The sequence below is a fragment of the Balaenoptera acutorostrata genome, chromosome 12 (assembly GCF_949987535.1).
Source record: "Balaenoptera acutorostrata chromosome 12, mBalAcu1.1, whole genome shotgun sequence".
NCBI lineage: Eukaryota > Metazoa > Chordata > Mammalia > Artiodactyla > Balaenopteridae > Balaenoptera > Balaenoptera acutorostrata.
The window spans coordinates 15,620,549-15,847,963 of record NC_080075.1 but is presented as its reverse complement, the minus strand read 5'-3'; the positions used below and the strand labels follow the sequence as shown (position 1 = coordinate 15,847,963).

The 227,415-nt window shown below is 45.5% G+C and overlaps 1 protein-coding gene across 1 annotated transcript; it reads left to right on the top strand.

The window, feature by feature from the left end:
* Positions 1–60,462: 60,462 nt before the first annotated feature.
* Positions 60,463–220,465, top strand: TCF7L1 (transcription factor 7 like 1). The gene is made up of 12 exons (XM_057558490.1): positions 60,463–61,005; positions 61,089–61,152; positions 61,391–61,518; positions 194,942–195,025; positions 213,269–213,401; positions 214,360–214,462; positions 214,767–214,850; positions 215,562–215,705; positions 216,441–216,600; positions 216,686–216,793; positions 217,686–217,761; positions 219,053–220,465. The coding sequence occupies exons 1-12, from the start codon at positions 60,751–60,753 to the stop codon at positions 219,484–219,486; spliced, it is 1,773 nt and encodes a 590-aa protein (XP_057414473.1). The 5' UTR covers positions 60,463–60,750; the 3' UTR covers positions 219,487–220,465.
* Positions 220,466–227,415: the final 6,950 nt, after the last annotated feature.

The window sequence follows — 227,415 nt, the reverse complement described above, 5'->3', positions numbered from 1 at the left end:
CACCTCATCCTGTATGTAATCAATAATAATGTATTAGGGTAGAAAGACACAGATTATCAATATAAAAAATGTATTTAAGCCCTTCAAATTCTTGTGTCCTTTTTCTTTAGTTTCTGAATTAACATCATATTATTGGGATTATTGAATAAAAATAATTGCAAAGACTGTGATGTAGAGGAGAGAAAATCACTATACCATTGTTTATTTTGGCTACAGCTTCACATTTCTAAGGACCAGACCCTGAGTTTTGAGAGGTTTTTGTTTTGTTGAGTTTTGAGTGTCTAGGGTGTAAGTTTGTAAGTGTTCTGCAGTGCTTGTCTTTACTTACTGTGTGGAAATCATTTAAATCTGCTCAAGGTGTTCTGGAAGAAGTTTAACGTCATGACTCACAGAGAAACCACCCCCCACCCCACCCAAAAAAAAAAAAAGCTAGTGAAGAGGAAGACCTACAGGGAATGTTTGAAACTGTATTTGTTTCTATTTCTGTATAATTTATGGACTAGAATATGCTGTGTTTTAAGAATCCCAAAGTATCAGTAATTCCTGCTAAACTGTAACTGTGTAGGGGTTTGTGGGCTTCCCACTCTTGGATAGTTAATCATGGAGAACAATGGAATTTTGGAATTTGAAATAGCAGAACCTACCGCATGACTTTCTCAGATTGTTTTTCATTCATTTAGTTTTCTAAAATACTTCTGCTCTTTTGAACAAATAGAAATGCCTGTGCTTTTATGGCCATTGTCATAAGATACAATTTCTATGATTGGCTACAGTGAAATATTTGGATTTGTGTTTAGATTGTATTGGTCTTTTGTTTGTTTTCTTTTTTAACCCACAGAGTTGGAGCCTAGGTTTGTTACGCAGTAGATTATTTCATTTATAATTAGACTCAGGCAATAGAAGAGAAGGTCCCTCTCCCTATGACCCACAAAGAAATGTAGTTTAGGATAGCGGATTATGTCATTAGAATAACAAAAGCAACACAAAAATCCATCCATCCCATTCAATTTGAATTTCGATAACTGTACAAAGAGATTTTATAATACTAAGCCAGTTGTATTTTTTCTGGTCTGTGGGCCACAGTTAAAAACAAAAAACAGGTAAGGAGTTTAAAGAGTTCTCTTGACGGCCCCTCACAGCAGGTATTCCATTTGCCTTGTGTATTTTACTCCATGGCTCTTGGGAGCATCACAGACTTCAATAACTCATAGCTCTGTTTAAGGCCACGTAAGGAAAGGTGGTCAAGAGGAAAGATAGTGGAAGGAGGTGGTCGGTGAAAAGGGCTCTTCTGAATGAGGTCCCTGGCACTGAAAGTGTCTGGTAAAAAATAGGAAAGTCTACTGTAACTGGAGTCTGATGGTTAGCACAGCCCTGTGAAACAGCAGCGTGTAAAAAACTATCCAAGTGGGTGCTAAAAGCTCTTTAACAAATGTATCAGTTTTGTAGCAAAAAGCCCCACATCAATGTTCATATATGCGAGGTCTGCTGTTTCTCCCTTATTTGCAGGCACAATTTTGGAGGCACATGCAAAATTCATTTCATGTGCAGTAATAAGTAAAATGCTATGTATGAAATTTTCCCAGAATTATATGCTAAAGTTGTGATGTCTGGCATAAAGGTCTTGCTTTTCCATGCTTATTTTATTTTATTTGTTTGGGAGGGCATGCTGCACAGCTTATGGGATCTTAGTTCCCCAAACAGGGACTGAACCTGAGCCCTGGCAGTGAAAGTGCCAAGTCCTAACCACTGGACCGCCAGGGAATTTGCAGACTTTCTGGTCATTTGTGACAATGTTGTGAAATTCTGTGGCTTTAAACATAGCCTTAATCCGAATAAATTCATCACAGTATTACAAAGCCAAATTTAGGTTACTTTGTTTTTCAGAATAGTGTAAAAATATAATTCCTGTGCTGTCGGCTTCAACCATGCTTAAGAAATGCTTTGTCTTTGTTTCTGATGAGTACTGTTGGTTCTTCTAGTTTTCAACCCATCTCTGTCAAATAATTGTTCTGTAAATAAATATATGAGCTTGGGAAGTTCCTTATTTAAGGAACCCTGCAGCAAGCCTTGCTAACTTGGTTAGCAGATTCAAGTATGAAAGATTATTCCTCTCTCAGAGAGGCTGGTCCAGAACCTACGATCCACATGACATTTTAGTCAGTTGCTATCGGGTGGGTAGTGCCTTGGCTAGCCTCCTCAAAGTACAAAGCATGATGCTCCCCTCAAGTTCTCAGGTTTTATAAAGTCAGTTGAACTTTACAGCAACTAGTAAAAGAGATGGTTCAATTAAAAAGAAGCCCTTCAGTATGACTTTGTGTCCCTGATAGCTGTCCTTGGTATGCAGATTGTGCACAGATGTTGATGTGCACATGTGACCTGAAACCCTGCGGGCCACACGTGCGCATACTCTCCTGAGGCTGCTCTCCTCAGACCTAGACCGATGAGTTTTAGAGTCTGAGGTCTTCACTAATACTTTAGGAACCACCAAGAACCTAGTCTGTACTTTTGTTTCCTTTGTAGACAGCGGGTGTGGCCTGTGGTTTGTTGGCTCCTCTGTCTCCATAAACCACCATCACCCCTGATCTCTCATTCATATATACTTTTTGAGCTCTCAGTAGGTACAGAGCTTTAGTCCAAGCCTAAGCATTGCTTACAGCTTGTGGTTTTCACAGACATTCCCCCCGTAAGAGAATTCATCAGAAGTGACTCCTAGAAGAGCCTTTCACCCTCACCCAATTGGGAGTGTTTTCAAAGGTCACCAAGCCTGTTGCATTTGGTAGATAGGGTGACCAGTCTGATCTGGTGAGTGAGCTACTTCTTTAAATCTTGCTGTCAGACTGGAGTGCACATGTTTAGAATCCCGCCTTACACATAAAACATCAATCCGAATTTGATCTTTTAGCAAAGCCGGCACAAAAACCGTTGGGACATCCTATTCTGTAAGCTGCATGAAGTCCCAGTTCTCTCCTTTTAGATCTTCTGACCACACCCTGTATAAAACGTTTAAACACTTGAGGTAGAAGCAACAATATTCTTAAGGTAAGATTTTGTAATACTCCTAAATGAGCAGGTGCGCCAGACCAACTAGGAAGCAGGCCTCAGCCACGGTCTCTACTGGCTGAAGATTTCATGGATTCTTACATCCTGCATAAGCTACTCTGCCCAGTCTGGAATGCCTTTAATTTTGTCTGTGAGAGCCTCTCGTGACAACGAGACACTAGTTTCACCAATAAAAAACCCATTTTTGGATACGCAGCATCCTAATTAAAATCTGCTGCATTGCAAAAGAGCTTGTCACTGGAGTGCAAGCAGATTGGATGACAGCCACCTTGTTCACTGACCAGTCTGATTTAAAGCTTGCCTTGAAAAATATCCCACTGACTATACAGCAGTATTTTTAAGTGAATTACATTGTAACAGGTGCCCAGACTAATTTACACTGACTCCTGACATGGATTATCTTTTATAACATCATCACTTAGCCACCCAGTTTATCTGTGTGGTCTGATTTGAATATATTTTTGGGTACATATATAAACAAACTTCGTGTTACACACATCACTTGCCATTTCATTCATGTGGAGCGTCAGTGGCTGTGTTGATTACATCTTTAATGCTCAACAGACACTGTGGTACCAGTGTCTTAGCTGTTCTACAGGGAATTTTCTGTAGTTTTAAATGCCCCATGAGTATCTTCTTCCTCTTGTCCCTCTCTGCTTCCTCCATTTCCTCTGTCTTCCATCTGTGTGTGTGTTTCGTTAGTGCTCCTAGTGACATGTAGAAGTTTTAGCTCCGTTTGCTTACAGAATTTTCAGGACCCACCCAGGTTACCCTAAGACCCATTGCTAATGGCACTTGGGATGAACACGAAGACTGCTGAGCCGGAGAGGTGAAGGTGTGGCCCCTGCTCAGTCCAGACAAGAACTTTGGAATACTTACCCTACTCACGGCTTCACAGGACAAGCAAGACTACAGAGAGGGAACTGGGAAGGAGCCCCCAGAACTTCGTCAGCACAACATGAGTCCTACCCACCCAGGACCTGAGAAGGGACAAAGCTTGATCCTCATCAATTTTTTTTGCCCTCTTCAGAGTCCCTGTTAGCTTTTTGCTTGTTGCTGGGTTTTCCCTTTTTGAACAGCCAAATGCCTCCAATGAACAAAAGTGGGTTAAAAGTGATTGGTGAAAATCATAAAATTTTTGGCATCTCCCTGAACAAGAGCCTTTCACGTTAGCCTAGGGCTCTAAGGGTTGAGACTAATGAGCCTGGGGTGGTCTCTGGGAGGGAAGATGGAGTGTATCTTTTAAAAGCAATTTTAGTATATTTCAACAAGTCTTTCAATTCTTTGTAGTGTTTTTTTCCCCCAAGTTCTCACCATTCTTTGGTTACAGAGCAGCAAACAGGTCCATCTGATTAAACCAAAACCCACCATGTAGACTTTCAGGTGCTTGTCCAGTGGCCCTGGTGCCAGAGATTTTTATCACACTGCCCTATTTCAAATTGCCTCCCAGGCAGCCAAGGATTGGCTAAGATTTCTTAAAGAATGCAACAGAGATTGCTTTTCACAATTTATTATGCTGCTATAAGTTAGATATTGTTATGGGGCATTTCACCTAGAATTTAGGGCAGTATTTGATGAAGAATTTGGAAAATGCTCAGCTTTTACATGTTTATAAATTCTGTAACTGCCATAACAGATGGTAGTCAGGAGAAAGAATGGAATAAGATTGGTGAGGAGAAGTGTTGGAAAGATTACAATGAATGGTAAGAATGGATATGAATGTTGAGCATTAGAAATTAGGGTTCAGCTTATCACCTGAAGATTCTCTCTCCCACCTTAAAAGTATCCAGATATGCCTAGACTAGTAGACAAGTCCTCAGGTCCCGGGCAATCGTTGGCCAAGAGTCTGAAATTTGCAGGATTCCCTGGATTACTGATTTGCTCACCCCAAGGGAGGGGGAGGGAAGACGATGGTGTTCCTTGATCAAAGGTTAGAATTTGAAATTCACAGCACAGATTAAAAGATGGCGTGCTTTCGAATCAAGAGCGGCGGATGGGGTTTGAAATCAAGTTGGGTTAAAGGTGAAATTTTGGGAAAACCTGGAGAATGGATCTCTGGGATTAAAGTTCAGGGTTGGAAAGGTTCGACCACTGTCTGAATGCAGGGGTTCCCCGGAAACACTCCTGACAGGTGAACATCCACCCAGAACAGGAAGAAGATGAAGTGCAGGGGGTACAAGCACAGACGTGGGTTTCAGTCCGGGATCTACCACTTACTAGATGTGTGATCTTGGTTGAGATAATTAACCTTAATTAAACAGTTTGCATATTTCCTCACTATTAAGTGAAACTAATAATAGTATTAAAGTGCTCGATCAGTGCCTGGTACAAGGTAACCATTCAATAAATGGTAGGTGGTAGATGAGACGGCAGAGAACAGCACGAGATTCGCCTGGGAGCAAACTCCAGACGGCGCAGGCTTCTACAAAGGCAGTACATTGATTCAGTTCGACTGCCCTCCTTCCAACACTTCTAAGAGATTCTGGCAACCATCTCCATGAGGCTCAGTGACCTAGTAAAAACCACAAAAACTCAAGATTCTTTATCTGAAAAGATCAGGCGGAGGGACGTATCACCCCAGGTCAGGTGACCGCAGGTCTAAAGAATAGAGATGGACCGAGGCCTTACTGAGGACCCTGCCACCTATCCATTTACTCAATTTGTTGAGCCCTCCTACGTGCCAGGCACTGTTCAGGCACTCGGGTTCCACAGGGAGCAAAGCAGCGCTGGGCCCAGCACAGTGAATAACAGTCTGCTTTCTTTTCAGTTGCTTAGGGCAAAATCTGTTGGGATCATTTCTACTCTTTTCCTCTCACTTCACATCCATTTAATCAGCAAACTCCGTTGGCTTTAATTTCACAACTTGTCCAGGAACGGACCCTTCCTCACCATCTCCAACGGCTGCCCGGGCCCAGATCACCACGATCTCCCGCCAGGACCATCGCCGCGGTCTCCTGACCAGCATCCCTGTCTCCTCGGGATCTGTCCTCAACGCAGCAGCTGGGCCATCTTGTTAGAACCCAAGGAAGATGCGGTCACCACATGCCTCAAGTCCTTCCAGTGACTCTCTTCTCTCTCAGGGTGAAGGCCAGAGTTCTCATCTTGGCCCCAGGGCCCTGAAGGATGCAATTCTTGTTACTTTTCTGTGCTCACCCCCTGCTACTCTCTTTATTCCCCCACCCCAGCCTCGCTGGCCGCCACACTGTCCTCAGGCTCACTGCAGCTTTGGGACTGTTGCCTTCGCAGTTCCCTTTTCTTGGAAGGTCCACATTCCCTCACCTCCTCCTCCTCCTTGTTAGTGAGGCCTTCCCTGACCTTTCAGTTAAAAACCGCGATCCCACCCACCCAGACTTCCCCAGTCCCCTTCCCTGTTTCAGTGTTTCCCCACACTCCTATCACCATCTGACTCCCCCTCACACACACATACATACACACACACATATTCATATAAACACATATACATAAACACATACACATGCAAACATACACACATACACACATTCATACACACAGACACATATTCATATAAACACATACATATGCATAAACACACACACATACACATATTCATATAAACACATACATATACATAAACACACACACATACACACACATATTCATATAAACACACACATACACACACATATTCATATAAACACATACACATAAACACACACATTCATACACACATACATACACATACATAAACACATACACACATATACATACACATGCATACACACATACATATACACACATACATATACACATACACACATACACATATGCACATACATAAGCATACACACACATGAATCCCAACTTTCTATTATTCACCACTATTTTCCTATGTTTTTGGCACATAGTAGGTGCTCCATAAATATTTATGGATGAAAGGATGACAATTGTGGGCCAGGTTCTGTTACGAGTGGTTTTTATGATTTTAAAAATACACACCAATATAAAATACTCAGCTGCTGTGGAAAAGAGCTTGGCAATTCCCAAAAGAATTAAGCATAGAGTTACCATATGACCCAACAATTCCACTCCTAGGTATATACCCAAGAGAATTAAAAACATTTGTTCATATATACACTACCAAATGTAAAATAGCTAGCTAGTGGGAAGCAGCCGCATAGCACAGGGAGATCAGCTCGGTGCTTTGTGACCACCTAGAGGGGTGGGATAGGGAGGGTGGGAAGGAGATGCAAGAGGGAGGAGATATGGGGATATATGTATACGTATAGCTGATTCACTTTGTTATACAGCAGAAACTAACAACATTGTAAAGCAATTATACTCCAATAAAGATGTTAAAAAATAAAAATAAAAAATAAAAGTAAGATTCAAAAATAAATAAATAAATACAGCTGTAATTAACATATTTTTTAAAAGATGTGTCACATATATACAATGGAATATTACTCAGCCATAAAAAGAAATGAAATTGAGTTATTTGCACACATTTTAAATCAACTATGCTCCAATAAAATTTTTTTTTTTTTAAAAACCTGAAAAAAATAAAGCAGTAACATGTAGACAATAAAAAAGTTGTGCCAATAAATTTCAAGTTTAAAAATCAATTTTAAAAATGAGTTGGGGGCTTCCCTGGTGGCGCAGTGGTTGAGAATCCGCCTGCCAATGCAGGGGACACGGGTTCGAGCCCTGGTCTGGGAAGATCCCACATGCCGCGGAGCAGCTGGGCCCGTGAGCCACAACTACTGAGCCTGCGTGTCTGGAGCCTGTGCTCCGCAACAAGAGAGGCCGTGACAGTGAGAGGCCCACGCAGAGCGATGAAGAGTGGCCCCCGCTTGCCACAACTAGAGAAAGCCCTCGCACAGAAACGAAGACCCAACACAGCCATAAATAAATAAATAAATAAATTTAAAAAAAAAAAAAAAAAGCAGTAAAAAAAAAAAAAAAAAAAAAAAATGAGTTGGGGGGCTTCCCTGGTGGCGCAGTGGTTGAGAGTCTGCCTGCCAATGCAGGGGACACAGGTTCGAGCCCTGGTCTGGGAGGATCCCACATGCCGCGGAGCGGCTGGGCCCGTGAGCCACAACTGCTGAGCCTGCGCGTCTGGAGCTCTGTGCTCCGCAGCGGGAGAGGCTGCGATGGTGAGAGGCCCGCGCACCGCGATGAAGAGTGGTCCCCGCTTGCCGCAACTAGAGAAAGCCCTCGCACAGAAACGAAGACCCAACACAGTCATAAATAAATAAATAAATAAATAAATAAAAGAACGTGAATTTCAAAAAAAAAAAAAAAATGAGTTGGCATTATAATTATTTCAATAAAAAATCTGATCTTGAGTGTAAAAAATGTAAATGTTAAAATGTTCTCTTAAAGCATATTTGCCATTTTCTAATATACTGTAACTTTACTTCTCTAAGCCTTATTATATTATCACATTAGTTCTTAGTTCTATAAAAAAATTTAAATGTTATAACCTTTCTTACTTAAAGCCAGAACCAAAAATAAAATTATTTTTAGAAAATCACAGAAAGTTTTATTGCCCAAAGATACTTTTGAGAAAGTTAAAGGCAGTTCAAAGCAAGAGTCTATAAATAAAATTACATCCTCTCTTGGCTAAAGTGTTCACAACTGTAGACATAATATAGTTCTAAGTTTTTGCATACAATAGACATTATCCATTAATCCCAATGAAATATATTTTCCCTCTGGGTTTTGGTAGTTCCAAGCAGAATCTTTAAGAAAACAGAATTTAATCTGCTATTTTGTGGTCTTATACTGTTTCAGCAGAGTTGGGCTTGAGGTCAATTGATATGGCAGATATCAGAGGAACTAATTTTCTACTATCAGAAAAAAATATTTATCTATTCTTATCCAGGTGGTATCATGATGTTCTCTTCAACCAGTATCTATACTCTGGCTCCCAGTGCATACTATAGAACCCTAGCTAAATCTGGGCTTCTGAACTCTTAACATTTTTAAGAACTAATTATGAGTAAGGGAAAAAATAAACTACATATCTGTGTATTTAAAAAAAAAAATTTGTTCACACAAAAATTCATACATGAGTGTTCATAGCAGCATTACTCATAATAGCAAAAATAGGGAAACAACCTGAATGTCCTTCAAGTGATGAATGGTTAAACAAAATATAATATATCCATGCAGTGTAATATCATTTGGCCATAAAGAGGAATGAAGTTCTGACACACACTACAACTTGGATGGGCCTTGAAAACATTAAGGTAAGTGAAAGAAGCCAGACACAAAAGGCCACATATTGTATGATTCCATTTAAGTGAAATGACCGGAATAGGCAAATCCATGGAGACAGAAAGTGGATTAGTGGTCACCAGGGGCTGGGGGGACGGGAGAGTGACAGCTAGTGGGTACAGGGTTTCTTTTTGAAGAAAATGTTCAGAATTAGATAGTGGTGATGGTTGTACAATTCTGTGAATAGACTAAAACACTGAATTGTATACTTGAAGATGGTAAATTTTATGTGAACTTTACCTAAAAAATATATACCTGTGTTAGATATTCTTAATATCTAATTCACCATCTTACAGGTGATGAAACTAAGTTCAGGGCAGCGGCTCTGCCCTGGTGCCGGCAACCGCAGTCTGATCTGGGTCTCGCTGGACCGCCCTGCAGTAACTCGGGGCAACAGGAGGTGAGCAGCCTAGGGAGTTGCTGCCCTGAGGCCCTTTCTTACCTGTCTCTCTGCCATTCAGAAGCCTGCTGCGAGGCCACTTCTGCTCCATGCCCTAGTTTCCACCTGTCTCCCTAGCTTCCACAAGGATACCCCTGTGTCAGTCCACACAACTGCTTGGCTAGAGCACCCCACTGCCCCTGCCATCTGTCCCCCAGACTTCCGGCTCAGGGTCCTCCTATAAGGATGCAAGTTGCTGACACCACGCTGATTTTGCTTTTGCTGCCTGTGTGTGTGAGACCCGGTCTGAATCCACGTGGGCTCAATATCTCCTTGCAGCCCAACCTGTGGACGAGTGGCCGGCCAGCCTGGCAGCTGAAGCGGTGACCCTCACTGCCCTGTCGGCCACCACACCGCTGCTTTGGGAATGCTTAACACTAAGAGGGAGGGATGAAATAAATTTCCCCAGGTCCCACCGCTGCTGGAGCCAAGATCCTGGCCAGGTGGTCTGACTTGAATCAGACAAAGCAAACTTCATCTGGCATGATATCTGAGGTGACAGTACATTTAAATTAGGACATTTCTAGAAAACACAAAGTGATTTGTTCTTTTGTTTTTAAATAATGTAGATTTTTATTTTGTATTTAAAAAAAAAATTTAGGGCTTCCCTGGTGGCGCAGTGGTTAAGAATCCTCCTGCCAAGGCAGGGGACCTGGGTTTGAGCCCTGGTCTGGGAAGGTCCCACATGCTGCAGAGCAATGAAGCCCACGCACCACAACTACTGAGCCCACGTGCCACAACTACTGAAGCCCGCACGCCTAGAGACCGTGCTCCGCAACAAGAGAAGCCACTGCAATGAGAAGCCCGCGCACCGCAACGAAGAGTAGCCCCCCGCTCGCCACAGCTAGAGAAAGCCCGCACGCAGCAACGAAGACCCAACACGGCCAAAAATAAATTAATTAATTAATTTAAAAAAAATTTTTTAACAGAAAGAAAATCAAACAAAACTTTAATAACATGTATACATGGAAGGGGCCCAGGAAAACTGAGTAACTCGCCAAAATGGCCCCGAAACCCCGCCTTAAATACCATCTTCTGCCAAAGACAAGAGAGGAGGTGGGGGTGTGATTCGTTCTTCTCTGACCTCCTCGAAATTTCTGCCTTAATCTTTATCACAACAAATTCAGAGTCAACTCAGAAAAGTCTCTCTGGGGACAGTTAGACAGTCATCCTTGGGAAAATTTGGGGTAGGACACTTAAAGCCACTTAATAACTTAGAAACACTGGTCTAGGAATACACATACATGTCTTTCTCCAAATTAGAAACTAAACTGGTAGCTTTCATGCTATATTTGAATATTGCCTCCAAAATTGCCCCTGTAGTTTCCAAAGGCTGGAGGTCATCACCCATTAGGAACATTGAGGTCATGGCCTGTCACCTAGGCCTTCAGTTGCCACCCTGACCTTCCAGCTGCCTCTTCTGTCCTCGAGATGGACAAGCTTGGCTAATTCCTGTGAAGTAGAGGCAGCAGATCCTGAATAGTTTCTGCTTGTTTGTGGTCGAAGGGATCACTTCAGCAGTGACGGGAGGGATGGAGGTGGTGGCAGGGTTCCCATTCTTGATCTTCGAGGCTGGTGATCAGCCATCATGAACGGGCTCCGTGTTGACAAAGAGGCAGGGAGGCCCGGGAAGTGCCAGATCGGGGAATGAAGCTCAGCGTCGGGTGAGGCTGGGATCTCACAGTTCCCTTCCTCCAAGTCTGACTCTCCTGCTCTGAGACCCAGACACTAAATAGCTTCCTCCCAGACCAGCTGTGTCAATGAGCAGATGTCACCTCTGTGAAATCACCTGGCAGTCTCACACCAAGAAGAATCCAACAACGGGTCCAGGGAGGAGAGGTTGGGGGCCAATCCATACTTCCATGACCCCGGCCATGGAGAAGTCTGTCCTTCCAGCTTTAAGAGCAGGAGGGCATTGCCTGGTGAGAGACTTCTGAACAGACCATCTCAGAATCAGGGATCTGGGCCAAGCTGCCCATCATCTCAGCAACTTTTAACCTTTTATTCAACTGTGGTCGGAGTCAAGCCAGCAAGAACCAAGCTGAGCGTTTTTCAAGGAGCCTTGAAAAGGGGGTGGCCTTGTATTGACTATGGATTCTGAACATTTGCAGGTGACTTGGACCTCACGCGTTGCAGCAAAGGTGCCTCCCTATTTAGAGAGAAAGGAACTGAGCTTGCCGGCACCGTAGCTAATGTTTATTGGGCCCTTAGTTTGATCCAGGAATTTAGTTGTAGTATTTCATCCTTTCATGTAATTCACTATCATTACCCCATTTTAGAAAGGACCTAACCGAGACTCGGAAGTGTTAAGTAACCTGCCCGGGGTCACGCTGGCGGGCGGGGGTGTGCCTCCCAGCAGGGTGAGGTTGGAGGGTCTCCATGGCAGGGACAGAATCTGGAAAGCCTGCCGGCGTTCAAGAACAAACAAGGATGAAATTCAAGATGTGGCCACCTGGGGGCAGTGCATCAACACCAAATGGAAAGGCAACCCCCTGCCCAACCCTCTTGGAGGCCTCCAAGGGGTCCCTTTTAACACTTACAGGTTTCCGGAGCAGTAGTAGGAATTGGGTAAAAGTGTAGTGTTTCCTCCTCTGCAAGGGCTCACTCAACAATGGGCCAGGTAAGACTACAAAGCAATAGAGAACAGGTGGCAGCGCTTACCTACTTGAAGCCAGGGGCTTGCAATTATCACAGCAAGCAGCAAGGTTGAAGTGGCAGTGGACGATGGGTCAGAGCAGAAGGGAGTTATGGAGATGGTGATAGAAACATCTTGGCATAACCACAGGCAAAATAGTTGCTTAGCCAGCAAGAGAGCTATTCAAATTGAACCATCAAAAGAAATCAATGATGGGACTTTTCTGGCGGTCCTGCGGTTGAGGCTCCGCGCTTCCACTGCTTCGATCCCTAGTCAGGGAACAAAGATCCCGCATGCGCTGTGGTGTGGCCAAAAAGTAAAAAAAAAAAAAGAAATCAAGGACGATGATGATGATGATGATGATGATGATGATGATGATGATGATGATGAAGCCACACACCCTTACCTATTTCTACACTGCGCCAGTTTTCCAGCCCAGAATCCCTTGACTAAAGAAGAGGCTGGCAGGAATTCCCTGGTGGTCCAGTGGTTAGGACTCGGCGCTTTCACTGCCGTGGCCCGGGTTCAATCTCTGGTGGGGGAACTAAGACCCTGAAAGCCGCTCAGCACGGCCAAAAAATAAAAGTAATAAATAAATAAATAAATAAATAAGAGGCTGGAACTCCAGGAGGAAGGACCCGGTGACACATGGCAATTGAACATGATAATGATTCCTTCTGGCCTTCTCCCAAATGGGACCTAAGGCTATTAACTTGGGTAATTGAGCCTCAGGAAATATGTAAACATTTGGAGGATATTTGCCCACAGACTCCCAGTTGACTTTGATAACCTGAGACCCAAAGAGTAATCATGGCCCCTCGTTAGGACAGGAGCATGTAAGGCAAGGGAGTAAATGGCATTAAACGGACTTCTACCCAATGTCCAGTTTGCAGTAGGTCCACTGAGGTTTGTACTACCCTGTGGTCATTTCCCTTGTCCCTGGTGTGTGTTAGAAATAGACATACTTGATACTTGGCTTAATCCCTAGAGTTCTTTTAATTATAGTGATTTGAATGGGTATATAATGGTATCTCAATGTGGTTTTCTTTTTTGTTTTGGGGGTTTTTTTTTGTTGTTGTTTTGGGGTTTTTGGGGGGTTTTTTGGCTGCATCAAGGCTTAGTTGCAACACGCAGGACCTTCATTGTGGCGCACAGGGCTCTTCGTTGCGGGACACGGGCTTCTCTCTAGTTGAGACACACAAGCTCAGTAGTTGTGGCGCACGGGGTTAGTTGCCCTGAGGCATGTGGGATCTTAGTTCCCTGACCAGGGATCGAACCCGCGTCCCCTGCATTGCAAGGCGGATTCTTTACCACTGGACCAGCAGGGAAGTCCCTCAATGTGGTTTTAATTTACTCTTCTAAATTGACTAATGATATTCAGCATCTTTCATTTGCGTATTAGACATTCATATATCTTCTTGGGTGAAATGTCTGTTTTGCCCATTTGGCTTGTTTTTCTTCTTACTGAGTTCAGTTCCTTATATATTCTAGAAACAAGTCCTTACCACATATATGCTGTGTAAATAATTTCTCCCTGTCTGTGGTTTATCTTTTCATTTTCTTAATAGTGTCTTTCACAGAGTGAAGGTTTTTATTTTGATGATGTATCATTTTTATTGATTTTTAAATTCACATAACATAAAATTAACCATTTTAATTGTTTTCCACAGCAGCTGCACCATTTTACATTTGCAGCAACAATGCACAGGGTTCTAATTTCTCCACATTCTCACCAACACTTGTTATTTTCCATTAAAAAAATAGCCATCCTAATTAATGTGAAGTGGTATCTCAGTGTGGGTTTGGTTTACATTTCCCTAATGACTAGTAATATTGAGCATCTTTTCATGTGCTTACTGGCCATCTGTGTATCTTTTTGGAGAGATGTCTAGTTAAGCCCTTTGCCCACTTTTAAACTGGGTTGATTTTTTTATTGTTGAGTTGTAGGAGTTCTTTATATCTTTTGGATATTAATCCCCTATCAAGTGTATGATTTACAAATATTTTCCCTCATTCTGTGGGTTGTCTTGATAGTATCCTTTGATACACAAAAGTTTTTAATGTTGTCTCTATAATCCATTTGACTTAATTTAAAAAAATAAGGCATGAAGTTAAATGAAGTTCATTTTTTTGACATATGGATGTAGAATTATTTCAATATCATCTGTTGGAAATATTATCCTTCCTCCGTTGAACAAATGTGAAAAATCAAGTCTCCATTTTTCTGTGGACCAATATCTGGATTCTCTATCCTATTTCATTGATCTCTGTATCTAAATGTTCACCAATAGCACATTGTCTGGGTTACTTTAACTTTAAAATGGGTACTATAATTCCTTCCATTTCATTCCTCTTTTTCAAGATTGTGCTAGCTATTTTTTGCCTTTATTTATTAACTTTAGAATATCTTGTCTAGGTCTATAAAAAAATTCTGCTGGGATTTTTTTGTTGGATTGAGTTTAATGAATTTAGGGAGAATTATTATCTTTATTATGTTAAGTCTGCCAATTCATGAACATGATATGCCTCTCTGTTTATTTAGGTCTTTGATGACTTTCATTAGAGTGTTATAGTTTTCAGCATACGAATCCTGTACATATATTAGTTTATACCTAAGTATTTTATGTTTTTAGTAATAAATGTACTAATTTATAATACTAGTATTTAGTATTATAAATGATTTTTTTTAACTTGGGTTTCCACTTGTACATTTGCTAGCATATAGAAATATGGCTTCTTTTTGTGTGTTGGCCTTGTATCCTGTGACCTTGCTAAATTCACTTATTAGCTCAAGGATTTTCTTTTCTTTAATTTTTATTTATTTATTTATTTTTGGCTGCGTTGGGTTTTCGTTGCTGCGCGCAGCCTTTCTCTAGTTGTGTCTAGCACGGGCTATTCTTCGTTGTGGTGTGTGGGCTTCTCATTGCAGTGGCTTCTCTTGTTTCAGAGCATGGGCTCTAGGCACGTGAACTTCAGTAGTTGTGGCACGTGGTTTCAGTAGTTGTGGCTCACGGTCTCAGTAGTTGTGGCTCGCGGGCTCTAGAGCACAGGCTCGGTAGTTGTGGCACACTGGCTTAGTTGCTCCGCAGCATGTGGGATCTTCCCGGACCAGGGCTCGAACCCATGTCCTCTGTGTTGGCAGGCGGATTCTTAACCACTGTGCCACCAGGAAAGTCCCAGTTCAAGGATTTTCTTTTCTGGACACCTTGGGATTTTCTATATAGACAATCATGTCATCTGACAGTAGAAACAGTTTTATTTCTTCTTTTCCAATCTCTGTGTCTTTTCTTTTTAAAGCTGTTTTTACTCATAAAACTTCTGACACCAAATGTGTGAGTTTTTCCCATATCAACAATCAGCTCTGACACCAACTGGGTGTCCTACAATTCAAATCAATTCTGACACTAACTACCCGAAGTTAGCACAGACCCCACAGGTTAAGGGCTCAGTCCCACAAGATTGTCCTTCTCCCCCATCCCAGCCACAGATGCCAGTCACAAGTCCCAGCATGCCACCTGTACTTCTGACAAACCAGCTATCAATCGGGGGTTTCCATGACCCCCTTATCAGGTTCAGATTTTGCTAGAATGGCTCACAGGACTCAGGAAGACACTTCACTTATTATTATCAATTTATTATAAAGGATACAACTCAGGAACAGCCAAATGGAAGAGACGCATAGGGCAAGGAATGGTGGAAGGGTCTTAGAGCTTCCCTGCCTTCTCCGGGTGTACCACCTTCCCACCTCGATGTTCTCATCGACCTGGAAGCTCTCTGAATGCCATCATTTTGGGGTTTTATGGTAATTTTGTGACGTAGGCACGATTGATTGAAACATTGGCTATGGTGATTAACTCAATCTCCAGCCCCTTTTTCTTCCCCAGATACACTGGGGAGATGGGGCTGAAAGTTCCAACCCCCAATCATGCCTTTGACTTTCTGTGACCAGTGATCCACGCCCCCCCAACAAAGCCATCTAGGGGCTGTTGAGAGTCGCCTTATGAGAACAAAAGATGTTGCTGTCTCTCCTACCAGGAAATTCCCTGGAAGCTGGGAACTCTGTGTCAGGAACCAGGGACAAAGACCAAATATATATTTCTTACTGTAACCTTTGTAGCCTGACTTCCACCTTGCGGGTGCCCTCTGGCTCTCTGACTCATAAGGAAAGGCAGCTGCCATATTGTGAGCTGCCCTGTGGAGAGGTCCCTGTGGCAAAGAACTGCGGTAGGCCTCTAGCCAACAGCCAGTGGAAACCTGAGACCTTCAGGACAATAGCCTGGAAACAGCTATTTGAGAGAGTTTGGAAGCAATTCGTTCAGCCAGAGCCAAATATTGAGTGAATCCTCAAGTTCATCTCCATCTCCATAGCAGCAGGGTGGGGCTGAGAGAGGATGATGACAGAGCTTGGCCCTCAGGAGGGAACCACAGGCTTCACTGGCAGGGAGGGGTGGTCTTCACACCCAGCAAGGTAGGGAGGCTGGCGGAGGCTGGGACTTGGTCCTAGACCATGCCCCCTGGTGAGGGGTCAGCACACTGGGTGGGCTAAAGGCCTGGCGTGGTGCTGTTGGAGGACCAAGCAGTTGCAGTCAAGGTTCGGGATGACAGTCCCAAGGTGGCCCCTGAGGGACAGGGAGGAGATTCAGTGACCCTGGGAAGTCAGATGGGAAGGCAGCTAGGGGAGGATGGCCTGTCCACAGACCCTGATGGTCTGTAGGGTGGCGCTCACCGGCCAAGGGTAGAGGTGGCCAAAGGCACACAGGACCTGTGGGACCCAAGGGTTGGGCTGTGGCCTGAGCCAATAGCTTGGAGTAGTAACCGGAACTAGCACCAATTCTGACACCTGGACCCTGGGGAGACGGGGCCCCAAGTGGGGTGGGAGAGACAGGAGCAGGGGCTGAGATGGGAGTCATTGGACCCTATGACTCGCCTGCCTTTCACTGGCAGCTGAGCTGAATTTTAAATTTGTATTTAACAAATATTTATTTTGGACATACTGTGCATCAGTAAGAACTTTTAAGTGTTTTTGTTTGTTTGTTTGTTTTTGCTGTGCTGCGCAGCTTGTGGGATCTTAGTTCCCTGACCAGGGATTGAACCCAGGTCCTCAGCAGTGAAAGCGTGGAGTCCTAACCACTGGACTGCCAGGGAATTCCCAGGACTTTATACACATTAACTCAATTAATGGCCCCTCTGCAACCCCCCTGATGGTTCAGGGCCCCTGAACAATCAGATCGTTTTCTTCACCACAACCCTCTGAGGAAGGAATGATTATTAATTTCCACTTCATACATGAGAATTCTAAAGCACAAAGAGATAAAGTATTTTGCCCAAATTCACCCAGGAAAAGGATTCAAATACTGCCAGTCAGCCTCCAGAGTCCTTGCTCTTGATCACCAGGAGAGAAAATAATGATCTTCCTAATTGGAGGTGTCTATTGTTCTTCCTGAGTCTGAAAGTAACAAAAGAGAAGAGACATAAAAATATTTGAACAACGTAAAGGGTATAAACAGAAAAGGAAAATTAGCCCATGTTTGGACATAGTCATGTCTACAGCTAGTTTTTAACACTATGCATCATAACCAGATCTTTGGAGATGAAATGAGCAAATCAAAACGATGACAGCCAGGCCCAGTATGGCGCAAGACTGAGAAATTGGGGAAGGAGAGGATTTGGATGGGGAGGAAGAAGAGTTAGGAGTGGTACAGAGTAGCTTCTGGGGTCTCTAGGATGGAAGGCAGTGAAGGGCATGTGCCAGGGGGTCTGAGGAGACCCACAGGCCCCGGGATGGGGAAGCTTTGGCACTTATGAATATTCCAGGCCAGCTGCTGGACACAGGTGGGTCTTGAGCTGGCAGGATGCAGAGGACATCCAGCCCAGGAGGACTGACCCCTCTCTCTCCATTCTCCCAGTCCATTGATGCGTCTGGGGTTGGCAGGGGAGAGCGAGGTCTCCTGGGTCCCCCATCCAGCTTCCCTTAACAAGCCCCATAGGAGCTCCAGCTGTCAATCACCCCAGCTCCCAGCCCAACCTTCATCTTAGGGAAGAGGCTGATGAGCAGAGATGCCAGGCATAGCAGCAGCAGGTCTGACCAGGAGGGTGGTGACTAAAGATTGGCAACGTTGCAGAGGGGCCAGTGACTCCCCCCAGTCCAGGGGATGAGGATCCTGGGCTCCAAGGACAGTCAGGGCCCCTGAACAATCAGATTGTTTTCTTTTCGTGACATTTCCAAGAAGGCCTAGACTGCTTTCCTCTTCAGGATTCCTGCTGAATGTAAAGCTTGCAGGCCTAGGACAGATCAGGTGGTGCTCTCACAAAATGAGCAAAGGGAACCTGGGAAGAGGCATGAAGCCGTCAGCTGAGTGGCTGGAGGAGAAGCAGAGCCAAGCAGGGTCTCCAGAGCCACCTGGAGAGATGCATGGTCTGCTCGGTCTTTGCCCTTCTTGGGGAACCTGCTGCTACAGGGCCATGAGTTGAACCACGACATCCTGGTCCATAGTGACTGGCTTCAGTGCTGTTGGTTTCAAGAAGAGTCAATGGGTCCAGCAGCCCACATTCAAGGAGAGAGGATTACATGAGACATGAATACTCAGAGGCAGGGAATATTGAGGTCCCTCTTAGAAGCGGCCAACCACAGCCCACCTTCTGGCCCTCAGGGATTCAGGTCCCTATCACACGCAAAATACCTTCTCTTATTAGCAAGGTTCCCCAAAGTCTCCTCCCATCACAGCATCAGCTCAAAGTCCAGAATTACATTATCTAAATCAGGTCCAGCTGTGGATGAAGCTGCTCAGGTGCAGTTCCAGCTCTTGAATATGGTTCCTCTCTGTGTGGATTTCTGAAACTGAAGAGGTGAGTTATTTGAAACCCTCCGCTGCTCCCCCACCACGCAGTGGTGGGACAGACATGGGATAACTGCTGTAGACATTCCTGTCCAAAAATGAGAAAAGGAAATTGTTGGTCCACAAAAATTCTGAAATCCAACTAGCTAGAGCTTGCAAGTTTTTTTGTTTTGTTTTTTTATAAATTTATTTATTTATTTATTTATTTTTGGGTATGTTGGGTCTTTGTTTCTGTGCGAGGGCTTTCTCTAGTTGCGGCGAGCCGGGGCCACTCTTCATCGCGGTGCGCGGACCTCTCACTGTCGCGGCCTCTCTTGTTGCGGAGCACAGGCTCCAGACACGCAGGCTCAGTAGTTGTGGCACACAGGCTTAGTTGCTCTGCGGCATGTGGGATCTTCCCCGACCAGGGCTCGAACCCGTGTCCCCTGCATTGGCAGGCTGACTCTCAACCACTGAGCCACCAGGGAAGCCCAAACTTGCAAGTTTGTTGATTAGTTTTCAAGGCCTGGGAATAATTCTCTATGACTTTTGGCTGTTCTCTGTAGGCTCCTGTTTCTGCCTCTGAGCCCACCCTTCCTTTATCGTGATGGGTAGTGAATGTTTGCACCTGAATGGTTTACTCAGTCTGTTTCCTTTTAGCAAAACTTTGGAGGTCCTGCAGCCTTTTATCATTTTGTACATCCCTGCCTCTTTCAGCCCCAAGTCAGTAGTCTTTCTGCTTACATAGTTTTCTTAAAAACTTTGTGGGTCTTCTTTGAATCTCATTGGGGTTCATTCCATTCAATAAAAATTATTCCCAGAGGTCTGTTTAAGATTAATCCTTCTTTACCTTGGGCTCCTGCTGGGGGACAGTGCTCTTAAATGTCCTAGAGATTCTACTGTTTGATTAGAGAGTATCTGAGAGGGACTCACTTAACCTCTTGAAAAGGCTTTTTATGTGACTGAATAATACTCTGATTCTTTAAATCTTTCTGAGGTCTTAACAATAGGTTAGTCATAACCTTGCCTTTATTGCCATGTTTTTCTGGGAGTGCTCAGAAGTCATTTCTCAACTTTAGCGTAGTTTGCCATCTAGAGGGACTGAGAACTTTCAAAACCATCAAGTCCTGGCTCTTTTTTTTTTTGGCTTTTCTTTTCTTTTGGCTGCTCCATGAGGCATGCGGGATCTTAGTTCCGTGACCAGAAATCAGGGATCAGAGATCAAACCCGTGCAGTGGAAGCGTAGAGTCTTAACCACTGGACCACCAGGGAAGGCCCTTCATTTTTTTAAATTGAAGTATAGTTGATTTACAATATTTTGTTAGTTTCAGGTATACAGCAAAGTGATTCAGTTTTACATATATGTATATATTTTTTTCAGATTCTTTTCCATTATAGGTTATTGCAGGATATTGACTGTAGTTCCCTGTGCTATACAGTAGGTCCTTGTTGTTTATCTATTTTACATACAGTAGTGTGTATCTGGCTCCTTTTTGTTTAAAGTCCTTCCTTTGATTTATCCTTCTTCTCTTGCATTCTACTAGAGCAGCAAGAAGAAACCAGGAGGCGCCTTCTACATCTTGCTTGGACGTCTCCTCAGCCAGATCACCAAGCTCATTAGGAACACGTTCTACCTTCCACATAATTGCAGATGACAGTGTCACAAAGCTTTCTGCCATTATGTAACAACTACTCCCCTCTCTTTTTCTCTAGTTTCTAATAATATTTTCCTCATTTCCTTTTGAACCTTCACTGGCAGCCTCCTCGAACTCCAGATTTCTATTAACAGTCTGTTCAAGGCAATTTAGGCTTTTTCTAATACGCTCCTCAAAATCTTTCCAGCCTTTGCTCACCACTAGTTTCCAAAGCCACCCACATACCTTTAGCTATTCGTTATGGCAGCCCTCCCTTTCCAGATACCAAAATCTGCATTAGTTATCTGTTGCTACATAACAAATCACCCCAAAGCTTGGTGGCTTAAAACAACATTTATTACTGCATAGTTTTGGTGGGTCAGGAATCTAAGCATTGCTTAGCTGAGTTCCCTGGATCAGGGTCCATCACAGGGTCCAATCAAAATGTTAGTAGGGTAAAAAAAAAAAAAAAAAAAAAAGTTAGTAGGGTTGTGGTCTCATCTGAAGGTTTGACTAAAGAAAGATCCCGTTCCAAGCTTACCCACACAGCTGTTGATAGGATTCAGTTCCTCAGAGCATCAGTTCATCTCTGGCTGTTGACTGACAGTCACCCTCAGTTCCATGTCAAGTGGGCCTCTCCACAGGACAATTCAAGCAAGACAGAAGTCACATTCTTTTATAGCCTAAGCTGGGAAGAGACATTCTGTCACATTTGCCATGTCCTTTGTTAGAATCAAGTGACTGTGTCTAGTCTATGTTCAATGGGAGGTTATTATACAAAGATATAAATACCAGGAGGTGAGGATCACTGGGGGCTATTTCAGAAGCTGCCTACTAAATAAGCATTCTTAAAATTCTCTTCTTCCATGGATTTGTAAACTCCGCTTTGCAGCCTTCAGAGATGTTGGTGGACCTCAGCTGTCTGCTTTTCTCACACCACACCTTCTCCCTCACTGAACTCAATCTCATTACTACTGGTGACTCTGGGGTTCGCTCCATTAGAAGGACTCAGAGGTACCAATATGGCTCGATGACAAGGCAAGACTTATAAAAAGATACAAAGAATAATAGGGTGAAAAGCCATGTATTCATCACGCAGTTTAAGAAATAAAACAATACTAATTCAGTTGAAGCTCTTGGTTCCCCTCCCCATTTATAGCCCTACCCTTCTTTTTAGAAGCAACTGCTGTTCTGAGTTTGGTGTTGATTGCTATTATGTATTTCTTCATATTCTTGTTATGTACGTATATATTACATAAGTCATATTTACTGTTGTTTTGCATGTTTTAGCCTTTATGCAAACATAATCATATTATGTGTATTTTTCTGCAACTTGCTTTTTTGCTCATATTATGAGCAAAAAGCATATATTATGTTTGTAAGATTTATTCATATTAATACATGTAGCTCTGGTTTGTTCCTTTCCATTGCTTCATAGTATTCCAGTGCCTAAATATACCATAATGTATGCTCTTAAATGAACATTGTTTCCACTGAGTTCTCTTATAAACAGTGCATGACAGATGTTCTTATACTTGTATATTAGGACATGTGTGGAAGAGCTTCTCTAGAGTATATACCAGGAGTAGAATGTAGGAAATGTGCAACTTATGTTTTTCTAGATAATAACAACTAGCTCTCCAAAATGGTTGTCCCAATTTATGCTCCAACAACTAATGCATAAGAGTTTAATTTGCTCAAGTCCTCAACACTTGACGTGTCAGGTATTAAAGTGTTTGCCGTTCTGATAGATGTGAAATGGAATCTGATTCTGCTGCCAGCACTGTGGTGGACTAGAAATTCTTAGATGACCTCCCACAAAAACAAAAACCATTGTTTGTGCTGCTTTTCTGGGTTTGCAAGAAATAGAGAGAAGCCTTCAAAGGGGAAAATTCCTGAAAGGCAGAGTTGCCTGGACAGTAAATGCTGACAGAAGCCCTGCAGTCAGGAGACTGAGCCTTGGACCAGCAACAAAAGAGGTGTGTGGGGAGCTGGGCCTGAAATTTTAATGGGAGTGTACAAAGGCAGCTGAAGGGACCCCAGGAGACTGGTTCTCTGACCCCCAGCAGAAAGAAATGTAATTCTACTTGGAGGAAATCATCCCCAATGTAAGCCGTTGGTATTCCCCCAGATCAAGATAAGTAAATATGGGCTCACAATCTATTATCACTACAGAAACACAGAAATGAGAAAGCAACAAGAAATTGTCCATAACAGGGCAGTTTTTGAAGCAAACTAAGTAGAATGTTTAGAAATTAAAACATTTAATTAAATATAATTAAAAATTATAATTGTTGGGGTGGGGGGAGGGATAAATTAGGAGTTTGGGATTAACATATATACACTGCTATATATACAACAGATAATCAACAAGGACCTACTGTATAGCACAGGGAACTCTTCTCAGTATTCTGTAATAACCTATATGGTAAAAGAATCTGAAAAAGAATAGATATACATATATGTATAACTAAATCACTATGCTGTACACCTGAAGCTAACACAACACTGTAAATCAACTATACTCCAATATAAAATTTAAATTTTTTTAAAGTATAATTGATGAAATAAAAACTCAATAGGCAGACCAATAACCCTCATAAATACAGATGTAAAAATCCTTAACAAATATCAGCAAATAGAATTCAGCAATATATAAAAAGAATGGTGTCCCGTGATCAACTGGAGTTCCAGGGGTGCAAGGCTGGTTCAATACTCAAAAATCAATCAATGTGATCCACCATATTAACAGACTAAAGAAGAAAAACCACATAATCATATCAATTGACGGAGAAAAAGCATTTAAAAAAATTCAACACCCATTCATGATTAAAAAAAGAAATGCTCAGAAAAATAAAATAAAGGCATGAATCTCCAGAGAATTATGCTGAGCAGAAAAAGTTGATTCAAAAAGAATACACACTGTATGATTCCATTTATACAACATTCTTGTAATGGCAAAATTATAGAAATGGCGAACAGATTAGTGGTTGCTAGCAATTAAGGAGGGGTAGAGGTGGGAGGGGAGTGGGCGTGGGTATAAGAGGGCAACCTAAGCAATCCTTGCATGATGGAGATGTTTCTACAGCTGACTGTATCAATGCCAGTACCCTGGTTATGATACTGTGTTATAGTTTTGCAGGATGTTACCATTGGGGGAAACTGAGTAAAGAGTACATGGGCTCTTTCTATGTTATTTCTTAAAACTGCATACGAATCTACAATTACCCCAAAATAATAAGTGGAAAAAAACTTAATGGAAGGGTTAAGCAGAGGTTATACAAAGATGAAGAAAGAAATTATCCAGAATGAAAAGAGAAAGAGGCAAGAGGATGGAAAATATGAAAGGGAAGTTACAAAACAAGAAGGGTAGGATGAGAAGGTCCAGCACATGCCTATCAGAACTCCAGAAGGGGAGAATACAGAGGATGGAAGAGAGGAATCTTAGATTTTATTATTATTTAATATAATTTTATTTTTAATTTAACTTAAAATTTATTTTTAATTTAATTATAATATAATATAATAATATAATTTTATTATTTTTTAATAAAAATAGATTTTATTTTTGGAGCAGTTTTAGGTTCACAGCAAAATTGAACAGAAAGTACAGAGCGTTCCTATATATTTTCCCCCCACACATACACCAGAGTGGTACATTTTATTTTAAGATTTTTTTTTTTTTTTTGATGTGGACCATTTTTAGTCTTTATTGAATTTGTTACAATATTGCTTCTGTTTTCTGTTTTGATTTTTTGGCCACGAGGCATGTGGGATCTTAGCTCCCCAGTCAGGGATTGAACCTGCACCCCCTGCATTGGAAGGCAAAGTCTTAACCACTGGACTGCCAGGGAAGTCCCCAGAGTGGTACATTTGTTACAATGTCTTTTCATGGCTTGATAGCTCATTTCTTTTTAACACTGAATAATATTCTACTGTTTGGATATACCACAGTTTGTTTATCCATCACCTACTGAGGGATATCTTGGTTGCTTCCAACTTTTGGCAATTATGAATAAAGCTGCTATAAACAGCCTTTGGCAGGTTTTTGTGTGGACATAAGTTTTCAGTTCGTTTGGGTAGATACCAAAGAATCCAATTACTGAATTGATATCTTTTTTTAAGTAGCTTTATTGAAATATAATTCACATGACATATGATTCACCCATTTAAATTATACAACTCAATGTTTTTAGTATATGCATAAGGTTGCACAATTATGAACACAGTTTTATTTATTTATTTATTTATTTATTTTTATTTTTATTTTTTAAATTTATTTATTTTTGGCTGCATTGGGTCTTTGTTGCTGTGTGCAGGCTTTCTCTAGTTGTGGTGAGCGGGGGCTACTCTTCATTGCAGTGGCTTCTCTTGTTGCAGAGCATGGGCTCTAGGCTCACGGGCTTCAGTAGTTGTGGCACGTGGGCTTAGTAGTTGTGGCTCGCAGGCTCTAGAGCGCAGGCTCAGTAGTTGTGGCGCACGGGCTTAGTTGCTCCGCAGCATGTGGGATCTTCCCGGACCAGGGTTTGAACCCGTGTCCCCTGCATTGGCAGGCAGATTCTTTTTTTTTTTTTTTTTTTTTTTTTAATTTATTTATTTATTTACGGCTGTGTTGGGTCTTCGTTTCCGTGCGAGGGCCCTCTCCAGTTGCGGCAAGCGGGGGCCACTCTTCATCGCGGTGCGCGGGCCCCCCACCATCGCGGCCTCTCCTGTTGCGGAGCACAGGCTCCAGACGCGCAGGCTCAGCAATTGTGGCTCACGGGCCCAGTTGCTCCGCGGCATGCGGGATCCTCCCAGACCAGGGCTCGAACCCATGTCCCCTGCATTGGCAGGCAGACTCTCAACCACTGCGCCACCAGGGAAGCCCGGCAGGCAGATTCTTAACCACTGCGCCACCAGGGAAGCCCCCAGTTTTATTTTTAAATTTATTTTATTGAAGTATACTTGATTTACAATGTTGTGTTAATTTCTACTGTACAGCAAAGAGATTCAGTTATAAGTATACATAACTTTTTTTGTTTTTAGTAACCACTGTTTTTTTTTAATTAATTAATTTATTTATTTATTTATTTTTGGCTGCGTTGGGTCTTCGTTGCTGCGCATGGGCTTTCTCTAGTTGCTGCGAGTGCGGGCTAGTCTTCATTGTGGTGTGTGGGCTTCTCATTGCAGTGGCTTCTCTTGTTGCAGAGCATGGGCTCTAGGCACGTGGTCTTCAGTAGTTGTGGCTTGTGGGCTCTAGAGCACAGGCTCAGTAGTTGTGGCACATGGGCTTATTTGCTCCGCAGCATGTGAGATCTTCCTGGACCAGGGCTCAAACCCATGTCCCCTGCATTGGCAGGTGGATTCCTAACCACTGCACCACCAGGGAAGTCCTATAATTTTTTTTTCATATTCTTTTCCATTATGGTTTATCACAGGATATTGAATATAGTTCCCCATGCTATACAGTAAGATCCTGTTGTTTATCCATTTTATGTATAATAGTTTCCATCTGCTAATCCCAAACTCCCAGTTCATCCCTCCCCACCCCCTCCCCCTTGGCAACCACAAGTCTGTTCTCTATGTCTGTGAGTCTGTTTCTGTTTTGTAGATAAATTCATTTGTGCCATATTTTAGATTCCACACAAAAGTGATATCACATGGAATTTGTATTTCTCTTTCTGACTTAATTCACTTAGTATTATCATCTCTAAGTCCATCATTGTTGCTGTGAATGGAGTTATTTCATTCTTTTTTATGGCTGAGTAATATTCCATTGTATATATGTACCACATCTTCTTTATCTGTTCATCTGTCGATGAACATTTAGGTTATTTCCATGTCATACTCAGTTTTAGAACATTTTCATCCCCCCTAAAAGGAACTCCATACCCATTTTCTCCCTCTTTTCACCCCAGCCCTAAGCAATTACCAATGTGCTTTCTGTTTCTATAGATTTGCCTATTCTGAACATTTCATATAAACAGAATCACATAATATGTGGTCTTTTGTATCTGGTTTCTTTCAGTTAGCATGTTCTCAAGGTTCACCCATGTTGAAGAATGTATCAGTACTTCATTTGTTTTTCTTTTCTTTTCTTTTTTTTTTCTGAATAATATGCCATTGTATGGATATAACACATTTTGTTCATCCATTCATGAGCTGATGGACATTTAAGTTGTCTCCACTTTTTCACTATTACGAATAATGCTACTATGCACATTCATATATTAGTTTTTATGTGGAAATGTTTTAATTTCTCTTGGAGATATGTCTAGGAGTAGAATTGCTGGGTATGATAACTCTATGTTGAATTTTTTATTGAAGTATAATTACAATCTTATATTAGTTTCAGGTATACAGCATAGTGATTCAGTATTTTTACAGATTATACTCCATTAAAAGTTATTATGAGGGGCTTCCCTGGTGGCGCAGTGGTTAAGAATCCGCCTGTCAACGTAGGGGACACTAGTTCGAGCCCTGGTCTGGGAAGATCCCACATGCCGCGGAGCCACTAAGCCCGTGCACCACAACTACTGAGCCTGCACTCTAGAGCTCACGAGCCACAACTACTGAAGCCTGCGCACCTAGAGCCCACGCTCCGCAACAAGAGAAACCACCGCAATGAGTAGCCCCCGCTCGCCGCAACCAGAGAAAGCCCATGCACAGCCACAAAGACCCAGTGCAGCCAAAAATAAAAATAAATAATAAATAAATTTATTTTAAAAAAAAAGTTATTACGAGATAATAGCTATAATTCCCTGTGCTGTACAATATATCCTTGTTTCTTATTCTATGTTGAAATTTTTGATGAACAGCCAGACTTCTTTCCAAAATAACTACACTATTTTACATTCCACCAGCAATATGTAAGGGTTTCAATTACTCCACATCCTTGCTGACACGCATTATTGTCCATCTATTTGATTATTACCATCCTAGTGGATGTGAAGTAATCTGTTGTGGTGGTTTTAATTTGCATTTCCTTCATGATTAATGATGCTGAACATCATTTCATGTGCTTATTTGAAATGATCTCTTTAAAGTGCTAAGAAGAAAATAGATGTCAATCTAAACTTGTGTACCCTGCAAAGCTACCTCTCACGACTAAGGAAGAAATGGACAGTTTCAGGAAAACAAAAATGGGGAGAGTTGTATATCATGGACCTATACAAAAGGAACTTCTGTAGGATGCTGTCTTAGGTCAGAAACTCTTAGAACAGAGCCTGTGATGGGGTCCTTGTACAAATGATTCATTGAGGTAGCGCTCTCAGGAGAAGTCTGTAAGGAAGTGAGAGAGCAAGTTAGGGCAGGAGAGGCAGAGAGAGTTTCAGCTGAATCTAGCATCCGACTAATCCCACGGGAAGCTCTGGAGTACAGATAGTCCTTCAGAGTTCTCCCACTTTGATATTTGGTTGATGTCCCCCCCACCCCCAGTAATTGGCAGTTCGTCATTGGCTGTGCCTCCTTAGGCGGGAATAATTTTCCAGGCCCCTCCAGGTAAGGTTGCTCCTCTTGGCTAAGGGTAATTCTCCAGGGCAAGATGCAGCTGTGGGCTTTGGGCAGCCAACACTCACAGCAGCCGGGGGAGGATGCACCAACCCAGGGAGATCTGAGTGGGGCACTGACAGTGTTTACCGCTATACTTCATGAAGAAGGAAAATGACCTGAGATGCAAAAAGAACTGGAGAGCAAAGAAACTTGTAAATATACAGGAAATCTGAACAAGTACTCTCTATAACAATTAATCACCATCATCATCATGCCTAATTTCTAGGGTTAAAAACCACAAAACTACAATAATGGACAAATAAACAAGATCCTTGGATTATTTCAGAAGGAAGGTTAAGATAGTAACTTTAGGCTTTCTTTTGTAACACTTTTTTTATTGAAGTATAGTTGATTTACAATGTTATGTTAGTTTCAGGTGTACAACAATGTGATTCAGATATACATATATAGATATAGATATAGATATAGATTCTTTTTCAGATTCTTTTCCATTATAGGTTATTATAAGATATTGAATATAGCTCCCTGTGCTACTTTAGGCTTTCTTAAGTGTGCCTGTTGAACTTTCAAGTGTAGCTACTAAAAGAATTTTTAAAGTGTATATAACTTCTCTACTAGCAGAAGGGAAAAATAGAATAAGAAAACAAAAAAATTTAAAAGTCATTTTTTTAAAGAGACAAAAAAGGGAAAAAAATGAAACAGTATCTTATTGTGCTTTTAATTTGGATCTCCCTGAATTTTAATGAGAAATGTTTCATATATTTGTGAGCCATTCATGGATTCCTGCTTCTATTTTTTTGCCCATTATTCTTTTGGATTCAAGTTTCCCCCCGCCATCTTATTTCTCTGTAGGAGTTCTTTATATAGTTACCCTACAAATCTTTTCGTGGGTATATGTGCTGTGAATATCTTCTTCCTTTCTGAAATTCAACCAAGCAATAACGTTATTGGGTCAAACATTTTTGGAATTACTTTTGGAGGTTATGGGAGTTTTTTTTTAAAAATCAAGGTAATATACATATGTAGTTTTAAAAGTCAAACAATGGCTAAAAGTCTGTACTAAAATCACTAGCCTGCTGGTTCCCCCCTTCTCTCCCTTTTGTCCCCTCTCCAACTCCCTAGAAGCAATCACTTTCAATTGTTTTCATTTTTTGTTAGCATGTACCTCTATATTTTTAAATAACATGCATGCTCTGTCATCTCTTAATAATCAGTCTTATTCATTATTCATTCACTATTCACTGACATCGCTTTGTGGCAGAAAGGGACTTTAGCTCTCTCAAACCCACCCTCCCCTGAATTCCTCTACCCTTTTAATATATCACCATTTTTTGGTGAAATCGATAATCAGGTTTTCCATTATTATGCCTCTGAAATACTGTTCACGACTAAGCCAGGTAGAGTATTAAGATTACATTTCCTCTCTAACATAACATTTTGTGTTTGCCTCGTTCTTTCTCGTTTGTTTAGCTTTCTCTGAATCTCTGGCCACGTCTTCCCCTGCATTCCCACGGCTCTATACAATGCCTCTTAGCACAATTTTCCACAGGGTCGAATGTATCCCATCCATTGTTTTTACAGAGATATCCATCCCAGAGATCTCTGTTCTCTGTCCTCCAGTCTGAACTGGTTGGTTTCTAGGTGTGATGCACAGTAGCTTTCTGAGAAAGGACACATTTTTGTGTGTGATTATTTGCTGGCTGGTCCATTTTTTACTGTGAGCATCTGAAAAATGTCTTTGTTTCGTGGACACTTCATTGATAGTTTGGCTAGGCATGGAATGAGTTCTTGGGTTAAAAACTTCGTTGCTCAGAATTTTGTAAGTGTAACTCCATCGCCTTGGAGTTACACTCGGGGTCCATCTTTCAATGCTGTCACTCCTTGATAAAATGAAAGACTGTCATATTCTAACTTAATGAATGTAATATCTTATCTTTCTGAGGCTATTAATTACCATTTCTTTGAGATGTTCTTCTGCTCTGCCATCTTGAACTCAGAAGTCTCCTGTCCCACAATTAAAATTAAATTGTAAATAGGCGTATATGTCGTTATTCAGCCTCAGGTCACCACCGTGGAGGCGCTTGAAACGATCCTCAAACTTTCGTGTCCATCACAATCCCCTGAGGAGTTTCTTAAAACTGCAGTCACTCCCTCCCACACCCAGATGTGCTGATACAGTGGGTCTGGGGCAGGGCTCAGGAATGCAGGCCCTCAAGGCATTTGCATCTGAGTGACTCCCCTTGGAAGGGGTCCTGCCTCCGGGTGTCATGGGAATGAAGTCAAATTATAGTTCTGGCTCCATCTCAGACCTGCAATTCACTTCACCTTTGTGGGCCTCAGTGACCTGGTCCTCAAAGCAGAGATGATGTCTGCCTGCCTTCCTCATCCTGTGTTATGTGGACCAATAGAGATGATGTCTCAGAAAATCGTTGTAAACCACCCGGCCCTCTCGAGATGTCAGGGAGGTGACGATTCGCACTGCATGACCAGCTGCGGAGTGTGTTCAAGTCTTACCACGGGGCCGTGTGATACCGCGAGGCTCAGCACCTCAGATGATAAGATGTAGAGTTTGGACTCAGCGGTTCCCAAGCTCGTCTGACCATCAGACTCACCTGCTGATGACAGGGGCCACCTCCGGAGATTCTGATCTAATCGGCCTGGAGTGGGGCCCGAGCATCCCTGTGTTTTAAGACGCTTCCTTCCTGATTCCTATGTGCAGCCTAGGCGGAACCACAGGCTAGGTGATCTGGAAGCCCTCTGTCAATTCTAAAAATAATCCAGAGCCTTCTGGGGCTTGCCAAGCCAGAGACACAGATGGTGGTACCGGATGGGCTGGGACTACCACAGCAGTTCCTGGCTCTCCCATCTCTGCTCAGCTCCAGCAGGACCCTCTCCCCGACCAGCCAGGCCCTCAATTTGCCATGGCGAGAGCAGCTCAAGCTGTAAGGGGTCCCAGCTGTGCACCTGGCAGGCGGCCCTGAGACACAGTTCCATGCAGCTTTTGAGCCGAGGGGCAGGCAGCTGCAGGGTCACGGGATGGGGGGTGTCAGCTGTCTGGGGGGCCAGCTTGGTGCTGAAGTGTTTGCAGACCTTGGGGAGTGAGGGGTTCCAGCTGGGGGGGTGCTGCGTTTTTACAAAAGGTTTTAGAAAGTCTTTTCAATTCATTAACGTGACACATGATCATTATTTTTAAAACGTCAAAAATGCACAACAAGGTAAGAAAAAAAGGAAAACCAAAAATCACACATAAAAGTCACACATAATACTACCACCCAGCAATAATCTCTGTTAACATTTTGGAATATTTCCAGGGTCACGTTCGTGTCATGACCCTGACAGAGATGTGTTTATTCCACAGCAGGCAAAAGCTGAGCCTCGCAGGGATTACCTCGTGAGATCGTCACAGGACACGGCAGGTAAGTACTCCTGTGACTCTTGTTCTTACAGGTAATGAAACGAGCAAGACACCTACCCAGGGTGCCCCAATCTGTCTGGCTCCAGCGCCCTACTACTCACTCCCGACCACCGATAAAGCAGATGCAGGGCACAATAAAGGTATCCTTCAAAAGAGAAAGTTCTGTGTCCTTTTTTCCCTTAATATCTCCTGACATTTTACCCCAAATCATTGAAATGCTTCTTTAGTTTACCGGTAATCAAAGAAAAGCAAATCAAAGGAAAATACCATTTTTCACATAGCACACTGACAACACTTTAACATACTACACACATGCGTATGTTCAAATGCCTTGATTCAGTAATCCCATTTCTAGGAACCTATCTTAGGGAAATAGAGAGACAGTGGAAGGTTTTGTTACAAAAGCATTCATTGCAACATGATTTAGAGCTGTGAAAAATGCTGTGGAAAATCATTTAAATGTATACCATGCAGGCTATTATTTCAGAAAATTATGCCAGCACTAAAAATCACATTAGAAAGTATATTTACTGGCACATGAAAATATTTCCAGCATATGTAAAGCAAAAAAAGTACGATCCCAATTTGTTAAGTTTGCAAAATGAATCCATATGAATTAAACAAAAGTTCAGTTCCCCCTAAAATTAAAAGGGGGCCACAGAGCCTCTCCAAACATGCAGGGTATGTTTAGGATGGGCTGAATTCAAGTACAGGTTTATGGCATACTCAAAATTCCCTTTGTGGGTGTGAGGGTCTGACAGACAGTGCAGCGATAGGCAGCTAGACAAGTTCAAGGAGAGACCTGTGTGAGGGCCAGAAGGGACCTGCCCAAGTAAAATCCTGAGTCAGGGCAAAAAAAAACTGGTGTCAGACATGTGCCCCAAAGCCACAGTGCCAAGGACAGAGCCTCGGGGTTGCAAATGCCAGTTTGCAAACAAGTTGCTTCTCCCACGGGTAACCGTGAGGTGCGGTTCCCTGGTGAGTGGCAAAAGGCTGTATTTGTGCAATTATGGTTAATGACACCCCTGAGCAATGCTGGATGGGCCAGGGTTTGCAAATATGTTCTCGGAACAGCCAAGAAGAATGGATCAATGTTACCAATTGTATTTCCGAGTGGGGGGATTGACCAATAATTTTATATTTTTGATATCTCTGTATTTTCTACATTTTTTTATCTTGAATACATATTACTATTATAAAATTCTGCTTAAGAAAAATTTCAAATATACCAAAAGTAAAGAGACTACTAAAATGAATCTTCTTGTGTCCATCGCTCAGCTTCAACTATTCTCAATATTCTGCCAATCTTATTTCATCTATGCATACCCCAACTTTGTTTTTTCTGGAGTACTTTGTTTTATTTTATTTCATTTTTTGGCCACGCCTCACAGATTGTGGGATCTTAGATCCCCAATTGAACCCGGGTCACAGTAGTGAAAGCACCGAGTCTTAACCACTGGACTGTCGTGGAATTCCCTTTCTGGAGTATTTTACAGCAAATTCCATCATTCCACCTCAGGCCAGTGGAAGCCCCTTCAGGTTGTCTCCTGTGCCCTTTTGAAATGGCTCCACTAGTCTTTGACAGCTTCTGTGCTTTCTGACACAATAAGATGTCCCTGCTTATGGCAGACTTTTAAAAACGGTCATAAATTCCTCCCATTCCTGTATGCATGCCCTTTTGTATATGACTTTGCAGCTTCTCCCATCAAGAGGTGGAATCCATTCTCCTCCCTTTGGAGATGGGCTTGCATCTGACTTGATTTGTCACTGGGACATTATTGGCAGTGCACAGTGTACTGAGTTCATTTGGCTGAGTCCATCCTCAGTTTTGACAGAAAATAAGGGAGACCTAATAAAGCGTGAACTCTGTATTATATGGAGAGGAGGATGGTAAGCTAATGATGTCAGCCCCAATCTGTATTTGTTATCTATTGCTGCATACAAATTGCTCCAAAATTTACAGCCAACATTTATCATGTCACAGTTCTGTGGGTCAAGAATTTGGGAGAAGCTTAGGTAAGTTGTTCTGGCTCAGGACCTCCCATGAGGTTGCGGTCAAGATGTCAGCTGGGGATTCAGTCATCTAAAGGCTTGACAGGGGCTGGAAGATCCACCCCCAAGATGGTTCCCTCGCGTGACTATTGCCAGAAGACCTTGATTCTTCATCATGTGGGACTCTTCACAGGGCTGCTTGAGTGTCCTAACAACTCGGCTGCTAGCTTCTCCCAGAGTGTGTGATCCAAAGGAGAGAGCAAGGAGGAAGCCACAATGCCTTGTGAGTCCAAATCTTGAACATCACACACTGTCACTTCTGCCACATGATATTCATTAAGTGAATCACTAAAAATAACTCATACTTAAGGAGAAGGCAAGTAGGCTTCACCTTTTGAAGGGAAAAGTATCAAAAAATGTGTGGATGTCTTATAAGACACCATATTCTCCCACTCAAATTTCCTTCCCCAACTACTCCTTACATACTGCTCTCTTACTCATAGGGCAAATAAGCCTTACCAGTTTAACAGAATATAAAAGGGAAGATTTCATTCTGAAAAAGGAATTGTTAGTGCTGCAACTTAGCTGTCCACCCCTGTCATTTTGCAGTTGTTGTAAATATTGCAAAATGTGTATTGCGTGTGATAAAAGTGATGTGTATTGTGATGCATTCAGTATTTTTTCAGTTTTTCTGTGTAGGTATTTAATATATCCCTCCAGTTATATTACATATTGTGTTAGCACTAGCATTTGTGGTTTACAAACATGTTTGACAGTCCCCAAATGGTAACTTTTGAAGATGCAGTGTGAAAAAGAAAAGGAGGATTCTGGCCTAGGTTTATAAACATTTCTGATTAAGTTAATGGTGAAGATTTTCAGTCTTCCAAGTCATTTCAATGCACTAAAGGACAATAGACATAAAAGGTTCATCTTTATAATGAAATATATTTATGAATGGGTTTTACATGGGCCAGTAATTTGAGGTGTTCTGTTCCTTTGTGCACTGTCTGAAGTGAACAACTTACACATTCAGCAAAGGCTCTGTCTTAGTCCATCTGGGCTGCTACAACAGACTATCATAAACCAAGTGGCTTATAAACAGCAGAAATTTATTTCTTACCATTCTGGAGGCTGGGAAGTTCAAGATCAAGGCATTAGCAGATTCAGTGAGACCCATTTCCTGGTTCATAGAGCTGTCTTTTCACTGTGTGGAAGTGAAGGGGCAAGGGAAGGGTCTCTTTTATAAGAGCACTAATCTCATGCATGAGGGCCCCACCTTCATGATCTAATCACCTCCCAAAGGCCCCACATCCAAATACCATCACATTGGGCATTAGGATTTAACATACAAATTGTGAGGGGACACAAAATATTAGTCTATAGCAGGCTCCAAAATTGAAAGGCACTTTACAAATAACAGCTATTTGACAAGTAAAGGGGCTAATTATTATAAATGGCTACTGGAATCTCTAAACAGAGTAAAGTTTTCATTAAAAATAATTATAAACAGTGAAAAAGCTCCAAAAGCAGGAGCTTGTTGCCCAGGAATAAAAAGGTCATACTGTTGGTGAGAATCTAATAATACCAGATGTAAGACGGGAGTTAACTGAGTTCTAAAACAAGGTACAGTGTGAGAAAATGGAAAAATTCTGTTCCCCCAAAATACAATGAGGCACTGTGCTGATGACAGTCACATGATGCTAAAGACGTTTTATGTAATACACTAAAATCAACAACATCTCTATCCAGGCTGGTGAGTCAACAGACTTCACCAGTAAATATCACCCCTTAACATTTGTGATATTTGTAAATAATGGTGGAATTCAAGACGACTTTTTCTGCTGCAAAGAGCTGCTACATAATTCATTAACAGGATGTAACAATTATAAACACATATATAGCTAACAAAGAGCTCCAAAATATGTGAAGCAAAAAATGACAGAATTGAAAAGAGATATAGATGATTCTAAAATAATAGTTGGATATTTCAATTCTCAATTTTCAATAATGGTTAGAACAAATAGACAGAAGATCAACAAAGAAATAGAGGATTTGAATAGCACTATAAACCAGTTGGACTTAGCAGACATCTACAGAACACTCCACCTAATAACAAATGAATAGAACTTCTCCAATGCACATGAAACATTCTCAAGATAGACCACATGCTAGCCCATAAAACAAACCTCAATAAATTTAAAAGTGTGGATATATAAAGTATGTTCTCCAACCACAATGAAATTAGAAATCAAAAACAGAAAGAAATCTGGGACCCTCACAAATATGTGAAAGTTAAACAACACAGTCCTAAATAACAATTGGGTCAAGGATGAAATGAAGAGGAAAATCAGAAAATATTTTGAGATGAATGAAAACAAAGACACCGCAAACTAAGACTTGTGAGATACAGTAAAACCTGTGCATAGAGAGAAATTTATAGCTGTAAATGCCTATATTAAAAAGTAGAAAGATCTCAAATGAATAACTTAATCTTCCACCTTACACACTAGTAAGAGAAGTGCATACTAAATCCAAAGCAAATGAAGGAAGAAATTAGCAAACATAAGAATGGAGATAAATGAAATACAGAATTAAAAAAAATAAAGAAAATCAACAAAATCAAAGTTATTTTTTTGGAAAAGATCAACAAAATTGACAAACATTTAGCTAGACGACCAAGAAAAAAAAAGAGAAGACTCAAATTACCAAGATCAGGAATGAAAGAGGGGACATTACTAACAATCTTACAGAAATAAAAATAATCAGAAAAGTACAAGTAATTATATTCTGACAAACTGTAAACCTAGATGAAATGAACAAATTCCTGGATAGACACAAACTGCCAAAATGGACTCAAAAGAAAGAGAAAATCTGAATAAACATATAACAAGTGAAGAGGTTGAATCAGTAACTTAAAAATTTCCAACACAGAAACGCCCAGAATCAAATGGTTTCACTATTGAATTCTACCAAGTGTTTGAAGAATTAACACTGACCTTTCTCAAACTCATCCCAAAAAATAGAAGAGAAGGAATACTTCCTAAATCATTCTACAAGGCCAAAATTACCCTGATACCAAAGCTATACAAAGACATCACAAGAAAAGAAAACTTCAGACCAATATCCCCCTACGAATATAGACACAAATATCCATAATAAAACACTAGCAAACCAAATACAGCAATATATAAAAAGGTTTATACACATCGACCAAGTGGGATTTATCCCAGGAGTGCAAGGTTGGTTCAACAAATGAAAATCAGCTAATATAATACACCATATCAACAAAATAAAGGACAAAAGCCATATGATCATCTGAATAGATTCAGGAAAAGCATCTGACAAAACCCAGCACACTTTCATGATAAAAACACTTTAAAAACTAGGAATAGACAGGAATCTTCTCAACCTGATAAAGGCCATCTACAAAAACCCCACAGTTAATATCATACTTAATGGTGAAAAACTAGATGCTTTCCCCCTAAAATCAGGAACAACACAAGAATGTTCACTCTCACCAACTGCATTCAACATTGTACTCGAGGCTCTAACCAGGGCAGTTAGGCAAGAAAATGCAATAAAATGCAACCAGTTGAAAAGAAAGACATAAACTATCTTGATTAGAAGATCTTGCGTATAAAAAATCCTAAGGAATTCACTTTAAAAACTATGAAAACTAATAAAAAGTTTAGCAAGGTTGCAGGATACAAGATTGACATGTAAAAATCAATGCATGTCTATATATTTGCGATGAACAATCTGAAAATAAAATTAAGAAACCATTCCATTTTCAATAGCATCAAAAAGAATGAAGTCCTAGGAATACAGTTAACAAAAGCGTAGAGTTCATACTCTGAAAACTACAAAACATTGTTGAAAGAAACTAAAGAGAGCTAAATAAAGGGAAAGACATCTTGTGATCATGGATCAGAAGACTTAATATTATTAAGATGACAATATTCCCCCAGTTGATCTACAGATGAAATGCAATCCCTATCAAAATCCCAGCTGACTTCTTTGTAGAAACTGACAAGCTGATTCTAAAGTTCATTTGAAATTGACAGAGACCCAAAATAGTAACAACAATCTTGAAAAAGGAGAACAAAGTTGGAAGACCTATACTTCCTGATTTCAAAACTTACTACAAAGCAAAAGTCATCAAGACAGAGTAGTACTGGCATAAGGATAGACATGTTGATCAATGGAATAGAATTGAGAGTTCAGAAATAAAACCATTTGTCTATAGTCAACTGATTTTTGACAAAGGCACCAAGATCATTCAATGGGGAAAGAATTGTTTTGTCAACAAATGATGCTGGGACAACTGGATAGCTACACGAAAAGAAAAATGAAGTTGATATCTTACCTCACACCATATATAAAAATTAACTCAAAAGGATCAAAGACCTAATATGAGAGCTAAAACTATTAAAGTCTTAGAAGGAAACATAGGGGTAGATATTTATTACCTTGGGTTTGGCAATGTGTTCCTAGATATGGCACTAAAAGCACAAACAACAAAAGAAAAAATAGATTAGTCTCCATCCAAATTTAAAATTTTCGTGCTTCAAAAAACACTATCAAGAGAATGAAAAGACAACCCACAGAATGGAGAAAATACCTGCAAATCATATGTCTAATAAGGGATTTGGGGGACTTCCCTGGTGGTCCAATGGTTAAGACTCTGCGTTCTCAATGCAGGGGGTGTGGGTTCGATTCGTGGTCGGGGAACTAAGATCCCACATGCCACACGGCATGGCCAAAAAAAAAAAAAATATATATATATATATATATACATATATTTATATAAAATAAGGGATTTTTTATCTAGAACAAATAAAGAATTCTTACAACTCAACTCAATAATAAAATACAAATAATCCAATTTAAAAATGGGCAAAGAACAACAATGTGAAAGTATTTAACACTACTGAACTGTACACTTAAAATGGTTAAGATGCTAAGTTTTACATGTATTATACAACAATTTAAAAAAATTTTTAAATAGGCAAAGTTTCTGAATAGATACTTCTCCAAGGAAGATATAGAAATGGCCAATAAGCACATGAAAAGATGCTACACATCATTAGTCATCAGGGAAATGCAAATAAAAACTACGGTGAGATACCCTTTCACACCCACTAATATGGCTGTAATCAAGAAGACAGATAATAAGTGCTGGTGAGGATGTGGAGAAATTGTAACCCTCATATACTGCTGGGGGTGATATAAAATGGTACAGCCACTATGGAAAATAGACTGGCACTTCCTCAAATGACTAAACATAAAGTTAACGTATGTAAACGTAAAGTGGAAACGTATGTAAACTTAACATAAAGTTAATTCCACTCCTAGGTGGAAGAGAATTAAAATCATATGTCCACATAAAAATGTGTACATGGGAATTCCCTGGCGGTCCAGTGGTTAGAACTCCGCGCTTTCACTGCCGAGGGCCCTGTTCAATCCCTGGTCAGGGAACTAAGATCCTGCAAGCCATGTGGCCAAAAAAACAAAACAATAATGACAACAACAAAAAACTTGTACGTGAATGTTTATAGCATCATTACTCATAATAGGAAAAAGTAGAAAAATCCAAATGTCTATCAACTCACGAATCTATAAACAAAATGTGGTATATCCATATTATGCAATATTATTAAGCCATCAGATGGAATGAAGTACTGATATATGCTACAATGTGAATGAACTAAGTGAAAGAAGCCAGTCACAAAAGGCCACACAGTAAATAACTCCATTTAAGAGATTAGTGGTTGCCTTGGGCTGGAGTGGATGGGAGAGAGTGGGGGTCACAGCTAAAGGGTATGGGATTTCTTTATGAGATAATGAAAATATTCTAAAATTGACTGTGGTGATAGTTACACATATCTGTGAACATACTAAAGACCACTGAATTGTACACTTGCAATGGGTGAATTGCATGGTATGTGAATCACATCTCAATAAAACTGTTTACAATTTTGTGAAAAGGAAAGAAATCAATTAATTTCCGAAAAGTTAAGCTAAGCTTACTTATTTTTTTTTTAAGAGAGTTTGGTTATAAAGTCACTTTTTTATTTTAGTGGGGAAAAAACCCACATATAACACATACCATACCTCATTATTATCTTGTATAGTTGAAATTTGAAGTAAGACTTTAGATCTTTATGAATAATGTAAAATAGTCATGTTGGACTTTTTAATTTAATTTTCTTTTTTGGCCGCGCTGTGCAGCTTGCGGGATCTTAGTTCCCCAACCAGGGATTGAACTGAGGCCTTCAGCAGTGAAAGCGAGGAGTCCTAACCACTGGACCACCAGGAAATGAAGTCTGAAAGTTCCTTTACCTACACTAGTGACTTGCATTGGAGTTGATATCCTTTGTGACTGGAGAAAACACAAAAAAAGAGTGTGCTAATAAGTTAAGCAAAATGCACACTCCACAGGGGAAAAAAAAATTCTCTACTCGAAAGAGCACTGTCAATTATTATTGGATGATTATATCTACATTTTACAAATCATGCTAATGTATCATGAGCTGTAGGTACAATTTTTATGCAAGGTTCCCTGGAACCTAAAAATAATTTCAAGAGTTCCTTTGGAGTAAAAAGATTGGGAAAGACTGCTCTGTAGGTAACCATTTATGCTTTCAATTTTTTCTTTATGAAAATATCAGCAGATACATTTATATATTCATATTTCCACAGCATTCTTACCCAAAGGACAGCATACTGTGCACTATTATGTACCTTGCTTTTTCTCATTTAGCAATATATCCTGGAATCACTGCACAGAGGTAGGTAGGTATCTTAAGCAGCTTGGGCTGCCATAACAAAATACTATAGACTGGGTGGCTTATACAACAGAAATTAATTTTCTCACAGTTCTGGAGGCTGGGAGTTTAAGATCAAGATGCTAGCATGGTGAGTTTCTGGTGAAAGTTCACTTCCTGGCTTGTAGATGGCTGCCTGATCACTGCCTCCTCACAAGGCAGGGAGAGTAAGCCCTTCTGTATCTCTTCTTAGAAGGGCACTAATCCCATCACGAGGGCCACACCCTCATGACCTCATGTAAACCTAATTAACAAAAGGCTCCATCTCCAAATATCATCATGTAGGGGGTTAGGGCTTCAACATAAGAAGTTTGAGGGAACACAATTCAGACAATAGCAACGGGGATTCTTCTCATTGCTTTTTACATCTGTATAGTATTCCATTGCACAGATATAACATTCAACCAGTCCTTATTGATAGTCCTTAAGATACACTGTTTATTATCACAAATAGTGCTGCAATGAACTCCTTGTTTGTATGTCATTCATAGTTTTAGCTGTGACTCTTTGTGATAAATTCCTAGAAGTAGGATTGCTAAATCAAAGGGTAAATGCATATTTAATTTTGCTAGATATTGCCAGGTTGCCTTCCATAAAGATTGTATCACTTTGCATTCTGTGAGTAATGTATGAGAGAGCCTAACTCCTTACATCTCACCATCAGAGTATGCTGTCAACTTTTGGATTTTGCCAATCTTAGGGGAGAAATATTATCTCAGGATAGGGGACAAATATTATTAAGGGAGAAATATTATCTCAGGGTAATTTTAATAAACACTTCCCTTATTAAGAAAAAGATTGCGCATCTTTGCCATTTGCATTTCTTTGTCTACTATGTTTGTATATTTTTCTCATTTTAAAAATCAGGGTGACTTCCCTGGTGGTGCAGTGGTTAAGAATCCACCTGCTAATGCAGGGGACATGGGTTCCAGCCCTGGTCCAGTAAGATCTCACGTGCCACAGAGCAACTAAGCCCATGCGCCAAAACTACTGAGCCTGCGCTCTAGAGCCCGTGCTCTGCAACAAAAGAAGCCACCGCAATGAGAAGCCCGCGCACCACAACGAAATGTAGCCCCCGCTCAGAGCAACTAGAGAAAAGCCCTCACACAGAAATGCAGACCCAACACAGCCAAAAATAAATTAATTAATTAATTTTTAAAAAATTAAATTAAATTAAAAAAATAAAAATCAGGAGCACTTCATACATTAGGAGTATTAGCCTTTTGTGATACAAGCTGTAATACCTTTTCTCCATTTGTCAATTTGTCTTTTGAAAATTTATGGTATCCTCTTTCTCTCTGTCTCTTAATTTATCTCCCACAAAGCATATTTATATCTTTATAGTTAAAGTTATCAATCTTTTCTTCTATTTCTTCTGATCTGTGAAATTATGAATGTTTTCCCCATTCCCAGGCTATAAAGAAATGCACTCAGGTTTTCTTCTAGTATTTATGTATTTTCATTTTTCACATTTAGATCTTTTACTCGTTCATCATTTATTTTGGTATATTAAAAGCATGAATCTCATGTTATCTTTTTCTATATGGTCTCAACATCATTTTTTAAAAGTTTGTCTTTTCCCCACTGATTTGAGATACAACCTTTTCTTGTATGCCAAATTTCCTTTTGCACCTAGGTCCATTTCTGGATTTCTATTCAATTCCACTGGTCTGTCTGTTCATGTGTCACTTCTATGCTGTTTTAGTTATAAAAACTCCATGACGTTTTAGTGTCTTTGAGGGCTAGACTCTCCACTTTTCTCTTAAGGAATTTTACTAGCAATTCTTGCTTGTTTATTCTTCCTTTTTGGAAGAATAGACTTTATATAAAAAATTTGTTCAACCCTACAAAACAAACAAGCAAAATCTGATGATAATTTCCATTGAGAGCATGACTAATATATCACTTAACTTAGGGAGAATTGACATCTTTACAACACTGAGTCTTCCAATCCAAGACCATGGTACATCTCTCTATTTGTTCCAGTTCATTTTTGTGTCTTTCATGTATGTTTCATAGTTTTTAGTCACAGAGGTTTTGCACATTTCTTTTAGATCTACAACAGATATTTTATTCTATTTTTGCTATTTTATTGTTTTGTTTTTTGTTTGTTTGTTTGTTTTGTCTGCACCACGCAGCATGCGGGAACTTAGTTCCCCGACCAGGGATGGAACCCATGCCCCCTGCATTGGGACCACAGAGTCTTAACCACTGGACCACCAGAGAAGTCCTATTTTTGCTATTTTAAATGTATATTATCATTATATCTTCTAATTGCTTAGTGTTTGTATATATGAAGGCTATTGATTTCTACATGCTAATTTTATATCATGATACTTTACTAAATTTTTTTATCATTTGTGATAGTTTTTCCTTCAACCCTTTTGGGTGTTCCAACTAAACAATTATCTGCAAAGAGAGATAGGGTTGTTGTTTGTTTGCTTGTTGCTGCAAAACATTATTGTTTCCATTTGGTCTAAGGCTTGAGAGAAAGTTCCAGGGTGGTTAAAAAGCTACCTAGTGGCTACAGAGACAGGCTCAGGCTGAAGCTCTGACATTGGGTGGGGAGCAGAGGGACCCCTCAGAGGCTGCTGGGCTCTGGCGGCTCCTGGTCCTGCTTCAGGGTGAGCCTTCCCAAGAGATACTCTCCCAGCTCAGACTAGGGGCTGGACAGCCTGCAGAAGTTAGTCAGGTGGTGGTCCAACTTCTTGATGAGTTTCACTTGTTTATCTAGGAAGTGGTTCTCCAGGAGGTCACAGAGATGGGGGTGGGGATTGTGCAGGCAGAGTCCAGGGCATGCAGATCCCAAAAAGCCTAGTTCAGGTTTTTCTCCAGGGCCACAGAGGCTTCCATGGTGTCCAGGGTTTTACACCTCTCATCTTGAGACAGCTTCTGCAGGTCCTGGAAGAAGGTACAGCCACTGTGCTGGTTTTCCATCTTCAAGAGACATGAGGAACGCTGGCACTTCTCCTGGTCAGCTCTCAGAAGAAGGGCCTCCTACCCTCAGAGCCACATCCTCATGGTCAGAATAGAAGCCCAGAAAGAAGTGGGTGTAGGAGGTCAGCAGATGCAAGTTGACCAGGCAGTAGACAATGGCCTCCATCTCAGAGGAATAATCCTGATGAATCTTGGAGCTCCTTGTTGGTGGGCAAGAAGGAGCTAACCTCTGCGCTGGCTGGTCCCAGAGTCAGGGAATGGCCAAGAAGATGGTCCTGGAGGTTGTGGCTGGAGAGGAGGTTGGAGGGTGGTCAGAGGTTGGAGTCCTAGGTCTCTTCCCTCCAAACACTGTTGAAACAAGGGACAGATCCACAGGCGCACTGGGCATGCTGCTAAACAGAGGTCATTTTTATCTCTTCCTTTTCAATTATATTTCTTTTTTTTTTTTTAGTTAATTAATTTATTTTTGGCTGTGTTGGGTCTTCATTTCTGTGAGAGGGCTTTCTCTAGTCGCGGCGAGTGGGGGCCACTCTTCATCGCGGTGCGTGGGCCTCTCACTATCGCGGCCTCTCTTGCTGCGGAGCACAGGCTCCAGACGCGCAGGCTCAGCAATTGTGGCTCACGGGCCCAGCTGCTCCGCGGCATGTGGGATCCTCCCAGACCAGGGCTCGAACCCATGTCCCCTGCATTGGCAGGCGGACCCTCAACCACTGTGCCACCAGGGAAGCCCCTCAATTATATTTCTTATCTAATATGCTTTCCCTTGTAAAATAAGTGTTGGCTAATACTGCCAAAATGATGTTAAACCATAATGGAGATAGTAATTCCTAATTTCACTATTTCTACATTAATTTCACTATTCCTAATTTCAATATTTCTACATTAAGTAAGATACAATGTTAACTATTGGGTAGTATATAAAATCAGGTTTGAATTGTGTCAGGTGCCTTTTTACATTATCTTGTGGGTTCCCCTGAAAGCAAACAAAAAGATTTTGTACAAATAGTTTTGGGGAAAGACAATCCCAGGGAATAAGAGGGAGTGAAACAGAGAAACAGGGAAAGCCAGTACACGGATGCATTAACAAATTGGCCACCATTATAGGTAACTAGTGCTTGATTCTGTGGGACCATCTGAGAAGCCATATGATATATTCTGAAGCGTTTACCAGGTAATGAAAGAGAGAAGCTTTTATCCGCTGGCTTTTATCCCCCATTAACCAAGATACCTCACACTTCAGGGTTGCACATGCATGAATGCGGAGGTTTCTGAAGGCATCCCACGGCACCATGAAACAAAAGCCCTGGAGCAGACAATAATATTTATTATCTCACAGTTTCTATGGGTCAGGGATGCAGGAGTAACTTAGCTGGGTGGTTCTGGCTCCGGATCTCTCACGTGGTTGCAGTCAGGATATCCACAGATCCTGCAATCATATGAAGTCTTAATTAGGGTTGGAAGATTCACTTTCAAGATGACTCATTCATGGCTGTTGGCAGGAAGCCTCAGTTCCTTATCACATGTGCTTTTCCGTTGGTTGCTTGCATGTCTGCTCACAACATGACCACTGACTTCCCTGAGAACAAGTGATCCACAAGGAAAGAGAAATTAAGCTCCACCTCTTGAAGCAAAAAGTATGAAAGAATTTGTGGACGGATTTTTATTTATTTACTTATTTATTTATTTGGCCGCACCGCACGGCATGTGGGATCTTGGTTCCCCAACCACGGATCAAACCCCTGCATTGGGAACACAAAAAGTCTTAAACACTGGACCACCAGGGAAGCCCCTCTAGACATATTTTAAAGTCAGCACACCATCATAATATAGTCCAAATAGATTGGGACTATCTGAACATCCTGAAGAACATCACACTGGTCCATTACGTCAATAGCATCATGTGTATTGGAGCACATTAGCAAGAAGTGGGAAGTATGTTGGTGCCTTGGTAAAATACATGCTCTCCAGAGAATGGGAGATAAATCCTAGGAAGATTTTGGGGCCCACCACATCAATTAAGTGTGTAAGGATCTGTTGAGAAAGAAGCACAATACTTGGTAGCTTCTTTGGGTTCTGGAGACAGTATGTTTCATCCTGGGGAAACCTGCTCTGACCTATTTATTGGATCACAGGGAGGGCTGACAACTTTGAGTGGGGCCCAGAGCAAGAATAGCCTCTGCAACTGGTTCACGTAACATTACAAGCAACCCTGCCACACGGGCCATGTGATAGAGGAGATTGTGACAGTAGAGGTTTCTCTAGTGAAAAAAAAAGACATGTAAGGAGTATATGGCAAACCCAAGACAACTATATGCCACTGAATAGACAGCTCCTGGTGTGCTCCGGGGCCACAATAGAGATGCAACATGCGGCTATGGGACATCAGGTGACCACATAGCCAGAACTGCCTAACATGAGCTGGTTTCTGTGAGACCTACCAAGTTACAAGATTGAGTGAGCCCAGCAACAATCCGTTATAAAATTGCAGGATTACACAGCAAGTAGGGCTAGAGGCCAAAGCAAGCCACACAAGCAAGTGGCCTAGACCACTATGCCATCCTCCACTGTTGTACTGATGCGTCTTCCTAGAACTACTCGCTCATGGAAGAGGCAAAATTCCAAGGTTGATTCCTGGATGAACTGCCTTGATATCTGGTGTAAAAGCCAAAAGTGGGCTGCTGATACAGAAGTCTCACTCAGCAGTGACCCAGGAAGAGTGCTGAGGGGAAACCCTCCCAATGGTCAGAGCTTTGGGTGGCACATCCGGTCATCTACTTTGTGCAGAAAGAGAAGTGGCCCAAGGTGAAAATACGTACAGACTTAACAGCAGTGGCAAATAGATCAAGGACCTGAAAGGGAAAAGACTGGAAGATTGTAGACAGGAGATACTGGAGGTAGGTAGATCAAGAGTCTGCAAACATTTTCTGTAAAGGGTCAGAGCAAATGTCTTAAACTTACTGACCGTATGGTTGCCATTGCCACTCTTCCACTCCGCTGTTGTGCAAAAGCAGCCATAGACGACATGGAAATAAATGAGCATGGTTTTGCTCCCATAAACCTTTACTTATTTATTTATTTATTTTTCTTTTTTTTTTTTTAACATCTTTATTGGAGTATAATTGCTTTACAATGTTGTCTTAGTTTCTGCTTTATAACACAGTGAATCAGCTATACGTATACATATATCCCCGTATCTCCTCCCTCTTGCATCTCCCTCCCACCCTCCCTATCCCACCCCTCTAGGTGGTCACAAAGCACAGAGCTGATCTCCCTGTGCTATGCGGCTGCTTCCCACTAGCTATCTATTTTACATTTGGTAGTGTATATAGGTCCATGACACTCTCTCACTTCGTCTCAGCTTACCCTTCCCCCTCCCTGTGTCCTCAAGTCCATTCTCTACATCTGCGTCTTTATTCCTGTCCTGCCCCTAGGTTCTTCATAACCTTTTTTTTTTTTTTAGATTCCATATACATGTGTTAGCATACGGTATTTGTTTTTCTCTTTCTGACTTACTTCACTCTGTATGACAGACTCTAGGTCCATCCACCTCACTACAAATAACTCAATTTCGTTTCTTTTTATGGCTGAGTAATATTCCATTGTATATATGTGCCACATCTTTAAACCTTTATTTATAAAACAGGCAGTGGGTGGATTGAGTTTGCCAACTCCTGGTACTGATGGACCTAAGGAAGTGGGCAAAAGTGTGAATGTCTTTGTATTACATTTCAATGACCACATGAGAACATCTACCCACAGAAGAGCCATCAGACAGAACAACTCAGTCAGGTGATGTCAGCCAGCCTCTGTTTTCACCCATCCAAGTGCTGGCACAATCATCTCAGGAATGGAATAGGCATTCTGGAAGGATTGGTGGCTATGAATTAGCCCAAAAGCATGAGCTCCCACCCACCATAGCATTACTGCTATGCAATGCCGAATCTGCCAGCAGAGGCCAATGTTGGGTCCCCAATATAGCGCCATTCTTCAAGTAGACCAACCAGCCACTTGGAGCCAAGCTGACTATTGCACCCCTCTGGAAGGAGCATTGCTTCATCTTGACTGGAATTAACATATGTTCTAGATATAGTCTTGCTTTTCTGCCTGCGGTGCCTTCGGAAGCGCCCTATCTGATGACTTAAGAGTGATCTACCAGTAAGGAATTCTGCATAACAATACCTCTGATCAAGAAACCTAACTTACAGCAAGGGAGGTGTGGCAATCACCATATGACAATGGGATCCACTGATCTCATGCCACACATACCACAGCACTCAGAAGCTTCTGGACTACTAAAGTGATTGAACAGCCTTTTGAAGGAATAGCTGAGGTACTAGCTTAGAGATGATACTCAACAAGAATGGGACATCATCTTCCAGGATGTAGTATATACCCTAAATCAATGTTCATTATATAGTCTTGTATCCACAATAGACAGACTATATGAGTTTGGAAACCAAGAAATGTAAGTAGGAGTGGCCTCACCTACTATCACTCTCATTGGCCCACCTGGGGGATTTGAGCTTCCCATCCCCTCAATTTTACGTTCCAGAGATCCAGGTTCCCAGAGGGGATTGCTTCCACTGGAGGACATAGTAAGTGTTCCCTACACTGCTGTCCATCATCTTGGGCTCCTTGTGCCAAGAAATCAGCAAAAAAGGAAAGGAATAACCATACTGTCAGGAGTAATTAAATGTTTGTGATCATCAGAAGGAGGTGGGGTTGTTGTTACTCAGTGGAGGCGGGGAGGAATGCATTTTGCACCCAAGTGATTGATTCACTGAGAAATCTCCTGGTACTCCCTGCTCAATCTTTATGGTAAATGGACAGGGAAGCAGCCAAAGTCCAAGAAAAGTATGGTGACAATGGGCTCAAACTACCCAGTAATGAGGGTCTGGGCCACCCATCAGAGAAGCCATCTAGATTGAAGATGAGAGAAATCTGGAATTTGAGACTAGAATGTGGCTAGACTAGAGATTGTGGCTTGAGACCAGCTGAAACAGTGAGGGCTATAGATTGTCCCACTAACCTTTCTCCCAAAAGTCTTCCCAGGAAAGAAGATTATTCAGAACCCTGGAGCTGTTCCCAGATGGAGTGAACTGACAATACAAAGCAAGCAGATCCAAGTGGTGCAAGGGATAGACTGTAGTGAATGCTGTGGTGTGCCACACAAAGTTCCCTCTTTAGGACTGAGATACTCATTTCCTCAGCTGCCAGGAGTATTGGCTGCCAATGGCTCACAGCTGCATCTTTCTCTAGAAATTGCTCTGGGCTAAAGAGAGCTGTCTTGCCCTACTCTGGTGGCAGCCCATATTCAATGACTAGTCAATGTTTAAGAGTACAAAGTCTGGGGCTTCCCTGGTGGCGCAGTGGTTGAGAATCTGCCTGCCAATGCAGGGGACATGGGTTCGAGCCCTGGTCTGGGAAGATCCCGCATGCCGCGGAGCAGCTGGGCCCGTGAGCCACAATTACTGAGCCTGCACGTCTGGAGCCTGTGCTCCGCAACAAGAGAGGCCGCGATAGTGAGAGGCCCGTGCACAGCGATGAAGAGTGGCTCCCACTTGCCACAACTAGAGAAAGCCCTCGCACAGAAACCAAGACCCAACATAGCCATAAATTAAAAATAAATAAATAAATAAATAAATAAAAATTTTAAAAAAAAAGCATAAAAAAAAAAAGAGTACAAAGTCTGCCCCTCGTCTCACTTGGGGGCAAGTCTAAAGGAATATTCCAGCTCTAGGGCTCCAGATCTAGGCATCAACTGAGTCCTCTGTTGCAACTACTTTGCAGTTCAACTTTTCCATCTAATTCAACCCTGCCTCCCTCCCTAACTTACCGATGTTGCTCCTAAGATCATTCCCTAACAAACCTGCTATACATAAACCTTCTCAGAATCTGTTTCCTGAGAGCCTAACCTAAGACTGCTCTTGTTGCTCTCACTCTCCCAGTCTCCCTCGCAGCTGTGATACAGGATATACAACCCAGGCTTTGACAAACAGACATGTTCACTTTGGAACTGAAATGAAGATGAAGGCAAAGTAAAGGCAACTGCAGAAAACCGAAAACTTTGAGAATATATTGTCAGTAGACCTCCTCTGGAAGAAACAAAGGGAATTTCTTTCTTTTTCTTTTTTTTAACTAATATTTATTGAACGCTTACTGTATAATTGGTATGGTGCTAAGCTTTATTAAATGTTTATGTCATTTAATCCTTACCATGACTTTATTCTTTGGGAACTTTTTTTTTGGCCGCACTGTCCAGCTTGTGGGATCTTAGTTCCCCGACCAGGGATTGAACCTGGCCCCAGGAGTAAAAGCACTGAGTCCTAACCGCTGGACCACTAGGGAATTCCCCAAAGGGAGATTCTTCAGGCAGAAGAAGAATGATCCCAAGTAAGAGCACAATAAAATAGGAAGTAATGAAAGGCACCAGCATAGGTAAGTATATGGGTAAATAAGTAGAAACGACTACTGACGTTTGAAACAATAATCTAATATTTGGTGTGGTTTAAAATATATGTAGAATTAAAATACATGACAGCAATAGCACAAAAGGCAGACAGAGGATAATGGAATTAAGCTGTACTAGGGTTAGCTGAGACATGGTAAAAGTACTAATTTAAGGTATACTCTAGTAATTCAAGGATGCATGTTGTCATCTCTAGGATGACATTCACAGAATCACTAAAGAATGTATTACTAACAAAGTAATGAACAATAAAGGGGAAAAATATTAAAGAACAAATGAGAAAATAAATGCTTTAAGATGATAGATCAAAATCAAATGTACTTGTACTTCTATTAAATGTATAGTATCTAAATATTCCAAATTTAGAGAATTCCCTGGTGGTCCAGTGGTTAGGACTCTGCACTTTCACTACTGAGGGTATGAGTTCAATCCCTGGTCGGGGAACTAAGATCCCACAAGCCACTCGGTGTGGCCAAAAAAAAAAAAAACCAAAAAACAAAAACAAATTTAAAGATAAAATTCTTAGATTGTATTTTTAAAAAGTAACTATAGGGACTTCCCTGGTGGCACAGTGGTTGGGAATCCGCCTACTAATAAAGGGGACATGGGTTCCAGCCCTGGTCCGGGCAGATCCCATGTGCCACGGAGCAACTAAGCCCGTGCGCCACAACTACTGAGCCCGCATGCCACAGCTACTGAAGCCCAAGCCCTAGAGCCCGTGCTCCGCAACAAGAGAAGCCACCGCAATGAGAAGCCCATGCACCGAAATGAAGAGTAGCCCCTGTTCATCACAACTAGAGAAAGCGTGAGCGCAGCAACGAAGACCCAAAGCAGCCAAAAATAAATAAATTAAATAATTTTTTAAAATAGTAACTATATGCTTCTTACAAAAGCTACGCCTGTAACATGAGGATACAGTGGGTTGAAAGTAAAAGGATAAAAGAAGATAAAGGTGAAAACACTAACCTAAAGAAAGCTGATTCATCTATACTAATATTAGATGAAGCAAACTTTAAAAAATAATATTACTAGAAACATGAGAGACATTTCATAATTAAAAAGAGAAAGATATAATAATTCAAATTTGTATTTACCTAATAACATAGCTTCAGAATCTATGCAGGAAAAAAAAACATAACTAAAAGGAGCAATTGACAAAAACTACAAACATAGCTGGCAATTTTAACATATCTCTTTCTCTAAGTGATAGAACAAGACACACAAAATCAACAAGGAAACAAAAGACTTGAACAATGCAATTCACAAACTTGACATACATAGAATATTGCACCAACAACTGCAGAATCGCCATGCTTTTAAGTGCACATGCAAATTTCAAAGAACTGCCATGCAGAGTATGTTCTTTGACCACAGCAGAGATAAGTTAAAAAACAACTTAAAAAAGGAAAAAGAAAATTTGAAAATCTCCCAATGTTTGGAAATTAGGTGATTTTTAAAAAATACTTATTTATTTATTTAGGCTGTGCCAGGTCTTAGTTGCTGCACGTGGGATCTTTAGTTGCAGCATGTGGACTTCTTAGTTGAGGCATGCGAACTTCTCAGTTGCAGCATTCGAACTCTTAATTGCAGCATCTAGTTCCCCAACTGGGGATCGAACCCGGGCCCCCTACATTGGGAGCAGAGTCTTACCCACTGGGCCACCAGGTAAGTCCCCTAGATCAGGGGTCCCCAACCCCCAGGCTGTGGACTGTTAGCAGTCCGCAGCCTGTTTGGCACTGGGCTGCACAGCAGGAGGCGAGCCGCGGGGCGAGTGAGCGAAGCTTCGTCTCCCGCTCCCCATCGCCTGAACAATTCCGCCCCCCGCCTCCACCCCCAGCCCATGGAAAAACTGTCTTCCATGAAACCAGCCCCTGGTGCCAAAAAGGTTGAGGACCACTGCCCTAGTTGATATATTTTTAAAGAGAGAAGGTATATCATAGTAGTGAAAGGGGAACATCAGACATTAAACATATTGACATTTAAAAAGTAAGAGGATATTATGAAGAACTCTGCCAATAAGTTTGAAATTTTAGATGAATGGACAGATTCCTTGAAAAACTCAACTTATGAAAACTGACATAATAAGAACTGAAAAATCTGAATAGTTTATTTATTTATTTATATTTATTTTTTGACCACGCTGCATGGCTTGTGGGATCTTAGTTCCCAGACTAGGGATCAAACCCAGACCCACGGCAGTGAAAGCGCCGAGCCCTAACCACTGGACTGCCAGGGAAGTCCCTGAATAGTTCTATTATTAAAGGAGTAGAACCCATAATTTCAAAATTTCCCACAATATAAACTCCAAGCCCATGTGGCTTCACTGATCAATTCTTTCAGACTTTTAAGGAAAAAATAATACAATTTGGGGGACTGTGTTCCCCCAAAAAGATATGTTGTTGTTCTAACCCCTCGTATCTCAAAGTGTGACTTCGTTTGGAAATAGGGTCATTGCAGATGTAATTAGTTATAGATGAGATCACATTGGAGTAGGATGAGCCCCTAATCCAATATGACTTGAGTCTTTATAAGAAGACAGCCATGTGAAGACACAGAAAATGCCATGTGAAGATGAGGGCAGAGATTAGATTGGTGTGTCTACAAGACAAGGAACAACAAGGATTGCTGGCCATCACCAGAAGCTAAGGGAGAAATGTATATTAGTTAGGGCTCTACAAAGAAAACAGAATCAATAGGAATATAAATAGATATAGACATAGATAAATTGTTAGATCAATCGATCTCTCTATCTCTAGATAAATAGACACAGAGAGAGAGAAAAAGAGAGATGTATTATGAGGAATTGGTTCTAGTGATTATCGAGGCTAAGACCCACCATCTACCATCTATAAGCTAGAGACCCAGGAAAGCTAGTGGTATAATTCCAATCCAAGTCTGAAGGCCTGAGGACCAGGGGAGCTGATGGTGTAAACCCCAGTCCAAGGGCTGCAGAAGGCCTATATTCTAGCTGAACAGGCAGGCTGCAAGGGACCGAATCCTCCTGTCCCCTGCTTTTTGATCTATTCAGACCCTCAATGGATTGGATGATGCCCACCCACATTAGGAAGGGAAATCTGCTTTACTGAGTCCACCAATTCAAATGCAAATCTCATCCAGAAATACCCTCATGGACACACCCAGAAATAATATTTAATCTGGGCACCCTGTGGTCCAGTCACGTTGACACAAAATTCACCATCAGACCCAGAGAACAGACTCTCTCTCAGAGCCCTTAGAAGGAGCGAACTCTGCTGACACCTTAATTTTGGACTTCCAGCCTCCAGACCTGTGAAAGAATACATTTCTGTTGTTTTAAGCCACCCAGTTTTTGGCACTTTGTTAGGGCAGCCCTAGGATGCTAATATACAATCTTATATAAACTATTCCAGAGAACAGAGAAAGCAGGAATAATTACCAACTCATTTTATAACACAAGATCAATATAACACAAGCTCAATATAACAAAAATCAATTGTATTTCTACATACCAGCAATAATGAGAAAATGAAATAAAAGATACAATTTAGATAGTATTAAAATATAGCAAATACCTAGCAATAAGTTGAACAAAAGATATACACATTTCTACATAGAAAACTAAAAATTATCACCCACAGAAATTAAAGAAAACCTCAATTAATATGAAAAATAAAAATTTTCTGGTTTCATCAATGGGAAGACTTAATATTATAGAATATTAATTCTTTCCAAATTGATCAATAGATTCAGTATACAAAGCCAATAAAAAAATTCCAGCAGATTTTTTTTGCGGAAATTAACATGCTGATTCTAAAATTTATATGTGTATTAATCATGTTTTTTATTTTCTATATTTCATGACACTTTCATATTTGGGGGCCTTGCTAATCCAGGAGAGACTGCCCTCCCAAGGCAAGCTAATTCCTAAAGATAGCAAATAACCCGCCTATGAATGAGCCTTTCATGTCCAAATCAAACAATCCAACACCCATACCCCCACAACTACCATCTTTACTAGGCTCTCACTGGGCTCTTATACTCTAGGCCAATATTTCCTTGCCCTAATCATCCCAGAGCCAGGTACCAGATAACTCAAGACAGAGTCTATACACCAAAGCTTGCTGAAATTATTCAAGGAAGCCAATCTCAAACCTGCTTAGCCTGCTTACCCTGCCTCTCCCCTTCTTTCCCATGAAAACCACAAAAAAGATTCTTGCCCATGCTTTCTCCCTGTTCCTTCTGCCTCCTAATCAACCCTGGTGCTTCTCCATGTGGCCCTGTGTAGGCTGGCATGTCCCGCCCTCTTGGGACTGTGAGTAACAAACTATCTTTTCAAAGGAAGTCATCTCCTGATCTGTTGGCCTCACTATACATCAATAATAATAATAAAACCTACATTTTAAAACAATATGGCATTTAAAAGGCCAAAAATAGCATAGATGATCTTGAAGAACAGTCAAAGGACTTTCACTAAGAGATTTCAAGACTTGTTACACATCCATAATGTGTCATGGGTGCTAGTTTAGGCAGATAGACTAAGGGAAAAATCTAGAGACAGACCCACACTTACACTTATGATAAAGGTGCCACTGCAATGAAAGGGGAAAGGATGGCATTGGCAACCATACATGTGGAGGGGAGGACCGTGACCTCTAATTCAAGCCATACACAAAGATATATTTCAGATTGATTATAGATCTGAACTTAATGTAAAACAATATAGTTTCTAGGACATAACAGAGAATATTTTCATGACTTTGGTGTGAGCAAAGATTTCTTCAACAGGACCCAAAAGCACTAAAATAAAGGGAAAGAATGATAAAGTGGACTACATTACACTGAAGATTTCTATTCCTCACATGACATCATTAGTAGAGTAAAAAGGCAAGCCACAGGCTAGAAGAAAATATTTGTATTAGACATGTCTGACAAGATCCTCATATCCAGAATATATAAAGAACTCATACAAATCCGTAAGAAAAAAACAGGCAACCCAAGAGAAAGATAGGCAAAAGTCTTGAACAGGTACTTCATAAAAGAAAATATCCAAATAACCAAGAAGCGTATGAAAAGGTAGTCAACAAAATTAGTCTTTGGGGAAATATAAATTAAAATCATAATGAGGGCTTCCCTGGTGGCGCAGTTGTTGAGAATCTGCCTGCTAATGCAGGGGACACGGGTTCGAGCCCTGGTCTGGGAAGATCCCACATGCCACGGAGCAACTGGGCCCGTGAGCCCCAATTACTGAGCCTGCACATCTGGAGCCTGTGCTCTGCAACAAGAGAGGCCGCGAGGGCTTCCCTGGTGGTGCAGTGGTTGGGAGTCCGCCTGTCAATGCAGGGGACATGGGTTCGAGCCCTGGTCTGGGAGGATCCCACGTGCCGCGGAGCGGCTGGGCCCGTGAGCCACAATTGCTGAGCCTGCGCGTCTGGAGCCTGTGCTCCGCAACGGGAGAGGCCGCGATAGTGAGAGGCCCGCGCACCGCGATGAAGAGTGGCCCCCACTTGCCACAACTACAGAAAGCCCTCGCACAGAAACGAAGACACAACACAGTCATAAATAAATAAATTAATTAAAAAAAAAAAAAAGAGAGGCCGCGATAGTGAGAGGCCCGCGCACTGCGATGAAGAGTGGCCCCCGCTTGCCACAACTAGAGAAAGCCCTCACACAGAAACGAAGACCCAACACAGCCATAAATTAAAAAAAAAAAAAAAAACCTTCCCTTCCCTGAGAGTATAGTCTCCTTTAAAAAAAAATAAAATAATGAGTTACTAATATACACCAACCAGAATGGCTAAAGCTATTAAAATATATACTGACAATACCAGGTACGGACAAGAATGTGGAGGAATGGAACTATTGTATACTATTAGTGGGAGTGTAAATTGGTGTATGGCCATTTTGGAAAATTCACTGGCAAAATCTAACAAAGCTGAACAAATGCCTATCCCAAGATAAAGCAATTACACTCCTAGGACTCAATGGAAGTGAGTATCCAATGATGTAGAGAAAAATGCTCATAGCAGCATCATTTGTATTGGCCAAAAAATGTGAAAATACTCAAACATCATCAACAAAACAATGGTTACGGAAATTGTGCTGTGTTCATATGACATAATTTATACAGCAACTCAAAAAAGAGAAGAAAAACTACTGCTACATGCGATGACATGGATGAATCTCACAGAAATAAGGTTATGCAAAAGAAGATAAAAATACTGTATGCTTCCTTTTATATGAAGTTCAAAAACAGGCAAAACTAATCTATGGTGATATGTATCAGAATCGGGACTACTTTTCGTGAAAGGTAAAGACTGAGAAGAGCATGAAGATTGTTCTTGACGCTCTAAATCTTCATCTTGGTGGTGGTTACACAGACGTGTTCCGTTTGTGAAAATTCATTCAACTGTGCACTTACACTTTTTTGCAGTTTTGTGCACATATGTTTAACTTCAATAAAAATTTACTTAATAAAAATCTTCCCTCCTTACCGATAACCCCAAAGCCCCTCCTGGTTTTCTTTAAATCGGTGACATATAGTTCTCTCAGTCATCCTTGGCTTAGAACCTGAGTCACACTAGATGATCCCCCTTTCCTCAGTATGCAAGTTCTTTTGACCTTTCCTTATAAATTTTCTTAGAGCCCCAGATCCCTCCCCTCAATCCAATCCCACTGGCCCACCCTAGTTCAGATCAAGCCAAAACAACTACATTAGCCCCTTAACTAGTCCCCTCCCTCTACTCACCCCTAGCCAATCTATCGTGCAATGTCCACTCAGTATAAGATTTGGCTCCAGAGGCAGCACATACATACATGAAAATATGATTCAGTTCAATATATATCAGTAAATGCCAAATTAGTGATACAGACACAGGGACAAGAGTTGAGAGAAACCATAGTAGATTCTGAATAAATTCTCCCCCGCTACAACATAAGTTCCATGAGGACAGGGGTGTTTGGTTTTGTTTGCTTGTTTGTTTTTTTAATTGAAGTATAGTTGATTTACAATGTCGTGTTAGTTTCAGGTGTACAGCACAGTGATTCAGATATAGATATAGATATAGATAGATTCTTTTTCAGATTCTTTTCCCATATAGGTTATTACAAAATATTGAGTATAGTTCCTTGTGCTATACAGTAGGTCCTTGTTGATTATCTATTTTATATATAGTAGGGTGTACATGTTAATCCCAACTTCCTAATTTATCCCTCCTCCCAGGGGGATTTGGTTGTGCTTTATTTTGTCCATTGCTGTTTCCAGTGCCTCCTAGCACAATACCTGACACGTAGTAGGTGAACAATAGTTTGTTGAATGAATAAATTAGTGACTTAATATGGCCATTATTTCCACCATTCTATAACACCTCAGGACTTCCTCTAAGATGTAAGTTCATTTATACATTTGCTCATTAATTCAACATCTATTGATGGAGTGTTACATATGCACAGGATATGATTTATGCCCCAGGGAATTTGTAACCTATCAGGGAGGTAAAACAAGGACAGCTGTGACTACTGTGGTAGTGCCCAGGCACAGCATCAGCTGACCCTCATTCTTTTTTTTAAATTATTGACGTACAGTTGATTTACAATATGTTAGTTTCAGGTGTACAGCAAAGTGAATCATACGCACATATGTGTATACATATATATTCTTTTTCAGATTCTTTTTCATTATGTTATTATAAGATTTTGAATATAGTTCCCTGTGCTATACAGTAGGTCCTTGTTGTTTATCTATTTTATATATAGTACTGTGTATACGTTAATCCCAAACTCCTAATTTATCCCTCCCCCCCTTCCCTCTTTGGTAATCATACGTTTGTTTTCTGTGAGCTGACCTTCATTCTTATCTTCCTCCGCCCCATCTAGTTCAACTGCAGATCCCGGGGAGACCTGCTGGCCTTCATGCCATGTTAAATAAAATATATAAAAATCATGTTAAATAAAATGATTTACTTAACATTTCCTTATTTGGGGACCTTGAGGTTATTTCTAGCTTTTCACAGTGATAACGACACTTCTACAGGCTTCCTAGTGTACCTTGTTATTTCCTTAGTATAAAATCCTAGAAGCACAGAGGTGAGTCAAAGGGTTTATACTTTTTAAAAATTTTCATAGGTATTGCCAAACTTCCCTTCAGAAATGTTACACAAGAGCATGCCCAGCAGCTGTATGTTTCTCAGCACAAGGGCCAAAGCTGGCTGTTGCTATTCTTTTCTACCTTTGCCAATCTGATAGATGAAAAATGGTATCTCTGTGCTGTTTCAATTTGTATTTCTTCGAGGTTGATGGGTGTGGTAGGTTGATAATGGCTCACTCCCAAAGATCCGTGTTCTAATCACTGGAAACTGTGAATATTACCTTAAAAGGAAATGGGGTCTTTGCAGGTGTGATTAAGTTAACAATCTTGATGGGGAGATTATCCAGGATGATCTGGGTGGGCCCTAAATGACATCACAGCGTCCTTCCTTGTAAGAAGGAGGCAGAGAGAGATTTGACAAAGACAAACGAGAAGGCCATGTGACCACAGAGGCAGAAACTGGAGTGATGAGATTGCAAGAATGCCGGCAGCTACCAGAAGCTGGAAGAGGCAAGGAGTATATTCTCCCTGGAGCCTCAGAGGGAACATGGCCCTGCCAACACCTTGATTTTGATTTAGTGAAACTCATTTCGGGCTTCCGGCCTCGAGAACAGTGAGAGAATACATTTCTGGTGTTTTCAGACACCAAGTTTGCAGTGATTTGTCACAGCAACCATGGGAAACTAATACAATAGGTTTTTCACATGTTTATGGGCCACATGAAAAAAACCTTCTGACTTTCAAAAACTTGTAAAAATGAAATATCATGCAATAATATGAACAGTATAATTCTATTTTCGTGAAAGTAAACCTGAATAATTGTATATGTGTTTACATGTGTACACAACTGCCTAAGAAGATGTCTGGGAGGATGTACACCAAACTAATAACAGTGATTAACTGGAGGGAGGTGTGGGAAGGAGGTGGGGGAAAGAGAAACTTTTAGTTTTTTTTCAAGATGCATCTCTATTGTTTGAAGTTTTATGAAACTATATTCATGTACTAATTGTGTGAAAATATAGATAAGTCACATCTGCTTGCTGTAAACAATAAAATATGTAGAAAGTAGAAAACAAAACTGTCCCTCTCCTCTCAATTATCCCCCTTCCCAGAAATATTTATTGATCATTTGGCGTGCGTCTTCTCAGACTTTCTTTCCATGAAGAAGCAAACACAGGTATGTCATTTTTAGAGAACAAAAAAGAAGAGTGAGTACCATATACACTTTCACTTACGGGTGTTTCTCCAAAATCATTTTAGGATCCTTACGTGCAGGGGCCTCATTCTCCTGAGCTGGTTGTTGCACAGACTCTCACCGTAAGAAAGTCCCAGAACTCTTTTTTTCACCAACCTCCCTGCTGCTTTGAACTTTCTTGTGTCTGTGAATTTGACCATATGTATACACATCGCTGGTAAAACTCCTCTGCCAGTCGCGTTTAAAATAGTTTTTTAAGTACTCCCATTCTGCCTTCCAGTCTGCTTTTAAAACGGACGCTCTCACCAGTAGTTCCCCACCGTGGAGGACACAAGATCCACTTTTTCAAACTTTCCTGAACTGGGTGGAGAGATGATATTTGAATGTTATCACAGGAGGCATTTCTTTAAGCATGAGGCTGGTCGGGCATTTTTCATACGCTCATTGGCTCTCGAGGCAGCTTCGTGAACGCTTCAAAGGTCACCGGGCGGACAATCTTCCCTCGCAACGAACCAAATCCGAACTCTTTCTGAAACCAAGACCGTGAGTTATTCGATTAAGGACCTAGTCCGGAACTATGGGGCGAAGGTGATCTTTGGGATTTCAGCGTGGGTGACTCTGGACACCTGAACAAAGTCGGAAACCTGAACCGGGGCGGGGGGCGCGTTGGAACCCCACAGGAAAGAGCAGCGGGAGGCCGCCCGGCATATTCCGGGGTGCCATACATTTCCCCAATCCTCTGCCCTACGCAGCCGGCGAGGGCGACCAGGCCGGGAGGGACCCAGCGCTGCGAGGACTCCAGGCACCGAGAGTGTCCCCGGCCGGTCTGTGGGTCCGAAGCTTTCCCGCAGGGGGCAGTGCCGCCCGCCAGCGCGCGGATCCGGTGGGAGGGGGTGTGGAGCCGGTGCGGAGTTCTGGGGGTTCTCGGCAAGAAAGTTAGGGGATGCCTAGGGGTGGCGGCGGGACCCGAGCGGTCGGCCGGAGGGTGGGGACAGGGCCGCGGGGGTGCAGGGTAGGGCGCGGGGAGGGGGTCTGGGCGAGTCTGGGCGCGAGGGTGGTGCGAGCTGCGGGAAGGCGCAGCCCCGGAAGGTGTGAGCGAGCGGCAGGCGAGTGTGAATGCGAGTGTGTGCGCGCCGGAGCTCTCCGGGTTCTGCGAGGCGCGCGGGTGTCAGCTTGCAGCGGGGCTCCTCCCTCCGGCCCCCCTGGCCCGCGCGCCGGTCCCTCCTCCCTTTCCCCGCTCGCCCCTCCCCGGCGGGCCAGGCGCTGGGACACCCCGGCGGAGCAGGCGGCGGCGGCAGCGAGTTGGGGAGCCCCGGGCTCCGCGCTGCCCGTGGGGCCCGAGCCGAGCTGCCCCCGCCCCGGCCCGGCCGCGCCGGCCCAGCTTCCCTCCGGGCCACGCCCTGTCAAACTTTGTTGCTGCGGCCGCCGCGGCGGCGAACGGAGCGGGCCGGCCAGCGGGAGGGAGGGAGGGGCGGGCGCCGGGCCGGGTGCGGGCGGCGAGGGGCTCCGAGAGCGGCGGCCCCGGCCCGCGGCCCCACCATGCCCCAGCTCGGCGGCGGCGGCGGCGGCGGCGGCGGCGGCGGCGGGGGCGGCGGCGGCGGCGGCTCGAGCGCCGGGGCGGCCGGCGGAGGGGACGACCTCGGGGCCAACGACGAGCTGATCCCCTTCCAGGACGAGGGGGGCGAGGAGCAGGAGCCGAGCAGCGACAGCGCCTCGGCGCAGCGGGACCTGGACGAAGTCAAGTCGTCCCTGGTCAACGAGTCGGAGAACCAGAGCAGCAGCTCGGACTCGGAGGTGAGGAGGCTTCCGCGGCCGCCCCCGGGGGACCCCAGCCCCTCGCTCCCTCACCCGCCTTCGCCTTTGTGTCTCCTCCGCAGGCGGAGAGGCGTCCGCAGCCCGCCCGGGACGCTTTCCAGAAGCCGCGGGACTATTTCGCCGAAGGTAAGTGCCGGCCCCGGCAGCCCCCACTCCCGGCCCCGCGGCGCTCGGCGCCTCATCTCCGGCCGCTCTCGGTACCCCTTACCCCCGTGGCCGTGCCCCTGCTCTCCGCCCCTGTCGGCCTCAGCAGTCCTGGGGCGCGCGTGGGGGGCGCTCGGGTCCCCGGTCCCCACTCCGGGTCCCCAGCCGCGGGGCTGTCCCGGGGACCCCGACCTCACCCCCTCCGTGGTCTTGCCCGCAGTGAGAAGGGCCCAGGACGGCGCGTTCTTTAAGGGTCCCCCCTACCCTGGGTACCCGTTCCTGATGATACCGGACCTGAGCAGCCCGTACCTCCCCAACGGACCCCTGTCTCCGGGAGGAGCGCGCACGGTGAGTGCCCGTCCCGCTGCGCCGGAGCGGATGGGCGGCCGGGGCCCGCGAGATGCGCCCCCGGGCTCGGCGACAGGGTGGGGGATGGGGGATGGTGCCGTCCCGTGAGGATCCTGGGCAGAACTTGCTTACGGGGTTGAACTACTCTGGCGGTCGAGGGTTAGGCTGCGCTAGGCAGTGCCTGCATGAAAGGAAAGTGCAGGCACTTTCTCCCCTTTTGCTGGGGAGCGGCTTTGGGGTCCACTTCTGGGGTCCTCCTTGGTCTCCAGAATTCTTTGCTCGCACTAAAGGGAAACTTGGATTTGTGCCGGTTGGGCGGGGGTGTGTGTGGGGGGGTCTCGCTTCCTTCCTGGAAATCGGTCAGCTTTCCCTGGCAGTTGGGCAGTGGGGCCGGGGGAGCTGGGTTGGCGACGTTGCCCCACGACTCCAGTTTCGCTGGGCGGCTGTGAGTTGGTTCCTAAGAAACCCAGTATTCGTGGCGGGTTATTCACACAGACCCCTCCCCACCCCCAGCCCTCGCGCGGGGGCCTCAACTTTTCTGTAAGGCTCGGGATTTTAAACTCGCCGAGATGATTTCGAGGGCGAATCGAGGCATTCTTCAAGTTGAGGAACTTGGCTTTTTCGCCCTTTGTTGCCGGCTTTTCTCATTTAAAGCGAGCGCTGCGACACTTTAAACCTGTTAATGGGCGCGCATTGTGTGCTGCGCGCTGGCATTTAGAGCCGTGATTAAGCAAATTGACCGGGCCCCAGACGACGTGCAAATGAGGGCGGATTCCTTCGCCCCCTCCCTGGCTCTAACTCCCGCCCCCCGCGTCGCGAGGGGCACAGCCCGGGGCTGGCCAGGCTTTTTTTGTCCCCTGAGTTGCCACCCCACCCGAGGGCCCCCTGCCCAGGTGCTAGGTCCGATGGCAGATCTTGGGTGAACGCCTGCCTACTATGCGCCAGGCTCTTGCGCGCTGCTGCTTGGGCGCCCGCACGCCGTAGTGGTTCTCTTTGCTCCCTGCCCGGTTTCCCAGTGCCCTCCAGTTCGTGCTGTTTTGATTCGGGGTGGAAGGTGTTTGGCGCCTTAAGAGCTGACCCGACAAACTCACTTTATGCTCAAGTTGTCCTTAAATAATAATCATAGTTAAAGGGCTGCCTGGGAAACGCTGGTGCTGAATGGACCATCCCTGCTGTCATGGTACAGCGGTCGGTGGAGAGTGGAGACATCTGCCGCCGGTTCAGTGGGGCCGCTCTGCCGGCCGGCCGGTTGGGGTGTGGGAGTGGAGGTTGGGGACTCTGGCCAACCGAGAGCAGAGTGGAGCCGCACAGCCCTCTCCTTTCAAGCAGGGAAGACCCTGCACCTTTGGCCCTGCCTTGGTGCATCCTGGGAACTCCCGAACGTAAGTCCTAAATATGAGCTGTTTACGGGCATCTGGCTGTTGCTTTTTCTCATTCATATTAAAAGAAAAATGTGTGAGTAAAAGTTGAGCAAAACAAACTGCAGTAACGTTGTTCAGGTTTTCACAGATTATCTTACGTGTTCGCAGATGTGGCTCAGTTCTGAAAGTTTTAGTAGGGTTTCTGTACCTGTGTGTGTGGAAAGGTAGGTCACTACACTATCAGAGTCCCTTTTCTCCATTTTACCTTTAGTTGTCTGGGAAAAGGAGTTTGGCATTTCTGTGAGTCAGCACCGATCCATGTCCTGGTGCAGATAAAGTAGCCAGAAATGTTCCAAATATGACCAATTATTTCACTCAAGCTAGCTATTCCTTTCCCCTTTCTCACCAGGGCATTTTGATTCTTCCTCTTTGAATGGTGACAACTGCCTGTCTTCATATGCTGCTCTTCCCCTCCCCCTCAGGAGCCCAAATGGGACAGATTTTGTTTGTGTCAGTCCCCTACTTTCTTCTACCATCTTCTACCACCCTTCATTCTTTCTACCATCTTACATGTTCTTTTGCCTAAGAGCTTCCAAAGGCTGCTTCTTTTTCGTACTGGCGATTCCTGATTACTGCATCCAGGCCTGCATGGGATTTTTGGAGCCCTCCTTGAGGAACCCAACCTTTCCCCTCTGCATGCTTTTGCCTGTCCCTGCTTATTCCTGCAGCTGTTCCCTGCCTGAGCCCATGTCACTATCCTCCTTTTTGAGCCTCCAAGAACACTCACCCTCTCCCTGTTGATCCTTCATACGGGACTTAGTATGTCCTGTCTCACTCTCCTGTTTCCATCTTGCCTCCCTGATGAATTGCCCTTGCAGAAAAGTAAGTTCAATGCCCCCATTGTTTCTGCGCCCCTTATGTGTCTGTCATTGTATTTTGACCTGCCTGGTTACAAAATTTATTGAAGTTTCCTGCAGTTAGATCAGCTCAGTAGAACCTGCTAATTTGACTCTATCCTTGGGCGTCAATGACTGTTAGGAAAGCAAGGGAGGAAACACTTAAGCACTTGATTGTCTGGACTGTAGGATTGAGATGATGCTTTTCCTCTGGATGATTATATTAATGTAACTAATGTGATTCTTACTGTAGGCAAACTATAGGTGCAGACAGTGGCCCTCTGTAGGGGTCCCTGCCTGGTAAAAGGAATGTATTGATAGATAGATATGGGGGGGGAGAAGGGGGAGGAAGGTGGCTGAAGGGTGAGGGGGGTGGTGGATTAAATGATCTGGTCTCTCTTTTAGCAGCCTAGGTCTTTTTTTGGTTTCACATCTAAATTTCACAACCTTAGTCCTTGCTGCTCTAAGGCCTATAAGTGGTATAAAATTGGGTGACCTTAGTTCTCTTATGCCCTAACACTTTCTGGAAATACCAAGCCAGAGGCAAACGTGAGGTTTGGCTGGAGTGTTCTCAGGGTATTAATTGACCCTAGGAATAGTATTAATTGATCCTAGGAATAACAGCAGGGCTGCAGCACCCTCACCCACTGGCAAAATTCCTTCTGGGACAACTGGGGGCCGGCCAGTCCTCCAGTCTGGCCATCTCCTCCCCGTGCGTTACCTTTGCCCTCCGCTCTGGTTTGGCTGGGAGGCTGGGAAGTGGCTTCTTCCTGAGGCTCTTTAGAGAAGAGGTCCCTTTAACCCGGGGTGTGTGCCAAGCCTCGGAGCCGTGATTCATTCTCATCTGGAGCTCTGGGGAGAGAGGAATAACGGCCACAGATCACCTTTCACTCCTTACAGTAGTCACACGAAATTATACATTCATTCATGAAAAGCCTTCACCAGTTCACTAAACCACCTTGGTGCTGTTGACTAGAATTTTGTTAGGAAAATGTAAGTCAGCACAGAAGAAAACGGATGTCAAAAATAGTTGGACTAATCAGAGCCAAAAAGAAAATGCAGCATGTGGTTCAGTGAGTGAGCAGCAAAGTGATAGGCGTTTGACCGTGACCACAATGTGAGTGCTAATGAAATTTTGGAAAAGAGCACTTCCAGGTAGAGTTGCTGAGGAAATCTATAGTTTTGGGTCCAGTGTATAAATTTTAGAGGTGCCGTGGTGCAGCTCAAGCACCAAGTTATTCATAGATTTCTCAGACCATCACAACTCAAATTTCTGTAGGAAATTACTCTGTCCTCCAAACATGAGCCTGTTTTTAAGTCCTTCGCATCCCACTGCTTCCCATGGACAGTCCTGCTGATATCCTGGGTGCTCCTGTTTCCTTCCTGACACAAAGGAGCCCAAGCAGAAATCTTTGTGTACGTATAGAGAAGTTTTCTGGTTTTTAGGAGTTGTATGTAAAAGCCAAGTATTGATAAAACCTCTTCTTTTGGAAGATCAGTATAAACATGCTGCTTTTGGGAAAGTTCTTTTAAGCCATTTCATCTAAATATAACTTCTGTTCTATTTTTCTCTAAATATAACTCAGGGTTTAATGAGGACTTTTCACATGGAATGAGCATTTACGAGGGCCCTGCCTGCGTTGCTGAAGTTTTGGCACTTAGATTTCTGGGGTGACAATTGATGACAAACTCTGTGGAGGGACTCAAACCCTGTCAGTCCTTTTTCTTTGGGTGGGTGGATCTGACAGAATACCTGCTTGCTCTGTTACAATTTTGGAAAGGTTTAGGTTGGTCTCATTCTTCAGTGATCTTACTTCTGGGGAATCTTGAAAAAGTAGGCCAGCACATGTACACACACACACACACACACACACACACACACACACACACACACACACACACACACACACACACACACATCTAACCTTCAATACAGAGTGTTCCAGCCTTTACAGTGATGTGCAAAGTTACCCAAAAAATTGTGGCATAAAAAGGAATTTAAATGATTAACTCGTTGGAAAATCCATAACGTAAAGATCCTATATTCCAACTTAGAGTCAATTTTTACTTGCTAAAACTGGGAAAATTCAGATTGGCATCCTTAAGATAAAAATCATAACTCCTTGACTTCATCTGATATTTATTGTAGGCCTATCATGGGCAATGACTAAGAGACTGTGAGAGTTAGGATGAATTAGACCCAGCTTTGCCCTGAAGGACTTAAAAATCGAGTTAGGAAGAAGTAATGTTAGTACAAACCACTATAACAGGAAGTCCACGTTAAGGGTCAATAAAATTCAGAGAAGAATTTTCAGAATAAAAAGGATAGAAAAATTGTCTTGGGCTGGCATGGTCAAGGAAGGCAGGTAAAGGAAATTGTTTTAGACTAGTCCCTGAAACTCATCACTCTTTAATTCAAAGTAATTTTTGTTAACTATAAAAAATTTAAACAGTACAGTGGTTTTTAGAGTGAAAAGTGGAAGTCCTGCACGTACATCTGAAGGTAGAAGCCAGCACAGGGAGAGCAAAGGCATGGAGTGGGGTAGAAGTTCAGGGCCATTTGGGGGTAATGCAAGTTTTTCCATTTGCCTGGAAGGATAAGGGGCCAGACCTTGAATGCCAGTGAAGGAATCTGGCCTTATTCAAGAAGCAGCAGGGTACCATCCAACGTTCTGCTGGGAAATAATGTGACTCGTACATGTGCTTAAAAGGATAATAGTGATTGTGGGGAGAGGACCTGGAAGGAGCTAGAATGCTTGGGAGACTCACAGGAGTCCAGGGGTGAGGTGAAAGGGGCTTAAGAGTATCTGAATGGAAAGGAAGGGTAAGATGAGGGAGACTGGCATGGTTGCTTGAATTTGTGTGGGAAGAGGTGGTAGATGGATGGAAGGGAGGGAGGGAGGGAGGAAGGGGCTGATGTCACAGTTAACTCCTGGTGTCTGAGCCTGGGAGACTTGCGGTGTGACTTCTGGCAAGTGGGGCCCTGGCCCTCCATCTTTGCCTCCCCAGTGCTGGACAGATGCTTATGAACTATTTTAGCAATAACAGCCCGCACGGTTTGTCAGAGGGTCTCACTTAGAGGAACTGCTAAGTCTCATTGTAGAGGCACTGGGTTTGAGGGGATATTGAGGGAATAGTTGAAACTTCAGCAACAGGATGATGCGAGGGAGCAGGAGAAGAAAGGAAGGGGATGCTCAGAGCAGAGAAGTCACTGAGGGAGGATGGAAAGGAGTCTCTGCCAAGGTGGGAGGAGAGCTTAGGTGCTGCGACTGCACGGAAGCTGGAGGGGAGGAAAGGGGGGTGGGGTGGTCCTTAGTGTCAGATGCCACAGAGAGAGGGGAGAAGAGGATTGAGGAGTCAAAAGGAGCTTTGGGAATTCACCAATCAGGAAGTAATTGGTGCCTGCAGAGAGCAATATTCCAGGCAAGTGATGATGAGAAAGGTAGGCAGGCAGAGATACTAGCTTCAGGCTTCTCCGTCGGGTGTCAAGGTGCTATAACCAGGACTGGTCCTGCCATGTGGCCCGTCCCTCACTCCTCAGCCAGAACCCACACCAGACTCCCACACATGCGAGCAGCCGCCTACCTTACACATTTCACTTTCTATCTACCGTAACCTGGAAGGTGTTGGAAAACCAGACTCTGGACAACCCATTTAAGAAGATGGGCTGTGGCAAAGAGAGGGATGGGAAGAGCTGCAGGCTCCGGAGAGGGTCCATGTAGGATGCTGGAGTGGGAGCTTGTTTGTACCAGCGGTAGGGTAGGGCGGAGGGTAAATGGGGAAGAAGAGGAGGAAGAGATGAGGTTGAGAGCTTCGGGATGAAGGCAGTCTTCTTCCCTCCTAGATGGAGGATACTCCATAGCTCCATCCACGAACAGCAGGTACTGTTCTCCTGACTTTGCAGGTGAGCCCAAGCGTTGAAGAAGGGGATGTAGAAAAATGCAGAGGTGGAGCTGCAGAAATTGAGGGGGAGTGCATTGGTTGGCTAGATGACTTTGGGATTATCAGTAAAAACCAAGAGCAAGTTGGCTGGGGTTTTGTTGGCAGTAGGGAGACCACAGGCCCTTCCTCTGTACCCAGTTATAAAGCCAAACTTTTTGGGAACCTTTTAGCTACATGTTAATAATGAGATGTTTGTGCATTGATTGAAAGATATGACACACTTGGGAAATTTTTCCTCTTTTTATTTTCTGGAGCTGGCTGACTTTGAAGGGGGATAGAGGTGAGGATCAAAACACAACTCATTTTCAGTCAGGGACAGATGTTGGCATGTGTTAAGTTACTGGGGATGGGAAAGGACTGAAAAAAAAAAGCATGTAGAGAATTGCCCCATATTGGCTAATCTAATAATGTATTTTTAGAGGAGGTTTTTATATGTCCCATGTGTTACTGTTTTCTCCCAAACTGGATTGGATTTAGGGAGCAGTGAAATAATTGCAGTTTCCAAAACCTTGGCATTTGGGAATGAGGGGACATGGGGGGAGTGAAGGGGGCTTGCCTTTTCCTCTATACTGTGTGTGCTGCCCAGGGAACAACTCTGGGGCACTGGGCAGCTTCTTTCTGAGATGCTGAGTTATCCCTCAATTGCCAGGTAGCTTTAAGGTTCTAAAGGTTTTAAGTTCAGAATCCTAAGTCTTTCCTTTTCATTATGTGTATAGCCTACAGATTTTCATGGGAAAATGACCTTTTAGCTTAGAAATACACTTCAAAGTTTGAAAATTAGATCATAAAAATGTTTTCTTGAACATGACCCTTTTCATGAGATTTTGTGGGAGTAGTAAGGGATGATAATTCCAGTTACCTGGAGTCCTCAGGACAGGAAATGAAGTCACACATACACTTTCAAACTGTTACAGCAGTTTAGAAATCTGTTTCATTCAAGAGGAGGAACAAGAAAGACTCCAAGTGTTCACCCCAATTGTGGAAAAAATAAGTGTAAACAAAAAATTCACAAAAGAAGAAACTACGAATGCCTACTCATTATGTGAAACTATGTTCAGCCTCCCAGGTAGTCAGAAATGTTAATAAAGATAAGCACTGTTTTTTGGCCACCAAATTAACAAAGGTTTTGTCTTACTAAGACTGTTCAGTGCTGGCAAATGTACGGTGAAGTGGGTGCTCTTAGTTGCTGTTCTTGAAGGGTGTTGACAGCCCACCCCATTGGGAAAGCACTTGGCAATGGTTGCTAAAACCTTAACATTTGTCACTGCTTCTGACCTAAGAAGTAGATACTTGCTATTCCCATTTTGCTGCTGGGCAGACAGACTTGTAGAGGTCAAGTATCTTGTTCAGGGTCACGCAGCTAGTCATCGACAGCACAAAGATTTTAACTTGGTTGTGAGTGCAAAGTCTGGGTCTTCCCATTTCACCCTTGTGACTTTCCACGCATGCCTGATGTCACTAGCTCCTCCCCCTCTTGGGAGAAGGGCAGCTGACCTTTGTCTCCCAGTTCAGAAATCCTGACTGTGAGTTACCAGTCAGGGTGAAGGGCAGGTAGATTTGTTCCAACTTTACACATCGGACCTGGGAAGGTACCTTCCCAAATAAACAGTTGTGTAAGTGAGTGAGCGGCTGTGGTTGAAGTTCTTCGTCCAGTACTATCCGTGCTCCACAGGCGTCAAATAACCTTTAGGTGGCAGCCCCAGGAATCTTACCGCCACATTACCTTCCTTCAGAGAAAAAGTGGTTATCCGCTAACGGAGACATGAACTTTTCTGAACTGGGGGACTGTTTTTTCCTGTTGAGATCGGTGAGGTTGGAAGAATACACAAGTGTGTCTTTGGGGTGGAAGGAGGCGGGAGGAGCAGGCTTGCTCGCTACCCCTGCAATTTGGATTACAGTGTAGTTTGGTTAACAAACCAAGCTCTGGTGAACCAAGTATGCAAATATTATTTCCTTACTGTGTGTTTTATAAAATATTTTATAAATTGGTTGCTTTTGTTAAAGTTCTTTATAAGTTAAAAATCAGTCCCAATCACCTGTAACTGAGTAAATTGACTGTTAAAGAAATAAATACTAAATTTTTACACAGAGAATTGCAGAGAATGTGTTAGTCCCCACCACCACCCCTTTTCTGTGTGTGTGTGTGTGTGTGTGTGTGTGTGTGTGTGTGTGTGTGTGTAAGATAGTTTGAAATTAGGAATCAGGTAATTTGATACCTTTTTATTCACTTACCAAATTTATCTTCCAGGTGGTCTCTTTCTGAAAACAGTAGCATGGTGGAAAGAGTAATAAGGGGCTTCCAAGTATGGTTAATAGAAGTTGGGGAGGCGCCGGGGGTCCTATCTAAGCCCTCTTGGAGATCTGCATATTACAGGGCATTAATCTTGGCGAGATAAATGTCTTATATACTTTATAACATGAATGGGGCTGTTATTTGTAGGAATATCTATAGAAAGTGTGTTGTGTGGAAAAACGAAGATGTAAATCTGAGATAGTAACTGTGATTAAGAAGTAGATGGATCTGATGATAAGGAAGAAAAGCAAAAGAAGTAGGAATGAGCAGTATGAAAAGTTGTTTGTGATTGACATGTACACACTACTGTATTTAAAATAAATAATCAACAAGGAAAAAAAAAGAGAAAAGAAAAGCTGATCAATTTACAAGTCCAGATTTGTTGGCAGCAGTGATTTCTGATATTTAGGACTATACTGTTTCCATAAATTCCAAAAATGATATACCAGAGTCACTAGAGTCAGCTGGATTTATAAGACATACCTTCTAGGAGTGCATTGGGGGTTCCTCCCTGAGATTCTTGTGCAGGGACTCCACATGGGTACCCTGCAGCCCTCTGAGCTAGAAGGGACCATCCAGCTCACCCCAGTGGTGAGGAACACAAGCTCAGGGAGATTGTAGACTTGCCCAAGATCAATTATGAGTGATGGAAACAGGACTAGAGTTCAGCTGCACCCCTTGGAGCTTTACCCTCTCCACTACTCAGGGAGATCCACAGCAACCCTGGCAGAAAGCCATGCTATGGAGAAAATGCACCTCAAAGTATTTCTTTATTAAACTAGAACACCTGACCCCTGATAAATGATTCATAGACATTTGTTGAATGTTGACAGCATGAATATTTAAACATCAATATTTAAAAAAAACAGCCTTGTAGGCACCTGCAGTGTTCCAGGGTGCTATATCACACCATTTACAACTGTTACCACATCTGCTAGTACAATCTCTGTTTTATCCACGAGGAAGCTGAGCCTGAGAGAGTAAGCGAGGGGTCCAGAGACACCTCTCCAGACGGTCGTAAAGCCATCGTTCCAATCACAATGCTGCAATCTCCCCTCTACTGAAAGTGGACAGCCAAATTAATGTGAAAATGCTATTTGGAGCAAGATACAAAGAGATGGTGTGCGAATAAAAAATGGCTAATGAGCAACATCTCTGCATTCATTCTCTTCAGTGCCCTTCCCAGCCCTTTAACAGGAGGAACTTTTAATCACTGCTTCTGCCTGGGGTAGAGTCAGAGCCTTAATGGTTGGTGTCTTTATAGTTCCAGAGATGGTATTTATTGCGATCTTAATCTTCCTTTGCTTTTCTGTGCTGTGCAGCTCCATGTAATCTATGTTTTTCCCCTTCGGTTTCCCTTGTGTTTTCTTCTGACATCTTGAGGTACTAAACTTGGATCCTTAGATACCACAATATGCAATATTGGTTTGTGCATCTGTTGACTTGGTCTACTGCCTGCTTCCACTCCTGACCAGCCCCACTTGCTTGTACATGTGTGAATATTAGTTTGTATGTAAATTAGATACAGTCATTGCTTATTAATCATATCATCTATTTAAACATTTCCAGGCGGGATACATAGAGGAGAGGTATAGCGGGAGTCTTAGAGATTCGTGAGATGAAAACGCTTCGTACTTCTACTTTACAACATAAGCGTTTCTGTTAATAAAATGATTGTCGGGGAGAGAGACATTGGTCTGAAGCTTTGGAGTGGGAAAGAGATCATCCTCACGGGCATGTTCCCAGGCCCTCCTAAGGAAAGTTAATGCAGGAAGAGGAGGGGATGATGAGAAAGTCCAGAGGTGGGGAGAACACCTTAGTAAGCTGCTCCTTTGAGCTTGCACCAAAAGAGAGGAGAGAGGAATGGTGGAGAGAAGCCCGAGGCTTGAGGGGTAGAAAAGCATATTCCACTGACCGCGATATATGTGGCTAAGGGGTCTGGGACTAGGATTTGGCCACAGTCAGTCAGACCTTGGACCCTAGCCCAGCCATGGTCTGGCTGTGTACCCCTGTGCCCCAGGGCCCTCTTAGGCAAAATGGGGATAGTGGTAGTGTTTGAGGGTCACTGAATTACATTTTGGCTGAGTGGGCTGTGTTTTAAAACCAGGATTTTTCCAAGGCTAAAACTAAATATCGTAGGCTGCGTCTCTGAGATACAGAAAGAAATCAGAAATGTCATCAAAATAATTTACAGTATTATTACAACTTGATTAAGATGTTTAGTGACCAAAAAAAAATTTTTAAACACATTTTTTAAAATAAATTTATTTATTTTATTTATTTATTTTGGGGTGCATCGGGTCTTCGTTGCTGCACGGCCTTTCTCTAGTTGTGGTGAGCGGGGGTCTCTCTTTGCTGCCGTGCACGGGCTTCTCATTGCGGTGGCTTCTCTTGTTGCAGAGCACGGGCTCTAGGCGCGTGGGCTTCAGTAGTTGTGTCATGTGGGCTCAGTAGTTGTGGTTCATCGGCTCTAGAGCGCAGGCTTAGTAGTTGGGGTACACGGGCTTAGTTGCTCTACGGCATGTGGGATCTCCCCGGAAAAGGGCTTGAACCTGTGTCGCCTGCATTGGCAGGTGGTTTCTTAACCACTGTGCCACCAGGGAAGCCCTCAAATGTCTTTTGTAGTAAAAAAAAAAAACATTAAAAAATTTTGCTGTGTCTGGGGGGTGTCTGGAATGGCCCCAAGACCTGTGCTATACTTAGTTGTCATGTATCTTTAGTCTTCCTCAGTCTTTTTTTTTTTTTTTTAAAGATTTATTTATTCATTTTATATTTTATTATTGCTGCGTTGGGTCTTTGTTGCTGCACACGGGCTTTCTCTAGTTGTGGCGAGCGGGGGCTACTCTTCATTGCAGTGTGTGGGCTTCACATCGCGGTGGCTTCTCTTGTTGCAGAGCACGGGCTCTAGGTGCGCAGGCTTCAGTAGTTGTAGCATGCGGGCTTCAGTAGTTGTGGTGCACGGGCTTCGTTGCTCCGCAGCACGTGGGATCTTCCCGGACCAGGGCTCGAACCTATGTCCCCTGCAGTGGCAGGCGGATTCTTTTTTTTTTTTTTTTCAGGCGGATTCTTAACCACTGCGCCACCAGGGAAGTTGTAGAACAACAGTTTTTTGATCTGTCTCTTGTGTTGACTTTTTAAGAATAATTCTTAACAAGAATTCTTAATAATTTTTAAGAATAATTCTTAACAAGAATTCTTAATAATTCTTAACAAGCCATTTATTTTGTAGGACCTTGAACATTTCTTTTTTTTTTTTTTATGATGTTTCTTCAAGTAGATTCAGGTTGTTTATTTTGGGCAACAAAACTGCATAATTGATGCAGCATTGATGTCTTTCTCAATGCTTCTCCTAAGAGATGCCATCTGTTTTTCCCCATTTTGACCACTTGGTTAAAATTTGGTCTATCAGATTTCTCCAAGAGAGTTACTATTTTTCCTCTTTGTAACTAATAAGTGTCTTATGGGGAGATGCTTTGAGACTATGTAGATATCCCATTTCTCATCAAACTTTCGCCTGCTGGTTTTAGCATCATCTACTGATGTATCTTGCCAGAAACAGTTATCACTGTGGTAGTGGCCAGATTGGTGGTCAGATTTTTTTTGTTTTATTTATTTATTTATTTATTTATTGCATTTTTTAGTTGAAGTATAGTTGCTGTACAATATTATGTAAGCTACAGGTGTACAATATACCAATTCACAATTTTTAAAGGTTATACTCCATTTATAGTTACTATAAAATATTGGCTATATTCCCTGTGTTGTATAACATATCCTTGTAGCTTATTTTATACAGAGTATTTTGTACCTCTTAATTCCCTACCCCTATATTGCCCCTCCCCCTTTCCCTTTCCCTTTCCCTGCTGGTAACCACTAGTTTGTTCTCTATATCTGTGAGTTTGCTCTTTTGTTATATTCATTAGTTTGTTGTATGTTTTAGATTCCATATATAAGTGATATCATACAGTATTTGTCTTTCTCTGACTTATTTCATTTAACATAATGCCCTCCAAGTCCATCCATGTTTCTGCAAATGGCAAAATTTTGTTTTTCTTTATGGCTGAATAGTAGTCTGTCTGTGTGTGTGTGTGTGTGTGTGTGTGTGTGTGTGTGTGTGTGTGTATGGTGGTTGGATTTTTAAAGTTTGACATTTTAACACAGGAACAATTTCTCAACTCTGTGAGGTGCTAGATTGTTTCTGTGCTTCTCTATAGCATATTTGTGAATAGTGAATAAGATGAAGGAACAAGATATTTTTGGTCTTTTTAAAAAAATAATAGTTTGTTCTTCATAGTTTTTATGGCTGCATCAATCATAAATCAATGATTCATTAAGAAATTACGGCACATGATTTTGAAATCTTGTGGAATATTGAGGTAGCAGAGTTGACATTCTGTTCTGTGTTCTTCATAGGATGTAAAGAACTTCCTAATTAGGATTTTTAGGTTTTTATCTGATGACTGGAGTTTCTCACAGTCTGTCTGGATTTTGTTAAATGCAACCCCAGGGTTTCTTTAAACATGTTTTTCTGTCCCCTGTAGTTCTTGAAAATCATTAGCTGGATTTAGATTCTTGATCAGGCTTCACGGTTCTCTCTCTCTTCTTTAATTTATTTTATTTTATTTTTAATCTTTTTGGTTCTGTAAATTGACGTTTATAGACTTTATTTTACTTTTTAACTTATTTTTGCAAGACTCATTCATAGATGTTGTCCTTACACTGTGAGACACCTAAGGTCTGGTTGTCTCTCTGTGATATTAACAGCCACTGATGATCATCACCCACATCCATTGCTTCCTGAGCAGTTTCAAAATGGCGATAGTCTATTTGTATCGTTACTTCATCTATCAGCTGCAATATTTTTTTTTTAAGATAGTAGTCATCTTTTCTTTTTTTAAAAAAAATTTATTTATTTATTTATTTATTTTTGTCTGTGTTGGGTCTTTGTTTCTGTGCGAGGGCTTTCTCTAGTTGCGGCAAGCGGGGGCCACTCTTCATCGCGGTGCGCGGGCCTCTCACTATCGTGGCCTCTCTTGTTGCGGAGCACAGGCTCCAGACGCGCAGGCTCAGTAGTTGTGGCTCACGGGCCTAGTTGCTCCGCAGCATGTGGGATCCTCCCAGACCAGGGCTCAAACCCGTGTCCCCTGCATTAGCAGGCGGATTCTCAACCACTGCGCCACCAGGGAAGCCCCTGTAATATTTTTTAAAAGAGAAACTACCCCTCGGGACTTCCCTGGTGGTCCAGTGGCTAAGACTCTGCATTTCCAATGCAGGGGGCCCAGGTTCGGTCCCTGGTCAGGGAACTAGATTCCACATGACACAACTAAGTGTTCAAATGACGCAACTAAAGATCCTATGTGCCACAACTAAGACCTGGCACAGCCAAATAAATAAATAAATATTAAAAAAAAAAAAGGAAGAAGCTACCCCTCATCAACTATTAGTTACCTTAGATCAGAGGTCAGCAAACTGAGGTCCACAGGCTAAATCCAACCCAATATTTATTTTTGTAATTAAAGTTTTATTGAAACAGCCATGCCCATTCATTTGCATATTGTCAGTGGCTGCTTTTGCACTGCAAGGGCTGAATTGAGTAGTTGCCAGTGAGGCCATAATTGGTCAACAGAGCTGAAAAGATCTGGCCCTTGACAGAAACAGTTTGCTGACCTCTGCTCTAGATCATGTGGAAAAAGCAATTTAAATATTTGATTCTTTCCCCAGTTTTCAGTTGGTTTCCAATTACCCTGCAAAGGTGACCACTGAAGTTATTTCTTAAAATATCGTTACAAATTCATGGACTTAAACCTATTTGGTATGTAGTTCAGTCGATTTACAATTATTATCTTTATTGAAACTCTAGATTGCCCCATCTTTAGCCAGCGGGATCCTCTTCAAGATGGCTCCTGAGTCTTTTTGTGTACACAGTCCTAGTGGTCTTGTGGTCTTTGATGCTTCCCTGATTACTGGTATGGTTCCAAGTTCATCTTGTGAATTTCCTGCTCCAGACCTGGAATCAGCCATTTCTAGGAGCTCTGCTTCCTTTCAGTGAAATACGTTGTTTAGAGACCATAGTCTGAATGCTAAGGGTGCATGTATATATAGCTCCTAAAGGTTATGTTTAATGTATGAGCATACCAAGCAATCAATAGAATTTAAAAGTAGAATATAATATGCATATTGTAATTTTAAAACAATCACTTTTTTTTTTTAAAGGAATTCCTTTATTTTTGTTATTTATTTATTTATTTATTTTTGGCTGTGTTGGGTCTTCGTTTCTGTGCAAGGGCTTTCTCTAGTTGCGGCAAGCGTGGGCCACCCTTCATCGCGGTGCGCGGGCCTCTCACTATCGCGGCCTCTCTTGTTGCGGAGCACAGGCTCCAGACGCGCAGGCTCAGTAATTGTGGCTCACGGGCCTAGTTGCTCCGCGGCATGTGGGATCTTCCCAGACCAGGGCTCGAACCCGTGTCCCCTGCATTGGCAGGCAGATTCTCAACCACTGCACCACCAGGGAAGCCCTAAAACAATCACTTTTTTGGTTCTAAAAGTATGTGATGTTCTCTACTTTTAATGTACTTTTCGTCTTAATAATGTTAATTAATCCTCCTATTTATTTAGTAATTGTAGTTGTATGTTAGAATTGTTTTCTATGAAATTAACATCTTTCATGCTCATATTTTATTCTTTCAATAAAATATATACATATCTGCTTCTGCCAACTGTTAGCATTTCAACGGATAAAGCTCATAAGGAGATTTCCACTCAAATTACCTGTGGAATGCTTCCCTGTTTTTGAAAGGGCATGTTCAGATAGTGACAGCAAGGCCAAACATGCTTCATTTACTTATTTCTCACATTGTGACACTAATTAGATATGTTGGTCACCTCTGTGACCACGTGATCATCCATCATACAGAAGTGCAGGCCTTCTGAAGACTGAAGCCACAGCTGAACAACAGATTTACATTGAATGCTGAGGCCGAGGCCATATTTTTATATTCCTGGAACCTACTTCATGGTTGCAAAGATTAAGTAAAGTTGTACAGGGGCACAAAGAACAACGCCTGGTACATAGTAAGGACTTCGTTAAGGTAAACTCATTATCAGCTTTGGTGGTCCTGGGTTTTCAGGCCTCCCTAGCCCCTGGGAAATGTAGTCTCTATATGGTACCATTCCCTGGGCAAGCACTTATGTTCATTTTTGTATTGCTGGTTTTCTAGAATCCATATTCTTAGCAATCCTGGCTGTCATATTTCCCTTTCGATTACCATTGCCCCAGCACAGTGCCTTGTACACAAAATCTGTACTGTGTGGATATTTGTTTAATTGCATTTCTCTCTTTTTAATATATCGTATATAATAAAATAAACAGCAAAAACCTGTCTTCCTCCTGGACATTTTTAGACTAACAAAGGAAATCATTTTTCACTTCTGAGACCTTTCAGGGCGTAATCTTTGATAAGTTGATCTTTGCTGGGTTGATCATTTTAATTTTAATTTTTATCAAGATTTTCTCAGTTAATCCCAGTATTCAGGCTGTACATTCTTTTAAAAATGAAGCAGATTTCTGTGCTGGAGACAGAGTGCCCACTGGTGTGTAGCTGTGGACAGTCAGTCTTTCATCTGTGATGCTGGGAGTATGTTAGCAGTTGTGGAAGCTATATGTTTTTAGGCCTTTGCCAAGGAAAATACTTTAGAATTACATTAGCAACTCCAAGGTATTTTGGCTGTTCTGAATGGACACATGATAGTTTTCCAATTACATAAACTAGAGCTTTTGTTTTATGCTGAACTTTCTTATAGGCTATGGGAACAATAGTGCCTCTATCAGCATTTCCCAGAGTAACATCCAGGGGATGTTAAGAGGTAGTCCTATTGCTTCATTTCTGCAAGACTTCTGGGGCCTTTAACATGCCAGTGCGCACTGCGAATCTCTTAGAGAAGAGTGTATTACGTGGGATTCCTTGGGCTTATTTGATCAAGGCTTTCCTTGTGTTTGGAATACTACCCTCCACCTGGCGTCCCCCACCCCATGCATAAGTCTCACTGCATACTCCCTGGCTCCCAGCCTTAGATGTGGTCCCTGCTGCAAATGCTCAGCTCCCTGTACTTGACCATGTTTCTTTGCTGGTAAATATGTGGCTTAACAATGACCTGATACACACTTGTCTTCTCTGGAGCCTACCCTCACTGAAGAAGTCAGGGAGTGGGTCCGTTCTGTTCTCTACGGGATTCTCAGCATCAGGCATTTAGAATGGCTCTCCACAAATATTTGTCGGATGAGTGAAGGGATGTAGACCCCTTTATTTCTGAGTAGCATCTCGTGGAACCAGAGCTCTGCCAAACCCACTTTGGGAACCGTAGCTCAGTCTTCATTTTCAGTGTGAATAACTAGAGTTCTGTAGACCTTCATAATGCTACTGAATGTACACAGTGCATCCAACTAGCAGGGAACTGTCAATACATTTAAAGATGAGGCTCACAGATGGCCAACAAACACATGAAAAGTGGCTCAACATCACTAATTATTAGAGAAATGCAAATCAAAACTGCAGTGAGGTATCACCTCACACCAGTCAGAATGGCCATCATCAAAAAATCTACAAACAGTAAATGCTGGAGAGGGTGTGGAGAAAAGGGAACCCTCTTGCACTGTTGGTGGGAATGTAAATTGATACAACCACTATGGAGAACAGTATGGAGATTCCTTAAAAAACTAAAAATAGAACTACCATATCACCCAGCAATCCTGCTCCCGGGCATATACCCAGAGAAAACCATAGTTCGAAAATACACACGCACCCCAATGCTCATCGCAGCACTGTTTACAATAGCCAGCTTGTGGAAGCAACCTAAATGTCCATCAACAGAGGAATGGGTAAAGAAGATGTGGTACGTATATACAATGGAATATTACTCAGCCATAAAAAGGAACGAAAATTGGGTCATTTGTAGAGACATGGTTGGACATAGAGACTGTCATACAGAGTGAAGTAAGTCAGAAAGAGAAAAACAAATATCGTATATTAATGCATATATGCGGAATCTGAAAAAATTGGTATAGACGATCTTATTTACAAAGCAGAAATAGAGACATAGACGTAGAGAACAAACGTATGGATACCAAGGGGGAAAGAGAGGGTGGTGGGATGAATTGGGAGATTGGGATTGACATATATACACTATTGATACTACGTATAAAATAGATAACTAATGTGAACCTACTGTATAGCACAGGGAACTCTACTCAGTGCTCTGTAGTGACCTAAATGAGAAGGAAATCCAAAAAAGAGGGGGATATATGTGTATGTGTAGCTGATTCACTTTGCTGTACAGTATAAACTAACACAATATTGTAAAGCAACTATATATACTCCAATAAAAATAAATAAATAAATATGAGGTTCAGTGCTTGAAATAACTTGACTCAGTGGCACATGGTGAATCAGGTGGGATTGGAACCTTCTTTTCCTGATACCTGTCCCTGGGCCCAGTACCCACAGGCTGCCTGCAGTCCCTTCTCATGTTGTTAGTTACATAAGTGGGAACTCGTGTTCAGACTGGTGGGGGAAGGAGAAATCAGATGCCCCTTTGTGTACTCATTAATGCAGGTAGAACAAAAGGCCCAGCTTGGTTTTCAAGTTCAGGTTTGGCTCACATGTGGTCCTCAGTGAAGATTATGATCTTGGATAAATTAAAAACAAATGTTACAGAAGTCGTGATGAGGTAGAAAGGGAGTTCAGGATTCTCGTTTTTAAACACTGGGGTAAGCAGAGACCCCTCTTTAAAGCAGACATTCACCTCCCCCTCTTCCACTTTACCTCTCTGCCTATCATGATTACTGTTCATTTTCACTTAAATTAGCAAGGCGGGTAGGTGTGTACATGTGGTCTCAACGTCCGTGTCCTCGAGTTTGTTCACCAAGCCCCTTGCTCTTCTGAACCGGGCAGACAGACGTTTAGTCAAATCCGCTAATGCATCCGGTGAAAAGGGAATTGCACATTTGGCAAAAACGCCTCCTTCCTTGGGCAAGACCCCCAGCAGCCTGCTGCCCCAGGCGGCTCCTTTTCCTCAAGCGCGCTCAAGGCCAGCGTGCGAGGAGGGAGCGCACAGGGTCCCCCTGTATTCTTCTCCCCCAGGCTGAGCTCCCGAGCACATTCTTTTTTTTTTTTTTTTTAATTTTATTTATTTATTTATTTATTTATTTATTTTTGGCTGTGCTGGGTCTTCGGTTCGTGCGAGGGCTTTCTCTAGTTGCGGCAAGTGGGGGCCACTCTTCATCGCGGTGCGGGGACCGCTCTTCATCGCGGTGCGCGGGCCTTTCACTATCGCGGCCCCTCCCGTTGCGGGGCACAGGCTCCAGACGCGCAGGCTCAGCAGCTGTGGCTCACGGGCCCAGCTGCTCCGTGGCATGTGGGATCTTCCCAGACCAGGGCTCGAACCCGTGTCTCCTGCATTAGCAGGCAGATTCTCAACCACTGCGCCACCAGGGAAGCCCCCGAGCACATTCTTGATTGGAGCTGGGAAGTCCTGGGGCCCGGCGAGTTTGCGCACTAAATGGGACTCTGTATGTCTAAGCCAAATTAAGTCTGCGGGCAGTCTTTACAAGCACAGTAACCGTTTTACAGATGTAAAGAAGCTCAAAAGTACTGTGTTTGTAGTCTCAACCCCTGTAAAGTTTCCATGAGCACATTGCAAGGGCTCTGTACACGGAAATTTAGTTCCTCTGTTCTCACCCTGCTTACCTCTTCCCTCTGTCAAAGCACGTGTCATATTAATGTGTGTGTGTGTGTGTGTGTGTGTGTACACATGACTAGTTCTCAACCGGGGGCAGTTTTGTCCCCCAGGGGGCATTTGACAATGTCTGGAGACATTTTTGGTTGTTACGACTTGGTGGGAGAGGGATACTACTAGCATCTCGTGGGTAGAGGCCAAGGATGCTGCTAAATATTTTAAAAGGCACAAGATAGTCCCTCACAACAAAAAATTATCTTTCCCCAAATGTTTGTAGTGCTGAGGTTGAAAAACCCTGGTGTACAAACACACATATCATACATGAATAAACCATGTGCATATGTGTTCACATGCATATATGAATATATGCACACATATGTGGCTATGTGTATACATATATGTGCACGTACATATATGTCTGTACACACACACATACTTTTTTTTTTAAGAAGGGACATTAGAGATACTGGTTGGATTTTAGTTACAGTTGAAGAAACTGGGTCCCGGACAAGCAAAGAGTTCCTCACCTCACAGAGCCAGTGAGAAACATAGCAGGGGAATTCCCTGGCGGTTCAGTGGTTAGGACTCCGTGATTTCACTGCCGTGGGCACAGGTTCCATCCCTGGTTGAGGAGCTAAGATCCCGCAAGCCACGAGGCTGGGCCAAAAAAAAAAAAAAAGAGAGAGAGAGAGAGAAACATAGCAGGACTGCTACCTGAATTTCTCTTCTTTCTGAACAGTACTTTTTGCAGAGGTAACAGTCTCCTTCTTTGAGTGTTCTGTGTCCCAGAGGAATATTGTGTACATTAACTCATTTAACCCTCAGAATGACCCTGCAGGTGGGGACTGTGGTTATTCCTGCTTTACTCTGGAGGAAATCAAGCCTCAGAGAGGTCAAGATCCTTGCCTGAGGCCACTCAGCCGTGCAGGGGCAGGGACCGGTATAGAGATCACATTTGCCCGGCTCTTCCCACCCGGCACCACCTCCCAGCGGGCCACGCGGAGGCTTGTGTGAGCTGGAGGGACGTGGCCTGAACAGAGGAGATGCTGAACGGGGTGGCCCGTGGGGCTCTATCCAGCGGTTGTATTCTGAGGCTCCAGTTTGGAAATGGTTCGTAATGCCTGAGTGTTGTCTCTGAGAAGCCCTGAGCTTTGGAACCCACAGAATTTTAGGTCCCACAGCCCTCTGCTGGGTCCGCAGCACTGGGTTGGAGGCCTTTGTGGGGAGAGCAGGAGTGATGGTGGCAAATCGGTCTGCATGGACCCAGGGAGCTGAGTGGGGCAGGACTGGAGAGACCCTGATGGGTTTCCTGCCTTCCCCTCCTTTCTCCCTCCTTCCCTGCTCAAGGGAGCCCTGGGGCTTAGTAGGAGGTGAGGGGCAGTTGGTGGTAATTACTCACCGTTTGCACAGACGGTGGGCAGGGCTTGGTGCCTTCTGGGATAGAGAGAGGCTGGGGATATCTGTCAGAATGTTGTGTGGAGGACCGAGAGGAAAGCAGGCATTCTGTGGGAAGGAAGAAGGTTCAGAGTCACCTCCTAGGGAGGTCACTTCAGATCCTCAAGTATCCAAAGTATAAACAAGGCACCAGGCGCACTGCCGTTTAAGCTCTGGCTGCGTGGGCAGCGGCTAGAGAGCTGGCGGCCACGACATCTGCCCAGAGGCTCTCTCAACCTGTCCTCAGGGTCTGAGGAGCTGACCATTGAGCACGCATTTTGCTGCTTTGTCCCCCCTGGCATGGGTGCTCTAGAACGTAGGCAGTCCATTGCCCTCTGTCTGGGACCTCTCTGTCCTTCTGGATTTGGTGTCTAAGAGACCATCTACAGACTCCATGTGAAGCTGAAACCCATCCAGAGCTCCAGGGTCCAAACTTTCCCGAGGGCTGTCTCAGCACTTTTTAGATGTGTTTTGTTGTGGGAAGATAAGAACCTGTGTAAAAATAACGTCTTTCCAAACCCTGTGCTGAGAGAGGTTTGAGGACAGAGAGAAAGCCCGCATTGCAAGTCCTGAGGAAAAATCATTGCATTTGAATTGCCAAAATCACTATAGGTTAGGCTGGAGTAGTTTGGAGAGATGATAAAGTTTCCTGTCTCCTTTCGGAAAAAAACACTCTGGGGTTTTCTGCTCTCGAAGTATCTTTCATGCGCGTGTCCTTCTTTAATGAAATGTTATTGTGCCTCTCTATAAGTGGATAATTGAGCAGAGCAGCAAGCTAATTTCTCTCTCAGTCAGGCTTGCGGTGAGACTGGTTCTTTGGAGATGGTCCATAAACCAAAGAGCCACAGCTCACCTGCCGAAGAGCCTCCTGGCATCGGAACCCCCGCCACGCCTTTCTGTCTCTCCTTGGAAGGTTGTTCTCCACCCTAACAAAGATCTCCGTTATGGAAGGACCTCGCCTTTAAATCTCCATCTCTGGTACAAATTGTCTTCCCTTGGGCGAGTTTCTGTCTCCGAGTTGGCTGTGAGGATGTGGGAGCACAGTCGGGCTTTGTGGTGGAGGAGGGCTTTGCAGCGCCCTGGAAGGTGGGATTCAGCCTTGTATAAATGAATAGCAGCAGGCTATCTCTTCAGGAAAAGGGGATTCCTGGAACAAGAGAGAGGCTGGTGCCCGAGACCAGAAACTCTTCCTGGTTGTTTCTGCAGCCTCTGCAGCTTCTTCTGGCCTCATGGTCCTTTCGAATGGCCTATAGGCAGCCCTGGAGCCTGTTCTCCTGGAGCAGCTCTGATTCCCTGAGCTCCTGGACCAAGCACTGACCCTCAGGACCCTGGTCTGCACCTCTTTTGTGGTCCAGAGAGACACAGCTTGCCCCTCGTAAGGCTTGGCCGCTGGGGGTTTCTCAGGAAGCAGTGGGCAGATGCCTGCCCCGCTTTGGCTTTTCCCCACTCTTTTTTTTTTTTTTTAATTAATTAATTTGGCTGCATTGGGTCTTCGTTGCTGTGCCTGAGCTTTCTCTAGTTGCAGTGAGTGGGGGCTACTCTTTGCTGCGGGGCACGGGCTTCTCATTGTGGTGGCTTCTCTTGTTGCGGAGCATGGGCTCTAGGTGCACAGCTTCAGTAGTTGTGGCATGCGGGCTCAGTAGCTGTGGCGTGTGGGCTTAGTTGCTCCGCGGCATGTGGGATCTTCCCAGACCAGGGCCTGAACCCGTGTCCCCTGCGTTGGCAGGCGGATTCTTAACCACTGTGCCACCAGAGAAGTCCTTTTCCTCACTCTTTACGTTGCCGTCATTGTCTGTGTGCAGAGATTCTGCAGTGATGGTCTCTGCACAAAGAACCCTGGAGGCCAAGAAGGGCACAGGTAGCTGCCTGCACTTTGGAGATCTTGTGGGGTATGAAGGGAGTCAGGTTTGGCTGTTCCTACTGCTTTCCACATCAGGGCCTGCCCTCTGACTAGTTTTGGGGCTGGGCCCTCTGCCATCAGAGAAGGGAGAGCCCTGAGGAAATTAAAGATCTTATTCAGGCTTTCTTGGCCCAAAGCCTATGGAAACCTTGATGAAAGGGATGCTTAGGGAGAAGTGGGACATCTGGCTACTCTCCAAGGCCCCTCACAGCAGGCCTGGGCCTGGACCAGGTATCCTGCTGGCCATGCTGCTCTGGCAGCCTCCTCCTGCCACGTCGGCCAGTTTCCTTCTGCCCCTCGAAGTCCTTCTTTGCTTACTTTCTCCATCGGCTGCTTAGGGGGGCCAGCTTCTTCCCAGAGCGTCTCTGCTGCTTCCCTGGCGTCTCGGCTCCCTCCTCCCTAGGTGCTCTGAGTGATGGTCACTTGGTTTCTGGGTTTTGGAGCCTGCCTGCCGTCCCAAGGAGAGCTTTGCTGAGTGTCCGCACGTGCCCAGATGGACCCGGGGACACCGCCACACGAGGGAGGAAAGGTGTTACTTGCCATGTCCTGTCTCTAGCCAACACTCTTCTCCCCTACCTAGAGTCTGTGTTGTTGATTTTTTTCTTTTTCATATTAAAAAATAATAACAGTTCTACACGTTTTAACACATATAGATTCATGGAAATAGACTTGTGTAATTCCACCGCCACAGTTCCAAACCCCTAAAAACTCTGTGCCACGACCCCTTTGTTAGTCACGCTCTCCCACCCACCTCTTTCCCCGGCCACCACTGCTCTGTCCTCCGACGTGCTCCCCAAAGATCTGTGGTCCACGTTAACTGCATCGTCCCGTAAATTTTACTGGTACCTACTGCCGTAAGATAAAAGCATGAAAATGAAGTCCACTCTTCTGAAAGCCTTCCACCTTCCTTTGCTTTTGCACTTTATCATGACTGTGCTGAGCCCTGACACCTACTGAGCGCTTCTGCAATACGGACAAGTCAGCATTAACCCAGCCCTCTTCCTCCCCACCCTCAGCCGTGCCTGCACATCAGCATTTTTTATCTATTGCATCCCGGTTTTCCTGCTCATCGTAAAAACGCCTCCCTTAGCCCAGTGCTTCAAAATTATGTGTAATAGGAAGAAACAGATGAAGTCTAAGTTTAAAAGAATGCTGTCTGTAACAATAACCCTCAGCTGGAGATTGCCAAGGGAGAAAGAGTTGGAAAAAAGTGCACAGGAAACTCTTGACAGTGGATTTGAGCCCATCTTTTATTTTTGAAGTCTTGGTACATCTTTTTTTTTTTTTTTAAGTTAAGAGGATTAATTTTATTCCAGAAGATCATTTGTAAGTCATTTGTAGCAAGAACCCACAAATCATTCCTGTTTAATTGGAGTAAGACAGGGTGTGGTTGTCAAGGTCGGGCTGGGCTCCCCAAGCCCGTGTGGAAGAATTAGGGCCACAGATGTGTTCCGTCAGCTCACAGACATATGAATGCCCTTACTGGGCTGGTTTTGGGGAACTTGCCAGTATCCTTCTAGCTAAGGATTTACCAACCACCTTGCCCTCAGAAAAAACTTCTACTTACCCTGCCCGTATCCTTCTGAGTACTGTGACAGCTTTGACTCACAGAGAGGTTTTTCTCATTTAATTAAGTGTTGACTCCAGAATCTCCAGGATAAGTTGCAGTTGCCCAATTTCCTGGTAAGTTTTCAGATTCTCTGGTGGTTTGGAAGCGTGAATGAGCCCGGGATATTTTTCAGGGTAAATAAAGTCTGTAAAATGTGATCTGGGTGCTTGGTTTTCGGTGCCAGGGCTTGAAGTGATTGGCCCTTGTGAGAGGGGAACAGAGGACAGTCTGAAGGCTGTAGTTTTCTTTAAGGTGGGTTCTGAGCTCTGAGCGAGGGGAGGTGTGCCCAGGTGCGTGGGGCTGGTTTCCTGAGCTCCAGGCTCTCCCTTTGGCCCAGGCCTTGCCCGCCTACCTCCTGGGATGCCTGCCTCCTGGGATTGGATGGTTGACTGCGCAGAGAGGGGACGACTTCCGTGTGCAGAGAATGAATACACCCCTGTTGTCGTGGTCTTTGTGGGGAGCCAGGTGAACGTGTGAAGCACATGGGGCATACAGCAGGTCCCGATTTGTACCCTTGTGCAGACTCAGCCTGTGTGAAAAGGTGAGAACAATGCCCCGCACTGTGGGCTGAGGGTTTGTGGTGATTCACTTGGGCAGGGGGGTTGTACTCCGGGTCAGCCCCTTGGCCAGGTTGGTGCCAGGACCCTGGCCTGAGAGCAGGAGCCAGAGCTGGAGGGGCACTGGGCCTGGCCAGGTCCTTACAGGGAGAACTCAGGCTCCTGGGTCAGCCTCCCGGGTGGGAGCCAGGAGAGCAGTCCCACGTGGGAGACCGAGGCCGAGGGTCTAACTAGGCAGACCCAGCAAGGCAAGCCAGTGGTGGACCACAGGCCTGGGGGACTGCCCTCACAAACAGGTTTGGAGATGAGAGCCGTGAGTGCCCATAAGATTGAGAATTACTGGCCCATCAGAATTCCAGGGAACCTGTGGTTTTTTGGAAAGTTCACGTGCTTAACCCCTGCGCCCAGAATCTCTAGGTTATGGGGTCCTGGAACATGTATTATTAAGAGCTCTCTTTTAAATGTTAGTGCACAGCTCGTGTTGAGACCCCCTGCCTCGGGCAGCAGTGGGGTCCAGAGGCTGCTCTGTGGGTACAGACGGAAGCCGGGCCCAGGTGGAGAGTGAGAGAACAGCAAAGTGGGGAGTGCCTTACCCAAGCCAGGCCACCCCTTCTTAAATCCCTGATTCACAGAGCAGTGGTCCTCACGTTTTCTTGGTCTCTGCAGATGTATCATCTCCTCTGTTCCTACCTGAACAGTATGCTTTCAGCCCATCACGGATCAAGCCTTCCCGTGCTCTTTTGTCCTCGTGCAAGACACTCTTGTTTCTCCTTTAAGATCATCTCCGGAGTCACCTTCTGTTGCTTTGGGGGTGGTGTCTTGACCCCCTGCTCCCTGTATGCACCTCAGCTGGGGTACTCCTCACTTTAACAGCTGTCTGCTTGTTTCTGGAATGAGACTGGGCTTCTGGAGGTCTGAGTATTGGTTTCTGGTTCATCTTTGAGTTCCTGGCTCGTTAAGAGCTTCGTAACCAAAGCTTATGGAATGAATGTTTTAATGAAATGGCAAAAGGCATTTTAAACTCCCTCCCCTCTTTGCCACCGTCCCCCTGTTCATCAGAATTATTCATCCTCTCACACCCAGCAAAGGCGGCTGTAGCTGAGCCTGAGAAACCAGCCCCAGGCGGCCCCCAGTACGCTCCTGAAAACCACTAAGATAAACACAGAATGCACTCTCGCCAAACTCCGAGAAGGAAAGGCCTTCAAAGGTCATAGGGTCCAGAGGCTCTCGACCCGGGCTGCACATTAGAATCATCTGGGGAGCTTTTAGAAAATGCTCGTGCCCAGCACCCACGCCCAGAGATTTTGGTTCAGCTGATCTGGGGTGGGACCCATGCTTGGGTGGAATTTTCTTAAAGCTCCACATGGGCTTCTAATGTACAGCCAAGTTTGTGAACCACTGCACTAGGCCAGAGCTCCTCGCTGAATGTTTGAATGAAAGGATTAAAAAGGTCTCTGAGCGAGTTGATGGCTCCCCAAAAGCCCATAGGCTGGTGGTAAATTCGCCAGCAGTGACCGCTGGATTCCCCAAGCCCCTCCATCATCCAGTCCTGTCATTCTTGATGACAGACTCGGCCTTGATCATTCCTCCTGCCCAGGGACCAGAAGCCAACTCTGAACAGAGTCTAATTTCAAACTGATGAGTGGCACGTAAGAAGACCGGGTATGATGGGCTCTGAATTATGGCCTCCCTTTTTCAAGCCATATATTTGATTCTGAATATTAATTTGCTAGGGCTGCTGTCACAAAGTGCCACAAACTGGTTGGCTTAAACAACAGAAATTTATTGTGTCACAGTTCTGGAGACTAGAAGTCTGAAACCAAGGTGTGAGCAAGGTTGGTTCCTTCTGAGGCTGTGAGGGAAGGATCTGTCCCAGGCTTCTCTCCTTGGCTTCTAGATGCTGTCTTCTCCCTGTGTCTCTTCACATCTTCTTCCCTCTGTGTGTGTCTGTGTCTAAATTTCCCTCGTTTAGAAGGATACCAGTCATACTGGATTAGGACCCACTCCAATGACCTCATGTTAACTTGATTCCCTCTGGAAAGATCCTGTCTCTAAATAAAGTCATATCCTGAGGTTCTGGGAGTTAAGACTTCAACATATCTTTTGGAGGGACATCCCACTCAACCTCTAACTACTGCTCTCCAAGCTTTCCACCTTAGCTGCAGCTTTTAGTGGGTAGAGCCAATAGTATAGTTTTTTCTTTACATCTGTTCCCACCCTCAGATTGCTCAGAGCACAAAGCCTAGGTCTGGTTGCTTCTCAGCATTCAGCACTAACTTGCCAAGGGACTGACATCTGGTCCCCTGGTTCTGGGTACACTTGGAGGATAAAGGTTTACATTCAGGCTCCCCCAGAGATGGACATATTTCCTGATAGTGGCAGGGGCAGCTGAGAGGCTGGAAGGAGAGGTGAGCTATGAGGGGTGGGCCTCCTTGTCCCAGGTAAAGGCTGGAGTCAGGTGCTGGTGTAAAACATCAGTCTGAGTGGATGCGTGAAAACTCTCTGGATGGAGGGCCTGTGTTGGTGGTGGTACTGCTTTGGAATGTACATACGTTAGCATTGGTGAGTGGTGAGGGAGTGATGAGGGTATAGACAGGAAGCGTGTTTCATGGCTTTGCAGGTCATACATCAGCTGCTCACTCCTGAGGTTCTTTTTTTGGATTTAAAATTTTTTTTAATTTTTAAAAAACTTTTATTGAAGTATAGTTGATTTACAATGTGATTCAGTTATATACATGTGTATACATATTCTTTTTCAAATTCTTTTCCATTATAGGTTATTACAAGATGTTGAATATAGTTTCCTGTGCTGTACAGTAGGTCCTTGTTGTTAATCTGTTTTATATATAGTAGTGTGTATCTGTTCATCCCAAACTCCGAATTTATCTCTCTCCCCACCCCATTCCCATCCAACTTCAATGTCAATGGATATTGACATTGGTACATTACTGTTAACTAGATTACAGACTTTATTCAGTTCTCACCATTTTTAACGTACCCTCATGGGGTGTGTGTGTGTGTGTGTGTGTGTGTGTGTGTGCGCGCGCGCATGCGTTTGTGCACTTCTATGAAGTTTTATCCCATGTAGAGATTTATGTAACTACCCCAACAATCACGATAGAGAACATGTTTTTGAAACCTGGTTGTGAGGCACATAGCATAGTGAATTACTTGTCAGTTGTTCCATTAACCAGAGCACTATCCATCAGCCTCAGGGCTGGAGGTAGTGATTTGACTTGTCCAGAGGCCTTGTAGCACTTGGACTCCAGTGCTAGGTGTGGTCGCCATTTACAAGGTCCATTCTGGCCCTGGAGCCCCACAGCAGGAGTCTTGGCTGGCGAAAGTGCTCGCACTCTGTAGGCACAGCACCCTGTGTCCAGGGCCTGAGATCAGAGTGTTTCTCTGGGCTGGGTAGGGGGAGTAAAGCAAGAGAGAGGCAGGGAATGAGGGCAGCAGCCAACTGCCTGGGGTGTTCAGGCCTCAGGGGGTGAGGGGCCAGGTAGAGACTAGAGAGATGCCTGGGCAGACACGGTGCGGGTTGTAGGGGAAGGTCATAGCTTGGTGAGCATGGGGGTACCCAGGGGGCATCCTTCCATGAGCCCCTGAACAGACTGTGCTGAGTACTTCCTCTGCTGGGCGTGGCTTCTAGATGGAGGATGGGAATGTTAGTTGCTTTGCTGCCATTGCTGTCGTGAGGTCATGGTAGAAGAGAAGATACTTGATACAAATCCCAGAGCACACTCAAAGGTGGTAACTTTTTCCCCAAGCCAGTCACGTGTTTATTGTATCTTTGGCACTTCCCCGTTACAGGACATCTGATTAGGTGGAACGCTCCATTCTCCACCCATGCAGCATAACAGTGCTCACTGTGTCTGGGTGTATGTTTGCAGCTAGCCATTGGGGGATATTGGCGCACGTGTGTCTATTTTATTTTTTGTTGGCTGGTGTTTCCAGTTTCTTTGGTTAAGGTTTTCAGCCAAGTACTTAACATTTATAGTCAAGAGATGGCACCCTGCTCCATCCCTGCAGACACAACCCCCGCTGGATGATTCCAGCATCATGGGGCTGCCTGGTGGTAAGAGCTAGTGCATGGTACCAGACCACCTCCTGAGAGCAAGTGCTGGGACGCCAGACGGAAGATGCCGAGAAGGAGGGAGAGGGAAGGCTGGTTCAGACAGGCAGGCCCCACGCAGGCCCTGAGGGGGCTCCAGGAACCCAGGTGGAGGTGGGACCAGCACAGTGCCAGGGAACTGGGGGGGCCTCGGTGCTGCCAGCCTAAGCACCAGCTGCTGACTGGCAAAGCTGGGGTTTAGACGGAACCCGGGAGCCGCAGCCCCATGCGGGTTGTCAGAGGAAGGCCTCAAATGCATGTGGAAATAGAATCTTTGAAACCAAACTCAGGGCAAGAGACCAAGGTTGCTACCATCCCAGGAAGGAAATCTGATTGAGATGATGTCCCGCCTCCATTGCCTTCATTCAACTCACCTGCCCAATATTATCAGTTCCATCTTCCAAAACACCATCATCTTGTACCTTCATTTCTAGGAAAGCAGCAATTGCTCCCTTTCCCTTCCACGTCTGACCTCACCCCATCGTGTCAACCTTAACTTCTAACCAGTCCCGTCATTCAACAGTCTCTGAACCCCGCCCCTTCCCCACACTTGGGGTGTCTCTGCTTCCCTTCCAGACTCCGTCCCGTAACATTCTGTCCCTTTTCTGACAACACTGGCTTTGATGAGCTGAACTCCAGGTTAGCCCGCTGTCATATTTTCTCCTATGTACCTCACAATCAAACACAATTGGTTTCTGATATAATGGTATTTTTATTGTCAACTTCTGTATGTTACTTATGTCTGTGTGATTAGTGAATAAGACAAAGCATACTGTGTTGTTCCCTAATTGTTGCCATATGTAGGCCTTGTCTCCTAACTAGGGGGAGGGCAGGGAGCCTGTGCTATATATTTTGTCCACCTTGGGCACCCCGTGTGGCCATGTACATGTTCCATCAGTGGTTTGCTGAGCGATGGATACAGCCAGTCCCCGTCATGAAGTGCCTGAGAGCTCTGGTCTGGGTCCTTATTCTTCAGGCTTTAACAAAGCAAACTGCGATTTATAACTACTGGCTCCCTGTTTTAGTAGTCATTAGCCTAGCATGCAAGGGGCTGGCAGTCAGGATATTTTAAGGAATGGTTAGGTTTTATTTGAGTGTGAGATAGTCAGCTAAACTCCTTTTGAGATAACCGTGAAAGATCAGAATTGGACAAAAGAACAATATTTTCTTGGAGTTAAAAGTTGTTGTAGCTGAAACCTGCTTTCTGCAAACTCAAGTCTAGAGCATGACAAGGTAGACTTGAAAGATAAGAATTTCAGAGGGAGGGAGATGAGATCCCAAGGGCCAACAGTTTGCTAACTCTCTGGAATGGCCCCCTCTGCCCAGTGAGTGGCGATGTCCACACCGCCTTCCCTTCGGTGTGGAGAGCTGACTTCGTTGTGCTGCGTCGTCTTAGGGTTGGGGCGGAGACCATGTGTTCCCTACGTGGGCTTCATTTTCAGAAGCATCAAGTCTAGCATGTTTAACAAAGTAAGCAATCTCTGACTATAGAATGAAGTCAGTTTGTTGCGGGGGAAGTCATGTATATTTATCAAAAGGATAGGGGAGTTCCCTGATGGTCCAGTGGTTAGGACTCGGTGCTTTCACTGCCGGGGTCCGGGTTCAATCCCTAGTCAGGGAACTAACATCCTGCAAGCTGTGCGGTGCAGCCGGAAAAAAAAAAAAAAAAAAAGGAAATCGAGCCATATAGAAAACTGAGATATTAAAAACTTTGAGGAGCAAATAACTCTGCTCCTGGTTTGGAGTGCCCGATCGTGGGTTGTTCCAGCTACCACCAAACTCTGTTCTAAAAAACACGCCAGAATTTCCAATTATAGCTAGTAGCTCCTTCTTGGTTACTTTGCCACCACCTTCCTGTTGCTGTTCAGACTTCCCTTGTCATGAATGGAGAGAGTTCTCTCTGATTCTTCTCACCTCTCTGTCTGCTAACTGGAGCAGACAGATCTTAGTACTGCCCATCTCAAGAAAGAAACATGGCGCCTGGGAAACTCACCCGGCGTGGAGTTTTGAAAATTAGTTTTGCCTGTCTGCCCAGGAAGCCAGCGCACAGTAGGTGTGACGGTCTCGTTCCCTCATGGGACCCTCAACAGGAGGACATGCAGGCGACCTGTGGACAGAGAATTCCCTGGGGTTTTCCTGTCCAAGAGCATTTCAGAAAATGCACACCTTGAAGTTAGTTTTGTTTCCATTTGCCGAAAGAATAGTGAGGCAGTTGGGTTTTCAGACTTTGGGGGGAAGGATTGTGTCAGAGTGATGTGGGGCAGCGGGTGGGGAGCTGGGATTCTGTTTTAAAATGCATCTGCCTGGACTTTGCCCCTGGATGTTCTGATTCAGATAGGCCGGGACTGGGCATCTGGAGGACTCCTAGGGTGATTGTGACGACAGGGACGCCCGGAAGCCTTGTGGTGTGCGCTCCCGACTCACAGGGCCTGACGGTAGACTTGAATGAGAAGCTGTGTCTCCTATAGGAACCTTCACTGCTTCCGTCGTGGGTCACTATCAGGAGTTCAGGCCTCACCGTATGAAACTGCCCTTCTTACAGTTCAGAAGTAGTTGATGATCAGCAATTCCCTATGATTGGACTGAGAGAAAGGCCACAAAATGAGGCCCACCTGGGCTTGGAGCCGAGCATCTCCCGTCTGCTAGCCTCCAAGCTTTGGCCAAGTCATTTGGCCTTTCCGGGTCTCTGTCTTATCACCTGTAGGATGGGGATTGTAACATCACCTTTGCCAGGTTATTGTAAAGGGTAGAGACCACGCATGCCGAGGGTCTCTGGTACACAGTAGCTCTGTTTTTACCCTCTTGGCATAACTTTCCCCACTTCTTGCTCTGAAACACATCCTTTACTACTGCTTGGGTCCTGGTGGTACCCTGGGGAGACCATTGGTCAGTCTCCACTACTCCCGTGTGTTCTCCTGGACTATCCAACGAGGTGGGTCATGCCATCCCGCAAGGCCTGTTGGAAATGTCTCCTGATGTTGCCTCCAGAAGGCAGATTCCAGTTACGTCTCCACCACAAATGCCCTCGTGGTGCTTCCTACCCCAAGTCATGCTCAGCTGACTGTCCAGCTTGGTGTACCCAACAGCAGTGTATGACAGGCACCAGGAAATGATGTGGAGGTGATGAGCCGATGTTGAGGTAACAGTGAGGTGATAGTCCTTCTCTCACTCCAGGTAGAAGCCGGCATTCTTCCTACCTGAGCTGACCTCCCGTGACCCCTCTGGCTCCGCCCCCTCACAGACCTTGTGCCATCCATACTTCTTGTTCCCCTCTGGGCTCTCTCTTGTCTCAGGCCCTTTCCACTTGCTCTGTGCCCCCTTCACCTAGAATATTCTTCCCTATAACTGCATGGCTCACTCCCCCCCCCTTCTTTCGTTTAATTGTCACCTCCTTGGTTTCCTGGCCACCCTGTTTCAAACCGCAGCCCTCTTGCTCCCCCTCCCCAGGTTTATTTCACTCCATGACACTCGCCACCACCATCTGTCACCGTCCCTCTCCTCTCACTAGCATGTCAGCCCCACAAGGGCTCATCCGCTGCTGTATCTTGGCACCAGAGCAGTGCTGAGCACACAGTAGGTGCCCAATAAACGGTTTTCAATAAATGAATAAGTGGTCACAGTATTTTAAAAGATCCAAATCTGCCTCCTTTCCCCACACAAACCTTGCTTCCAGAGAAAAATTAAACTCATCTAATAAGTCTTCCTTTCCAAAGGAAAACGAAGACAACAGGGTGATATCCCCAGCTCCTTCTACTCAGGGTCAGCAGAGGGGCCTCATCCAGGGCCTGATTGAGACGATTCGCTCTGAGCATCCGCACAAGCAGGGACCTGCTCTAAGACGCTGAGATGCGGGGAGATGAGACATCCTGACAGCGGCCAGGCTTTGGCTGACAGCCTGACAGCGAGCACTGGGGGCCCGAGACAGAAACCCAAAAAGGGTACCGTGCGGGGATATTGAGAAGCACTTTGGTGGGGGGCACGTTATTTTAGTTGTAGCACATGGTGCCCATGGATTGATCATTGAAACAGTGACCTTGAATTCTTAGTGAAGATTAAGTTGAATCAAATATACCCTGTGTATGAAGACAGAGGGATAGCAAATATAGGTAGAAAAACTCCCGTCAAGCTAGTTTTTAAAGTAACAGCTTTACTGAGACAGAATTCCCATATCATAAAATTCATCCTTTTAAAGGGTACATTTCAGTGGTTTTTATTTTTATTTTATTTTATTTATTTTTTAATAAATTTATTTGTTTATTTTTGGCTGTGTTGGGTCTTTGTTGCTGCGCGCGGGCTTTCTCTAGTTGAGGCGAGCGGGGGCTACTCTTCGCTGTGGTGCGTGGGCTTCTCATTGCAGTGGCTTCCCTTGTTGCGGAGCATAAGCTCCAGGTGCACGGGCTTCAGTAGTTGCAGCACGCGGGCTCAGTAGTTGTGGATTGCTTAGTTGCTCCGGGCATGTGGGATCTTCCTGTACCAGGGCCCAAACCCGTGTCCCGTGCATTGGCAGGCAGATTCTTAACCACTGCGCCACTAGGGAAGTCCCGTGGTTTTTAGTATATTCACAGAGTTGTGCAACCATCACTGCTACTTAAATTTGGGACCTCTTTCATCACCCCATAAGCAGTCACTCTCCATCCTCCCTTCCACCCAACCCTTGGCAAATATCTTCCTCTATGTTCTGGATGTTTCATATAAATGGAATCATGCAACATATGATCTCTTGCATCTTGCTGCTTTAATTTAGCCTAATGTTCTTAAGGTTCACCTGTGTTGTAGCATGCAACAGCACTTTATTCCTTTTTATGGCTGAATAATATTCCATTGTATGGATATATCATGTTTGGTTTATCCATTCATCCATTGACGGGCATGTGGAATCTTTCTACTTTTTGGCTACCACTGAACCATGCTGAAATGTCATGAAAGACTTGATGCCAATGGGGTTTCCTTGCTCCTGAATTGGAGGTGATGTGGCCCACCTCCCAGGTGGGTGTGAGGATGTGCAAAGCTGTAGACATCTCATCTAGCTGGTTTGTTGTCCACTCTGAAAGTGGACCTTTCTCGCTTCTGTGGCTTTTCTGTGCTGGTGTATGATGTGTGAGATTATCAAAGTGTTCCTCTTCTTTGACCTGTGAGTCAAATTTGAACTCAGTACCTCCCCCCCACCCTTCCCTCCAATCTCCACTCCTGCCCACCTGGTTTCTCCACAGTCAGCTCCGAGGGCATCCAACCCTCCCCAGCTGTGCCCTCCCCAGCCGTACCCTCCCCAGATGTGCCCTCCGCAGCTGTGCCCTCCCCTGCTGGGCATCCTGGACATCTTCCACAGAGACTGCAGGTGCCTGTGAAACCCGCCTCCTCCTCAGGACCATTATACTAAGCCAGTTCCGCAGGCCTTTTTGACATTACTACCTCAAACTGTTACCTGTGTTTAAGTGTATGTTTTCTTGCTACTATGTATGGTTTTTTTCCTTTGATGTTGTCTTGCCTCATGACCTCAACCAAACCAAACTGCAACACGGCCAGACAGTGTCTCGTAACGTCCTGTCCCCGGGCCCCCCAGGTGCAGCTCACAGCGAGTTCTCTGAATGCTGGCTGGTTGGGTGTCTGGGAGTTTCGAGCCCTTTGCCATGTAACTGGAGAGGATGGAAGGGTGAATGGAGGCAGCTGCTCAGCTGTACAATGGTCTTGGAGGCGGGATCAGGTTTAAATCATTGCGAATCCTGTTTTAACCTCCCATTGTTGATTCCTGAAAGTGCATGGCTGAACTAGCTGAAAAGTAACCCGAATTTTGGTCAAAACTTTGAACCACGGGTTTTCGTGGTGACCAAGCCCATCTGTGTAAATTCTACAGAACAGCAACTGCTGCCCAGCCCCCGTTCGGCAGGACCTTTGATAACTCCCGTTCCCTTCTCTGCTGGCCACAGACTTGAGCATTTAGTTAGGCTTGGGGGGCAGGGGGTGACTTGAGATAACCGCATCCATAACAACGAGGTCCGCCTGTTCTTTGTCCACTCCCGTTCTGTTCTCCAGATGGATCAGGTAATCCACATTAGCAGGTAACTTAGTTTCTTCACTACCTCTCTGTTGCCTGCGTTCATTGTCTGCTGAGATAATAGTGAACAGAGAAAGAAGAAAGTTAAAATAGGAAGCTGGGAAGGGCAGGAAGAGAATCTGTAGGCCTGGTAAACAAAGTTGGCTGTAACACGAGCCAGCATGTGGAAGTGTGACCAAGTACTTCTGACTATCCGGGCGCAAACCCTCTGCGCTTTCATTTTGGTTGGCTCATCTCCCGTCTCTCTGTTACCAGGCATGTTTAGGTCAGCTGTTTTTGGGAACGGGGAGGTGGGGAGCTGTTGTTTCTGAAGAAAAGGAAAGATGATCAGATGGATCTCTTAAAATCAGAGTTAGAGACTGGACAGCTAGATGGGGCAGTCCCAATGAAAACAGACTTCCTTCTGATGAAATATTTACCAACTTTTGTAGGAAGCCGTCTCCTCTTTGCCGTGGTGAGAGGCACTCTGAACCTTTCCCCCTCATGGCAAGGGTGTAAAATCATGATATTTGTCGGGTGTACCGGGTTCAATAAAAAGGCTGGAGCCAACCGATTTGCCTCAATTGCCTCGGACATACCCTAGCCCAGTGTGAGGCCAAGAACCACCAACTGATCAGAAGTTCTGGTGTATTGGTCCAGGCCCTGGGAGATCTGGGTGTGGGGCTCTGACCCTCCTCAGACTGTGTGTTTACCTTGAAGCAGACGGTGATGAGATCTGAGATGTGCAGGTCCCTGAGCCCACCAGTTCCTGCAGGTAGATGATTATTCAGTACCTTCCTCCCCACACATCTGCATGGTCAGGAGACAAGGGTTTGGCAGTTACTTCCGCTGTTGGACAGCTCCATTTCCAGGGGAATATCTTCCTTGTATTCAGCTATTATCTTCTCCATTCCTCGCTCTAGAGTCCCCCAGGGTAGGTCTCACCCTCCTCTGTATCCCCAGCTACTGGGCCATGGTGTCTCAGGATAACTGGTCCTCACGTGGGCTGTGCCCTTCTCATCCCTCACCATCCTGTCAGATATGGTTTTCTGCAAGTTATCTCTTCCAAAGGAAGATCAGTGGATCCTGGAAGCCTAATTTGATAGGTGTGTGTGTGTGTGTGTGGTGTGTGTGTGTGTGTGTGTCTGTGTGTGTGTGTCTGTGTGTGTGTGTGTGGTCAATATCCACCACATTATAGAAGAAAGAAAAAGGATGATAATCCCGTCACCTAACAAACCTGTTTTCATTTGAGTATTTCCTGTGTCTTTAGTCTGATGAATCCAATTATATAGTTATAATCAGAGTACAGTATACAATGTTTTGATGGTTTCTTCGTTCACTGTGCAATAATTTCCCCCACAGTTCTAGGCATCGTAAGACAAAGACTAAAGGACACATATATTTTGCGGCTCCGGTGAGCATTGGGATGGGTGCACCTCGTTCAGTGGAACAGATACAGAATTGTGACAGTGACTAGACAGCAGATCAGTGATGTCGTGGGTCCCTGCCCCTGAGAGGAAGCAGGGGACCTGGAGGGGAGGGGAAGGAATGCGGTGTGAGGTAGGGTCACGTTCTGGGCTCCCAGGAACATCTCCAGACGTAGGACAGTGAGCTCTTTAGAGAGGAAAGGAGTAAGTTTTGGAACCGTCTTAACCTTTTAGAAGAGGAAAGAAAACAGTGCCCTTTTTACGTACTTTTCAGAATTTCCTGTGTTTCATGGTAGCTGGTTACTGTTTTGGCTTCCTTTCATGGTAGTAAACACAGTCTGTTTTGTTGAGCAATTTCCTTCCTCCTCAAATACCGTCCCTGATCAATTCTACCTTTCCCTGAGTCATACATTCACAAGTCTCTTTGCTTCACCTCTCTCCCCTTAATTCATTTATTGAGCCCCTGCTGTGCACTCAGGGTTCCAGAAGGAGCCGTGGTGGGTGTTGAGGAAGAAGGGGCAGCCTTGTAGCAGAGTGGTAGGTGCTGGAATCCCAGCATCCAGATGCTTCCACCCACCTTCCCAGGGGGCTCACTCTCTTGAGGCTCAAAACTCTGACACTTAATGAGCTCTTCCTAGATAGTGATTTGTCCATTTTATAGATAGGGAAATCGAAGCTGAGTTAGTCGCTAAAGTCAGAGGTCGGCGTGGCCTCACTAAAGCCCTGGCTCGGCTGCAGTTGCCACCTGTCCTGTCTGAGCTTTGAGAGCCACAGACACAGACGGTCAGGGCTGCATTTTTAAACACTGTTGTCTTGAGCGTCTCAAGTAAGGGGTCACTGTGGAGGTTCAGCCAGCCCTGCTGGGGTCTGTTGTGAGTGAGTGGAGCTTGGGTGGAGGAGACAGACGAGAAGAGGGCTCAGACACCGTTGAGCTGCATTCCCTCCAAAGCCATCTGTGTCCTACAGGCATTGTCTTCTTTTGCTCTGTAACAGCAAAAAGAGAGTAAGTCGCCTTTACCGCCACGTTAAAAATCAATAGAGCCACTCACCTTGAACTCAGAATGATGTTGACCTTTCGAATGAAACTGGGAACACCTGGAGTTTGTTTCCTACCAACTGGGCACAGAGCAGTTTCTGCTTTTCCTCGGAATGAAACACAGCCTGAGTGCTAGAGTACCGGTTCTCCAGTGCGTCAGCATCGCCTGCTGGTTAACGCTCATTGCTGGGCACCACCCCAGAGATTCTCACGGGGGTGGGGCCCTGAGAATTTGCCTTTCTAACGAGGTCTCCCGAGATGCCTACGCTGCCGCTGCTGGGACCTAACTCCGAGAACCTCTGTACTAGGGCACATCTCAGATTTGGGCCTCTGCTCCCATCTTCACCCCCCAAGACCCAACACAGTAGGTGTGGTGGTAGAGAGCCACTGTCTAGAAGAGAATTTATTTTCTTGCAGCATAGAGTAGTCAAGAGACTTCGGCTGAGTCCCGGAGCTGCCCCCTTCGTCCCTCCCCTGAGGCTGAGCCCCTCCATTTACATGCCACCCCGTGCAGGGGTTAGAATAGGGCTGAGTGAGCTGGTGCAGAGAGGGCCCCCCGCTGCGATGTTGCTTTAGCTCCTCTTAGCACGTGAAATTTGACGAGCTAAGCGTTTTCCGTGGTAAGTGCATAAAAAAGATTTATCCTTTTGTGAAAGAAAGAAATACAGCATTTCCCTTGAGTCATAACTGTTGTTAGATGCTGAATGAGGGAAGACAGTTAATGCTCTGTTCTTCTAGACAATTTTCTCTGACTTTCTTTTGCTCTCAGAAGATCTCTGGAGTTAATTTTTAATGGCTTCGCCTGTGTGCAGGAGTCTCGCTGTCCTGTGAAGGATGTCTCTGGTCAGGACGCAGCTCAGCAAGGCCCCGGAACAGCTCCAAATGGGCCAGGAGGGGCACAGGGGCACCAACTGGGGAGAGGGTCAGGAGACCTCCTTTGGGTCGGGGGAGGTGGGGGGAGGGCGGCAAGAGAGAAGATGCAGGGCTGGGAACCTGGTGTTGAGCCCCGAGGCTTCCGGTCAGCAGAGTGCTCTTTTTGGTTGCCTTTGGGGCCACAGCGTGTAAGCCATGGGCCTCTCTGCCAGTAGGGTGTCCACTTGCCCGGCGCTCAGCCATCTCGGCCTCATGGCCAAACCCAGCTCGTTACCATCCCCTCTCAAGTGTACTTGGAATTCCCATCCCGGCGAGTCTTCTGTTGTCCGCATCGCCTTCCCCCTTGGTCCTCGCGACAACGACTCCCCGACCCCCCCGGATCCCTATTTGCGTTCGTGCCCTCTGCCGCCTCCTTAGATTGCTCTCGCACCTTGCCTAGACTATTACAGTAGTTTGCAGCCAGCCTCCCCTTTCTCCCCCTCCCTCCCTGCCCTTCCCACCACTACCGTGTTGCCATCCTAGAACCTGCTGAGCCCAGGCTGCTCCCCACTCCTCCAGGAGTGCAAAACCCTTGATGGCTTCCCATGGCCCGTGAGAAAAATCCCATTTCCTTGGCATCGGAGTTTTCCTGTTTGGCCCGTCCTGTCCGGCCAGAGTAAGAGCATGGATGCCGGTGAGGGTCTTGACAATCCCGATAGCTTCTGGCTGTTTCAGCTGTTGAAAGGAGTGTGTTTGACAAGTTGATGGCTTGCCAGAGCACAGCCTCCAGCAAGAGCTTTTGCTGCTCTGACCCAAGTATGAAGGAGGAGGAGAATACCAGTGAAGCGGGAGGGAGGGGCCCATGTCATGGAGCTGTGGAGAAAGCCAGGGAGAAGGGCCCAGTCATAAAGACCAGGTTTCTCCGAGCCTGGCTAAGAAAGGCCCCCTTCCGTGCAGACCACCCTCATTGGGAAGACAGCTGGAGAGGCCTGGCTTCTGATGGTGCTCATTCTGGAGCCCCTTGGAGCATTCTGAGAAGCTGACCCTTACAGGGCAGGCCCAGACCACTGATAGCCACCTCTGCTGGATGAGGTTCCCAAATGAGTTGAGGCCTGAAAAACTTTGCTGAAGACAATAAATGGGCTTTTTAGTTTTGTTCTAAGTAGAAATTCAGTGTTCCTGATGATTGAGATCCGTTATGTCATTTTGATAGAGAACACAGGAGCTTCCCCGAATCTGTCTCACCTTTGTAAAGGAGGGAAACGGAAACTAACACAGAGGGAACATGGTCTGGTCTGGGTCTGGGAGGACTGTTGGAGGGACCGCCAGAGCGTTCTCTTGCCCCATCAGATCACCTGGGGAAATACTGAGTCGAGGCCGTGACTCAGACTTTAAAAGGGTCTTAGACAACTGGAGGTTGCCTATGGAGGGATGGTCAGGGTGCCATGGGTCCTAAACCTTATCAGAGGAGAAGATGCTTTGCTGAGCTCTGGAGGGGAGGACGAGAGGGAGGTGACAAGAGCTGGGCCTCGGAGTTGAAGGGTGTCACAGTGTGCAAATTTGGCTCTTTGTAAGGAAGACCAACCCAAAAATCAGACTGTCCAAAGGTGGACGAATAGCCCAGCATCAATAATAATAACAGCTTATTTTTATGGGATATTTTACAGTTTGCAAAGCACTTGCATGAGAGGTGGTAAGCCCTCCTTCTCTGGAGGGATTCAAGTTCAGGAAGGGATGTTGTTGAGCAGATTCAGGCCCTTCTGAGAGTTAGATGGATCCAGATGGGTGTTTTCCAAATGTGTATTAGAATTATGTGGGGTGCTTACAGGTATAGAGAACAAACTAGTGGTTACCAGTGGGGAGAGGGAAAGAGGGGGGCAAGATAAGGCTGGGGATTGAGATACAAACTATTATGTATAAAATAAACAAGCTGCAATGATATATTGTACAGCACCGGGAATATAGCCAATATTTTGTAATAACTGTAAATGGAGTATAACCTTTAAAAATTGTGAATCACTATGTTGTACACCTGAAACTTATAAAATATTATACAGCAACTATACCTCAAAAAATTTCACTGTGGAAAAGGAAAAGAATTATGTGAGATGCTTTAAAAATATTCAGTACCTTGGGGCTTGCTCAGACCTGCTGGATCAGTATCTTTCAGGGAGGGACCCAGGAGTCTGTACTGGGCTAAGGCAACCAGTGTGCCCAACAGCCCTAGGAGAACGTCCACCACACACAGCAGGGACCCCTGCCTGTCACATTCATCACGGGATCCCCAGTGCCTGCCCCACGGCAGGAGCATGACAAATGTTTGCTGAGTCCATGTTCTGACATTTGTCTATGTAATTGCCCTGATCTCTCCTACAGCCTTTTCACCATGTCATCTACAGTGTGGCCGCCCCAGACTCCTTACCGCTCTTTGAACAAACACACCACATACATCAACTCTGCCCAGGCTTTGCTCACCCTGTGTCCTCAGCCTGGATAGCTCCTCTGCTTATTCTGCTACGCAAGTCCCACGTTTTTGTTGCACGCTCCATGCTAGATGCCACTAAGCCTTCTAGCCAGCCCGTCACATGCGCTCCCCTTTCAACGAGTCTTCCTTGAAACCCTCTCCACTGGGTCCCCTTAAAAGAGAGAGGTCCTTCAGGTTTCTCTCAGGCCATAACATTCTTGAGCATCTAGGTGACCTCCCTGATGTTGCTCAGTGAAGAATATTTGCAGACTCAAAAATATCTATATGAATATATATACGCATACATACTTTATTCAAAATAAAGAAATCTGCAAAATTGAACTGTGTTGGGGGCTTCCCTGGTGGCGCAGTGGTTGAGAGTCTGCCTGCCAATGCAGGGGACACGGGTTCGAGCCCTGGTCTGGGAAGACCCCACATGCCGCGGAGCAACTGGGCCCGTGAGCCACAATTACTGAGCCTGCGCGTCTGGAGCCTGTGCTCCGCAACAAGAGAGGCCGCGATAGTGAAAGGCCCGCGCACCGCGATGAAGAGTGGCCCCCGCTTGCCGCAACTGGAGAAAGCCCTCGCACAGAAACGAAGACCCAACACAGCCAAAAATAAAATAATTAATTAATTAATTAATTAAAATAGCTTAAAAAAAAGAGGTAATAATTATTTGAAAAAAAATTGAACTGTGTTGACTTAAATTTAATGTTTTATTAATTTATTTTATTTATTTACTAAATGTAAGGTCATCCTTGCCAGCTTAGTCAGTTGCTACTTGACTTAGCGCCTAGGTGCGGGATCAAAAGGATTGAGCTCCGCCCAGCATTATAATTGTGGAGTTTTCCAGATGCTCTTCCACGGAGGTCATAGGTTCTAGAGGGTTCTGTAGTCATGAGCTCCCCCTTGGCCTTTATCTTCTGGCTCACAGTGGTCTCTGCTCTTTGCCTTGCATATTTTCAGAGGTTAGTGACCTCCTGAAGTGAGGCTTGAGGAAATAATAACCATAATAAGAGTAAGAGCTGGTCCCTGAGGAGCACTTCCTATGCACCAGGCGCCGGTCCAAGTGTCTGTATTTATTCCCTCATGCAATCTCTGCAGCAGCCCTAGGAGGTCAGTGTTACAGGTGGGGAAACTGAGGAGCTCTGAGGCTTCGTGATTTGCTCAACGTCGTGCAGCCAGCAAACAACAAGCAGTTAGCCATCTGCCCGTTTGCTTGCAGGTCTGAAGCACGCGAATCCCAGACCCAGCCCCAGTCCCAGCTTGCTAAGGCTCCTCACGGCCCTTCCCCTTCCGCAGGCATGCGGAATAGCTGCTGCTTAACTGGGGCAGTCAACTGTTTCTCCTGATGGAAAAAGAGAAGAGGAGGCTGGTGGTTTCAGGTTTCATAAATTTCTGAGGCAGCCTGCCCTGTGGTCCTGCCTGGCTGGGGGCTTCTTTTGGGGGTGGGGGGTTGGGGACAAGACTTGCAGAAGAGAGAGGTACAGGGAGCAGGGGGGCACCTGAGAGAGGGCTGGATCACCCAGGAAGCAGACCTGCCTAACAGGAGTGGCCAGCATGCATTTGGGGTGGGGGAGGGTGGAGGGAACGCATTCCTTGTCCAGTTTGGTGTGTGGCCAAAAACCTAAGTGTAAGTAAGTAAGCCACATCCTTTAAAACTGCCCAGGGAAAGTCCCTGCTTTGGAAGGTAGAGGACGGATGGGAGGCTCGCAGAGGTATGTGTGCTTCTGTACTGGGCCTGGGAAATAAATAGCTCGTAGAAAAAAAGAATAGATGGCAGGGAGAGAGTTCAGTATAGCAAGGCCAACCTCAGGCAGCTGAGGCTCTTTTATATGACTGAATAATCGTAGGGGAGCAAGAGGCCAGCTGGAGGAGAAAGTCTGGGGTCACAGTGCGCCCCCAGCAGAGAAGCCTCGTCTGTGTCTCTGTATCTTACATCTAGGTTCATTGGGCCTGCGGGTATATGTACAGCATCGTCCGCGTGCTCACCTGGGGTTTCCGTTCTCCCCAAATCTCACTCATCATTCAGGAAGCAGGCATTTGGTGAGTGCCAGCGTGATACGAGTGCTCTGTGTCCAGTGCCACGTCTAGGGGTACGTGGGAGGCACGCAAAACACAACCCCCATCCTCAAGAACTGAGTTTTAATGGGAAGACACAGAGCTTTGTATAAAGCAGTTAAACAGCGTGGGTGGGCTCGGTGACGTCGAAGGCCACACTGAGAGTGTCAGACATAGAGGCTTCTGAGGACACAGGAGAAGGAGGAGCCAGCAGACTTACGGACAAGGCAGGATGTGGGGGAGACCTTGAGGAATAAGTGCGATTTCACCTGGAGACGACAGGGAAAGACGGCAAGGAGAGACCAGTCCTCACAACTCAAATCGCGTGTCACGGATGGAAAGACGGCCATCCAAGCCTCTCCGGGCAGCCTGGGACCCGGTTTGTTCTGCCGCCACAGCTGCTGGCCTTGCAGGGGCTGCAGGCACAGGGTCCCTGATAGTCTCTGTGAATTCGGGCCCAGATGAGGGCTCTGGACGCCCTTAACGGACAAGCAGGCAGGTGCCGGCCTAGGGTGCCAGGCAGCCTGTGGCGGGCAGGAGGGCTGCAGGGCGGCAGGAATGTGTTAACACCAGCAGCTGGCTGCTATCTGATCCTGGCCCCGCGGCGACTTCCGCTTCCCCCATTGTTAACATACCAACCAGACTGTGAATGAATGAATGAGTGGGTAGAAAGGATTCCTGTGTGGGCTCTCACAGCGAGGTAAAATAACCCCAGCCTCCTGGCCGCCAGCCTTTGGCATTGGGAAACCCCAGGTGGGACATGACCCTGACGAGTAGACGGACCTGAAGCCCAGGATTGTTATTGTCTTAATTGGGATGCGAAAACTCCCCAAATGGCTTAACACAACACAGGCTTATTCCTATTCCCGCAAGCCCAGATCTTTCCATCTAAGAGCTCCGCCATCTTCTGGAGCAGTGGTTTCCCACTTTTGAGTGTGTATCGAATCACCCGAGGGCTTATGAAAACACAGATTGCTGAGCCCCACTCCCACGGTGGTGGGCCTGAGAATTTGCGTTTCGAACAAGTCCCAGCTGCTGCCGCTGCTGGTTCAGGGACCACACTTGGCAAACCACCATCCTAGGGCTTCTTAATTCCCCACTGAAGTGTCTGCATCCAGCCAGGAGCTGAGGGATGACAGGGGGCAGAAGTCAGTCACAGTGGCTGCACTCCAGGAGAGCCTGAGAAAGAGAGTCACCTTGTGGGCCTAGGAGGAAGATAAGATGGCGTTGTCTGTGCTACAGTCACACAGGGCAGCCCAGGTCCTGCTGGCGCGGGTGCCTGCCTGGAACACTAGATTTCAAAATGCGTGTGTGGAGCAAGTCGACCAGGATGTGCCTTCACTCATAGCACCAGGGCCTTTCAAGAAGGCGGCAAGGACCTTCATGGAGCTCATTATTGAGTGTCTAACTGGTCCCACCATGCGAGTCATTTGAGACTCGGGTTCTGTGCTGGGTGGTCCTTGGCATCCCTAGTCCAACCCTTATAGCTCAGGCCTAAGGGAGAAAGCTGCAAACCGCAGCCAAATTGTACATGGTGGGCTTTGTTTTGGATGTCCCCAGTTCCTTCTCGGTATTTGTCTTCATTTTTGTTGCCTGATGACTCTCAGAGCCTGTAACCCTGCTTGCTTGTATAGGGCAGGAGGTGTTTTTTAGTCAGAATCTTAGCCATGGTGAATAGGCATGTCATTTAGTTCAGGCCTGATTTGGGGTAAAATCAAAGAATGAATCAGCAGGTGTTGCACGCCTGTCTGTGCCGGAGGATTCAAGAGAACACGGCTCCAGGCCATCCTCAATGACCTTATCTAGTTGTAGAGGCCAGAGCAACCCAAATACAGGCATTCCTCATTTTATTGCACTTTGCAGATACTGCGGTGTTTTGTTTTTTTTTAAATAACAGCTTTATTGGGATATAATTCACATATCATAAAATTCCCCCATTTTAAAGTATACAATTCAGTGATTTTTCCCCCCTAGGACTGTAATACATTTTTGTTCAGTTATACATATACATGTATCTATTTTTTTCAAATTCTTTTCCCATTTAGGTTGTGACATAATATTGAGTAAAGTTCCCTATGCTATACAGTAGGTCCTTGTTGGTTATCCATTTTAAATATAGTCGTGTGTACATGTCAATCCCAAACTCCCTAACTATCCCTTCCCGCCACCATTCCCTGCTGGTAACCATAGTTCGTTCTCTAAGTCTGTGAGTCTGTTTCTATGTTGTAAATAAGTTCATTTGTATCATGTTCATTTTGGTAATTCTCACAATATTTCAGGCTTTTTCATTATTATTATACCTGTTCTGGTGATCTGTGATCAGTGATCTTTGATGTTACTACTGTTAATTATTTTGGGGCACCAGGAACCGTGCTCATAAAGAGACGGCAAAGTTAATCAACAAATGTGTGTGTTCTGACCGCTCCACCAACGGGTTGTTCCCCCGTCTCTCTCCCTCTCCTCGGGCCTTCCTGTTCCCTGAGACACAACAGTTTTGAAGTTAGGCCAGTTAATAACCCTACAATGGCCTCTAAGTGTTCAAGTGAAAAAAGGAGTCGCACATCTCTCACTTTGAATCAAAAGCTAGAAATGATGAAGCTTAGTGAGGAAGGTGTGTCCAAAGCTGAGGTAGGCTGGAAAGTAGGCCTCTTGGACCAAACGGTTAGCTGAGTTGTGAATGCAAAGGAAAAGTTCTTGAAGGAAATTAAAACTGCTACTCCAGTGAGCACATGAATGATAAGAAAGTGAAACAGCCTTACTGCTGATATGAAGTAAGTTTCAGTGGTCTGCATAGAAGATCAAACCAGCCACAATATTCCTAATCCAGAACAAGGCCCTAACTCTCTTCAATTCTGTGAAGCCTGAGAGATGTGAGGAAGCTGCAGAAGAGAAGTTTGAAAGTGGCAGAGGCTGGTTCATGCGGTTTGAGGAAAGACCACATCACCATAATATAAAAGTGCAAGGGGAAGCAGCAAGTGCTGACATAGAAGCTTCAGCAAGTTATCCAGAAGATCTAGCTAAGATATTGATAATTAATGAAAGTGGCTACACTAAACAGCAGATTTTCAATAGACAAAACAGCCTTCTATTGGAAGAAGATGCCATCTAGGCATTTCATAGCTAAAGAGGAGAAGTCAATGCCTGGCTTCAAAGCTTCGAAGGACATTCTGACTCTCCTGTTAGGGGCTAATGCAGCTGGTGACTTTAAGTTGAAGCCAGTGCTTATTTACCATTCCAAAAATCCTTGGGCCCTTAAGAATTATGCTAAATCTCTTCTGCCTGTGCTCTGTAAGTGGAACAACAGAGCCTAGACGACAGCATATCTGTTGGCAACATGGTTTACTGAATATTTTAAGCCCACTTTGAAACCTAGTGCTTTGAAAAGAAAGATTCCTTTCAAAATATTACTGCTCATTGACAATGCACCTAGTCACCCAAGAGCTCTGATGGAGACGTACAAGGAGATTAATGTTGTTTTCATGCCTGCTGACACAACATCCATTCTGCAGCCCATGGATCAAGGAGTCATTACAACTTTCAAGTCTTCTTTTTTAAGAAATACATTTCGTAGGGCTATAGCTGCCATAGATAGTGATTCCTCTGATGGACCTGGGCAAAGTAAATTGAAAACCTTCTGGAAAGGATTCACCATTCTAAATGCCAGTAAGAACACTCATGATTCATGGGAAGAGGTCAAAATATCAGCATGAACAGAAGAAGTTGATTCTAACTCTCATGGTTGATTTTGAGGGGTTCAAGGCATCAGTGGAGGAGCTAACTGCAGATGTGGTGAAAATAGCAAGAGAACTAAAATTAGACGTGGAGCCTGAAGATGTGAATGAATTGTTGCAATCTCATGAAAGAACTTGAATGGATGAGCAAAGAAAGTGGCTTCTTCAGATGGAATCTACTCCTGGTGAAGACACTGTGAAGCTTGTTGAAATGACAGCAAAGGATTTAGAATATTACGTAAACTTGGTTGATAAAGCAGCGGCAGGGTTGGAGAGGATTGACTCTGATTTTGAAAGAAGTTCTACTGTGGGTAAAATGCTATCAAACAACATTGTGTGCTACAGAGAAATCATTTGTGAAAGGAAGTGGCAATCAATGTGGCAGACTTTATTGTTGTCTTTTTTTAAATTTTTTTATTTATTTATGGCTGTGTTGGGTCTTCGTTTCTGTGCGAGGACTTTCTCTAGTTGCGGCGAGCAGGGGCCACTCTTCATCGCGGTGTGCGGGCCTCTCACTATCGCGGCTTCTCTTGTTGGGGAACACAGGCTCCAGACGCGCAGGCTCAGTAGTTGTGGCTCACGGGCCCAGCTGCTCCGCGGCATGTGGGATCTTCCCAGACCGGGGCTCGAACCCGTGTCCCCTGCATTGGCAGGCAGATTCTCAACCACTGCGCCACCAGGGAAGCCCTATTGTTGTCTTATTTTAAGAAATTGCTGTGGCCATCCCAACCTTCAGCAGCCACCATGCTGATCAGTCAGCAGCCCCCAACACGGAGGCAGAGCCTCCACCAGCAAAAAGATGATGACTTGATAAAGGCTCAGATGACAGTTAGCATTTTTTAGCAATAAATAGAGCATTTCAAAATTGGGGGGGGGGGCTTCCCTCGTGGCGCAGTGGTTGAGAATCTGCCTGCTAATGCAGGGGACACGGATTCGAGCCCTGGTCTGGGAGGATCCCACATGCCGCGGAGCAACTGGGCCCGTGAGCCACAGCTACTGAGCCTGCGCGTCTGGAGCCTGTGCTCCGCAACAGGAGAGGCCGCGATAGTGAAGGGGCCCACGCACCGCGATGATGAGTGGCCCCCGCTTGCCGCAACTGGAGAAAGCCCTCGCACAGAAACGAAGACCCGACACAGCCAAAAATAAATATAAAAATAAATAAATAAATAAGACCCGGTGCAACCAAATTAATAAATAAAAATATTTTAAAATTGGGGGGGGGTACGTAATGCTGTTGCACACCTAATGGACTACAGTATAGTGTAAACATAACTTCTGTATGCACTGGGAAACCAAACAATTCGTGTGACTCGCTTTATTACAATATTCGATTTATTGTAGTGGTCTAGAACCAAACCCAGACTATCTCTGAGGTCTGCCGGTGAAACAAGTGAAGGCTCAGTGAGGGCTGTGTTGGTCCAATGGTCAAATCAGAGAGTCCAGCTCAAGGCAGAGAATGGCCCCAACAGCTCAGTCCTGCTCAACCCACTTCTGGAGCTTCTGGCTCAGTTCTGGGAGCTGCAGTGTCAGCAGGCCTTAGACAAATAGATGATCGGGGAGGGGTCTGCGGGAGGCCCTGGCCTGGGGAGGATGGAAGATGATGCGGCAGGTTGGCCGTCACGAGCTGGGAAAAGTTGGGCTGTAGTTGTAGGAGCAAAGCTGACGAAGGGTGCAGTTTGGGGGGAGAGCTGGAGCTAAGCGGGCGCTAGACAGGGTGACGGGGATCTTTGACTCGGGGTGTGGAAGGAGAACTTCCGCACCGTTGTGGCAGTTCGAAAGCACAGCGCACTACTGCCTTACACAGCACCAGAACTGTTCACGTGGAGTGGGTCAGTTTCCACATTCAGACGATGGCTTTGGGAGAGAAATTAGACTAGAAGAAAAACGAGATGTCTCTGGAGGCTAGAAGTCTGGAAGGACCGTTTTTGTGGAGCTGGTGTTCAGGCAAGCTATGAAGGCCAGGCAGGATCTGGGTGGATAGAAGAAAGGGAGGGTTTCACAATATATACGTGCATCAAATCATCACATTGTACACCTTAAACTTACACAGTATGTCAATTGTATCTCAATAATGCTGGAGGGAAGGCCTTCCAGTCAGCAGATGGGCATTGAGGGTGGGCCAATGCCCACCCAAAGGAGAGGGCCCGAGGAATGGGCCAAGCAGGCCTTGACAGCAGGGAAGGGGGGCTGGACCAGGCCTGGCAGAGCCAGTGTTCTGGAAAGTGGAATCCGGCTGAGGATTGTGGGATCTTCCAGGGTAAAGGTGACCTGGAGGTGGTTTTAGAAGTTTGGTGGCAAATGTCCAGATTGGGTTTTGATGGAGAATATAAGGGACAGTGGTTGAATTTAAGAGCCAGCTTATGGGGAAAAGGTCTGTGGACTCTCGCGTGAGTCCTCCCTTCTGATCCCCACAGCACCTCTGCAAGGCAAAGTCTCTCAGCATCTCGGAGAGGTCAAGGGCCTGCCCCAAGGTGTCACAGTCAAGTTGAGTGACGGGTCTGCCTGTGTCTCAGTTTCCTGACTTCACATCTGGAGTTTGTTCCAGCTTTCGGCATCCTTCACAGCCCTGAAGAATTTCACATTCCTTAAGAATGCCCCTGCCTGGGCAGACACTAAGAGATGCCTGGGAAATCAGCTTTAGGCAAGTGCGCACTAGGATAATAAGTGAAATCGTGATGACCAGCCTGTACTGAGGGCCAGGCCTGCGTATTGACTCGTGAATCCGTGTCACAGCATTTTACAGACGAGGCCGCTGAGGCACAGAAGGGCTAACTAGGTTGCCTGGCCCCGAGCAGGAGCCAGATGCCAGAGCCCTCACACTTAACCTCGGGGCAGCCGGGGCCCTCGCAGAAGCTAGCTTGGCTCAGAGTGGCCTCAGCTCTGGAAGGGGTTGTCGTGTCTGTGCTTGTGCGTTTTCTCCGGAGGCTGCCTTGAGGGAGGGAATGACTGTGTCTCAGCCTGAGGTGCCACCTGCACTAAGGTTGTGGCAGCTCGTGGCCTATGGTGGGCTTTTGTGACTAGCTGGGAAAGGAAGAGTAGTAGAACGGGGAGGCCCTCCTTGTACATCGTTTGTTGAGGCCCTGCTTCCTGGTCTGTTTTCGTGTTCTGCTGCCTCGTTTTAACTTGAGGGTCATATCCTCTGAGCAGCCTGGCCAGGAGATAAGCGTTCACCTGCCAGTCAGGAGAGAATACTGGGGAAATGGTTTCAGGGCCCAGAGTGGCAGGTTAAAGCTCAAGGCTTGCTCCAAGCGACCGTGGCTCCTCTTTGCCCTCAGGGGGCGCCATTGAGACCCGATGCCTCCTCTCTGAACGTTCTTCCCGCGTGGATGGGATAAGCAAGCAATGGCCCCTTATAGATCTCATGGACCACACTTCCTAACTGTTGTTTTTATATGCGTATTCCTCAGATTATATGACATAAATTTATCGTTTGGTAAATATGATTTCATGACCCTGTGGCTTTTATGGTGCCTTCTGAATTAGCATAGGTGAAAATTTTGTTTCAACAGAGTTTTAGAGTTAAAAGCATTTAATTAATGGAAGTTGGTGATATGCTCACTGGATCTGTAACTAGAATTCTTCAAGAACGAGTTCCTCAAAAGGCATTTGCCTAAGTAGTTCCATTAAATATCTATATAAAGAAATAATAAACTCAGGAAGGAAAATACTAGATGGGTAGTAAATGCATCTTCCATACCATTGTCTTGCTTGGAATATAAATTCCTTGTTTTGCACCAGAGTCATGCTATACTAATGAGGGAACATCAACAAGCCCGCATCCTCTTATACCTGTATATACACGCTATCCTTTTCTTTGCATATACATTGGTAGTTACCTCATATGGATATCTGCTCTTGTTGGGTGGGTGTAGTTTGGTGAAAACCCATCATCACCACCACCACCGCCGATGATGCCAAACCAGATAGAGATTTTGGAGGAACTGACCTTGGTGTTGTCAAGCAGGTGGAACTTGTAAGAACATTATTATTTTCCTTTTCGTGCTCCGCTATTCTCCAAGCACCTAGTGCCTTTTTCATTTCAATTCCTTTTAGAGCCTCCTCTCAGCTGTCAGCTGGAGAGTTCTTGATACTCTGATTCACCCCAAGATTTAAAGCTCATATCTTATCTCCCAAAGGAATTTTGTGGATGAGCCTGTAAGCCAAAGGTATGACTGTCTAATAGTGGAATTTCAGTCATTTGGAACGAACCAGAGGAGATGTAGTGAGAGGCACTTCCTGGTGTTCTATGAATAACTGAGCTCAGATATCTCCATATTTCCTGCTTTTTTCTAAAAGTTTAATAGTTTATGTTTTACATTTAAGTCTGTGATCCATTTTGAGTTACTTTTTGTATAGGTGTGGAATTGAAGTTGATATTTTTTTTCATGTGGATGTCCAGTTGCTCTAGCATCATTTGTTGAAAAGGCTACACCTTCACCATTGAATTCATTCATTGCACAGTATAAAAAAATCACCTGGGCATATTTGTGTGGCGCTAATTGTGAGTTCTCTGTTCTGTTCCATTGATCTATGTGTCTAGACTTCAACCAGTACCTCGCTGTCACAATTACTGGAGTTATATAGTAATCCTTACATTGAGAAGAGGGATAACTTTATTCTTTTTCAAAATTATTTGGGCTCTTTTAGGGCCTTTCATTTATGTTTACAAAAAAACTTATACATGAATAGTCATAGCACCATTGTTCAAAATAAGCACAAACTGGAAGCTACCCAGATGTTCTTCAGTGGTGAATGTTTGAACAAACCATGGTACAGCTACACATACATGGAACACTACTCAGCAATAAAAGGAACAAATGATCAACACGTGCAACAAGGTGGATGAACTTCAAGGAAATTACACTGTGTGAAAAAGCCAATCTCCAAAAGCTACATACTGTACTATTCTGTTTATATAACATTCTTGAAATAACAAAATTACAGAGATGGGGAGCAGCTTAGTGGTTGTCAGGGGTTAGGGTTGGGGTAGGTGATTGGTGTCCCTATTAAGGGGTAGCATGAGGGAGTCTTGTGGGATGGTACAGTTTAGTATCTTGCTTGGTTACACAAAGTTGCATGGACACACACACACACACACACACACGAGTGCTTGTAAAACTGGTAAAATCTGAATAAGCTCTCTGGATTGTGCGAATGTCAGTATCCTGGTTCTGATAGTGTACTACAGTTATTTACGCCAGACATTCACATTGTGGGAGGCTGGGAGAAGAGGGCTTGGAACCTCCCTGTTCATTTCATTTCAATTTCCTGTGAATCTGTAATTATTTCAAGATAAAAAGTTTAAAAAACACACAACAATATTAAAATCTGTTCATGTCGCATCAATAATGGCAAACATAAAAATATGGATGTGTGGTTGCCTCTGCAAAAGGAGGGCAAAAGGGCTTCTTCTGGTCCCATAACATTTTATTTCTTTAAAAAAAAACCCAGGGGGGGCTTCCCTGGTGGCGCAGGGGTTAAGAATCTGCCTGCCAATGCAGGGGACACGGGTTCAATCCCTGGCCCGGGAAGATCCCACATGCTGCAGAGCATCCCACATGCTGCAGAGCGGCTAAGCCCGTGCGCCACAACTACTGAGCCTGCGCTCTAGAGCCCACAAGCCACGACTACTGAGCCCACGTGCCACAACTACTGAAGCCTGCGCGCCTAGAGCCCGTGCTCCGCAACAAGAGAAACCACGACAATGAGAAGCCCGTGCACCGCAACAAAGAGTAGCCCCCGCTCACTGCAACTAGAGAAAGGCTGTGCACAGCACCAAAGACCCAACACAACCAAAAATAAATAACTAAATAACTAAATAAATTTATTTATTTAAAAAAACCAAAAACCAAAAAACTCCAGGGGACTTCCCTGGCAGTCCAGTGGTTAAGACTCTGTGCCTCCACTGCAGGGGGCACGGGTTTGATCCCTGATCAGGAAACTAAGATCCCACATGCTGCGTGGCGTGGCCAAAAATAAAAATTAAAGAACATATATAAAAATATAAAAAATAAATTAAATAAAATATGTTCACATGTATTTTTTAAAAAATAAATTTTATTTATTTATTTATTTTTGGCTGCGTTGGGTCTTCATTTCTGCACGTGGGCTTTCTCTAGTTGTGGCGAGCGGGGGCTACTCTTCGTTGTGGTGCACGGGCTTCTCATTGCGGTGGCTTCTCTTGCTGCAGAGCATGGGCTCTAGGTGCGCGGGCTTCAGTAGCTGTGGCGCGCGGGCTCAGTAGTTGTGGTTCGCGGGCTCTAGAGCGCAGGCTCAGTAGTTGTGGCGCACGGGCTTAGTTGCTCCGCGACCTGTGGGATCGTCCCAGACCGGGCTTGAACCCCTGTCCCCTGCATTGGCAGGCGGATTCTTAACCACTGCGCCACCAGGGAAGCCCCTGTTCACATGTATTTAAAAAAACAAAAACAAAAACAAAACAACACCTGAAGCAGATATGACAAAATGTTAACATTTGTGAATTTGGGATGATGGGTTTGTTAGTGTTGTCATGTTTTCTCTGTCCTTTTTTAAAAAAAATATGTCTGAATTATTCCATTATTTAAAAAATAAAATAAATGTAAACAAAACTAATAATTATGCCAGGGTGCACGTCTGTCTCCATGTTATCTTGATCTGTTCACTGAATTGGTCTGAACATTTAATGTTTCCTTACTAAAACTTCTTAGTCCCAGACTTCTCCCTTCTTCCTGTGAAATACTAACTCTGGGTCAGGAAGCCTAAGAACGCAATCCATCTTTGTTATTATGACAAGCTAATTTAATTTTAATTGCTCATTATAGAATTGCATTATGAGGAGGAACTGTCTTTAATTATCTTTTGGGGGGGTTGTTTCTGAAGTAATGTGATCTGGGGAGCTGAGAATCATCCTTTCCCAAGTAGCCACCTGACAATGAGCTTAAAATATTTGTGTACAACAGTGTAAATAGACTTCTCTGCCCCTCTGACTGGCAGAGCCTGCCCTCCCCTTGAAGCAATTAAAAGAATTCCAGGTGGGTGGTTCTCCCCTGCCTGGTCCTATTTAAAAATACAAGTGTCATTTCCGAGATTTTTTTTTTTTTTCCTGGAAAACACCAAGTGAGTGACACAAGAATGGGACCATGTCTCTCCAATCCTCATTTAAATATTGGCCATGTCCTTTCGAGATCATTTTTCTTGGGGACATGTTCAACAATCTCAGGTCAGCCAGAGTCCTCGAGGGTCACCGTGGGTGTCAGGAATGCAGCCTTAACCAATGTACACGGCAGGCGCGAGGAGGCGCCCTACAGCCCCTCTGGCCCAGAGCCCCATCTCCCTAGTAAAGAAAAGTCTACTCTGTTTACTTGTTGTTTGTTGGATTTTCATTTCTGCCTTCAGCGATCGCTGCCTTCTCTGCGTAGTGCCATCCTCTGCTGCCGTCGAGGTGGGGTGGTGGTGGCATGCGGTTGGCGCCCAGAGGATGCCATTGAAAACGCAGAGACGTCTTCACACTGCTCTTTGTGGTGTGACGGCTTCCCTTCCCGTGGGCAAACCACTGGGGAGCCCTCCCGGCTGCCCAGTGGCTTTTGTGTGTGTGCAGCTTTCAGCTCCTGTCCATCAGCCTGAATGGGCCCATTCAGGGGCATTCATGCGCCTCGGAGACCCCGGCCGCCTGGACACAATCAGCTGAGAAGGGCGCCGTGGGCCCCGCACATGAGAACGCGCCAGCTGAGCCTGCCACCAGGAGCCCCCGATTGTTCAGCGGAGCCCGGGGCCCAGGAGTGAGCCCAGAGGGGTGATGCTGGACAGCCATTTGGGGCTCATTCATTCTGTGCACTTGGGGGCTGTGGTAGCGAGGGGGAGGAATACCTTGCCACGAAGGAGGAATGTGCAAGCTCGGGCCTGCTTGAGCTTATCTCTGGCTCTGACCTTCAGCCTTTATCTTTGTGTACCACCCGTCTGATCCCCTGCTTAAGAATGGAGACCTTGCCATTTTTTATCGTCACAGCCGTACATACCGGAGGCCCTCAATAAATGCTTGAAGAGTGAACTGAGGCTGTGCTCCTTCCATTTAGGCCCAGGGCACACTGATGCTGGAGATGTGCACTGCTGTTCTCTGAAGAGGCTTCAGGGTGCTCTGCCCCTGGGGTGCGGGCAGCCTACTGGAAGAACTAGGCTCACCTCATGTTTGGAAGGACAGTAGATTTGAGACCCTGAAGGGACAAAGGACGTATTCAAGGTGGGACGTGGCCATAGAGAAGGGCCCTTTGGCTGCTAGGGACCTGCATCTGGAATTTGAAAGGCTGTGCAGGGAGTGGCCCGAGGCCTCTGCAGAGGTCAGCCTCAGGCCCTTTGCAGGAAGGGGCAGTTCCTTGGGCTGACTTGGAAGAGGTTAGTGGTAAACGTGGATTTGGGAGCTTGGACTTAATTGACTCCCTGTGGCTTGTGCCGTTTGGCAGCCGACACTGTCAAAACCTCTGGCCGTCAGCTCCAGCTTGTGCTCTCCCCGAGGCTCAGGCACCCTAGGACCAGGCTGAGAACATGGGGGGAATGAAAAGGACCGGCCAAAATGCCAGGGAGCCTTAGTGTTCCCCAGCTTTACAAAACTTTGGTGAAAACTGCAAACAGTTGCAGTAGTAGGCAAAGAAACAGTAACATCTTCTATTTACTGGGAATTTACTGGGTTAAGTGTTTTGTATATAATACTTCATTTGATTTAAGCTGTTACGCTGTTGTGTACGCACCCACACATTTGTAAAATATATACATGTATGCATTATAAGTGCTTTAAGTATTTTAAGATTATTATTCCCATTTACAGAAGGAATAACTGAGGCTCAGAAATAGTAAGTGGCTTCCCAAGGTGTGAGTGCCAGAGCTTCAGTGGAAACAAGAGCTCAGGCTCTTAGCGGTGAAGGTGTTGGCCGCTGCAAACATTACTCTGGTGCAGTGAACCAAGTTATTGTCATAATTTTTACCTCCATTGTAAGTGCTAATCAAAACGGAAGAAAAGGAAACACACACTTTTGTTGGGACCATGACATTCAAAAAGTAGACATCTTAAGAAGAATTAAGAGCCTCACGATTTAGTTGGGGAAACGCAGCACACAAACATAGAAACACTTTCCAAACTGCCAGCAGCCAGAGTGGTGGCAGCATCTGTGCTGAGGACGGGAAGCAAAGAGCTGTCCCGTGTGTCGCGTAACCTGGGGAGGTGGGCACGAGCCCACTGGCGCAAATGCATGGGCTTCTTTCCTGAGGAAGGAGTAGATTAGCTCCGTGGCTAATGGAAGGATGTGGATTCGCTTACCATGATGCCAGCTTTAAAACATCTGGCCCCGACAGCTTGTCCTGAAAGGCGCAGGCACTCCGTGAGTTCTCACAGACCTGGGTCCAGGGCCAGCTCAGCCTGGGGCGGGTCACGGAACCTGGCTGTGAAAAGGGATCCCTCCTACAGTTAGTCAGCATTGGAGGCGTAGTGTGTGCTCATTACTCTAATACTTAGTGCATTAGAAGGTGCTTTCTTCATTGGATGTGGCCAACTTCCCATGAAAGGACGAGGCTTCATATTCAGCTCCATAGGGAAAAAGCTCTTCATAGGAAGGGGACAAAATTCAACTCCAGGCCACCAAGAGAAATCGCCTTGCAGCATAGAACTTGGTGTAGTTTTGTTTCCACTGTGGTCCCAGAATTCGTTTCCTCTCTTCCTGTGCTGCATCTGACCGGAGTGTTCCAGCGCCATGACCTGGTGGCCTCTGCAGCCTTGGTGGTCTCTATTCAGAGATTCTGCTTCCCTCTAACCTAGGGGACTTATTTCAGGCTAGAGAAGATTGGTCAGATTGCGAATGGCAAGGTGTGTTTTCTTCCCTCCTCATTTCTGCGTTTAAGCATTGAAAGACCTTGAGCAAAAGACCTTGCCCTTAACCCCTAGAAACTCAGTTTCTTTATCTGCAAAATGGGGATAACAGTGGAAACGGTGGGACTTAGGTGAGCTCATGCACATAAAACAGGTACAGCGCTGACACCTAGTAATAGCTCAATAAAATTAGCTTTTCTTTTTTCAGTTGAATGAATATGTCCTTGCCTGGGGAAGCTGTGACCCGCCCCTGGCCGATCGCCTTTGATATACAGAGCAGTCACTAAAGGCTTCTCTGTCCTTTTATCCTGTCATGGGTGAGGGAAGGTGGAGCCCAGAGAGGAAAGTGACATGTCCAAGCTGGCCAGTCCAGTCTGAGCATTGTTCAGGTTGGACTGGATCCTGGACCATGGGTTTGTTCTATCTCTTTTTTTTTTTTTTTTTTCTTGCTCTAAAGGACATTATTGGGACAATTGGCAACATTTGAATAAAGTCTGTAGATTGGAGGATAGTATTGTATCAATGTTAATTTCCTGATTAAATAATTAATGTGGTAATGTAAGAAAATGACTTTTTGAGGAAATGTACACTGAAGTATTTAGAGGTAAAGGGATATCTTGTGTGCAACTTAGTCTCAAGTGGCTCAGAGAAAAAGGCCATATAAAGACAGAGGAAAGGATAAATGGAGTGTTAACATTTAGGGTATTTAGGTGGATGGAGTTTTTTTTGTTTTTGTTTTTTTTTACCATTCTTGCAACTTTTCTGTAGGTCTGAAATTATTTCAAAATAAAAAAGTTAAAAATGACCCTCTTATGGTTAGGGCTCATGTAAAGTAATAGCGCTTGGGTGTCAGAGTTATTGCAGAATAGACTCGTGATCAAGGCATTGTTTCTAGAAACATTTGCCCTGGTGGGGGTGTTTGTGGGAAAGGACGTGGGTGGGGCGTCCAGGACCGTGGCCCTTGGGAGCTGGGGGATGAAGACCATCTGAGGGACGAGAGAAGAGGGTGAATAAACTGAGAAAGAGAGAAACGGTCCCTGAACATGGGATCTTTCCACCAAAAAAAGGAGGGACTACCCTCAGAAATGATGCGGGCAGAGACTAGGAGACAACAAGGCTGCCAGGAGAAATAGCTCTGATTTTGGCCCTAGAGAGTGAAAATCATGAGAGAGCAAGGCAGGGTGGATGGATGGGGCGGTGGGATGGATAAGTCAGAAGATCCTGTGAGGATGGCTGGGACCACATGCTGCTCGAAGACCGTCAAGCTTCAGGAGTGTGTGCAGAACACGGGCTCCCCAGGTGCCCTGGAGCCCAGGGTAAACAGCTTGTGTGAGTCACACAACTAGTGGTGTGTGCCCCATCATAGTAGATACCCCAGGAGGGGGTTATCACAGGAGAACCAGCAGAAAAACACTGGCATGAGATTTGGGGCTGAATCCTCAAGTCCTTGGCTAGTGGCAGCAGGAAGCCATCACAGCAGCAGTGCACACACCCTGGTTCAAGTTTAATCACCCCAAATGCTGCTTTATCTGAAAGTAGCACATGGATGGCTCTTGTTGCGAAAGATTCAAACCAAACAGAGGCAACGCATCACAGGCCTCCTTCAGCGGCACCCATCCCCTCAGTCCGATCCCAGAGGTGAGGGGTGTGGACAGTTTGTCTCCCTGCAGTCCTTTTTCAGAGTACTTGCGGTATCCTGTTTGCATGGCGGTAGGATTGTGGGCTCTGGCGGCAGACCTCCTGTGTTCACAAACTCCCTCCACTACCTCCAAGCCTTGTAACTCTGGGCAGGTGACTTACCCCCTTTTCTGTGCCTCCATTTCCCTATTTTAAAAATCTGAAGAACAGACTGGGTTGTTGTAAAGACTAAATGAATTGGTACATGAGAAGAGCTTGAAACAGTGCCTGGCACATAGTTCAGTGCCCAAGAAATATTAGCTATTGTTATCTACTGATATATAAGGACCTATGTCTTTGAGTTAAAAACCAGAGTCCTACTCTGAATATTTTTATCAGTAGTGTTCATAGTTACAAGCAATAAGTGTCAACTGACTGATGTCAGCAGAAAAGGAATTTCTTTAAGGGACATCAGGGTGGTTCCCAGACTTGCTGGGAGGGCTGTGGACTCAAACTGTGGAAACTAGGTAGCAGCCGAGGCCATGGCCACAATGATGCCACAAAACCGGAATGGCGAGGACACTGCCACAGTTGATTGGCAGCCTTCAGAGTGAGAGGTGGATCCTGCCTCCTACCAGGACTCATAAGGGTGGCAGAGATTGCTAAATGGGGTAAGGGAGTTTAGATGCCAGGGGCCCAAATGTCTCCCTGAATAGTATGTTATTCATTCATTCACGTCAGCATCCGCAGAGACAGATCTTGTTCTTTTTCGTGGATGCGTAGTATTCCCAAGATGGTCCTTGACTCATTGGACCACTCCCCTGGTGACAAACTTCTAAGTTGTTTATGCCTTTTGCCCCTATTGCAACATGCCCCGCTGAACATCCTTGTACATGTATCTTTACACAAACGTGCCATTTCTGTCGGGTAGATTCTTCGAAATGGAAAAGTATAAATGTATTCATTATTTTTCAAGTTAACATTTCTTATATTCTGTGGACATTGAAAGACATTGTGAATATAAATAAACAGTATTTTAAGCAGGTTTTTAAAATTGTGTTAAAATACCCATCACATAAAGATTACCATCGTAACCATTCTTAAGTGCACAGTTCAGTTAAGTTTATTCGTATTGTTATTCGACCATCACCACCATCCATCTCCAGGACTTTATCTTCCCAACTGAAATTCCACACTCATTAAACAGTTAACTCCCCAACCCCCTTCCCCAAGGCAACTCCTTTCCTACCTTGTGTCTCTATGAATCTGGCTGCTAAACAGTTTTTATAGTTTTTTCACAGAAGTCATCTGCACAGGAATGATGGTTGAAGGGCTAAGAGATATTTCTGATAGGGAGCTTGAGCGTTTTTAAAGACGGTGGGAGGGAGGACTGAAGACACCACCAATGGTAACAGCTTATATTTTTCTAGCACATCCCTTGGGCCTGGCATTCTGCCAGTGCTCTGCAGGCAGTGGTTGTCACCCCAGCTGTAAGTTAAAATCACCTGGGAACTGTGACTTTCGGACGCCCAGGCCAGGCCAGGTGGTGAGACTCAGGCATCAGGACTTTACAAGGCTCCAGGTGATTCCAGTGTGTAGGCAAGGTCAAGAACCACTGCTTCTAGAGGACAGCTGCATTTCATCACCACCCCCACCTGGAATAGGCGTTGTGATTATTCCTAATCGACAGATAGGAAACCAAGTCACAGTGAGTGAGGCATTCTCACCACCCAGCACACACCCCTAACTGCAGTGATTTCACTGCTGCCTTCCTGGATGACAGGGTGGTGAGGAGAAGCAAGCCCCTCCGTGGAGGAGGCCGCTGCCTCTTCCTCAGCCCGCCGTGTTCCCTGGCCTCACCGGCCTGCCTTCAGGTTGTCCAAACCCAGCTGTCCCAGGGAGTCACGCTTGGGGTTTGAAGCAGCATGTGATTATGTACATATCTGTGTTGATTTCCCAGCTGCTGGCACTTGGTAGGCATTTGCTAAATAAGAGGTGAATGGATGGGAATAAAGCAGCAGTGAACAGAAGCACACGCACAGGTGGAGAGTCGAGAACTAGTTCCCTTCCCTGTCGGTGGTGAAGAGTAAGAACACACATACAAGTGGCGAATATTTCAGGTGCGCGTGAGGGGCTTGGACCAGCTAGATGGGATCCTGCTCGGAGTTGGGTTAACTTCTGAAAATGGAGACAAGCAGGACCAGAACTGTAGCTCTCAAGCCCAGCGCGCTTCGAAATCACCTGGGGAGCTTAGGAACCAGCACTGGCTGGTCCCCGCCCCCAGACTCAGATTGAATCAGGTCTTTGGTGGGAAGTGAGGCTGCGGGACAGGGATTGGAAGGTCAGAGGGGTCAGGGGTGAGATACCACAGCAGGAGCTGGTGCTGGGACCTCACAGGAGGCTGGATTGAGACCATCCCGGCTTGTTGCACGAGCAGCGCCGTCGGTCAGACCAAGAGCCCTGCAGGGTCATCGGTCGGTTCAAATTCTTTGCTATGGGTCTGGTGCTTTGAGAGCTGCTCAAACGTTGGACTTGATTTTTTTTTTAATTCTCTTTTTACAAGTAACCAAAATAAAACATGCCTGATTGAATATCCCACATTTCAATGTACTGGAGACCACTGGTGCACTGATGGAGCTGCCGGGGTGGCTCATGTTGGGACGGGTGAGACCCCTGCTACTTTCTGTCTGTATTGGAATTTCTTGTAAATGTGGTCTTGGTTAGGAAGCTTGTAGTCCAGCACCAGTGTTGTTCAGCGTTCAGCCACGCACAGTCTGCTCTCTGGCCATTATCCAGACACTCGCACATGCCGTTGGTGAGGTTGGCTTGTGTGTCTTCGCGGCTCAGTGGCCAGTTCACTAATGTGTGATGTATCGCCTTGTGGAACTGTCTCCTGATGGATGGTTTCAGGCTTATTGCACGTTTGGGGTGCATCTTGCTTGATTTTTATATGTGTGATAAGGACACGAGGAGTCGTTCAGTAATGCGGGAAGCCAGCATTCCCTGGTGGTCCAGGGTGTGGAGCCGGGGCGTGAGTCTCAGCTCTGCCATGGGCCGCCTGTGTGGTCTTGGGCAAGTCACCTAATCTCTCTGTGCCTCATTTTCTTCATTTTTAAAATGAGGAGGGAATTCCCTGGCAGTCCACTGGTTAGGACTCAGTACTCTCACTACCAGGGCCCCTGGTCAGGGAACCAAGATCCCGCAAGCTGCTCAGCGTGCCCTCCCCGCGCAAGTGAGGATAATAGTAATGGTATTACAAGGCTTAAATAAGTAAAAAAAATAAGTGCTTAGAACAGTGTCTGGCAGGGCTTCCCTGGTGGCGTAATGGTTAAGAATCCGCCCGCCAATGCAGGGGACACGGGTTTGAGCCCTGGTCCGGGAAAATCCCACATGCCGTGGAGCAACTAAGCCCGTGCGCCACAACTACTGAGCCTGCGCTCTAGAGCCCGCAAGCCACAACTACTGAGCCCGCGTGCTGCAACTTCTGAAGCCCACGCACCTAGAGCCCGTGCTCCGCAACAAGAGAAGCCACCGCAATGAGAAGCTCGCGCACCACAACAAAGAGTAGCCCCCGCTTGCTGCAACTAGAGAAAGCCTGCGCGCAGCAACGAAGACCCAATGCAGCCAATAAATAAATAAATAAATAAGGACAGTGTCTGACAAATAATAACTATCACATAAGAATTTTCTATTGTTGTTTCTAATATTATTATTTTAACTACTCTTTGAAACAAAAATTTTCTACCACTGTTTCAAGATTTGGATCCATTGAACTCATGCATTCTCAACCAGAAAGGTATTGTCCCCAAGGAGGTGAAAATCTTGCTGTGGTGATGGTGCATGACCCTCCAAAGGGTCACTGTACATAAACAGATGCCCAGGGATTCGTGGAAGAGGGGAGGGCACAGTGAGGCAAAAATGCCTTCCAAGGCGCATGGATGGTGGGGGCAGGTAAGAATGAAAGAAAGGCCGAGAAACACTCGATTAACTAGACTATTTTAAGATCCAAAGCCAGTTTCCTAAAAGCCTGTTAGCATTTGCTACCACTTATCTGTGGAAATCAAGATTTTTCTCAACGCTTTGCAGTTAAAAACAAGAATCAGAAATAAATTACTGGGTGATGTGGCGGATAGAAGACAGCCCTCAACCATGTAACCGTGGATGTCAGGACACAGCAGAACACCTTTGTCCTTCCCGCTGATTTATCTGGTTTTCACGTCAAGGATTTGCATGCTCCTTAACCAGAAGGTTTCCTCCCCTGCGGGTCTGAGCTGCCTCCCGGTTGTGCTGCCTGGGTGGGTGACACGTAGGAAGCGGAGCCCGCAATGGGGCAGGGGGTCCCTCCCGCTGGCTCTTGTGGAGGCGGCTGCTCGGGCAAGCAGAGCTGGGGACCTCTGCCCAGAGCACTGGCGGGGTCACAGGTGTAGAGAGGGGCACGCAGTAGTCCTGGGTCTTTGCAAGGCTGTCTGCAGGACTCCACGTTCAGTGCGAGGAAAGACAAAGGCCTTCTTTATTGGAACAAAGGCGGGTGGCGGGACTGAAGCCCCCAGATGGTGTACAAGCCCGAAAACCCAATCAGGTTGACCAGCAACCTTAGGTTACAGTCATGTGGCATCTCCATGACTCCTGAATTTCCCGTTTGGGGTTTTATTAGCTTTTAGTCAAAGGTGACATTGTGAAGAAACCCAGATTAGAATTCAACTTACAAAACAGCTGAGTGAGAGAGAAATCAGGGCGGAAGGGCCAGGGAACTGCATAGAAAATCATCGAGAGGTTCCTCAACAAAGTCAGAAGCCAGACAGCCCCTGTGTGTGTGCGTGTTCCTTTCGAGTGTAGGAGAGGTGGAGGCGGTCCCCTTGTCCCTGGTCTCAGTGGGCCTGGTGGGTCCTCGGATTGGGGAAGAATTTCCCACAGGCGGGGGCTGCACGGGTGCCCAGAGCGCCTCCCACAGATAGGCTAATGGACAACACGCACTGGCTGTGATGCTGCCAATTGGAAACAGCTTTGGGGCTCCAGAACGAACGTGGAGACTAATGCGGACCTGACGTGGGTTTCACCAGCTTATGGGAAAATAATGAAAATCAGACAAGCAGTGTTCTAGGTAGATGAGCACTTGGGGGTGGCTTACCTGAGGGTGAGGAGGTGTAATAGCCTCATCTTCCCAGCCTTGTAAGCAACACTTGTGCCGAGTGGATGTTCCTGAACAGTTCAATGGGAGTAACTAGGAGTAAGTTATGTTCCCAAGGACTCCACTGTAATTTGATCCCCACCCCAGCTCACTATGGTGACCTCAGTGTGTGTCTTAGCCATTTTGTACTTCAGATTCTCTGTGTGTAAAATGGCAACCTACTGATCTTTTTTTTTTTTTTTAATGTGGAAGAGACAATAAAACAAAATCCCAGTTCTAACAACCAGAAACTTCGAGCCATTTAAATTTTTGTTTGTCTCTTGTTTATGAGAAAGGATAAAATAACAGATATCTAAACCAACACCAGGGACTCTTTTGAAAGCTCAGATTCTAGGGCAGCCAGTTCTCAGTTCTGTCTGCACATTAGAATTAACAGGGGAGCTTTTGAAAAACACTAGTCCCCAGGTCCCACCCCAGATCAATTAAATCACAGCCTCTGGGAAGGAGGTCCAAGCATCTGTGTGTTTTTAAAAGTTCCCTGGGTGAGACTAATGGGCGGCGGGGATTGGGGACCATTGTTTGGGGTATGCCAGTTGGATGTAAAGATTCAGGCTTATTTCCAGAAATATTGTACCGATAATTTTTTTCTTTCATTCTTTTAATGGCTTGAAAATAAATCCTATTTATTTTATTGAGCTATAATTTACATACCGTAACATTCACCCTTTTATTAAAGCAAACAATTCCATGGTTTTAGTATGTTCACAGAATTGTGCAACCATCACCACTATCTAATTCCAGGCCATTTTCATCACTCCAGAAAGAAACCCCAAGCCGTTAGTAGTCACCTTCTCTTATCTCCTCCCTCTAACCTCTGGCAACCACTCGCCTACTTTCTGTCTCCATGGAGCAGCCTATTCCAGACATTTTGTATAAATGGAATCATATACCATGTGGCCTTATGTAATTGGCTTCTTTGACTTAGCATGATGTTTTCAAGGTTTATTCCATATTGCAGTGTGAATCGGTGTACGTTCCTTTTTTTATGGCCGAATAATAGTCCACTGGAGGAATATACCACATTTTGTTTATCCATTCATCAGTTGATGGGCATTTGGATTGTTTCCACTTTTTGGCTATTAATGAACAGTATTATGGATACTTATATTTGTGTATAATTTTTTGCGTGTATGTTTTTAATTATATTGGGTGTATACCTAGGAGTGGAATTGCTGGGTCACATGATAACTCTCTGTTTAAACGTTTGAGGAACTGCCAATCTGTCTTCCATTGTGGGTCCACTATTTTACATTGCCACCAGCAGTGTATGAGGATTCTAATTTCTCTACATCCTCGCCAGCACTTGTTATTGCCTGTCCTTTTGATTATAGCCATCTTAGTGGGTGTGAGGTGGTATCTCATTATGGTTTTGATTTGCATTTTCCTCATGGCTAATGCTGTTCAGCATCTTTTTATTGGCCATTGGCATGTCTTTAGAGACATGTCTATTCAAATCTTTGATCTTTAAAAATTGGGTTATTTGTCTTTTTATTGTTGAGTTATAAGAGTTCTTATGTATGCTGGATACTACATCCTTATTAGACATACGATTTGCAAATATTTTCTCCCATTCTCTGGGTTGTCATTTCATTTTCTTGATAGTATCCTTTGAGGCACAGAAGTTTTGAACGTTGATGATTTAGTTTTTCTTTTGTCATTTGTGCTTTGTATGTAATATCTATTTAAAAAACCATTGCCTAGGGGCTTCCCTGGTGGCGCAGTGGTTGAGAGTCTGCCTGCTAATGCAGGGCATACGGGTTCGAGCCCTGGTCTGGGAGGATCCCGCGTGCCGCGGAGCGGCTGGGCCCGTGAGCCACAACTGCTGCGCCTGCGCGTCTGGAGCCTGTGCTCCGCAACAAGAGAGGCCGCGATGGTGAGAGGCCTGTGCACCGCGGTGAGGAGTGGCCCCCGCTTGCCGCAGCTGGGGGGAGCCCTCGCACAGAAACGAAGACCCAACAGCCATAAATAATAAATAAATAAATAAATAAATAAATAAATAAAGAGGGCATCCTAATATAAATAGGTAGACTTTAAAAAAAAAAAACCATTGCTTAGGGGCTTCCCTTGTGGCTCAGTGGTTAAGAATCCACCTGCCAACGTGGGGGACATGGGTTCGATCCCTGGTCCAGGAAGATCCCACATGCTGCGGAGCAACTAAGCCCATGCAACCGCAACTACTGAGCCCGTGTGCCTAGAGCCTGTGCTCCGCAACAAGAGAAGCCACCGCAATGAGAAGCCCGCACAATGAAGAGTAGCCCCCGCTCGCTGCAACTAGAGAAAGCCCGCGCACAGCAACAAAGGCCCAACACAGCCAAAAATAAATAAATAAGTTTATTTAAAAAAACAAAACAAAACAAAAAAACAACCATTGCCTAATCCTAGGTCATGAAAATTTATGCCTGTGCTCTCTTCTAAGAGTTTTGTAGTTTTAACTCTTACATTTGAGGTCTTTAGTCAATTTTGAGTTAATTTTTCTATATTGTAGGGGGTAGGTTTTATCACCCCCGAAAGTTAGGGGTACAGCTTCCTTCTGTGCAAAGTAGTGTGATAATCTTAGAATGATAGAGCAGGCCATGGGATTTGGGGGCTCCAGCCTCCTTACTGTAATGGTGAGGAATTTGAGGTACTGAGTTATTTCAATGGAGGGGCAAATAGTAACCCTAGGATCCTATAGAAATCTAAAATCCTTCCTGACTTATGAAAGGTTAGAGTATATTCTCCATGTTCTGTGAATTTTAATAGCATTTCTAACATTTGAAAGTTAGCACTTCTTTCTGAGGTACTATGTGCATCTTGACACCAGATTAACTAAAATGACCGGAACACTGCATTGCCCCTACCACAGATGAGATGCCAACTCAGTATCATATGTTTAAAGATATTAATTCTTGAGTAGTTAGACAGTCAAGAGTAACTGAAATGCAAGTTCAGATTATGGATACATCAGACGCAAACTAAATGGGAAATTATATCATGAAAGAAAATTAATTCCAAGTGGATTAAAATGTTACGAGGTTAAAAAATTAAAAGGCACTTTAAAAAGTTTTGCGGGAGATGTTAAAGCATCCTGTAAAACCGCAGCAAGTGATAACGATGTGCTAATAGACCGAAAGAGCAGAAGAAAGAACTCAAACAGGCTCAAGCACATATAGAGGAAGGGATGACTTGGAAGGGGCAGTTAGGTCCCTAACCTCATGCTGAATTCAAATATATCAACTGGATTAAAGATTTTGTTTCATCATTCTTTTTAAATTTAAGAGAAGAATGTATGCTAATGGTAGTAGAACATTGAAACAATGCAAGTGAAATGAAGTTATATCTTGATCTCTCCTTTCTCTCTCCCTGCCTAACCTACACGCCACACTCTTAGCTGTTTGGTGTGTGTCCTCCCAGACTGGTTTGAACATGTACATACTGTTGTCCCTCTGTATCTGCAGGAGGTTAGTTCCAGGATACCCCATCATGGATAACAAAGTCCGAGGATACTCAAGTCCCTTATATAAAATGGCATACAGGCATACCTCATTTTATTGTGCTTTGCTGTATTGCACTTTGCAGATTCTTTACAAATCGCGTTTTTTTACAAATGGAAGGTTTGTGGCAACCCTGCATTGAGCAAGTCTTTTGGCGCCATTTTTCCAACAGCATTTGTTCACTTTGTGAACAGATGTGTTTCAGTGTCACATTTTGGTAATTCTAGCAAGCTTGCAAACTTTCTCATTATATTTGTTATGGTGGTCTGTGATCAGTGATCTCTGATGTTGCTATTGCAACAGGATTACAACCCACTGAAGGCTCTGATGATGGTTAGCAATTTTAGCAATAAAGTATTTTTAAATTAAGGTATATACATTGTTGTTTAGACATAATGCTATTTCACACTTACTAGACTACAATATAGTATAAACGTGGCTTTTATATGCATCGGGAAACCAAAAAATTCACGTGACTTGCTTTATTGTGATATTTGCTTTATTTATTGAAAGGGTCTGGAACCGAATCACAGTATCACCAAGGCATGCCTGTAGTATTTGCATATAACCTATGTGCATACTCCCCTATACTTTAAATCATCTCTAGATTACTTATAATACCTACTACAATGTAAATGCTATGTAAATAGCATTTGCCGGTTTGTGGCAAATTCAAGTTTTGCTTTTTGGGACTTTCTGGAATTAATTTTTTCCCCGGAATATTTTTGATTCGCAGTTGGTTGAATCCATAGATGTGGAACTCAAGGGTATGGAAGGCCAACTGTACATGTATTATTTGTATTATTATTTTGTACTATGTATTAGTATTTTGTAATACTACTATGTATTATTTTGTATATTTTTTAACACAAAGAGGATCATATTATTCATACTCAGTAATGTGTGTGTGTGTGTGTGTGTGTGTGTGTGTGTGTGTGTGTGTGTTTCCACTTAGTGTATCTCAGAGACCTTTCCAGATCAGTAGATATGGGTCAACCTCATTCTTCTTAGCTGCTGTGTTGCATTCCACAGTAAAGATTACCTTGAAACCATTCCCATTTTGATAAACATTCAAAAAAAACCCTTATACATGTCTCTGTGTGCCCACAAGTTAGTCTTTCTCTAGAATAGATTCCTAATAGCAGATTTACTGGGTCTAATGGTATGTGTGCATTTTAAATTTTAATAAATTAGGCCAAAATGCCATCTGTTAGGAAAAGGCTTTCTGTAAATGGACACGTGAATAGAAATTACACTTCCATTAACAGTATGGCAATGACTTTCCATACTCTCAACAACTGTTTAAATTTAAACTAATTCAATGGGCAGAATTTGTACCTCTTTTTTTGGTTTTCTTTATAACAAAGAAAAAAAATCTTTAACCTTTGCATAGAAAACTACCTGGGAATGAATGGGATTGGGAGAACTTTTCATTTTCTAAATTTCAGTCATGTTTCATGTTGTTTTTAAATAATAAATAAATTTAAAATATATATATGTATATATTGCTTTTGTAAATTGAAAAACAGTAAAGATACTTTTTTAAACAATATCAAACAACTAACCCCCCCCCCCCCTTAAATAAGGTAGTTTACTGTCCCCATTTCCGTCTCAGTATAGAGCTGGCCTTAGAGCTGAGGGCAGCAGGAAAGTTGTGTATTAAAAGCCCTTTGTTTTCCTGCAACAAAGATACCACACATCTGTAGGACCAATTGGCAACCAAAGGTTGAGTATTTTGAGTCTTTGAAATGATGGATTCCTGTCCAGATAGATTGTTGTGAGCCTCTGCACCCTGGGGCGATGGCTATATTCATAGAAGACTTTGGGGGCAGCAGACAGGAGTGTGTCAACTCACGTCCCCCTTTTTTTTTTTTTTGGGCTGTGTTGGGTCTTCGTTGCTGCACGCGGGATCTTTCATTACAGGGCGGGCTCTTCGTTGTGGCGCGAGGGCTTCAGAGCACATGGGCTCTGTAGTTTGCAGCACGCTGACTCTCTTGTTGAGGCGCGCCAGCTCAGTAGTTGTGGCGCACGGGCTTAGTTGCCCCGTGGCATGTAGGATCTTTGTTCCCCGACCAGGTTGCACCCACGTCCCCTGCATTGGAAGGCGGATTCTTTACCACTGGACCACCAGGGAAGGCCCTCAACTCATGCCCTTTATCCCAGTTTTTTTCATATAATAATTTCCAAGTGGTTTTCCCAACTCCAATGGGTTTTAAAAACAGTGGACATTATGTAAAAATTAAATGTTACCACTTTAGTTGGATCCTGGGATTGATAAATCATCAAGGACTCACCTACTTGGATGCTTTCTTTTCTTGGTATGATGTCCACAGTCGACCTCTTACTATTGACAGAGAAAGACAGTTCCAAGTGAATGTACAGCCACCTGGGGAGCATTAACTCCCTCCTGTTTGGCTCTTGGACCCTGGCAGGAGGGTTTTGGGGCAGAGGCCATGGTGGAAAATGAGGGCATGTGGCCCAAGGGTGACTTCTTTGTTGGGATTGCATCCAGCTTGTGGGAAAGTTGGTGGCCTTTCTCCCACCCATGCCACACTGACTTGCCTTGTTGGTGGCCCTTTTATCACTGAGACCTTTTGTATTGATATTAGTTTTTGACCAGACAGGTTGCATTCCTCCCTGGCCCAGTGGGGCTATATGACCACAGAATGTGTCAATGGGTTAGTGGTTTTGTGCCAAGTTAAGATTCAGATAGACACTTAAGATGACAATGCAAAAGCTACATGAACAGTCACGGTTCTGTTTGCATTTTAGGGACAAAACAGTAATCCCTGCCACTTACTGATTGACTGCCAAGTTCTAGGCTTCAAAATGGGTGCTCTTCATAAGTCATCATTTCATTAAATTTTCTGGAAATCAGTTCCAGAGCCTGAAGTCCTACAGCTAGCGTGAGGCAGACACCGAATTGAGAACAGGGTTTGTGCTAAACCAGACCAGGCAGAGTCTTTAAACTGAGGCTCTTTCATCTCTCTAAACTTGTGTTAAGGCTCTTTTCTGGGCCAGGCACTAATCTTGGGGCTGGGAATCCAGAGTTAATGCCTCCCTTCAAGGAGCTCATAGTTCAATGAAAAGATCCTCTTTCATTTTGTGCAACATAAAATTGTTGCATGTATTGTAATTTTAGGAGGAGAAAATAAACCCCAGGAAACAAAAAAATTATAAGATATTTTGCTCTAGTAAAAAAGAAAATCCAATCTTCTAAAGATTTGCCTTTAAGACTATGCACCTTAAATCCAGTCCCCTGAACCTGAATGTGGACTCCACTCTCCAGCCAGAAACATCATTCTGAACGACAATGTGAAGGGGTGATATTCTGTCACCAGAAAATGTTTAGCTACATTACTCCTCATTCCAAGGTTTTCTCAAACATTTAAGAAGCGCCTTCACTGATGCAGAAACAAATGAGGATTTCAACCCATATTTTAATAATTAATATTAGTACTCTTTTATAATTGGTGTGACAGACATTTCAAGTTGTCTGTTCCCTGCTTTTATAAATCTTGTAAACAAAGTCGATGCTTGGGACTTCCCTCATGGTCCAGTGGTTAGGACTCTGCGCTCCCAGTGCAGGGGGCCCCAGTTCGATCCCTGCTCAGGGAACTAGATCCTGCATGTCGCAACTAAGACCCGGCGGAACCAAATAAATAAATAAATATTTTTTAAAAGAAAAAGAAAAAAATACTCAGTTGTTTAAAAAAAAGCAAAAACAAAGTCGTTGCTTGATTGTCACGGATTCAATTCCAGGTGACCGCCTGTCTGTCTGCCAGATGTGGTCTTTTTCTTGTTCTTCATGCCACTTTCTCGCTCATTCACATCCACCAAGCTCTCCACCCTGGATCTTCCTGAGTGCTTCCCATTCAGCCCACTCTTCATCTGGGTAACCCCCTCAGCCTCCAGGGCTCGGCTTCAATGTCCCTTTCTTTGGAGAACTTCCCTGATCCCCTAAACGTAAATAGGTCCTGCCCTTTTTGTTCTCCTAGCACCTTGCCCATCCTTTTCAGGCACTTACCTCAAACGTAGCTTTGTATTTTGTATACACACCTCTGCCTGGTATCTTTCTCTCCAAGAGCAAAAACCACATCTGTCTCACGTCTGTCTCTGTCCCATTACACAGCACCCATCATGGCGTCTAGATTGTGGTTGGCATTTACTAAATGTTGGGGAGATATTTGGGTGGGTGGATGGACTGATGGGCAGACGGACAAGGTCCTTCACTGGGTACACTGACATGGCAGGCGCTTTCAAGGTACTGGGCATATAGCAGGGAAGAAAATGGCAGCTTTCAAGTTGCTCACCTTCTGGTTGGGGAACGAGACAGTGAACAAATATACAGTGTCAGGTATTGATGAGGAAAATAAAGCAGAGAAAGAAACGGAGAGAGTAAAGATCGGGATACTGTTGTATGATGGTGTCAGGAAAGGCCTCACAGACGTGACGTTTGAGCAGAGACCTGAAGGAAGTGAGGGGGCGAGCCACATCTAATTCATGGTAGAAAAGCTAAATTCTTACCATTACATATTTTCCGAGTGATTTCTAGATGTGTGTTTATCTTGTCACACACGCAGTTTTAGTTTTTCCACACATCTGGAGCCAAATATAGCTGGCCTTCCGTATCCGTGGGTTTCGAATCACAGGTTTGACCAACTTCAGGTTGAAAATATTCAGGGGGAAAAGATTCTAGAAAGCTCCAAAAAGCAAAACTTGAATTTGCCACACAGTGACAACTGTTTACATAGCATTTACATTGTATTAGGTGTTACAGTTAATCTAGAGGTGATTGAAAGTGTACGGGAGGATGTGCCTAGGTTATATGCAAATATGACACCGTTTCATATAGGGGGACTTGAGCGTCCATGGATCTGGGTCCTGGAACCAATCCCCTGTGGATACCGAGGGAGGGCTGAACACCAAGTCCAGTGGAGGGAGAGCCTCTGGAATGCTAGGAACTCCCTTTTTTGTGGAACGGACAATTCCAGGAAGAAAAAAAAAAAAAGGAAAAGATGTTTATAGGCCACATTTTTGCTATCTTCAGTTCATTTTTTATTATCTTGAGGAAGTGATGGATTATAAAAAACTGAATTTTTTTCTTCTTCCCCTTGGGAGTCAATATGAAATTAATACGAAAAAGTTAAAGGTTATTTTTCAAAATATTCTGGGCTTGGCAGGTTCAGCCCCATTTGTATGTCATTGATTTCTTTTTCCTCCCCATCTTTTGTAGATTTTACAGGAGTCATTGAAAAACAGGGTCAGGTATTTCTCTTAATCTAAAAGTGCCACAGGGTGAACAGGTAAAGAGGGTGGTCTAGTTAGGAGAGTTTTCTCCAAGTGGGACAGATGAATGTGTGTTCCCAAGCCACCCAGGAGAAGGGCCTGGGGCGTGAATAAGGAAGTACATCCCCAGGCAGCAGCGCAAAGGAGGAGGGTGATTGAGGACCCCAGTGTAGGGCCCACAAAGGCACAGAAACCCATGGGACATCTTCTCCTTCCTTGGCTTGAGGCTGTGACCAGAGGTGCGTGTGAAGCCAGTGGCACTTGAATGAGACGAGAGCTTAGTTGGATGTGCTGTAGCCCCATCCATCCTCCGTAGTTGGGGGTGAGGGCCTCAATGCCAGGAGTCGCTGGCCAGCCTGCTTCTTTTCCTGTGGTCTGCTCATCGCCTGTGCTCCCAGAGGGAGCTGCTCGAACCCTGAATGTCCAGATGGGCCTCTTGGGTCAGAGGAGGGAGTAGAGAACTACAGGGAGGATGCTCAGGGGCTTCAAACCTGCAGAACCCTCAGGACAGTGATTCTCAAAGTGTGGTCCACAGACCTCTGCTTCCGAATCGTCCTGGCTGCTTGTTGAAATGCAGATTCCTGGGTCATCCCAAGGAGCAGAAGATGCAGCATTGAGACTGAAGGCTGACGCGGGGAGTGGGTGATGGGAAGAAACACCTTTGCATGGAAACCTACTGCTGCAACTATTGCATTTCCAAATTATGAGATGATTTTCCCCCCACCCAAATGGGACCGACACGTCCAGTCCTGGGGAGTCTAGCAGACCTAGGGTGGTTCCAGACAGGGAAATCAGTGAGTTTGGTTTTTTGTTTTGTTTTGTTTTGTTTTGGATGCACTATGCAGCATGCGGGATCTTAGTTCCCCGACCAGGGATCGAACCCGTGCCCCCTACAGTGGAAGCACGGAGTCTTAACCACTGGACGGCCAGGGAAGTCCCAGTGAGATTGCTAATGAGTTAAGAAACTGTTTATCTTCTTTGAAGGGATCTCCCACTTGAGACATAGGTGTCTCTTGGTAAGAAAAAAGGCATTTCAATCTCCATGTACCTAAAATCCTGGAGAAGGAGAGGATCTAGAAGGACCTGTCCTAGGTTGTGTCCCTGGGGACAGGACATAATCTTCACAGGTCAGTGTTGATTCAGCAGTACTTCTTGGGTCCCAGCCCTGTGTCAGGCTCTGTGGGGGACACTCCCCGCAACAGGACCATTGCTGGGTCCTTCTAGTGACCTCAGCTCTGCCTCTCCCCTGCCTCCTGAGAGGTCCCCCCTCCTGCCTAATCCCTGCTCCACACACACTGAGTGTCCCCATATCCATTCCGGCTTCTCCCAGGAGCTGCCTGCCCTGATGGGGAGGCCTTGGACCTCGCACAGCCGCAGCCTCTCACTAAGCCCTATGGTTTCTCCCCTTGGCAGGCATCTCTAGCGGTGCCTCCCGGTCATTGCCTGGTAGGCGAGATAGACAGGCTTTCTTGTTTGAGTAAACAACAAATGTGAAGAGCTAGGAAGGGAGAGAGGGGTTGCATTGACACAGTAGCCGAGACAGTAAAGATTGGAAAAGAAGAGGTAAAACGATCACTGTTTGCTGAGTGAAACCCACCGTAAATAATGAGACACAGCCATGACTCATCCAGAGGAGGAAGAGTTTTCAGTAGACCATCGAAGGGAGCATCAGATGACAGTGCAGAGGGCTGGGTTCGTCCAGGCTGTTCCCAACGCTTTAACCTTGTCTCTTAGGGCCTGTTCCTTCCATGGGGGTGTGACAAAGGTGGCATGGCCCTGAGAGCTCTAAGAATTTAGGTGTCCAGGGGTCCAAGTGCTTTATTATTTACAGAGAGCCTCTCAAACATAAACATTACATTACATTACGTAAACATAAACATTAATTAAGGAATTGATTTCCCTGCCTGGAACCACAAGAGATAGAGCACATCAACAATTATTTACAACTTTCACGAGCTGGAAAGAGCATACATGGGGCTGCCATCAATGCCCGTGCCTTTAGGTAAGAGACTCAGTGCCTCTTAACCCTTCACAATCTGCCTTTGTTTAAAAAGAATAAGCTAGGTCAGTATTATCGACCCAGCAGGTGAGGATTGCATGAGCTGATACATGGAAGGGTCTAGAACAGCTTTGGCATGTAGTAGCGTTTCCGTAAAGGTTAAGTCTCTCCCCGCTTCTTCCCAGGAGGGCAAGATGCTATAGAGGATTTTGTAAAACATGATGAATTCTAAGACCTGCTCTCTGTCCTTACTTAGCTTGTAAATTAGGGAAGAAGGGCTGTCTGAAACCACAGACACTGAAATCAGGATTCCAGGCCTGGAAGGAGAGGTCCCACAGGGCTGTGCTTGTTCAGGTGTAGGATGCGTTGTTCATAGCAGGCACAGCCTGTGCCCACTGGAGCAGTTCTGTTTCAGACATGATTTGGGGCTAGAACAGTGATTTTACAAAGTTTGAAAATGTCACGTAAAAATCCAGACTTCCAGCTTCTCTTGAAAAATCAGCGCCATAGCAAGGCTGGGCCTGCATGGTAACGGTCGGCGGCCCCCCTCCGAGGGCCATGCCCACCCCTCCAGCAGAGCCATGTTGTGTCGGGGCTGAGAGCAGGGCTAGATTCAACCCTGGCCGCACCACTTAGCCAGGGCCCCACCCTGGCCCCATGGCATGACCGCGAGCAGGTTACTTGACCTCTCTCGAGGTCTGGGCAGCGGCAGTACCTACCTCATAGGAAGCACCAGATCATTATTATTGTGGCTTCTGGTTTTTTTTTTGGCTGCAAGGCTTGTGGGATCTTAGTTCCCCAACCCGGGATTGAACCCACGCCCCCTGTGTTGGAAGCGTGGAGTCTTAACCACTGGACCACCAGGGAAGTCACTGTGGCTTCTGTTATTATCAGGACTACTCTCTGCCTGGCTTTGGGAAGCGTTCACGTGTTTGACCTGTGGTTCCGAGGAAGGAAGGCTCATTGCAGTCTGGGGTCTTGATGTTTTTTTCCGAGGACTTCCCTTTTGAACTGAGTCTGAACTGGGAGAGAGAGGAGAGGATGCCGGGCAGGGGAACAGCAAGAGTAAAAGCTTGGAGGTAGGAGCGTGCATGCTACTTTAAGTGGCTGCAAACAAACACATACAGCTGTCCTTCCATCACCACTAAGAGTTTTCTCACCTGCTTCCGTGTGCCTTGCACAAGGTTTGGAGCTAGGTGCACCTCCGTACCTTCAACCCCTGGGGAAGGATGTGCTCACTCACAGGTTGGGCGTGGGCAATCCTCCTCTGGACCACACCCCCTCCCCACCCCCGCTCAGCCTGTTGTGCTCAGGGTCACTGTTGGGGTCCCAAGAGAGGCATGGGAAAGGTCAGAAGACTCTCCCGTATCAGTTACTGAATTAGGAAATAGACTGGCATTTAGAAACCCCCAGGACTAGAACAGGACAAAACTCATCTCCCAGGACAAGAGACTGTGTTTGATTCCAGGAGGAGTCCTGGAAGTTGGTGGGGTAGGTGGTGAAGCAGAAGAGGTGTGCGGGCAGAGACTGGGGAGCCCAGGAAATTCCTTGAATGCGAAACCTCCTGTTTCCCTGCGTGCCGGGGGCCAGGGGTGTGGGGATGGGCCCCAGCTCCTTTTTGGACCCGAGCGGCAGTGACGGAAGACCGCATTGGGCTTCAAAATGCTGAACTTGGGAGTGGCCTGCATCTATGTCAATTTTAAGTTCTGAAATTTTCTAGCAGTCCTCATCACAGATACTCAGACATATGCCTACAAGTCAAGCATATGCTATCAGGGAATCCCCTGGCGGTCCAGCGGTTAGAACTCCGCACTTTCACTGCTGGGGGCCCAGGTTCCATCCCTGGTCAGGGAACTAAGATCCCGCAAGCCGTGCGGTATGGCCAAAAAAAAAAAAGAATATACTATAATTCCATATTTCCATCTCTTCAATTGTTTCTTGCATCTAGAAGTTATACCCAAAAATATCCTTTTGTGGCATCCCATGCCCCGCAGTTTTATTTGGAAGGTAGGTCACTGTATTTATATGTCAGCCATAAACGCTTGGATGAGAGTATGAATTCCTAAGGATCTGCCACTTCCGGCTGGTAGCATTAGATCCTTTGGAAGTATCCTGTGTCATAATATGACAACAGATTGAGAATTTTAAAATGTTCATGGAAACAAACAGGTGCTCAGAGCGGCTAAAAATAACCACCCTGGGAAGTGAAATTGGGGCAGTGCCAAGGAGTTAAGGTGAGCAGCACTGCGTTTCGGGGCGGGGGGAGGTCAGGACGGTGGGGAGAAAGCCAAGAAAAGAAAATCCTGCCCCTCCCAGCTCTTCGCTTGGGATCCCTTCCTGTTGTGCTGGCCATTTTGCATCATCTCCACGGAAACTTCTTGCAGCTCCAGCCCCTCCCCGCATAGCTTTCCTGCCCAGGTTTCTAAGTGAAAGGCCCAACCCTACAGGGGGCCCATGTGCGTGGATGGCGAGCGGGCGGCCTCCTCTTGCCCCAGTGGGCGGTGAGAGGTGTGAGGGACAGCCGGAACTGGAGGGCACTCAGAGCCCAGCCCTTCCCGCCCGTGTAACCCTGCTCCTCCCCAGCCACGACCTCCCTGCCCTCCTGCACTTCCTGAGGAGTGAAAGATGGTGGCCGTCAGCGGGTGAAGGATGAAGGTGACAAGCGGGGTAAACACAGCTTGTTACTACCAGATTCAGTTACCAGCAGCGCTCGAAGACAAATGGCCAGGCGCTTGTCCACCCCGTGAGGACAGGGCGTCTTAGACACCACGAACAGGGTCCTGGCAAGAGGAATTCCAAGTGTCGTGGAATTGTCTTGCACAGCTGGTATAGCGGACAGGACTAGTTGTGTAATGTCGGCTTTTCGTTGTTGGTAGTTTTGAATTGGGAGCCCGGGTTTGACCCTGAGAATAACCAAAACTGTGAAAAAGACATGTCTTTACACCAGAGACACACTGTGTGATTCCACGTGCTCAAAAACAAGCAAAGCTATCTATGGTGATAAAGGTTAGAATAGTGGCTACCTTGTGGGGTGGGGGCAGAGGAATATTGGCTGGGAGGGGACATGTGAGAAACTTCTAGAATGGGTTCTAGAATGTTCCATATCTTGATCTGGTGGTGGTGACACACAGTTTTGTCCATATGTAAACATTCATTGAGCTGCACATTTAAGATGTGTGCATATCACTGCATGTCTCTCTTAATAAATAAGTTAAAAAATTAAAACGTGCATAAAAAGGAGGCCTGTGAAGAGAAACACCTTGGCAATATTTGAATAGCCTAGCTTTTACCACACTTGGAGTTTGCTGTTCCATGGCCCCAGGTCCTAACAGTTTGACTTGGTTCAGTCCAGAAATTTAAAACACCAGCCACTATGGAGGAATAAAATAATGACAAGTCTCTTCCAAGTTTGACAGTCAAGAGAGTAATTTGGAAACTGCCAACCCCTCACCCTGAACCAGAGTCTCCATCCCTCCACAATTTAATGAGGGTATTGGGGCATCAGTTTCAAGCTGACCCAGCTTTGAGTTGCTACTCTGCCTCTTACCAGCACTGGAGCCTTCTAGAAAAATGTTGCCCCTCTCGGAGGCTCAGTTTCTTGGTCTGTAAATGGGCTGATCTCTTAAGAGTGTTCTTCGATGAGGGAGGACCTATAAAGTACTCACGGGGTGCTCAGTACTTCACAAGTGATAATGAATATCAATGCTGCTGCTGCTGATTGTTTTTTGTCGCCACTGTCAGCAAATTGTGCACAGTTCCAGGGAACTCCGGGAGCCACGGTGCTCACCAGTGAGAGCGCCGGGCACTTCTGCAGTGGCTCTCACACGAACAGTTCCCACACGACCCAGCTTTTCATACAGTTGGGCCAGCTACAGGGTGCAGAGGCCCCCTCTGGCTTGGCAGGATTCTCTGGCTGGAGCCTCTGCCGGTTCTCAGAGGAGGAGCGGGGTTGAGCTGGACAGCAGCGTACCCACGTTGAAGCAGCTGTGGTGAACATCTGGCTCTGATTATCTGGCTGGGAATGGCCGGGGGTGGGAGCTCCGTGATTTATAGATTGCTCCTCTGGCTGTAAATCCCATATGTAATTGTGACTTCTCTGTCCCTAATTGTTTGCAGAGAAGAGAGGAGCTCCATGGCTTACAATCCCTGGCAGGGCCGGAGGCTGCTGGGGGGTGAGGTTTGTTGCTAGGACACCACCGTCTTTGTTTTGGTCCCTGCTCAGCAGTGTTTTTAAGGCCCTGTATACATTTCTCTGTATTGTTAATGTAATTTGTTCAGGCAGTGAACAGCCAAGTTCAGCCCAAGGAATCCGATACTCATAACAGAAACACCAGAGGCCAGGTTTTTGTGGTCAAATTAGGGTTTTGAGGCCTAGGAAGAGAATGAACCATTTGAGCTGGGCCAGGGGGACAATCTGCCTTTCTCTCCTGTGCTAACACTGGCCGGGGTTCAGCTTCCTTGCGGAGCTTGGCTTGGGGGGCTCTGAGTCTGTCACATTCAGCGCTGTGTTAGGTGGGGAGTAGGGCTTCCTTCTCCGAGAAAAGGAATGCAGACTTTATTCAAAAGGGATGAAAGGAGACTAACAAAGTATGGGCAAGTTTGGGCCCTCTCTGCCCAGCCTTCCCCTCACCCTGGCTCCAGGTACCTTTAATCTACGCCCGCCCCCGCCCCTGAATCACTTGACTGGTGCGGAAATCCTAGTTGGGATCTGCTGAGAAGGTATGTGACTGTGCAAAATGCAATTTGCCTGTTTCCGTTGCCCGTGAAGACCTGACAGCCCACTTGCCATCTGGGAACCTCACGTCCTGCTGTGCTTGGAGTTTTCGGAAACGATGGATTCCGAACAACTTTCAGTGCGTGGTCAGTGATGTTAACTCAGTTCGTTTTACCCGCTTCACTTTGCCTCAGAAAATAAAACAAATGAAAACAAACATACCGGCCCACAAACATTTTCCATGCTTTCTCCTGCTTTGCGAATGTATACATGTTGTGAAATTAATCAGCCCAACATTATCAACCCCCTCCCTCCCCGCCTGCCTTAGAAGAATGCCTGGTGTGCATGCATCCGTCCATCCATTTAACAATTACGGAACACCTTCTGGGGTTACCAGGTAGAATCCGACAGGGTCCCAGCCCGTGGGAGCTTGTAATGCAGGGAGACAAACAGGAAAACCAGTCCTTACGGAACTGATAAAGTAGAGTAAAACGTCACCTGGAGCAGCTCAGGCTCGGAGGAGTGAGGGGAGGCCCTGGCAAGGAGGTGTGTGAGCGCAGAGCACTGCAGGAGAACACAAAGCATCAGTTCTAGTAGTAGCCGGGGTCCCGCTGGCTTGCTTCCATTCCAGTGACGGCAAGCCCCCCGGGGAGGGGAGAGAGTTGCCGTCTTCTTAGTGATCCTGTTGTCTGTAGAATGCTGGGGATTCACCAGAAGTCTTCAGAGGCTAACCATCTTCATTCAGTAGGTGAACTGCATGACTCGTGGTGTAGACACCTCCTGCCCTAACTCCTTCCAGACACTGACATCATCTTAGAACAAGCTTGATGCATTAGGGGCATATTCACTCAGCAGTAAATGTTCATAAATGACTGGACCAGATAAGCCAGCGAACTTCCTATTCTTGATCATGATTGACTTCTGTACCCCCCTCCCCCCAGTAGCCTCTACTACAATTAAATAGTACCAATCAGTTTATATTAAAACAGTTGTTTTCTTGTTTGTCTCCTCCATTAGATCATTAATTCCTTGGCATCAGAAATGGTGTTCTTCTCTCCCCATGCCTAGAAGAGTACCCGAGAGGTGTTCACTGTGTATTTATGGGGTAAAAAATTTCGTGTATATATGTCTTTTATCCCTTAAGAAATTTGGCTTTCCAGACAATAAATGCTTGCTTTTCAAAACGCTAGAAGTAACTTTAGCCATTTTTGATGGGAATATTCTAAAACGCATCCTACCCTTTTCTAACGTCTTAAATAATGAAGATAGAATCTTTCTTGTTTTGTTTTTGATGACTCAGGATCAGCTCTGTGAACTCCAGTTTTGACTAGGACCAAAGTAAAATGAATTTTTCAAAGGCTTTTATGTAGAACCATTGAGTGTTTGAGTTGAAAGAACAAAAATTTTAAGCCATCTAGTTGACCTCCTTTTATAGACCGGGAAAATGAGCTGAACCACAAGCCGGGCCTGACTCTCAGCTGAGTGTATTTCCCATCATCACATGCCTTCTGCCCGTCTTCTTCTTCCGCCCTGTCCCCTCCTGAGTAATTGAAGTGAGGCTGCTTCCTTTCACCTGCAGTTAAGCAACTCAGGCTGGAGGGCTGCACACCTTTCTGTTAAGGGGAGATGGTAAGCTTTCTGACCTCTGTCTTGTCCATTTTTTACTAGTTCCCAGAGTAGAGAGTTTATACTACTTATCTAGATACGATACGTCTACTGATTTCAAACATCTGTATTCAAATCAAGAACTAGGAACTATGTAATTAAAATAGGCCCTTGTTCCACTGAAACACTCGTCATATTGTCCTTTACTAGAGTTCTTGCTCTTTCATCTGTAGGCAGGGTCCCTGGGCCTTTATCCAGGATTTTACTGACTTGATTTAGGAACACCACTTGGTTACTAGATGGCCTGATCACCTGCCGATTAAAGCGGCAGCTGACCATATAGGTCAAGGGAAAGACATGAAATAATACTGCAGGAAGGTGCTTTGTAATGGAGGGTCATGGTGGTGACATAGAATGTTCAGAAGAGGTTCAATGTGTTCCATACTTTCCGTTTAAGAGAAGAAGCAGGGTCAGGGAAATGCTAATTAAAACAAAGAGATGGCAGAAATTAAAGTCTGAGAGTACAGGTGTGGGCGAGGATACTGGTTAGTAAATGATTCTTAAATTAGTATAATACTTTGAGGAGTGATTTGGCACTATCTAGTAAAATTGAAGATGCCCGTATCTTATGACCCAGCAGATCTCCTACACGTGGCACAAGGGACATGACCAAGAATAATCATTGCTTCACCGTATGCAGTAGCACAAACTGCAACAGTGTATGTAGCCATCGATATATTAAATAAACAGATACAGTCATATGGTAGAATACAGTGAGTTAACCAGATATATGAGTATTAACACGAATAGATTCCAAAAGTCTAATGTTGATTGGGAAAAACAAGCTGCTAAAGGATACCTAAAATGTAGTGCCATTTATATGAAGGTTTAAAACTCTCAGGAGAGTGTGATTACATAGGAGAGTGTCCTGGTGCTTAGGGTAAGGTGTCACGATGTCTACATATTACTTTCAAATGGTTTAGCAAAATGAAAGTGTGTGTGTGTGTGTGTGTGTGTGTGTGACATGTATAGGGAGGGAGGTAAACATAAAGCAAATTTGGGAACATGTTAATGAAGATTAACCTGGTTGAAGGGCAAATGGGTTTTCATTGTTCTACAGTTTTCCTGTAAATTTGGAGTTTTTCTAAATAAAAAGTTGGGGAAAACACCCAAATTGAGCGTGTAAATTGTGAAAATATATATGTAATGAGTGTAGAAATACGCAGAGGAATGATAAACAGCACATTTGGGTGATAGTTACTTCTGGGGAGGGTGGGGAAATGGATGGCTGAGATTGGGTACTTTAGCTGCATATCAGTAACACTTTGTTTCTTTTCTTCTTTTTTTTAAGTCGGGAGAACTCTGAGATCACTATGGGAAAATGTTAAATTATTCAGTATGGGTAATGGGTCCATTAGTACTTCCAGTTATTTTCTCTACTTTTAAAAATATGGATAATAGTATTATTTATAGGTAGTTGGTTCTATAACTAAAAGTAACATTTTTTTAAACTACAGAGAAGTGGGTAAATGATTTAGATTTATTTATTTAAAAAGTTAGGGTCCTGTACTTGGAGGGACTGCATTTCAAGTGGCGGGAGCGGGGGGACAAATCAGTGTCCATTTACATGTAGGGACCTTATGCTGGGGAAGGGCAGCCAGAGCCAATGTGGAGTCCAGCCTGCCTCCTAGGGGGCCTTGGAGGAAGGTTGGGGAGAAGTGGGTTGGGGTCCCCTTCAAGATACACATCTTGACTTGAGGTCCCTGAGGAGTGCCGAATGGTTTGAATTTAGTGAGAGTGAGCAAGGAAGGAGAGGCTGAAATGGGCTGCCAAGGCAAGATAAATCTTAGAAATTAGGACCTTATTTTAAAGGAAACTGAGGAGCTATTGGAAAAAGTGTGATATAATACCAAGTCTGTTTAAATTTTTAAAAAAAAGAATAAGAAGAAGGAGGAAGAAGGGGGAGGGGGTAAGGAAGAGGAGGGAAGGAAGGATGGAAGGAAGGATCAGAAAGATATGAACGTGTGCATGTTTGTTTATATATGGCTGTACGTTCTTGAAAGGAGATGGGGAAGATTCACCCCAGATGGTGGGCAAGCACATACAGAGGGAATATTTCCTTGTGTTAATTGAGCTACTCGAAGAGAGAGAAAGGGAGAGAGAAGCATGTTTATGAAAGAAAATTTGGAGATTGGGGGAGGATTTTTTTTTTTAATGTCCCTGAGTCCTGTCATCCAGATATAACCATTTAATTATGTTGGTCCAGTTTCTGCCAGACCTTTCTTCTGGTGTGTGAATTATGTACTTGCTTCTCTTTTCAAACATCAGTGTCTTCGTACTGAGGTAGAATTTGGTGGCTTGCTTTTTTCACATAATATTTTATCACGAGCTTTGTCTCCAATTGACACACTTAACCATTCCCCTTAGTTTTAGAAACTCAGATTTTTCTGGTATTTTACTCTTATAAACAATAGTCCAGTGCATGTCTTTTGTGTGTAAAGATTTTTATAAATTTAGGATTATTACCCTAGTGTTGATTCCCAGACTGGGCTCATGGAGTGAAAGGTTAGAAGCGTTTTGGAGCTCTTCATCATGTTGCCAAATTTCCTTACAGTGGGCTCAACCAGTTTATACCTGGGGCTACTGTAAAGTACCCATTTCTCCTACACCCCTACATGGTACTCCTATTCTGTGGGACAGAATCAGTGGTATTACAAGTCCTTTTTTTAAAAAAAAAAAAATGTAATAGCTTCAAGTTGTTGCTGTTTTTACTGGTTTTCCCAGGCCGTACATCCTATACAGTCGACTTGATTGTGTCGCAAGAGAAAAAGCCTGAGGGGGTGGGTGGATATCACCTTTTAATTTGCTGTTAGTTTGTCATAAAGGAGCAAATGTCTTAAACTTTCCAAAACTTAGTCTAAGCTTGGATAGATCCCTTAAATTTTGAAATCTTTATTTTCTCAGGATTAATGCTCTATTTTGGGGGGAAGAACATATAAATGTTCCCAAACACATTATAGGGTGTATAGAAAATCCTTTGAAACACACAAATTTAATCCAGTAAATTATCTTAAGAGATCTGTCCAAACATAATTTTGGCTCTTAGTGGTAGAAAACATATTTTAAGATGGAAAAAATAATCATTATGAAGCATAGAGAGCTTTCAACCATTTCTTTGGAAATGCATCTTGATAATAGCAACTGTTCATCATAATACAAAACAGAAAGAGGATTAATTTGCTTTCGCATAAGAAGTCCAGCCAGTTCCTAAATGCTCTAAATAGTTTCTTGGAGATTTTTACAGTGTTCAGGCCTCAAGGAAGACCAAAGCTCCACCTCCAGGTTTGGTAGCAAACAAACTCTGCTTCTCAGGCGCTAAGCTTCGATTGCTTCTCTGGTAATAAGCTTCGCGCACATTTGCTAGGAAGCTGGACAGCTTGTCAGCAGTTACTGTCGATACAATGCAGGAAGGACGCTTGCTGATGGACGAGGTGGGTAAGCCGTCAGGAGGAACGCCCCTGCCATGAGCTCTGCCGCTTGCCCGCCCTTGGGAAATGGGGTGTCTAGATGCCCTGGACTGCAAGGTTGCATCCCCGACCCAGCCACACATGACACCTCTCCTCCGCTGTCTGCTGCTTCCTCCCAGCAGCCTGGTTTGCATTTCGTCTTCGAGTTGGAACGGGGCTTTTCCATTCCTCACTCACTCTCGGAGACCTGAGGATCACTTTGCATCTGAGAATAATTCATCATTGGCTGAGATCAGAGGGTTATCTGGTGCCACAATTTGTTGTCTGGCCTCTGCCTGGACACCTGCAGTGATGGGGGCAGAGCAGAGCAAACGGAATTCCTCCCTGTCCACGTGACAGCCTTTCACGTTCAGAAGACAGCCGTCTGTTGTCTTCTCTTCACCGACTCTCTCCGGACAATATAGTTTTGAATGTCCTTGGGCCGCCGCTCTGCTCTGGACCAGAACACCATTCCCTGGGCACTGGGGAGGAACATCAGACAGAGAAGCAGCCTCCTTTTTTGGGCACCACAGGGCAGAATTGACTCCGCCAAAGTTATTGTCATATGTGTAGCTGTCAGTTCAGCCATATCGCCCTTCCATGCCCTTCCTACCCTTAGCAGTGGGATGTCTGTGAGTGTAGGGCTTTATCTCTGTGAACCTCTGTCTACATGGGTTTATCCCATTTTTACAGTAGTGTAGGGGTTATACGTGCAGACCCTCAGGTCAGGGTAGATTCAGATCCCACCCTGGGCTAGTCTGATAGCTTCCTTGTGCCTCAGTTTTCCCACCTGTAAAATGGGACTAACAGCTCCCACCTCAGATGATTGTTGTGAAGATGAAGTGAGTTAATGTTAGTAAACAGCGCCTGGATGTTGTTTAAGGCAATGGAAATGTTCGCCCTGTTGAGATGCTTTAGGATCTTCACTGTGTTCCCTCCAGGTCTGCCCAGGGAGCCTCCCAGGTCAGCAGCCAGCATGGCAAGCAGGTCTGGGCCGAGTAGCTCAGGGCTAGAGAGTTAAGGCTCCCATACCATTCATTCTGGCCTCTGTATGCCTCTGTCTTCTCTGTTGGGGGTTTATTTTATGTGGTGTTTTTTGTTTTTTGCTTTATGCATGTTTGGTTTTGTAATTGTTATTTTATTTTTTTTAATTTATTTATTTAATTTATTTATTTTTGGCTGCGTTGGGTCTTCGTTGCTGCGCATGGGCTTTCTCTAGTTGCAGCGAGCGGGGGCTACTCTTCGTTGCGGTGCACGGGCTTCTCATTGCGGTGGCTTCTCTTGTTGTGGAGCACGGGCTCTAGGCGCACGGGCTTCAGTAGCTGCAGCGCGCGGGCTCAGTAGTTGTGGCTCATGGGCTCTAGAGCGCAGGCTCAGTAGTTGTGGCGCACGGGCTTAGTTGCTCCACGGCATGTGGGATCTTCCCGGACCAGGGCTCGAACCCCTATCCCCTGCATTGGCAGGCAGATTCTTAACCACTGCGCCACCAGGGAAGCCCTGTAATTGTTATTTTAAATCTCTCTCAGCACACTTCCTAATACTCAGCTTGACTAAATGATCTGTGTAAATCTTGCATGTATTTCTTTCTTTTTTTTTTTTTTTTTAATTTTTACTGGCGTATAGTTGATTTACAATGTTGTGTTAGTTTCAGGTGTGTAGCAAAGTGAGTCAGTTATACGTATACATACGTCCACTCTTTTTTTTTTTTTTTTAAGATTCTTTTCCCATATAGGCCATTACAGAGAATCGAGTAGAGTTCCCTGTGCTATACAGCAGGTTCTTTTGCATGTATTTCTTCTCCTTTTCTCTCTAATCAGATTTCCTTCTCTGAGCTCCTACCTCAGATTTACTCATTCCTCAACAAATACTGACTATACATATCGTTGTACGCATGTGGGTGCCGTATTGTCCTGGCCACTGGGGCCACTGCAGTGATATGAGTGTCCTGGTGAAGATGCCATTCCAGGGATCTGGGTATGTCTCATCTTCTAAGACTGGGCGACCTCTGTGAGGTCACAGTGACCCTCTGCACGAAGACCTTGAATTTGGTCACCCCAGTTCAGCATACGGGCACCAACCCACTTGAGACCATGACTATTTTCTTTTCATCCTCTTTCCATTATTTTCTCTCCTGCTTATTAAGGAATGTCTCCTCCACTATTATTTTTTTCTTCCCAAATCATACTCAGGAAGAGCAAAGCCTCAAAAAACAGAAACAGATATGCTTCAGTTCTTGACTATATTCCTCTTTACCTTCACCTTATTAGAGATAACAGCAACCGGAATTATAAAGAGTATTCTGCACTTAGATCTTGGCAGGTCTAATTTAGGAGAACAGAGCAGATTCTTTATTGTTCTATCCTGGCCTGGAGAGTCAGTATACTGTTGCCTTACTTGTTCTCTAAAAGACTTAATTCAGAGATTTTTTTTTTTTTTAACATAGTATAAAATTCACTCTTTGTGGAGTTATATGGATTTTGACAAATTGTACCACCAAAGTCACAGCGTAGAACAAGTCCATCCGCCACCAGATTCCCCTGGGCGTCCCCTTGTAGTCAACCCCCGCCCTGTAATCACTCCCAAATCCTGGGAACCACTGATCTGGTCTCCATCCCTACGGTTTTGCCTTTTCCAGAATGACATATAAGTGGATTCGTACAGCGTGTAGCCTTCTGAGTCTGGCTTCATTCACTTAGTAGAATGCATTTGAGATTTATTCTTGTCACTGCCTGTATCAGTGTTTCGTTTTCATTACTAAGTAGTATTCCATTGTATGGATAAGCCGGTATTTGCTGATCCATTCACCTGTCAAAAGACATTTGGATTGTTTCCAGATTTTGGATGGTTATACATAAAACATTCATCTAAAGTTTTTGTGTGAGAGAATAATTTTTTTCATAGGGCTTTTTTTTTAGTCATTTTACTTTTCACCTCTGTTGTTCCACTCTGATTGAAAGGCTGTGGGAGTTTTGGTAGAATCTATGTCTGATAAATTACAGATGGCAGTGCATTTTGTGAAGGAATGCTGCCCCCATTCTTTCAGAAAAAAAAACAAAACACCGGGATTTCAAGAATTCCCAAACAAATGCCAAGGACTTCTCACCTCTAAGAGGTACTGGTTTTGAACCACATTCTCTATCCACTGGAATTTATTTTATGCTCAAAGTGGATCGCCTACTTAAATTTTTGTTCTTTGCCTTTGGGTTGATATCTTTCTAAATCACAAAAATACAGCAGTGCTGAGCAAATGAAGAAGATGCTAAAGGTCTGGGAATCTCAGAACGAGGGTTTGTCCTCAACTTTGGACACGTGGGAAGAAAGGTGAGGTGAGCAGGAGAGCATGGACACTGGCATTATCCCAGTACAAGGGACGGGTGTTGGGAATGGGATCAGGCTTGGAGATTTAACTTGCTTCTGAAGGACATTCCCAAATCCTGCTCTGGGATAATTCCCCAACTACCATTTAATCAGCTCCATTAAACCCTGCCCTGTCTAGTGCACTGTGCTCCAGACACAGCTCTCCTGGGCTCTCAGTAATAGCTCAATTGTGTGTAAGTGGCTGTGAAGAGGCTCTGTGTGCTGGATGAATAGGCCCCATCTCCATGGAAACCAGCTCTGGCTGAGGGGCTGACCTTTGACCCACTTGTTGCCACCATACTGTTAACCACTGGTGCCTCTTGGGTGGAGAAAGAAAGCAAGGAAATGGCTGTCAAAGTTGTTTTCATTTTCCCTTAGTTTAGGCTTGGGTCCACACTAAGTTGAAATAACACACCAATATTAATCCAGAGCACTTAGATATTATGAGTTTAATTTAATTACAGATTCTGTCTGTCTTCCCTTGTTCTCCCCCAAGCATTTTCCTTATCCTACAAAGCAGAACTCAGCCCTGGTGACAGGATTGGTTTGTCATTACCGCTCTGGACATGCCCCGGAATGTAGTTCCTAAGGGGCAGACCCATGTCCCCGGAGTCACTGTGGTGTGACCATGGGCCCATTCCCTCATTTGTACACAGAACTGATGCACTACCTGTAACCCAGAACCTTGTGAAGGTCAGTGAGAAGATGTGTACCTGTGAGGCTCTCCACTAGCCTAGGCATTAGGATCTCAAGTGCAAGGGTAAATCATGCACCTTTTTGGCGATGATAAAAACTTGGCCACAGGACAACCTTGCAGATCGGCCAGGATGGCTTTAGCAGCCCTATAGTGATTCCGCAGCTTGTGCCCTGTCTGTATCAGCAAGTATTTTAGTCCCCGTGGCACTCTGAGTACAAGTAGATTTTTTTTTTTTTCAGGCTCCATCCTCTGCTCTGAGCTGACTTGGGTTGTCATGGTTGTCCTGGACCCCATGAAGACATCACAGACAGAATCAGGCCTGTCATCCTCAGGTTTCCCTGCAGAGGGGCCCCTGGCTGGGGTCAGACCCCCGGGGCTCCTCTCCTAGGTGTGTAGCGGAGGCTTCTGGATGGGATAGTGTAAACGTGCTGCTTTGTCCCTGAAGCCCAGAGTGTAAAAGTGAATATTTCAAGAAAAAGCTGATTTGTCAGGTTTCTGGCTGGGGCCACCCCATCAGACAAGTTAGGTCATCTCTTGAAAAGGAATCTTTTTATTCCATAAGTGGGAGAGGAAAGTGACCTTTGGTTCCTGCAGTACTAAGACCTGGGATGGAGTAGGGGAGGTTGTATGTATTTATTCCTCTGAGAATGTGTCAGGCCGGGGGAAGTGGGAACACAGGAGGTAACAAGAGGCCCAGACTAGTTCCTTGGAGAAAGTCAGAATGCAAAGTAAGAATCCTTCTTCAGAGACAGAAGTCTCAAAAGTTCCATGGCTTTCCAGGAATTACAGGAATTGTATTCTTCAGACCTCAAGTCACTATCTTGAGTTTTTTTTATTTGTACTTTGATCTCATATAATCCACATTAGTCTGGGAGACCTCCATTACTACAGAGGTTAATGGGGGGTGCTTTCAAGATGTGTCTGGTTTGAGTTTCCCGCCTGGCCTGGAGTATGGTCAAGGAGGTGATCATCTGGGGCACCTCTGAGGATTGGAGAGGTCCAAAATACTTTCCAGGACTTTAGTTAGTTAGTTTACTTAGTTTAGTTCTAAGATATTTGGACGACTCGTCTAGTGGGGACTTTTTCTTTTTTCCTGCAACTTGCCTGCAACTTGGTCAAGCCTTGGATTCTATGATACTCAAGCAAGGATGCCCACTGCAATTGTCCCTGGCCAGACCCCTGGTCACCTGGAGGTCTACAGTGTGCGCCTACCTTTCCGTTGCTTGTTGTATGGGACTCAGATGGTGCAGAACAGCTGCTCGCGTCTTGGGCCGCGGAAAGGCAGCCTGCGTGGGCGTCCACGAGATCATTTACTGTAAGCGGTTCAGCACGCTTTTCCAATCCCCAGAAAGAGCCATTATCAGCGGACGGACTATTCACAGGAGACTGGGCTGGAGTAGCAGTTCCATTGCCCCAGGTTGTGGGGAGCCGGAAATATACATATATTAACCCTGGGTTTGGGGAGGGGAGAAATGAGCGTCCCCTTCATTCTGCAGCTGTGTAAACAGTCCAGGGGGAGAGGGGCAAGCTGCGGATAATGGGGGAGGAGGGAGGGTGCCCGATCGAGGGGCCTCCCTGGGGGCCCTGGGAGGACTCTGAGCCGGGTGGGGGAGGGGCGGGTAAGCATGTGAGGCATAAAGAGGGGGAGTTACGGAGACTCTGGGCTTTTCGCATACGGAGGACACAAGTAGGGGTGATGCGAAGTGATGAAAAGCCTAAGTGGTCTGGGCCTACTTGACCGAAAGAGAAGGAGCGATAGGAAAGTGATTGGGGAAGAAGGTGATGGGGGAAGGCCAGACAGAGGGGGCGTGGCAGATGACAGGCTCTGCGCCTTCGGGGTCAACGTCAGGAAGGGCTCTCCTTCTCGACTCAGTCGCTTGTTCCGGCAGCCAATGATTATTGGGTTCCTGCCATATACCGAGAACAGTTCTGCGCAGTGGCAGCGGGCAGGGGGTGGAGATTCCTTTGTAGGACATTGGCCCTATTCACAGAGAGTCCATAAGCCTGTGGGGAAGAAAGGCCAGCACACAAATGACCCCCCTCCTGGCCCTTTGTGTCCTGCAAGGGGGTGTCGGAGGAGGAGGGGGCGGAGGCAGCAGGAGCACTGATGGTGGTCGGAGGGTTAGCGCCTTGGCTGGGGCCAGGTACTGGGGGAAGAGCTGGAGCAGAAAGGCTAGAAACAGGGAGGAGCAGGGCTTTGGAGCCAGGTCTGGGTTTGAACCTCAGCCCTCACTAGGCACTGTCTGATCTGGACTCTTCCATCGCCTCTGACATGCAGATGATGGCAGCTCCCAGGGTGGGGGATTAAACGCAGTATTTTACCAAGTGTGTTGCATGTATACATAGTAGGAACTCGGCCATCATGCACTGCCGGGGGCTACTACTCACTCCTCCTTCATTCAGCGCTAATTTATGGGTTGCCTTCTAGAGCCAGTCCCTGTTCTAGGATCTGAGACAGGCTGGCTTTCTGCTCTCAGGGGCATCACATTCTACTGGGGGAGACAGATAAAACACCACCAGTAATGATGTGCTGGGCAGAGAACTAAAACAGGGCGGCATGTAGGGTTTGAGGAGCTACTTCAGATTGGTGGACAGGGGGGCTGTTGAGATAGAGAAGTTGAGATGATGAGAGTGACAGGGAGATCCAGGTGAGGGTGTACCGTTCATTAAAAAGGCCACGGTGTGGGAAGTGGGAGCCGGAATCAGAGACGAGGGCAGAGGCCAGACCAAAGTGTAGCGATTGGATTTTACTCCGTGTGCAGAGGAATTGATTGGAGGATTTTAAGTAGGGGGGTGTGACTTCATCAATATAAATTTCAAAAGAATTCTCCAGCTACTGTGTCCAAAAGGGATGGAAGGAAGGGACAGGAGTTGGGTCCATAGGGGGTGCCTAGTTTGCAGGTGCGTGCACCTCACCTCCTTTGCTGGACCCGGCCGCCAGGCTGAGGTCCCCCTGCCACCCCTCTGCAGGCTCCTCCGCAGGCAGATGGTCAGGGCCCGCCCTCTCCGGGTTCCGTGTACCCTCTTCCCCCTGCTGCTGTGAGGCTTGGAGCCCTGCCCTGCCTTGGACGCAGACAGGCGGCATCCTTCCCCTCCTTCCTGGGCACAGTGCAGACCATTTCCCATCTGTGTGCGAGGCCCTCCCCAATTCCTCAAGCCCTGGGAAACTCTGTGCCTCCCAAACGCAGTAGGAACAATGGATCTAGCCCAGGTTTGCCCCTGGTCCAGTGGATGACTTTGCACCGAGCCCTCTAGGGCAACGCTGCTCAGTAAAAATGTAAAGTGAGCCCTAGGGGTAATTTAAAAATTTCTAGTAACCACATTTAAAAAAAAATTAAAAAGGGACTTCCCCGGTGGTCCAGTGGTTAAGACTCCATGCTTCCACTGCAGGGGGACACGGGTTCGATCCCTGGTTGGGGAGGTTCGGCATGTTGTGCGGTGCGGCCAAAAAAAAAAAAAGAGAGAATTAAAAGGAAACAAGTAAATTAATTTTAATGATGTATTTTATTTAACCCAACTTATCAACAATATTATCATTTCAGCATGTACTCAATATAAAAAGTTATTCCCAAGGTGCTTTATGTTCTTCTTCCATATTGAGTTTTTGACATGTGTTTTACATGTGCTGCACCATCATTCCATGTGCTCTGAAGCCACTTGCGGCGAGTGGCCACCGCACTGCACGGGTGGCTCTGGGAGCCTCCCTTTCCTCTTCTGCACAATGGAGATGAGTCCCTCCCTCACAAGGCTGTGGTGAATACAAAGGAGAGGAAGCCTGAGGACTGCAGTGGAGATTTAGGATCTTCATAAACTAAGCTATCATCCCAGAAGGTGTGGATGGGAAAACCGGAGGGGGACTAAGAGGGCTGATGTGGGAATTTTCCTCCTGATTCTAACAGTCACCATTTTATAAGCAAGAGATAGCAGAAACACGCACAGACAATTAAAACGATAAATTGCCTAAAATAGTGCATATACTTATGGACTAAATTACGTGGGGGCAGAATTTAGTGTCTTACTGAAATTTAAAAAGGTAATCTTTCAACAAAAGTAAAAAAGAGAGAGAGAGACGTATTTTTTTCCCTAAACCGTGGTATCGGTAAACATGTGTGATGCTTTTTGTTAACTTGTATTTTAATGGAAATATTAAATCTGTGGCTTTTGTTTTTGTTTTTAAGGAAATAGAGAAAGGAAGGAAGCTGGAGGGTTTAAATTCGTTATGCTAGCTTTGGATTCTGCAGAATCAGGAAATCAGAAAGTACAAGTTCTCAGAGCAGTGACATTTAACTTGATTGGGAAGGGCACGCCCAAGGTCACCCATTTAAAGGGTTTGTCTTCCTTTTCAACATTTTTCACAGCATGTCTTTTGGAGCTCAGCATTTTTTTTGGTTTTTCTTTTTCAGTGTGGGAACAGAGTTGGAACACTAGGGTTTTCTCACTTGACTGTGCGAGTGCCCTGTCCTCAGTGCTTCCTGCATGATAGCACTCAGTGGAAGTTTGTTGACTGACGCATAGATCGTGCCTTAAGGATGGGGAGCAGTAGGGAAGATGCTCTTCCCATTCTTTGGCCTGGGGGACTGCATGTGTTTTTAAGCAGTCCTTGTTTGTGTGAGATAATTCAGGCCCCAAGTATATTTTTATTTTATTGGCTCCCTTAGAAACATTTAAAAAAAGAAGTTAAATACAGCCACTGTTTATTTTTAGTATTTTAACTAAACTCTCCTAAGCTTTAGAAGCTGGACAGCTACATAGGTCTAGGAATAGTTTGTTTCTATTTCCCCATAAATATTCCTTTCAGTTTTCTTTTTGCTTTCTTTCTTTTTTATGGCCAGGGAAGTTTTTTAATTACCCAGATTCTAAAACCATGTAGCTTTAAGAAACTGATGAGAACGTCTTCCACTATCTGGATCACTTCAAACCAAACCAAACATTTACCTGCAGGACCCCAGAGAGAGGGAGACTTAGATGTCCTCCAGCAGGTCTTTTCCTTTTTTAAAATTTATTTATTTATTTATTTATTTATTTTTAATTACTTTTTTTTTTGGCCATGCCGCAAGGCGTGTGGGGTCTTTGTTCCCCGACCAGGGATCGAACCTGTGTCCCCTGCAGTGGAAGCGCGGAGTCTTAACCACTGGACCATAGGGAAGTCCCCCCAATAGCTCTTTTCCATCTCTGACACTTATGATCCCATAGTTCTTCCGTAGGCACCTTGAGGTTTAGAAACCTCATGGCTACTGGCTTCCCTGGGACATTCTTGCTACCTCTGTGCTGCCAGCTGCCAACATAGAACCCATGTCACATAAAGCGCAAGTCCAGTAAAATGCCAACAAGCCGGCCAAATCCACACTTGTCCATTTGTGAACACATAAGAATTTCGTTCCCTTTTGTTCCTGCAGGATGCCTGAAAGAATGGTCCTACACTTGGTCCTTGAGGTTTTGTCAGCTTAACTTTCTCCTCCAAGCCTGACCACACTATTATAACAATACAAACCCAAACCCCATGTCTCTGGACCTCAGAAGCTGCACTCGGCTCTGCGTCCTCCTCTTGAATGGGCTGCATGTCACAGTTTGTGGATGGCAAGCCTGAAGCCTTGTCCCCGGGCTGTTTGCTTCCTGCCCTTTCTCCTCTTTGAAAATCTCTAGTTTTCTGTCTCCTGCAAGAACTCTCCCCCCACACCTCTATCTCCCTCTTTCTCAGCCTCCCTATTGTTAGAAGCAGCTATTTTGTCTCGGACTTTCCTGGTATGCTGCTGCACTTTTTTTTTTTTAAAGCTCTTGAATGAAAAGGCATGTTTTTCTTTCTCCACTTAGATGACAGACCTCTCAAGGTAAAGCCTCCTACAGTTCTTACAGACCTCCGTGCAGCCAAGTATCAGCACACAGTAGTTATTCAAAAATAAGTAACTTGAATTGGCTTCTAGTTGAACCTCATGTATCTTGGTCAACATGGGCAAAATGGTACGCATTCAGCTCCAGTAAAATTGGCATACTATTGCAAAAGAACTCATTCTATAAATCATGATGGCTGCTCCTTGGGATCAGGAAGTGCTTGAGATCCCCTTGCTCTCTCTTCGTGTCTTGATGGAGGGGACATTGAGGCCAGCCATTGCCCAGAGGTGGGTACAGAAGACTGAGCGTTTGTAGCTCATTGCGAGGAATGGTGAAGCTGAATGGAGGCTTTTCAGTAGCTCACGTGGGGCTTCCACACTTTGTTTTGAGTTCCTCAAGGGCCATTTTGTCTCTTACGTTGAGGCGTTTGTGACACAGTGTCCACCTCTGCGCCAGAGTTGAGTAGAAAGGAATGAAGGGGGCAAGCGTGGGGACTGTACTCGGGGACGCTGTGCTTACACGTTATTCACAGGGAGCCAGTTGTTTGAGTAGAGAGATATAACCCATTTCTCCTGTGAAACCATCGTTTGTGTCTAAACAGAAGAGGGGTGGGAAGCGTAGCAAGGAAAGGGAGGGAGCCAGACCAGGGGGAGCTGGCAGGGCTGTGGGGTGGGGAAAGGAGAGCTCCCTGGCCAAAGAGGCAGGATTCTTGTTCCATGAAATGTGAGGCAGTGTTTGGTTCACCCATTCATTCCGGAGATACACGTTGAGCCACCCACTCCACGTGCCCTGCACCAGATGAGGAGTCAAATATACATGTTAGGACGCACAAGGTGCACAGTCCCCGTTCTCAGGGAGGGACAGGCCAGCGGAGTTGGCCTTCAGAGACAGACCCCCCTCCCCTGCCAGTCATGGACCACAGTGGGAACAGCACCCCCTGGAGGTGTGAGATGCCATGGGCAGAGGGTTCCGCATCCAGCCCCAGGGAAAGAACTAACGGGGACAAGGCAGACTGTGGGGTCCTGGCCCCTCAGGGAGGGTTCAGGGCAAAACCGCCAGTTCATTTGTTCATTCACTCATTTAACAACTATTTGTTGAAGGCCTCACTGGGGGTGACTTTTCAGTAAAGACGGAAGGTGGGGGACTTCCCTGGTGGTCCAGTGGTTAAGAATCTGCCTTCCAGTGCAGGGGACATGGGTTCGATTTCTGGTCGGGGAACTAAGATCCCACGTGCCGCGGGGCAACTAAACCCGTGCACCGCAGTTACTGAGTCCGTGTGATCTAGAGCCTGTGCGCCACAACTAGAGAGACGCCTGCACACTGCAATGAAAGATCCCGCGTGCCGCAACGAAGACCCAACACAGCCAAATAAATAAATTTTTTTAAATAAAGGGGAAACGGCAGAATTTGCTGATAGGGTATAAGAAGAAGAAAAGAGTCAGGGGTGTCTCATAAATGACAGGAAGAATGGGAGTGCCATTAACTGAAATGGGAAAGACTGTGGGACGAGCAGGTATGGGGAGGAAGTCACCCAGAGCTCCGTTTACGACGTGTTGCATATGAGCTGCTTTGGGGACATCCAGTGAGGATAGTGATGGGCAGTAGGGTGAGTGATTTCAGGGAAAAGGTCTGGGTTAGAGAGAGAGAGACCTTAGAGTCATTGGCACATTGCTGGTACCCAGACAGGAGATCCCTGGGGGATGAGGGCTGAGAAGAAGGTGAAGGGCTGATCCCTGGCACTGCAGCTTTCACAGATTGGAGAGAAGAGCAAGAATTGACAAGGGAAACTGAGGGGAGCAGCCAAAGAGCTAGGAGGAGAGCCTGGAGGGTCCGGGGTCCCTGAGCCAAGGAAGGGAGTATGTGAAGGAAGAGGGAGGGACCACTGGAGTCAAGTGCTGCTCAAGGGCCAGGTAAGGTAAAGGCTGAGCTAATGGAGGTCATCACTGTCCTCAAGAACGTGGTTGCCATGGAGTTCCCAAGGTGGACATGGCACTCTGCTGGAGAGCAGTACAGACTCCAGAATGGGGCATCAAGGCAGATGCTGGGGCAAAGGAGGCTCCTCTCCAAAATGCCAGGCATGCCTGGCCACTGTGGAGCCTCGGGAAAGTCCCTGGAATCTGCGCTGAACTCCCTGATCTGGGGAGATTGGTGTCATCGGTGGGTCAGTGTTGGGTTCCCACAATGAAAAGGACCGAAGCTGCCTGTGGCCCAGGACTGGCTCAGGAGCGTGGGATCTAGGGCACTCCCGGGAATCGAGGGCCTCAGTCACCGCTCCCTCTGCCGTCTTAGATGGAGTGAATAGCTGAAGAGGCTCCCGGCTGGACACAGCGCAAACAAGGAGCCCCGGATGGGCGACCAGAAACCACAATGGGAAATCTTGGAGCTCCAGGATCAGGCCCGGGGGGGCCTCTTTAAAGTGAACCAGCAACTGTCATACACTGAAAGGGGTTTGTCAGATGGACTCTGATAGAGGGCAGCCATGCCCCTCGGGGGGCAGAGCGGCGCTGGCCCTGGTTCTCGAGTGACTGGCCAGCCTTCCTTCCCCCAGGAAGGTCTCCATCTGAGAGGCAGCTGGGCATTCCTTCTGACCAGTGGCTCAGGGCAGGACCATCCACACTGCTGACTCGATGCAGTGGTGTTATTTGTGCTGCCACTAGTCAGGGAGGCTGGCTTGGCTCTGGCCTCCAGAGAGCTTAAGTCTCGCGGTGGAAGAAAATTGGTGATGGGCTTCTCAACACAAGAGAGTGGGGTGGAGTTCCAGCTTCCAATTACTCATAAGCTTCTCAGGCTTAGAGGAACCTTAAGCTGCCCTCAGAGGAAACTCAATTAGATCAAAACTGGATTTAATTGCTTAATGAATTCTAAATGTGTTAAAATTTAAAGGCAAGCTTGTCTGGGGGCCTGGGAGGGGGAGGTACTATGAGGAGTGTTACATGCCTTTTCTGACACTGAAGAACGAAGCTCACCCCCAACACTCCCAGCCTCGCCCACGGATGTTCCAGATCATCTCATAGGTGCTTGGGTTCCTGGCTGATTGACGTACCTAAGGACTCACATCCATTGTCGCATTTGATCCTCAAAATAGTTCTAAGAATTAAGTGCAGCTGCTATAATCACTCCTATTTAATAGGCGATGGGCTGAGGCTTATCGAGGTGATGGATTTGCCCCTGGCAGGGCCACACTTTCCACCCGGTTCTCCTGATTTCCACATCTGGCCATTGCCTGGCAGGGCAGAGGGAAGAGGAAAGGAAGTAGCCCCTCCGACAAGTGTATTCACGGATATTGCCACTGGCATTTATTAAGAACAGATGGGCCAAAGCTTCAGCAGAGTTGCAATCCTAAGGACTCCTCAGCATTTAACTCTCAAGACATTTTTTTTTTAATCTCATGAAATCATGCCGTCTAGTCATGATCTGATACATGCACCCCAAGGAGGGTTTGACCCACATCTGCTTGGTGTATGGGGATGAAAAACAACCTTCCTTCACTCTTGGTCACTTGTAGGACCAGAGCGTTGGCCTGTGGCTGTTGTCACCATAGGCCTTGGCTACCCACCATTCTCTGTAAAGTATGAATGCCAACAGCTTTCAATGAGATATATGCCATTTGAGTGGGAGGGTTTTGTAGCTATTTCCTTCATAACTGAGACAATTAATTGACTGTGCTCTTACCAAGTTCTGTTTATTTGCCCCACTGGGTTTACATCCAGACAGGAGGCCCCTTCTGTCTTTTTTCTTTTTTTTTTTTTTTTTAATATTTATTTGGCTGCACCGGGTCTTAGTTGTGGCACGCGGGATTTTAGTTGTGGCATGCGGGATCTTACTTGCAGCATGCGGGATCTAGTTCCCTGACCAGGGATCGAACCCGGGCCCCCTGCATTGGGAGCACGGAGTCTTAACCAGTGGACCACCAGGGAAGTCCCAGGAGGCCCCTAATGTCTTTCTGATATTTGATATTTGAGCAAGTACACATGCTGTGAGTGGTTCAATAGACTCCATATTGAACTTGATAAACTGATAAAGTAAACAAGGCCTCCCAGGACCTTGTTTCCCCAAAGATGGCCAAATTTGCACCCTACCTGTTGTTATTATAGTATGTTATGTATTACATATATCATAGTATAAGTCATATATGACTATAGTATAGCAATATGACCACTAGTATTAATAGCCTCTCCCTCCTACACACCCACATTCATTCTTATACATCCTATTTCAGAAGATTTTTCTTCTTAAAGGCTTGTTTTACACTGAAAACAAGTCTAGAAGGCCAGAAAGCAACAGCTAAGCTAGAACCTAGTCCTAAAATTCCGGTGCCTTATTAGAAGAAATCTCTTCCAATTAGACCATTTTTCTTTCTGTGCCAAGGCGAGTATTTTGAGAAATCTGATCAAATCTATTCAGATTTTTGGATTTAACTTACAAACCTTCAACAAATGGGTTTTTTTGGCACTGTTTCAGGATTCACAGAAAATAAAATAAAATCCAGTCTCCTTCTCAAGCAGCTAAATTTGAGTTTTAGGCAAAATCGTGAGGGGTTGAAAATGGGCTTTAAACTGTGAGGTTGTTCGTGAATCCTATGGCTCTGTAGAATGAAGCGTTCATGTTGCAGCTGGATTCCATTCCTTTGCGATCCTGCAAATTAACAATCTTCAGTGGCTCCCTCTGCCTGCATACTTATATTCCAGTCTCCAAACGTGTTATTTGTTATTAAAATCACCATATTTATGTGCGGGGGTTTGCGGTGACTTCCCCAGATGCACTGACCCTAATTGTAACCATACAGGTTATTCAAACATACTTGGATATTTAAAAAAAGAAGAGAACCTAGGCCAGCATGCACTGTTCGTCGAGTGTAATGCAGAAGTGTGAGGGCGCTGTGCGGGCTGCCGTTCAGTTCTGTTCGGCTCCAAGAAGGTATCTTCCAATCTTGATTAAACAAACAAATATGTAATTGACCTGGAACCTTCCAGGTGACTTATTTTTAAATCAGTAGTCATAATATCGTTACAGAGCTTTAGGCTTTCCTGATATTTGCTTCTTTGTGAACAGAAAATCTAGGGAACCTGCTAACTGGCCCCCTGCAGTGTGGAGGACAGGTGTCCCCCAAATGTGACTTTGGGGGGATCTGCGGCGTTTAACAACAGCTGCATGGTTATCTGGTTGGTGCCTTTCAGACTTGCACGTGCGCGGGAATCCCCTGAGGAGCTTGTTGATTTCATGCAGATTCTGCTTCCACAGGTCCGAGGTGGTGCCTGAGACTCTGCATTTCTAACATAATGCAGGTGGTGGTGAGGCCGCTGGTCTGAGGGGCACGCTTTGAGTAGCGAGGCTCTAGAGCCAAGTAAATGCGACCCAGTTTCCAAACTCGAGAGGGTCAGGCCCCCAGAAGGCTGTTCCTGTCGGCCCTAGATTTTCCTAGCCTCTCCCCTCTAGCGCACACACGTTTACATTTGCAGAGGAGAAAATCATGAACATCTGACAACATTTGTTTAATTTTGATTGCTGTGGGGCCCTTTGGGAGTTGGGAGAAAGAAGAGCCTCTCAGCCAGCCGCCAATCCCCACCCCAGAACCATCAAGATTGTGAGCATCGTGCTTGTATTTTTCCAAAAATGTGCATGATCATGGCGGATCCACCCATTTGGCCTTACAATCTCAGAGGCCGCTCAGCCAGAAGGGAATGATTGGTCCAGAATAAACCCACCCAGGGTGGCAGTCAGTTCTTTACTAGCTCTGTTTAGACCTGGCCTGAGGATTGACATTTCCTTTTACTGTCTCAAGTGAGAGCTATCCTGGGCTTCTTCCAGCAGCCCACATCTCCTCCCAAACTCTGCAATCCTGCGGTTGCTCCATAAATAGTTGTTGACTGACTTGACTCATTCCCTAGGCAAAAAAAAAAAAAACCGCAAGGCAGGAGGAAGGAGGGAAAGGCGGGAGTGGATTTGGTTTTCTGTCTCTCCTTAGTATCCTAAGGAAAGGCCCAGCCCACTGTCTGATTGTTTGCAGGATATGGCTATTTTCATCTTATGAAGTAGCATTAAGAAATGTAATTTTTGTTATTCGCTAATTGCAGTTTCTTTCTTTGGATGCTTAAAGGCAGAGAGCAGTTCCCTCCAGAATTTCCAACTGGGAACCCAGCAGGAAAACCAGCTGCCGCCACCACCATGACTGCTTGGAAAATACGGCCCCTTGCTGTCCGGTGGTGATATGGGCCCTGTTTCTTGCAGTTACCCTTACAGGGGTGAGCAGAGACCTTCAGGGTGTTTGCTCTGGCGACCCCCAGGTTCTGGATGCTTTAAGGCTTGGGTTTTCCCCCCGGTTGTTCAGCTGTGAGAATCCAAGGACGTGTTTGTTCTCTCATAATTGCGTACTGTGCCTTCTTCCTTTTTCTCTCCTCCAGAATTGGAAGGGGTTTCCCTGGCTTGACAAAGTGAGCCAGGAGAAGGGGGCTTTGTGACAAGGGGCCTGTTGTATTGCAAACACCCCTCTTCTCAGGCTGGCCTGAACTGTCACTCCAGTGCCTTTCCTGGGGTCTCTGGAACCTTCCTCAGAACTTACATAATCTTTGTCACTTCCAAGAACCCTTCCTGGCACAAGGCCTCCATAAAATCATTTGCTTTTGAGTCTGAGCTCTGGTGGAGCCTTTCTCTGAGTTTTTTGCACCTGGGCGACACTTAGGCCTTTTCGCGGGACTGTAGAAAACCCCTGGGCTCCAGGGGTGAGGAGGAGGCTCAGTTTCCAAATCTGTGGAAAGGAAAAGATAAGATAATGGTTCTTGATCCACACTGTTGTCTTAAGGATTAAGTGAGTTTGCATATGCAAAGACTTAGGGCAGTGCTGGGCACAGTAACTTAACTGTAATTATTGTGGTTTTTGTGTGGCATTTGCATTGTTTTTTTTTCTATAGTACGAACTTATTCAACTCATCTTGGGGTTCCAGTGTCTAATGTAGTAGATTGTATGCTCAATAAATGTTTCTTTTAAGTGAATGATGGGAGGGATGAGTTACAAGCATGATATGCTGGTAGATGTTTAACAACTGGCTCTGGGGGTGGGGGGTGCCCTGATTTGTAGTGTTTGTCATTTTCCATGGTGTAAAAACTCCCACCATGACCGATTTCAAGCTACCAGTGTGGCGACAGTGAACACTGGGTTTGGAAGAGATGCTGATAATCCAGGGCCAGCTGGCTCTCCTGCACCGCTGGGAGGCATCTGTGATAGACAGAAACCATAAGGCTGCGGCCATCCCCGGCCTCTCCGCCTACCACACATAGGAATTGGTAATTTGGCCTTTTTATTTGTTTGTTTGTTTTTATTTTTGGCTGCTCTGGGTCTTAGTGCAGCATGCGGGATCTTTAGTTGCGGCATGCAGACTCTTAGTTGCGGCATTCATGCGGGGATCTAGCTCCCCGACCAGGGATCGAACCCCAGGCCCCCTGCATCGGGAGCGCGGAGCCTTACCCACTGGACCACCAGGGAAGTCCCAATTTGGCCTTTTTAAAAAGCACTCAATGATAAGATCTTAAACATAAACTAGTTCAAAAGTGGGATTTTTAGGGGGACTTCCCTGGCAGTTCAGTGGTTAAGATTCTGCGCTTCCACTGCAGGGGGCATGGGTTCAATCGATCCATGGTCGGGGAACTAAGATCTCGCATGCTGCGTGGCTCGGCCGAAAAAAAAAAAGTGGGATTTTTAATAAGCGTGTGCAAACTTCATATTACACTACTTTGTGTTTTGTGTATGTTCAAAGCCCCCAGGTTGTGCTGTCCTCTCTGAAGGAAGCCCTGCATGCAGGGAATTCAGCACATCTGGGGGACAGATAAATAACCTTTGACAGACCTTTCAGAGCCACTTAGAAAAGGGAAAGCAGAAAATAGAGGCCCCGGAGGACACTTAATGTTCAGTCTGAGCAGCAAAAAGGTGGTAAAGGAGTAATTAGCACGTTTCTAAATAGCAGCTAAGAGTTAGGGGCCAAATGTGGAGAGCATAGCCTGAGGCCACCATAGGGGGAGAGAGCGCCACCAGCCCCTGTGTTGGGAGTGAAACAGATGTTAGTACCAAGGTCCTACTTTGTATTTAGGAGGTTTGTATGGTTTGTTTGTTTTGGGGCTTGGGTCTAATTGAACAATTTAGGAGTAGAAAGAAAAATTAAGCAATTTCTCATGCTGTCTGAATAATGTGTTGGAATAACCAAGAAGAGGTTAGTGTAACAAGTGGGTAGGTCATGGCCCCGCTTAATGACCCATATCTGGATAGGATTATTGTCCAGAGTGATGACCAGCCCTCGTTCTCATCACACACAAAGAGAAGGCTTAGGGGGAAGAAATAAAAAGCCTCGGCCTTTTATTGTGCACAGCATATAGCGTACACAGTGGGTGCTTAATACTTGTTTGTTTCAATAAAGGCTTTTTCTAGCAGCTGTGCCCAGCAAGGGGCGGGACCTGCCTGAGGTCACACGGCTAATGGGGCAGAGTTGACCAAACCCAAGTCTCTGGCCCCCCGCCTGATGCTGTTTACTTCTGTCAGCACCTGGTAAGGGACCAGCTGGACATAAGAGGCACTGGGGGAGAGGACCAGACAACAGCTTCATGTCAGATGCCCCCTCTTCTTCTCTAGGATCACTCTGGCAAGTCTCTGCTTCTTGATTGTTCCCTGTGACTGACATCTATGTCTGCTTGCCCCTGAAACTCGCGGACAGTTTCCCATTCTAGTTCAGATTGCAGTTAAGAGGCATTCTAGACGCTTCCCTGCTGGACATGCTGTGTCTCTGGGGTGTGTGTATGTGTGTGTGTGTGCGTGCGTGTGTGTGTGTGTGTGTGTGTGTGTGTGTGTGTGGTGTGGGAGACGGGAGTGACAAGAGGGCAGGAAGGAGGTAGTGTAACAGAAAGGACTAAAAGAGTGACTGATCACCCAAGGATACGGGGAGCCCTGGGTTGGTCTCCCCTCCACCCCCGCCCCCAACAGGTTTCACCTGTGCCTCTGGTTTCCAGTGGTTCTCAGCTGAGGAACACTTGCTCCCTTCTGTTGAAGCCATAGCCATGGGCCTGAATTGGCCGCCATAGGGACTGCCCCCTGCACAGTTGCAGGACTTCTGGAGAGTTCAGAGACACGGTTACAGGCAGTCACATCCTTGTCCTAACACGCAGACAGCTCTCCAGGCAGGCTGCACACAGTGGGTGTGCACTCTGTCTCCTTGCTCTTACACCTGCTCCAAGCCTCAGTGGGACCCCTTGGCATGACCCCTCTAAAAGAGGTCCCTGCCCAGCACTGCTCTTCCCTGTGGGTTTGGGGGGTCCCTGGCTCCAGGGAGGGAGTGGCCGAGCAGACCGTGAGAGTATGTGTGTAATGAAGCAACTGTCCGCTCCAGCCCGTTTCTGAGGAAGAGCTCCAGAAGTGTTTACGCACAAACAGTGTCACCCGAATAAGCGGTGGTTCTGGAGTCCGCCTGCACCGCAAGCTCCCCCAGGACCCTGGGCCTCTGCCCACCCAGCCCTGCCTGGGGAGCCCTGCCCCACCCCCACTCCGCCACTAGTGTCCAGCTCCACGGGCGGGCTTTCCTCAGAGCTGGTCCTGCCCCTCTTGGGGCCCAAAAGGGCAGGCTGAAACTTCTCGGGCTCAATAGATGACAGCTCAAACAAACGAAAGTACTTACTGATTTTAAAACCTCAGAAGACCTAAAAACTTCATCTTTGTTGCCTACTCTAGGAAATTAAGCCTGGGGAAAACAGCACAGCAGTTTCTCAGAAGGCCTAAAATTAGACCAACACCACCCCAAAAGAGATAGTCCTGTCCAACCAAAGTGTGTCACAGCCTGGGAGAAGGTGGCCCCTGACCTTATGACAAAACAAGGTGTAATATAGGGACAGTGCAATGAGACTGTTGAACGATGCATTCTGAACCTTTGTCACGTTGAATACAAACTTCAGGGATCCGTGCTTTTTTTTTTTTGGTTTTTTTTTTTTTTTTGGCCCCGCCATGCGGCATGTGGGATCTTAGTGTCCCGACCAGGGATCAAACCCGTGCCCCCTGCAGTGGAAGTGGGGAATCTTAACCACTGGACTGCCAGGGAAGTCCCTAGGGATTCATGCTTCTGAAAAAGAATCAGGGGCCTCTGAAACTACAGAGGTTTATGATCCTACTTATTGTGTGGCTGACATATTTACTGTTTGATTTTTTTTAAATAGTGTTGGTGGTCATTTTCATGAAGAATTTGGCACCAGGGCAGAAGTGCAATTCCTGTTTCACCGTTGTGCCTAAGGACAGAAACAGCACCTGCTTACGGTGGGAGGGAGGTCTGGTTTCTGCTGCCACTGGACCCACCTGGTCATGGGGTCCATGCTTTGTCCTGTGTTGGCTGGTTCATGCTGGAAAATCAGTGCAACAAATAACCACCAGCTTCCTACTGACTGCAGGCATTGGGTTGAGCATCGCAGGAGGTTTAAAGATGAGTAAGACCGTGACCTTGGACTTCCTATCTGCCCATCTATCAGGACAACAAGACTAGTAGCTGAACTGACCTCAAGACAGAGAAAGGTCAGTGTCTCAAGAGAATGATATGCTTTGGAGCCTCAAAGAAGGAGAGGTGCAAGACCAACTCCACCTTTAAAAAAAATCCCATTTCTTATTATCATTATAGGAGCCAGACCCTATGCTTGCTAAACTTTAACTCAGTTACACCTCAGCACAACCTTATGAACTGAATTATACTAATACCTTTTTAACAAGTGGGAACTGAGGCTCAGAAAGGGTAACTTTAGACCAAGGTAATACAATTCATAAGGGGTGCAGTCAGGATGTAATCCTAGCGCAGCCAGACCCTGCGATGGTCTATGACCTTGCAGGGGGGCAGGGAATGGCAGCAGGAGCCCTGGGGTTTTGGGGACATTTTACCCTTTAGAATAATAGCCTCTTGCTGTTCAGAGCCCGCCAGAGGGCTCATCACCTGGAGCCAGGTGGAAGGGCAGAAAGCCCTGCAGAGTACCGGGTGGCCAGATGAGCGCTTTATTTGAGGTTGCTCTTACATCATCTTGTTTGTGATAATCATTTGTAGACTTGTTGCCACTGCAAACTGTAAACAGCCATGACCATGAAGTGATTCCCCTAGCAGTACACAGGGGCCCGGGCAGCACTGCCTGGAAACACAGTTGATTCGGTCTCAGGGTGGATGTCAGTGTGGATTAGGGAGTCTTCTGAATTAAAAAACCTTTCTAATGGAGCACAGGTTTATTGTATGTGAACTTCGCCAGAAACTTGGGCCAGGCTGGCAAAGGGCTCCCGGAGCGAGGGTCTGCATGTGTCCATTGCAGGTCAGTGGTGCCCCCGCCTGCATCTGGGGAGCTCGGAAGTTGTTTCACAGCCTTTTAAATATCCCCCGTTGCAGTCTTGTTTGCAATTAATTTGTACTATCTGTAAAGAAGGGGTTTGCCCAGTAAAGGTAAACTCTGGCACCCTGACCCACCCTAATGAGTTTTGCCTGTGTAAACCCTATTAATTGTGGCTGTTGCTTTTTAACTGTCCTTAAATTTCTTGTATGTGCACTGCCCCAGGGTTTCTGTTTCCGTTGGGGCTGTATTCGCACCCCAACCCCCAAAAGTCTCACCAATCTGCAGCTGCACTCACCCACCCCCTGTCTGGTATTAGTACTATGAATGAAATGAAGGTCAGAAAAATGGTCTCATTGGCCTAGACCAGGAGCCACGGGCATGTGAGGAAAACAGGAGTGGAAACCCAATGGTTTTTCTCAAGAGGGCCAGGAACTTCCAGGTCAAGAGAAGAGAGACTTTAGATTGTCGTGGGGTCATCTCCATGTAAGGAAGGACTCCAGCAGCGCTGTGCACAGCTGGGACAACTGCTCTGGGTGTGGAGAGGATTCAGTCTCCTGGTGAATGTGGTGTCAGTCTTAGTGCCTCGGACACAAAGCGTGGTCCTCAGACAAGCATCCCTCAGGAGCTCGTTAGAAATGGAGCATCTCGGGCCCCACCCCAGACCTGTTGCCCCAGAATCTGCATTTAATGAGATCCCAGGCTAATTCCTGTGAACAGAGGCACTGCTTCAGGACAGGGTTGCATTAGAATCACCTGGAGTAGAATTTTTGAATAGTAAGGACAGGCCTTTATCTTGCAGCCGGAGCTAAGAAGCCACTAGCCTGGAACATTTAAGGACCATTTCTACACCTAATACTCTGGTTCTCTCCCCTCTCCCTCCCCTTCCCTCCCCTCCCGCTTCTTTTCCAAGTTCATGCAGGTGTGCGTACCTGCACATGAGAGTAAGAAGATGGCATTGACGTGGCGTAATGTCTACTGGTTGCCTCTGTCAGGGCTTAATGAGAGAACAGGCAACCTTCCCTGAGAGCCTTGGGGCAGGGGCCAGAATCTCCTGCTTCCTGCTGCTGTATCCCCTGAGAATCCAGTTTTGCCAGGAGAAAGGAGAAAAGCTAAACTTGGTGGGCTGGGTAACCAGGCCTGCCCGAGGGCTCCCCATCCCAGCGCTTTGGTCTCTGGTCCCTGCAGGACTCTCCTAGGAGCTGGGGCTTCCTTTCAGGCCTGAACTCAGTCATCACAAGGCCAGCACATTCAGATCAGACTGAGTGGGGGTAGCTCCCAGTTAGGACCTTGTTATGGGAGCACAGCCAGCCCTCAGGAGCCCCACCCCATGTGGGCAGTGATTACTGTGCAGTGATTGACTGGGCCTGGGGCCCGGAGCCTTTGTCTGAGCCCTTGTCTGAGCCCCTTGCATCCCTCCCCGGAGGCCATTGTCTGGGTTGGAGGGTGTTAATCCACAGCCCCTGAGAAGCTGCCTGGCAAATGGAAGGTTAATGTGCAAACAGCAGGGAGCGTTGTCAGTGTGTGTGAAGCTGGACACCAAGTGGAAGGGAAATAGTTAAACCTCCTGTTCACGGTCCCAGAGAGGAGGGAGGGGTAGGCTCAGGAGCAGGCCCGGGCCTTGTGCTAATCTGGCTGGAATGTAACCAGTTCGGGCAGTTTCTGGCTTAGACGTCCCTCCACCTCTCAGGGGCTGGCGTCCCCCCAAGTCCCCTCTACCTTGTGTAGGCCCAGCAGCCCAGGCCCCCGGGGGCCGCTCTTTGTTTGCAGCAGCCAAGCTTCAGAGGGGTCCTGGTTAGACTGCTTTAAGACAGGACGATGGGGAGAGGTCCCTGCAGGCCTCACCGCCCCCTGACACCGCAGGAAGGAGCTCGGGAAGGCAGCTGTGCTCTCCTCAGTGGGGGAATCACAGGCTCTCTGTTGCAGGAATTGCATGGGGGGTGGGGTGGGCAGAAGAGAATGTTGTCGGAGAAAGACCCCAAACCTGTTTGGCCGGGCTGCTTTGCTGCCTGAAGGCCTGGGAATGCTGAGAGGGAAGCCCCTGCTTCCGGACACACTGAATTATAACAGTGGGGCCTTGTGTGTGGAGGGGAATGCTGTGAGGCGGTGGCCAGAGGGGGGTCAGCTTACGTGTGGTGTGTAAATGCTTTACAAGGAGAATGTGTTCCTGTGCTCACTTCTGCAATTTACAATCAATTTTTTTTTTTTAATTGCAGACTTGGGCAAATCACCTAACCTCGCACCCACCCCCCCTATTTCCTCATCTTTATTTATTTATTTATTTTACAGATTTTTTTTTTTTGATGTGGACCATTTTTAAAGTCTTTATTGAGCTTGTTACAATATTACTTCTGTTCTTTGGGGTTTTTAAAAAACATTTATTTATTTTTGGCTGTGTTGGGTCTTCGTTGCTGCGTGTGGGCTTTCTCTAGTTGCGGTGAGCGGGGGCTACTCCTCGTTGCTGTGGTGGGCTTCTCATTGCAGTGGCTTCTCTTGTTGTGGAGCACGGGCTCTGTAGTTGTGGCTCGCGGGCTCTAGAGCGCAGGCTCAATAATTGTGGCGCACGGGCTTAGTTGCTCTGCCACATGTGGGATCTTCCTGGACCAGGGCTCGAACCCGTGTCCCCTGCATTGGCAGGGGGATTCTTAACCACTGCGCCACCAGGGAAGCCCTTGCTTCTGTTTTATGTTTTTGTTTTTTGGCCGCGAGGCATGTGGGATCGTAGCTCCCCGACCAGGGATCGAACCCGCACCCGCTGCATTGGGCGGCAAAGTCTTAACCACTGGACCGCCAGGAAAGTCCCTACAATCAACTTGTAAAACATTCTCTATCTTTGTCTGGGTGGTGCTTACATAATATTGTACATATTAAAAATACATCGAGCTACACACAGGTTTCAGGCACTTCCCTATATAAAATGTATACCTCCGTTTAAAAAGCTTTTAAAGATCAATTTTGAAAAAAGAAAGAAAGAAAGAAATCCTCCTTCCCAACCTGCAAGGCTTTGCCTGGCTGGCACAGCTGCAGGGAAGGTGGGGACAAGGGTTCTGGGCCCAGCGCGTGGGCATGCAAGCACCCGGAGCACTGTGGATGTCTGAGCTCCCACACCGACATTTGCAGACAGAATGAAGTTGCACAGCAGCCAGATTCTGGGGCTTCCCCACCGCAGCCCGCCACTTTGCTCTCGGGATTTGGAGAAAACATCAAAGCAGCAATTTTAGGAAGAACTCCCAGGGGCCTGCTTGGACTGAGTCACCTTCCCAGCTCACAGAGGGCCACGGAGATGGCTCTGGACAGGACATGTCTGCTGGGCAGCCCTGGCCACCTGCTGGCCCCAGGTGGCTTCCCCCACCCCTGGGGAGCCTGTGCCCAGTGCACAGAGGGGATGATGGTCCAGCAGGCAGAACCCTAGATTCTTCTTCTGCACTGCCCACCGGCAGATCCACACTGGGAGGATTCATCCACAATGAATTTCATGGTTCCTTCTGTCTCTGATTCCATGATTCAGGATTGGGAAATGATTTTCCTCTGTATTTTTAGGCCACGAGACTCAGTCTAACATTCGAATCTTGGCTCTGCCACCCCTAGCTGTGTGGCCTTGGTAAAATTAAAATCTCTCTAATCTCAGCCTCCTCATATGTGAAAAGGGAATAAAAACAACACTGAACTTGTAGGCTTGCGAGAGGATTAGGTGAAAACCAATGTTGTTGTATTCATTATCTGGGATAAAAGTTAGCCTCTAGCATCATCCTAACCAAAACCACAGGACCCTGTGCCTCATCGTCCCGCAAATCAAATTCTTCCCCGTGTTCGGTGTCACCCTTAGGCTGAGCAGGAGGAGCCCCTGCCTTGGGCCCCCCGCGGTAGGGGGCCCACTCTGCCACCAGCGCCCCCTGTCTTCCCCACGGTGTAGAGCATCCGTGGGCCCAGGAACTAGGGGGTGTTCTGAGTCCAGGGCCTGCTCCAGTCTCTTCCTCAGGTCCCTCCTCCTGGGTGCACACCCCTACACTGGTGGGGCCAGGGGACTGCTTGCTTGCCTGGGGCTGAGGTGTCTGGGTGTTCCCCTGTGTGGTCCTGAAACCTTATGGTACAGGATGGAACTGGGGGTAGAAGAGAAAGGAGGGGCCCTGGGTCAGGCTCCTCCACCACCACATTCTGGTCCAGAACTCAGAAGTCTAGGAATTCTAAATTTGAACCTAACCTTTTCGTAACAGTTAGGAAGGCATATTTGTCAAGGCAGGAGGATAGGATATATTTAACAGTTTGTTAGCTTGAGTTTTAAGTTTTAAATATGTCAGCACATGGGCTTTCCTCTACACTCTTGTCATGGGCCCCGCAGATCTTAGGGGTGGGCCTTCCTGGGTGCCCCCTTTTCCCCAGTCACAGCCACTGACCTCTGAGGCCCCCTCCATAGTTGTCTTTAAGAAAACATTGGGGGCTTCCCTGGTGGCGCAGTGGTTGAGAATCTGCCTGCCAATGCAGGGGACACGGGTTTGAGCCCTGGTCTGGGAAGATCCCACATGCCGCGGAGCGGCTGGGCCCGTGAGCCACAACTACTGAGCCTGCGCGTCTGGAGCCTGTGCTCCGCAACAAGAGAGGCCACGACAGTGAGAGGCCCGCGCACCACAATGAAGAGTGGCCCCCGCTTGCTGCAACTAGAGAAAGCCCTCGCACAGAAACGAAGACCCAACACAGCCATAAATAAATAAACCCAAAAAGTTAAAGAAAAAAAAAAAAGAAAACATTGTCCCAGATCCTTTCCATTCAGAACCTTTGCATATTTATTAATACACTAGTTCTGGAATAGAGCCCCTGCTCTGTGTAGATTGTCCAAGTGGCAACCCAGACTCTCCATTCTTCAAAGTCTAGGTCAAATCCCACCTCTTTGCCTGCACTACCCACTCACGCGTATCACTCAGGGCACAAGGCCTGTCTTCCCTATTGGGCTGAGGCCATCCCAAGCCACAGTCTTTCTGTCCCCGTGTCACCGCACAGAGCGCTTGAGCCCGGTAGGTGCACAGCAAGTATTTGTGGAATGAGAGGTGAGCTCGTTGCAGACTAATTAGTGTTCTGTGGACCTGTGTTGATTTTCTCAAACTGCTGTGTCAGTAAGCTCCTCCCACCCCATGTAAACATATTCAGACCCTAAAGAAAATCAGGCAACCAGCCTTTAACAAGCCCAATCAACCCAATCCTCGTTTTTATTATCTTTCGGGTGGGTTTGCTTGGGAATTTGTATCTGTAGAAAATCTTAGCGTTCGCTGCTGTAAGGCAAATTTTTTGCATTCATTTATTCTGTCAGTGGTTTGGCTCTATAAAGCAGAGGGCCAGCCTGAGGGAGAATTGTGAAAGAATCTGAGTTTGTCTTTGGTGGTAGGAATTAAACAGCTTCTCCAGGCCTTGCCCTCAAACTTCAGCCCAGTTTACTATTGAAAATTGTGTCTCAAGGGGTAAGGAGAGCCGTGGGATAATGGAGCCTGAAAATTTTTGAGATATAGCCATTTCGTTGTCTTTTTTTCCTCGGAGAATAGTCTTTTGGGAAAAACTTGGATGGAGACCTTTAGAACCACACAATTTTTTAAGTTGAATTCAAGCCTCAAGTCATGGCTTGATTCATTTTTTTCTGAACAATGGACAATAAATGCTGGTGGAGAGCTGTGAAATGCCGGGAAAAGAAGGGAGGGCGGGTTGGCTGGGTGTTCCTGGGCATAGGCCAGGTCACCAGACATTGTGCACGTGTGAGGGAGGGGCTTCAGAGAGGGATGGTGCCCCCCCCCCCCAGCAGACCTCCCGGGGCCTGCCCCAAACTATAGGATTATCTGGCTTCTCCATTTCCTGGACTGCACATTGAAGCACCTGGAACTAAGACATCCCCAGGAATCCCCTGGCGGTCCAGTGGTTAGGACTCCGCGCTCTCACTGCCGAGGACCTAGATTCGACCCCAGGTCGGGGAACTCAGATCCCACATGCCGTGCAGCCAAAAAAAAAAAAGACGTCCCTGGAGACAAGCCTTGCAAACTCACCCTTATTTATTAAGGCAAACACTGCTCTGTCCACAGTGTCACAGTAACATCAACAAGAAGAAACGATGCTGGTGGCTAATGGCTATTGAGTGCTTACAAGGCACTAGCACTTGACGCGCATTCCCTCACTTAATCCTCAGTATAGCTGTGTGCAGTAGGCAATGTTGCCACCCTTGTTTTACAGGTAGGGAGGCCAGAATTTAAACTGAAGAAGAGATGTCCATGTTTCTGATTCATCATTTAAAGAAACATTGTATGTGACGGACCTGGCCATTTGTCAACACCTGTTGAAAGACGTTTCAGTGGTCATTTGACAAAGATGTGTTGAATATCATGCTGTGACCTGTACCATAGTTAGAGGTACATCTAAGTGGTGAATCCCCAAAGTAGCAGTCCTCAACTCTAGGATGTAGAAGTAGTTCTGTTGGGATTTGGGGGTTGCATTACAATTAGTAAGCATTTGCTCACCCTCGATCATCGTATCTTCTTGTGACAAGCCCTATATATGTCTTCTGAGTTCCTTCTTGCCAATAACCTTTCTGCCATTTCTAATTAGTATCATTGTGGTTTATAGTACTGGGTAGTTGACTGTGTACTCAAGAGCGTTGTTATAGTTCTTGACTACTTAAGGGATTATTGCTGGTGTGTGTGTATTTGTGTGGGGGGGTGTATTCCAAAGCCAAAGCTGTAAAATTTACTTTTAGTAATATTAGTAGAATTATTTAATCCCCTCAAACCCGCCATAAAAGTTAACTAGAATACCCGAAGGCCCACAAGCCTGTATATGAAGGTATTTGGTTTCTACTGAGACGCATCACACAGGCCAGACCTCTGGATTCCCACTCCCGTGGCCACTCTCTATGCAGGCGTTAAAGGGAAGGACGTTTTCAGTGGGTTTGGGATTATGAAGCACGTGAGTTCGGGCCCATGGACACCTCCCTGACCGCGTGGAGAGGACGTTGTGAAGTGGGCACCGTCTCTGATTCCACCAGCACCCACGTGTCTTGACAGAGTTTGTAAGGACAGGAAGATAGGCATTAGCTGTGACCAAAAGCCAACCTAAGCGATCAGGGCAAGTAGAAGTAGGTGTTGTCGAAGCTACAAAGAATATGCTGTGAGCTCGGGGCCTCCTCTCGGGAGGAAATCTCTCGGTTCCCTGGAGCCTCTGACAATCCAAGTGGAGTAAGGGAGAAAGTGGTCTGCAGGCCTCAGGGATGTGACTCGGAAGAAACTGTGCCTCAAGTGCCCAGTACAGATGTGGGTCGTTCAGGCACTTTCATCGAGGACTTGTTAGAGATCCAGGTTTAAAGACTCCCGGAGAGAGTATTGCCAAAAGAGAATGAGAATAAACTGCAGAAGAACGAGCCATTATACACATGGGGGTACCCGGCAACCTTAGGGTCTCTTGGGAACCCCGAAAGCAATTCGAGAGCAAGGGTAAGGGTTGTGGTCCCTGGAGCCGATGCCTAATACTGCCTTCTAGCAGGTTCCCTTGGGATTATGACTCAGGGACCGAGGGAGTATTACTCCTGAGGGTGGGGAACTGGAGAATAATGCTAGGTATTTGTTACTGCTGTGGCTTCAAATATACCCTGTCCTCACCCCAAACTTGGAATTCCAGAAATAACAGGAGGCCACTAGCAGGCCTGTCTGCCCTGTAACAAGGGTCTCAGTTACTCTGTCTCATGTACCTTGTGATGGCTACACATCCTCTGGATGCAGCTGGGGAGAGCTGAGGTCCCTCAGGGGTGCCTTGGTCCAGCCCCTGGCAAAGCATGGCAGGGTTTTGCCAAAAGCACGGGGGCCTGACAGTGAAGCACTCGGAGAACAGAGTAAGGCGGGGTGGCTAGAGCATGGGTGGAGGTTGTTGCTGGAGGTTGGGGGCAGGTGGCTGGCAGTGGGAAGGGTGGGCTAGGGTCTTGATGCCCATTGAGCAGGCAGGTTTTATTCTGCAAGCAACACAGAGCCGCCAGAGCTCTCGGCAAGGCAGTGAGGCGATCAGTAGCATGACGGATGGGCTGGCCCGAGGAAGGGCTACAGGCAGGAGGTCAGTTGGGAGTCTTTGCAGAGGTCCAGGGCAGTGAGGAGGAGAACAGAGGAAAGGGAATGATTTGAGAGACAGTCCAGAGTTAGAAGGACAGGACTTGGTCCTCCATCAGATGTAAGGATGAGGGAAGGAGAAAAGACTGTCCCCAGGTTTGTAAAGTAGTCAGTGACCTTGCGTCCTGGTTCATATCTGTTGTCTGATGTGTTAGGGTTCTCCAGAGAAACAGAACCAATAGGGTGTGTGTGTGTGTGTGTGTGTGTGTGTGTGTGTGTGTGTGTGTGTGTGTCACTGCAGGGTGAATCAACAGACTGGAGACCTAGGAGAGTCGATGGTTTAATTTCAGTCTGAGACCAAAGACCTGAGAACCAGGAGTGCCAATGATGTAGTTTCCATCTGAAGGCTGACAGGCTCAAGGCCCAGGTAGAGCTGATGTTTCTGTTTGAGTACAAAGGCAGAAAAAAAAAAGCTGATGTCCCAGTTCAAAGGTCATCAGGGAGGAAACATTCTCTCTCCTTCAGGAGAAGGTCAGCCTTTTTGTTCTACTCAAGCCTTTAACTGATTGGACGGAGGCCCACCTACCTTACAGAGGGTGATCTGCTTCACTCAATCTACCGATTCAAATGTAATCATCTCACCCCAAAACACCCTCACAGAAACGCACAGGATAATGCTGACCGAATATCTGGGCACTCCGTGGTCCGGTCAAGTTGACCTCTAAACTAACCATCACACCTGGTGTAACTGTTAAAATGTTCCCCTTTGCTTTAAAAAGAGCTCTGGTTTGTAGGACGTTAGGACACTGGATCAGGGCTGGGTTTCGCTGAGTCTGTGTGGGATCGAGCTGCCTGTGTCGAGGTGCAGACGAAGCTGTTGGGAATGAGAAGTGAGGTTACGGCAGCCACAGGACGTGCCCACCACTGGGTCCTGACCGGGGTGGACGGGCTTACGCAGGGAGGAGGACTGAGAACACAGCCTTCGAGGGGTAGACCCGACACCAAGGAGTAGTGGGAGGGGAAGTGGAGAACCAGCCGAAAGGCGGGTCCCAGAAGCTGAGGGCCTTCTTCGGGAGGAGAGCTGGAAGATGACATTGAATTTGTAGTTAGAGGGTCAGCAGTAACCTTCCAGGAACAGTGTCAGTGACATGGAAGCCAGATGGCAGTGGGATGAGGCATTGGGAGTGGAAGGGACAACGTGGGGTGTTTTGGGGTTTTTATAAAAAGCCTATTATATATATACAATTTTTTCTTTTTTGGCCACGTCCCACGGCTTGTGGGATCTTAGTTCCCCAACCAGGGATTGAACCTGGGCCCATGGCAGTGAAAGCGCCAAGTCCTAACCACTGGACTGCCAGGGAATTCCCCCAAAGACTATAATATAAGGGAGAGATGGCAGCAGCACAGGGGCCCACCCAATCGTGGGACGCTGGCCAACTGCTCTGATTTTCCTTCTTTGGGGAGGAAAATGGAAATTGAGAAGGAAGAAATTAATGACCCATTCAAACCATGACTTTGAGTTTAATTCAGCATGTATTTGAGTATCCCTGGCCTCAAGGAATTAATAAGTAGCGTGGGACATCTACGAATGTAACATAGAAAATAAAGGTGGATCAAATAGAGAATTTGGCCGGTGACTTACCAAAAGCGTTCAGATGAGCCGCACTTAGCCAGTCTGGCTCTGTGTGCATCACGGATCCCGGGACATGGAGATGGAATTGTCACTCATTTCAGGGATCGCCTTTCAGAGTCAGTGGATGGGAACCAGGGCCTCAGGAAGGAAGTGGCAGAAATGTGGAATCTTGGGCTCGTCAGATGCGGGCCCTGAACAAGGCCTGATCACCTCCCAGCCCCGCTCCCCAAACAGCTGCCTATGAAAGTTCAGTTCCGCAAGCAACCTCATGCCCAGGCTATGCCTAGAGTAGGTGTGCTCCTGGGTCACTTGGGAAATGACATGAGATTCAAGAAATATTTTTAGGACTTCCGTGCTCTGAAATGTATCCCCCTTCCCCAACCTAACTAGCCTAGCCCAGATGCTTGAAATTCCATAAAGACCAAGCCTTCGATTTGGTTGGAGAGGTCGGGGAATGCGCTGCGGCCCCTCTCCCAACCCAGAAATAAGGCATGTCTTGTGCTGACGCCAGTAGGAATGTTAAAGGGATACTGGTTGTGATGGTGAATTTGCCCAGTGACATTAGCAGGAATCACGGTGCAGGCATTTCCTTTCTAACCTCCTGATGGTTAATTTGTGAGACTCTGCAAAGGATGCTTTCAGGTTGTGGATTCTCCATATTTCCCAGACACTTCCACTTTGAACTTTATCCATATAATGGTTTCTCTGTAATAAAGAGAGTGTTCTGAGTAAGCATTTAGGCAGGGGCGAGACATGGGACCTGGCATACAATAAGAAACACTTAAAAATGTTTAAAGGGTAAGTGGGTGAATGCTTGCTCTGGGGGATAAGAAGAGTGTCAAAGGGACAGGATCAGATCCACGGAGGTCATCTTTGAACGAGAAGCCCAGTGGGTAGAAACTGCGGAAAGTTCTTAGGGGGAAGGGGTTGTTAGCAGCTGAAGAAAACTCTTGAGCGCACTTTAGCATCACCTGGGGAGCTTTAAAAAAGAAATAAGGATACTCTAGTCCTACCCTAGAACATGATAGGGAGGGGAGACAGGAGTCAATGTTTTCAAGCTCCTCCAGGCAGGTCCCAGGGAGGTCTGAGCTCCTGTAGACTGGGTTATCGCCACAGCCCTTCCCCTCTGGTCGAAATGGTACCCAAACTTGCCCCCTTTGGGGCACCCATCTGTGTTCAGTTGGGGAAGGAAAACAGCTGGAGTAGCGTGTCAAAGGGCACTGCCTGTGGAGTGGGGCTGAGTGCAGCTGGTGGTCACTGCTGGCCCAGCGCATCTTGCCCAGAGACAAGTAGAGATTCTCGAGGGGCTGATATCACCCCTTTTCAGGCCCTAGTGGCGACGGTGGGGGAGAGTTGTCAGGGGCAGGACACACCACTCGAGGAAAAATAGCCCTTAGAAATTCAGAAATGAGAGACTGGAGATTTGAATATAGACTTTACTGATTTTTTTTTTCCCACAATCAGTTTTATCTGTCTTTAAAACTTCTAATTAAAAAGCGATTCCCATTGCCTATATTTGTTTCTATACTTTAAAAGCAATATATGTGTAGCCAAAAGAAGAAAATTAAAACACCCATAATCTTGTCATCCAGAGATAAGTTCAGCTCACCTCCTGATGTGTATCCTTCCAGACCTCTCTTCTAAACATATATGAAGGGCTTCCCTGGTGGCGCAGTGGTTGAGAATCTGCCTGCTAATTCCGGGGACACGGGTTCGAGCCCTGGTCTGGGAAGATCCCACATGCCGCGGAGCAGCTAGGTCCGTGAGCCACAACTACTGAGCCTGCGCGGCTGGAGCCTGTGCTCCACAACAAGAGAGGCCGCGATAGTGAGAGGCCCGCGCACCGCGATGAAGAGTGGCCCCCGTTTGCTGCAACTAGAGAAAGCCCTCACACAGAAACGAAGACCCAACACAGCCAAAAAAAAAAAAAAAAAAAAAATAGTTAATTAATTAAAAAATATATATATATGAAGACATTTTTTCAAAAGTGGGATGCTATACATGTTTGGTATCTTGCTTTTTCATTTTAGCAGTATACACACTTTTCCACGTCTATAAATATTCACCTACTTCATAAGTTAGGATATCATATTTGTAGCATAAGGTACTGAATAGCTTTCAGCTATAATAAACAGCTCTTCAGTGAGCATTCTTGAGCTATATTTTGCTCACATCCTTAATTATTTCCTTAGGATACATTCCTAGGGGTGGTAAGCCTTTGGAAGACTTGATACCTACCTGCAAATTGCACAAGAAAGCTTTACTAATTTACTTTCCCACCAACAGGGTATGAAAAAGTGCCCATGGTAACTAAAGAAGGGGAAAGCCTTAGCCAATATGACAGACTGAAAGTATTTAACTCATTACTAAGTTCATAACTTCTTTACCTCAAATTCTGCATACAAATGGAAGTGGAGCCCAGAGATTTCCCTTAACTGTTTGGGTAAGTACCCAGACCAAAGGATCTTTACTGCCTCTGGGATTTCTGAGGCCTTTCCCTGATGTGGTTTTCAGTACACATGGCATGTATCCTGATCCAAAGTCTTTGTTCAGGCTAGTCCTTGGCCTGGCCTGCTCCCAGTGTGTGCATGGGAACCACCAGGGGGCAGTGTGGAGCTATGGCCACACTCAAAAACTCTTCTGGATTCTCCAAAACAAAATCTTGAATAATACAATCATTCCTTTGTTGTGTGTTATATGACTTCTGCTGTTGGCATTCATAATATTGCTTTGTTTAGAGCAATATTTCATCCCCTTCCAATTATTTTTATATTTTCCCCTATAAGTTATATGTTGGTTGAAAAAAATAACCTGATCCACACTAGCTCTTCTGCAACTGGGGGCCAGGATGCCTAGGTTGTTCTAATTCCAGCTCTGCCAGGGGCCTGAGTGCCCTTATCTGAGAAATGCCAGGATGGACTGGAGGAGAGGTGTGGTTTATTTCTCTTCCAACACTAGTATAATGAAGGGATTAAGAGTGTGACCTTTGGGATGAACAGGGCTTGGGCAAGTTACTTAACCTCTCTGTTCTATTCCTCTGTTAAATGGGGACAGTAATAGCATCAATTTATAAGGCTACGGGACTTCCCTGGCAGTCTAGCAATTAAGACTCCGTGCTTCCATTGCAAGGGGCATGGGTTCGATCCCTGGTCGGGGAACTAAGATCCCGCATGCCACATGGCGCAGAAAAAAAAAATTTTTTTTTAAGGCTATGAGGGTTAAATGAAATAACACATGGAAATACAATAGTTTGGTACAGTGCTTGATACAAGGTAACTGATCAGTAAATGTTATTTTTTTATTATTAAATTTATTTATTTATTTATTTTTGGCTGCCTTGGGTCCTCGTTGCTGCGAACGGGCTTTCTCTAGTTGCGGCGAGCAGGGGCTACTCTTCGTTGCAGTGCGCGGGGTTATTGCAGTGGCTTCTCTTGTTGCAGAGCATGGCTTCAAGGCGCGTGGGCTCAGTAGTTGTGGCTCGTGGGCTCTAGAGTGCAGGCTCAGTAGTTGTGGCGCACGGGCTTAGTTGCTCCGCGGCATGTGGGATCTTCCCGGACCAGGGCTCGAACCCGTGTCCCCTGCCTGCATTGGCAGGCGGATTTTTAACCACTGTGCCACCAGGGAAGTCCCAGTAAATGTTATCTTTAAAGACATCTGTTTACTCTTCTATGCAGACAGTTTGCTATCCTTGGCTTTTGCACCTACTTACCTGCTTACCTAAATGGTAATATCAGACAGAACATGAATTCCAGAAATGCTGTGTTCCACAGCAGTGCTGAGCAGCACAAGCCTGGTGTCATCATCCCCCACCACCAGCCCTACAGAAGATACACCACGTTATTTTTTGTGATCAATATATAAACTATATGGTGAAATGTTAAAATAGTTGGAAGCAGATATGATATCAGTGAATTTTTTTTATTTGATCAGTCTTATTGTATTAAGCAAATGGAGTCTTTATCGGCTGTTAGACCACCCACTACCAGTAGATGGTCCCACTGGCTCTATCCACTGCCTGCCCAGAAGGCTGTGGTTATCACTGCTCTTGCCCTAGGCCAGCAAGGGTAGGGTCTCTGGTAACGAATGCAGGAGCATAGCCACTGATTGCCTTTGACCTTTAGATGCATTTCCACCTAGAACTGGCTGGGAAGCAACAGCTAGAGGGTAGAAGCACTTGTGTCTCTGATTCTGTTGACTCTGAAACACCCTGCCATAGTCATCAAGCAGCTCTCAGATGATGTGCTATGCCAAGGGCTGTGGCAACCCAAGGCACGAGTAAGTGGTTCCTGAGCCCAAGAAGCTCCAGGGGAGATGAGGGGGGATCCGCGAGCCTGGCTATGAGCAGGGAAGTCAGTGGGGCAGCAGGATGTGTGCATGACTTGCAGGAGGAACTAGGAAGCCATTGCAAGGTCAGGGGTGGTAGAGATGAAAAAAATACCGGGGCAGCCCATGGACAGGACTTAGCCAGCGGTGAGGGAGAGGGTGGAGGGAAAGATTTCTGAGGTTTTGACCTGGGAGTGCACAAGAGGATGGTGGGTCTGGGTGAGAAGCATTTGGGAAGAAAATAGTGGTGTGTCTTGGGACATGCTGACTTTGGGGTTATGTCCGCAGACCTCTCCCAGTTCCTAGGGATGCCGCCTGTAATTTGCTGTAGCCTCTGGATGACCATACTAAACACGTGAGTCTACAACAGTGTTCCTCAAATGTCCCTTATGTACATAATCTTTGCCACATAGCACCTATGGCATCTACTTAACATTTTTCTTTGAATTGACTCACTTTATTTCTACTTTTTAAAATGGAACTTTATTGAAAGCAACAGTGTCCAAGAAAGCAGTTTTCCATATATATATGTACACACACACATATATTATATGCTAATGCCTACTAAAGTATTCATTTTAATACTAAAAATAGGAGATGTTATTTAATAGAATTGAGATGGGAATTGGGAGTGAGGTGCAGTACCCTTTCATGAAGTGAGGAGGGGACTTCCCTGGTGGTCCAGTGGTTAAAACTCCACACTTCCACTGCAGGGGGCACAGGTTCGATCCCTGGTCAGGGAAGTAAGATCCTGCATGCCACATGGAGTGGCCAAAAAGAAAAAAATAAAAAATAAATTTAAAAATTAAATAAATAAATTTTTAAAATGAAGTGAGGCGGAGGAGGCATGAGCTTGGTGTGATAATGCATATAAAGTATCAACATACAATGTACCCACCATAAACATTACTTTCTTAGCCCTTCCACTATCCTATCCTAATTTCCTGCAGCCTCGCTTCCATATGAATGTAGAATCCTTTTTGGTTCCCCCTGCGTGACTAACCCACTCGTGCACACAAATTTGCATACACAGCAGCATCGGATGCAGGAACCTGGACTTTGGGCTCCGTTATCAGGAGTGACAGCCCTGTGTAGAGATGGCTAGTGTGGCCTTATTCTCAGCATCCTGTCTCGCCGGTGGGGTCCAAGAGCTCTCCCAGAACTGCCCACCTATTGAGGGACCTCCTCAGACATTTCCCATTTCCTGGTGCCCAGGAGTTGTTGACTTTGGCCACTGCTGGGCCTGCGGGAGCCACGGAGAAGGCTTCTGGAGAGAGGCCCTCGGAGCTCCATGCACTGGGAGGCAGCTCCAGGCCTCCTGGCTGTTCTTTTGTATTGTGTGCTTTACTGGCCCCAGATAAGTGCTTCCTGTTCCCCATTGATTATCCACAGATCCTGCTTCCTTTCTCCTCAATACCTGGGATGCCTTCCAGCTTCTCCTCCCACAGGGGAAATCCATAAACTTCAGAATTCCCAGGCCTGCTTTTGGTCAATGGGCTTTGCAGTCATTACAGGTTTTGCTATCCAGTCACATTCTCCATGGCTCCTTCCCCTCTGTCTAGGAACTTAGTTCCTCACGTGCCAGCCAGGAGGGAAATGTTCCTGAGGCCTGGTCTCACCTCTCCCTTTCGCCAGCCGGAATATCTGTATCTACTTCAGGCTTAAATCAGAGTAAATAGCCTACACCTCACAGATCAATTTTAACCAACTATTAGTGGCTGCCTGGTGTACTGGGTTGAGAATTCTGAGGTCTTAACCCAACGTTAATTGGGAGAAGTCCCATGATCTATTAGCAATGTCTGCCATGGGTCCACCAGGGGAGTGTGGCAGCACCCATGCCCGGTATTTGCTATCCCAAGATTCCAGGATGAAATTGAAGCTTCTAGAAGACAGAGAGCATGCCCTCGTACCCTCTGAGTCATACCATGAAAGTCCAAAGCCTCATATTCCCGTGCCAACTGGACCATCAACTAGTTCATGACCCTTGTGTAAATCCAAGAGCTTCCAGCAGGCTCAGTTTCCCCATCTTTAAAATGAGCATGATAATATCTGCTTTATCCATATTTAGGAGTCAGTAAGATCAAATGAGGTAATTAAAGTGCTTTCAAAAGTAAGTGACTACAGGCACTTCCCTGTGCCCACTTATGGTGGTCCAGTGGGTAAGACTCTGCATTCTCAGTGCAGGGGGCCCGGGTTCGATCCCTGATCGGGAAACTAGATCCCACATGCCACAACTAAGAGTTTGCATGCCGCAACTAAGAAGTCTGCATGCTGTAACTAAGACCGAGCGTAGCCATAATTAATTAATTAATTAATTTTTTTTTTTTAGAAAATAAATGACTACAGAAGTGTATTCTCTCTGTGTGACCCAGCTCAGATGCCACCTCCTTTGTGAAGTCTTCCGGTCTTTCCGTGAGAATCCTGCCCACTGCAATCCCTCTCTTCTCTGAACCTGTCATCTGCTGACTTATATTCTAGTTGTTTATATGGCTTTTAAAAAATCTCCCCTGTGGCATATCATGCACATAAACCGCCACCTGATAGAGGAGGTACCCATTAAACATTTATGGAGTGTTCTGTACAGAGCTTTCACTGCCTCTTGGTCAGTTTTATAAGTCTAAGTAGGCAGTTCTGTAAGAATGGGAAGCCACCTGATAGCTTTAAATAGGGTAGTTTTATGTTTTAGAAAGATGTTTCTGGGAGCCAGTAAAGGGTGGACGGGAAGAGATGGGGAGAGAGACAGAAGCAGTGGTGACACTGTGGAAGAGGATTGGGACCCCTTAATCTCCATTCACCACGCTGTTCTTTGATATGGACAACAGACGTTTTGTCAATCTGAGGCCAAATGACCTGCAGCCCACCCCCACCCCCTTCGAACTGGGTTGCTCCCCCCAAGTGCCTCCGGGATGGTGTGGAGCAGACACTGAACAGGAGCCAGGAGACCAGCTGCAGGTGCTGCAGTGGCCCAGCTGTGAATAGCGAGGACCTGAATCCCTAGAATCTAGAAAGATGCCCAGGATCCATGGAACTTGGTGGCCAACAGGAGGTAGGGGAGGCAGCTGAAGACATTAAGGTGGTAGATTTTGAGGTTTCTACTTGGGAAAACTGAAGGCACAGGTTGGGGGTATGAAAATAATTAACCTAGGGTTGCTGTTATTTTAATAGCTTTGCTTACTGTTGCAATAGTACGCTATACAGTCATTGTAAAAATTTCAAATGAATAAGAAAAGCGCAAAGAAGAAAGTAAGAGAATTGCCCCAAATGCTAAAACCCAGTGAGAACATCTTGGTGACTGTCCTTCCGGGTTCCGCCGTAACTGGCTTTTCTCACTGAAGAGTTGGTCCGAGACATTTATGCAGGTCAATAAATGCAGACCAACCAGAGGCCACACAGAACCTGGGACCACAGGAGCCAAGGCGGGAGAGGGCTTCCGGGCAGGAAATGTGTTTCCCCAGAGATGCCTATAGGATTTGGCAGGTAAAAGGCCAGTTGCCTTTATTTTCTTTCTCGAGTCATCAAGGGCCTTGCAGTCACAGAGACGGGTGGGACGGTGGTGGGAAGTGGAAGCAGCAGTGACTTCCTGGGCTCCCCTCTCCCTCCGCTCTCGTCCATGCCCCAGAGACCGTGCCCTCGGCTCCTATCACACCTGCCCTTTTTCTTCCCGAGTGAAGGTCAAATGCAGTAGAGGCTGCACAGTCCTCTGTAATTATGAGGAACCCCAGTGACCCCTCTCACTCACTCACCTTTTCCCTGCTGCCCCCATAGACTGTAAGCCCTTTTGGCTACACATCTTTTTTCTGTCCTTCAACCCAGTACCTGTACTTGTGACAATTCCCAGCCTCACTTACAACAAGAGAAATGTGAATTGAAACTACAGTGAGCTACGGTTTTTCACCTGCCCATCTGGTAAAGAAGGTTACATTGAATAACACTGCGTGGGCAAGGGCTTGGGGAGATGAGCGCTCTCGTGTGTTGCTGGTAGCGAGCAGTGTAGACTGGGAGGTCTTCGGTAATACTTCTCAGAAAGCTAAGTGTACATACCTTTGACCTAGCGGTCCCCTCACAACTGGAGATGGGTCCTACAATTATACTCAGACGTGAGCAAAGTGATGAGGCTATTCATGGCGACAAACGATTGGGAAGCACCTGTATGTCTACGGTTATGGGACTGCTTAGTAGATTATGGTACCTCCATGCTGCGCTTACTGTGAGGCCGTTAGCAGATGAGGCAGCTCCCTGTGTAGTGGTGTGGGGTCAGCTCTAGGTGCACACGTGGTGCAAGGGCAGAGGCCACAGCGGGACCAGGACAGGTGATCGTACGTGATAGCAGGGGTGTACCGTCAGTATACGCCAGATGAGGCCACGACAAGGCCGGAGCCAGAGGGGAGAGGAGGACTGGTCAGGCAGGGGTCCGCCCAGGGAAGGAGGGCCCGGCATCCAAGGCCAGTTCCCGTGAATAAGCTTCTCTGTGGTGTGTCCATTGTCAGGCAGTGAGCACAGAAACTACCTGGGCCCAGCAGACCCAAGTTCAAAGCCACTGCAAGAGGCTACATAGGACTCAGGAGGCCTGTAGCTCCAGGCTCGGAAAATGAGGACCCAAAAGCAGTTTGTTTAACTTTGACTTTTCTGGAAAGCCCAGGTCTCTGCCCCAGAAGTCCCTTTACCACAGAGCGGCTGTACCCAGAGCTCTGGGGACAGAGGTCCCCTGCTCCTTCTGAAAGCACACAGTGGCCAGGAAGACACGCTCGGCCAAGTGTCTAGCTCTCCCTCAAGACCACACGTGTCAGCCTCCAGCCATCTGTGAACACAGCCAACAGTCCCAGCAAGTCGGGGCAGACCTGAGACCCCCTCAGCTCCCGCCTACACTCACTGGTGTTGCCCCAGCCAGTTACAAGCATGTCTTCCCAACGTTGCCATCGGCGACTCACTGCAGGAGCTTGCAATCAGCCACGGTGGGAATATTTACACCGTGAATCCCAGCAAATGCTGCAAAGCAGGGCTTATCTTTTTGTTTTTGCTTAGAGAGCCAGCTGTTAAACATTTACCCACACAGGACCTCTCTCCACGATGCACCCAGAGATGAGTGAGGAGCCAAAGCCTGTTAATGAGCTGTCCCTGGGAGAAGTGCAGGTAATGCTCACTGAGCAAGAATAACTAAGTTTTAGTGACTAAACACACATTTCCCAAGAGCTTACCACGTGCCCAGCTCTTGGTCCTCTCCGAGGGATCACCCCTCTAAATAAAAAACCCTTTATTCCCATGTTACAGGTGAGAAAGCAGAGGCTCTGAAAGGTCAGGTCACGTCCTCAGGTCCACAGCTCGGAAGTGGGGATCAGCTAGGACTCCTGGTTCTGTATCCAGGGAGCACCTCAACCCAGGATCCACTCCCAGGCATCCACTGTGCTTTAGACAAACAGCTGCATTTGATTTTTCTTCCATAGGAGGCTGGCTGATCCAGGTCCCGGCCCTCAGGCTGATGAAGTAAAATAGCCCCATTTTAAAGGTGAGATGATCTAGTCCAGAGAAGTTAGGAAGAGCCTGGAACCTGCTGTGTCACCTCTGTGCTCTGTCTTCCACCACTAGAAATTGGCCTCTGGCGGGGGAGCCAATTTTAAAAATAACCCTTTCATCAAATGTGGTAGGCAAAATGGCCAGATTCTCTGAATTGGGAGGGGAAGAGAGTCGTTTGAGGCCATCCAGGAAAGAAGGGGAATTATTGGGGGGGAAGGGGAGGAAATGGGTGTTTATGGGGAAACTGAAACCCAGCCATCCCACTCTTTTTTTTTTCTTTCTTTTGGCTGTGCCACACAGCATGTGGGATCTTAGTTCCCGGACCAGGGATGGAACCCGCGCCCCCTGCAGTGGAAGCGCGGAGTCTTAACCACTGGACCACCAGGGAAGTCCCCAGCCCAGTCTTATTTTTGAGTTTACTCTTCAGTCATGGAATAATCTTGGAGACCCTCTGCTGCCAGTACACAGAGGGGCTCCAAAAATATTTGTTGACTAAGTTGCTGTGACAGGTGCTAGACAGACAAAAGTCACTTCATTGGTTTAAAACACTACCAAACTGTGGTTCTAAATAACTTTTCCAAGGAAAACTGTGTCTGTTGTATTAAGTTGAATAGTCACTTATTATAGGGCTTTGTGGATTTATTAATTGGATTTATTTGTAACAACTCACCTATCAACAAAACCTCAAGAAGGAACCCAGGGAACTTCCGTGGTGGCCCAGTGGTTAAGACTCCGTGCTCCCAATGCAGGGGGCCCGGCTTCAATGCCTGGTCAGGGAACTAGATCTCACATGCTGCAACTAAGACCCGGCACAGCCAATAAATAAATAAATAATTATTTTTAAAAAGAAGAAGAAAAAGGAACCCAGCCTTCTACACTTGAGCAAAACAAAGAAGGTGATTGTACTTGGGGGTTAGTGCCATTCATAAAACTAAGCAAATGCAGAAACTACTCATCTTTAGAAAAAGGTAATAAGGGATAAGGGTGTAAACCTTGTTTTTTATGCTTTTGCTCCTGGAGTTGTGTCTAATCCATCGTGTTTGGGAACCAGTTCTTCTAATACTTTCATTTTGTCTTCCTCAGCGACTTCTGAAAACTAAACGTTGTTCCCACTTGGGAAAGCTGTTCTGTCTCCTCACTAATGAGTTCATTACTCAGTGTTGGTACGTTTTCAAATTTACATCAACATGTCCATTTTTATAGAAGATAGAGGACTTTAAGAAGCCTCCAGGAACAGGCAGGGTTGGGTATCACAGCCTCCAGGCTGCATTTACAAATTCTCGGCAATACTAAGCCAACTGAAGTGAGGACCAATCGCTTAAGAGTGAAAGGGGCTCCATTATGTGTGTCTCATGTCTCTAAAGGATTCGGGAAGAGGCTGGATGACCCATGTTACAGATGTGGAAACTGGGGCTTATGAGATTGGTAACGTGCTTAAGCTCAAGGTGGGACAGGGTCTGGAGGCATCATGAATGTTGGCTTCTGGGCAAGGAATTGAGGATGCGGACGTGACCGTTGAGGAACTGACGGTTCAAAAGACAGGTAGAATTTGCAAACGGGTAACAACAGCAGCATACTGAGTGCCATGGGAACACCAAGCACAGCTGGGGCCCAGAGGTGAGTGTGACTGGCCATTGTGTGCCGCTGGAGAAGCCTTGTCAGGGAAGGTGACCTTGGTGCCAGGTTTTAAAGGAGGGGATAGAGTTTCCCACGAGTAAAGGATACACCAGGCCAAGAACCAGTCGAGCAATACGGCACAGTCAGAGTGCGTTAAGAACTTTAGTGCAGGGACTCCCCTGGTGGCGCAGTGGTTAAAAATCCGCCTGCCAGTGCAGGGGACACGGGTTCGAGCCCTGGTCGGGAAGGTCCCACATGCCACGGAGCAACTAAGCCCATGCACCACAGCTACTGAGCCTGCATTCTAGAGCCCACGAGCCACAACTGCTGGAGCCCGTGCGCCTAGAGCCTGTGCTCTGCAACAAGAGAAGCCACTGCAATGAAAAGCCCGCGCACCGCAGCGAAGACCCAATGCAGCCAAAAATTAATTTATTTATTTAAAAAGAGAAAAGAAAAGAAAAGAACTTTAGTGCAGCTGGTGTGAGGGGGTGTGGTGATGGTGAGGGTTGGAGCCAGAGGATAGGTTGGCCCTAGATTGCTGGTGAGTATCCCCTGACCCAGCAACCACCCAGGAAAGGATTTTCAGCAGGGAAGAGATCTGGTAGGTTGGTTTTTATTTATTTATTTATTTTTTATTTATTATTTTTTTAAATTTAGTTGAATGTCAGTCAAATCAACTGTTTTATTTATTTGTTTGTTTATTTATTTATCTCTGGCTGCGTTGGTCTTCGTTGCTGCGCGCAGGCTTTCTCTAGTTGCAGCGAGCGGGGGCTGCTCTTCGTTGCGGTGCGTGGGCTCTAGGTGCATGGGCTTCAGTAATTGTGAAACATGGGCTCAGTAGTTGTGGCTCGCAGGCTCAAGAGCGCAGGCTCAGTAGTCGTGGCGCACGGGCTTAGTTGCTTCGTGGCATGTGGGATCTTCCCGGACCAGGGCTCGAACCCGTGTCCCCTGCACTGGCAGGCGGATTCTTAACCACTGCACCACTAGGGAAGTCCCTAGGTTGGTTTTTAGAAGTCTGAACTCTTGTAGGGTCTGGGAAACCACTGCAATTGTCCCGAAGAACAATTTCATCCCCGATTGTGGCAGAATGGAAAGTAAGGAAAAACTGATAGATTGTTCACATTCTTCATTTATGATACGATTCTTGATGTTAAAGATCATCTTTAAAAGGAAGTGGAGAGCATTTCGCATGATGTCCTCGTCGCTGTGGGGTGGACGGCCATCTGCCTGTGGGGCTGGGTTTCTAGCCTGTGCCCCTGGGTGGCTGCCGCACCACATGACCTCCTGGGAGGGAATCCTGGGAAGGCCTTTTCTCTATTCATGGGGTCCCAGAATCTCCATTCACCACTGGGGACCAGAGAGGCGGGAAAGACTGGTCACCTAAACTGGTAAGCTTCTGCTCTGAAGCACAGAAACCACGAGACAGGAAAGGTAGAGAAAGGGGCCCCCTCTGTGTGCACCAGGCCTGTCCCTCCCACCAAGGAGAAGCAGAAGGGATTCTGTGGAGTGGGGTCTTCTCACCTGGGCATCTTTTGGAGCTGACTTGCTTCCTGACTTCCAGCTGTAGGGCACCCCCCTCCGGGAACACTGCGATTTGAGTCTGTAACATGAGGCTTTGCTTCCTCTCTTGCCCGAGCCCTGCTTAAAGGGTTTTCTGTGAGAACCTGTGAGTGGGGAGAATGTGGGCGTTCCCAAGAGTCCTGGAGACTCCTGTCTCCAGCAAAGCAAGCTTGGAACTGGGGGGCCTGGCTGGGAGAGGGGCCGTTCCTACCTTCTGGGAGGCGGAGGGTTAATCTCCAGAGCTCATTGGCAGTTCTGCCTCTGGACAGGGCATGCTGGGATTTCCTCCCAGCTGTTTTACATCATGAAGATTTGTATGTTGGGGAAATTCCAGGGCACAGCTGCAATTAATCTGCTGCACAGTCTCCGAGCTAAGCGAGATTCTGTGGGCCCAGTGCCCCACCTCCCTGCAAGAAGAGGGCTCTGGCTCTCCAGTGAGAGACGCTGCAGAGGGACCCTTCCCTAGGCCCAAGTTGAGCGGAAACAGCCCACCTAGCCAAGGGATATCCCCAAGGAGGGTACTGGAGGGGGGCCCAAGAGGCCCAAAAGAGACCCAGAACATTAAGAAAAAGAGCAGCAAGCAGCACCCGTATACATGATAAAGCCAAAATAACACTGATAGCAACATTTGATAAAGACGTCACCAAAAAAAGAAAGAAAACTTGTTCACTCTTCGGGATGTAGAAGTATGAATCTTAAAACACTCATGTGTAGCATTCCACAATATATACAAGAACGAACAAGCCACCGTGACCGAATAGGGTTTACCTGGGGAATACAAGTGTGCTTCAGTGTAAGAAAATCTGTTACTATGTATCCATCTCATGTCTGAGTCAAATAAGAGAAACCACCATCTTGGTGGATTCTGAGAGAATTCAGCAACTGTCCCAGGGAAAACGATTTAAAAATAGGAACAGAATCATCCTTCCTTAACAAGGTAAAAAGACAGGTTCTAAACCACAGCCTCACTATACTTAACTGTGAACCACAATAGCAGAACTTCCCAATATATACGTATGTATGACTGAATCACTGTGCTCTACACCTGAAACTAACATGACATTGTAAATCAACTATAAAAAAAAGTGGGGGGAACTTCCCTGGTGGTCCAGTGGTTAAGACTCCGAGCTTCCATTGCAGGGGACGTGGGTTCGATCCCTGGTCGGGGAACTAAGATCCCGCATGCCACGCGGCGTCGCCAAAAAAGAAAAGAAAAAAAAAAAGGACTTCCCCAAATGCATTCCACGGAGCTCCAGTCCCACAAAAAGAGTTTCCCAGATTCAGTAAGATTGGGAAACTGCCTGTCTGGCCTGTCTCAGAGGGTCACCGCACACAGCAGCATGTTCAGTAGCATTTGTAAATCGAGGGTTAACAGTCCTCACCATTTGGGTTTAGTTTTTTCTTTCTGTTTTTTGAGAATCAGAAGAGAGCGCTTATCCCATAAGTGGTGGCTGTTGCTGTTGCTCGGCCGTCAGCGCATTGATGCCACACGGGTCCCATGCGGTCCATCACGGTGAGCATCCCCCAGGAGGGAGGTGCTGAAGTCTGGCCATGATAGACTGGTCAGGAGCCAGTTGTGGCCAGTTGGATGGAGCCTAGCCTGGGCTTGGAGAAACCAGCAGTTTTAATTTGCCCACATGCCATTACTGTGCAGAGAATCTAGGCTTAGCCACACATCTCTTAATCCACAGGAACATGTTCCCCACCAATGAGTGATTAGCCCTGTGGGGCTGGCCGCACATGAGAATTACAGCCAAGAGAGATTTATTTCAGCTGAACATTGGGCTGAGCCACCTCCAGATTTCTGGGAAGGAGGTTGGGAAGGGTTATAAGCGGTGTTGCTGGCTCCTTCTGCCCCAACTCATGGTTCTGGGAAGCTCAGCTGTCCCTTTAGAATGCCCCTTTCCTCAGAATTACAATCCAGAGGCCTTCCATGACTAAGCTGCAGGGACTCCAACTCTTACAGGTCTTCTCCCATCCCCTGCTCCCACCACTGGTTTCAAAATCTTAAAAAAAAAGCAGAAAAGTGGAAAGGGGGAAGTGACAGCCCTCCACTTCCCTACGACTCGGAATGAAGCCCTCTCTGAACACAGACACACCCCCCAGCCCTCGTCATCGACTGGAGCAGGAAGGGTCCTGGGAAGACACACACTATTCCCAGAACCACCTCTCCACGCCTGTCTTATCTGTAAGGAGCCAGACTTCAGCAGTGGACGGGGCTCAAAATTTTCACCCACCCTCCAAGCCTCCAGGTTTCAGTTAAAATTAGTGAGTGAGAGTGGCCCCTATGTAGAGAAAAGGGAACCCTCCTACGCTGTTGGTAGAAATGTAAATTGGTGCAGCCACTATGGGAAACAGTATGGAGGTTCCTTAAAAAAAAAAACTAAAAATAGAGTTACCATATGATCCAGCAATCCCAGTCCTGGGCATGTATCTGGAGAAAACTGTAATTTGAAAAGATACATGCACCCCTATGTTCATAGCAGCACTGTTTACAATAGCCAAGACATGGAAGCAACCTAAAGGTACATTGACAGATGAATGGATAAAGAGGATGTGGTACATATATACAATGGAATGTTACTCAGCCATTAAAAAAAAGAATGAAATAATGCCATTTGCAGCAACATGGATGGACCTAGCAATTATCATACTAAGTGAAGTAAGTCAGACAGAGAAAGACATATCATATGATATCACTTATATGTGGAAATCTAAAATATGATACAAGTGAACTTATTTACAAAACAGAAACAGACTCACAGACATAGAAAACAGATTTATGGTTACCAAAGGGGAAATGGGGTGGGAGAGGGCTAACTTAAGAGTTTGGGATTAGCAGATACAAACTACCATATATAAAATAGATAAACAAGGTCCTACTATAGTATAGCACAGGGAACTATATTCAATATCTTGTAATAACCTATAAAGAAAAAGAATATACATATACATATATATGTATAACTAAATCACTTTGCTGTGCACCAGAAACTGACATTGTAAATCAACTATACTTCAATTTTTAAAAAAAGAGTGGACCCTAAGGGGAGAAGAGGCCACTGTGGTTTCCTTCCATCAGAAGCCCAGACGTCTTGGGGGGTACATAACCACCAAGCACATGATAGACAATCATAAATAGTAGCTACTACTAAAAACCCTTATTATGCGTGTGTGTATGTGTTTATATGTATGTTTGTACATTGATCGCCCCAGTACCGAGGCATACGGACCCTCATGCATCTTATAGTATAGTGAGTACCAGCTCCTCAACCACTAGAGCAGTGGTTCTCACTGGGGGGCAGTTTTGCCCCTCCAGGAGATATTTAGCAAAGTCTGGAGACATTTTTGCTAATCACAACTGGACCGGAGAGTGGGAGCTACTGGCAGGGACGCTGCTAAACATCCTAAAATGCACAGGACAGCCCCACGACAAAGAATTCTGTAGCCCAAAATGTCAATAGTGCCGCGGCTGAGAAACTCTGTGCAAGCACCCTGCAAGCCTGCTATGTCTAACAGCCCATAAGGTCAGCGGATAGTATTCTTAAAGACCCAAAACTGCAGCACTGTCCCAAACCAGGATTCAGATCGATTTCTCTGGGCCACCCTGACATGGTCTAAGAACATTCCTGGTAAGCAACAAGAGTGAAGAAGTGTTCAGTGTGGATCTTTGTGACTCTAAATAGGGACTCAGATGCTGGTAGAGTTGATGGATTTTAGGAACACTTCTTTTGTGTTTCATGTGGCGAGGGGTAAATTTGGGACACTTCTCTTTAGCACCTGATATGGGTTGTAGAGAGAAGAGTGTGATGGTTAGCACTCAAGGGTAAGTAAGCTCCAGCCACCTCAAGTGTCCCTACAGGAGAACATGGCCGTGTATGTATTCATTCAGCTTCTGGGTGGCCAACCCTGTGCGAGACGGAAAAGGAGAGAGAAAAGGCCATCAGAGCAAAGGCTGTGGGGAGCAGTGGAATGTTCAAGAGGACAGTGTTAGGAAAAGCTTTATGACTCATGTTGTGGTGAAGAGCGTGGGATTTGAAGTCAAGAGACCTCAGCTCCACCTCCTCATAACGTGGGCAAGTCACTTACCCTGAATTTACCTCCATTAGCTCGTCTGAAAATTAGGACAGTCAACCTGACTTGTCGTAGCAGGGGTGCTGCGGAGATTAAACTAGTTTACGTGTGTTAAGTCTGCTTTGAAAACTGCCAGCGTAGCACAAATGTTGTTGTTCACTGAGGAAATGAGTTTAACTCACTAGACCGATGTTTGTCCAGTGCTATTAACTTGCCAAAGGCATTTAAATCGCGGTTAGTTCATCTAGGAAGTGTAGGCTCCTGGGAAGGGAAATAGGTGAGTGAGGGTGTGAAGGAAGGAAGCAGATAGGATCAGCAAAGCACAGGGATAGAGATGGCATTCACGTGGGGGGAGGGGCAGGGCACCAGAGGGTCCCGAGTGGAACTGTCCTTATTCATTCCCACCTCCCATGGCCAGGCATCCTTGGCCCATGCCAGCTGCTGTCTCTGCCACTCGCTGGCCCTTGGCAGATGTGTCCTTGGGTTATTATTCCTGCCTGTGGATACCTTTTGGAAAGCCCAGCCCCTGCCCTCTCAGTCAATTTTTGTGGTTGATGGAGAGCAAAGGGGCACTGCCCATCCTCCTTTCCTGACCTGTGCTCAGAGCTCAAGGCCAAATCATGATTTTTATCCCCCTCCCCTGAAATTGAATGACCAGAGCAAGGGATGATTCAAAGACTTCTTTCCGTCTCCTTGGGAAAACTCTTCCTGGAGCCCCCACATTCTATTAGAGCTCGAATTCTCAAAGTGGCCTCAAGAATTCTACAAAGAGGCTGCATGGCTGGTCTGCTGCCCAGAAGCACCATATCAGTGTTGACACTCAGACAACATGTGTATTTTGCTCCTGGCAAAGACGAATGGTTTGCTTATGAAAATAATAGCTGCCATTTATCAAATGTCTTCCACGTGCACAGCACTGTGTTCAATACTAGACATTGTCCCTAATCCTTCTAACAACGTGTAAAGTTAATGATAATCGCCTTGCTTTATGGATGAAGAAACTGAGGCTCAGAGTTGTTAAGACACTTATCCAGGGTCACACAGCATAATCGGCAGAGTGAGAACCTGAACCCACGAACACTCAACTCCAGAGCCTGTCACTACCTCTCCACCCATTCTCTCTCAGACTCTTGCCCAAGACTCTGCCATGCTGGGGTTGAGGAGAGGCTTTTCGTTTAAGGACAATGTGTGTGTGTGTGTTGGGGATTTATTGTTCGGTTTGGTTTTTTTGCAGTAATACATGGGAGAGGGTAGGGTACTGGAAAATCTTTTCAAGATCGAGAAACACTACAACGAAGTAAAGATCCACATCCTTGAATATGGACAGATATTACTCGTGACCCTGGAAGTGTCAGGCAGATGGTTTTTATTCATTCATTCACCAGATAGTTCTGGAGAGGCTGTTTATTTCCTGGGGAGTGTTGTGTGTGATGCTGTAAGAGATGGAAATGAACAGGCAGGGTCACCATCTGGGAGCCCTGGGTCCCTTGATGAGCCTTGCTTGTCCCACCACTAAAGACCCTCACCAATAGGTTCTTTGAATACTTTGGTCAGTTGTGCTGTCATGTTTTTACCCCAGAATGACGGAGGGGCTGGTGGCAGTAGTGGTTGTCAATGTATGCTCTACACTCTTCTGATCTCTGGCTATTGACCCAGTAAGGAGCGTGCAGGTAAAATAAGCCACAGTCGTCCCCCCACCGCAGAGCACCTCCCTGCTCACTTGGGACGCACGAGAGGCCCCCGCTCACCAGCTGCATTGTTTTCTGTCCCCTGTGCAGTACCTGCAGATGAAATGGCCCCTCCTCGATGTCCCCACCAGTGCCACGGTCAAGGATACCAGGTCACCGTCCCCAGCACACTTGGTAAGTCTGTTTCTCCTTAAAGCGTGGAAGGGACACTCTCGCTGACTTGTCCCATGTCCCTGCCTCCACCTTCCCGCAGTTCTAGCAAGTACTGCCCCAAGTGTGTGAGCCGAACGGTCAGGGGCACAGCAGTTAGGGTGTTGCCCATGCACGCCTCCATCACTGCCACCTCGGCACGCGCTCATACCACCCGGGATGTTGTGCCATCGGAAATGCCAGCCCTGCCCCTGGCTGGTGACCCCGGTCCTCCCCTGCCGCCCCTCCACCTGAGCAGTGACGTTCTCCATTCTCTCCTTTCTCTCCCGCTGGAGCTCGGTCAGCAGGCCCCGATTCTCCTGCAGAGCTGCATGGCAACAGTTGAAGAGGCTCTTCTATAAAGGATGTTAGAGAAAAGAATTAAATTAAAACATAGGCAAACAAAAATCCCGAGGGGAAACTGAGGCCTTCCTGCCAAGGTCCGAGGCAACACAGCCACAAAGGAAGGTCTGGAGCGTCCTGGGAGGAGGGGCCATGGGATCTGACAGGTCTCCTCCCCTCTGGGCTTGCAACAGACTGAAATCGTTAGGATAAGAGATGTTCCCAGCTGGGACCCTGCATCCCCTTTTCCTGGACTTTCTTAAGAGCTTGGGGCAACCCACGTGCCCCACAAGCTAACGGATGTTGTCCCCTGTGCAGTGGATCTCAGAAACACAGAGGGTCCAGTTAGAAGGAACCCCAGCTGGTGTGACTCATCCATTCTACAGACAGGGAGACCTGGGCATACATGATGCTTCTAAAACTTTATTAGGGAAAATTTCAGTGGTTCCCTTCACCCACACTGGGTTGTTTTCAAGCAAATCCAGGCGTAGTATTTCATATCATTCAGGACATTGTAAGATATCCTCATAGTCCTTTTTCGTTAAAAGCTTAGAGCCTAGTTGAGGAGAAGGAAGGTATACATAGAGAGATACATAATGGCACGGTGAGCCCGTATGATTTCCAGGAATCATGAGACCAGCTTACAGTGGCAGAGCCCTTGGTAGTTCACAAAGCAATGTCATGTGTAGTTCTGAGGTGACTGTCACAGCCATCCACTGGGGAGACAGGTGGGGATTGCTGTTTCACAATCTCTAGGAGAAACCAGTGAGCAGCAGGGCCAGCCGTCCTGTGCAGGCTGCCCTGAGAGGTCTGCGGCCAGTCACCAAGTCCTGAGTAGCCCGTAGGGCCTGTGGCCCTCCAGATTCCAGGACAGCTTGGAATGGCCGAGCGCGAGGTGCAGGCGCCCTCTAGTGGTCAGTCATTGTGGGGGACATGGCATCCCAACCCCCGTGCCACAAAGTTGGCTTGTCCCCTCCCAGCACAGCTGTCTCTAACTGTTTCAAATCTTTGCTCGCACCCCACCCATCCTGTGGCATCCCCCAGCCAGTATCCTTCACATACTGTCTACGTATCTTCTAAAATCTTCATTTACATTTAGAGGAAGTGAATTCTCTTTAAAGTTAACACATGGACTCTTTGAGTTTCCCATCCTCCCCGTTGCACAGAGCAATCCAGCTCTGAAAAATGAAATAAAAAGCCTGTGTTGTGTATGGCCCTCCTCCTCCTGTGATGCGTCATCTTATTTCCCTTCTAATGTTCACTGCCCAACTTCACACAAGAGCTAGACCTTCCACCTCCATCCCCGATGCATTTGCCATCTAATACCTAGTCTAGTCATTTGCCCAACTTTTTCTCAACCCTCTGCTTCCTATAATTCTTTCATTGGCTCTGGGAGACTGTATTAATAGACATTATCAGGGTTTTTTTGCCCTCTCTAAGCTTCCATTTTCCTTCTGGATTCTTTTCCTTAAATAAATCAGCTACTCCTCCTCACTTATTATTTCAGTGTAAGTGGCATGAAAATATATGAAATCCCTAAGCTCTTAGCAAGGTTCTCTACCCATAGTTCCCACTGCCAGGCAAACCTACAGCCACTGCAGATGTGTATTATACGGATATGATCTCAGGACTGTGGTGGAGCAGGGGCTCATGTTTTGTCTGAGAGTGGAAAACCGGGAACAGTGGATACATTACATGGTAGATAGCAAAATGGATACTTTTCTAGTAAGTTGTATATTATTATACTCTGCACTCTAATATAGATAAACAGAAGCAGACCTCAAAAACTTAAAGAACATTCATGGGAGAAAACCTTAACATTAACTTGAAATTCTGTAGACTGGGAGAAGACCACCATTTTCCATTTTCAAGTCAGAGCTTCTCATTCTAACTTCTGAGATACACGTGTGTATGTGTATGTAGGAGCCAAACCTGAGATGCCTGTGTGTTGGAGGTTGTTTAATAAAGTGGGCTTGAATCCCAGCCCCACCTCTTCCTACTTGTGCAGCTGCAGGAAATTACCTCATCTCTCTTTGCCTTGGTTTCCTCATCTATAAAACAGGAATTAGAAGAGGACTTGACCTCAGAGTTGTGTGAAAATGAGGCCATGCATTGTAATGAGTTTAGAATTGTAACTTGCACAGAATAAGACTCAGTGCTGGCTAGCTTGCTGCTATCACCACCACCACCACTAGCACTGCTTTGATGAAGAGAGGGAAAGAACAATTAAAATACTGTTCATTTAGCAGACTAAGAGGTGATGAAGGCTGGAATTACTAGGTGCCAGATCAAATAGACACATTGCCAAGGTAATGGAGGTAATAAGCCTGTAGAATTTAGCATCTGCCCTCTCAAGGATATGATTTAACTGGTCTGGGGTGGGGCTGGTATCTTAGTTTTCTAAGCTCCCCGGAAGATTCTAAGGGGCAGCCAGAATTGAGAATCACTGCCCTCAGCACATATCAGAGGCAAAAGGGAAGGAGGGGCCAGAGTCCATCCCAGTTTATTAGATGCCGGATTCTGTAGGCTGCAGGCGTAAGCAGAGAAGCAGGTTACCGGAAGTAGTCGGAGGTTTGGACGCTGGCTTTTTTTATTAGAAAAATGAAAACACTTGATTATGGAATTCCTTTTGGAATCATGAGCAAAATATTTTAAGATGAGTTTGGCCCTGGGAGAAGGGCAAATGGAGGAAACAGCCTGCATACTTGGAGAGATGCAGTAAGTCATGTCAAAGCTGCCTGTCAGGGAAATGTGTATAAATAAGCTGTAACTGGGCCAGGGTGGGGATGGAATTACGTGTTATTACCACTTGAATTTTTATGCCTTCGAAACAAGCTCTTAAAAACTAAGTATCCCTGCGTGTAGACTGTTACCCTGATCCCTCACCGTGGCCCATGTGCCTGGTCCCTGTCATTCCCTCCACCCTCTCCCCGGAACGCTGTGCCCAACCACACAAAACAAATGTACACGCTTCCAGAGTATAACCAACCCAAAGATAGGACTCTCGACTGTTTTGTTCACATTTGTTTACCTAGCATCTGTCATGATGCCTGGCACAGAATAGGTACTCAGGAAGCATTTGTGAATGGATAGAGAATCAGTGATCTGGGGAAAGGTCGATGCCCGCTTCTGAACCCCTCTCTGCCCCTGAGTCCAATTCCTCTTCTCGTTCAGGATTTTTAATTAAATCTTTTTTTTTTAATTTTTTTAATTTTTTGTCCACACCGTGTGGCATGTGGGATCTTAGTTCCCCGACCAAGGATCGAACCTGCGCCCCCCTGCGTTGGAAGCACGGAGTCTTAACCACTGAACCATCAGGGAAGTCCCTAATTAAATCGTTTTTGAAACCAGAAAATTAATGCATGTGTGTGTAGAACACTTGGGAAAATGCAAAAGTACACAGAAAAAGACCTGTAATCCCACAACCCACAAGCAGTTCATTTCAGTCTCTTTTCTGTGTGTGTGCACACCTGTAACTTGCTTTCTAGATGATGACTGAATGCTTCTTTTAACCATAGTGAACACCCTGTTTTAGCACTAAGCTTTGGGCCACACTCAGAAGCGAGGCGCAGAGCTTTGCATCCAATGGCTAATGGAAGGCAGGGCCTGGAAGCCCTCCTAAAGGGTGACTGTCTTCACTGCTCCGAAGAAGTAGCTGAGCTGAGAGCTGAGAAGCCTGACTTTGCTCAGCATGCCAGTTCTCGATTAAAAACATTCATCGAAGTTTCCCTTTTTAAATTGTATAGTTTCTCCATCTTATAAATATACCCGTGTAGACCCCAAAACTCACCATATAGCCCGTTGCTGTTCCATTCTACCTCCAGTGCTGATTTCAATTCCTCCTACACAGTATTCACTTTTTATCTGGATATAAGTTTAAACTTTCAGAAAAATTGCAAGAATAATACAATGAACTCCCATATACTTTTTATCTATATCTAGAGATTTTGCCCCATCCCTTGCCCACCCCGCACTCCCTCCCTCTCCCTCTCTCTCTCTCTCTCTATCTCACACACACACACACACACACACACACACACACACACACAGACACATGCAGTATATATGAGTTTTTCTTAACAATTTGCCAGTAAGTTGGAAACATTGTGTCCCTTTACCCCTAAATACTTCAGATGTATTTCTTAAGAAGAAAGACAGTATCTTACAATGACCACAGTACAGTTATCAAAATCAAGAAATTAACATGTCATATTATCTAACCCACAATATATATTCAAATTTCAGTAAATGTCCCAGTAATGTCTGTTAAGCTGTATGTGTTTCTTGGTCCACAGTTCAACCCAGGATCACAGGTTACATTTCATTGCCAGTCCTTTAGTCTCCTTTAATCTCGCAGAGTTCCTTATCCTTTCTCTTTCCTGACCTTGACATCTTTGGGGAAGTACAGACCAGCTATTTTGTAGAATGTCCCTCCATTTGGGTTTGTCTGAGGTTTCCTCATGGTTAGATTCAGGTTGTGCGTTTTTGGCAAGGACACCACCGCACTGATGTGCGCCTCTCCGTGCATCACGTCGGGAGTCCGATGTCCATTTGTTCTTATTTATTTATTGTCCATTTGTCCCGAAGTTGGTGATGTTGGCTATGATCATTTGATTCAGGTGGTGTCTGACATGTGTTTCCTCTGTGAGGTTATTCTTTCCCTTTGTAATTAATAAGCGCTCTGTAGGGAGAGGCTTTGAAGTTACATAAATGCCCTGTTTCTCATCAAACTTGCACCCACGATTCATGGCAGGCATTGAAGATTATCAACCTCCATCATTCCTTTATTAGTTTCTGCTACTGAGATTTAGCTTTTGGGAAACCTTACTTGTGTGTCCCAGCTCATGGACATCGTGACAAGTCAAGTCTGTGCACTGATGACACAGATGAAAAAGATGATGATAGAGGACAGAAACTAAAAACCAGTCTACAAATAGTGTTCCTGAAGAAGAGACCACACAACCAATAAAAACGGCAGTGGGCAATAAGAAAGTGAAACTGGGCTTTAAAAACAAAAACTAGGGACTTCCCTGGCGGTCCAGCGGTTAAGACGCCATGCTTCCACTGCAGGGGCGTGGGTTCCATCCCTCGTCGGGAAACTAAGATCCCACATGCTACACGGCATGGCCAAAAAATAAAAAACAAGTAAATTAATAAATAAAAACAAAAACTCAAGTGTATAGCTTGAAAGCACTCACCTGAATTCTACAAAGTAAATGAAAATTGACATTTACCTAGACACGTCCTGGCAACAGTCTGAATTGTAAGGGTTTAATTTGGTTTTTTTTTTTTTCCTGCAAGCATCTATGCAGGAAGGAAAAGGCCAGTGTCAAAGGAGCAAAAATAAAGGTAAACTCAGAATTCTCTTTTGCTGCCTTTAATGCCAGCAAACAGTAGAAAAGGGAGAGTCTTGATAAGGAAAGATTTATACCAAGAATTTTGTGCCCAGTCCAATTTGCAAAGACCTCAGAAATGTACCACTGCTTCCAAGAAGGACCTAAAGCACGTTCTAATTCCCTGCAGCATTTTCTCTCTGCTGCTGCCTTACAGAGACCCTGGATTTATCTTCGCATCTTTCACAGCCTGCAGCTTACTGCTTGCCGCCTGTGAGGAGCTCAGAGAATATTTGTTAGTACGTTAATATAGACTCTCATCCCGTCATTTTCTTCTCTGCGCTCCAGTCCACTGGCTTCCTGGGGGTTCCTCAAACACGCGGAGCTTCCTGCCCACCTCGGAGCCAATGCGCTGGGTGCCTTCTGCCAAAACACCCTTCCCTCTCATGCCCACACATCTCACTCCACTGCCTTCGTGTATTCATTCAAAAGTCATTTTCTCATTGAGGCCTTCCCTGGTCAGCGTGTGTAACTTATAACCCACACCTGCCTCGCTTCTTATCTGCCGTCCCTGACTTGGTTTTTCTCCTTAACATTTATCACTATCTAATATTTTAGTTATTTATTTATTTGGCTTACTGTCTGTCCAGTTAGAATGTACCTACCGCAAGGATAGGTATTTTTGTCTAAAAAGACAAGATTCTCTAGTGCATTCACGAGACCTAGAACTGTGCCTGGCACATAGTTGATGCAACATAAATACCTGGGATCCGTATTTTCTGCAGGGCCAATTAGATCAGCAATCCAGCCATGTCGCCAGAGACCCAGGTTCTTTCCACCTCTGCTTGTTGGCCTCCAGCCCTTTGACTGCCCAACTCGGTCCCTGCTGCGTAGACAGTCTCCACAAACATTTACCCAATAAATAAAAGTGTGAATTTCCATTTCTCTCGAAAATTCTGTATAGGAGACATATGTTCAAATTTCCTTTCTTTAATAGGATACGATGACAGAATTGGCAAAGAGCTTACATTTTGCCTTTAAAGTGGTATTTGTTAGAGAGTGGTGTGTGCGTGTGCACACACAGAGAGAATTGGGAGTTTTTTCCCTCAACTTTAATTAAGTTCCTCTTTGCCCCTGCTTATGTTATAAATCCACCGCTGTGACTGGACTGGTATTTTAGGTACAAACCAGTTTGCTTTTTCCCGCAAGTCCTGCATTTAAGCACATAATCTCCTGAAAAGAGTTCTGGCCCGCTAGAAGAGAAGGTTTTCTCAATCACTAAACAGACGATTGATTGTGGATAGAGCATATTTCTTAAACATATACAATCAGGTACAGTTAGCAACCTGTGCACCTGTGAGGATCTTTTCTGGGCAGCCTGTTGGGTGGTCTGTGTCTGCTTTGTAGGTGATGCCACAGAATTAAGGCTCCTCTTTGCCTGATCTGAAAAACCTTATCCTTCTGATCGCTGAAATTCAGATCAGGAAGAGAAGGAGATAGTGAACGAACACTAGGAGCAGGAGGCTTTGTGAAGGCCTCAAACCAGTTACTGAGAGAAGCAGGCGGTGGAGAGTGGCAGGGCCTCATGGAAGGACGGTTTGTGGAGAGGTGGCTGGTCCATCTGCGGTGGAGCGTTGGCTTTACTTAGAGCTTGGAAGAAAGTCATGAACAGTAGAAGAGAGGATGAATTGCTTCCTCAGGACCAGGAGTTTCAAGGAGAACTTTGGCTTGGACCAACCCTAGAAACAGACCAAAATAGACAAGAAAACACTTGAGCTGGGAAAGGGGTGGGTCTGCGTGATGGGCTAGAAGGATTCAGGTCCAAGGCAGCTCTGAGATGCTCTTCTTTGGATAAAACTGGACTCGGCTACCTTGCCCAGGGAACACCTGTACCCTGGGTTGGGCGTGCTCTTTGCACAGCAGGCTGTCCACTGAGAGGTGTGTGGTGGTTCTCAGCATTCCTGCCCTTGGCCTGGGATTATGCTGTGGACATCCTGCCCCTGGGGACAGCGAAGGAGCAAAAAAAAGCGGGAACTTTTCTTGGGATGGTAGCCTCCTAGGAGAGCTTTCCCGGAGTCAGCCCTAAAGAGAGTGATCTTTGCTAATCAGTCCCGGAGGCCTCGTCTTCCCAGCCTGACCAAGGAAAAGTCTACCTTCCTCTTTCTTTCTGTGAACCCACCACTTTCCAGTCCATTTTATGGAAAATGATGCCACCTAATGGGAACCAATAATAATAACTCATGGAGTGTTAAAGTGAGGGACCTGCATTTTCAAATATAACCCACATTTCCCTGCTTTGTACTTAACTCTGGTACCCATTCGGTGCTGTTTGTCAGTTTCTTTTTAAAAATTTTATTGCAAAATTTTTCAACCATATACAAAACAAGACAGTACAAAGAAATCCCATGTCCCCATCTCCTAGCCTTAACAACCGTCAGTATTCTGCTGTGTTTATTTCATCTATCTTCCCAACACCCCTTACCTTGTTTTTTCTTCGATTTTTTATTTATTTTTTTTTAATTTTTAAATTTTATTTTATTTTTTTATACAGCAGGTTCTTATTAGTTATCCATTTTATACATATTAGTGTATATATGTCAATCCCAATCTCCCAATTCATCACACCACCACCACCACCCCCCACTGCCACTTTCCCCCGTTGGTGTCCATACGTTTGTTCTCTACATCTGTGTCTCAATTTCTGCCCTGCAAACCGGTTCATCTGTACCATATTTCTAGGTTCCAAATATATGCATTAATATACGATACTTGTTTTTCTCTTTCTGACTTACTTCGCTCTGTATGACAGTCACTAGGTCCATCCACGTCTCTACAAATGACCCAATTTCATTCCTTTTTATGGCTGAATAATATTCCATTGCATATATGTACCACATCTTCTTTATCCATTCGTCTGTCGATGGGCATAGAGCTTGCTTCCATGACCTGGCTATTGTAAATAGTGCTGCAATGAACATTGGGGTGCATGTGTCTTTTTAAATTATGGTTTTCTCTGGGTATATGCCCAGTAGTGGGATTGCTGGGTCATATGGTAATTCTATTTTTAATTTTTTAGGGAACCTCCATACTGTTCTCCATAGTGGCTGTATCAGTTTACATTCCCACCAACAGTGCAAGAGGGTTCCCTTTTCTCCACACCCTCTCCAGCATTTGTTGTTTGTAGATTTTCTGATGATGCCCATTCTAACTGGTGTGAGGTGATACCTCATTGTAGTTTTGATTTGCATTTCTCTAATAATTAGTGATGTTGAGCAGCTTTTCATGTGCCTCTTGGCCATCTGTATGTCTTCTTTGGAGAAATGTCTATTTAGGTCTTCTGCCCATTTTTGGATTGGGTTGTTTGTTTTTTTAATATTGAGCTGCATGAGCTGTTTATATATTTTGGAGATTAATCTTTGTCCATTGATTCATTTGCACATATTTTCTCCCATTCTGAAGGTTGTCTTTTCGTTTTGTTTGTAGTTTCCTTTGCTTTGCAAAAGCTTTTAAGTTTCATTAGGTCCCATTTGTTTATCTATGTTTTTATTTCCATTACTCTAGGAGGTGGATCAAAAAAGATCTTGCTGTGGTATATGTCGTAGAGTGTTCTTCCTATGTTTTCCTCTAAGAGTTTTATAGTGTCCGGTCTTACATTTAGGCCTCTAATCCATTTTGAGTTTATTTTTGTGTATGGTGTTAGGGAGTGTTCTAATTTCATTCTTTTACATGTAGCTGTCTAGTTTTCCCAGCACCACTTACGGAAGAGACTGTCTTTTCTCCATTGTATATCCTTGCCTCCTTTGTCATAGATTAGTTGACCATAGGGGCGTGGGTTTATCTCTGGGCTTTCTATCCTGTTCCATTGATCTATATTTCTGTTTTTGTGCCAATACCATATTGTCTTGATTACTATAGCTTTGTAGTATAGTCTGAAGTCAGGGAGTCTGATTCCTTCAGCTCCGTTTTTTTCCCTCCAGACTGCTTTGGCTATTCGGGGTCTTTTGTGTCTCCATACAAATTTTAAGATTTTTTGTTCTAGTTCTGTAAAAAATGCCATTGGTAATTTGATAGGGATTGCATTGAATCTGTAGATTGCTTTGGGTAGTGTAGTCATTTTCACAATATTGATTCTTCCAATCCAAGAACATGGTACATCTCTCCACCTGTTGGTATCATCTTTAATTTCTTTCATCAGTGTCTTATAGTTTTCTGCAGACAGGTCTTTTGTCTCCCTAGGTAGGTTTATTCCTAGGTATTTTATTCTTTTTGTTGCAGTGGTGAGTGGGAGTGTTTCCTTAATTTCTCTTTCAGATTTTTCATCATTAGTGTACAGGAATGCAAGAGATTTCTGTGCATTCATTTTGTATCCTGCAACTTTACCAAATTCATTGATTAGCTCTAGTAGTTTTCTGGTGGCATCTTTAGGATTCTCTACATGTAGTATCATGTCATCTGCAAACAGTGACAGTTTTACTCCTTCTTTTCCAATGTGTATTCCTTTTATTTCTTTTTCTTCTCTGATTGCCGTGGCTAAGACTTCCAAAACTATGTTGAATAATAGTGGTGAGAGTGGACATCCTTGTCTTGTTCGTGATCTTAGAGGAAATGCTTTCAGTTTTTCACCATTGAGGATGATGTTTGCTGTAGGTTTGTCGTATATGGGCTTTATTATGTTGAGGTAGGTTCCCTCTGTGCCCACTTTCTGGAGAGTTTTTATCATAAATGGGCGTTGAATTCTTTCAGAAGCTTTTTCTGCATCTGTTGAGATGCTTTTTCTTCTTCAGTTTGTTAATATGGTGTATCACATTGATTGATTTGCATATACTGAAGAATCCTTGCATCCCTGGGATAAATCACACTTGATCATGGTGTATGATCCTTTTAATGTGTTGTTGGATTCTGTTTGCTAGTATTTTGTTGAGGATTTTTGAATCTATATTCATCAGTGTTATTGGTCTGTAATTTTCTTTTTTTGTAGTGTCTTTGTCTGGTTTTGGTATCAGGGTGATGGTGGCCTCATAGAATGAGTTTGGGAGTGTTCCTTCCTCTGCAGTTTTTTGGAAGAGTTTGAGAAGAATGGGTGTTAGCTCTTCTCTAAATGTTTGATGGAATTCACCTGTGAAGCCATCTGGACTTTTGTTTGTTGGAAGATTTTTAATCACAGTTTCAATTTCATTCCTTGTGATTGGTCTGTTCATATTTTCTATTTCTTCCTGGTTCAGTCTTGGAAGGTTATGCCTTTCTAAGAATTTGTCCATTTCTTCCAGCTTGTCCATTTTATTGGCACAGAGTTGCTTGTAGTAGTCTCTTAGGATGCTTTGTATTTCTGCGGTGTCTGTTGTAACTTCTCCTTTTTCATTTCTAATTTTATTGATTTGAGTCCTCTCCCTCTTTTTCTTGATGAGTCTGGCTAATGGTTTATCAACTTTGTTTATCTTCTCAAAGAACTAGCTTTTAATTTTATTGATCTTTGCTATTGTTTTCTTTGTTTCTATTTTATTTATTTCTCTGATCTTTATGATTTCTTTCCTTCTGCTAACTTTGGGTTCTGTTTGTTCTTCTTTCTCTAGTTCCTTCAGGTGTAAGGTTAGATTGTTTATTTGAGATTTTTCTTGTTTCTTGAGGTAGGCTTGTATAGCTATAAACTTCCCTCTTAGAACTGCTTTTGCTGCATCCCATAGGTTTGGATCGTCGTGTCTTCCTTGTCATTTGTCTCTAGGTATTTTTTGATTTCCTCTTTGATTTCTTCAGTGATCTCTTGGTTATTTAGTAATGTATTGTTTAGCCTCCATGTGTTTGTGTTTTTTATGTTTTTTTCCCTGTAATTCATTTCTAATCTCATAGCATTGTGGTCAGAAAAGATACTTGATATGATTTCAATTTTCCTAAATTTACTGAGACTTGATTTGTGACCCAAGATGTGATCTATCCTGGAGAATGTTCTGTGAGCACTTGAGAAGAAAGTGTAATCTGCTGTTTTGGGATGGAATGTCCTATAAATATCAATTAAATCTATCTGGTCTATTGTGTCATTTAAAGCTTGTGTTTCCTTATTAATTTTCTGTTTGGATGATCTGTCCATTGGTGTAAGTGAGGTGTTAAAAGTCCCCCACTATTATTGTGTTTCTGTCGATTTCCTCTTTTAGAGCTCTTAGTAGTTGCCTTATGTATTGAGGTGCTCCTATGTTGGGTGCATATATATTTATAATTGTTATATCTTCTTCTTGGATTGATCCCTTGATCATTATGTAGTGTCCTTCCTTATCTCTTGTAACATTCTTTATTTTAAAGTCCATTTTGTCTGCTATAAGTATTGCTATTTCAGCTTTCTTTTGATTTCCATTCGCTTGGAATATCTTTTTCCATCCCCTCACTTTCAGTCTGTGTGTGTCCCTAGGTCTGAAGTGGGTCTCTTGTAGACAGCATATATATGGTTCTTGTTTTATTATCCATTCAGCAAGCCTGTGTCTTTTGGTTGGAGCATTTAATCCATTCACGTTTAAGGTAATTATCGATATGTATGTTCCTGTGACCATTTTCTTAATCGTTTTGGGTTTGTTTTTGTAGGTCCTTTTCTTCTCTTGTGTTTCCCACTTAGAGAAGTTCCTTTAGCATTTGTTGTAGAGCTGGTTTGGTGGTGCTGAATTCTCTTAGGTTTTGCTTGTCTGTAAAGCTTTTGATTTCTCCATCAAATCTGAATGAGATCCTTGCCGGTAGAGTAATCTTGGTTGTAGGTTCTTCCCTTTCATCACTTTAAGTATATCATGCCACTCCCTTCTGGCTTGTAGAATTTCTGCTGAGAAATCAGCTGTTAACCTTATGGGAGTTCCCTTGTATGTTATTTGTCATTTTTCCCTTGCTGCTCTCCATAATTCTTCTTTGTCCTTAATTTTTGCCAGTTTGATTACTATGTGTCTCGGCGTGTTTCTCTTTGGGTTTATCCTGTGTGGGACTCTCTGTGCTTCCTGGACTTGGGGGGCTATTTCCTTTCCCATGTTAGGGAAGTTTTCAACTATAATCTCTTCAAATATTTTATCTGGTCCTTTTTCTCTTCTCTTTCTGGGACCCCTATAATGCAAATGTTGTTGTGTTTAATGTTGTCCCAGAGGTCTCTTAGGCTGTCTTCATTTCTTTTCATTCTTTTTTCTTTTTTTTTTTTTTTTTTTTTTTTAAAGATTTATTTTTTTTTTATTGATTGATTGATTGATTGATTGCTATGTTGGGTCCTCGTTTCTGTGCTAGGGCTTTCTCTAGCTGCGGCAAGCGGGGGCCACTCTTCATCGCGGTGCGGGGACCGCTCTTCATCGCGGTGCGCGGGCCTTTCACTATCGCGGCCCCTCCCGCTGCGGGGCACAGGCTCCAGACGCGCAGGCTCAGCAATTGTGGCTCACGGGCCCAGCCGCTCCGCGGCATGCGGGATCCTCCCAGACCAGGGCTCGAACCCGTGTCCCCTGCATTATTGGCAGGCAGACTCTCAACCACTGCGCCACCAGGGAAGCCCCATTCTTTTTTCTTTATTCTGTTCCACAGCAGTGAATTCCACCATCCTGGCTTCCGGGTCACTTATCCGTTCTTCGGCCTCAGTTATTCTGCTATTGATTCCTTCTAGTGTATTTTTCATTTCAGTTATTGTATTGGTCATCTCTGTTTGTTTGTTCTTTAATTCTTCTAGGTCTTTGTTAAACATTTCTTGCATCTTCTCGATCTTTGCCTCCATTTTTTTTCCGAGGTCCTGGATCATCTTCACTATCATTATTCTGAATTCTTTTTCTGGAAGGTTGCCTATCTCTACTTCATTTAGTTGTTTCCCTGGGGTTTTATCTTGTTCCTTCATCTGGTACATAGCCCTCTCTCTGCCTTTTCATGTTGTCTGTCTTTCCGTGAATGTGGTTTTTGTTCCACAGGCTGCAGGATTGTAGTTCTTCTTGCTTCTGCTGTCTGCCCTCTGGTGGATGAGGCTATCTAAGAGGCTTGTGCAAGTTTCCTGGTGGGAGGGACTGGTGGTGGGTAGAGCTGGGTGTTGCTCTGGTGGGCAGAGCTCAGTAAAACTTTAATCTGCTTGTCTGCTGATGGGTGGGGCTGAGTTTTCTCCCTGTTGGTTGTTTGGCCTGAGGCGACACAGCACTGGAGCCTACAGGCTCTTTGGTGAGGCTAATGGCAGACTCCGGGAGGGCTTATGCAAAGGAGTACTTCCCAGAACTTCTGCCTCCAGTGTCCTTGTCCCAACGGTGAGCCACAGCCACCCTCCGCCTCTGCAGGAGACCTTCCAACACTAGCAGGTAGGTCTGGTTCAGTCTCCTATGGGGTCACTGCTCCTTCCCCGGGTCCTGATGCACACACACTACTTTGTGTGTGCCCTCCAAGAGTGGAGTCTCTGTTTCCCCCAGTCCTTTCGAAGTCCTGCAGTCAAATCCCGCTAGCCTTCAGAGTCTGATTCTCTAGGAATTCCTCCTCCAGTTGCCGGACCCCCAGGTTGGGAAGCCTGACGTGGGGCTCAGAACCTTCACTCCAGTGGGTGGACTTCTGTGGTATAAGTGTTCTCCAGTTCATGAGTCACCCACCCATCAGTTATGGGATTTGATTTTATTGTGATTGCGCCCCTCCTACCATCTCATTATGGCTTCTGCTTTGTCTTTGGATGTGGGTTATCTTTTTTGGTGAGTGCTAGTGTCTTCCTGTTGATGATTGTTCATCAGTTAGTTGTGATTCCGTTGCTCTTGCAAGAGGGAGTGAGCGCACGTCCTTCTACTCCACCATCTTGAACCCGAGCCTTCCAGACCTTTAGTCCTGTTTGTCAGTTTCTGATGAAGCCAAACTCAACAGCACATGGCCAGTCAGGATTCATAATACTATTAATTATTTTAAGATGGCTCTATGTACATATATCCAATCATCACATAGTACACATTAAATATATAACAATCTTATTTGTCAATTATACCTCAATAAAGCTGAAATATTAAATTTAAAAAAAGATGGCTATAAATGATATAAATGAATAACAGATGTACAAGAAGTCTAAATGAATGGAGATATGCCAAAATGATAATAGTGACTGGGTTAGGCTAGTGTGATTATGGAGTTTTTTTGGTTTGTTTTTTTGTGTGTGTGTGATTGTGTTTTCTAAATGTTTTATAATATAGTTTATATTTCTTTCTTAGGAAATTTGTGTTCATCATAAGTATAGTTTTAAGTAAGTAATAATTAAATTGGAAAATACAGAAAGGGAAATAAGAAAAACAAAAGCACCTGCAGTCCCACCACTCAAATATACTTACTGTTTACATTTTGGTGTGCTTCTAGTCTTTTTGTTAGTTTGTTTGTTTTTTCTTCCACTGCGCTGCACTGCTGGTGGGATGGGATCTTAGTTCCCCAACCAGGGATTGAACCCCAGCCCATGCTAGTGAAGCACCGAGTCCTAACCACTGGACCACCAGGGAACTGCCTCTAGTCTTTTTTTAAATCATAGAATTTATGTGTTTTTTTAAAATTGTAATCATTCTGTGTAATTCTTTTATCATTTACTATCACTTTAGTAATAATTCTATTGCTTTTATGATACTAAAAATCACCCTTTAGACAAAGCTGTTTCCAGGAAACCTCAGTGCATCATTGAGTTGCATCAGGATCCTAGAAATCTGACCTTAAAATAATTTTTTTATACTCTTATTTGTGCGGAATGTTCATGTACGTGGAGACCTCTTCAAAAGCCAGTGAAGGAACAGGTGAAAACAGTAAGAAGAAAAGAATTTTAGAATTTATTGTGCAACGTCAAATGTGCCCACTGAAGGTGGTGATAGGAAGTTGTTCAAGGTGAGGTACCCGCAGGGTCCAGCCGTGTGCCAGCGCCACCTAGTGGTTTTGGTTATGAACCATCTGCATTCTTGGTCTCATCTGCATTCTTGGTCTCACTTCTGTGAGTCTGAGAGCTGGGCCCCTGGGTTCTAGGCCTTGCTCCAGGACTCTGCCTCTCATCTCTGCTTAGCCCCACTGAAAATGGAGCAAGATTACTGTCAGCACACGAATGCCTAGGAGATGTACATATAGTTGCTTGCATGATGAGCACCCAGGGGGCACTGAGTAAAAGGCAGAAGGGCTCAGGAATCTATGAAACGAAACATTCAACTGGGAAGACAGAAGTTTGGAATTCTGGCCCCCTGAGATGCCACCAAATCATCATCCTTTTTACGAATCTCTTTTTTAATAAATCTCTTCTCCACTTGTAACTCATTTACCTTATTACCCGAAAAAATGTGTGTCAGTCCTTTCTCTGACAGATGTTTTGATTAGGCTGTTGAGGTGCCAGGTAGTGCAAGAGAAGACAGCCTGGTGTGTTAGAGCCATAAAGGGCTGATAGGAATCCAGTTCTACCACTTACTAGCCCTGTGGCTCAGGCTAAGTCACTTAATCTTTCCCCACTCAGTTTCCTCATTCCTCAAATGAAGATAATCATAGCTTTTTTGCTAGGTTATAATAAGGACGATAGCCATTTTTACAATAAAAATCTTTATTGTTAAGTCAGACAGTGTCAAAACAATTAAAAATTAATTCAGTTTACTAATTCCAGGACACACAGGTTTTTCCCTTTTTTAACATTTCTGAAGCAGGATGTGTTGGTGACATGCCAGTGTTTTTGCTTTCTTAACAGTTACGTAAAATGTGCTCCTTACACTCTCTGGTGTTGTAAATGAAATGTGATAATTAGGTCAGCAGAGTGTTTGAAACTCTCCAGGGAGAACTGTTTTAAGTGCCCTTGGTGGTGTCTGTAAACCCTGAACATGACAACTGGTTATATGAGGTCTGATGGTGACAGTTCCCTCACTGCTCTGTTACCAGTCTCAGATGTGAACCCATGAGCTACCCTTTCTAGGAGGTTCATTTGGAAAGCGTGTGTTGAGGGACTTCCCTGGCGGTCCAGTGGTTAAGACTCCGCGCTTCCGTTGCCGGGGGCATGGGTTTGATCCCTGGTCGGGGAACTAAGATCCCTCATGCTGCACGATGCAGCCAAAAAGAAAAAAAAAAAAAAAAAACTGAAAAGGAAAGCGTGTGTTCTAAAGTCCCTGAGATTACACAGAGCACGGTTCATAATTCAGCAGCCTGTAGCATTCAGCACCACACAGTACACATGAAATTAGTGATGGTGGGCTGTTGTTTGTTTTTTTGGGTTTTTTTAATATTTATTTATTTATTTTGGCTGTTCTGGGTCTTAGTTGTGGCACCGGGATCTTCGCTGCAGCATGCGAACTCTTAGTTGCAGCGTTCATGTGGGATCTAGTTCCCCGACCAGGGATCGAACCCAGGCCCCCCGCATTGGTAGCACAGAGTCTTACCCACTGGACCACAAGGGAAGTCCCTGGTGGGCTGTTTTGAAGAGGGTATGTAGGAGGGTGGACGTAAATCCCTTCTCTAATTCTGTTGGTTCCTTCTCTGCTGTATAGACCGCTGCTTTCTCTCAAGTACTCTTCAAGGGCTGAATGGGATGTTGCATGGAAAATACCTGGTACCTATTCAACCAAGTACATAACCACAGGTTTTACAGGCATATCTTGTTTTATTGTACTTTACTGTGCTTCGCAGACATTGCATTTTTTATGAGTTGAAGGTTTATAGCAATCTTGCATCCAGCAAGTCTGTCGGCATCATTTTTCCAACAGCCTTTGCTCACTTTGTGTCTCTGGGTCACATTTCAGTAATTCTCGCAATATTTCAAATTTATTCATCATTATTATATTTATTATGCTGATCTGTGATCACTGATCTTTGATGTCACTATTGCAAAAAGATTACAACTCACTAAAGGCTCAGATGATAGTTAGCACCTTTTGACAATAAAGTATTTTTAATTAGGGTATGTGCATATTTTTTTAGACCTAATGCCATTGCACACTTAACAGACTACAGTATAGTGTAAACATAACTTTTTTTTTTTAATTATTAGCACCTTTAATTATTATTTATTTATTTATTTATTTGGCTGTGTTGGGTCTTTGTTTCTGTGTGAGGGCTTCCTCTAGTTGCGGCAAGCGGGGGCCACTCTTCATCGCGGTGCGCGGGCCTCACTATCGTGGCCTCTCTTGTTGCGGAGCACAGGCTCCAGACGCGCAGGCTCAGCAGTTGTGGCTCACGGGCCCAGTTGCTCTGCGGCATGTGGGATCTTCCCAGACCAGGGCTCGAACCCGTGTCCCCTGCATTAGTAGGCAGATTCTCAACCACTGCGCCACCAGGGAAGCCCCAAACATAACTTTTATACGCACTGGGAGGGACTTCCCTGGTGGTCCAGTGGTTAAGACTCTGCTCTTCCACTGCAGGGGGTGCGGGTTCCATCCCTGGTCAGGGAACTAAGATCCCACACGCCATGCAGCACAGCCAAAAAAAAAAAAAAATTCTTTTTCAAAAAAAAAAAATAGATTTATGCACCGGGAAACCAAAAACTGTGTGTGATTTGCTTTACTGCAGATAAAGCAGTAAACGGAACCTGCAGTATCTCTGAGGTCTGCCCGTACCCTCCATCTCCTTGGCAACTGTCCCTAGTCTTTTTCTCTCTGTCTTTCAGTCTAATAAAGTTCCTGTTGTTCAGCACCCGCACCACATGCATCCGTTGACGCCCCTCATCACCTACAGCAACGACCACTTCTCCCCTGGCTCCCCTCCCACACACCTCTCCCCAGAGATCGATCCAAAGACAGGTGAGTCAGCGGCTGCTCAGGCTGGACCAGCTCCACAGCTCCAGTGGGGGTGGGCTTTTCTTCTCGGGGAGTATTTCAGCCCTGGAATCAGACAGACCTGGGTTCAAACCATGTCTCCAACTCTGAATTGTCTCTAACCCTGCCCACTAAGTTTAGCCTTTTTGCTAAAAAGTTTCGCCAGTTCGCTCATCAGTGCCTTACGTGTCCCTTCTGCATCACTGGGTCATTGTGAGGATGAAAGGAGATTAAACGAGATGATGCATAGGGCCTGGCTCCACAGCAAGCATTTGGTGTTGCTCTGCCACTGCTTCTTTTACTTTAGAATCTCTTAAAACTTTAAGATTGGAATGACCTGAAAGGGGAAAAGAAATCTCCTTTCTCATTGACTTTGAAGTCTAGCCGGCTGCAGGCTGTGCCTCCTTAAACCAAAACCTATGCCCTAAACTGAACATATGGAAGTAAACAGTCTAGCCAGACATAAGTATAGCTATAAAGCAGTAGACTGAGTTGGCTTGTTGTTTTTAACTTGCTCACCCAAACTCCATCCCAGAGGGAGCCATAGTCTTCATAAAATTCCCATAGAGTTTCCATGGGTCAAAGCATTTTTGGAGCTCCTCTTTAGAGAAATCACAGCTAGTACAAGTTACAGATAATAAGGAGGACAAATATGGAACAGAGATCCAAAGTTTATCTTTCCATGAATGAGGCAGCTTTTCTAGCTGATGACTCTGGGGATATCTTGGGTCTCTCAGTCCAAAATTTCCTGCCTGTGTCTTGGACGACGCCTGTATGAGCAGCTGGAAGTTACTGGTGACAGAGGGCAGGGATAATAAAAGAAAGGGCCTTTCAAGCTCCAGGGCACCTGGGAATATAGGGCAAGGAACCTCCTGTTTGATATTATTTTAAGGTGTTAATGTAGGGCCAAGGAATTGTCTGACACATCTCTCTTTGGAAGCAGGAATCCCCCGGCCCCCTCACCCATCTGAGCTGTCTCCGTATTACCCACTGTCTCCCGGAGCTGTCGGGCAAATCCCCCATCCCCTCGGCTGGCTCGTCCCACAGTAAGGAAACTTACAGCCTTTCTTACCCTCCCTCCTTCCTTATGCTGAGTTCTAACTTCTGTACCTCCAGCCGGTCCTGGTGGTCCGTATACAGACGCCCCATCCCCCCACGTGTAGCCCTCTCACCAAAGCCCAGGACTCAGACCTCCCTGCTCTCCCCAGGGCAGTGTCCCCCCAACTCTTCCTTCCTACTTCCTGCCTTTACTTATCATCCTTTCTTCCCAACCGCCTCTCCTTCCCTGTCCTGAACATTCCCATTTTAGCCAATTTGCTGACCAGATTTCCTTGCTCCTGGCCCTTATAGGCAAGGACAGCCCATGTACTCCCTTCCTCCCGGCGGCTTCCGGCACCCCTACCCTGCCCTCGCCATGAATGCCTCAATGTCCAGGTGAGTCCTGGGGCTGGAGCTGTGAGCAGGAAGTGGCAGTGCAGGGAATGGTTGTCTACCAGCGTCCCTGCCATTTCTGACCGTTACACAGCTTTCTCTTGGCAGTAAGCGAGGAGGCAGGTGCTCACCTTTCCTCCCGCCTCTCTGATAAGGTGGGGATGGAGACCATAGGCTCAGCTCGCTCTTGCCCCATCTCTCTAAGAGAAGCATTTCAAAGCCCTCGCACTCAACGCTCCTGCACGTCCCCTCACGGGCTGGGCTGGGCTTTGTGGCACTGAAGCATTTTGAGTACGTCACTCTGAAGCCAGAGGCTGGGAGATTAATTGTTCCTGCAATGATGTCAGGAGAGGGGAAGTGAAAGGGGATTTCTGTCTCAGTGGCCGATCTACCTGACAGTGGTACCGCCAATGACAAAAGAAGTGCAACCCACAGCCTAAGCCCTTCTTTCCCCCCTGTGTACCCTGGCCTCAGACCCGCTGCATCTTCTTTTGTGTTTTTCATCCTACCTGCTTTCAGCACCAGATATAGGAAACCTGCGCGCTTGTGGGGGAAGGGAGGTTAGTTGGGTGTTTCCCAAACCGGTTCTGTCAAGGTCAGCGCATGGCCTTCCGTTGCCCCAACGCTGCAGACTGGGGGCCCGCCACATCCTCTGTGGGTGATAAGCATTCTGCCTGAATCCCTCTGTTGTCTTTGTTTCCATCTGGTACATAGCCTGGTTTCCAGTCGGTTCTCCCCTCACATGGTGGCTCCGGCCCATCCTGGTCTGCCCACCTCAGGGATCCCCCACCCCGCCATCGTCTCCCCCATCGTCAAGCAGGAACCGGCACCCCCCAGCCTGAGCCCGGCCGTGATCGCGTGAGTAACAGGCTGCCTGATGAGGGGTGGCCAGTCTCTGAGCAGCGAGTGCCATTGGTTGCTTTCTTGGGGACATTCAGCTGGCAGCCCGGCAGCTTCCTCAACTACACCCTCTCCCTTGGGAACTGTTCCCTTTGACCCCTGGAGTTCCCATCCTCTCAGAGACACCGTGCATCTCTTCTCACATTCAGGAAAGTTTTACAACCAGGACTTTGAGGCTGAAAGAGAAGCTGAGAGAGCTTTTAGCTTCCTTCTCCCCCTCCCACCCCGCCCCCCATACACTCGAAAATTGTAAGGCCCCAGAAAGGAGAATATTCTCCAGGTCACATGGCTGACCGGTGGCAGAGCCGTGCCCAGCACCAAGGCCTGTGCTTTGTCCACTGTGCCATAAGGACAGCAGGAAAGCCAGAGTCGGTGCCTCGTAGCCGAGGAGACCTCCCCGCTCCGTCTCTGCCTGAAGTGCCCTGCCCCCCTCCTCTTTCTCAGCTGCGGCCAGTGCATCCCAGCCCTCACCACCACCCTCCGCTCCTTTGTCAGGAGGTTGTCCTTTCCTAGAACATGGCCGGAGGTCAGTCAGAGGCTAGGAGCTAGGTGCTCAGGCTCTGAAAGCAGCCCCGGGCAACCTGCATTATCATCCAAGCGACAGCCTCTCCCCTCCCCAGAGGCAGACAGCGCTTAGCCTCCTAGAGAGATGACAGCTGACACCAGCTAACCTACAGCCTTACGACTCCCCAGGAAATCACCCGTCACGGTGAAAAAAGAGGAAGAAAAGAAACCCCATGTGAAGAAGCCTCTTAACGCCTTCATGTTATATATGAAGGAGATGAGGGCCAAGGTGGTGGCCGAGTGCACCCTGAAGGAAAGTGCAGCCATTAACCAGATCCTGGGGAGAAAGGTAAGGCCTGCCCTTGTGCTCCGGCTGTGCGGCTCAGCGGCCCCCGCGCTCACCGCTCTGTGCTCGCTGGTCCTCTCTCCCGCAGTGGCACAACCTGTCCCGAGAAGAACAGGCCAAGTACTACGAACTGGCCCGGAAGGAGCGGCAGCTTCACTCGCAGCTCTACCCAACCTGGTCAGCCCGGGACAACTACGTACGTGCCCATCAGACACCAGGAGCAGCCTCTGCGAGAGGAAGAGGGGAAAAGGAAGCTGACTCCAGTGACAGAGGACCCTATCAACGGAGTCAGCTTCCAGGGAGGCCAGGGAGAAGTCTATATTTCTCTAGAGATAAGACATTTTAGTTCTCAGGAGGGCAACAAGGCCATGGTTTGGTATCCTGAGGACAGACTCCAATTTGTGCCTGTCCCATTGGAAGTGGACTCAGCCTTTAACTCCATAATTCAGGGTGCAGTGTGAGCTGTGTGCTAGCTCTGTGGTCAGTGTCTCTAGCCAAGGGTTCCCAACCTGGGGCTCAGAGACCAATGCATAAGCCGCTGCCCGCGTTTCTGATAACACCCTGAAACTGGGAAGGTTTTTGTATGTATGTTCTTACTTGCTCTTTTTTGTGCTAAAAGGCTGCATAGCTACGTTAGTTTTTTGGGGGTTTTGTTTGTTTATTTGGTTTTTTTTTTGCCGATTGAACCCATGCCCTCGGCAGTGAAAGCACAGAGTCCTAACCACTGGACAGCTGGGGAATTCCCAGCTGCATTAGATTTTCAGTGAGACCTGGGACCCCTCAGAAAAGATCAGGAACCTTACAGTGTTCTAGGGAGAGAAATGGAAAAATAAGCCTGAAGGGCAGGGAAAGAATGAGGCCTTCCGAGAAAGCCAGGGCACCGGAGCTGGAGGGACGGGATCCAGTGGGGGAGGGAAGCGGTGTTCCAGGAAGGCTCACTGTGCCACCCTGTGAGGCTGCCGTGGGGAGTGTGATCTGGGTGCCCAGTACAGGAAGTATCCTGTCTCCCCACTTCATAGCTGGGAGTCCCGCAGAAAAGCCGGTTATTCTGTCCCTGGTTACCTCTTCCTTTGGCTGTTATCTTTCAGGGTAAAAAAAAGAAGAGGAAGCGAGAAAAGCAGCTTTCCCAGACCCAGTCCCAGCAGCAAGTCCAGGAGGCAGACGGTGAGTCTTCAGGAGGGCCCTGCATCTTTACTTCTTTTTCCCACTATCCCAGCTACACCCACCGGCACTTTGTACCCGGGTCTCTGATGGACACGGTGACAATGCCGTATTATGATAGCTGCCATTTTCAAGGCCTCAGCCTTATGTACACTCAGGGGGTGTGTTATTATTATCCCCTTTTTGGAGATGATCTGTTAAGAGGCTCGAAGAAGTGAAGGGATTTTTCCAGTCACTCTGCTTGTTAAATGGTCCAGTACTTTGTCACTTGGAAGGCTCTTTTCAATTCAGTTGAGTTGTGTCTTATTTGGGGGTTAGGTTCTAAAATCAATGCATAAGGTAAAAACTGAATGTCGCTGAAATGATCCTTGAAATTCCCTTAGGAAGGCAGCCCATTAGAGATCGACATTATCACCTATCAGTGAATCCAGTAGAATCAGGTTTTCCTCCAATGTTTGTTTGGTCGAATATCAGAAATAATTGTTCACTTGGAGCGGGGGGGGGGGCCCTTTGTGCCACAAATATGTACAGTATCTTTTTACACCAGAATCACACCCAGCACAGAGATGCTCACACTGTGACCAGTATTTCAGTCAAGCCTCCCATCTCATGCTCACTCCAGGACAAGTGCAGAACTTGTTTAGTTCCATCTATAGTGCTTTTTGGGGGGCGGGGGGCGGTGAGGGAGCTGCGCCACCCGGCTTGTGGGATCTTAGTTCCCTGACCAGGGATCAAACCCGGGGCCACAGCAGTGAAAGCGCCACGTCCTGACCCCTGGACCGCCAGGGAAGTCCCCTAAAGTGCTTTTTATCACCTTGCTTTTCTTTTCATCTCCTTTCCTACCTTTCTAATATCTGTATAATTTGCGTATTCATCTCCATAGGAGTACATGTAAGTTAACTATGTATATGATGCAAAATCCACTGTATATACCACGTTGCTTAGCAGGTGCTATACTGTCTCTGACAGCACCATAAACCAAAGATCTTAAAGCAAATTGAGTGGAGATCCATCCCCAGAATGATGAGCTTTCAGCAGGAAGATGATGATGTGATAGGCTGAGCTATTTTCCTTCCAGGCAGGTGCTGAATGGGTCTTTGGCATTTGGGCATTGCCCCTTGTCTGTGCTCTAGGTGTCTTGAAAGCCATAGCCGTCATTTCAGGTTCTCATGTCCCTCCCTGTACGCATTCTTGTTTCCGGAGTTGATGTGTACAGCTGGGCTTCCTCGGCAACCTCCGCCTCCCCCTGTGCTCCTAGCTGCTAACTCTTTCGTGTGGTTTTTTTTCCCCCTAGGTGCTCTGGCCTCCAAAAGCAAGAAGCCATGTGTCCAGTACCTGCCCCCTGAGAAGCCCTGTGACAGCCCTGCCTCCTCCCACGGCAGCATGCTGGACTCGCCGGCCACCCCTTCCACGGCCTTGGCTTCCCCGGCTGCCCCGGCCGCCACCCACTCGGAGCAAGCCCAGCCCCTCTCCCTCACCACCAAGCCAGAGACCCGGGCCCAGCTGGCTCTCCACTCGGCTGCCTTCCTGTCAGCGAAGGCTGCCGCCACCTCCTCTGGCCAGATGGGCAGCCAGCCCCCTGTCCTGTCCCGGCCCCTCCCCCTGGGGTCCGTGCCCACAGCTCTGCTGACGTCCCCCCCTTCCTTCCCAGCCACGCTCCATGCCCACCAGGCCCTCCCCGTGCTCCAGGCCCAGCCTCTTTCCTTGGTTACCAAGTCTGCCCACTAAGCTGCCCCCTGACCTATGCAGGCTGTCACGTGACTCATCGAGTAGTAATGACGCAGAAGAAGAAGAAGAAGAAGAAGAAGAAGAAAAGGAAACTTTATTGGTCAATATTTGACCACTCTGGACTGTTCTGTAAAGTGACTGGTAACAGCAGCGCTTTACGTTTTGTAGATGTAACCAGTAGCTGATCTTAAGGCTTTTTTAAAAAACAAAACAAAACAAACAAAAAAAATCTTTAAAAAACAAGAACTGAAAAGTAGTGTGTTATTCTTCCTGTATGTGCAGCGGTGGATGGACCTGGGCAGAAGGCACCTCTGTCTCTACCTCCTGGACTCTCTGCCCTCCTCCCTCTTCCCATCGTCCCCCCGCGTCCCGGCTTCCCCCACCCAGCCTGCATGTTGGCCATTGCTGCCATTTCTAGCCCGCAGCCTCTTCATCTACATCCCACTCCTGGACATTCCCTTTTACTTGGCCCACGTTCTTCTCCTTTGCTCAGCTCCGTGGGTTCTTGCCTTCATCTTCATTCTCTGCCCAGTGTAAGGCTGTCACCATGTGTGAAGACACCTTGGCCTCGTTTGTCTCCACCAGCATCCCCTTTCCCTCAGTGGCCCTAATGCCCCAGTCTCCAGCTTTTGGTGGGGGAAGAGGTCCTCTGCAGTGGTTCTTTCCCGCATTTAAAGGGACTCAAGGTGCCTGCCACTTCCTCAGTGAAGAAGCCTGTGTACCACCCCCTTACCAGTCGAGATGTTCCCTCACAGTCCCAGAGTGGCAGACAGGACCTGGAACCAAGGTCTGGCTCCTGTCACCCGGGTCCGTGCTAGCACAATCTGCCAAAGCTCTAAAGACCCTCCTCCCTCCCCCATCACCTCACATGCTTCTTCTGTGTGTATTTCTTTTCATTTTTATGGGGTTTTTTGGAGCAATTTAAACTCCCAGTTGTTTATTTTCACAAAAGAAAATAAAATTGCAGTTGCAAGACCTTTTCTGAGTATTTTAGTCCTTTTCTTGAATCAAGCCCCCTTCTTCACACCAAGCCCTGTGTGAGATTTTTGCAGACATGCAAAGGAGGAATGCCACTTATTGGAAGGGCATATAAATCATGCCTGACACGACTAGAAAAATTCAACCCAGTTTCCAGCCTCGAATGTGCACAGACCAGTCAGTATAGATAACTGAGATACAAAGGGATGAATCTTTTTATTTTCGTTTGTCTTCTTGTAATTGCCAAGATAGGAGAGGTATCCTTGGATTGCTTTGCATGTATCTAGCACTGCAATTAATTTTTTTGTTGTTACGGTGTTATTGAGGTATAATTCACATAACATACAATTCACCCATTTAAAGTGTACAATGCGGGACTTCCCTGGTGTCGCAGTAGTTAAGAATCCGCCTGCCAATGCAGGGGACATGGGTTCAATCCCTGGTCCAGGAAGATCCCACATGTTGCGAGCAACTAAGCCATGCGCCACAACTACTGAGCCTGCGCTCTAGAACCCGTGAGCCACAACTACTGAGCACGCGTGCCACAACTACTGAAGCCCGCGCTCCTAGAGACCGTGCTCCGCAACAAGAGAATCCACTGCAGTGAGAAGCATGCGCACCACAACAAAGAGTAGCCCCCGCTCGCCGCAACTAGAGAAAGCCTGCGTGCAGCAACGAAGACCCAGCGCAGACCAAAAAAAAAAAAAAACACAACACGTAAAGTATACAATTCAGTGGTTTTGACTGTGTTCAAAGTTGTGTACCCATCATCACACTGGACTTCAGAACATTTTCATTACTTCAAAATGAATCCCCGTACTCTTCAGAACTTACCCTCCACTTCCTCCTCCTCACACCCCCATCCCCACCTCCAGCCCTAAACAACCATGAAGCTACTTTTTTTTTTTAACTTCTTTATTGAAGTGTAATTGCTTTACAATGTTGTGTTAGTTTCTGCTGTATAACAAAAGTGAATCAGCTATACATATACATATATCCCCATATCCCCTCACTCTTGCATCTCCCTCCCATCCTCCCTATCCCAGCCCTCTAGGTGATCACAGAGCACCGAGCTGATCTCCCTGTGCTTTGCGGCTGCTTCCCACTAGCTACCTATTTTACATTTGGTTGTGTATATATGTCAATGCTAAATCTCTCATTTCATCCCAGTTTACCCTTCCCCCTCCCCGTGTCCTCAAGTCCATTTTCTACGTCCATGAATCTACTTTCTGTCTCTGGATTTTTCTGTTCTGGACATTTCGTTTAAATGGAATCATACACTACGTGGTCCTTTCTCACTGACTTCTTTCAGCAGAGTATTTTCAAGATTCATCCATGTTGTAACCTGTATCGGCACATCATTCCCTTTTTTTTTTTTTTATGATGGTAAAGTAGATAAATAACAAAATTCACCACTTTAACCATTTTAGGTGTACAATTCAGTGGCTTTAATTACCTTCACAGTGTTGTGCAACCATCACCACTATCTGTTTCCAAAACTTTTCATCACCCCAAACAGAGTCTCTATAACCATTAAGCAATAACTTCCTCATTCCCCTCCCCTCAGCCCCTGGTAACCTCTAATCTACTTTCTCTTTCAATGAATTTGCCTATTCTAAATATTCCATATAAATGGAATCATAAAACATTTGTCCTTTTGTGCCTGGCTTATTTAACTTAGCATAATGTTTTCAAGGTGCATTCATGTTGTAACGTATCAGAATTTCATTTTTTTTTTTTTTAGAATTTCATTTTTTTTAAGCCTTGTCTTCCTTTACCTTTTTTTGAGTACTTGCCAGATTTTTTTACCCTACTCAGACATAAAGCTTTTTAAATTGTGGTAAGTATAAAAAATATAAAAAATATATATTATATATTTTATATATATATAAGTGGACAATCTAAGTACATTCACAATGTTGTGCAACCGTAACCACTAACAACTTCCAGAACTATTTCATCATCCCAAACAGAAACACCATACCTATTAAATATTAACTCCCCATTCCTCCCTCCCCCCAGACTTTAGGAACCTGCAATCTACTTTATATCTTTATAAATTTGCCTATTTTAGGTACCTCATATAAGTAGAATCATACAATACTTGTCCCTTCATGTCTGGCTTATTTCACTTAGCATAATGTTTTCAAGGTTCATCCATATTGTAGCTTGTATTGATATCAGAACTTCATTCCTTTTTATGGCTGAATAATAGTCCATTGTATGTATAAACTACATTTTGTTTATTCATCTACTGATGAACACGTGGGTTGTTTCCATATTTTGGCTATTGTGAATCGTGTTGCTGTGAACTTTCACATACAAATATAACGTTTGAGTCCCTGTTTTCAATTCTTCGGAGTTTATATGTAGAAGTGGGATTGCTGGGTCATATTGGTAATTCTATGTTTAACATTTTGAGGAATTGCCAAACTTTTTCATAGCAGCTACAACATTTTACATTCCAATCAGCAATGTTTGAGGGCTCCAATTTCTCCACATCCTCACCAACATATTATTTTCTTTTTTTTTTTTTTTTTGAATACAGTTTTTAAAGGTTACACTCTATTTACAGTTATAACAAAATACTGGCTATATTCCCCATGTTGTACATTATATCTTTTAGCCTATCTTACACCCAGTAGTTTGTACCACCCACTCTCCCACTGGTAACCACTAGTTTGTTCTCTATATCTGTTTGAGTGTGCTTCTTTTTTGTTATATTCACTAGTTTGTTGTATTTTTTAGATTCCACATATAAGTGATGTTATTCAGTATTTGTCTTTATCTGTCTGACTTATTTCACTTAGCATAATGCCCTCCAAGTCCATCCACGTTGCTGCAAAAGACAAAATTTTGTGTTTTTTTTATGTCTGAGTAGTTTTCTATTGTATATATACACCACATCTTCTTTTCCCACTCATCTGTTGATGGACACTCAGGTTGCTTCCATATCTTGGCGATTGTAAATAATGCTGCTATGAACATTGGGGTGCATGTATCTTTTCGAATTAGTGTTTATGTTTTTTTTCAGATATATAGCCAGGAATGGAATTGCTGGGTCATATGTTAGTTCTATTTTTAGTTTTTTGAGAAGCCTCCATACTGTTTTCCACAGTGGCTGCACAAATTTACATTCCTACCAACAGTGTACGAAGGTTCCCTTTTCTCCACATCCTCACCAACATTTGTTATTCGTGGGGTTTTTTTGATGATAGCCATTATAGCAGGTGTGAGGTGATATCTCATTGTGGTTTTGATTTGCATTTCCCTGATGCATTTTCCTATTTTCTGTTTTTTTATTATAGCCATCCTAGTAGGTGTGGAGTGTGTCTCACTGTGATTTTGATTTGCATTTACCCAACTAATACTAATGATGTTGAACAACCATTCATATGTCTATTAGCCAGTTATCCCAGCACCATTTGTTGAAAACACTATTCTTTCCCCCGTTGAACAGTCAGCACCCTTGTCAAAAATCAACTGACCATAAATATATAGGTTTATTTACTGACTCAATTCTATTCCATTCATCTATATATATCTTTATGCCTGTACCACACTGTCCTAATTACTGTAATTTTGTAATAAGTTTTAAAATTGGGAAATGAGAGTCCTTTGATTTTGTTCTTCTTTTTCAAACCTGTATTGGCTATTCTGGGTCTCTTGCATTTTCGTATAAATTTTAGTATCAGCTTGTCAATTTCTGCAAAGAAGCCACCTGGGATTTTTATAGGGATTGTGTTGGTAGATCAATTTGGGGAGCACAGGCATTCTAACAATTATGTCTTCCAATCCATGAATATGGGATGTCTTTCCATTTATTTAGGGCTTCTTTAGTTTTTTTTACTAATACTTTATTGTTTCAGAGTGTACGTTTTGCATTTCTTTTGTTAAATTTATTCTTAAGTTTTATTTTATTATTTTTGATACTACTGTAAATGGAATTTTTCTTAATTTCATTTTTAGATTGTCTGTTGCAAGTGTATAGAAATATAATTGATTTTTATATATTGATCTCACATCTTACATCCTTGCTGAACTCGTCCTAATAAATTTTTAGAAAATCCTCAGGATTCTCTTTATACAAGATCATGTTATCTGAAAACAGAGATAGTTTTACTTCTCCCTTTTCAACCTGGATGCTTCTTATTTTGTTTTCTTGCTGAATTGTCTTGGCTACTTATAGTACAAAGTTGAGTAGAAGTGGTGGGAGCAGACATGGTTCCTTATCTCAGGAGGAAAGCATCTAGTCTTTTACCATTAACTATAATGTTAGTTGTGAGGTTTCTGTACATGCCCCACTTCAGGTTGAGGAAGTTCCCTTCTTTTCCAAATTTGTTGAGTATTTTTATCACGAAGAAGTACAAGGAAATTTAAGATTTATTCAAGTTGCACCCTACCATTCCCTTAAACCAAAATTGGTGTGAGTTAGGAGTTAGTGCTAAAATCTGCCTTCTCTACTCCTATTCTAGGTAGCAGCACTTCCTGGAGAAAAACCACACACCTGAAATAGTTGCCGCAGTAGATTTGTGCCTCACATAAGCCAGGCCTATATCCTATATCCAGTCTGTTGGTATTACCTCCCAAATTTATCTTGAGTCCAACCACTTCCCTCCATTCTCAGTGTCCCTCTGCTAGTCCTACTAGGACTATTGCAACAGCCTCCTACCTGATTAACTTCTAAATCCACTCTTCTCTTCCCACCACCCCAAGAGTAGATTCTTCACCCTACGACCAGACTAATCTTCAAAAATTCCCAACTCTGGGGACTTCCCTGGTGGCACAGTGGTTGAGAATCCGCCTGCCAATGCAGGGGACACGGGTTTGAGCCCTGGTCTGGGAGTATCCCACATGCCGCGAAGCAACTAGCCCTTGCGCCACACTACTGAGCCTGCGCTCTAGAGCCCACGAGCCACAACTACTGAAACCCACGTGCTCTAGGGCCCACCTGCCGCGACTACTGAGCCCGCATGCCACAACTAATGAAGCCCGCGTGCCAAGAGCCCATGCTCCACAGGAGAAGCCACCGCAATGAGAAGCCCGCGCACCGCGACGAAGAGTAGCCCCTGCTCGCTACAACTAGAGAAAGCCCGCAGCAACGAAGACCCAATGCAGCCAAAAAAAATAATAATTCCTAACTCTATCTTTCCCCTACTTAAACAGCTTTAATGGCTTCTCGTTAATGTTAAGATAAAATATAAAACCCTGGACATAGCCCACAAACTCTGTATGATTTGGACCCTTATTTTCTCTCCTGCCTAATAATATGGACACAAGGTCAGGCTTAATAATTTGCCATTCCCCTACCTACATGCACAGACACAAGCGCACACAAACGCACACACGAGTGTACCAAGCCAATATCCTTTTTTTTTTTTCTTTTTTAAAAATTGAAATATGGTTCATGGACAATATTGTTAGTTTCAGGTATACTACATAGTGATTTGACATTTGCATACATTACAAAATACACCACGATAAGTCTAGTAACCATTTGTCCTAAGCCAAATCCTTTAATGTTAGTCAAGTATTTATTTAGGGGAGGTGGAGCGAATTTTAGAAACATTCATTTACCAGTTCACTTCCTTAAGCCAGAGTCACAGTTCTGAACTAATTTGTAAAAGATTTCTCACTTCTCTTTGATTCTTATTCTCTCCTTAGTAATGAGGGTGTGTGTGAGAGATTCTCTTACAACAGAGAAACATTGAGAAGCATATCAAAGGAGTTTTTTTTAGATTATTTTAATTTTATTATTTTTATTTTTGGCCGCGCCCCTTGGCTTGTGGGATCTTATTTCCCCAACCAGGGATTGAACCCCAGCCACTGCAGTGAAAGCGCTGAGTCCTAACCACTGGACTAAAAGGTTTTAAAGTAGCAAAACAAAGTACTTGTTCCTGAAAACTATATTTACATCATATACTAGTCCTTAAAATTCTTCAGAAATTCACCTGACTAGAACTGCATGCCACATAACCCAAATATTGTACTCAGACTGCAGAAGAGTGTTATATCTCCTGGCAGCTGTAATCCTTTTTGGTAGGATTACATTTCAACCTGTGTTAATGGGAACCTAGATCATTTAATACTTAATCTGGCTGGAGGCTCTGCTCCAGTCTCATCCCCCGCCATTTTCTTTTTTCTTTTTATAAATTAATCTATTATTTATTTATTTTTGGCTGTTTTGGGTCTTCGTTGCTGCACGCGGGCTTTCTCTAGTTGCAGCCAGCGGGGGCTACTCTTCGTTGCAGGGCACGGGCTTCTCATTGCGGTGGCTTCTCTTGTTGTGGAGCATGGGCTGTAGGCGCGCAGGCTTCAGTAGTTGCGGAACGCGGGCTCAGTAGTTGTGGCTCACGGGCTGTAGAGCACAGCCTCAGTAGTTGTGGCACACGGGCTTAGTTGCTCCGCGGCATGTGGGATCATCTTGGACCAGGGCTCGAACCCGCATCCGCTGCATTGGCAGGTGGATTCTTAACCACTGTGCCACCAGGGAAGATCCCTTTCTTTAAATTTTTATTGGGTATAATTGAAATTGATTTACAATATTGTGCCAGTTTCAGGTGTACAGCAAAGTGAATCTGCCATACAAATACATATAAAGGATGGACTTTTTAGAAAAGATCTTTGGCGACCTCGGAGGGCACAGTTTCCGTGGGGTCAGGAGAGAGGGGAGCAGGGTTGCAAAGGCTCCCGCTACAAAGGTGATGGGGTGGGTTTCCGTTTCCAGATTTCCACACATTTGTGTACGGCAGGGAAAGAACCACGAGAGAAGGAGAAGGTAGAACTGTAGGCAGAAGATGGGGCGAAGAGGCGCTGGGCCACAGCGACGTCACTCCCGTGGGATCGTCCGCGGGCCAGGGAGCTCCTGCTCTGCCTATATTGTCTCGTAAGTACGGGGGCAAAGAAGAAAAGGGGGAGTAACGGTCTGTAGCGGCTGCTATGTAGCAAAGA

Coding starts and splice junctions, on each gene's coding strand:
- TCF7L1 (XM_057558490.1), top strand. CDS start 60,751: ATGCCCCAGCTCGGCGGCGGCGGCGGCGGCGGCGGCGGCGGCGGCGGG. Junction 61,006..61,088: donor GCAGCAGCTCGGACTCGGAG/GTGAGGAGGCTT, acceptor TCTCCTCCGCAG/GCGGAGAGGCGTCCGCAGCC. Junction 213,402..214,359: donor AGAGATCGATCCAAAGACAG/GTGAGTCAGCGG, acceptor CTTTGGAAGCAG/GAATCCCCCGGCCCCCTCAC.